Consider the following 288,358-nt stretch of genomic DNA (forward strand, 5'->3'; position numbering starts at 1 on the left):
CCCTTGTTTGTATTTGAGGCTTTCTGACCTGCACACCTCGAGTGTTAACCCTACCCCCTCCTGAGTTGGGTTTAGGTTTCAGAAAAGGAGGAAAAGAGTAATAGGGGGAAGAATTAGGTTCAAGTGCCCTCCCCCTCTGGCTCTTAGGCTGGGTTATGACCGGGTTTTTCTCTTCCCTTCCTGGCTGTGCCGGCTCCATGCCAGGTTTTCCCGGGCCCAGAGAAGGGTGCATGCTGGGTTTCGTAGTTCTTTTGGCTAGGACAGGGGCTTCCCTGTCACAGTATATAACTGAATTCTAGAAAAAACTTTTCAAGTGTTACTTTTCTTAACAATCATTGGTGCTAAGCTCACACTAGCAGGTCATTAGCAGGTCACTTATCTAAGACCTACAGTCTTTCTGTTACATGTCCAAGAGGGCGGAATACAATATCATGTATGCTGAGATAGCCATAAGAAGCTAGAATGCCCAAGCTAACACCCAAGGCAGGCAGGCTAGAACATGAGATAAGTTAGGTCTGCAGCTAAACATAATTCAACATTTTATTAAAGAGAAAACTTAGTTCAACATTTAGGAAAACCAATCCTAGACTCCTTCAACTCAATCTCCACTCAACAGGGCCCCATTTCGGAATCTTCGTCAGGAGCAGGGAAACAATACTGAAAAGATGAAAGAACAGCCAGTCCATTCAATAAAGGCCAGCAACCATAAGTTCTGCACATCACAGCTCGGCACAATCACAGTGAAGCTGGAAGCAGTAAGCAATAATGGCATCTGGGGCATTTAAAGACGCCCGGGAGCTCCCCAGAAGGCAACACACCCTGCTTTCAAAATTGGTGTCAATACAATATCAGCAAGCCGACCTGGCTATAACCCCTCAATTAAGACCTTGTTTACAAAACTAGACAACCAACACAGTATTTTTGTTGGAATCGATATTAATAAAAAAGAAGGACAAGTGTCCAAAATGCAATGTTTATTTGATAAGAATGATAAAACTTTAAAAATCTGTTCCTCTGAGGCCTCAGCAAAGGTAGTCCAACATAAATCATTAGCAATTCCTAAATCTTCATTACATAAACCATAATCTGGCAGTTCCTTTGGAACTTGATTACAAAAAGACATCTACTTTAGATTGAAAAAAAAATTTTGTCATCTTTTCTGCAATAGGTACAGACTTTTTTTAAAAAAACTTTTAGTTTTTAATGCCAACAAAAAGAGCAATACAAGGTACAGACTATTTTGCTATGGAAATAACAGAATCCAACTTAGGGCTCCTTTTACGAAGCCGCGTTAGCGCTTTAACGCGTGTAATAGCACGCGCTAATTTGCCGGCCGCACTGGCTGCTACCGCCTCCTCTTGAGCAGGCAGTAGTTTTTCGGCTAGCGTGGGGGTTAGCGCGTGCTAAAAAGTTGCGTGCGATAAAGCCGCTAACGCGGCTTCGTATAAGGAGCCCTTAGTTATGTAAAAAATTGAAAAACGGTCTCATTTTTTGTTTTCAGATTGTTTAGTGCTGTTTTTGGGTCTCATAGTCTATAATGCTATGGAAAAACAAATAGATTGTCAGTTCTTTTGAGGTACAGTATAAGCCTATTTTACACCTTTAAAGGTATTTAAAAACCCTCTGAAAACTTCCTTATTTGTTGTATTTTGATCATTCATCCCAAAATGAATGCACAAGCCTAGTGGCTAATGTTTCTGCTAAAAAACAAATACAGTACTTGAGAGTAAGTGCTATGGCCCTTTTATGTTAAGTTTTGTGTAAACCACCAGGAGTACGTTTGGCAAAGCATTCTTGAAATTTTAATAAACAAACTACATGATGGGAATTAATCACCATGGGATATCTCAGAGTTTGACTCAGTTGCATAACATGAGAAAAAAAAAATCACAAGATGAATATGTCCAAATACATGATTTATGAATATTTCAGAATCAAGTCTCTAGTTATGAAGTGAAAAATTCTGTGAGGGCAGGAAAAACATCTAGCATTTATTCCTAGAAGGTCCGTAGGAATAACCGAGGCCCCATTTGTCTGATGCCAACTTAGTAATGGGAAAAATTCCAAATTTGTGTACTTATGTGCAAAGAGTGCCAGATTCTGTTTAGTTTGACCACATTTGTATTCACAAATCTGTGCACAATGCCGATTTGTGTGCACAGCTTAATTGTTTACAAGTTAATCAGTGTCAATTAGTGGCAATTAATGCCTAATAATTGATGTAAATTGGCACTTATTAGAAGTTACTCCCACAACTTTCTAAGTGCATTCTATACAGTGGTGTGCATAAATTCTGGTGTGAGAATCTCAAAAGGAGGCGTGGCCAGAGGAGAAGCATGAGCGTATTGTGGGTGTTCCTAAAAGTTAGGCGCACTGTTTTAGAATATGCCTGATCTGTGCATAGCTTAGGTGCAGGTATTCAGGTACTCAAGCATTTTTCACTATCTTTCCTGGAAGGCTCACACTCTATCTAATGTACCTGGGGCATTGGGGGATTAAGTGACTTGCTCAGGGTCACAAGGAGCAGCGTAGTATTTGAACCCACAACCTCAGGCTGTAGCTCTATCCGCTGCACCACACACTGTCAAATTGTCAAACGAAAACACTGTTCAATATATGGGAAAATATGAGTAATATATATCTGCGCACATGATTGTATGTATAAACACACATATATAAACACATGATTGCTGTGAAATTATGTATTATCATCTAGCCTCTGCTCACAAGAAGTGGAAATGGCAGGACTTTGTGGTGGGCTGTCACCCTTTAACAAAGTGAAACTGTGAATTAATCTTCCTGCTTTTCCATACCTTTTCAATCACTGAGACTATTTTTGCTAAGTTTTGCTTAGGGTTTTGCTTTTTGTTTTTTTTAATTTATCAAGTTTTCATCATTATCATTTTAACAACAATAATAAGAAAGGATATTTGCATAGAAATTAAAAATTTAAATGAAAAATAACTAAATCAATTCTCCTCAAGCCCACATTAATGGGAGAATATATCTCAGTTAAACAAATAAGTCCATTAAATAAGCTAGATCAAAAAGATCAAACAATTATGGTGCATACATACAAACTCCAAAAACCCAATATTAAGTCAGATAACAGCCTTTCTAGTTTCATGAAGTTGTAAAAATTGTTCCAATTGAATAGAGTCCCAGTATGCATATTCACATTCTTTAAATTTAATTAAACATTTACATGGAAATTTCAAATAAAATGTGGCTCCCAAAGCCAACACCCTTGATGTCAAAGCTAGAAAAGCTTTCCTTCTCAATTATGTGGTATGGGCCACATCTGGAAAAATCAATACTTGCTTAGTTTTTTATTATTACTATTATTATTGAGCAAAGTGGTTCACACAGTTCTGATGATGACCAAAACAAAAGATCATATACAGTTGATCACAGCATGATGAGCAAATAGCATCTTAGGCAGAACAAAGACAGAGACAGGCTGTGTGCATTCTGGATCCTCTAGGCTTCTGGCCTCTCTCCAACTGCTGCCTCTCAGTCACCCATATTGATCTTGCTGTCTACTCCTGGTGCCCATTTTGTGCCAGAGTACACCTCCATTGTAAGGGCAGTACATTAATTTTTAGAGGCAACTATCGGACATATCTGTGGTAATTTTTTAGAAAATGTCAACAGAGGAAGTATGGTTATCTACTTCCAGTTGTGTTGCTGAGTTAAAGTGGATATTAATGCCACTGTTAATACTGGATTTAATGCTCAAATTAAACTACTTCTGGTGCTAACATGCTTTAGTTCATAGAACCCCAAAATCTCTTTTCTTTGCAGGAACTACTGTGATAATGCAATTTCTAACCACAGTAGTCTCATACTGTTTGATCCCTGCAAAAGGGATTCACTAAACACTGTAGCTTGGGGATGAACTGCCCTGTCTCTGTATTTTTCCTTCCTATGTTTCATTTGTTCTACCTACAAAGGAAATTTATGTTATTTATTTATTTGTTTAGTTCATTTTATATCCCATCCTACCCAATGAGCTCAGAATGGGTTATAAGTTAACATACAAGGAGGGGCATAATCGAAAGGAACGTCTAAGTCCATTTTCATCTAAGTCGCAAGTCATCCAAAGTAAAAAAAACAGCCTAGGACATTTTGAAAAATACATCCAAAATTTTTTTTGTTTCGAAAATTGTCTAACTATACGTCCTTCCGATCTAATCGTCCAAGTCGCTAAATCGTCCATCTTATACCACATTTTCGGCCAACTTTTCGTCCAAATCAAAAATGCCTAGAACAAGCCCTGTTGGATGTGGGAGGAGTCTGCAAAGTGATGGACTGAACACCCAGACATGGCACCTAAATAGTGGGGTACCTTATAGGGCACTGCTATGAACTTCACAAAAAGGGTGCCATGTCTTCTCCTCACTACAGCTCCATTATAGGTCACAGTGAGCCCCCCAACCCACCTCCAGAATCCCCTAGACCCACTTATCTACCACCCTAATAGCCCTTTTGGCTGCAGGAGCCACTTATATGCCAGTAAAAAAGGGTTTTGGGTGTGTTTAGGGGAGTGCACATGTTTAATATCAATGCAGTGATTACAGGGGCTTATGGGCATGGGTCCTCCTCTCCATGAGTTCCTAACCCACCCCCAAGACGGTTTAAACCGCCTCTGTGCTGGACGACTAGGCTTTCCTTTGCCAGGCTGCCAGGTGATGAAGGTCTGGAGGATGAATTTTAAAGGTGTGATTACGATTTTTATGGGGGAGAGGGGTCGGTGATCACTGGGGTAGTGTGTGGGGGTCTGTATTATGTGTTTGCAGTGTTTATCTGGTGATTTTAGTTGAGGTTTTGTGACTTAGACCTTGTTTTAAATGGTCTAAGTCACAACATCCAAGTTCCGTCGATCCTGGGCTGTATAACTTTTGGTTAAACAAGCTGTACGACTAAGTCTAAGCCAGCCCACGTCCCGCCCAACTCCCGCCATCGACACTCCTCCTGAAATTCCCCCATTTAGCTTTGGTTGTTCAGCGGCACTATGAAGGCCTAGGTCGTTTAGAAATATGTCCAAAACCTGTTTTTATTATCGACACTTGGACGTATTTTGACAATGTTCGTCCAAGTGCCGACTTAGGCCGGTTTTTGTACGTTTTTCTCTTTCGATTATGAGCCCCATAATGTTTAGGCAAACAAATTGTGAGTTTACATGTGTACACGTGGACCATAAAGACTAAGAAATAAAGTTGTGAAGGCTAAGTAGTCCTAAAACATGTGAACCAATTTTCAAAATGATTGTGGGTGCTAAATCCATTGCAAATTATACTTTTTTGGACAAAGTGAAATCATTTGCTCAATATTGGATATGCTTAAGCACCCCTGGAGCTGGCACTAATGTCCTAAAACATATTCAGAACTCAAACTACAGGGGCAGTGGAATACTTTTTTGATTGGAGGAGCCAAATAAAGCAATCCCTGACCCCGCCCCTATGCTCTCTAGTTGCCAATGCTGTGTTGGACAAAATATTGGTAGGGTTATGGCCCCTGTGAGAAACCAATTAATTGGTAAGATATATTCTTTGAATGTTATAACAAGCACCTCCAAATTGAAATTTGCATTATGGACTTTTTACTGTCATACGTCCACTGCGAACTCCACCTAGTGCCAAAATGGTTTTCTTAGGAAATACGTAAATGGGAACCTATTTCTAAAAGAAAAAGAAAAAATAGGACAAATCGAACAGAACATGTTCTGTGACCAGCTCTACAGTATTCTCCTACAATTTTGTCTTTATGTTTGGGTATATTAAATCTTGATATGCTACCTTTTTGTGATAATGCCAAGTCAGTTTACATAATATAACAACTTTTCAGAGGAAAGGAGAAAAATAATTGATTAGTTGCACTATACTAAAATCTATACATGCCAAAATTATCCTATTGGGGATTACCAGTACTCTTCAAATTCTGATTTTAAAAAGTTTGACATGAGTCCCTTCTTAAATCTTTGTATAATGGGTTCAAAGCGAAGAAATTACTACAATGAGTTCTATAAGGCAGGAAATTAATACTGTAGTAGAAGGCAGAGTAATAAGTACTCTTGAAATGTGCCCTAGCTGGTGCTAGAAGAACAACTCAGTTTTCATTCTGAGAAATTAATGATCTTGAGGTATATGAGAGGCCACAGAAAAGTTCTCAGCCCAACCAAGAAGAGAATGATGTGGAGCCATGAAACTTGCAAGTTATTCCACACTTTTCTTGACATTTTTTGTTTCAGTGAGGCAAATGCATCTAGTAAATGGGCACAAGTATAGGGAAATCAAGCCATTGTGATATTACCGATGAGGTTGGCTCTTAGGCATTGGTGGAATGAGGCATTATGACATCACAAAACGAGGGGCCACTGAAAAATTCTTAGCCCAACCAAGAAGAGAATGAGGTGGAGCCATGAAACTTGCAAGTTGTTCCACACTTTTCCTGATACTTTTTATTTCATTTCATATCATTGAAACAAAATGTGTCAAGAAAAATGTAGAATAACTTGTAAGTTTCATAGCTTCACATCATTCTCTTCTTGGTTGGGCTGAGAACTTTTCAGCGGCCCCCTCATAATATGGTATTATTTAAGGTTAAACCAGAGTAAAATGTTTAATGAACCAGAACATGAATTTTAAATTTGATATGGTATGATATAGGAAGCCAGTGCGCTTCTTTAAGCTAAAGCAACACATGGTCTAATCCAGTGGTTCCCAACCCTGTCCTGAAGGACAATCAGGCCAGTTGGGTTTTCAGGATATCCATAATGAATATGCATGAGAGAGATCTGCATATAAGGGAGGCTCCAGGGATGCAAATCTGCTCTATGCATATTTATTAGGGATATCCTGAAAACCCGACTGGCCTGATGGTCTTCCAGGATAGGGTTGAGAACCTTTGGTCTAATCTACCTGTCCCTACAATATGTTTAATGACTGTGTTTTTTTTATATAATCTGAAGACAGCATAGAGGGCACCTGTAATACCGTTCTACAAGGCATTGCAGTAGTCTGAACAGGTTAATCAGTGAATAAATCAAAATGGTTAGCACTGATCTACCCCAAAAAAGAGGGCTGAAGAAACTAGGCAAAACTGTTTTGAATTCATGCTTTCCCAACTCAAGTGACATGGCTGATTCAGAAAATATTTTAGAAATTTTCAGAGCCAGCCATGTGACTTAATTGAGAAAAGAGTAGTGCCCAGCAGTGCTGCAGACCTCAGACATGTCCTGTTTAGCTATGGATTCAAAAGAGCATTACCCCATTTCTTCAGCCCTATTTCTGACCACAGTATTCACTAAACAACTGTGAACTGAATCCATCTACCAATTTGAACATTAAAAAGTGGCGATTCTTGGGCACCCATTTGTATACTTATTTGTAAAAATAAATGTTATTTTGACATATTTCTAAAAAAGTCTTTCCTTTTAACAATTCCAATCAGCTAAAGATCTGGAGGACCATGCCAGGCAAACCTTCTACTGATGTCTCTGTCTCAATGACTCTTTTTCAACTGCTGATTGCACTGGCTACACAGAGAGCATGTAGGTGGAAATGAAAGGGGGAGAGAGGAGAGACAAGGGAGAGAGAAATGAGTGGATTTGGATTTTAGATTTAAATTCCCTTTCTAAATCCATACTCAAGATGTGTTACAATCAGATACACCCTGCCCATGGGTGTACAATCTAAATTGTGAATGAAGCAATAGAGTGCTGCACTACTGATTAGCAGACTGCTGAATGCAATGATGCCCAGAATGGGTTTCTTCATATTCAGTTTGCTGCTAATTGGTGGCATAGCTTTGTATAAGGAGCCTCAAGAGGTTTGCACAAGATCCCAAGGATTGTCATTTGGAGAAGCAGATTTTTTTCTCTGGATTCCATGGTTCTCCGTCTGTTGCTTGAAATTAAATTATATCATTAAAAAAAATTTCACACAGGCTTTATGCAATCAACACCAGTGTCCATACACATTGCATACCACATTGTTCAAAACCCATCATGTTAAAAAATGTCTGGTTATGTGTAATGTGCTCAGATCCGCAAACCTACATGCTATAACAGTGTCATAAGCAGAGGTCGCTACCTGGGACCATCATCACGCCGTTACAGCCCCAGTATGCTAATGTTAAACATCACTAACATATGCAAATTAAATATCAACTTATCTGATGGACGAAGCAGATCTTAAAATTCAGCTTCCTACTGCTTAGCATAAGCAATCTACTGTAGCAGGACTACTGTATCAGGACGCACTAAAGGCAGAGTTGAAATTAGATGCAATATTGAGAAAAAAAATGCCGTTATGGAACGAGTTCAACTGGTGGATAAATGATCAGAGGAAAAGGAGAAAAATAATAACTTCTTGGAAAAAAAATTATTTTCATGTGTATTTCTTTCATAACAATATGCCATAGAAATCTTTGATAAGAGAAATAGCATTCAATCCAGTCAGAAACAAATCTGAAGAATTTGCTACAGTTACTAATACAAACTGGAATTCAATGCAATTAGATCACTATATTTTGGGATCCAAGTAAAAGAATCACAGGGAGATGGATCAAAGAAATAAATTAAAAGGAAAAAGGAATGGAAAAATGACATCAACCCATTATTTAAGCAGAAGTAGCCTACTTCATCCAGTGCTTAACAACCTAGGATACTTCATAACCTAATTACTCCTCTGTCCTTATGACAATATCTTAGTTGGGAAACTCAGAATCAAGTATTACCCTCAAGTCTCATACGTGTAAGCAATATGAAACCATTGACATTGATAGAAAAAGGCATTGTCACATCAGACTTATTCACCCACAAAACCTCAGATTTCTTTACATCTTCCTTTAGCCTATAATTCTGAAACCATTGTGAAGTTATTGAGATGGGCATGAGTGGATAATGTTTGAGTCATTGCTATTTAGAGAGCTTACAGGAAACCACAGCTGAGTTTCATCAGCAAATAGGTGGCAATGGACACCAGGACTTGGAAACAGAAAATATACAAGCCTCAAAGTAACAAATAGGATACTTGAGGAAATCTACAAGTAAGGTCCTTTGGATCTGATAAATAATGAACCCGGCACCACTCTTTGAGACCTCTTGGTGATAAAAGTAGTCAAGTACTTTACTTTGAAAACCAACACATTCCATGCACTTCAATAATAATAAATGGTTAACAAGAAGAGACTGGGTGCCTGGGGGAGCGTCTGGTGGAAGGAGGAAGTGGGCATCTCTCCTGCCATTTTGGTTAACATTAAATGACAGGGTGCCTGGGAGGAGTCTAGTTTATAAAGAAACATAGGCACCTATTTTCTTTTAGAAAATACTAGTGTAACTATGTGCATACACAAGTAACAGCCCAAGAGCTGGAGGATGGATGAAAGGAACCATCCCAGGTTGTGTGGAACAAAGGAATGATATAACACCCAGGCTGTCCTTGGGACAACTTTGCAAGGTCATTAACAAAGACCCATGACATTGAGTTTTTGCTGATGACATCAGTATAGACAATCTAAGAGCTACAGTGTCAGTAAACTAATCAGTGTTAAAGATTACCAGTGCCAGATAGGCTTGATGAAAGGTTTCCATAAGCTTTTTTTTTTCACGCTGTGCTATAGTTTTTCCCTCTTTTCTCCTAGAAGAAATAAGGGAAAGTGGAACAATGATACAAACAGAGAATATGGGTCTCTTTTTCAAAAGAGAAAGACGTCCAAATGACAGCATAAACCAGCACTTGGATATTCTACTAGTCAAAATGTCCAAGTGGGCATTCTCAAAACAGACTTTCTAGATGTCTTTCTGGTCACTTCTCTCCAGTGCATCTAAATCTTAAGGGGGCTTGTTAGAGATATGTTTTGGGGAGGCTTAGCAAATGGACGCTCAGCAGGGATAATCAAACCTTAAAAAAACATTAAGGACTTTACTAGACCTGTTTTAAAAGCATCTAAATGCTAAAAAGATACCAAACTGACTAGATGACCACTGGAGGGATTAAAGCATACACCCTCCCTCCTTTTACTGTGCCAGTAGTCACCGATCCCCTCCCACCACCCAAAGATGTGAAAATAAAACAGCACTGTCCACCCTGTATGACAGATTCACATAGCTCACATATAGTGGCACAGCATAGCAGAAGGGCACTCTAAGGATTACTGCAGAGAATGTCATATTAAAAATCCCAGGAACAGATTTCACTATAATTTGCTTATATTATATGGTAAGCTCTCCAAAACCTACTGTATCTACATAAAGATGACACCTGCAGGCATAAGGGCTATTGTTGTGGTGTACATGTGGGTACAGTAAGTTTTGGAGGTGGTACAAATTGAAACACACGTGTAAATATGTTCAGGGGAAGAATTGAGGCAGAACATGGGCATAGTCACATTTTATGTGCCTGGAGCCCTATTTTAGAAGGGACATGGAGAATAGAATTCATATATCCAGAATACTTTACAAGAGGTACTGCCAAATGTAAAGCTTCATATAAAATACAATTAAGGACATGCAGGACTGCCTGTTGGTGTTTCTCCATGTCCAGGAGAAGCAGCAATTTTAGATAGCTGCACATGGGCATATCCCATATGTACATGGGAACAGATTTCTAAAATCACTACTCCCATTTTCCATGCACACCCTAACCCTGTATTACTCTTTATCTGATCACATCCTCCCCTTGACATGTGATCCCTTCACCTCACCCTCCCAAGGCATCTAATCTTTCCCTCAACCCCTCTCCCCCCCAGTCATCCCATCTTTCCTTCCACACCAATTATTCTCTGAGGCATTTGATCTTTTCCCCCGCCCCCTCATCTTCTGAGGTATCTGATCTTTTCCTTTTTATCCCTCAGCCCCCCCCTCAAAAGCATCCAATCCTCCCTCTCACCTCCAAATGCATCCATTCTTTCCCCCCATTCTTCAACACATCCCATCTTCTTCTTCTCTTTGCCCCTTTAGCATATTTTCCCTCTTGCATAAAGTTCCCCCTCCCTGATTTGAAGACACTTCCCTTAAGGGCCCCATAACAGAAATCCCATCTTCAGTCCTACTGGGGTACTCAATGCCTAGCAGAAGTGATTCCCAGTCTCTCCTGTTCTGCTGGTTCCAAGTTGCAAAATACTCCTACTCTGGGTCAGGCTGCCACATAAGTGTGGAGAAGGATAGGATGCCCTAGATGGTGATAAAGGTGGGAGAAAGATTAAATGTCTTGCAGTCGGGAGGAGTGTCTGGCAGAGGTTCTTAACTTCTACCTTTACATGTGCTTCTACAAGAAGGCACTTATGTATGCCTCAGAGCAGATATAAAGGCCAATGTCCAGATTTTTATCCTGTAAAATGGGGAATTTGAGTCTTTATGATAGACCAACCCTAACCACTCCTTTTCCACTCCTTTACCATGCCTCTTGGAAAAATTAAGAATGTATAGATCACCACAAAATACTTCACGGGGCCGCAGGTTGGACACCTCTGGTCTAAGCAGATATTAGCTGCCGACATGTTTCTCTGTTTCAAATATGAGAGATCATAATCGCTTCATCCAGAAATTCCCTGGAATATAGGTGGGGTTTCAAGGTGTGATTTTGTAGAATGTCTCTAGCATAAATCAACCTCCGTATTCTTAGACTGGATAAGAAACACAGTAGCTACAGTTCTTAGGAAGTGTACTGAACCATGCATATATAAAATGGATGTTCTATTTCTAGCCTTTTTGATATGCTATTTCTGTAAACAAGGCTTTTTCATGTTAATTCTTTTTCCTTGAACAATAGCTAGACATTGTGAACTTGGGAATAAGTGTGCCAAAATAAATTACAAGCATTACATAATGCTTCTGACATTGAATGCTCAGTACAGTTATTCTTTCATTAGGATTATAATGGAATCCTCCCAGCCTCAGGAGAAAAGTGAAACCAATATTTGTGAAAAATGCTTTCGAAACAAGACAATAACTTGCCAATAGCCTGAGAGCATTCTTCAGTCATTATGTGCAAGGTTTGTTTTTGGTTTTTTCAGATAAAGCTTAAAATAAAGGTAACCTAAATGCTGAATATAAGTTTTGTATATTCAGGAAGGTTACCTTTGATTTGATTTGTTCATTTTATATACCATGTTTTACCACAAACTGTTAAAGCAATATACAATGGCCTTAAAATGCTCATTGATGGAGAGCTAATCTTAATAAATTTACCTGATTTTTCACAACTGGTATATTTTTACTGTTTAGACTTGTTCCTCAAGGGATTATCTAAATGCAGCTGTTTATTTTTAATATAAAGAAGGTCTTTATTAACATACAAATGCCATTCTAGTTGCTGCAAACTCCGCCTCTGAATATTGTGATGTCACAAAACCTGCAGAATGAAAGCACACACTCTAATGATTTGTTGGATCAATGCTAACAAGTTTTAAGTCCATAATAAATATCATTTTCATTGAAGCATTGGGAACTGTGCAAATCCATTACATTTCTATTTAATTTCATAGTCTATGAAGAGCAAGCTTTCAGTGATTCAGATTAATATTGCAATATTATATCATAGTGAATACGCCCAATTATTCCTCACCCTACCAACTCAAATAACATAAGAACATAAGAGCTGCCGCATTGGGACAGACCGCAGGTTCATCAAGCCCAGCATCCTGTTTCCAACAGTGGCCAACCCAGGTCACAAGTACCTAAGAAGATCCCAAAGAGTAAAACATATTTTATATTTAGGAATAAGCAGTGGATTTTCCTACATTCATCTTAATAATGGCTTATGGACTTCTCTACCCTACCAAATTCAAACAAGGAGTCTCAATTCTAATGTGAAGAAGCTTCTTTGCCTTGACACCCATCCTTTTTCTCGGTCATGTCTGATGTAGGGTAGGTAAGGGTATTCCTCTGGCAAGGGAACTAGGTGGAGAAAGAAGAGACCTAAGCAGAGTGACGCCTTTGTGTTGACTTTTGATAGATCTGAGCCCACTGGCCCCTTATCTCAGCATTAAGTAGCTAGTGTGAATTAAGGCCTCTATTAAAGATTGTGCTACCACCAGTTTATGCCCTTTGGTAGAATGTATACAAATTAGTCGACTTGCCTTAACATCTGAATATAACACAGTTTAGTACAGTGTTCTTCAACCTTTTGACACCTACGGACCGGCAGAAATAAAATAATTATTTTGTGGACTGGGCTAAGTCGTGGGTTAGACCCCGCCCATCTCCGCCCCCAGACCATGCCCCCATAATAGTACTAATTGTAACACCATTTTTCCATTCATTTTTCATATATACACATACACAATATAATCTTATTAACATAATGGTTAACCACAAAATTAAACTACACAAAGCACATTGTATGCTTCTCAACATTCATTCCTACCAGAAAACAGATAACCCCTATGCAAATACGGGATCACAATCAAAAAATACTAATATATACAAAGGAAACCCTAAGATGCAAGACTCTGCATGCAATACAACCCCAGAGAAAAAGAAACAAATGCATTTCTTCCTGAACAGTGCAAAATACAGACACAGCAGATGTAAATTCTCAAAACTGGCACAATTCAATCACTAAATTTAAAACTAAAATCATCCCCCTACCTTTGTTGTCTCCCTCCCTCCATGCTGTGTCCTAACTTCTGGCCTGCTCCTGCCTGACTGTTTTATGCAGCTCCCGGTGTTATCTTCGGGCCGGCTCTCTCTTCCTCACTGATGCATTGTACAAAGCTTAGGACAATGGCTCCTCACGTGTCCCTCGCATCATCTGGAAGCACGTCGCGATGTCAGAGAGAATGCTTCTGGTTCAGGCGAAGGACGCACATAGGAGCCACTACCCATGGCCTTATGCACTGCAGCACTGAGGAAGAGGGAGTCGGCTCGAAGATAACGCTGCATCAATCGCATCGCGGACTGGCGTCTGAAGAACACTGTCTCAGGGCCTATGCACATGCCGGACCTGTGGACCTGCAGGAAATTTTTGCAGAACGGCAGTTGAAGAACACTGGTTTAGTACACAAAGCCCTTTGTTTTGGATCTACTGTATCTCCTTAGCAATGCCTCTTTGAGCATGGATATTTATATAACATAGATATAATGGTCAACAATTTTTTGATCTCATTAGATATTTAAAAATTGTAAAAAAAAATAAAATAAAATAGGCATGGCACTCCCAAACACTGAATCTGGTTCAAATACACTGTGAAGGCATTTACACTCACAGTAATGACAAAGAGAAGCACAGAAAATGACTACATGGTCAGGATGGTGACAGAGCAGGATACTCGTGAAGTAGTTCTTTGCATTTAGATTTAAAAAAAAAATTGGCTTACCTGTTTCTTTGGCTGCCTAAGAGGAAGGGAAAAGTCAGGGGTTATCCCTCCCTACCCCCTGTTGTTAGGAGTTAGAAGTTGAAAGCAGCCTTAAAAAAGTAGGTTTTAGCTTAGATTTGAATACTGCTAGAGAAGGAGCTTGACATATTAACTCAGGCGGTCTGTTCCAGGAATATGGTACAGCAAGACAGAAGGAATGGAGTCTGGAGTATGGAGAAGAAGGGTATGAATGAAAGGGACTTACCTGATGAATGGAGTTCACAGAGGGAGAGCATATGGGGATTTAAGTTAGAAGAGATATTGAGGGGCTGCAGAGAAAATTTACTTGTAAGTCAATAAGAGGAGTTTGAACTGTATTTGGAAATGGATGGGAAGCCAATGAAGTGACTTGAGGAGAGGGGTAATGTGAGTATGGTGGCTCTGGAGGAACCTAAGGTAGGTATTAGTGGATATCAATTCCACCCCACATCAGGGACCTTTGGCAGCCAAGCATCTAGGTCAGAAGGTGGGGTGGGAGTGGGAGACTTGTGACAAAGGTAAGTTTTTAGGGCTTTTAACTATAGGAGTGGATGAATCTGGGGAAGGCTGCCACATATCAGGGCACACGTGGGGACTTCTAGAGGTATAAGTGTACTTGCTGGTTGAGAAAGGATTTTGGGTGTGATGTCTGAGGATCTCATATGTAATGTTGGAGGGTTAGTTGTGATGTTGGGGGAGGGGTCAGGTGCTATCAGAGAGGGTCTGGGTTCTTTGGTGTGATGTTAGGAAGGGTTGGAAAATCTTGCATCGAGGTGAGGATGTGATTTGAGGGCATAAGAACATAAGAATTGCTATACTGGGATAAATCAAAGGTCCATCAACCCTAGTATCTTGTTTCCAGCAGTGGCCCACCTAGGTCCCAAATACTTAGCAAGATCCCAAGTAGTAAAACAGATTTTATGCTGCTTATCCCCAAGCCATCTCAATAATGACCTATGAACTTCTCTTTTAGGAAATCATCTAAACCTTTTTTAAACCCTGCTAAACTAACTGATTTTACCACATTCTCCAGCAATGAATCCAGAGTTTAATTACACATTGTGTGAAGAAATATTTTCTCTGTTTTGTTTTAAATCTAATACTTAGTAGCTTCATTACATGCCCTCTAGTCCTAGTATTTTTGATTCACATTTGCCCTTTCCACTCCACTCAGTATTTTAAAGACCTCTATCATATCATCTCTGAGCCGTCTCTTTTCCAAGCTAAAGAGCTCTAGCCATTTTAGCCTTTCTTTATAAGGAAATCGTCCCATCCTTTTTATCATTTTTGTTGCCATTCTCTGTACAATTCTACTATATCTTTTTTGAGATACGGTAACTGAATTGCACACAGTATTTGTGGTGCGGCCATACCATAGAGCGACACAAGGGCATTATAACATTTTCATCTTTGTTTTCCATTCCTTTCCTGATAATTCCTAACATTTTATTTTCTTTCTTAGTTGCCGTTACACACTAAGCTGAGGGTTTCAATTATTCTCAGTGATGACACCTAGATCCTTTTCTTGGACAGTGACTCCTAACATGGAGCTGTACAACACATAGCTATAGTTCGGGTTCCTCTTTCCCACATGCATCACTTTGCACTTGCTCACATTAAACATCATCTGCCATTTTGACACCCAGTCTCCCAGTGTCCTCTTGCAATTTTTCACAATCCTCTTGCGATTTAACAACTTTGAACAATGTTGTGTCATCAACAAATTTAATTATCTCACTAGTTATTCCCATCTCTAGATCATTGATAAATATGTTAAAAAGCAGCGGTCTTAGCACAGACCCCTGGGGAACTCCACTATTTACCCTTCTCCATTGAGAATATTGACCATTTAAACCTACTCTATGTTTTCTATCTTTCAACCAGTTCTTAATCCATTATAGGACATTGCCTCCTATCGCATGACTTTCTAATTTCCTCAGAAGTCTTTCATGAGGGCGATGATGCTACGTTCAGAGACCAGTGATTTTAGAAAACTGCTCCCATAGGGGGATTTATTTCTTTTCACCACATCCAGCTTTCTAAAATCATTGTTCTCTCTGGATTTAGAGGAGCTTGAATGTGTAGCCCTGACCCCATTTTACCAGAGACTTTGTTTAGCAGAACCTCTTGTAAAATAATACGGGAAATGAATATTTACAATTTCCTCTACACATCTTCCTTTTACCCTTGATCACGGTTAATTTTCATAACCAAAACTTTGGGTCTCAGTTTATTAATGTGATTTAAATATTTTACTTTACAAACTGGATTGTCTAGGTGCCTATATTTAGGCGTTATTTATAGAATCTGGGCCTTACTGCTTACAAAATAGGTGTGGGTAAGTGCTGCCATGGTAATTTTTAAAAATAACTCTGCACTACATAATGGCAATATTAGCCCATACTAATCCTCAATGTACAAAGTCTATGCATTAAACTTTGCAAGAACTAAAAGATTTATATTAGAAGGTTTTTTGGTTAGACTCTTCTATTTTCATTTATTTTTAAGGGAATATTAGCCCATAGCCATTAAAGAAATAAATACAAAATTGTTGGGGTTTTTTAACTTCTGCCATAAAAATAACATTAGCATGTGGGAAAGACCCACATAAGGCTGTGCTAAGGCCATTTTTACCAAGGCTTTGTAAAAGTACCACAAAAAAAATTTTGTCTTCTTTTTGATACCACGTTGCACTTTCCCAAAGCTCTCTTCCTTTATCTATTTGGTTGGAAAGTAATTACATGGGATTTAAAAAAAAAAAAATCTGAAGACCTTTTTTTCCCCAGAAATTTTTGAATTAATTACAACATAGGGCTCCTTTTACTAAGGTGCACTTGGGCTTTAACGCAGGGAATAGCTCGCGCTACATGGCCGCGTGCGCTAGACCTTAACGCCAGCATCGAGCTGGCGTTAGGTCTTGAAGCATTGCGCGTGGTGTAGCGTACGGTAATTTCCTGCATGCGCTAAAAACGCTAGCGCACCTTAGTAAAAGGAGCCCATAGTTTATGACTTGAACATTGTATTTTACGAAGTTGTTCTAGTTTCTTTTTGCTGTAATCTACACTGGACTTTTTAAAGAAAGGTTTGGACAATTTCCTGGAGGATGCAGGCAGTTCTACCAGTTATAGGATTGGTGCAAGTGGTCACAGTTGTGCTTGCATTCTGGCCCTGATTCTATAAATTGCACCTAACTCCTAGGTGCCATTTGGCATGGTTGACAATCAACTGCTAGATGCCATTTAAAGAGTTTCGGCTAGTGGCGCCAGTAGGCATTGAATCCTTCAATACACTGTCATTTAGGCCAGGGTGTTCTTGGTGTACATGACTACGCCTAAGGTAGGCACTTAGCAGCACCTAGGTCTTTCCACTCCCAAACTGTTCCAAATCTGGCCCCAACCAGATGTGGTAAGGGCTTACTAATCTAGATGTCTACCGGCAAATTAATTTTTAAAATCATTTTCTAATTGTTTTTTTAACGGCACTTTCAATTATCAGCTCTGATTGAACCCCCCAAAAATTAACTCAGACTTTTACAAAGCTGCGGTAAAGGTTTCTACCGTGGGCCGGTGAAGTAAATGCTCTGATGCTCATAGAATTCCTATGGGTCCAATTGATCATAAAATACTGTTTTGTGACTTGAAAGCAAATTCAGAATGCACTATGGCTCAATAGCAATGGGCTAGGTCAGGGGTGGGCAACTCCGGTCCTCGAGAGCCATATTCCAGTTGGGTTTTCAGGATTTCCCCAATTAATATGCATGAGATCTATTTGCATGCAATGCTTTCAATGCATATTCATTGGGGAAATCCTGAAAACCCGACTGGATTCCGGCCCTCGAGGACCGGAGTTGCCCACCCCTGGGCTAGGTAATCTACCTATTGTAAAAAGAACAATTCAGAAAGAAGTCACAAAAGGATTCTGATGCCTTCAATGAAGTAAGAATAAGAAAGTGGATGAATAATAATATTACCATTTACATTTAAAAATTACAAACTATAAAAAGTCCTAATTTTGGCACATTTCATGGACTGTCTGTTGGGAGCAGGAGCACTCAGTGTCTCCCAGATGCTTCAACCAGTAAATTGTGAAATTAAATTAATGCACTCAGAGAAATTGTCATTTTTATTGATTTATCTATCCAATTGACATGCAAATTGCTTGGAAATGATTAGCACTTAAAAAATATAACATACAGCAATCTTTAAACTGCCAGTAAAAATGAAAAAAAAAAAAAAAGTTCAACTCTATTTTGATGTGTATAAGCTACAATTCTGATTCACTCAGGAAAGATAATTAAACTCCCTCTCACGTTTACAGTAAATCATTAGACACAGAGTTTGTGCAGTAAGCCAGGCTGTAATCAGAGCTATTGGAATCGGAGCATTATTTGTAACTGATAACATACAACAAGGAGGTGCTGATGCAGAGTCTTTGCCAATGTGTTGGACATCCTATGTGACTGTTTTTAACAACTAAGAAGATGCTATTTCCTTAATAAACATCCATGTGGAAATAGCCCACAACACTTGTTTCTTTCTTTGTTTAGCAGTCAACAAATGGAAGGTCAACGAATCCTGAGACATTTTCCTCTAGTCTTGAAATTTTATCTCATACCATGAACTTTCAAGGATCTGTGATTTGTTCACCACAATAGACTCTGACATGTTTATGAAATTCCTCGTTGTTCAAATATTACTTTCAGCGTTTTGAGATGTCTGGTGTTTATGTAGCAAGAAAATGTTAATATTCTCAAATATACATGTCATCATAATTTGTTAAAAAAATGTTCATATCAACTAGATTTTAATCACAGTCAGTGTAATATTGCTAAATAGCATCATTTTCTTATTTATGTGAAATTATTGACTGTGCCAAAACTAAACATGGAAACATAGAAGCATAAAAACATGAAGGCAGATAAAAGCCAAATGGCCCATCCAGTCTGCCCATCAACAGCATCCACTATCTCTTTCTCTCCCTAAGAGATCCCATGTGTTTTTCCCAGCTTTCTTATACTCAGACACACTCTTTGTCTCCACCACCTCTACTGGAAGACTATTCCATGCATCTACCACTCTTTCTGTAAAAAAAAAAAGTATTTTCTTAGATTACTCCTGAGCCTATCACCTCTTAACTTCATCCTACAAACTCTTATTCTGGGGCTTCCTTTCACATGAAAGAGATTTATTCCATGAAGGTATTTAAAAGTTTATCATATCTCCCCTCTCCCACCTTTCCTCCATAGTATACATGTTGAGATCTTTAAGTCTGTATCCATGCATCTTATGATGAAGACCACTGACCATCTTAGTAGCCTTCCTCTAGAATGACTCCATCCATTTTATATCTTTTTGAAGGTGCGGCCTCCAGAATTGTACACAATATTCTAAATGAGGTCTCATCAGAGTCTTATACAGGGGCATCAATATCTCCTTTTTCCTCCTGGCCATACTTCTCCGTATGCACCCTGGTATCCTTCTAGCTTTTGCCATCGTCTCTTCAATCTGTTTGGCTATCTTTAGATCATCGCATACTATCACATCCAATTCCCGCTCCTCTTTCATGCACAAAAGTTCTTCACCCCTAAACTGTACTGTTCCTTTGGGCTTTTTCAGCCCAAATGCATGATCTTGCATTTCCTAGTATTAAATCTTAGCTGCTAAATTTCAGACCATTCTTCAAGCTTCATTAGGTCCTTCCTCATGTTTTTTACACCATCAGAGGTGTCTACTCTATTGTAGATGGCGGGCTCTGTCTCTGGCAGGATTCATGGCCCAGTTAAAAACCCTCCTCTTTGAGAGTGCTTTCGACTCATTATTCCTCTCATCTTGAGTTCTGCATCCCCAACCCTATATGTCATGTCTCTCTGTGCAAGTTAGATTGTAAGCTCTTTCGAGAAGGGACCGTCTATAAAAGTCAAAATGTACAGCGCTGCGTAGATCTGTCAGCGCTTACATAAGTGATAAGTAGTAGTAGTAGTATTTGCAAAGAGGGACATCTTACCTGACAGCCTTTCAGCAATATCACCTACAATAATGTTAAAAAACAGGCCCAATAAACAAACCTTGAAGCATACCACTGGTAACATCCCTTTCCTCAGAGAGATCTCCATTGACCACTATTCCCTGTCACCTTCCACTCAACTAATTTCTGACCCAGTCCATCGCTTTAGGACCCATCCTGAGGGCACTTAGTTCATTTATTAGACGCCTGTGTAGAACATTGTCAAAGACTTTGATAAAATCTAAATATACCACAACTAGTGCACTCCCTCTATCCAATTCTCTGGTCACCCAGAAAAAGAAATTGAAATGTAACTAAAGAGACTTCAGTGAAAACAAGATGGCGGCAGCGTGAAAGCAGTCAATGCTAGAGCTCCACCTTACCTTGCAACTTCATTCATTTTTCTTTGGAGCCTGACTGCTGTTCCATGTTAGGTTATATGCCCCATAACAAGTGCAAGGGCGTTATCCGGCAGGACCCTCCTTCACCCGGACAAACGCAGATGGCCCGTTTTTTGACCAGCTCACCAGCTATAGTAGATGGGGGAATCCCTGCTGCAGCACTGAAGGAGGGAGATGTCGGAGCCTTGGGGTTTGAAACATTGCTTTCCCGCCCAGCAGCATGATCGCTGCCAAACCTGGCTATGGAAAGTGTGGGCATTGTGACTTCTGGAGAGCCGACAAGCTCGATGTATTCACACAGAAGAGGGCACCATGCAGCACAGGATGCCGAGTCGACTACCTATCAAGGAGCAGAGGGAACTGACTCCTCGATGGCGACTCTTCAGAACATATGGAATGTACTCCAGAAACTTGAAGCTGCTTCCACAAAATCTGCAGGAGACATTTCAAAAGTCGTGACTAAACTAGACGACTTGTCCAATTCAGTTAAAAATATTAAGCTTGAAACCAATTTGAAATTTGAGAATATAGAAAAAGAGATTTCCTCACTACAGAATGTTTTCTCTAATGTAGCAAAAGACAGACTTTTTCTTCAAAGGAAAATCGAACAGTTGGAGAATTTTAATAGGCGTCTTAATCTACGCCTATTGAACTTTCCTAAAACTGCTTTCTACATACCAATTGAAATGTTTAAAAGATACCTCAAGGAGAATTTTAAATTTAAAATTTATTTGCCTAGGAATTTAGAAAAACAGTCTAGTAATCAACTAGATAACCCGCAACCATGAGTTCCCAGGAAGAAATTGAATACCGCGGAACGTTAATAGTTTCTATGGTGTTTGAGCAGGATTTGAATGCCATAATGACAGCTTTTTTTCAATATTCACAAAGTTTATTCCTGGGACAAAAAATTTGGATTTACCCTGATGTGACAAAGGTCACTCAAGACCGTAGAAAGATGTTTCTAGCTATGCGGGATGAAGTGTTAAAAATGGAAGCTATTTTCCTACTAAGTTATCCTTGCAAATGCCTCCTCAGATATGCAGGGACTAAATATGTGTTTTTTGTTCTGGAACAACTTCGACATTTTCTGGACACAAAGAAAGTTTAAATTAAATTAAATACGCGCTGCAAGAAAAGTTGGCCGTGTGCACGTTAATCCTTTTCCTTAGATTTGTTGAATTTAAAATAGAGATCTCCTTGTCTCATTCATTCTCTTGATTTCATATGGAATAATTGTGGTCTAAGGAGGAGTTTAAAAAGATATGTTTAAAATGAATGTTTCTTTATTATTATATGATATTGAATACTCTGATTTGCTGTAACAAGTGGATTCTTGTATATTTGTTCTGAAAAGCATAAATAAAGGAAAAAACAAAAAGAAATGTAAAAACACATACAGTACATTCATATGATTGAAAAAGTCTACAAGTCTAATTTCCAGTATTTCACAGTTGAAACATATTTTTATAAGCATATGATTAACAAATGTCTCATAACAGCAATTCTTTAAAATATACCAAATTTAGGTGCCCTTTACATGCACCAATTTATAGGATAGGCACACTTATGTATGTGACAGAAACTAATTTTACATGGCTAAGTTCTAGGTCTTATACTGCTGGGGCCTAGAGAAGGAAGAAAGGGATTCTTTATTCCAGAAACTTTTCTTGCCTCCTTCTGTAGCCTATTGGCTGGCTCAGGACCCTAATGAACCTATAGTCCCCCAACCACCAAGGTGTTACTCATGGCTCAGGGTTCTCCCCCTGTAATGTCTAGCACAAGGGTGGGCAATGAGGACCGTAATCCAGTCGGGTTTTTAGGATTTCCCCGATGAATATGCATGAGATCTATTTGCATGCACTGCTTCCATTGTATGCAAATGGATCGCATGCATATACATTGGGGAAATCCTAAAAACTCGACTGGATTGCGGCCCTCGTTGCCCACCCCTGGTCTAGCATCTCTCCCCTTCTCTTCATTATCCTCATCCCCGTGCCCAGCATCTCTCTCTTTCCCTTCCCTACTCTCCCCTACCACAGCATGCAGAATCTCTCTCCTTTCCTTCTCCTTGTCTATGATGCCCAGAATCTATTTTTCTCTACTCTTCCTTCCAAGGTTTCTAGTATCTATCTCTCTCTCTTTTTCCCTACTTCCCCAGCAAGGTGTTCAGTGGCATATCTCTCTTCCTCCAGGGCTTATCTCACAAACTGTTTTTAGAAAAGCTACAAAAATGCTTTAAACTTCTTCAAATTTAGCTAAGTAACTTCCTAGATAAAGCCCATCTTCCTGTACTCCCATACTCCCTATTCCCCTATACTTGTATAGATACCTGTTCCCAAGGTATCCACATTGTATTTTCCCACTACTGTATACTGTCTTGAACTGAAAAGGTATGACGGGATATAAATAAAGCTTTTATTATTATTTTATCCTACCTGAAATTAAATGACTCCAATCTAAATAACTCTTAAAAGAACCTCTTTCTCTGCAAACTCACAAAACAGCATCCACAATGACAAATTGTCTGTAGCAGAATTCACTCATGCTCACATGCATCCTTCATGCACACAAACTTCCATTCAAACGCATTACTATAAAAAATAAATTTACCTGTCTCTCGCCTGTACCCAGGATTAAATAAAATAAAAAAAACTTGGGGTTTGAGGAAAGATTCAGTCTCAGCCAGTTACAGTTGAGACTGCTGCCTGCCTTTTCCTCTCCTCGTGCTCTCCAGCACGAGAGCAGTTAGATCTCCTCCTTATACACACACCCCTTGTTGCTGAGGGGGCTCAGTCAATCAAGAGGTGCTAAATTCACACTTCCTAAACATCCGGGGCACTCAGGATCAAGTCTGCTCAGATTCTTCCTTTCTTAAACCTCCCGAGGCTCGTGCATGCTGGCCAAGCACAAGCCCAGCCAAGAGAAGGCTTTACCTAGCCTACCTTTAATCTTTAGGACCTGGCTCCTGCCTAGCCAGGTCACCAATAGCCTCCAGAGCCTCTCCCTGAGCCTTCTGCCCCCCTCGGGCCTTATTTTTATCTTCAGCGATCTGGCGCACGCCACCATTACCAGTGCGCATTACCGGTGCGCCAATCAAGCCCCCACTCTTCTTCCATGCATGCACAACCAGGATCGCATGTGTGAATGGGCTCCCTTCCCTCCCAGCGACCGTTGCTTAAACTAATGCCATCACCATTGGGACTCGCATTGCGCATCGGGCCCCACTTCCACTACCTCTGGTGTCCGGCTTCAACCGCTGGTGGCCCCCAAAAAAAACAAAGCTGCTGGATGCGGCACAGCTGACCTGGAGCTCAAAAGAGGCAGGGCCTCCAGGACACGGAAAACCCGTACTCCTGCCTGCCTGTGCCCTGCCACCGGATCCTTTCCCCCAAGGTGGGTAATTTTAACTTTAAATTTTAATACACTGCTTTCACAAGCAAAAGTCAATGGCTCACAATCAACTGGCCAGCTAAGGCTAATGGACAAAGATAGACCTGCTTTTTAGGAGGGTCTATCTGGTCATGTGCCTTAGCCAGCCAGCCAATGAAAATCAGAAGTAACCAACTATGTCGCATGACATAGCCAGTCACTGGGCTGGCCACCGAGCCCAATATTCAGTGTACTTAGATGCCTAATTGCTGTTTCATTCCATTTTAGTGCTTAACTTAACTTCTATTTGAGAGCCAAAAATTAGGTGCAACAAATGAAGATGAAAGTAATGTGAGATGGCCCAGGAAACTGTGTGAATAGGAAAGGCAGGAGAGAATTGGAGAAGGACTTACTAGCGACTGAGCTCCTGGCCTAAGAGGAAATGGTGGGGTCTAAGGGAGGGAATGACTACCTAAGTAGTAGGACCTAAGTAAAATCTTACATCCAAAGGAAAGGCTTGATAAGATCAACAAAGCCATAACCTGCATAAAGGGATCACCTATTGATATCACCAAAATAAACCCAATGCAATTTTTTGCAGTGAAAATTATTACAGAAAAAGTGCTACCAACAAGGACACAAAGCTAAAAGAAAATGAGAAAAAAAACCCTCTTCCTTAGAAAAGAATCTCAAAGGATCAAGGATGCCATAAGTAATGAGAAATTCAAAGCCTCAAGCTGAAACATGCTGTACTAACAGAAGATCTTAAATTCATATACTTCACTAAAAAACTGAAAATAACAGCAGAAACACAAAAGCGGCAGAGATATGAAGGGAAAAAAAAGGAGAGGCATAAAAATAAAACAGTTTGAGAGAACCCAAACAATTCTACAGGAAACTAGGAAAGAACATCACCATCCAAAGATAAAATAGAAAAATTCAGAGAAATTTTAATGGGGATCCTCTAAAACTGTGGTTCCCAACGGGGCGCTACCGCCCACCGGTAGGCGCTGAGAAGTCTAAGGGGGCATTTTTTGTCCAAATCATATTGAAGGGGCGTTGAGGACCAGCCGCCACCCCCTTGAGCAACTGGCAAATCTAGTGGCCACTGATGGCAGCATTGTCGTCTTTGTTTTGATTCTTCAACTTTTGACGCTTCAACTTTTTGTCGCCACGGCAACGTTCTAATCAAGTCCTGCGCGACTGCCCCAAAGCTTCTCCTCTGACGCAAGCTACCTAGGCAGAAACAGGAAGTTGTCATAGGAGAAGCTTTAGGGCAGTCATGCAGAATGTTGCCGCATCCAGGCACCTCAGAAAAAGAAAACTATGGAGCACCTATGAAGGTGAGGGGAAGGGAGGAAGGTGGTCCGATGAGGGGAAGAGATTGAGTGGCGCTGAAGGGAAGTGGAGGGAGAGGAGGGAAGGGTAGCAGATGCTGAAAGGAAGTGAGGAGGGGAGAGAGAGGGAAGCAGACGCTGAAAGGAAGTGGAGAGAGAGAAGGGAAGTGGAGAGAGAGGAAGGAGTAGACGCTAGATGGCAGTTTCATCACATCAAGCTCAGCTTTATCACTAATAATATATTCATTTTTAATAACATTTTTAAAATCATTCTGTGAGCAATACATCAATATTGTTATTATCTTTTAATAAAATAATTTTAAAAATCTGTCCTTGGTTTTTTTTTCACTCTTTATTAATTTTCCATTCAAAAACAGTGCATTAAAATATACATACAATTGACTTCAAGACAGCACTTCCAATCGATTAAAGAAACACTACAAAACATTTCACCCCACTCCCCACCCTAATTCAAGAACAAAAACAAAGTGGATACATACAGTAAAAATCATAAACAGCACTTTCATTTGATCAATGAATACAAGAAAATATAATACTCCCCTCCCTGGATGTGTAAATCAAATAGGAAATAAGGGGATAATCCAGCTAATCAGTGTTAACAAAATTTGTCAATGGACCCCACATTAATTTAAATAGCTTATTATTACACGGAACTTTTGAATTCATTTTCTCATATTTGTAACATAAACATAAAGAACCCCACCAAAAGGAGAAATTAAGTCTATCCCAATTTTTCCAGTTTTTAGTAACCATTTGCATGGCTATCCCAGTTATTATGCAAATAGTCTACTTTTATATCTATCCAATGGAGGTTTAGGTGACAACAATGTACCACAGATCACCACCTCATAAGACAAAGGAATCAAAGACTCCAGAATCAAATTGATTTGTCCCCATATTGATTTTCAGAAGTTGAGTATCAAAGGACAAAATAACAACAAATGATCCAGTGTCCCTATTTCAAGATGACGGTGCCAGCATCTATTAGATTTTGAACTGTCTAACTTCTGCAAACGAACTGGGGATGAGATATACAGCATCAGCATCTATGAGACAAACTTGGTTTTTTCTGTCCTTGTTTTTCAATACCCAAGGAGGGTGTTATCGAATCATTCACTGAAAAAGTGTGCTCTTATTCAAAAAAGGTTGGGAACCTATGCTCTAAAGTACAACAGAGAGCAGTATAACCATCCTTTTAAGGATGTTTTAACTCCTTTTAATCTAGTCTCCTGGGCTAGCCCAATCACTCGGGTTGAGCTTTTTTGTTTCCCTACCCTTCTGTTCTTTCCTATTATTGATTGTAGTTCTTCCCACACCTCTCGTGCCAGTTCGTTTTTGGTCAGTCACATTTGTCAAGAAAATCTGTCTTTTGATGTCTTCCTGATGTAAAGTCCTTGGTGTTCTTTGTTCCCTGTATTTTGTTTCTTTTTATTATGTAAAGCCACCTTGATTACGGATAAGGTGGAATAACAAAATTTTAATAAACTTGGAAACTTAGAGGTCTAAAATATAGGTAGTTAAGAACGAGTTACGTTTTTAAAGCTGTTCTTATATCAGGCTTGTATGTAACTCAGAACTTGTAGATTTTAAGATTCTTGCTGCTTATCTCTGCTCCCAGCTGACAAAAGGGTCAACTGCCCCTACCAGTGTTCCTTCTAAGGTACACTCCAAAACAAACTTTCTTGCCATATATAACTCAGAATGCAAAGAACTGGACAATGATATTTAAACACTAGGGATATCTCAGAACGCTACTCTGAAGAATGTCAGCGTAGCAGCACTCCTCACTGAATTCACCCTGTGTATATCAAAGCTGGTTTTTTTGCTCCTCTTATTGTGATTCAGCCCTTGGCTTTTAATGAAAACTTTATTAAAACTTTTTTATCTTTCTTTTCATGTTCTTCACCTTGTCCTATTATAAAGACTTCATCTTATTATTTAAGTTTGTTGATTTAAGTATTCCATTCTCTAACATTCATAAATGGATAATGCACGTGGAGGGGCATAATAAAAAAAAAGTCTAAGTCCCCTTTTGACCTAAGTCCTTAAACGTTCAAAGCAGAAGCAGGGAAAGTGTCCATAACCAAAACAAACGTCCTTGCTTTGATTATGGCCTGCCTCTACTAAACGCCCAGATTACCACTACATCTACAAGTACACCCCCACGACGTCTACACTTTTTGGCCTTAATGAACCAAAAAAACGCCTAAGCCCCAAACGTCCAAAAGAAGGGCTTTTAGGCAAAGAAGGAGCCTAAAGCTCCCGGGCCTATTCTGATTGGCCCAGGTGCCCCACCGTCTGGCCAACTGAACAGGTACGGGGAAGGGGGGTTGGGGGGTTGTGGGGTCGGCCGGGGGGGGTCGCGGGTCAGCGAGGGGGACCAATCGGAGGTTCTGGGGAGGTGGTCGTTGGGGGGAGGGGGATTGTGTAGAGGGCAGGAGGGCCTGGGATCCTTCCTGCCCGTATTGTAGTGGGGGGTGGGGGGTAGGGGGTCATCGGGGCCAGGAGGGCTTGGGCTCCCTCCTGGCCCAATCCAGTTGGGGGGCCGCCGGGGCCAGGAGGGCTTGGGCTCCCTCCTGGCCCAATCCAGTTGGGGGGTCGCCGGGGCCAGGAGGGCTTGTGCTCCCTCCTGGCCTGCTCGTACTTGGCGGGGGGGGGCCCACGATCGCCGGGGCAAGAGGGCTTGAGCTCCCTCTTGCCCTGATGTTGTCGGGGGGGGGCGCAGTTTGACAGGGCAAGAGGGCTTGGGCTCCCTCTAGCCCTGATGTTGTCGAGGGGGGGTGATGTATCGCGGCAGGAGAGATTAGGCATCTCTCCTGCCATGATGGTTGCGGTGGGTAGGTTGTCGGGTCGCTGAACTGATCGCGCCAGCGGCCATCAGCTCAGCGGCCCCTTTATCGCCACTTAGACCTGGTTTGACTTCGTCTAAGTCAAAAAGGTCTAAGTGCCGACTAGGCAACCTGTGAAATGTTTTGGTTATACCTGTTGTACGCCTAGGTGTATGTCGTCCACCTCCCGCCCACTGCCCGCCCTTTCCCCTCCTCTAAACACACCTCTTTTCTCTCTGTGCATTTAGAGGCAGGGGAAAGGCCTAAGCTGTTTTTAGATACGTCTAAAAACCAGCTTTGGTTATGGGTACTTGGACGATCAGGCTTTTTGATCGTCCAAGTAGCCATTTAGGACACTTTTTAGACGTTTTTTTTAATTATTATTATGAACCCCTTAGCTTTTTATTAAAACTGTGTGGCCGCACTGTTCCCCACCAACGTGTTTCGCATTCTTCTTCAGGATGAGGCTAGTGCTGCAACGGCCTGTTGGCTTTCACCATTCCATTCATCCCGCGACCATTTTGAATGCTAAAATGGTCGCAGGATGTTGGGCATGATAAAGAAGGGCATCACGAGTAGATCGGTGGACGTCATAGCGCTGCTTTATAGAGCAATGGTCAGACCACACTTGGAATACTGTGTCCAACACTGGTCTCCCTACCTAAAGAAGGATATAACCCTGCTGGAGAGGGTGCAGAGACAAGCCACGAAGCTAATAAAAGGTGTGGAGAATTTGAGCTACAAAGAACGCCTCAAAAAACTGGGATTGTTCACCCTCAAGATCAGAAGGCTGCGAGGGGATATGATAAAGACTTTTAAAATACTAAAAGGTTTCGACAAAATAGAGCAACAAACTTCATTATTCACATTGTCAAAAGTGACTCAAACAAGAGGTCATGGACTGAACCTGAGGGGCGGCAGACTCAGGACTAATGTCAGGAAGTTCTGCTTCACACAGCGAGTGGTAGATGCTTGGAATGCTCTCCTGGAGGAGGTTGTGACAGAGACCACCATTCTGGGATTCAAGGGCAAGTTGGATGCACACCTTCTTGCAAATCACATTGAGGGATACGGGTGAACAAGGTGTCCATCAGGTAACACCTAGCTTAGCCTCCGCCAGACAAGATGGACCTAAGGTCTGATCCGGTGAAGGCATTTCTTATGTTCTTATGTTCTTAAACTAGAAGGATGCTAGGTTGCATAGGGAGAGGTATGGCCAGTAGGAAAAAGGAGATACTGATGTCTCTGTATAAGACTCTGGTGAGACTTCATTTAGAATATTGTGTACAATTCTGGAGGCTGCACCTTCAAAAAGATATAAAAAGGATGGAGTCGGTCCAGAGGAAGGCTACTAAAATGGTGTGTGGTCTTCGTGAAAAGGCATATGGGGACAGACTTAAAGATCTCAATCTGTATACTTTGGAGGAAAGGCGGGAGAGGGGAGATATAATAGAGATGTTTAAATATCTACGTAATATAAATGTGAATGAGTCTCTTTCATTTGAATGGAAACTCTGCAATGAGAGGGCATAGGATGAAGTTAACAGGTGATAGGCTCTGGAGTAATCTGAGGAAATACTTTTTTACAGAAAGGGTGGTAGATGCGTGGAACAGTCTCCCAGAAAAGGTGGTGAAAACAGAGACTGTGTCTGACTTCAAGAGGGCCTGGGATAGGCACCTGGGATCTCTTAAAGAAAGAGATAATGGTTACTGTGGATGGGCAGACTAGATGGGCCATTTGGCCTTTATCTGCTGTCATGTTTCTATGTTTCTATATAGAGAGTACCATGCTGAATATTTGCCTTATAGATATTAATAACATCAAAGTGTAGAACATAAGTGTAACAGAAGAAGAACATATGGCAGCAGATATCTTGCTAATAATGAGTAAAGCCTTTATAGACAATTGTAGGAAAATCAAAACCTTAGAATAGTCTGAAGTGCTTAGAAGAATGGTTTTGATAGCATCCCTTTTGCTCTTGAATAATGAACTTTGAGATTTACAGAGTAAACTTTGGACTGGTCAAATACATTGTCTACCATGCTAAGTCATATAACATGGCCTGCCAAGAAATATCTTTACAGAAGAACATACATCGGGATGCTGTGGAGCAAAACAAAAGGGGGGACCCGTTCTTGAAAAAGCCTTCGGGTGAAACTTGTTGAACCTTAAGGTCCTTCCTGAGGTTCAAAAAAGAATGAAGAAATAGCTAAAGCTAAGTACATAAGTTTTAAAGTTGTATAAGTAAAGGTTAATGAATTACACAAAACATAGAGTATAGAGCACAAGCACTTTAAAAAACTAAGGTCAGATGATGAATAAAAGCCAGAAAAGAAAAACAAGCTTTCAAATAATTTGGCTGGTGGTTGGTTGGAACTGAAGACCATAGAGGTAGTTAGTAATTTATCAAGAAAAAAAAAAAGATTGCTTAAAAATTAGCTACTTTGAAGTTTACTAAATGCCTTTGTGGATTGATGGTGTATAATGCCAAGAAATATGACACAGACTGCCAAGCCCTGGTACCCAAAAAAGAATACAGCTGTGGCAGCTGTGCAACTCTTGCCTCCCCTCCCCATTAAGCAGCCTTACCCCCTCTCACACAGCATCCCCCTGATCTGATCTCCTCTGAAGTTCATCCCCCAATCTGATCTCCCAAAACATATACCGCTGACACTAAGCCCCCTCCAATCTTTACCCTTCCCAATCATGTCCCCCTCCCCCAAGTAGATATCTCAAGCAGAACCTCCTCACCTCCTGAGCAGAAGAGGAAGAACCACTATAGCATAACATTTATTTATATACCGCATAAGCCTTACCATTCTAAACGGTTTACAAGGATATAGCAAATAAAATTAGTAACATAAGGAGTAAAAGAATGGAAGAATTATTAGTAACAGGATTTAAATTTTAAATTAGGATTGTTTTTTTTGAGAAAAGAGATGTTTTTAAGGATTTTCTAAAATGCATATATGAGGTTGAGGAGCGAACTAAATCGAAACATAGAAACATGATGGCAGATAAAGGCCAAATGGACCAGAGATCTCTGTACAGACCGAGGCCATCCCCTCAAAGATGTCTACAGCCTCAACGCAGACAGAAGGAATGGATCTACCGGACGAAAGCCTTTTGATGGAGCTGAGGAGCCTGAGAGAGGAGGTTCAGCGCTTAAGGAGCATCCGAGACGACGAGACCTTCATCGATGGAGTCATTCAGGAGCTGTCTCAGATCGCTGAACAGGAACCTGTCAAGACCACCCTGGGAACACCCAAGGCATCCAAAACAGCTACCTTGAGACAGTCCGCCGGAATGCAGGAAGTGGCTGAAGACGCAGACTCCTGGCAGCTGGTGACTTCTTCCACAGGAAAACACAGAGGACCTAACTCTGTCTCTTTTTCTCTCATACAGGACAGCTCTACACCAACACCACAAATCGCCCTGAGAAACAGATATCAGCTGCTACAGGAAGGTCCCGAGAACGAGGAGGAAGTTGTTCAGCAGAAGGTTCCAGCTCCGGAACCAGCAGTACGGCCCACCCCTAAGAAGCGCAGAGTGGTGGTCATCGGAGATTCGCTGCTTAGGGGCACCGAGGGACCAATCTGCAGACCAGACCTACAATCAAGAGAGGTCTGCTGTTTGCCAGGGGCCAGGATCCGGGATGTCACTGCTTGCATTGACAGACTCATCAAGCCCCGAGACCACTTCCCCATGGTTCTAATCCACGTCGGAACCAACGACACCGCAAGGAGCAGCCCGGACAGCATACCTGAAGACTTCAGGGCCCTGGGGGAGAAGCTGAGGAGGATGGATGCGCAGGTGGTCTTCTCCTCGATTCTCCCAGTAAGGGGCAAGGGCAGAGACAGAGAGGATCGAATACAAAGGGCGAATGACTGGCTGCGAGGATGGTGCAAGGAGATGAACTTCGGGTTTCTGCACCATGGAGAAGCATTGCAAGGACTACAGGGACACGACGGGCTACACCTAACCAGAAGAGGGAAGAATGTCCTTGGACACCGCCTAGCCCGCCTACTCCACAGGGCTTTAAACTAGGTAAGTCGGGGGAGGGTACAGGCACAAACAATATACCAGGCGAACTAAAATGCCAATACATTTATGAGGCTGAGGAAAGTAGACACCGAAATTCTGGGTCAGGGGTGAGTGCACACACTTTTGAGTCGGGAGTAGGGTCACATCATATTTATGGGTCACATTGTAATTCCAGGTCTAGGGGGAGTACACACTGTAGTTCTGGGTATATGGGGAGTACACATTGTGGTTCTGAGCCTCAGGAAAGCACAAATAACACAAACAATGCTAAAGGTGTTCAAATAGCTCAAACAGGAATATCCCCACTGAGACGTAACAAAAATATAACATGGAGGGCTATGTACGTCAATGCACACAGTTTAGGAAACAAGATCCTGGAATTGGAAACAGAAATAAGGAATGCTGACCTGGATGTGGTGGCGATATCCGAAACCTGGCTCACAGACTCCCACGGGTGGGACATGGTCATACCGGGTTACAACTTGCTTCGCCGGGACAGAGAGGGTAGGATGGGAGGGGGTGTAGCATTATATACTAAAGATGACATTAAGGTTACGAGAATCTCAGATGTCCAGTATACTGGGGAATCCCTTTGGGTTAATTTGGCCAGAGGGAGGGACAAATGTTTGTATCTTGGCGTAATTTACAGACCCCCAAGACAACAGGATGACCTGGATATGGAAATAATCGAAGATATAGAAAATATCACCTTGCGTGGGGACACAGTATTACTAGGTGACTTCAACATGCCTGATGTGGATTGGGTTACACTTACCTCTGCTTCCAGCAGCAGCAGGAGGCTATTAAACTCTATGAAAGGAGCAAGACTCAGGCAACTGGTGTTGGAACCGACAAGGGATCGGGCAATACTGGACCTGATACTTACCAATGGAGGAAGTGTCACAGAGGTCTCGGTGGGCGACACATTGGCCTCCAGTGACCACAACATGGTATGGTTTAATATCAGGAAAGGTTTCACTAAATCTACTACACTAACCAAAGTCCTCAAATTCAAAGACACAAATTTCAAAGAAATGGGAGACTTCGTTCACCAGGCGCTACAAAGCCAAGAAGAAACCGATAACGTGGAAGACATGTGGTCGACTTTGAAAGCAACCATACAAGAAACAACAAACCGCTATGTAAAATCAGTAAGTAAACGGCGAAGGAACAATAAGCCACAGTGGTTTACTGCGGAGATCTCAGACCTGATCAAGGAGAAGAAAAAAGCATTCATCTCTTACAAACAATCGGGGAAGCAGGACTCTAGAGCAGACTACCTGGCCAAATCAAAAGCCGTCAAAACAGCAGTCAGGGAGGCTAAATTCCTCATAGAGGAGTCTCTAGCAAAGAACATCCAGAAGGGAGATAAATCCTTCTTCAGGTATATCGGTGATAGAAGAAAAAACTCAGGCGGGATTGTACGTCTTAGGAAACCAGACGGAGACTATGTGGAAAAGGATTCGGAAAAAGCCCAACTATTAAATGAATACTTCTGCTCAGTCTTCACCCGAGAAGCGCCAGGGCTCGGCCCTCAGCTACAGACAAGGGTTGGCTCAGTTGACCCGTTTAGTAACTTTGAGTTTACGCCCAGCAGTGTCTACGGTGAGCTGTCAAAGCTCAAGGTTAACAAAGCAATGGGGCCGGACAACTTGCACCCCAGGGTGCTTAGGGAGCTGAGTGATGTCTTGGCGGAGCCACTGTCCGCGCTCTTCAACCTCTCCCTTAGTACAGGCAGCGTCCCGTTGGACTGGAGGACGGCTAACGTCATTCCACTCCACAAGAAAGGCTCCAAGATGGAGACAGCAAACTACAGACCAGTGAGTCTAACATCGATAGTGAGCAAACTAATGGAAACTCTAATCAAACACCAATTAGATAAGATCCTGGATGAGGAGAATCTACGGGATCCCCGACAACATGGATTTACTAAGGGGAGATCCTGCCAATCCAACCTGATCAGCTTCTTTGACTGGGTGACGGGGAAGCTGGATATTGGGGAGTCCCTGGACATCGTGTACCTGGACTTTAGCAAAGCATTCGATAGCGTACCGCACCGCAGGTTACTGAGCAAGATGAGTTCTATAGGATTAGGTAACACATTGACGAAATGGGTTGGGAGCTGGCTTGGAGGTAGGCTCCAAAGGGTGGTGGTGAATGGCACCCCCTCCGAAATGACGGAGGTGATTAGTGGAGTACCACAGGGCTCAGTCTTGGGCCCAATCCTATTCAACATCTTTATAAGAGACTTGGCAGAAGGGATTCGAGGTAAAATAACATTATTCGCCGATGACGCCAAACTGAGTAATGTAGTGGGCAAATGCACAACAGACGAAGATTCAGTGCCCGACAACATGATGCACGACCTATTCCTACTGGAGCGATGGTCTAGGACATGGCAACTCAACTTCAATGCCAAAAAATGCAAAGTTATGCACCTGGGCAGCCAGAATCCATGCAAGTCTTATACCCTTAATGGAGAGATCCTAGCAAAAACGGTAGCAGAACGAGACTTGGGGATAATCGTCAGTGAGGACATGAAGTCTGCCAATCAAGTGGAGCAGGCTTCGTCCAAGGCAAGACAAATCATGGGCTGCATACGAAGGGGTTTCGTCAGTCGTATGGCGGAAGTCATTATGCCATTGTATAGATCCATGGTGAGGCCCCACCTGGAATACTGTGTGCAATTCTGGAGGCCGCATTATCGCAAGGATGTGCTGAGACTGGAGTCGGTGCAAAGAATGGCCACCCGGATGGTCTCGGGACTCAAGGATCTACCATACGAAAAACGGCTTGACAAATTACAGCTATACTCGCTCGAGGAGCACAGAGAGAGGGGGGACATGATCGAGACGTTCAAGTATCTTACGGGCCGCATCGAGACGGAGGAAGATATCTTCTTTTTCAAGGGTCCCACGACAACAAGAGGGCATCCGTTGAAAATCAGGGGCGGGAAACTACGAGGTGACACCAGGAGATTCTTTTTCACTGAAAGAGTGGTTGATCGCTGGAATAGTCTTCCACTACAGGTGATTGAGGCCAGCAGCGTGCCTGACTTTAAGGCCAAATGGGATCGACACATGGGATCTATTCACAGGGCAAAGGTAGGGGAGGGACATTAGGGTGGGCAGACTGGATGGGCCGTGGGCCCTTATCTGCCGTCTATTTCTATGTTTCTATCCAGTCTACCCATCCGCAGTAACCATCATCTCTTTCTCTCTTCAATCTGGATCTCTTGAAGCAGCTTGATAGGCAATGAGTTTGGACACAAATCTTTTGTGGGTAATATCTTTTACTGGTGGAAAAGGGAAAAAAAAAGTGAGTTAGGTCTTGTGGTTCAACCTGGTCTGGAGAAGCGAAATTGAGGATACATTAAAAGCACAGTGGAAGAGGTAAGAAGAAAATCAAAATAGATCAGAGTCCCAAAATCCAATTACGTAGAGTGTGTCTAAGATGAGCAATAGTGTGAAAAACTCCCCACCTAACCAGGAGATCCTACCTTGCCACAGTAGAAACACATAAAACAGAGAAGGCAACCTGTGGAGCTCAATATCTTTATTGTAATCAAGACACAGAGCACCAGAGGGCAACCTTCTCTGTTTTTTGTGGGAACCCCCCCCCCCCCAGCATATAGGTCATGGAGAATGATGATTCAGCTAGGCTCTTGATCTTGGTCATAAAGAGGTCATTGGGGACATTGGAAAGAACAAATCTGGCAGAGGTAGGTGGCAACTTGAGGACCCAAATCCACTTTATTAGATAAGTCTGACAAACTGATATAGACTCATCCTAGAAAGCTCATGCCTCAATAAATTGGTTAGCTTAGAAGTTGTTACCTGCTTTTGTCACATCAGACTAATACATCTAATCCTTCTAACGTTTTTGACAAGAACAGTTTCTCTAAAAGATAGAAGCTTTTTTTTCTGTGCTGAGTTAAGCAGTTAGCAGGGGTTTCACTGCATGTTTAATTGCAATCAGGCATTAATAATAGCAGAGCTGGAAAAAAACTCACACTAGGGACTGGGAACTGGGTGTGATTTGGGCAGGTTATAAGTATCACCAGCTATGAGAGCTAACATGCTGTTCAGTACCACAAACTAGTTGCCATGAGTGCCAATAGCATGGCTGCACTTACTCCCATCTCAAATGGTAGTGCTAAGTTCAGCCATACTACTGGCAGCTAAGAGGTATGAACACAGACCAATTACCGTATTTTCATGCAAATAACGCGCACCCGTATAAAACGCGCACACGGGTATAGCGCGCAGAAATCACGATGATATGTACAAAAACTTTGGTATACCGCGCTCACGGGTATACCGCGCATGCTGCCCGACGCTCCTTTCGCCCGCCCTGACTTTCCGTGCGCTGTCCCGACTCTCCGTTCACCCCCCCTGACTTCCGTGCACTGTCCCCCCTTGAAGGTCTGTCCCCATCCTGAAAGCCTGATGCCCCCCCCCCGACGTCCGATACATCCCTCCCCCCGAAGGACCGCCGACTCCCCAACAATATCGGGCCAGGAGGGAGCCCAAATCCTCCTGGCCACGGCGACCCCCTAACCCCACCCCGCACTACATTATGGGCAGGAGGGATCCCAGGCCCTCCTGCCCTCGACGCAAACCCCCCTCCCCCCAACGACCGCCCCCCCCAAGAACCTCCGACCGCCCCCCAGCCGACCCGCGATCCCCCTGGCGACCCCCACGACCCCCCCACCCCCCTTCCCCGTACCTTTGGTAGTTGGGCCAGAAGGGAGCCCAAACCCTCCTGGCCACGGCGACCCCCTAACCCCACCCCGCACTACATTACGGGCAGGAGGGATCCCAGGCCCTCCTGCCCTCGACGCAAACCCCCCCCCCCCCCACCGCCCGCCCCCCCCAAGAACCCCCGACCGCCCCCCCCAGCCGACCCGCGACCCCCCTGGTGACCCCCACGAACCCCCCACCCCCTTCCCCGTCCCTTTGGTAGTTGGCCGGACAGACGGGAGCCAAACCCGCCTGTCCGGCAGGCAGCCAACGAAGGAATGAGGCCGGATTGGCCCATCCATCCTAAAGCTCCGCCTACTGGTGGGGCCTAAGGCTCGTGGGCCAATCAGAATAGGCCCTGGAGCCTTAGGTCCCACCTGGGGGCGCGGCCTGAGGCACATGGTCGGGTTGGGCCCATGTGCCTCAGGCCGCGCCCCCAGGTGGGACCTAAGGCTCCAGGGCCTATTCTGATTGGCCCACGCGCCTTAGGCCCCACCAGTAGGCGGAGCTTTAGGATGGATGGGCCAATCCGGCCTCATTCCTTCGTTGGCTGCCTGCCGGACAGGCGGGTTTGGCTCCCGTCTGTCCGGCCAACTACCAAAGGTACGGGGAAGGGGGGTGGGGGGGTCGTGGGGGTCGCCAGGGGGATCGCGGGTCGGCTGGGGGGCGGTCGGAGGTTCTTGGGGGGGGCGGTCGTTGGGGGGGAGGGGGGTTTGCGTCGAGGGCAGGAGGGCCTGGGATCCCTCCTGCCCGTAATGTAGTGCGGGGTGGGGTTAGGGGGTCGCCGTGGCCAGGAGGGTTTGGGCTCCCTTCTGGCCCAACTACCAAAGGTACGGGGAAGGGGGGTGGGGGGGTCGTGGGGATCGCCAGGGGGGTCGCGGGTCGGCTGGGGGGGCGGTCGGAGGTTCTTGGGGGGGGGGGCGGTCGTTGGAGGGAGGGGGGTTGGCGTCGAGGGCAGGAGGGCCTGGGATCCCTCCTGCCCGTAATGTAGTGCGGGGTGGGGTTAGGGGGTCGCCGTGGCCAGGAGGGTTTGGGCTCCCTTCTGGCCCGATATTGTCGGGAAGTCGGCGGTCCTTCGGGGTGGGGATGCGAGTGGTCCTGCCGACGGGGGGGGATGTATCGGACGTCGGGGAGTCGGCTGGGCAAGAGGGCTTGGGCTCCCTCTTGCTCCGATCGTGGATGCGGGTGCGGGTGGGAGCGCGTGCGAGCGGTCGTTCGGGGTGGGGGTGCGAGCGGTCCTGCTGGGGGGGTGAATCGGGCATCGGGCGGGGTGGGAACTATGTTTTAAAACTTTTGTATACCGCGCTCACGCATATAACGCGCGAGGGGTATGCGCGGTAGGTAAAAACGCGTATAACGCGCGCGTTATATGCGTGAAAATACGGTAGTACAAGTTCCTGCCTCCCCTCTCCCCTTACACTATCTGGCACTGCAGGCAGTGCAGTATGTGTGTACCCTCTAAGTTAAATGCACGGCAGATGCTGGACACAACCCCTGCATTTATCACATAGGATTTTGCACTTACCACATTTACCGTGTGCTTGTTTTTTTCAACTAATGCACAGTATGTACAAAAAAAATGATTGCATTTTAGTAAAAGAGCCCCAACGCTGGATAAAAGCCAGGCAAGATTAAATAAATCAAGACAGCAGAGATGAAGAGCATCAAAAAGTTTGAATGTGAAATTAAGGAGACATATGGGATGATTAGGGCAGGATGGGCAGGGTCAGGGCCGCCATCAGAAATTTCTGGGCCCCTTACTGAGCAATCCTATTGGGCCCCCCACGCACCCCTTCCCCCCCCCCCCCCGACACCCCCCCCATTCTTCCATGGGCCGAATACACACATACTTTTCTGCTAATGCTCCACCTAAGCCAGTCCCGTAAAATCTTCTCACGTCCGTTGGGTGATTTGACATAGAGGAGATATTCATAAAAAGAACGTCCGTCAAGATCTTTACTCATAGACTGTGCCATTTGCTTTAAATCATCTTCCATCATTAATCCAAATTGCACAATTCTTTCTCTGTCTTTGTCCTGAATGGCATCTGGCCACATTGCTGGATCCTTCCAGTCAACAAATTTATGAGCAGGCGCGGAGAACGCATTTTTAAACAAATGTAGTTTATCCTTGTACTCCTTATGTAATTTTAATCATCTATGGATATGTTTGTATGTTTATTGTTCAAATGGTTTTATTTATTTCCCCAAATTTATTTTTGTTATATGCATTGAAAATATTTGATATTGCGTTTAAATCAAAATCTCAATAAATTTGAAACTTGAAACGAGTGCCCGTGAGATTGTGGGAGGGTTAAATACTCAAAACGTAGAAGAATAACAATTTACTTAAAGTATCTTTACATACAGTGGTATATGTAGCATATGTAACACCCGGGGCCCATCATTTTTTGGCACCACCCCCCCCATCTGTAAGAAAAACATGATTTTTAGTAACAAACCACACGTCACACATGAGTACCTAGGAAAAGGCAGCATCTTACATATTGCAGTGAGCAGTACATCAATACACCCATTGTAAAACTAAACAAGCCAGACCAGCACAGATCAATCCTACACCGTCAATCCTAACAGAAAACCATGTCTTTCGAACACACAGAACACAGAAAACACCTTCGCCTAGTATGGAATATGTCATCACAAACTAACCCCTCACTCTTTTACAAAACTGTAGTGTGGATTTTAGCCACAGTGGTAACAGCCCTGACGCTCATAGAATTCTGAGCATCAGAGCTGCTACCACCACGGCTGGCGCTAAAAAACGCTCCACAGTTTTGTAAAAGGGGGGATAAAATAGAAATACACAGTTTCAATGCTCTAGCTCAGAGGTGCCCAAACTTTTTGAGCTTGTGAGCTACTTTAAAATGACCAAGTCAAAATGATCTACCAACAATAAAATTAAAAAACACAAAGCACACTATACGCTGAGAAAATGTTAATTATCATTCCTATTCTGGGTTTTTTTCAAAGAGGTCAAGGCAGATGGCTCTATGCATTGTCACCTCAGTAACAACCATACAAAAATAGACAAATATACCCTCCATCCTTTTTATTAAACCACAATAGCAGTTTTTAGCGCAGGGAGCTGAATGCCCAGCGCTACTCTTGACGCTCATAGGCTACCTGCGCTAAAAACCACTATTGCGGTTTAGTAAAAGGGGACCATATTGTAAAATATAGACAGCAGATATAAATTCAGAACTGTGCATAGTAAGTGAAGGGAAGTTTTCATCTCTGGGAATTTACCCAGTTAACTATTAAGTTATTTGGGCAAATTCTTTTGAAAACTGTGGTAATACTGCCTCCACTTTGCTAAATTTAAAATAAAATCATTTTTCCTACATTGTCTGGTGATTTCATGAGTCTCTGGTTGCACTTTCTTCTTCTGACTGTGCATCCAATCTTTCTTCCCTTCTATCAGCCTATATGCTTTCTCTCCTCCACACCTCATTCCCTCCCCCAACTTTTTCTTCCTCTCTCCCTGACCTTTCTTTCTTTTTTTCTGTTTCTCTTCTTTCCTTCTGTTTCCCTGCCTGCCCCCTTTCTTTCTTTCTCCCTGCCATTCCCCAAGCCACTGCCACTGCCGCTGCCATCGGGGAACAGGACCCACCAATGGATAACAGGCCCCAAAGCCGACGCCGACGCCGACGCATGCTCTCCCTGCTTCGGGCTGATCAGTCTTCCTCTCCCCGACGTCAATTTTGCCGTCGGAGAGGAAGTTCCGCCCAGCCAGGCAGCGATTGGCTGGCCCGAACTTCCTCTCCGACTGCAGAATTGACGTCGGGGAGAGGAAGACTGATCGGCCCGATAGATTAGATCGCCAAGACAAAGTGAGTCCTGGGTGATCGACTCACTTTGCCTTGGCGAGCTACTGGCGCCCCTGCCTTAGAACACTGCCTAGGACCCTGGGGGAGCCCGGGCCCCCTGTCAGCTCCGGGCCCCTGAATGCAGGACTGGTAGTACTGCCCTGATGGCGGCCCTGGGCAGGGTCCAGTGTAGGTTTTGGAGGAGTAATGTGGTCACAGCATATCTAAAGGAAGATGAAGCAGCTGTAGTGACAAGTGATCAAGAGATCCTTCTACAAAGCTGTGGTAGAAAGTAGCTTTAGTGTAAGGGCATGCTAAGGCCACTTTTTACTGCTGTTTGGTAAAAGGGCCCCTAAGTGTTGGCACTTAACATATATTTGTTCTTAAGTACCAATATGTTTCCAAGTTTATTTACTATTTGATATACCGATCAACAAGTATCTGGTAGGTTTACAATACTAGCAGTTTAAAAATATATATAAAAGAAAATAAAAAGGGGCAATATGTAAATTACAAAATATGCCTATGTAAGTGTTGGCACTTAGATGTGTATGTTGTCTTGTTGCCTCTGTTGATATTTTAGATGTTAAAAGTTGCAAAATGAGTGCTGCTGCCCAATGTGTTTGGCACATACATATTCTTACATGTATTTTAGAAAAGACTCTATGGGATGTTTGTACTAAGCAGTGTTGAGCTCTAATGTGTGCTTAACACAGGAAAAAATGGCCTAACATAGGATGCACTAAAGTGGCCTGCGTTAGTTATGCCATTTGTGAACACTATGGGCTAAATTCAGTATATGGTGCTCGCGGCATTCAGTGCTAATTCTATAATGGGCACTTGAAGATGAGCACCCGGGAGGTGTGCTGGCTGGTCTACTAGACCTCTGAGGGAGTGATCAAGGCAGCTGAGAGTGCCAGAACTTTCTTGGAGGAGGCTGTTTAGCCTGCTGAACCCCCAAAGGAGAGATTGAGGCAGTTGAGAGTGGCATCATCATCTGATGTCATCCACCATCACTGGAACATCTAACTTAAAAGAGGAAAGCGCTGGAGCCTACATGGAGGCATGCTGGCTGGTCTGCTAGACCCCCAAGGGAAATATTGAAGCAGTTGAGAGTACTAGAGCCTGCTCAGAAAAGGCTGGTTAGCCTAATGGACCCCCGAGGGAGAAATCGAGGCATTTGAGAGTGGCGTCATCATCTAACTTCATCTGCCACCGTCAGAACATCTAATATATAAGAGGAAAGCACCTAAGAGGCATGCTAAAAGGGCATGCCTGGCCCCCTTGGGCAACCTTTAGGAGTTCAGAAGGAGTCAAAGGAGCCAGAACTTCTTCTAAGGTACTTTTTTCTTTGATAATATATAATGATAAACGTAAAGGAAAGATCAAGGGTACCAAAACCAATAGGTCCTATGAATAAACATGTGCAATTGAAATTACCTTCTTCTGTTTAAGATGATCTATCTATCTCTGGTGCTTCTTTGAGTCAAGGTGGACATTCCACTCCTCCTTCCCCTACTTTAACTCCTTCTGTCCCAATGAGGACAACTTCTCAAGATGGGTATGTCCCTAAGGGAAAGGTATCTACCAACTTAAATACACTTTATTCAATACAACTACTGGCTGGCTGTGGTGTTCTGACAAAACAGTTGATCAACCTCAGGATATTACTTTAAAGAATATTTGGAAAATGGTAGTAAGGACTGAATAATGTATAAAATCTACTATTTCACAACTATGTAATGTTTCTCAGCAGAATGTCAATAAGTTTAATTAAATGGACTCTTAATTTAAGCAGATGGATACCAAGTGGACACAAATTTCTTCTTCTATGAATAATTTTCAATCAGCTCCTTCAGCCTTTATTAAGAACAGTTTGTTGATCCATAGGAAATTAGAATTTCTAGAAAATCGTATTCGCTCTAGAATATTACATATTTTAAATTTTCCTATTTGTCATTTATTGTCTCTTGAGATATTGGTGTGTAGATACTTAAAAGAGGTATTGCTATTAGGTAAAGTGGAGGAATTAATTATTTTTGAATGTCATTATGTTTTTGTTCCTAAATCTGGGATGGCTGGAGAAGGTAAAGAGAAGGGAGCTAACTTGGAATCCTTAATTTTGACTAATTTCCTGGAATCCCCTCAGGAGGAAATTTCCATAAGAGCTACCCTTCAGTTTACCTTCCAGACCGAACAGGAAAAGATTAATATACTGAAACTTTATTTTCAGAAGACAGACATTCAGTTCTGCAATCAGCATGTCTGTTTTTTCCAGATGTGGTTAGATTCACACAACTGCATCAGAAACTTAAAAGACAGGGTGACAATGTTAGGAGGAACTTTCTTCCTACAGTTCCACTGTAAATGTGTGGTGACATTGAATTCTACATGATATATTTACTTTGATCCTACCCAGCTTGAGAGATTACTTATTGATAAAGAAGGATTTGTTGAGATATAATGAATTGAGTGGATATAAAGAGATTAGGTTCTTACCTTGCTAATATCTTTTCCAGTAGATAGGTGTGTCATTCTGGACAAGCAGGTAATCTCTCCATATCCATGAGCCTTTGCAAAAGGAATCCACTCTGGATTTTTTCTCTATTCCTCTTACTTCACTAAGAGCACTACTGCCACCTACAGGTAGTACCCAAGCAAGCAAGAGCACTACCAAAATTAGGTGAAGTAGGAATATGGAAAAACTTCCCTAGCTACTAAATCTGTCCTGCTCAAACAAAGTAACATAAGAACTATGAACATTCAAAACATAGCAACAAACATGCCAGCAGGAGCATTGAAGGAGTTCAAATTGGAGAAGAACATTCTTAATGAGAAAGTAGGCAGGCACAGGAACAAAATGACAGAGCGGGGGTCCAGAATGACACATCTATCTCATGGAAAAGATATTAGCAAGGGAAAAACCTAATCTCTTTTTCCAGTGTAATAGTTTCAAGTTTATTAGTTACTTTATATACCATCTATCAAATATACAGTATCTAAATGGTTTACATAGGATTAATAATATATAAAAAATAAATACAGCTCTAATTAATAAAAGGGGGACTGCTCAGACTAAATGAAACTATCATGAAACAGGAGGAAAAGGGGGTAAGGGATACATAATTACATTGAGATAAAAAAATTAGAAAAAGAGAGGGAAGTAGGGAATCACACTAGGGTGGGGAAAGCTTCTTGGTAAAAGTTTGTCATCCTCAGCTGAAACATTCAATGTCATGTACTAAAAGCATCTTTGAATTGGAATATTTGAGTTTGGATTTGAATTTTTCCAATGAATATTCTAATCTAAGATCAAAGGGCATAGCATGTATGTCATTTTGGACAAGCAGGATGTACAAAAGCAGTCCCAAAAATCTAGGGCAGAATGACTATGCCGGCACATAGCACTGAGGACCCATAGGCAGAGTCCCCCCTTTCCACCACATTCACTCTGTAAAACTTAGCGAATGTATGTAGAGTGGACCAAGTCACTGCCCTACAAATCTCCGCTGGAGAGACTGTCCTAGCTTCAGACCATGACAAAGCTAAATTTCTGGTCAAATGCGCCTTCATGGAAACAGGGGACTGTTTCACACAAACAATGTACGCTGACGAAATGGACTTCAGATTCACCTGGAAATCATGGCCTTGGAAGCTGGTGCACTTTGCTTATCTGGATTAGTCAGTACAAAAAGATGGTCAGAGAGACTAAACTCGTTGGTGACCTTCAGATATTAAAGAAGTACTCTTCTCACACCCAGGTGGAACGCTATCAATCAAACCTTCTGATTGACATGAAATGCCAAAACCATTTTCAACAGGAAGGAACAGACATAAAGAGACTCCAGTGTCAGAGAACATAAGGAAAGGCTCCCTATAAGAAAGAGCCTGGAGTTCTGAGACCTGTTTTGCTGATGTCACCACAACCAGAAAAACTGTCTTGAGCATCAAATCCAGTACCAATGCTTCCTTCAGCAGCTTAAATGCAGCTTGACTGAGGCCCCATAGAACCACGTTAAAATCTTTGACCGGAGGTCTGATGCATAGTGCACCCTTCAAAAATCTGGCAATGTTTGGATAAGACACCTGCGTTGTTATTCGATCTCGAGCCCTAAAACAAGAGAAACTGGCAACTTGGACCTGAAAGGAAGCCATCATAAGTCCCTTGTCAAGACCGGCTTGGAGGAAAGTCAATACCACAGAAACTGGAGCTGAAAATGGCTCCATCTTTTCCTGGTCATACCACTGCTGAAATGTCTGCCATGCCTTAGAATATGCCGAGTCTGTGCTCAGCTTCTTAGACTTGAGGAGAGTGGTAATGACCACTTCTGAATACCCCTAACACTTTGCAGAGACTGTCTGAATTCAAGAGGGCCTGGGATAGGCACATGGTATCTCTCAAAGAGAGAAAGAGATAATGGTTACTGTGGATGGGCAGACTAGATGGGCCATTTGGCCTTTATCTGCCATCATGTTTCTATGTTTCTAAGAGCCAAGCAGTAAGAGCACCCAACTCTAGAGACACATTGAAAAGGTTAGCCAGCAAAGCCACCAGAACTTACCTAAGTTCCTTCAGTACCCTCGGATGTACAACATTCAGCCCTATTGCTTTGTCCAACTATAGCTTAGCAAGCTCCTCACAAACACAATCCTTTGAAGGGTCTACCACACCTCCATTCCTATTTATGTTTGTCTTCTGGGGTCCCATTTCCGATACTTTAGCTATGAACACAGAACAGAAAATATTTATTATGTAATTCCAACTTATTTTTATCTTCATATTTCTCCCCTTCAGCTTTGAGTCTCACAATGCCACTTTTGAACTTCTTCCTATCACTATTTCTAAAAAAAAAAAATGTCTTGGCCCTCCATTTTACTGTTTCGGCAATTTTTTTCTTCCATTTGCATCTTTGCTTTTCTGACTACTGGACAAAGCTCTCTTAACTTTGTTCAGATATTTTTGCCTGTCTTCCTCTTTCTGCAATATTGTGTAGTATATGAGCTAACCTCTTTTTCCTTACCTTTCCAACTACTACTTTTGAGAACCAAAGCGGCCTTCTTTTCCTCTTACTTTCCTTATAAAATGGTTTGTTGCCTTCACAATAGCTCCTTTCAGTTTTGTCCACTGCATTTCTGCTTCAGATGTTCTCATCCAGACAATAGCAGTTCATTGACATAATCCCCCATCTTAACAAAGATAGATTTTTCAAAGGCTCGAAACTTCACTTTCAAATGAGTCCTCTTCTACACTTGTCTTAATATTAAACCACACCATGTGGTGATCACTGGATGCCAGATGATCACCCACTAAAACATCAGAAACACTTTCCCCATTTGTAAGTACTAAGTCTAGTATGGCCCCATCACATCTAGGTTCCAATACCAACTGCTGGAATAATTCTTCTTGTAGAGAATCCAGAATCTCTCTACTTCTACATCTGGCAAATTAAAATCTCATATTGGTAATACTTCCCCCTTTCCAGCTATATTTTGAATGTCTACTATTAAATCTCTTACCATTTCTTCAGCCTGTGAAGGAGGCCTCTATATCACACCAATGTAAATATATTTTCCATTTCCTTTTTCCAGACTGACCCACAGTGCCTCTGCCTTATCCTGTAGATCCTGCAATTATGTGGTTTATGATCTTTAACATACTGTATAATGCTACTCCCCCTCCTTTTCTTACTATCCTGTCTTTCCTGAACAGATTACAGCCCAGTATAATTAGGTCCTAGTCATAGATCTCTGTGAACCACATCTCCATGATTGCAGCTAAATCCATTTGAGCCTCTTCCATCACAGCCTCTAGATCCAGGACCTTGTTTCCCATACTTTGAACATTAGTATATACCACTTTCCAGACATTGCCTTTTGTGTAGAGGTATCTAGTGATTCACTTATCGGAGAGCTCATAATTACCTAGGGGCTTTGATTACCATGCCCCAACGATTCTAGTTTAAATCCCTCTTCAGTAGGTTAGCTAGTCTGCTGCTGGAGACACTGCTTCCCTTCTTTGATAGATGCACACCATCCCTGCTCAGCAGCCCTTGGAAAATCATCCCATGGTCCAGGAAGCCGAAACGTTCTCGATTATACCATTCATATAGCCATGTATTCATCTTCAGGATGTGAGCTTCTCTACATTGGCCTTTACTTTACCCTCAACAGGGAGGATCAACAAAAATACCACCTGCATGTCTGACTGCTTTACCTTTTCTCCCAGAGCCACAAAGTAATTTTTGATATGTTCAGGATCGTTAGTACCAATATGAATAAACAGCATTGGATAATAGTCATTAGGCTTGATGAATCTTGGCAAGCTTTCTATAACATCTTGGATTTTGGCACCATGCAGGCAGCATACCTCCTGGGACATCATGTTTGGTCTGCAAATGGAGGCCTCTCTACCCCTCAGAAGGGAATTACCAACCACCACTACCTTATGCCTCCTAGTGTTTGTAGATCAAGCAACGTTTGGGATTTTGAACTTTGGTTCTTCTTCTCCCTAGGATGCTCTCATCTCCTCCAGGGCTGCATACCAGTTCTTCAGTTCAAGGGCAGGTAGAGTAACAGCATTGATCCTGCAGGGTCCCATAATCTGAATTTAGGTATCCTCCCTCAGCACAGCCACTTTTTCCCTATTGCTGGAAATATTTGATGCCTCGTGAAGTATTTCATTGATGTACCTCTCATTTTCATGAGGGATTCAAGCTGAAGACACCTTGCACATGGAACCACTCCCTCTGCTTGGATAACATGTTCTGTATGCACAGAGATATATCATAGTTTTCATTCCATAAGATGCACTTTTCCCCAAAAAAAAGTGGTTGGAAAAAAGGGTGCATCCTATGGAATGAATACCCACCCCTCCGGACCATTACCTTATTTAGACCGCCACCGTCCCTCGCCCGCTGCCGCTGCTGCTGCTATTGGTCGCTCTCTGCAAGTAGAGGAAGGGAAGGGCCAGGCAGGTGCAGTGATTGCACGCTGCTGGCCCAGAAAGCTTACCCCCCCCACCCACCCCCATCCTTGTCTGAGCTTTTACCTGATCCACTGATTTCTATCCTCTTTTGTAGTTCTCCAAAGCAGAAGTAGAGTATTTACTTCTGAATATTTACGAGGGAGTGCTGAAAAGCTCTCTGCCCAACCAAGAAGGAAATGATGTTTAGCCATGAAACTTAAAAGTTATTCTACATATTAACGCCTAAGTTCAACACACTTGGCACATCATGTCTGAAGTTTCTGTAACCCTTCCAAAAATATTCTGATGTCTGTTCACTGAAATACTCCTCCACTGCTGCAATCACCTCCGAATCACTTGAAAATTGTTGCCCTTTCAAACTCTTTTTAAGATTTGGAAACAGAAAATGGTCAGATGGAGCACGATCCAGTGAGCAGGGTGGATGATCTATGTGTTGAAACCCCAACTGCGTCAAAACATCCATCATTTTGTCAGCCTTGTGAGCAGGTGCATTGTCTTGCAAAAAGAGAACTCGTTTCCTCATCTTCCCTCTCCTTTTTTCTTTCAATGCCTCTAATTGGCATAGCAAATTACAGTAGTATTCTGCATTAACTGTTTGGCTCCTTAGAAGACAGTCAGTCATTACAACTTCCTGATCTCAAAACACTGTGGCCATGACTTTTCCTACTGACTTTTGGGTCTTGGATTTCCTTGGCCTTGGAGAACTTGAGTGCTGCCATTACATGGACTATTGTTTTGTCTCAGGATCATAGTGGTCTAACCATTCTTCATCAACAGTAACTAGTCATTCAAAAAAGTTGGCACCAGCTTGCTGAAAATGCTGCAAAATCAACTTGAAAGAGTCCACTCAACATTGTTTCTTGTCAGCATTCAAACATTTAGGCACCCAATTAGCTGACAGCTTCTGCATACCAAACTTCTCATGGATTATATGTCCAGTATGTTCCCTGGATATCTGTAGTGTCTCAGGAATTGTTTTAGCCGATATTCACCAATCTGCCAAAATCAGATCATGGACATGGTCAACAATTTCAGGAGCTGACACCGTTTGAGGCCTTCCAGATCTTGCTACATCTTCAGTCTCAAAATCTTCATGCAGAAAGTTTTCTCACCATTTCTTCATTATGCAGTATGATGGGCATTTTTTTCTCAATGTTTGCAATAGAAGGAAAATAAAAAAGGCAAGGGAGATGTATTAAACAAGCTGTGTGTGACCTTTATTATTAAAATGTCCCAACAAGGATCCAAGTTTTGGCATTTACAAATGCCTTCATCAGGGGACAGTGGAAATATATAAACATTAACTATACTGTAAACCAGGGGTGCCCACACTTTTTGGGCTTGCGAGCTACTTTTTAAATGACCAAGTCAAAATGATCTACCAACAATAAAATTAAAAAAAAACACAAAGCACACTGTACGCATAGAAAATGTTAATCATCATTCCTATTCCAGGGTTTTTCAAAGAGGTCAAAGCAGATGACTTTAAGCACTATCACCTCAGTAACAACCATACAAAAATAGACAAATATACCCCCTCCCTTTTTACTAAACCACGATAGCAGTTTTTTAGCGCAGGGAGCTGCGCTGAATGCCCAGCGCTGCTCTCGACACTCATAGGCTCCCTGCGCTAAAAACCTCTATTGCGGTTTAGTAAAAGGGGAACTTAGTGTAAAATATAGACAGCAGATATAAATTCAGACACATTTTGATCACTAAATTTAAAATAAAATCATTTTCCCTACCTTGTCTGGTGTCATGAGTCTCTGGTTGCACTTTCTTCTTCTGACTGTGCATACAATCTTTCTTCCCTTCTTTTAGCCTGTATGCTTCTTCTCCTCCAGACCTCATTCCTTCCCCCCAACTTTTCCTTCCTCTTCCCTGCCCTTTCTTTCTCTCTGCCTCCCTTTCATTTTTTTCTGTTTCTCTTCTTTCCTTCTGTCTCCCTGCCTGCCCTTTTTCTTTCTTTCTCCCTGCCCTCCCCCAAGCCACTGCCACTGCCACTGCCACTGCCACTGCCACTGCCATTGCCATTGCCATTGCCATCAGGGACCAGGACCCAAACGCCACCAATAACAGGCCCCAAGCTCTCCCTGCTTCGGCCAACCAGCATTCCTCTCCCCGACGTCAATTCTGCCGTCGGGAAGAGGAAGGCTGATCAGCCCAAGATCGTGATCAACCTATTGGGGGCTGCCGGGTCCTGCCTTCGCGGAAACAGAAAGTAGGCAGGACCCGGCAGGAACAAGAACAAATGCTTCACTAACCTGTCTCCCGTATTAGCCCGTAGCAAACGCTTGCTTCAGGGCTCTCAACATGTGCGTGCAGGCTTCCCTTCTCCCCCCCCCCTCCCTGGACATAACTTCCGGTTTCGGAGGGAAGAGAAGCCTGTACGCACACGTTAGAGCCCAGAGCATAAGTTCGCTAGGGGCTGAAATCTCCAAGCCGGTTTTTTTTTTTGGGGGGGGGGGTTAATGTTCAGCAGCGGCAGATGACAGCTGGGCGGACCGCCCAGCTAAAAGGCCCTAGGGAGAACACTGGAGAGGAAGGCTGATCGGCCCATAGATCAGGACGGCAACACGAGTGCGATCGACTCGAGTTGCCTTCCTGAGCTACTGGTCGATCGCGATCGACGCGTTGGGCACCCCTGCTGTAAACAATAAGATCAAAAGATTAAAAAAACCCATTTAAAGAAATCATAAAACATAATGGTGTAATATGAATATAAAACAATAAAGAGGGGGGAGAGTGTGGCATAGTGGTTAAAGCTACAGCCTCAGCACCATGAGGTTGTGGATTCAAACCCACACTTCTCCTTGTGGCCCTGGGCAAGTCACTTAGGGCTCCTTTTACGTAGCCGCGTTAGTGGTTTAATGCGTGTAATAGCGCGCACTAATTTGCCGGCCTCGCTAGCCGCTACTGCCTCCTCTTGAGCAGGCTGTAGTTTTTCGGCTAGCGCAGGGATTAGCGCGTGCTAAAAATGTGCGTGCAATAAAGCCGCTAACGCGGCTTCGTAAAAGGAGCCTTTAACCCCTCCATTGCCCCAGGTACATTAGATAGATTGTGAGGCCACCAGGACAGACAGAGAAAAATGTTTGAGTACCTGAATAAATTTATGTAAACCATTCTGAGCTTCCCTGGGAGAACAGTATAGAAAATTGAATAAATAAATAAAGTACTCTCTGTTTGCTCTGTTACTCAATGTTTGCATCATACATTCATGAATTTCGTTTGGAGTTTTCTTCTGTAGAAATAGGATCTTCATGACAGCTCGGAGTTCCACACTTTTCATTGACATGGTTCAATCAATGATCTGAAACAATGTCAAAACATAGCATTACGATTCTGCAAATTGGCACTTTGCAAAATAAAATAACACTCTTTTCTGCTACAGTGGCAAAATAATGCTCAGAATTTAGGAAGTTGGTTGGGCTGAGAAATTTTCAGCAGCCCCTCGTTCTGATCTATTTTCAAAACCAGCCATCGGCAAGTGTTTTTAAATGATGGCTATGTGCTAAATAAAATGCACATATTCAGCAGTTCTATATAAATAGCCAATAGGATTGAATATACTCATTTACTGTTAACCACTGTCTGCTTTCTGTAGAGAAGTGATATTTTGCTGCTATACAGATAGCCCAGCTATTTTACTTTAAGACTGCAGTCATTAATATATTATTGAATATTCACAAATGCAAGTTACATCTCAAGCTGCTCTGCATCTTAATACTGTACTTCTTTCTTATAATACAATCTCCTACAAAGGTTTCTCTTCCATATGCTTTTTTTCTTCAAATAAACCTTCATTAATCCCCTCTTTTCCCTCTTTTACTAAGGTGCGCTTTAGTAAAAGGACCCCTAAGAGCGCTCCACAATTCCATCTTCTTTGTTGGAAACTGTTTTATGTTAAATATAAGGCTCCTTTTACTAAGCTGCGCTAGCGGTTTTAGCGCGTGCTTAGCACGCACTAAATTGCCACGTGCTAAACACTAACACCAGCATTGAGCTGGCGTTAGTTCTTGGCGCATAGCGTGAGGGTTAGCGCACGCTAAAAATGCTAGCACAGCTTAGGAAAAGGAGCCCAGAGTCTCAAATATTTGAAATTTTTTTAAAAAATGTTTTGTGGTCAGTAATTAGAGAATGACTCGGTGACAAAATTCATCACCGTTTCCGTCCCCGCGGATAACCGCGGGAAATAATCCCATGTCATTTTCTAGTGTCTATTTCAACCTCAGTCCTTCTATACCAGCATTCTTCAAAGCAAAGCTTGCGGATCAGTAGTTGTGGCCATTCATACTCTGATTCTTCCCTCTTTCCTTAAAGAATGACAGGAAGATGGTTTCCCGCGGTTATCCGTGAGGACGGGAACGGTGATGAATTTTGTCACCGTGTCAGTATTCAAACTGCACAGGCAGTGTGTTAGATGCCATTGACTTGTGTTCAAGTTCTAGTGACTTGATGAAATACAGATCCAAAAAGAAATAGATTTTGTGCTTGTCTGTTAAGGTTCTCCAGCATCGTTCCCCATGGTTGGTTTTCAATGTGTCCAGTCATCTGGTTGCAGGTTGTTCTCTTCGCCTGGTTCTTTTGATCTTGCCAAACATAATTTCTTTCTCTAGTGATCTCTCTCTTCTGATGGTGTGACCAAAATAAGACAGTCATAACTTCATCATTTGGGCTTCGAGTAACATAACCAGATTGATCTCTTCCAGAATCAATTTGTAAGTTCTTACGGCAGTCCACAGCATATATGAAATCTTTCTCCAGCACCAGCGCTCTAATGAGTCAATCTTTTTTCTGTCTTGTTTCCTTAGTGTCCACCTACGGCATTTGAATTTATTGAAAATATTCAGCACAGGCCACTATCTAGATATCAGCATTGATATCTGGGTATAATCTATGAGCAGAGTTGGATTATCCAGATAATGATGATGTTCAGCACTGCTAATTGGATAACCAGTCAGAAAGCTTAGGACAGCTTTTTTTCTTTTTTTTTTTTTTTCAGAGTGACCTAAAGAGATTTTCAGTGGCGTTATCCAGGTAAAGTGCTACCGAAAATCCCAGTCTGTGGCACTTACCTCCGTAACTGCTGCTTGGATAAGTGCCACTAACTATCAGATGTTATATTGGAAAAAATGAAACATTCAGAAAATAAAAAGGAAAATTAATCAGTTTATACCAAAGGGAGAAAAAAAATCACATAACTCACATCAATACAATATCCATTCCATCCTATTCCATAAAGAGCTTTGATAGCTCTTTCTCAAACCACATCTGATCCACTGGATCAGTGGCAATAGCATCTGGGACTTTACCTCCCAAAAAGATGACTAAGTGATCAAGGTGCACAAATACTTAAATGTTCCCAGGTATATTAACTGAACATTCACACAGATATTTAAGAAAATAATTGGTCCAATTCTTACAACAATAACCAACTTTTATGGCTGCAAATCCAGAAATTTCTTCCCTCACATGTGAATAAAATTTGTAAAGTCTGGAAGGAAAGAAAAATATTTTATTCTTCACTATAAATAGTTTAGGAAAAATACACTTTCATTTATCATTAAGATTGTTTCAATATTTCTGGCCAGAACAAATCATATATCACATGTTTCCCAAGTTAAAGGTAAATAGCACGTTTGATTATTTTAACAAGGTTATAAAGTATGTCCTCCTCCAAAGAACTTAAGTGGAGTGACTGGATATTAATTATCCAAAAATGATCATGAGATTCCTTGCTTTGATGTTCATATAAGTCTGACTATGAGAACCATTTAAACATTGTATATGTGAGATGTGATACTGTACTGAGCAGAGACTCCAAACACAGGCATATTCAACCACAAAGCTGCAAGGTTGTTTACCTAAGCTCCTTCACAAAAGATAATCCAAGAAATTACATTAATTATAAACCAATATGTTCTGTTCAATTCCCCAAAGAGTCAAACCTGGGTATGAGCATCTGCTCTCTTTTTTCTGAGCAGGATTTTAAAGAGAAGATTCACAACAATGCTCAATCCATAATTAACAGAAAATTAAAGATGCAGCATCCTTCGCTCCTAGCATGCTTTTAAAGCAATCCAGATTAAAAATTCATCTCCACCTTTTCCTGTCAGCTTCTTCCAACTTCAGCCTGTTTTCTCTAAATATTTACAGTTATATTTAGCTTTAAATAAATATTTCAATAATTTCCATAGAAGCAAATTACAGTTCCTGGTCAGTTCCTTTTCATATCTGGTTCTCTTTTCCTTTCATCTGGCCTCTATTTTCGTTCTACTTGTGTTCATTTTACAGTACAGCAAAGACCCTTTTTACCAAGTTGTTTAAAAATGTTGTATTTACTACACATTCAAGGCCAAAACACATGCACTATAACTGCAAAGTTTGTTAATTGTTGGGGGCATACCAGTATTTTTTCATACATTTAACACAGAGACAATATACTTACTGTGTGTTTACTGCATTGCAGATAATGCAAATACCCTTAAGACCATCTATTTGACTTGAATCAGATCTTTAAAAAAATTAATCAAATTTAAAAAAACTATTATTAAAAAAATAATAATTTGAAACTTAAGCTTGTATTCCTAACAATCATGGTGAATGTGAGTATAGATTCTAGAATTTTGTCCGATTAAGACTTGGGCTTCAGCGTCTCCCTCTTTTGTTTTTTTAATTTTTAGTTTAATTTTGCAGGTTTTAACTTTATTTTGTTTCTTTCATCTACTTTATTTATAGTTTTATGTTCTGTTCATTTTACTTTTAATTTTACCCTGGGTGAGTCAGAAAATCACTAACATCTTTGAATATAGGAGTGTGACAGTTATAGAACCTAAAGGCCTTGAACTGTTAATCTTTAGCCGAGGCCTTTACTACCTGCGGCCTCAAAGTCAGTGGACAGGATTGGAGTTCTTTTGTGGAGTGTCCATATTCGTTCATCTGGTGGGGTCGGAGAGTTGCTGAGGTGATGGAGGTCAGCTGTGGGGAGATAGATATTTGGCTAGCCAGGGTGAGTGGCGCACTGTGAGCGTCGCGGAGGAAGCGGCCTACGAGGGCTTCCTACATGCTGGCGCTCCTGTTAAAAGCCATGGAGTCCAATGACGAAGGAGCCGGAGACAGGGGTTATGGAAGCCGGCGAATCAGCCCTGTCAGAGGCGGTTGACTGAAAAGTCCTCCTTCTCTCCTCGATCTGCTGCCTTTCGGTCATTGGGCCCCTCCTGCCTCTGTGAACTAGTCACCGTACTGGTCAGAACGTGAACTCGCAGGCCTTGAGCATGCTCAGATGCTCAAGGCCAAGCAGACGAGTAGGCCGATCTTCAAGAGTGCCCAGATGAGGGTAAGAAGCGGCGGGGGGGTGCCCAATTGTGTCGGGGGGATGCCGGATCGTGTCAGAGGGGTGTCCAATCGTGTCGGGGGGGTGTCGGATCGTGGCGGGGGGTGCCCAATCGTGTAGGGGGGGTCGGATCGTGGCGGGGGGTGCCCATTCATGTCGGGGGGGGTCGGATCATGGCAGGGGGGGTGCCGGATCACAGGGAGGGGCCTTTGAGGGGAGCAATGCCAGTTCTCGGAGGGGGGGGGGGAAACGCATCAAAGCGAGTTTCCATTATTTCCTATGGGGAAACTCGCTTTGATAAACGAGCATTTTGGATTACGAGCATGCTCCTGGAACAGATTATGCTCGTAATCCAAGGTACCACTGTATATTGCAAGGAGGTGGTGTTGTAAAGTTCCCATCGCAACATAGAAGAGAATGACGTTGATATAGTTCAATCAATGATCTGAAACAATGTTAAAACAGAGAATTTTGTTTCTGCAAATTGGCACTTAGCAAAATAAGATAACATTCTTTTCAGCTACAATGGCAAAATAACACTCAGAACTGAGGAAGTTGGTTGTTTGGGCACCCCCTCGTATATAAAAGTTTAAAAAATCTAGATTCAGAGTAGAAAGTACTCCAGAAATAATGCTACTATTAGTACCGCTAATTATCATCGTCATAGTTTCAGTGGTAATGTCATTATGGTAAGGTAGTCCCTTTCAATGGTTGCTTGATGGCAGAGGGCAGAATAGAAAAGGGAAAGGGAAAAATGGAGAGCCATTTATGGAACGCTTATGAACAGAAACAATAAGGGGTCTATTCTCTAAGCTGCAATAGTGATTTAACATGGGAATGAATGAGTGCTAACATAGTAACATAACATAACAATATGTTTGTATACCGCAGCTACCTCTCAGTTCTGTGCGGTTTACAGAGTAAAGAAACGGGCCATTCACAGTGAATTACAATATATTAGTAGTAGTGACAGATCCATTTTTAGGAGGGAATTCAATAAATGGTGTTGAAATGTTGGTGCAGGAAAAATTCTGAGTTAAGCCCCATTCTATAAAGAGCATATGCCTTATATGGAATAGCATTTGGTGAAGAACTCGTGCCTAACTTTCGGTTGCTGGACTTATGCCTGCTGAAACCTGGTGTAAATGACCCGAGGTAAGCATGGTTAAGGAGTATTCTGAAATTTCACATGCAACTTTTAAGAACATCAGCCCCCTTTTGAGATACATGCCATGGGAGTTATGCACCATGTGTTATGGAATAGTGTGCAAATTTTAATGAGTGCCAATTAACATCAATTATTGGTTGTTAGCAGCCAATTATTAATGGTTCAGAACTTATTATCCAATTTATTTGCACGCATGTCTTAAAAGTACATATAAAGTAGGACAGTTCTCTCTCTCTCTCTCAATATATATATATATACCCGGAAAACCGAGCTTTACCTAGGAAAGTGGGCTGTATGATTATAATGGGGTTGTTGCTTGGGTTATGAGACATCAACCTTTAGTCCCAGTTTTCCCTATTGACTGACTAAGCTTCTTTAGGAATGTCTGACCAATAGGCTGCAGAATAGGGGGAGGTGAGAGCAGTAGCTACAGAGACAGTGCCTTAACAACTTTGAGTCTTGGGTTTTTTTATATAGCTTATTGGCTGGCTAAGCTTCTTTAGGAATATCTGACTAATGGGCTGCATGGGAAGGCAAGAACTGTACCTATAGAGATAGTGCATCAGTAACGTGACCATTTATTTTTTTCATCAAAAGGGGACATCTATTAATATTCAGCCCCGTCCCCAATCCTGCTCTAGCCCCGCCCCCAATCCAGCCCTAGCCCCGCCCCCCATTTTCTTCCATTCATTTTTCATGTACACACAATATTTTATTAATTCATAATGGTAAACATAAAATTAAAAAAAAAACACAAAGCACACTGTACGCAGAGAAAATGTTAATTATCATTTATGAGTTTCGGTTTTTTTTCAAAGATGTCAAGGCAGATTACTTTAAAATATGCAATGTCACCTCAGTAAGAACATAAGAACATAAGCAATGCCTCTGCTGGGTCAGGCCTGAGGTCCATTTTGCCCAGCAGTCCGCTCACGCGGCGGCCCAAAAGGTCCAGGACCTGAGCAGTAATCCTCTATTTATACCCTTCTATTCCCTTTTCCAGCAGGAAATTGTCCAATCCTTTCTTAAATCCTAGTACTGTACTCTGCCATATAATGTCCTCTAGAAGCGCATTCCAGGTGTCCACAACACGTTGGGTAAAGAAGAACTTCCTGGCATTTGTACTGAATCTGTCCCCTTTCAACTTTTCCGAATGCCCTCTTGTTCTTTTATTTTTTGAAAGTTTGAAGAATCTGTCCCTCTCTACTCTCTCAATGCCCCTCATGATCTTATAAGTCTCTATCATATTCCCTCTAAGTCTCCTCTTGTCCAGGGAAAAGAGACCAAGTTTCTCCAATCTCTCAGCGTATGAAAGGTTTTCCATCCCTTTTATCAGACGTGTCGCTCTTTGAACTCTCTTGAGTAACTCCATATCCTTTTTAAGGTACGGTGACCAAAACTGGACGCAGTATTCCAGGTGTGGGCGCCTTATCGCCCGATACAGCGGCAGGATAACTTCTTTTGTCCTGGTTGTAGTATCCTTCTTGAATATACCTAGCATTCTATTCGGCTTCATTGACATGTCCACCATTACCCCCAAGTCCCTCTCTTGGATACTCTCATTCAATAACATCCCTCCTATCGTATAGTTGTACCTCAGGTTTCTGCTTCCCACATGCAATACTTTACATTTCTCAACGTTGAACTTCATTTGCCATTTTGTCGCCCATTCCCCTAGTTTGTTCAAGTCTCTTTGCAATTCCTCACAGTCCTCTTTAGTCCGAGCTCCCCTAAATAATTTGGTGTCATCTGCAAATTTTATTATCTCACTCTTCATCCCTGTTTCTAGATCATTTATGAATATATTAAATAGCAGCGACCCAAGCACCGAGCCCTGCGGAACACCATTCGTGACCCTCCTCCAGTCCGAGTAGTGGCCCTTCACCCCTACCCTCTGTTTCCTACCCGCCAACCAGTTTCTGATCCATCTATGTACGTCTCCGTCCACTCCATGGTTCTTCAGTTTCCGGAGTAGTCGTTCATGAGGCACCTTGTCAAAGGCTTTTTGGAAATCAAGGTATATGATGTCTATGGGATCACCTCTGTCCATCCGTTTGTTAATTCCTTCGAAGAAGTGTAGTAAGTTAGTTAGGCACGATCTCCCCCTGCAGAAACCATGTTGGCTGGTTATCAGAAGTTCGTTTCTTTCCAAGTGTTCATCGATGTTTTCTTTTATCAGTGCTTCCGCCATTTTCCCCGGAACGGAGGTCAGACTCACCAGTCTGTAGTTTCCCGGGTCACCTCTTGATCCCTTTTTAAAGATGAGTGTGACGTTGGCCGTCTTCCAATCCTCCGGGATCACGCCTGTTTTCAGGGATAGGTTGCATATTTGCTGCAGTAGTTCAGCTATCTCCTCCTTTAGTTCCTTCAGAACCCTTGGATGGATTCCGTCCGGACCTGGTGATTTGTCAATTTTTAGTTTATCTATCTGCTTGTGCACATCTTCAAGGCTCACTTCCATGAATGTTAATTTTTCTGCTTGATTTCCATTGAAGAATTGCTCAGGTTCCGGTATGTTGGTTGTGTCTTCGTTCGTAAATACAGACAAAAAGAACATGTTAAGTTTTTCAGCGACTTCTTTCTCCTCCTTCCTGTCTTCCTTCCTGTCTCCGTCGTCCAGTGGTCCCACCTCCTCCCTAGCCGGCTGTTTCCCTTTAATATATCTGAAGAACGGTTTGAAATTTCGAGCCTCCCTGGCTAACCTCTCTTCATACTCTCTTTTGCCTTTTCGAACCACACAGTGACATTCTTTTTGATACTTCCTGTGCTCTTTCCAGTTCCCTTCAGTTTTGTCCTTTTTCCATTTCCTGAATGAATTTTTCTTATTGCTTATCGCTTCCTTCACTATTTTAGTCATCCATATTATTTGACTCTTTTTGCTCCCCTTTCTGAATCTGGGGATGTACAGATTTTGTGCCTCGCTCACCGTGTCCTTGAAAAAAGACCAGGCATGTTCTACCATCTGCCATTTCTTGGAAGTGTTCCTAAGTTTCTTCCTTACCATTTTCCTCATTGCTTCATAGTTTCCTTTTCTGAAGTTGAAAGTTGTCGCCATGGTTCTCTTTCCTTTTGGCATTCCTGCTTCAACCTTGAACTTGATCATATTATGGTCGCTGTTTCCCAACGGTCCCACTACTTCCACTTCCTTTGCAGGTCCCATTAACCCATTTAGGATTAGATCCAGGGTGGCATTTCTTCTCGTCGGTTCTCTAACAAGCTGCTCCATGAAGCAATCTTGTGTAGCCTCCAGTAATTCTGTTTCCCTAATGCATTTTGAGTTTCCAAGACTCCAGTCTATTCCGGTGTAGTTGAAGTCTCCCATAATAACTGTGTAACTGCTTTTGCATTCTTGTTTCATCTCGGCTTCCATTTCTTTATCGATATCTCCAGTTTGCCCGGGTGGACGATAGTATAGGCCCATCTTTATTTCATGTCCCTTTCTACCCGGTATTTTAACCCATAGTGATTCCAGCTTGTTGGTCGTCTTTGCTGTGTCTATTCTTGTCGATTGTATGGTTTCTTTTATGTATAGGGCTATTCCACCTCCTTTCTGTCCTGACCTGTCCTAGCGATAGAGCTTATACCCCGGCAGTGCTGTATCCCATTTGCTTTCCTCATTCCACCATGTTTCAGAGATTCCAATGATGTCTAAGTCTTCTGCATTGGCCACGGCTTCTAGTTCCCCTATTTTGTTTCTTAGGCTCCTTGCATTAGTATATATGCAATTTAGATCCTGGCATTTAAGTGTCTTCATTTCCTTTCCCTGTGTTTCGGTCTTTAGTGTCTTCTCTTTTGGTACAATCTTTCTAACCTCTTCTTCTGGGTTAGTCAACTCCTGTAATTTGTCCCTTGTTTCTTCCCAGCCTTTCATCCCCTTAGTATCATCATGGGATACCTTCTTCCGAATCATCGACGCTAGGTCAACTGTCGGTTTTCCCCTTCCTCTTAGTTTAAAGCCTGTTCTATTCCTCTCGACGTTGTTTGATAGAAGTCTTGTTCCCGCCGCGCTGAGGTGCAATCCATCTCTCTGTAGAGCTTGCTCTTGCCCCAGAACGTTGTCCAGTTCCTCACGAAGAGAGAAAAATAGACAAATATAGTGCACAAAATAGACAGCAAATATAAATTCTCAAAACAGACACATTTTGATCACTAAATTTAAAATAAAATAATTTTTCCTATCTTTGTTGTCTGGTGATTTCATGAGTCTCTGGTTGCAATTCCTTCTGACTGTGCATCCAATCTTTCTTTTGCATCCAACATTTCTTTCACAATCCAGCCCCATCCCCTTTGGGTCCAGGTCTCTCTCTCTTTTCCCTCTGTTACCCTCCCCAGATCCAGTGTCAGTTCTCATTTGTACCTTTGTTCCAGATCTCCCTCTCTCTCCCTCCTCTGTTATGATCTTAAATCTCCCTGTTCTTCCCCAGAGTCTCTCCCCCTCTGTCTGAACCTCCCATAGTCCTGTATCTGCCTCCTGTCTTTCCCCTTTGGTCCAGGCCTTTCTCTCTATAGTCTTTCTAATCTGCTTACAACGCCCCCCTCCCCCTTCTCTGCCTCTTTCTCGCTTTCCTTCCTCCCTCCCAGCAGATTTTAGCAAATCACCTTTTCTCCCCTCAGATCTGGTATCTATCTCCTTCCTCTTTTCCTCCTCCCAGGTTTGGTATCTGTCTCCTCCCCTCCCCCCCCCCCACACTGCTCAGGCATCTCTCTCTGCTCCCTTCCTCCTGTTCTTCCTTCTCAATTTATTTTCTGCCTCTTTCTAAATTCTTTCTTACTATTTAGTCCTCAATTTCCCTCTTTCATTGTGTCTACCTATAGCTTGCCACCTCTTTCCCTAACCCCTTCCAGTATCTAATTATATCCTCTTTCCTCAATCCAGCATGTGCCCTTTTTTCTTTCTCCTCCCCACTTCCTTCCAGTGTCTGCTCCCCCTCTCCCTCCACTTCCATTCAGTCTGCCCCCCTCTCCCCCACACTTCCATTCAGCATCTGTCCCTCCTAAACCACACACTTCCATTCAGTGTCTGTCCCTCCTCTCCCCCACACTTCCATTCAGCGTCTGTCCCTCCTCTCTTCCACACTTCCATTCAGTGTCTGTCCCCATTCCTCTACCCCTTCCAACTACTGTACACCCTCTGTCTCGCCCCTTCCATTCTCTGCCCTTTCTGCCCTTTCCATCCAGTGTCCTCACCCTCTCTCTCTTCCATATGGTATCTTCCCTCTTTCTATGCTCCTTCCATAAACTGTCTCCTTTGTACATGATTCATTTCAGCTTCACCCCCTCTCTATTTTTCTGTCTCCCTATGCTCTGGAATCTCTCTCTTCTCCTTTCCTTCCTTCCTACGCTACCCCATGGTCTGGCATCTCTTTCTCCTTCCCTCCCCATTCCTTGGCATCTCTTTCCCTCCATGCTCTGGCACCTCCTCTCCCTCTGGTCTGGCATTTGTTTCCTGTATCTCCCCCATGCCCTGGCATATTTCTCCTCTCCTTCCTTTCTCTCCCTCCCTCCTTCCTTCCTTCCTTTCCCATGCCCTGGCATCTCTCCCTCCCCCTCCATGGTCTGGTATCTCCTTTCCTTCCCTCCCATGGACTTGGCATCTCTTGTTCCTCTCCCTTTTCCTTCTCCCTCCTTCTGTGTCAGCATGCCCCCTATCTACCTATTACTCCAATATCCAGAACCTCCTTTTTCTTCTTATTGCATCCACTGTGTGTCCAGCATCTCCCACCTGTCTTCCTATTCACATCATGTTTGTCTTTTTCCCTTCACCCTACAACCTCCATGTCTAGCATTTTCCTGTGTTCCTTTTTTCTTCCTTATCTGATTTAGCAGCTTTCTTCCCTTTCCTGAGCCACCAACCCACCATCTTCCAACATCCCATTCCAGTTCCTCCCTTCTTTTCCCCAACTTAATAGGCCAGTATGGTATAGAAGTCCCTCAGGGAATCAGCCCTCAGCTTAATTTAGAGGCGAGTGTTCCAGTGCTGCTGCGAGATTGGAGGCGATTCATAGCTGCCATCAACCCTGCCTTCGGCTGCGGTACCGCTAAACTGGACGGTAAAACCAAAGAGAGAAGCCGCGGGACTCTTCCACTTGCCTGCATCGCTCTAAGTTCTGCTGATTTCAATCCCGCCCCCCTCAGAAGTGACTTCCTGTTTTTGAGGGGCGGGATCGAGATCGGCAGAACTTAGAGCAATGCAGGCAAGTGGAAGAGTCCCACGGTTTCTCTCTTTGGTTTTACCGTCCAGTTTAGCGGTACCACAGCCGAAGGCAGGACTGATGGCAGCTAAGTGAGCTGCTTGGATTGCGTGGCCCTCTTGCCATCCCCTAATGCCGGCCATGAGAATAGGGAGGGTGATTCCGGACCTGGCGGGCCCCCCAGACCATTTTGGCGCTGTAAGGAGGGAAGGAGGGAGGCAGGCTTTAGGGGAAGCGATCGCTGGTCCCTTGTCTCCTCACACAGCTTTGGGACGCTGTCCCTGAAAACGGGATATTTCGGCATCCTGAAGTGGTGAGTCGGGACAATGGGACGGTTGGTACCATAACGGGATGGTCCCATTGAAAACGGAACGTATGGTCACCTTATGCATTAGCAACCTGCTTAGCAACCTTCAGTCCTTTTTTTCCTGTTGCCAATACCTGACCAATGGGGTGCAGGGGGAGGCATAAACAGTAGCTACAGAGACAGTGTCTTAGTAACCTGCTTAGGGGAGGTTGTGTCGAGGGCAGGAGGGCCTGGGATCCCTCCTGCCCGTATTGTAGTGGGGGGTGAGGGATAGGGGGTCCATCTGGGCAGGAGGAGTTGGGCTCCCTCCTGCCCGATCGTGTAGGGGGGTGTGGAGCGAGAGGCCAGGAGGGCTTGGGATCCCTCCTGGCCTGATCATAATGGGAGGGGGCCCACAGGGCAGGAGGGCTTGGGTTCCCTCCTGCCCCGAACATAATTGGCGGGAAGGGGGGTCGCGAATGTCAGTTTAATAAAATGTAAGGATGGTCGCACCCCCACAATGTTAGGTGGTAGGGGTTAAGTGAAATGCGCACTGACCAACGCCAGGTCCCAGGTTCAGTTCCCTCACCAATGACTCACCAGGAAGTAGAATCAGAGGCACAGCCAGAGGTTTTTGCATAAAGAATATATTATAGAAATAGTCTTACAGAAAAGCAATATTTATAATCATTACAATTAAGTAGAGAGTACCGTATTTTCGCGGATATAACGCGCACCATTGTAAAACGCGCACAGGGGTATAGCGCGCAGAAATCACGATGATATGTACAAAAACTTTTCTATACCGCGCTCAGGCATATAACGCGCATGCTGCCCGACTCTCCTCTGGCCACCCCGACTCTCCTCTGGCCACCCCGACTCTCCTTTCGCCCTCCCCGACTCTCATCTGGTTGCCCCGACTCACCCTGACTTTCGGTGCACTGCCCCGACTCTCCTCTGGTTGCCCCGACTCACCCTGACTTTCGGTGCACTGCCCCGACTCTCCTCTGGTTGCCCCGACTCACCGTTCACCCGCCCTGACTTTCGGTGCACTGCCCCGCCTCTCCGTGCCTGTCCCCCTTGAAGTCCTGTCTCCCCTTGAAGGTCTGCCTGTCCCCCCTTGAAGGTCTGCCTGTCCCCCCTTGAAGTCCTGTCCCCCTTGAAGGTCTGCCTGTCCCCCTTGAAGATCTGCCTGTCCCCCCTTGAAGTCCTGTCCCCATCCTGAAAGCCTGATGCCCCCCCTCGACGTCCGATTCTTCTCCCCCCTCGGCAGGACCACTCGCACCCCCACCCCGAAGGACCGCCGACTCCCCGACAATATTGGGCCAGGAGGGAGCCCAAATCCTCCTGGCCACGGCGACCCCCTAACCCCACCCCGCACTACATTACGGGCAGGAGGGATCCCAGGCCCTCCTGCCCTCGACGCAAACCCCCTCCCCCCAACGACCGCCCCCCCCAAGAACCTCCGCCCGTCCCCCAGCCGACCCGCGACCCCCCTGGCCGACCCCCACGACACCCCCACCCGCCTTCCCCGTACTTTGTGTAGTTGGGCCAGAAGGGAGCCCAAACCCTCCTGGCCACGGCGACCCCCTAACCCCACCCCGCACTACATTACGGGCAGGAGGGATCCCAGGCCCTCCTGCCCTCGACGCAAACCCCCCTCCCTCCAACGACCGTCCCCCCCCCAAGAACCTCCGACCGACCCGCGACCCCCCTGGCCGACCCCCCCACCCCCCTTCCCCGTACCTTTGGAAGTTGGCCGGACAGACGGGAGCCAAACCCGCCTGTCCGGCAGGCAGCCAACGAAGGAATGAGGCCGGATTGGCCCATCCGTCCTAAAGCTCCGCCTACTGGTGGGGCCTAAGGCGCGTGGGCCAATCAGAATAGGCCCTGGAGCCTTAGGTCCCACCTGGGGGCGCGGCCTGAGACACATGGTCGGGTTTGGCCCATGTGCCTCAGGCCGCGCCCCCAGGTGGGACCTAAGGCTCCAGGGCCTATTCTGATTGGCCCACGCGCCTTAGGCCCCACCAGTAGGCGGAGCTTTAGGACGGATGGGCCAATCCGGCCTCATTCCTTCGTTGGCTGCCTGCCGGACAGGCGGGTTTGGCTCCCGTCTGTCCGGCCAACTTCCAAAGGTACGGGGAAGGGGGGTGGGGGGGTCGGCCAGGGGGGTCGCGGGTCGGTCGGAGGTTCTTGGGGGGGGACGGTCGTTGGAGGGAGGGGGGTTTGCGTCGAGGGCAGGAGGGCCTGGGATCCCTCCTGCCCGTAATGTAGTGCGGGGTGGGGTTAGGGGGTCGCCGTGGCCAGGAGGGTTTGGGCTCCCTTCTGGCCCAACTACACAAAGTACGGGGAAGGCGGGTGGGGGTGTCGTGGGGGTCGGCCAGGGGGGTCGCGGGTCGGCTGAGGGACGGGCGGAGGTTCTTGGGGGGGGGGGCGGTCGTTGGGGGGAGGGGGTTTGCGTCGAGGGCAGGAGGGCCTGGGATCCCTCCTGCCCGTAATGTAGTGCGGGGTGGGGTTAGGGGGTCGCCGTGGCCAGGAGGGTTTGGGCTCCCTCCTGGCCCGATATTGTTGGGGAGTCGGCGGTCCTTCGGGGTGAGGGTGCGAGTGGTCCTGCCGGGGGGGGGGATGTATCGGACGTCGGGGAGTCGGCCGGGCAAGAGGGCTTGGGCTCCCTCTTGCTCCGATCGTGGATGCGGGTGCGGGTGGGAGCGCGTGCGAGCGGTCGTTCGGGGTGGGGGTGCGAGCGGTCCTGCTGGGGGGGTGAATCGGGCGTCGGGCGGGGTGGGAACTATGTTTAAAAACTTTTGTATACCGCGCTCAGGCATATAACGCGCGAGGGGTATGCGCGGTACGTAAAATCACGTATAACGCGCGCGTTATATCCGCGAAAATACGGTATTACACTTAAATAGAAAGCCCAGCAGTTCCCCTGCCTTACAGAGTCCAGAAGGAATTGAGTGTGAAGTTTCAGGGAAAGGCAGAGAGAGAGATAGAGGGGGATGGGGTGATGTTTCGTGTTCCATAGATAAAGAGAAGGATAGACAGAGAGATAGAGAGAGCTCAAGAGAGAACCAGAGTGCCAAGCCAAGAGCCAAGAGATAGCTAGATAGAAAGAGAGAGAGAGGGCCAAGACCCCTCTCCTGATAGCTTGATAGGAAAAGAGACATTGATAGCTCCATAGAAAAAGAGAGATAGATTGATAGAGCAGAGAGAAGGCTTTTATACCTTGGAATCTTATTCTGACTAGAGAAAATATTGTATCTCCCAGTATCTTTCTGTTTAGAACTTGCAAACTGTTTGAGACAATGGTCAATTTAATTGACAAAGGAGAGTGTGACATCTGCAAGCATGGTGATGGGATTAAGTCTCTGGCTTGATCTGTGCACCATTGTCCTAAGCACCCTCTTAATCAGACATTAACACCTTTTAGCTAGTCATGATTCAATCAGGGAAACTTAACACAGTTTCCCTGCACTAAGGGTCTATCTGCCTTCCCATGCCAGGGTCAGATTGATATAATTTCCCAGAGGCCTCTAGGCTGACAGCAGATCGCTGAGGCCAGGAGGGCTTGGGCTCTCTCCTGGCCCGATGTTGTCACGGGGTGCTGCAGCTGGCGGGGCAGGAGGGCTTGGGCTCCCTCCTGCCCTGATGTTGTCACGGGATGCCGCAGGTGCCCGGGGCAGGAGGACTTGGGCTCCCTCCTGCCCTGATGTTGTCGCGGGCTGCCGCGGGTGCCCGGGGCAGGAGGGCTTGGGTTCCCTCCTGCCCGACCTTAGTCGGGAGGGGGTGGTTTAGGGATCACGGGCAGGAGGGCTTGGGTTCCCTCCTGCCCCGTTGTCATGGGGGGGGGGTTGGGGGGATTCTGTAACTGGTGTTGTTTTTGACAGACACCGGTTACAGACTCCAGCTTTTAGGCGAAGGACTGGCTCCTGCTTCTGCTTTCAACGTCTAAGGCCTTAGGCCAAAAAGGGACTTAGACGGTTTTATGCCCCTCTATGGCGCCCCGGACCCACTTCTGTTTTGGCACCCCCAATGGATCAATAGCTCAAAATTAGTTAAAGTCAAAGTCTTAGTTTCTGTCCTCTTTATTTGATCACGGCAAAAGTCAGCATTGGATGGAGCATTACTTTCTCTGGGGAGAATCATTTATCTGTAAGTGTGCTCATCATATAAACCTATTGCTTTCCCTTGTAGCTTTGCTCTTCAAAATATATGTGCAAGGGCTTGAATGACCACGAACTCCTTTATCTGTCCAGGCAAACTTAGAATTATGCAGATGCAAACTAAAATGAACAAAGAATTCAACAACAGTTGTCAATTTGATTGTTGCAAGTGTTTAAACGCTTCATTTCAGTACTACCAGGTGAGCAATTATGAAGAGATTTTATCACAGAAAAACAATACAAAGCTCAAAATTCACTCTGTTTAAGATTAACTTTTGACTATACATTAAGCAGTGTTTAAATCACTGTGGTTACCTTCAACATATTTTCAATTTTCTCCCATTCATCTATTTATTGCTGATTTTAAATAGCCTTCACCTTTTTTTTACATTGCTTCTAACGTTTATTTGTATATGACATCTTGATACGTTACCATGGAAACAAATTTGTTATAGTGGCTCAAGTTTTCATGTTTAACTGGGACGGAGATTAAAAGACGAATGTCAAATGATTCAAGCACAATATGGATGCTGTAAAATCATTTCAAATTCCTTTTGTATGAGCACTAGATGAACAATAATATTTGAAAACCGAGCTATAATAGCCAACTTTTCTTGAAATCGTTCCTTAAGTATAAAAAAAAGTAACAATAACATTAGACAAGAAAACTGAAGTGTGGTATTAATATTTAACAGTTTTCTTTACCCGACCTTGATGAACTGATTCATGCTGAAAATAATCCTAGGGATGTGCAAACAATAAATAAGGAAAAGTATGGTTTGGTTTTATTTCTTGTGTTATTTGAAGGGTTGTCCCCCCTCCCACATTTTGTTTTGTGTTCCTATTTATCCAATTTGTTCATCCTTTATGTGTCTTCCCACACCTTACATTCCTCTCTTCTCCTATGATTCAGCCTTTAGCTACCATGTATCAACAAGGGATCCAAGAGGAAAAAGAACAAGGAACCGGTGTGGCTCACTTGTAGCGGTGAAGGAAGCGATAAGAGACAAGAAGACTTTGTTTAAGGAATGGAAAAGGTCAAAAACAGATGAAAACTGGAAAAAGCACAAACAACATCAAAGCAGGTGCCATAAGGTGGTAAGAGGGGCCAAAAGAGACTACGAGGAAAAAATAGCCAAGGAGGCAAAAAACTTCAAGCCATTCTTTCGATATAGTAAGGGCAAACGACCCGCAAAGGAAGTGGTGGGGCCATTGGATGATCATGGAATAAAGGGGAGTGCTAAAGGAGGACAAAGCCATCGCCGACAAACTGAACACATTTTATGTGTCTGTATTTATTGAAGAGGATATACATAACATACAATAAGCTGACAGGCTATAAGCAGGAAATGAAGACGGGAAACTGACAGGGTTGACGGTCAGTCTAGAAGAGGTATGTAGGCAGATTGATAGGCTAAAAAATGATAAATCCCTGGGTCCAGATGGCATCCATCTAAGGGTAATCAAGGAACTGCTTCAACTAATAGCCAATCTGTAGATCAAATCAGGAAGGATTCTGGAAGACTGGAAAGTGTCGAATGTTACGTCAATCTTCAAGAAAGGTTTGAGGGGAGATCTGGGAAACTACAGACCGGTGAGTCTGACCTCAGTACCGGGAAAGATGGTAGAGGTGCTGATAAAGGACCACATCATTAATCACCTTGGCAGACACAATCTGATGAGGACCAACTAACACGGCTTCAGCAAGGGAAGATCTTGCTTGACGAACTTGCTGCACTTCTTTGAGAGGTAAACAGGCAGAAGGGCGACCCGGTCGATATTGTATATCTGGATTTTCAGAAGGCGTTCGACATGGTCCTGCATGAACAACTACTTCGAAAAATTGTGAGCCATGGAATCGAGGATGAAATACTCACATGGATTAAAAACTGGCTGGCGGATAGGAAACAGAGAATGGGGGGTAAATGGACAATACTTGGACTGGAAAAGCGTCATGAGTGGAGTGCCGCAGGGTTCGTTGCTTGGACCCGTGCTCCTCAACATATTTATAAACGACCTGGAAATTGGTACGACAAGTGAGGTGATTAAATTTGCAGATGATATTGTCACGGGCAGGACAGTGCTACCCCATCTGTAATGCCCGTGTGCCCTAAGCAGACCCAGAAAGGGACCTATATTCCTTACCCAGTAGGTGCCAGGACATCCCATACCCCCGAGAATGACAGGGATGTGAGTAAAGTAAAAACTTCCACATTAGATTAATGACTATACTAAATACACAGAGGAAGCACCTGTGAGGAAGAGCAAGCCCCGCTACACAAAGGGGAGTGAGAGGAGAGTGGAAAGAGAGAGGAACCCAAAACCCAAGCAGCAGGCTTGCCAGAGGGAGGACTTGAAGGAAAGCTCCAGCCTTCATGAGAAAGCAGACATAAAAATGTTGGATGCTCCTGAGAGTAATGGGGAGTCTTCATTAGAACAGCTCCAGCCCATGGAAGTTACTCCAAAGTGGGCAGGCAATCCCCAAATCCCCAGCATGGGGTTGGAGAGGAAGTAGCCATGGAGGTACTGTTAGCCAAGCAAAAGAAAGCATGGTGCAAATGTGCCACAGAGGCCCTAATTCTATAATTATGCACTTAATATAAAGGAATGCCTCTGATCTGTCTATTCCCCACCCATTTCCAAGCACCCTTTTTTGACTCGAACCTAAATTTACGTGCATAAATCTTAGGGCTCCTTTTACTAAGGTGCGCTAGCGTTTTTAGCGCACGCACAAGATTAGTGTGCACTAGCCGAAAAATTATTGCCTGCTTTGTAAAAGAAGCCCTTAATTGATTCTAATTAATGCTAATAATTGCTTGATAAAATGCCAATTATTGGCACTAATTAGCTTGCTGTTCAATTAAATTATGCATGCAATTTGGGTATGTGGCCACAATTGTGTGTGCAATTTTTGGCACTTTTTATACAATTAGGATGACAGTATGTACAAGGAGGTTTAATATTTTTTTCGGTCATAGCTCCTCAGCTTTGGAATACTTTACCAAGTTATTTGCATGGAGAAACATCATTAGAAAAATTCAAAGGCTCTTTAAAAAGTTTTCTATATAGGAATGCCTTTGAGATATAGAGCTCCTTTTACAAAGGTGCGCTAGCGGTTTTAGCGCACGCTTAGCATGCGCTAAAATGCCGTGTGCACTAGCTGATACCGCCTCCTTTTAAGCAGGCAGTAATTTTTCAGCTAGCGCGCGCTTTGTAAAATGCTAGTACTAGTGCGCCTTTGTAAAAGGAGCCCATAGACAAGACGGCCAGTCTATGTTTAAAATTTTATATTTTAACATCCAATTTCTAATCAGTCCTCATTTGCAGGACTTAATTTTTTATCTTCCTCCCTTTTTTATTTCTTTTCACTTTTTGCCCCCCCCCATTCTATCCATACATGTTCTCTTTTTCTTTAATTATTGTAGTTCATCCCCCCTCTCTTTTTGTACTTGTATTGAATTTTTTGTATGTATGTATTATTTTGTATTAATCTACTATAATGTTTTTCCCCCATTTTTAAATTTGTAATACGCTTTGAAATATTTGACAATGCGTGCACATCAAATTTTAATAAAAACTTGAAAACAGCTTCCAAAAGAATGAAGACTCTTTTCCCGATAGTGTGCCATTGTGCATGCATGGCCCATTGTGTGTGTTAGGAAAAAATCTGCACACTTTTTTTCTGTGCACATGCTTTTCTTGCATGCACAATGGCATACCATTGCACCTTTTCTAAATCATGCACACTTTAAAGGCAGCCTGTCAAATGTTTTGGTTATACGTGTTGTACGCCTAGGTGTAGGTCGGCCCACCTCCCGCCCACCGCCCCCCTTTCCCCTCCTCTAAAAACGCCTCTTTTCTCTCTGTGCATTTAGAGGCAGGGGAAAGGCCTAAGCTGGTTTTAGATACGTCTAAAACCAGCTTTGATTTTGGGTACTTGGACGATCAGGCTTTTTGATTGTCCAAGTAGCCATTTAGGCCACTTTTTAGACTTTTTTTTTTTTTATGAGCCCCTAAGGCCTTTAGAATATGCATGATGAATATGAATGAGTCAGATTTGCATGTACCAACTCCATTGAACACATTGTGGAAATCCTGAAAATCCAGCTATGATCTGAGTGTTCTCCAGGACAAATTTGGGAACCACTGTTCTAGAAGACAGTCATTTTATGAGACTCCAGTAGCTGCATAGGGAAATATTTCTTCACAGGAAATATGGTGAATGTATGGAATAGCCTTCTATCCTAGAGTAGGCAGTGGAAATAGAAACAATAAACTAATTTTATGTAATATGGAATTAGCACAGATTATTTTTTGCGTGTGGAGAAGTGAGTTGAAAGCCAAAAATAACAGGGAGTTTTGGCCCTGAACTAGGAATGAAGTTATGAAAACTAGATACCATGGTCTATGTTTCTTTGAGGCCATAACATTTGCCCTTTAAAACTGTTTGGGTTTTAGTTCAACAATACCATAAGATCCTTTTGAAGGGTTCTAGACCACAAATGTGGTAATTAAACCAAGAAAATAACAACAAAAACAAGATACATTGTGTTACTGGGAAGACAAACTCAGCTTTTACTGTTAATAAATGGGTTCAATCTCTCTTCTAGGATTGGGCCTGCAGCCTCCATAGGAAAAAGAGCAAGGACAATCAATGATCACTTCTCCTCCCCCTCCTTTTGTAAAAAGCTGTTGAAAATGTTTCCGTTTCAAACTGAAGAAAAGCTTTTCTGCAAAATACCATTCACTACAAGCAGTTATGTCAAGGCAAGGTTAAGAAGAGTGCAGTGTAACCACATTATAAGCATTTCAGTGTGGGATACACCCATTTCCTATTAGACCAGGCACCCATGCAGAGTTTAGTAGCTTAATACACAAACAACACAGGATGAGGGGAAGTTCCTAGGCCAATAAAAGATTTCTCTGTTTATTTTTCTGACACTTTCTACATCTCTATTTAATAAAGATTATTCAGAGGATTCAGTTCGACTGTGGTTTAAGTACAATATATAAGGCGTTAGTTCAAGTTTTGCCTGGGGTGGAAGCTAATTTAATTGTACCTTACAAGTCTCGTTTTTTGCATTCTCAGTCCATACATTTTTTGAAACTATCTTCTTTGCATCAAATTCATCTCCTAAACAGAAGCCTCTAAATGATATATTCTCCCTCTCTCTTCCTCGATGTTAATTTCGCTGTTTTTTTGCTGTTCCTTTACCTATTTCTCATGTAACCCTCTCTTCTTACACCCTGTATTTCGCTGATTGTCCAGCCTTCTTAGAATATGAACCGCCTAGAAGTCTTTCGACTATGGTGGTATAGAAGAATAAAGTTTATTATTATTATTATTATTATTATTAATTTAGAAAGGTATTGATTCGTTCTCAAGTTTTTTGTGTGGAAAGCCCTCAAATATGGAATGCGTCTTATCGGAAGTGTCTGAAGGTACATTATTTCCAGGAGGCTTTTTGTAAATGGTGAAGTGATGATATTGCTCTGAAGAATGTAGTTCTTAATGAGTATATTTATATATTATGTATGTTTTTTGTAACCATATAAGTAAATGTCCAGTCACTTCTTTAGCATTAGTCCATGTTTAACATCATACACCAAAAGACCAATGTGAACGAATTCATCAGCTTTACAATTGTTTTAGGGCTTCAGACATGCCATTATTTGTTCGCCCATATTTTTGGCGATACAAAAAGAGTTTTTTATGTGGCTATGGCTGTGGCTTCTTCATTTGCCCACTCACTCTGAGTTTTTTTATATATATTTTTGTAGTTTTTCCTTATTTTATATATAAAGTGCTTCCCATAAATAGTTGTAATAAAAAAGTTAACTTATCTTAATAAATTCTCATTTCCTTAATAGGATCGGGTCGGGGCTTGTCACATCGACATGTTTCGCCGTGAGGCTTTTTCAAGATAAAGTCCCCTGTAGGAATGAAAGAAGACATTATAATTCCCATCCCCGTGCAATCTATAACCATATCTATTCCTATCCTTTAAGGGGACCATACAGTAGACAACTCCACAACCATATGCTCACCCTTTTCCAGTTCAAACAGACCATCCCGATATCCAAACTTTCTGATCTATCAAAGATGGCCGCGGCGTCTTTTTTCTCAATATAAGTACCTCCCCTACTTCGTGACGTCACTACTCAAATAGCGAATCAGGGAAGACACATTATAGTAAAGTGCTCCACTCAACTTCCTGGTTTAAACCCCCTGGCACCACTGTATTTAACCTGAAGATCCATTTCTGTTCCAGCCAGTTTAATCTGCATTTGTAATTACAAATTACAAAGGGAAGCAAACCCAGAAAAGAAGGAAGGAGTAGGCCCAGGAAGGACCACACATCAAAGGAACAATAGCAAGGGCAGAAGACAGGGTAGAAGCAGGCCAAGAAGGTAGCGCACACACATACACAGAGACAGCAGTAACAAGCTCAGCAGGACAAGAAAAGGCGAACTCAAGAGAGAACACAAGCTAAAGGAGAAGGCAGCCACAGAGGGTAAACAAGAGGCAAATAGCACAAGCGCATAAGTAAAAGGAAGCGAAAGACGAAGAAGGTAAGGAAGAGCCAGGCACAGGAGTGAACACACTAGCAAAGAGCAACAGGACGCCTAGAGAGCGGACAAATATGGAAGCGGAAGGAACCCGAAGGATGAGCTTCCCAGTGTACTGCACGGACTGCCACATGTATGACTACCTCCCCTCCGGGCAGCAGTCATATGTGTGCAGACGATGTCAGGAAATGGAGAGCTTGAAGAGAGAAGTCAGTCGACTGAAGCTCAGGATCCAGGAGCTGGAGGGACTCTACATCTCCGAAGCCCCCTTCCAGACAGCCGAAGACCCCATGCGAGATAGGTACATCGAGGAACAGGTCAGGGAGCTCGAGAGGTTCATCGAGGATGCCTACAGGAGAGTGAAAGAACAGGAGCACGGAAATGAGGAAGACACACAGAGCAGAGGACAAGAAACATCTGACACCAAGGTAGAGGATACCCACGGAGGAACCTTGCTGGAAGAAACGAAGAACACCAAGGACACAGACCTGCGACCGACACGGAGGCTGAAAGAAGGGAAATCTGCAATCCTGGTGGGAGACTCAATCCTGAGGCACGTTGACAGTCACATAGCAGGAGGGAGAGAGGATCGGCTAGTGACCTATCTCCCAGGAGCGAGAACAAAGGACATCGTTGACAAGATTGAGAGAATCCTGGAAGGAGCAGAGACGGAAGAGACAGCAGTGATAGTCCACGTCGGGACGAACGATGTCACCAGGAGGGACTACAGCAAGAATGCACTGACTGAACAATTCAAGATCTTAGGAAGGAAACTGAAGATGAGGACCCAGAGGTAGCCTTCTCAGAGATCCTGCCAGTACCGAGGGCAGAAACGAAGAGGCAGACGGAGCTACAATCAATTAACGCATGGATGAGAAGATGGTGTGAGGAAGAGAGATTTCTCTTCGTGAGGAACTGGACAACCTTCTGGGGAAAGAACAAGCTTTTCAAGAAGGATGGTCTACACCTGAGCAAGGCGGGAACTAGACAACTAGCAAATAACGTCAGAAGAGCGATAGAGCAAGCTTTAAACTAAGGAGAAGGGGAAAGCCGACAGTCGACCTGGTATCGACGGTTCGGGAAACAGTATCCAGTGAGGGTACTGAGGGGAAAGATTACGGGGAAGACACAAGTGGCAAGCAACAGACTATGAACAAACAAGGGAGTCAGATGAAGCGAGAGGGGGAAAGGATGAGCATGCTGAAAGGGGAAGTCAAAATGGGACTGGATGATGAGAAGGAACAGGAGGAGGACAATAGGAACACGCCACAAGGGGAAGGCAATAGGAATCTACCACAAAGAGAGGACAAAAGAGACAATACTCAGGAGTTGGCAGGGCAGGAAGGGGACAGAATGAAGAATGGAATGCAAGGGAAAATAGAAAGGAAGGGAAAATGCCAGGAGTTGAACTGCATGTATACTAATGCAAGGAGCCTAAAGAACAAAATTGGGGAACTAGAAGTCATGGCCAATAATGAGAGACTAGACATCATAGGGATCACGGAAACATGGTGGAACGAGGAAAACAAATGGGACATAGTACTGCCAGGATACAAACTCTACCGAAAAGACAGGACTTACCAGAAAGGGGGAGGAATAGCACTATACATAAGGGATACCATTCACTCAACCAATGTGGACACAGCAGCGACAAATGCCCAACTGGAGTCATTGTGGATCAAAGTACCAGGAAGCAACGGATCCGAGATAAAGATGGGACTGTTCTACCATCCACCTGGGCAAACTGAAGCTGAGGATACAGAAATGGTAGCCGAGCTGAGAAGGGAATGCAAGAACCCAAACACCATAGTTATGGGAGATTTCAACTATCCTGGTATAGACTGGTGTCTTGGAATTTCAAAATGTGCAAGGGAAACGGAGTTCCTGGAGGCAGTCCAGGACTGCTTCATGGAACAACTTGTCGAGGCACCAACGAGAGGATCAGCGATTCTGGATCTGATCCTCAATGGGCTGAAAGGACCCGCAAAGGATGTGGAGGTCATGGGACCACTAGGAACCAGTGACCACAACATGATTCAGTTCAAAGTGCAAGTAGGACTACCTATGGGAAAGAGAACCAAGGCAACAACATTTAACTTCAAGAAAGGGAACTATGATGCCATGAGACAAATGGTGAGAAAGAAGCTCAGAAACAGCTCCAAGGAAACTCGGACTGTGGAGCAAGCCTGGTCCCTATTCAAGGACACAGTAAACAAGGCGCAAAACCTATATATACCAAGATTTAGGAAAGGTTCCAAGAAGAATCAGACGAGGGACCCTGCATGGATAACCAGTGAAGTAAAGAAGGTGATAGGAGACAAGAAAATATCATTTCAGAAGTGGAAAAAAGATAAAACTGAAGGAAACTGGAGAGAGCACAGGAAGCATCAAAAAGAATGTCACAAAATAGTCAGGAAAGCCAAGAAAGAGTATGAGGAGAGACTGGCCAAGGAAGCAAGAAATTTCAAACCATTTTTCCGATATGTGAAAGGGAAACAGCCAGCGAAGGAGGAGGTGGGGCCCCTGGATGAGGGTGACCGGAAGGGAGTGGTGAAAGAGGAAAAAGAAGTGGCTGGTAGGCTAAACAAGTTCTTCTCGTCGGTCTTTACAATAGAGGACACATCCAGTGTGCCAGAACCGGAAAAAATCTTCAGGGGAGATCAAGAGGGGAAATTATCATGCATGGAGGTAAGCCTCGAAGATGTTCTCAGGCAGATAGATAGAATAAGAACGGACAAAGCTCCGGGCCCAGACGGGATCCACCCGAGAATACTGAAAGAGCTCAGAGATGAAACAGCAGAGCTACTGCAGCATATTTGCAACCTGTCCTTGAGAACAGGGGTAATCCCGGAGGACTGGAAGATAGCGAATGTTACACCGATCTTCAAAAAAGGATCGAGAGGCGACCCGGGAAACTACAGACCGGTGAGCTTAACCTCTGTTCCGAGGAAGATGGCCGAATCACTGATCAGGGAAGGTATCAATGAGCATATAGAAAAAAATAATCTGATTAGATCGAGCCAGCATGGTTTCTGTAAAGGCTGATCATGCCAGACAAATCTACTGCATTTCTTTGAGGGGATAAGTAAGCAATTGGACCAAGGTGACCCAGTAGACATTATATATCTAGATTTCCAAAAAGCCTTCGACAAGGTGCCCCATGAGCGCTTACTGAAGAAACTGTGGAGTCACGGGGTGGAAGGGGACGTGCACAGATGGATCAAAAATTGGCTGGCGGACAGGAAACAAAGGGTAGGAGTAAAGGGGCACTACTCTGACTGGATAGGGGTCACAAGTGGTGTTCCGCAAGGGTCAGTGATGGGACCACTGATGTTCAATATATTTATTAATGATCTAGAAACGGGGACAAAGTGCGAAGTTATCAAGTTCGCGGATGACACAAAACTCTCCAGCAGGGTCAGAACTGTTGAGGAATGCAAAGAACTGCAGAGCAACCTGAACAAACTGAGTGAGTGGGCAAAAAAATGGCAGATGAGCTTCAATGTGGAGAAATGTAAGGTCTTGCACATAGGGAAGGGGAACTCCATGTACAGCTACGCGATGGGAGGGAGGGTACTCGGGGAAGGCAGCCAAGAAAAAGATCTGGGGGTATTGGTGGATAACACAATGAAGCCGGTGGCACAATGTGCAGTGGCCTCAAAAAAAGCGAACAGAATGTTGGGCATTATCAAGAAAGGTATCACTACCAGAACGAAGGAAGTTATCCTACCACTGTATTGAGCAATGGTGCGCCCACATCTGGAATACTGCGTCCAATACTGGTCGCCATACCTCAAGAAGGACATGGCAATACTCGAGAGGGTCCAGAGGAGGGCAACGAGGATGATAAAGGGTATGGAGAACCTTTCATATGCCGAACGGTTAGACAGGCTGGGGCTCTTTACCCTGGAGAAGCGGAGACTGAGAGGGAACATGATAGAGACTTATAAAATCATGAAAGGCATAGAGAAGGTGGAGAGGGACAGATTCTTTAGACTAGCAGGGACAACTAAAACAAGAGGTCATTCAGAAAAACTGAGAGGAGACAGATTCATAACGAATGCAAGGAAGTTCTTCTTCACTCAGAGGGTGGTGGACACCTGGAACGCGCTTCCCGGAGAGGTGATAAGACAGAGTACAATTCTGGGGTTCAAAAAGGGACTGGATGACTTCCTGGAAGCGAAGGGGATTACAGGGTACAGATAGAGGTACCTTACAGGACATTGAGCGAATAGGGTATGGATATTTTAGGTTAGGTAGGGAACACTTTCAGGTCATGGACCTGGGGGGCCGCCGCGGGAGCGGACTGCCGGGCACGATGGACCCCTGGTCTGACCCGGCAGAGGCAATGCTTATGTTCTTATGTTCTTATCTCTCTACACCATGATCCCACAACAAGCAGCATTGGACATCATAAAAGATGTCTTGGAGAAACGTACAGGGGAACCTAGAATACATTCTGGTTTCTTGTTGGAACTAGCAAATCTAGTCATATCAACTAACTATTTTTGGTTCAACGGAAGGTATTATCATCAAATTCAGGGTGTGGCGATGGGGGCGATGTTGGCCCCCTCAGTGGCAACTTTGTATTTGGCAAGTATGGAGGAAAGTATGATTTATTCTATGCAGAACTTTGAAAAAGTGGGGATGTGGAGGCGTTTCTTGGATGACGTAGTCATCATCTGGAGAGATTCTGAAGAAACCCTATTAACATTTGTACAAGAATTGAACGGTTTGAATCAACATATAAAATTTACAGTAGATTATGATTTTGGCAAAGTTGACTTCCTGGATCTTACAGTAAGTTTTGAACAGGGAAGATTCATTACAACATTGTTTCGAAAACCTGTTGCCAGGAATACGCTATTAAAATTCCACAGTCACCACCCATACAAATTGAAATACAATTTGCCGGTAGGGCAATTTCTCAGGTTGCGTCGTTTGTGCTCAGAAGATCGGGATTTTATACACCAATCTAGACAACTGGAGTACCGAATTAGAGCAAGAGGATACCCTAATAGAGCCATTCGAAAAGCTTTTCTCAGAGCTAAATATGCTAACCGGGAGTTATTATTACAGTCATCATCTACTACCCAGGAAGAAGGGGAAGATCATAGGGAATATCTTGAGGACAAAAACACTAGAATGGTGTGTGTGTTGCCCTTTTATGTGGGGTCGAAATATATTGTTAACAGTATGAGAAAATACTGGCATATTTTACAAACAGTTCCCAATGTCTTTGAGGAGTTCCCTATCATCACTTACCATCGTGGGAAAAATATAGGGGAACATTTGGCACGCCATCGGTATTATATAGAAGGGAGTGAAGTACAAACCACTCCGGGGCATCAGAAGTGTCAGAAGTGCCAATGGTGCAAATACACGATAGAAGGGCTGGAGTGGCAGCCCCCTCATAGGGAAATCAGTATTGTGGCTAATACGACAACCACATGCAAGACCCATAACGTTGTTTATGTAATATTATGCCCCTGTGATTTAATATATGTGGGCAGAATAAGCCGCCAGATGAACATCAGATTAAATGAACATAAATCCAGGATAGTTAATAAAATAATGGAGGCTCCCTTAGTTGAACATTGGGAAACCCATGGGCATGCCAGCACGGATATAAGATGGCGCATTATATCACATATAAAAGAAGGGTGGGAGGGTGGAAATTACAAATGCAGATTAAACTGGCTGGAACAGAAATGGATCTTCAGGTTAAATACAGTGGTGCCAGGGGGTTTAAACCAGGAAGTTGAGTGGAGCACTTTACTATAATGTGTCTTCCCTGATTCGCTATTTGAGTAGTGACGTCACGAAGTAGGGGAGGTACTTATATTGAGAAAAAAGACGCCGCGGCCATCTTTGATAGATCAGAAAGTTTGGATATCGGGATGGTCTGTTTGAACTGAAAAAGGATGAGCATATGGTTGTGGAGATATCTACTGTATGGTCCCCTTAAAGGATAGGAATAGATATGGTTATAGATTGCACGGGGATGGGAATTATAATGTCTTCTTTCATTCCTACAGGGGACTTTATCTTGAAAAAGCCTCACGGCGAAACATGTCGATGTGACAAGCCCCGACCCGATCCTATTAAGGAAATGAGAATTTGTTAAGATAAGTTAACTTTTTTATTACAACTATTTATGGGAAGCACTTTATATATAAAATAAGGAAGAACTACAAAAATATATATAAAAAAAACTCAGAGTGAGTGGGCAAATGAAGAAGCCACAGCCATAGCCACATAAAAAACTATTTTTGTATCGCCAAAAATATGGGCGAACAAAAAATGGCATGTCTGAAGCCCTAAAGCAATTGTAAAGCTGATGAATTAGTTCTCATTAGTCTTTAGGTGTATGATGTTTTTTGTAACCTGCACAGATTTTTGGATGTGTGGGATATCATTTTTTTAAAATAAATAAATAAGTATAGATGCAGGAGAAAAAAAAAATGTCCTTTCTCACCAAGGCCCCATGGTATGCCAGCAAAAAAAAGAAAAAAAGAAAATTTACTTCATTTTCAAATGAGTAATCGAAAGAGCACAGTTCTTCCAATTATTGGAAATGGTAATTCTGATTTCACAAATTAAAGATGATCCATTTTCATTAGGCGGAAACAGAAGCTACATTCAATATTTTTAGGATTTTATATTCTGTCTTTCATTTCATTATGGTAGTGATAGTCCTGTGCTGATCCACTAACATTCTCTGAGAAAATCATTCTGCTCTTACTACTTCATTGTAGGAAATATATAAAAGCAGAACAATATTCAGAACAGTGGTGATCCTATTTTTTAGATGATATCCACTCCATTTAAAAATAAATATGTGTATGCATTTATATATTTACTAGTGTTTAAGCCCATTACATTAACGGGTGCTAGAATATATATCTGTCTGTCTTTCTTTCTTTCTGTCTCTCTCCCTGCCCTTGTCTCTTTCTTCCTTTCTTTCTGACTCCCTACCACTGTCTATCTTTCTTTCTCTCTCTCTCTCCCTCCCGCTGTCTGACTGTCTTTCTTTCTTTCTGTCTGTCTGTCTCTCTCTGTCCCCTGTCTGTTTATCTTTCTCTCTCCCTGACCCCCTTTGTCTGCCTGTCTTTCTTTCTGTCTATCTTTCTTTCTGTCTGTCTTTCTCCCTGGCCCCCTGTCTGTCTTTCTTTCTTTCTCTCTCCCTCCCTGACCGCTGTCTTTTGTTCTCGTGCGCTGCCTGCCTGTCTTTCTGTCTCTCTCCATGGCCCCCTGCCTGCCTGCCTTTCTTTGTCTTTCTCCATAGCGCCCTTCTGTCTCCCCCTCCAAAGCAAACCAAGATTGCTCCCTGCCCCCCCAGCACACCCCTACCCCAAAGCAAAGCAAGTTCGCTCCCTGGCCCTCTTTCCCTCTTCCCCCCAGTTCCCTGTGCAGCAGCAGTATTTCCCTCCCACCCTTCCCTGTGCAGCAGCATTTCCTTCCCCCCACTTCCCTGTGCAGCAGCATTTCCCTCCTCCCACCCCACTTCACTGTGCAGCTGCAGCAGCATTCCCTCCCCATCCATTTCCCTGTGCAGCAGCAGCATTTCCTTCCCCCACTTCCCTGTGTAGCAACAGCATTACATCCCCTCCAATTCCCTGTGCAGCAACAGCATTTCCCTCCTCCCACCCCACTTCCCTGTGCAGCAGCAGCAGCATTTCCTCTCCCACCATTTCCCTGTGCAGCAGCAGCATTTCCCTCCTCCCACTCCACTTCCCTGTGCAGCAGCAGCAGCATTCCCTCCTCCTCCATTTCCCTGTGCAGCAGCAGCATTTTCATCCTCCCACTCCACTTCTCTGTGCAGCAGCGTTTCTGACCAGCTCCCTTACCCTTGCCGAAATTATTTTTGAATTTAAAGCCGCCGCCGTGGCTCCTCTCACAAGCCGCACCTCCGTCGGAAGCCTCTCTGATGTCATGTCAGGGTGCATCATGAGAGGAGCTGCTGTGGCAGCTTTAAACTCAAAAAATAACTTCGGCAAGGGTAAGGGAGCCAGCCAGACTGCGGGCCGCAGAACAGTACCTGGGGGGCTGCAAGTTTGACACTGCTGTTAGAGTGAGGGCGGGAGGGGAGTCGCCTCTATGCTTCCCTGCTTCACGTGCCTCCGCAAGCACAGAAGAAACCACCGCTCACTCCTACTGAGCATGCGAAGCCATGGAGCTATGGACACACAGAGCCACCAGGTTTTGAAGTGTGCATGTGCACTAAGGGAATTATTATAGTGGACTAGTCTTTAAGCCCGTTACATTAACAGCTGCTAGAATAGATGTTTGTGTCTGTCTTTCTTTCTCTCTCTCTCTCTCCTTGGCCGCTTTCTGTGTCTCTTTCTTTCTGTCTCTCTCTTTCCTCGGCAGTCCACCACCACCCCTTGCCTTCTCCCCCTGTCCAGCAGCAGCCCTTCTCTCTTCGTTTTACCTCCCCCCTATCCAGCAGCATCTCTTCCCTGCTCCTCCTGTCCAGCAGTAGGCCTTCTCCCTTCCTTTTACCTCCCCCCTGACCAGAAGCACCTCTTCCCTGCTCCCCCTGTCCAGTAGTAGGCCTTCTCCCTTCCTTTCACCCCCCCTGTCCAGCAGCATCTCTTACCTGATCCCCCTGTCCAGCAGTAGGCCTTCTCTTTTCCCTACTCCCCCTGTCCAGCAGCCCCTTTTCCCTCTCCACCTCCACTTCTTATCAACATGGGACACATGATTGCTCTCTGCCTCCCAGCACATCCCTCCCTCCAAAGCAGCCCCCTTTCCCTCTCCCCCTCCACTTCATACCAACATGGGACACATGATTGCTGTCTGCCCCCCCTTTTTCGGGTCACCTGACCCACCGGGCATGGCTCCCTGCCGTCCCAACACTCATCGCCTGATGAGCCTCCTGACCCAGTAGCTCGGAAATCCGCCTCCACCCCAAACTACAACAGCCACACCCAACAAAGGGCAGGAGGGTGGGAAAAACCGCCCTGGAGGACCTCAGGAGGAGTCGAGTCCTCCAGGGTCCCGGCTTTAAAGCCTTGCCCCGCGCCACTCCACCAATGAATTTAAACTTACTTTCCTGACAGGCTCTCCACCCAATTCCTGCCTGTTCGTTTCTGCCCTCCCCCTAACTACACTAACCCGCCTACCCCAGCCGACGGGCAACACGAGGGCTCTACCAGCCCCGCGTTACCTTACGCCCATCGACACAGGGTCTTGGGCTCCCATTTTACAAAACTAATAATATAATAGGCACATTGAACCACCCTCTCTGTCCCAGTCATTGAATAAAAACTGTGAATTTGCTAGCATAGTGTTTCTTAACTCGGTCCTGGAGTACCCCCTTGCCAGTCAGGTTTTCAGGATATCCACAGTGAATATGCATGAAAGAAATTTGCATATGATGGAAGCAGTGTATGCAAATCAAGTTTATGCATATTCATTGTGGATATCATGAAAACCTGACTGGCAAGGGGGTACTCCAGGACCGAGTTGAGAAACACTGTGCTAGCAGATAATGTGGTCAAGTCTAATGTGATTACTGAGTTTTAGAAAAGGTTTGGATAAGTTTCTGAAAGTCATAACAATTTATAAAACAGGAAAACGTAAAAGTTCACAATAGGGAACAGATTGCCACTTTAAAATCTCTTGTGTAATGCCAAGGAACCTAAGCTATCATCTGTCGAGAATGCCATCCTGAACAGACAATGGTGATTTTCTTCTTAGATATGTAGATCACCTACCCAAAACTATTTGTTACTGACCCAGAACATTTTTGAGCATTCTTCTTTTTCCCCATTGCAGTCAACTATTATAGAAGGTGGAACTCTCTGCTGACCCCAACCTGTTCCCCAATCTGCAGGGAGGTATACAGGGACCTAAAGATGCTTTGCAGGGATCGAGGGTACAAATGGACCTGGTAAGCGGCACCAATACAGAACAACAGGAACCAGAGGGACAAAGACATTGTGTAAAAGAGCCCAGGACTGAGTGGGAATTAGGAGAGCAGGAGATGCAAGGGAAGCAGGCAGAGGACGTCACACACACACAGCAGGAGGAGGACGAAGCTCAGGGGCTGGTAAACCATGAAGAAAACCGCAAGAGTACCAAAGCACGAGGGAAACAAAATGAGAGGACAAAAAACAGGGTCTTAAACTGCCTATACACAAATGCTAGGAGCCTGAGGGCCAAAATGGGAGAACTGGAAATCACTGCCAGCAATAAGGACCTAGACATAATTGGAGTCACAGAAACGTGGTGGACTGAGGAAAATCAATGGGATGTGGCCATACCAGGGTACAAACTGTACAGGAGAGACAGGACACATAAAAAGGGTGGAGGAATAGCGCTGTACATAAAAGACTCCATACCATCAGCCAAGATGGAAACAACAGTACGGGCGGATGGCTTGGAATCACTATGGGTTAAACTACAGGGAGGAGCAGGGGCAGACATTAAATTGGGTCTGTACTACCGCCCACCTGGACAACCGGAAGAAATCGACCAGGAGCTGGAAGCTGAACTGAGGCAGGTATGCAAAAGCGGAAGTGTGGTGGTGATGGGGGACTTCAACTATCCTGGGATAGACTGGAGTATTGGGCACTCAAACTGCGCAAGAGAGACCAAATTCATAGAGGTCACGAGGGACTGTTTCATGGAGCAACTGGTCACGAAACCAACACGGGGCGATGCCACTCTTGACCTAATCTTCAACGGCCTAGGAGGGCCAGCAAAGGAGGTGGCGGTATTACCCCCGCTAGGTAACAGCGATCACAACACGATCCAGTGCAGGCTTGAAATTGGATCATCAAAGGGGAAAAGAACCACAACGACGGCACTCAATTTCAAAAAAGGAAATTATGATGCCATGAGGAAAATAGTGGGAAAGAAACTCAAAGGCAACATAGGGAAGACGGAATCCGTAGAACAAGCCTGGACCTTACTCAAGGAGACTATGCACGAAGCGCAAAACCTATGCATCCCCAAGTTCAGAAAAGGGTGCAAAAAAAATAGAACGAAAAATCCAGTGTGGATAACAAATGCAGTGAAGAAGGCAATAAGCGACAAGAAGGCATCGTTCAGGAAATGGAAAAAAGACCAAACAGAGGAGAACCAAAGAGTGCACAAACAACACCAGAAGGAGTGTCACCGAGTGGTTAGAAAAGCAAAAAGAGAATACGAAGAGAGACTTGCAGAGGAAGCAACAAACTTCAAGTCGTTCTTCAGATACGTCAAGGGGAAGCAACCAACGAGAGAAGAAGTGGGACCATTGGACGATGGTGACAGAAAGGGAGTAGTAAAAGAAGAGAAAGAGATAGCTGACAGGTTAAATGAGTTCTTCACGTCAGTCTTCACAATGGAAAATATAACCAACATTCCGGAACCCGAGGAGATCGTAATAAGAGACCAAGATGATAAGCTGGTCGATTTAGAAGTAAGCCAAGAGGATGTACTTAAGCAGATTGACAGACTAAAGAACGACAAATCGCCAGGTCCGGACGGCATTCACCCAAGGGTACTCAAGGAGCTAAAAAACGAAATAGCGGAGCCATTTCGACAGATATGCAACCTATCCTTAAAAACCGGTGAGATCCCGGAGGATTGGAAAATAGCAAATGTCACGCCCATCTTCAAGAAGGGCGCAAGAGGAGACCCGGGAAACTACAGGCCGGTAAGCCTGACCTCAGTCCCGGGAAAGATGATGGAGGCACTGATCAAAGACAGCATCTGTGAGCACATCGAAAAAAATGGGCAGCTAAAACCGAGTCAACACGGCTTCTGCAAGGGTAGGTCATGCCTCACTAACTTATTGTACTTCTTTGAGGGGGTGAGCAGTCAGGTGGATAAAGGGGAATCTATAGACATCATTTACCTTGACTTCCAAAAAGCCTTCGACAAGGTGCCACACGAGAGACTGCTTAAAAAGATATGGAACCACGGGGTACAAGGGGAGGTCCACCGATGGATCAAGGTCTGGCTGGCAAACAGGAAGCAGAGGGTTGGCGTAAAGGGCCACTACTCAGACTGGAAAGGGGTCACGAGCGGAGTTCCGCAGGGGTCGGTGCTGGGACCGCTCCTGTTCAATATCTACATAAACGACCTAGAGGCGGGAATCAAGTGTGAGGTCATTAAATTTGCAGATGACACCAAACTATGCAGCAGGGCTCAAACCAGGGAAGACTGCGAAGATCTTCAAAAGGATCTAACACAGCTGGAAAAGTGGGCCGAAAAATGGCAGATGAGCTTCAACGTGGGGAAATGCAAGGTCATGCACGTGGGGAAAAAGAACCCGATGTTCACATACAAAATGGGGGGAACATCACTAGGGGTCAGCAACCTGGAGAGAGACCTGGGAGTGATGGTAGATGAAACACTGAAGGCATCAGCACAATGCACCACAGCCTCAAGGAAAGCAAACAGAATGTTGGGTATCATTAAGAAGGGTATTACAACCAGGACGAAAGAAGTCATCATGCCGCTATATCGTGCAATGGTGCGGCCGCACCTGGAGTACTGCGTCCAGTACTGGTCGCCGTACCTCAAGAAAGACATGGCGGTACTTGAGGGAGTACAAAGAAGAGCAACTAGACTGATAAAGGGAATGGAAAAACTTCCATATACCGAAAGATTGAAGCAGTTGGGACTTTTCTCCCTGGAGAAGCGAAGACTTAGAGGAGACATGATAGAAACCTTCAAGATCCTGAAGGGCATAGAAAAAGTAGACAGGGACAGATTTTTTAAATTAAGGGGCGCCACAAGTACAAGGGGGCACTCGGAGAAATTGAAAGGGGACAGGTTTAGAACAAACGCTAGGAAGTTCTTTTTCACTCAGAGGGTGGTGGATACGTGGAACGCGCTTCCAGAGGCTGTTGTAGACAAGAAAACATTAAATGGTTTCAAAGAAGGTTTGGATAGATTCCTAGAAGAAAAAGGGATTGAGGGGTATAGATAGGTATAGACCATTGCTCAGGAAATGGGCCTGATGAGCCGCCGCGGGAGCGGACCGCTGAGCAGGATGGACCTAGGGTCTGCCTCAGCGGAGGCAACTTCTTATGTTCTTATGTTCTTATGTTCTTAAGTGTACACCCTGTTTTGGATGTACACTATTGGCTGGCTATAAGAAGGCTGAACACCTTGGAGGTTGGAGGGAGGGGAATAAATATTGATAGTGATATTTGGGTAACTTTATTCTTTATTTGTATTGTATATTAGGATATTATATGCAAGAAAATGAAATTATTGAATAATATTTATGTTACTTGTATAGATAATAGTGTAATATGTGGAATATCTTTTGTTCTTTCATTTGTATGACACTGTTTTTGATTAAAAATCAATAAAGAATTTAAAAAAAGAAGGCTGAACAAAAATATAGTTCTGAGAGTATAATGATTTATTGAAGCACTAGTCTTATAGCCCGTTACATTAACGGGTGCTAGAATATATGTGTGTGTGTCTCTCTTTATTTCTTTTTCTCTCTCTCTCTCTCTCTCTCTCTCTCCTTAGCCGCTTTCTTTCTTTCTGTCTTTCTTTTTCCTTGGCTGTCCATCACCACCCCTTGCCTGCTCCCCCTGTCCATTCTCCCTTCCTTTTACTTCCCCTGTGTCCACCACCACCCCTTCACAGCTCTCCTTATGCAGCAGCAGCCCTTCTCCCTTTGTTTTACCTCCCCCCTGTCCAGCAGCACCTTCCTTCTCCCCCTGTCCAACATTAGGCCTCCGTTCCTTTTTCTTCACCCACACCCTGTCCATCAGCACCTCTTTCCTTCTCCCCCTGTCCAGCAGTAGGCGTCCCTTCCTTTTTCTCCCCCTCCTCCTTCTTATCCCTATGATACAGTTACCTTGCTCTGCCCCTGATCAGAGGTTCCCGACAGCCGCCCAGTTGCACCCATTGGTAAAGTTCCCTCTGCGGCATCCCGCACCCCTCCTGACGCGACTCCCACTGTCTTTCTTTCTGTCTGTCTCTGTCCCTGGCCCCCTTTGTCTGTTTGTCTTTCTGTATATCTCCCTGTACCTGTGTCTTTCTTCTTGTCTTTCTGTCTCCCTTCCTCCCTCTGTCTGTCTGTCTGTCCAAAGCAGCATCCCCTTCCCCTCCATTTCCCTCCCCCCCCACACCAGTTCCCTGTGCACCTGCCCCTGTGTCTTTCTTCTTGTCTTTCTGTCTCCCTTCCTCCCTCTGTCTGTGTGTCCAAAGCAGCATTCCCTCCCCCTCCATTTCCCTCCCCCCACACCAGTTCCCTGTGTCTTTCTTCTTGTCTTTCTGTCTCCCTTCCTCCCTCTGTCTGTGTGTCCAAAGCAGCATTCCCTTCCCCTCCATTTCCCTCCCCCCACACCAGTTCCCTGTGCACCTGCCCCTGTGTCTTTCTGTCTCCCTTCCTCCCTCTGTGTGTCTGTCCAAAGCAGCATTCCCTCCCCCCACACCAGTTCCCTGTGCAGCAGCATTATTGTTTCCTCTACCCCCTTTCCCTTCCCACAGTCGCGACTACAAACGCGGGCCCAAGTCCTTTGCCGCCCGCCCCCCCCCCTTCCCTTCCCATGGGTCCGACTACACATGGCAATTCAAGCAGCGTGTCCAGCAGTCTTCACACGCTGCTTCGGGTCCTTCTACTTGCCTGATTTACTCTGGCACGTCCGGAGCAAATCAGGGCAGTAGAAGGGCCCGAAGCAGCGTGTGAAGACTGCTGGACACGCTGCTTAAATCGCCAGTCGGGGCCGCGGTAAGGGAAGGGGGGGAGGCAGAAATCTTCTTCTACCTTGCCTCTCCTCCACCGTCGGGAGTCAGCGCCAGGAGCTTTAACGGCTGGTGGTTCCGCGTTGAAACAATCCCGCGCCTCTTTGAAAACTGTCACGCCGCTGGAGCCGGGAGGCGACGGAGAGGGCAGGGGGTGAGCCGCCATGCGCACTTCCTAGCTACAGCTCACGGAAAACGGACGCACGCTTAGGAAGTGCGCATGCGCAGCTTACCGTTTTATTATATTAGATTAGATGACAAATGTGGTGAATAAAAAAAAATAACTAGCTTTATTTTCTTAGCTGTAGATTCATTACCTACTTTACCTTATAGTAACTAATAAATCTCCCCCCATTGTATACCAAAATATCAGATAGTCTGACTAACACACTTCTGGGAATCAAGGAAAATTTCCCTAGGAGAATAACATTAACAGCCATACAACTTCCTTGTGAAAGACAAACTACAAGCTTTGTATCCTGATCCAGGAAAATATTCCTGCTCCATGGAGAAGCTGGAAATTTCCCCTTTTACTGGTTGTAGCCAACCTACTCTTTGGACAGAGAGTCAAATATGTAAACCTAAGCTGAGATTAAAGAGGTATATAGAGGGCAAATGAGAAAGTCCAATGCCCTTATGGTCTATTTTATTTAATATATTGCCCTTCTTATAGAATAATAGAGCAGTTTACAAAACATATAAAACATGCAATTAAATTATTTACTAATAACAAAAAGAACCCCAACTAAACATAGAGAAATAAATAAAATTAAATTAAAATCAAGAGGAAGAAAAAAAATATGGGTGTTGCCTTGGAGGGCAGCATGGTACTATATGCATATAAGGTCTTGGGCACTCGTGGAAGAAAAGATAGTAAAAAGCTAAATTTCACTCTGAAGAGAAAAGTATGAGAGAATAAAGACCACTGAAGCAGGAAAAGAGTGTCTTGGTGGATTTCTTGGTGGATTTCTCTGGTTGGTTCATTGGAGTTGAGTCCCAACTGCCTCATTTCCAAAGGGCTCATGATTGGTACATATTAGAGAATGACACGGGGACAAATTTTTCCCCGTCCATGTGGGAACTCATTTTCCCGTCCTGGCGAGTTCTTTTCCTGTCCCTGCCTCATTCCTGCTAGCTCTGTCCTCATCTGCACAAGCCTCAAGCACTTTAAAACCATAAGTGTCTGAGACTTGTGCAGTTAAGGCAGGGCTTACAGAAATGGGGGCAGGGACAGCGACAAAACTCGTGGGGACGGGACAGAGAAATTGAGTTCCTGCGTGGGTGGGGAAAAATTTGTCCCAGTGTCATTCTCTAGTTCATATCACACTACTTAGAATTAATAGCTACAGCCTACATCATCACTGCTGTATGCAAATCTTGAACACTGCGACTAGTCTCTTGGATTAGAGAGTTTGAAGCTCACTGATGTTAGCAGAGCCAATTATTTGCTGTAGCATGGAAGACCGATAAACCATATCCTTAATGATGACAGACAGAAGGCAGATGAGGAACGCAGAAGTACCAAGGATGACCGAAGCCGTGGCAACATTGTTGTATTGTCAAGGTTTTCAAAGCTGAACTCAATGCTGGAAAAAGCCCTAGTGCAATCAGGATCACAGCACATGCTCAGCAGGAAACAAAACAATCCCTTTCATTCAATAACATGATGCTTGAATTTATATGTATAATTTATAGAATACTATTACTTTATTTATTATATTATTTATATACCACTTATAGCCGTTTACATTCAGGTACTCAAATATTTCTCTCTATCTGTCCCGGTGGGCTCACAATCTAAGGTACCTGGGACAATGGAGTGTTAAGTGACTTGCCCAGGGTCACAAATAGTAGCAATGGGCTTGAACCTGCAACCTCAGGGTGCTGAGCCTGCGGCCCTAACCACTAGGCCACTCCTCCACTTTGGGCTAGATTCACTAAGCAAACCGATCGTGTACCGATCAGTTTGCGCTCACTTTCCGCCTCTGGCTCGATTCACTAACCTTCCTCCAGACCCCATCCGCACCCGATCCGATCTGCGCATGCAAATGAGTAAAAAGGCATGTAAATTTCTTAACGCATTGATTCATGAAACCATTTCGTCCAAACCAACTGTCCTTTCCATTCCAAAAAGTTACGACTGCTGAGGCCCAGTCGTTTACATCCTCGCTGACTATTTCTGCCTAGCAACTGCCGCGTGCATGCTAAGAACCCCATTAAAAATATATATCTACCCCTCAAAAAAATCCAAAATATATCTAAACTTTAAATATATGTAAACTTTCATGTACATATACGTTAGAAATATATTTTTTTATTTTTTTGGAATGTGCATAGCGAGCGTGGAAGTGAATCTCGGATTTGTAATGCGCATTGTGAGAAAATCGCGGATTAACCCCATGCTCTCCTTGCGCATTGTACATTGCAAATATCAATGCCAAATTAAAAAAAAAAAAAAAAATCAAAAATAACTTTTAAGGGCCAGCTATCCCTTCCCCCCTTCCTTCCAGCTAGATTTCTACGCAGTGAAGTCCTGAAGAGCTAGCGCATGCGTTATGTGCTTCAAAACCAACAAGAATACAGTGCGCACATGTTTCAGCGCCAATAGCGGCGTGTTTACGATTGGATCATTTGCATGGACAAGCTTTACTGAATCGGTCGGCTACAATGACTCACGAATCGGATCGATTTTTGGACTTTAGTGAATCTAGCCCTTTGTATAAGTGCTAGCTGAGGACTTGGTGCTATTCTATAATTATGGGTGCAACTTGATTAGTGCATAAAATGTAAAGGGAGTATTTATAGGGCAGAAGCATGGGTGGGGCCAATATTTACATACCTAACAAAAACTAATTTGTCACATATAAACATACCCACTTATGCTGGCTATTGAAATGATATAAATGGGTAGGTCTAAATGAAGGCACATTGATACCATTTGAATCTTGGTGCCCAGATTCCATTATAAAATTAACACACAATGTGAGGCATTGTGGCACTCAGTTATAGAACTGCCTCCAGTGTCTATATTCATTCATCACTCTGGCAGCATGGTTTGGCCTCAGTGTCTCAAGTCCACAGTGCTTTGCAGCAGAATCCATTTTGGTTTAATTCTGGCCTCATGATGCACACAAAAAGGTTGATCAGGCTGTGGCCTAACAGACAAGCAATGTGTACTCCACAAAATACTAAATCACAGGAGCAAGGTTATAAATTTTTAAACAATTTTGTCTGAGTAAACTGGGCTGTAGTGAAATAAACCCTGTGTCATGAAGACCACCATTAGTAAAGGGGATATGAATTTGTCACTGAATATTTCCTGATGTATAGCTCAAGGTTCTAACCACAAATCACATATCACATCCGCACTAAATAATCTATGATTTCACTTTTGCTAATCATAATTTAAGTTTGAAAGTCTGAAACTGCTTCATCCATATGGGTGATTAATGATGTTATTTTTCTATCTACATTTTCCTAATTAAATAGACTGGTTAATTATGCTTAATGAGTATGCTGCTGTGGATATAATTAACACAATTTCTTCTGAACACTGTATGAATAAACACACAAAATAACAATTTCCACATAATATCAGTTGCAAATTCTTCAGAAGCCCAAAGAATTAGAGAGAAACGAGAATGATTTCATATCACCCTCCTTACTGGTTTTGGAAGATAGCACTAGAATTTTCCAAACTAGGTTTTAATGTCCACTGGCTGTTTGGAAAATGGTGATTGTAGTAGGGAATTTTTATAAATAGTTGAAAGTAAAGAGTTTCTATACACGGATTATCCTCATGTTCTAATTAATGTCTCAGTTATGTGTGTTGCTTGTTTTAGCTTGGACTGATTTTATACCTAAAAGACATAGGGCTCTTTTTACTAAGAGCTCCTTTTACAAAGCTGTGCTAAACCGTCGGCCACACTAGCCGCTACCGCCTCCCCTTGAGCAGGTGGTAGTTTTTTGGCCAGCGCGGGGGTTAGCGCGTGATGAAAAGTCACGCGCGTTACACCCGCTAGCATGGCTTTGTAAAAGGAGCCCTAAGATGCGCTAGTGGTTTTAGTGCGCACTTAGCGTGCGCTACAATGCCACGCATGCTAAACGCTAACACCTCCATAGAGCTTGCGTTAGTATTTATTGCTTAGCGTGTGGTTAGCGTGTGGTTAGTGCATGCTAATCTTTAGCATGCGCTAAAAAGGCTAGCGCACCTTAGTAATAGGAGCCCATATGCACTAATGCAACAACTCCAGGACTACCATCTTGGAATCCTTTCAGTGGTTCTGACAATGGGGGCCAGATGTTGAAAAAAATAATAGAGTAACTCCACAGGTAATAAATACTTAGGGCTAGATTTATAAAAATGGACTGCTGAATTGGCACATGCTAACTGGTATTAACATGTTATTTCATGTCCCATTTTATGCAATGGAACCAATGTATTAATCGAGAAACAAATATAGCCTGCTCTAATTGAGAGGGGTCACAAAACGTGAACTTGTAAAAAAGACCTGCTCTCGATTCTTGAAACGCTCTTGGAACTGAGGGCTGGTGAACACGCTGCTTTCATTAATAAAGTTCTCATTTATAAAGCTCAGGGTGTTCAATCAGTTCATGGGAACTTTTATGGGCATCAATCAAAAGTTCACTGGGGTTTATCCAAGCATTTAACACCCTAGAGTGTGTTGCAGGAGTAACCCATAAACATCATGCTGTATACCCTGTAGCTGATGTAATTAATTTTCTTTAAAAATTTTATATCTGGTTTTGTTTTCAAACGTGCAAAAAATGGTTGCCCAAAGTGCCAAATGCAAAATAATCATTTTCAAGAATTCAAAAACACTAAGTAGTGCAAAGTCACTTAACAATAGTCCTAGTGGTGGCAGAAGATTTCAGTAATCATCAAACATTTAAATATAGCTGCTTCCAACAGAAACTTATTACATTACATTACATTAGTGATTTCTATTCCGCCATTACCTTGCGGTTCAAGGCAGATTACATCCAAACTAAAAACAAGAATTACATTTCAACTTTGAAGTAATAGAATAAACGATGAGATAAAATTTTAAGGGATAATTATGGGTTTTAGATAATGTTTGGTAATTAGAAAAAAATTAGAGAGTACTAAGGGTTTATAGAGTGTTGGATGTTGGGTTAGGATTGTTGTGCTGGATAGGTTTAACGTGTTTTTTGAAGAGTATGGTTTTAATTTCTTGAAGGTTTTGTAATCTGTGGATGAAGATAACAGAGTGATGAGTTGTTTGTCCAACTTAGCTGCTTTGGAGGCTATTAAGTTGTCATAGAGTTTTTTTCGTTTGACATTTTTGGATGGTGGGTAATAGAATAGTGAATGGGTTCTCCTGTGTCTGATTGAGGAGGATTGATTTAGTCTGTTATTCCAGTAAGTTGGGCTTTCTCCGTTGATAGCCTTGTAAAGTAAGCAGTAGAATTTGAAGTTCACTCTTGCTTCTATTGGAAGCCAGTGCGAGTCATGGTATGCCTCTGTGATATGGTCATATTTTTTTAGTGAATAAACATAGAAACATAGAAAGATGACGGCAGAAAAGGGCTATAGCCCATCAAGTCTGCCCACTCTACTGACCCATCCTCTTAAGTCTATACCTAGTGACCAATTCTTCAGGGCTGTATTCTGCACCGTCTGCAATTGCTTCATCATGGTCGCGGGACATGGTAGGTATAGTATGTTGCACTAGTCCAGCATCCCAAGGATTAGAGATTGTAATAATAGTAGGAATTGCTTCTTTTCGAAGAATGATCAGATTTTTCTCAGATTTCTCATGGTCATGAATGATGTCTTTATTATTTTGTTAACTTATCTCAATGAAAACTACCAACATCCACCAAATAGGGAAGTCCATTAGAGGGAGTGCCAGCTGATCGCCCTACAGAGTCCCAGTTTCATATCCTTCATCAGGGGCAAACTCAGAGGCACCTCCTGCTGAATGTTGAATTAAATGCTGCTCCTCTTCTGTGTGGCCTGCAAAATGGTGACCTCATTGTGAGATCATCAAGGTGCACCTGCAAGGTAGAATGTCACAATTATAATATGTGCTGGGGGAGCTGAACTCATGATCTCTGGAAGAGGAGCACAGGGCTTTTACTTATTGAGCTATAGCAGCTTCCAATCCAAGCAGGTGTCTCTGACTGCCCTGTGATATGATAGCTTAGCAGATCCCTAAGCTATCATATCACAGGGCAGTTAGAGACACCTGCCTGGAAGTAGCTAACAGTGATGTGCATGGCATACATTTTCAGTTTTGTTTCTTTGGGTCAATCTCTGTTCAGTTTGCCGTTGGACTCTAAATTATTCAGATTATTTAGATTATGCAGATTAATTAAATCAATGAGAAAAGCAATTTTACACTATAATAGTGGGATTTTCAATCCATTTAAATAAAACTTGTTTAAAATTGGTAGTAGGCAAAAGTACTCTACAGCATCAAGCTTGGCTGAAAGACCTCTTGGAACCATAAGAGGAGCAAAGGGCACTAACAGTAATTTAAAGAATCCAAGCCACCATGAAAAGGCCAAAGTGGCCAAAGAGTGGAATGAAGATCCTCAGGTATGAGGAGAAGGGTAACACAGCACCAACGTAGGCAGAAAGATTATGATGCACCAAGAAATAAAATAGTGCCTCGCCTCCATTGGCTGGAGCATCCCAAGACATCAGGAGAGGGGCAAAGAAATGCTAACATTGTCAGGAAGACTTAATTCTCTAGGTCTAAGGCAAAGAAGCAGCAAAAGAGACTGCTCAGAGTGCTGTGGGAAAAATTAGCCATTTTGCATGATGGAGTATCTAAGGGCCCATTTTTCTAAAGGGTTAAACTGGGCAGGAGAAGTTCCTGCCCAGTTAAATCCTGTGCTGAGCTGGCTATCCAGCAATGTTCAGTGGCAGTTAAGAAGTTAACTGCCCTATATTAAGTGCTGTTTAACTGGCCAGGAACAGCTCCTGGCTGATTAATTACAGTTTGGCTGGTTAATCACTAATATTCAGTGGGACATTGCTGGCTATTACTGCTGAATATTAACTTGGTCATCTATATGTGCATTAGCTTCTAATTTTATGTGCTGACCGGCCAAGACATGCCCCCTCCAATAAAATTTAAAGAACTTTTTATCACACGGTTAGCACACGTATATTTGATTCTTACCATAGGGTGCCTGAGCACATCCTCTAGTATGCCATTTCAAGCTGCGTTAGGTGCACATTAGTGTCTAAAACAGTTTAGTAAATGGGCCCCTTTGTCAGCAATGGTGTGGGGTTTTGGCAATGTGCTGAAGACTTCAACCAAGATGTTTTCTTTTTTTTTTGTAAGATCTTTATTCATTTTCAAACTTACAATAAGTGTGTCAATATGTTAACACAGATTAACAATAAGTATATCACTTAATAATCATCAATAGTACAAATGATATATTCTTATCTCCCACCCTTCCCACCCCTTCCTTAATACCTTGTACAATATATAATCATAAAATTACTCCCCTCCCCCCTCATAATTGAACCTATAAATTTAAGGGAAAAAAATGTCATCTAATCAGTACAATATTTTGTTAATGGCTCCCACACTTCTTGAAATTTCCTAAAACATCTTCACTGTATTGCAATAAATCTTTCCATTTTATAAATATGACATAAGAAATTCCACCAGAAATTATAATTTAATCTACTCCAATTTTTCCAATTATACGTAATTTGTTGAATGGCAACATAAAATGTTTTCTTATTATTTATGTTTATTATGAGGATTTTAAAATCTGATTTTATATATTTAGATTGCACCCCACTTTGGTGTAATTTGAAAGATGGCATAGTAAGAGTTTTAATAAATGAACATAAACGTGGAAATCCATACTTACATGTGTAAGGAGAGAATTTTGCAAAACCTCATGTCCAAGGGAAGCCAGTAATGTTGCCAAGCTTCAAGGCCCATTTTTTGACTGAGGTAATTATCAACAGCAGAGAAATGGCCATAATGTCTCCCTCATTTGCTGCTCCAAAACCAGGTCCAAATTAGCAATTTGTTATGCCTCATAATAGGTGTAAAGGCCGGTATTTAAATTTTTCAACCTAGATATATATTTTCATTGCAAAATTGTAAATATACATATTCTTCAAACCACATCCAAAACATGCTCTTTTCAAACCTGTGCTTTCCATGAGTAGCAGCTTTTCTAAAATCACAGATTATGGCATATGATCATTTGCACATGTAAATGTTCATAAGGTTTTAGGATATGTACTTATCACCAAAACCTTCATGAAAGTCATCCACTTTAATCCACTTTAATCATCCACTTAGGATCAAAAATAATCCCACTCTTTTACTAAACCGCAATAGCGTTTTTTAGCGCAGAGAGCTGCACTGCTCCCGATGCTCATAGAGTTCCTTTGAGCGTCAGAAGCAGCGCACATCATTCAGCATGGTTCCCTATGCTAAAAACCACTATCACAGTTTAGTAAAAGGGGGGGTATGTTAGCAACTTAGAGGTCCTTTAAGTAAGCTGCATTAGATGCTAATGTGCACCTAACAAAGCATAAAATGAAGTACCACAGGACGCATTCAGGGATCCCATAGTAACATAGAAATCTGCACATACTAACAGAGTGCTATATAACTTCTCTAATTATTTTAGGTGACATGTCAGGGCTAGAGAGTGGGCATTCTTGCACTAACCAGTTAGCGCATCTAACTAGTTAGTGCGACATGCTAGTTAGCAAAAGGATACCTCAGGAGCCCTTAGGGGCAAATTCTAGAAACAGTGTTTAAACTTAGGTACTGGTAGGCGCTTTACTAGCGCATAGGGTTACCAGATTTTACTTTAGTTGTGTTTGTTTAAAATTTTTTGTTTCTTGTTATACATGTCCAGGACAGGGTGGGGGGAGATATCTGTATGGTTATTCTTTGATTAATTTGCTGGATGGGGAGGGATATTTTTCTTCTGTATGGTTATTGATTGAATTTAAGTGCTTATGTTGTTTATTAATGTCAAAGTATTTCCTAGCACTTTGTATTAGTTTGGAAAATCAATAAAGATTAAAAAAAAAAAAAGACAAATTATTTTACCACAAGTTGTGCTATTTTAACACATGGTTTCATTGGATAAAATGGGACCCAGTGCTAAATAGCATGACTTGTGGTAAAATAACCCATCATAACAGCAGCACACATTGAATTCCCCCTAAATTAAGTAATGGGGTATCATTGCCTAATTAAACAATTCTGACAGAGAACACTGTTTCTCATTTGTAAATACAAATAGAGCTCTTTGCCTTGATAGCATTTTAAAATCTAGCTTCTTCATTTAATCATTAGATTTATCATTAGCTGTGACCGCAACATCTGTTGTAGTTCTACTTCTAAATTTCTTTTAGACCACTTTAGCAGAATTATCATAGTCAAAGATTTAATTCTTCAGCATTTCTGGGGAATGTGATTTAATATCTATATTTAACACAATTGACTTCAGAATATTTCCCATTAGATACAAATAGATAAATGGAAGGTAAAGTGGATATATAGAAAGAGGCTATACAAAAGAGAAAATACACAAAAAGGGCCTCATTCTCTAAAGAATGCCGATCTTAGCAGCTGCCTAAGAAGCGGCTGTCGATCGCATTTGAATCATACATCGGCATCATATAGAGAATTGCATCTTTTTTTCCTAATAGATGCCTTAAATGTAGGCCTACACAGCTAAATGCAATTGAAAGATCTTCAGGAATCTTCAGAGCACGAGCCACGTAATGCAACCTTTGCTGGGGCAATCGTCATTGAGTCCGCTTTTATATAATAATCTTATATGTATGAGTTTTAAATTATTAACCTAAGCGTAGGAAACAATTTTCTTCTTAGCATTAAAGGCTGCTTAGTTTTGCAACTGCACCTCCTCCAGCCATTTTACAGACCTACATTTAAGGCATCCGTCTCATGCTTACAATGACACAAAGGGATGCTTATGGATACCCAAGGCCACTTCTGGTGGAAACCACGCCCACGCCAGCCTTGGGAGTTAGTAGACGTGCCTAGACGCCTCTTTAGGTGTGAGTCAGATGCCTGTATTGTAGGCGTTCTTCACTGCATGAATTCATTTTTTTTAAAAAACATACATCCTGATTGGCTGGTGAGACAACAGCAGAACGTCTACCACCGACTACAATCGGGACACTGTTTGAAAAATCAGCCCCAAAATGTATTTCTTTGCATTTGTTGTATATACACTTACATTTATATAGACAGATTTTATTTAAGCATATATGAGTTAAGGGCCCTTGTATTAAACCTGTCACACGTGGTTAACATATGGATCAGGCTACTGCACAATTAAAGGGTTTTGTAGTGGTTGGTCTGTTTCCATACATCAAACCGTCAGTTACTCCATTTTTCAAATATTTTTTCCTGAGGGTATGTGGTATGGGCATGGAATTGATAGTCAGCTATTATGTTACTCTTACCATGTGTGGCTAATACAGAGTTAACATAGGACCATTTATCACTGCCTAAATAGAGAATGTCCAGCTTTCGCATCTGTAACTGACCACTGAGAAAATGAGTGCATGGAGAAGTCTGATCTTTGGATTGTTACCTCTTTGCCTTTGAATACTTTGTCGAGAGCCTTCATTGAAGATCGACCAAGTGCTATTCTGCGGAAAGCTTCCCCCTGCAAGTTGCTTCTTTGTTTATAAAAGAGCGCAGGAGATTGAAATCCTTTACAATTTCTATTCTGTCATTTTCAAGCTCAAAATCTTCCATGTTTATAATCTTCATCTTGTTTATGTTCAGTTCTAATCCCATTTATGACTTTCGGATTTGACTTTACTCAGTAGATACAGCATGTCTTCTTTGCTGCTGGTGATGAGCGTTGTATCATCTGCATAGAGCAGGTAGTTTATATTTGGCTACCAGCTTTGAAACTGACACTCTCTTCTTCCACATTTGCTTTTCTGAAGATAGTTTCACTGTACAGATTGAACAGGTAAGGTGACAAGATGCATCTCTGCCTGACACTACGTTTTATTGGAAACCAATCAGTGTTGCCATATTCAGTTCCCAATGCAGCTTCTTGATTTTCATATAGGCTCTTTATCAGCTGAATTATGTATTTGGGTATTTCCATTTGCACTAGAGTTCTCCATAGTTTATTGTGATCCACACAGTCAAAAGCTTTGCTGTAGTTGATAAAGCAAAGGTATAGGGGTTTTTGGTATTCTTTGCTCTTCTCCAATATCCATTTAATATTGGCAACAATGTCACTTGTTCCTCAACTTTTTCTGAAACTAGCCTGAACTTCGGGTAGTTCTTGCTCAATGTGTGATTGGAGCCTTCGTTGTATTATTTTCAGCAATATTTTGCTGGTGTGTGGAATTAACGCAATTATTCTGTAGTTGTTAGAGTCCATGGCGTCATCTTTCTTCAGTAGAGGTATGAACAGTGATCTTCTCCAATAAGTTGGCAACATTTTTTTTCCTTACAAATCTGTTAAAACAGTCAAGTGAGGGCCATGATAGCATCTTCTGAGCCATTTATTAATTCAAATGAAATACTGTCGATACCAGGTGACTTTTTTTTCGATAAAGCTTTAATTGCTGCTATGACTTCTTCTTTTAAAATATCTGGCTCTTCTTCGGCTTCAGTTTCCAGTTCAATTTCCCCCAATGTTATCCTCATTGCCTTGTTTGTATAAATATTCCGTATATTCTTTCCATTTCTTTTTAATGCTTTCTGGATCATTCAATATCATTCCACTAGCGTCTTTAAGAATTCCCAGCCAAGGTTGGAATTTCTGCTTCAATCTCTTAATCTCCTGATATGCTAATCTGGTTTTTCCATTTACTTGTTCTGATTCAATTTTCTGACAAATATTCTTGAGATATAATTTTTAGTGTTGTTGAACTTGGCATTGAAACACTCAGTTCATTTGTGATACATTTTCTCTGTCACCGGATAGTTTTGCTTGTCTTCTTTCTTCTGCTACTTTTCTTGGTTTTCTTTTGCTTCTAGAGTATTTTTTTAGTTTCATCACTTATTACGATTTTGATGTCATTCCAAAACTCTTCAGGCTCTCTATCTCCTGTATCAAGCAAGGCAAACCTGTTGTTTAGTTTTATCCAATAGTCTGATGGAATGTTTTCAATGTTATATTTTGTGAGGTCTCTAATGATCTTCTTGTGAAGCTTTACCTTGATCTTGCATGTCAAAAGCTCATGGTCGCTTCCACAATAAGCTCCTGGTTTAGTCATTACAGTCAAAACAACAGATTTCCATCTCTGACTGGGGCATAACGGGATGGGGTTGAGTGGAAATGGGCGGGCTAAGGGCAGGTCTAGGGGTAGGTCTCTGATATCCCATAGGGATGGGTCTACTTCATTCATTAGGCACTATTTTAGAAGAAATATCCCAGACTGTGTCTCATCTTAATGGCTTGGTGCTAGAAATGGACAAGGCTGCAGGGCTGTTATAGACAAGCTGTTACAGGTGTGGCTAAAGCCTACAATGTCGACTCTTTGTTGCTTTTCTCCCTTTAAGGTTTCCAGCTCCATCATCCTGTCCTTCCCATAGGGAGGATTGGACAAAAAGTTTTGCCACCCTGGGTCTTCAATATTCTCATTAAGGCCTTGCTGTTGCTACCTTTTGAGACTTTAAGAAGGGTGTTATTCAAACAATTGAATTTAAAAACAGATTTCCTATGGCATATTTACTTGGCTAGGCACATTTCAGGAAATAATATTGCTTTGTTTAGTTTCCCATGTCTTTTATGGGATTTTTGTTTTAAAATTTGTTTTATTTTGAAAGCAATAATTTTATGAATGCACCATTAGGCTCAATAGTACACCTGCAGGTCAATTCTATAAGTGCCTACATTATGTGCCCTTTGCACATATACATGTTTCGAATACTAACACATAAGTTTTCAAGTTTCAAGTTTTTATTAAGATTTGATTTGATTGCTTATCTTGTTTTACTAAGTGAAATAGAATTAATAAAAAAGCATAAAAAACATGCCATTTACAATTTAAGATCTAAACATAAAAAAACAAACAAACATACAGACTAACTGGTACAAGAGGCTAGAAGGGGAGAACTACAATCTGATATTTAGAGGTAAAAGAAGCAACATATATGGAAAGCATGATAAGGTAGGGGTAGGAAAGAAAAAAACTGAAAAAGAAAATTAAAGACTGTAAGCATTTTTAAATAAAAAAAAAACTTTTCAAGTTATTTTTGAAGCGTGTCAAATTCTCTTCCTCTCTTAAATGTTTTGGCATAGCATTCCAGAGCTGAGGCGCAGACACGGAAAAGATGTCTTGTCGAGTCCCTATTATTTTTAGAGAAAGGATTGTTGACAGGTACGTTAGATAGATTGTGAGCCCACCAGGACAGAGAGGGAAAATGCTTGAGTACCTGATTGTAAAAAACCGCTTAGATAACCTTGATAGGCGGTATATAAAATCCTAATAAACTTGAAACTTGAAACTTGACAGCTTTTGAACCATAGACTGAAGTGAACGCGAGATAGTATACCGCACTGGTTCCCAACCCTGTCCTGAAGGACCACAAGCCAGTCAGGTTTTCAGGATAGCCCTAATGAATATGCATGAAGCAGATTTGCATGCCTGTCACCTCCATTATATGCATATTCATTAGGGCTATCCCGAAAACCCGACTGGCTTGTGGTCCTCCAGGACAGGGTTGGGAACCCCTGTTATACAGGAGAGTATACCCATTAAAGTGCTATTCTTTAAGGATGGGTTGAAATCCAAAAGGCACAATCAAAATATGAGGAGGCTGGTGTGTAAATCTCTTGGCAATGAGAGGATAGCTGAGCATAGAGTGACACCTCTGAAGTTTTGATTAAACTTTTTGATTAAACTCTCTGATATGTTCTAAGTTTAATAAGAATGGTTTGATGAATGTGTTTCTTAAATCTGCTTTTCAAAGATTTGGGGTGTGTTCCTGAGAATATTATATATAGTGTTCCCCCGGTCATTTGCGGTCGGCGGTGCACAGTCCCGGACATTCGCGGTATTTTCTGACCGCAAACCGCCGACAAGCAGGGCAGGCAGGAGAGAGCAGTCGGAGCGCCGGCGAGTGCAGGAAATCACTCGCGGTATGCTCCGACCGCCTCTTCCTGCACTAAATCGGGTGTTATCCAATCAGGAGCTGCTTTGACACGCAGCTCCTGATTGGATAAGGCCCGACTTAGTGCAGGAAGAGACAGTCGGAGTATACCGCAAGTGATTTCCTGCACTTGCTGATGCTCCGGCTGCTCTCTCCTGTCTCTCCCGCTGCCCTATCCAGTCTCCCCCATTGAAAAAATGTATTTGCGGTTTTTCACGATTCGCAGGAGTTCCTGGAGCGGAACTCCTGCAAATATCGGGGGGAGTACTATATATTCTTTAAGGGTGCACATAAGTAGCATAGCATGAAAATGTAAGGGGGAATCCACATAAGCAGAGCAGAGGAAGAGTTACCACTTATGCTCGTAACTTATGCTGTGTGTGTCTCTGCCACATTTTTATTTATTTATTTAAAAATTTATATACCGCATAAAAACTCTGCGGTTTACAAATTACATGCATACAAATTAAAAATGCTAAACATGTTTAAACAAGACAGACGCAATAAAACATTAACTAACAATATCGTTATTAAAACCTTCTTTTAAATTCATCCTACATGATGGAAAGATAAAATTCCATAAAAACATTTACAGGATGGGAAAGCATTAACAGAAATTTGCATTAGCACATGAAGGCATTGCCAAATAATTGCGTTTTCAACATTTTCTTAAAGTTCAGTCTCCCATTACGGAATCGCAGAATACCAGGCAGCGCCCAGAGCTTGGCATCTGCTACAGACAGCATTGTTGCCCCAATCTTAACATGAGAGACTAACATCTTACCCTCCAAACTCAACTTCATACTATTTTCAGATCTCAAACATTTTCCGAGTTGATAGATTTCAAAAGACTCCTTTAGTTATGCCAGATCTATGGCGACGCATCAGTGTAATACGCACCAATACCATGTTTTTGCTGGTATTCTGTAATGGAATTTGGGCACCTTGATGCCATCACAGAATATGTTTTTTTTTTACCATTCATCCTCAGAGCACTAGATTGGAAGCACACAACCGTATAATTGCCTCCTATTGATCAAATATTGTGCCCTATATTGTACAATTCTTCAGTAGTGTGCCTATGGATAGTATGCATTTCTGAACACAATTGTGAACTATTGATAACACAGGGGGAAAAAAACATTTTGAGGGGGGTCCTATCATTTCAACTTAAAAATGCTCCAGTTATAGGTATGAAAAAATGAATGCTGAAATGCTGGGGCATAGTAATGTATTTGAACTGATTTGGGGCCCGTTGACATCTTTTATTACTTCTCTGTAGTTGGTTTTGTCTTTAATTTCTGTGCCATTTTCTTACACATTCAGGATAGGAGGTGGGGGAGGGATTATACTATTGTATTATTTTAAATAAGTGTAGGTTATTGAAAGAGTACAGTATATACATTTGTGTTATTGATTAATCGATGAGTGGGTGGGTAGGTGGGATAAAATGATTGATTTTGAATATCTGTAAGTTGAATGTGCTTTTCTTGACTTGTTGCACTGTTAATATTTGAAAATTAATAAAGATTAAAAAAATATATAGATAGATAGATAGATAGATTTCTAAGAACATCATAGCAGTGTACAAATGTTAAGATTGTTTCAGCTTGTATAGGAAATTTAAGGATGTTTGGGAACCATTGACAAAATTCTGTAAGGAATGATTATTGATTTTGCACTTTGGTTATACACGTCCAGGGTGGGGAAATACCTTTAATTTAATTTATTGCAATTTTTGTGTGTATAACAGCGGGGGGAAGAGACATGTATTTGTTATGAAATATAATTTGATTGAATTTAAGTGCTATTTAAAATGTAAAATGACTGTATAATATGTTGCACTTACTGTTAGCTTTAAAATGAATAAAGATATTATTAAAAAAAAAATGGCATGATGCATTTCAATGCCTATGCATCCTTGGCAGTGACTGTATTGCAAAGAATCTTATTTATCTCCAAAGAAAGGGTATCACGTTGACCTGTGCCCTCCTTTCTCTCCAAGGAGACTTCATCCTTTTAATTAAAGTTATTTCACTCTCAGCTGTTAGAAGGATAGATATCCTGGAGAGGTCAAGGATCTATAGTTATTGGATGTTTGCAAAGTTTTGCTGTGGCACCTAAAGATCACTAATCCCTTTAGGTTTATTTATTTATTTTTATTTATTTAGATTTCTATCCTGTTCTCCCAAGCTCAGAATGGGTTACAGTTGACATTCACAGTAAAGTTACAGGACAAAAAAATTATAGGCAATCGAAGAATAGTCAGGTGAGAGGACATAGAGAGAGAAGGGGATGGAGAGCAAGGTAAGAGGAGGGCAGAGATGGGGGAGCAGTAGGATAGCAAGGCGTTAGAGGAAGGGGAGCAGGGAACAAGAGAGAAAGAGAAGAGAAGAGAAAGGAAGGGGAGCTAGGAGGAGGTAGTCCATTAGCACTGTTCAATTGAAGAGATGGGTCTTCAGCGTTTTCCGAAAGATCATCAGCGAGTTCTTGTGGTCTTATCTGGTCAGGCATTTGGTTCCAAAGATGGGGGATGAAGTGGCTGTATAAGGTTACTGAACAGACTTTGTTCTGTTCAGTAGCTCAAGAGATGCCGAGGAAGCTGCTGGAACAGCCTTCATCGACGACGCCATCCTGGAACTGTCACACATCACAGAGAGAACCCACGACAGGTCCATTCTCGACACGCCCAAACCTACAGCACTAAACACAATGATTGGAGTACAGGAGATGATTGGAGATGCTGGCTCCTGGCAATTAGTAACTTCCTCTATGGGCAAGCGAAACAAACCCACCTCATTCTCACTCTCTTCTTCTTCTTTTTCTCTTCAACAGGATAGCCGTTCATCAATACCACAGCTAACTCTAAGAAATAGATATCAGATCTTACAGGATGGAACCACCGAGGAAATAGCAGAAGAGACTCACGAAGATACCCAGCTGACAACGTCAAATCCAGAGCACGTAGACCAGCCCCCTCGGAAGGAACGAAGAGTGATAGTCATTGGTGACTCCATGCTAAGGGGCACCGAGGGACCGATTTGCAGGCCTAATTTGGAGTCAAGAGAGGTCTGCTGTCTCCCTGGAGCCAGGATCCAGGATGTTACCACTAACCTAGACAAAATTCTAAAACCTAATGATCATTTTCCCATGTTTCTCATTCATGTAGGCACAAACGACACTGCTAGGAATACCACAGAGAACATCCCCAGAGATTTTGGAGCTCTGGGAAAGAAGTTGAAGCAGATAGGAGCCCAGGTGGTCTTTTCATCAATTCTTCCAGTAAGAAACAAAGGCAGAGCTAGAGATGAGCATATTTGACGGACTAACGAATGGCTTCGAGAATGGTGCATAGAAATGAACTTTGGATTCCTAAACCACGGCGAGACGCTCCAGGGACTACAAGGACCAAACGGACTCCACCTAACCAGAAGAGGTAGAAACGTATTTGGACATCGACTGGCCCGCCTACTCCATAGGGCTTTAAACTAGGTAAGTTGGGGGAGGGTACATACTTATATCCCAGAGCAGTAAGAAACCACCCTGAGGAGGCAAGTCGCACTCACACTACCAAGTCTAAGGTAAGTACCAATGATACCCACAATAAGTCAGGGAGAAATATCACTGAGTTTTCAGGAGCCACACTAACTAATAAGGTAAACTCTTCACAGATATGGAGGGCTATGTATATTAATGCACACAGCTTGAGCAATAAGATTCTAGAATTAGAGACTGAGATAACAAACGCCGATCTTGACGTGATAGCGATATCCGAAACCTGGTTCACGGAATCGCATGGGTGGGATATGGTTATACCAGGGTACAACCTACTTCGTTGCGACCGAGTGGGTAAATTGGGAGGAGGAGTAGCGCTATACACTAAGGAAAGCATCAAAACCACCAGAATCACAGATGTTAGATACACTGGGGAATCCCTCTGGGTGAATCTGGCCAGAGGGAATGAAAAATGCCTATACCTTGGTGTGATATATAGACCTCCCAGGCAACAGGAGGACAAAGACATGGAATTAATCGAGGACATAGAGGATATCACACTGCGTGGGGACTCAGTAATGCTAGGAGACTTCAACATGCCAGATGCAGATTGGAACACACTCTCCGCGACTACGGGTATCAGCAAAAGAATATTAAACTCCATAAAGGGTGCACGACTCAAGCAATTGGTATTGGAACCCACCAGGGACCAGGCGTTACTAGACCTAGTCCTCACCAACGGAGATAGTGTCACTGAAGTCTCAGTAGGAGACACACTGTCCTCCAGCGACCATAATATGGTATGGCTCAACCTCAAAAAAGGATTCCCAAAAACAAACACAGCAACAAGGGTTCTCAACTTTAGAGGCACAGACTTCAACCGAATGGGAGATTTCGTCCATCAGGAACTACATAAACAAGCACAAACTGACAACGTAGAGGATATGTGGTCGTCTCTGAAGTCCATACTACATGAAGCAACAGACCGATACATAAAGACAGTAAGTAAACGTAGGAGAAACAAAAGACCCCAATGGTTCAGTAAAGAAATTTCAGAACTAGTTAAACAGAAAAAAGACGCATTTATCGCCTACAAATATTTAGGCAGAGAGGGGGCAAAAGAGGACTATCTAGACAGATCCAAAGCTGTCAAAACAGCAGTCAGAGAGGTCAAACTCCGAATGGAGGAAGAGCTAGCATGGAAAATTAAGAAAGGGGATAAATCTTTCTTCAGCTATATCAGTGACAGGAAAAGAAACAAAGATAGGATAGTACGCTTGAAGCAATCGGACGGTAAATTTGCAGAATCAGACTCTGAGAAGGCAGAATTACTAAACCAATACTTCTGTTAAGTATTCACTTGTGAAGCACCGGGAGCTGGTCCTCAGCTTCAGACGGGAGATAACCGGAAAGACCCATTTCAAGATTTCGAATTTACGCCCAGTAGTGTCTACAACGAACTATCAAGACTCAAAGTAAACAAAGCCATGGGACCGGATAACCTACACCCCAGAATGCTCAGGGAGTTAAGAGAAGTCCTGGCAGAACCATTATCTGTTCTTTTCAATCTTTCCCTAAGCACAGGAAGGGTCCCCTTGGACTGGAAAACCGCCAATGTAATCCCACTCCACAAAAAGGGCTGCAGGACAGAGACAGCAAACTACAGACCAGTGAGTCTCACGTCTATAGTGTGTAAACTCATAGAAACACTGATCAAACAGCATATTGACACAATCCTAGACGAAGAAAAACTACGTGATCCACACCAACACGGGTTCACCCAAGGTAGATCATGCCAATCTAATCTGATTAGCTTTTTTGACTGGGTTACTAGACAACTGGACGCCGGAGAGTCACTGGACGTGGTATATTTGGACTTCATCAAAGCATTTGATAGCGTACCCTCATCGAAGATTACTGAACAAGCTAAAATCGATAGGATTAGGAGACATTCTAACTACATGGATTGGGGATTGGCTGAGCGGCAGACTTCAGAAGGTGGTGGTGAACGGTACCCCATCCGAAGCGTCGGACGTGATCAGTGGAGTGCCACAGGGATCGGTCCTGGGCCCGATTCTATTCAACTTATTCATAAGAGATATGACGCAAGGACTTAGAGGAAGGGTATCACTGTTCGCCGACGATGCCAAACTTAGCAACATAGTAGGCAGATGCTTATTACCTGATAATATGACACACGACCTACTGCTGCTGGAACAATGGTCAAATACTTGGCAGCTAGCCTTCAATGCTAAAAAATGCAAGATAATGCACTTGGGCAAGAGAAACCCGCGTAGAACTTATGTACTAAATGGTGAGACCTTGGTTAGGACCACGGAGGAACGCGATCTAGGAGTGATCATTAGCGAGGACATGAAAGTTGCCAATCAAGTGGAGAAGGCTTCCTCCAGGGCAAGACAAATGTTGGAATGCATCTGCAGAAGTTTCGTCAGCAGGAGACCTGAAGTTATGATGCCGTTGTACAGAGCCATGGTGAGGCCACACTTGGAGTACTGTGTTCAGTTTTGGAGACCACACTACTGAAACGACGTGCTGAGGATCGAGTCGGTTCAGCAAACGGCCACCAGGATGGTCATGGGGCTCAAGGATCTCACGTATAAAGAAAGACTAAAGAAATTGCGACTGTACTCACTCGAGGAAAGAAGAGAACGGGGAGATATGATTGAAACTTATAAATACATCACGGGACGCATCGAGTCAGAAGATGATATCTTCTGGCTCATGGGACCCTCGACCACCAGAGGGCATCCGCTGAAAATCAGGGGAGGGAAGTTTCATGGCGACTCCAGGAAGTACTTCTTCACCGAAAGAGTGGTGGATCATTGGAACAGACTCCCACTCCAGGTGATAAAGGCCAGCAGCGTGACGGATTTTAAGAAAAAATGGGATACTCTTGTGGGATCTTTAAGGGAGTAAATTCAGGGGGGGGGATACTTGGAATGGGCAGACTTGGTGGGCTATAGCCCTTTTCTGCCGCTTTTTTCTATGTTTCTATGTTTCTAATCTCAGGGCTGCGGCTGGAGGGCACCCACAAATGCATGGGCAGCAATGTGATGATGTCACACACATGTATGATGTCATCATGCAGACATCCACGCATGCGTGGATATCCTCCAGCCACAGCCCTGAGCCTCCTATTACCGCTGGGGGGAGGGGTTTGCTGCAGAAGGAGAGGTAAGGAGAAAGACCATAGACGCCAGCAAGGAGGTGAGCCGGCAAGAAGAAGAGGCGCAGGCTGACTAACTACAGGATGTAACATCAACTACAATAGCGCTGAATTTGCTATTTGTTGTTTCTTATACTTTTTATCTTTTCTTATGTATAACCAGTAATGCTAATACCATAGGAAAGTTCAGATCTCCACCCGAGTAGTTTAACTCGTTGTGGTGTTATTCTTCATAATTCCCGGTATAGCTTTTTTCTTAATTTATATTCAATAAGTTAAGAAACTTAGCTTTTTTAGCAGATTAGACCCCTTTCCGACGTGTTTCGCATGACTTTATCAAAGTCGGGGGAGCTGCCAAAGAGAAAACAAACATATGTATAGTTTATGCATAATCCTCTTATTCCAATAAATATTATTGATATCTTTATAAGAAACCCCAAACCAACCTAGTTGTCACAAGGTGGCCTACCTTAAGTTTATCTCTGCCTATTTTAATCTGCCGCTGGCGATCAAAGATTGATGTGGCGTTCTTTCAAAGCACTTGAAAGTCCCTCTTACCTCCAAATTGATGCATGGAGTGACCGGACTCTCAACTCAACAGAAGTCCTGCGTCATCGAAAATGGGCCTTTCCCTCCCTGGTGCATCTTGGGAGGGGAATTTTGAAGCACTTACCAGTATGTTTGTTCACAGGCATCTAAGAAAGAGATAAAAATTCCTGCTCAGCTTTCAGAAGTAGCGGAAGTGAAACACGGCTTGTGTCAAAGCCGGGGTTAATCTCCTGATACCGCTTCTGAGATAAGTGCTTGAATTTTCACCTTTGTACATATGAAGCATGTTAATAGACTGGGTTTTTTTTGTTGTTGTTTTTTTTTTTACCAGCAAGCTACTTGAAGCCTATGTGCTGTGATTAGAAAACAATATGCACCACTGGTAAAATTTATTTACCGCTTGGCACCCTGTGAACTATTGATTTATGAGCACATGAAGATTTTTTTACATGAATTTAAGCTTTATTAAGTTATTGTTACAACTGATTGATTTACTGGAGGGGGAGGGGGGGTTGATAATGATTAGTCAAATCCTAGCCCTGGTTTGGTGTTTTTTTCCATTTATTTTCAGTATTGCAATCCCCTTTCTTGTTTTGGGATAAAGATGGATGTAGGACAGAAAGTGAAGACGGAGAGAAATACAGAAAATGCATAAGAAGGCCTTGGAAACAGTTAAGATCACAGAGAGAAGGAAGTGCAACTAGAGCCTGGGAAAAGATGATTAGACAACAAAGATAGAAAAAATTATTTTCTTTTCAATTTAGTGATTGAACTATGTCAGTTTTGAGAATTTACATCTGCTCTCTATATTTTGCACTGCTCAGTAAGAAATACATTTGTTTCTATATCTCTGGTATACTGCATGTAGAGGCTGGCATCTAGGGTTTTGTTTGTGTATACAGTACTCCCCCGAAATTCGTGGGGGTTCTGTTCTAGGAGAACCCGTGAATTTCAAAAAACCATGAATGCGGTTTAGGAGCGGATCAGAGGCAGAAGAGGAAGGGGTGGCTGAAAATCGGGTGCAGGATCAAAAGAACATACGAACATAAGAATAGAAACATAGAAATATAGAAGATGACGGCAGATAAGGGCCATAGCCCATCAGGTCTGCCCACTCTACTGACCCACCCCCAAGTCTACTATCCTAGGGATCCCACTCCTGGTGACAGGTTCCCTTGGCTTAACCCTCTAAGGGATCCCACATGGGCATCCCATTTGCTCCTAAATTCTTGCACGTTGTTTGCCTCGATCATCTGCACCGGGAGCTTGTTCCAAGGATCAACCACTCTCTCGGTGAAGAAATATTTCCTGGTGTCGCCATGAAATTTCCCGCTCCTGAGTTTGAGCGGATGCCCTCTTGTGGCTGTGGGTCCTTTGAGAAAGAGAATCTCTTCTTCCATCTCGATACGGCCAGTAATATACTTAAACGTCTTGATCATGTCTCCTCTCTCCCTACGTTTCTCGAGTGAGTACAGCCGCAAATTTTTCAGCCTTTCCTCGTATGATAGATCCTTGAGCCCCCGAGACCATCCTGGTGGCCATCCGTTGCACCGACTCTACTCTCAGCACATCTTTTCGATAGTGTGGCCTCCAGAATTGCACACAGTATTCCAAATGAGGTCTCACCATGGTTCTGTATAATGGCATTATGACTTCAGGCTTCCGGCTGACGAAACTCCTACGGATGCAACCTAACAATTGTCTTGCCTTAGATGAAGCCTTCTCCATCAAGCCCAGTAGCCCATTCTCACGGTGGCCAAGCCAGGTCACTAGTACCTGGCCAAAACCCAAAGAGTAGCAATATTCCACGCCACTGATACAGGGCAAGCAGTGGCTTCCCCCTTGTCTTTCTCAATAACAAACTATGGACTTTTCCTCCAGGAACTTGTCCAAACCTTTCTTAAAACCAGCTACGCTATCTGCTCTTACCACATCCTCTGGCAATGCGTTCCAGAGGTTAACTATTCTCTGAATGAAAAAAAATTTCCTCCAATTGGTTTTAAAAGTATTTCCCTATAACTTCATCGAATGTCCGCTAGTCTTTGTAATTTTTGACGGAGTGAAAAATCGATCCACTTGTACCCGTTCTACTCCACTCAGGATTTTGTAGACTTCAATCATATCGCCCCTCAGTCATTTCTCATCCAAGCTGAAAAGCCCTAACTGATTTAGTCTTTCCTCATATGAGAGGAGTTCCATCCCCTTTACCATCTTGGTCACTCTTCTTTGAACCTTCTCTAGCGTCATTATATCTTTCTTGAGATAAGGAGACCAGAATTGAATGCAATACTCCTGATGAGGTTGCACCATGGAGCGACACAGGGGCATTATAACATTCTTAGGCTTGTTAATCATCCCTTTTTAAATAATTCCTAGCATCATATTTGCTTTTTTGGCCGCCGCCACACATTGGGCGGAAGATTTCATCGTATTGTCTATGATGATACCCAGATTCTTTTCTTGGGCGCTAATTCCCAAGGTGGACCCCAGCATCCGGTAACTGTGATTCAGGTTATTCTTCCCAAAGTGCATCACTTTGCATTTGTCCACATTAAATTTCATCTGCCATTTGGATGGCCAGTCTTCCAATTTCCTAAGGTCCACCTGCAAGTTTTCATAGTCGTTTCTGACCGCCTCTTCTAGGAACTAAAGTCAGGCTACACCAATCAGGAGCTGCTTTGACATGAAGATGCGATCAGAAAATACCACGAAAGACTGAGTCTGTGATTCGTGAACTTCAAATTTGCAGGGGTTTACTGTATTAAGGTTTATCTGTATTCTGCATGTGTGACCAAGGCCAGGTGTTCTGGTAGGAATGAACATTGAAAAGCTTTATTGGTGTTATGGCCCCAAAGTAGGAAGATATATGTCAACTCTCCTTCAACACTTTTAGACCCAAAACAGCCCTCACTTAAAAAATTTGTGAAGACCACTGCTCTAGAAGGTGGGGATATAAACAAAAGACAATCATTATGAGATCATTATCACGCTGGTAATCTTATTTTACTTTATTAATGTGTACGATTTTAGAGCACCCGATGTGTCCTTTACATCCCATTGCGATATCTCAATTTTCATGTCCCCTACTATGGCAAACTGAATGTGAATTTTCCTCCCATATTTTGCCCCTTCTCCAAAACTCTTTTCAGAGAAGAGGTCAGGGCTTTATTAAGACCACAATCTGCCTTTGGTTACTCAGTTTTGTAAATATGATTTTGTACCACTAACCAACAGGTTACTGATTTTGAGTAGGTCAATGGACCATCCTGATATCTCTGAACATAATGTTTCTTAAAAAGACATTGTACATGTGGTTCAGTCTTCTTATTCTGAGATGCTTTTACACCTGGGAGCATTTCATCTTAAGGAGTAAATACACAGAATATTCCTACAATCATAGACTAGAGAAAAGCATAAATAAGAACCTAGTTCTAATATGTTATATACATTGTTGACCTGATTTAGGTCCTCTTTTAGAAAGTTTCTACCGCAGTCTGGGGCACTAAATGTTCTGATGCTGCTCTGATGCTCATAGGAATTCTATGAGCATCCGAGCAGCGTCGGAGCATTTAGCGCTCTGGGCCGCGGTAGAAACCTCTACTGTGGCTTAGTAAAAGGGGAGGTTAATGAAGCTCAATATAATGCAAGATTGCTTATAACTCAGTCAAGAGTTAGACTCCCCATATTAAGGGTCATTTTTAGGGGGTACAAATATGGCAATTGTCCTGAGATCTCATGCCACTGGGTTGCCCAATTTTGCTCAAAGCTGAAGAAGGTAGAGCTTGCCAACAGACTTTGGGGCCCCCCTATCAGAAGTATGTCCTGGGTCCTAGCATGTCTAATGCCAGCTTTGCCTATTAGTTTTTGCTATTGCATAAATTTCACTGTAAACCTGAGAAAGGGCTAGATTTGGTAAATTGCACCCAAATTTAGGCACTGAAAAAAACAATTGCACACTGAGCATTATTCTATAAAAGTGCAACAAGTTGAGCACTATTTTTAAAATAGCACATAGCATTGTGATCCGCACCCAATTTTGGGTGCAAGGATTTACACCAATTCTTGCACAAATTCTTGCATGTAAATTAGGTGGAAATCCCCCAAATTCCATAATACTATGCACATCTTTAGTGAAAGCATCTGACATGCCCATGCCCCTCCCATGGTAACACTAAAACCTTGTGCGTAGATTGTAACCTTTGAACAACAAGAATATTGACCCTGGACCCTCAACAAAAAGTAACATCCAGAAAACAAGGACATTGTGGACAGTCGATATCCAAGATGAAAACTATTTAAAACAAATAAATAATCCACATAAAAATGTCTAGGGCCTTAACCTCTCAAAACATATGGATCCATATGTTTTCAGAGGTTCAGGCCCTAGACATTTTTAAGTGGATTATTTATTTGTTTTAAATAGTCTTCATCTTGGACATCAACTCTCCACAATTTCTTTGTTTTCTGGATTGTAACTTTTGCAATATCCTCATAAAGAAGGCACTTCTAACAGATGCTGAGATCCAGACCTTAACAAGCGAGAAGGTACCCACAGCTTTTGACAATTCCTGTCAGTGATTCCCTACCATGCTCTTGAAATGAATGTACATCAAAAGTACTTTAATATTTCTTTCCAAGCCTGCTCTATATGGATGTAGGCATTTGGTGGGACTGGGAAACTTGTGTTAGACCTTTCAATTGAAAAAACATAGATTGTGCAGCAGACTGAAGCTCACATCACTGTGCTATATGTCTTGCAGATGCTGCAGAGGTGATGGCTACTTTTCCAGACTGTGCATGAATACTCTGCATACTTCCACAGATGTCTTACAGATGGTGACGGATTTGAATATCCAAAAAGATGAACAGAGTGCATTCCACTTTACTGTTTGAGCTTCTGGCTTTCTGCGCAGGAGGTGCTGGAATAATTTCCTGTTAGTGTAAACCGCACCAAAGCTGGAGACAGAATAAAAGTCTGGATCCCTTTACAAGTTAATTTACATCCCAGATCCCAGATAGTAATTTATGTATTTATTTGATTTATATTCTGCCTGTCTTCCTAGATGGATTATAAACATATATACTGTACACAGTAAAAAAAAATCACAAAAACATTAACCTTAAGACAAATATTGAATAAAATACCTTAAAATACTAAACACATAAATAACACATAATCTTACATAACATATCCATCCCATAATTACTATAACTATATTTTATGCAATTGTGAAATTTGCTTTTCTTTATACACAATCTCACATGAAGATTTAAACATGAGTATTTTTAGAGCTTTCATCTCTGTTATTCATGACAAAATAATGAGGTCAGTATTCAAACTATGGAGTTAAGTAGCTAAACCCTAAAGGATGAAAACTCCATCCCACACCTCTCTCCATTAAAGTAAATCTATCTGCTTAGTTTCATTGGATAGCTAAAGTTGATTCCAAGGTCAAGAAAGGACTGAGCCAGATAATCCCAAATGCTGATATTTTAGTCTTAAATCTAGAAACAGAAACATGATGGCAGATATAGGCCAAATGGCCTATCTAGTCTATCCATCAGCAGTAACCATTATCTCCTTCTCTCTCTAAGACAGGGGTGTCCAACCTTTTGGCTTCCCTGGGCCGCATTGGCTGATAAAAATGTTTCTGGGGCCGCACAAATGTGCAAACGCTGCAGCAAGACAGAGGAGGGAGCCAGCAAGACGGTAAACACCTGGGGGCAGCAGAGGAAAACACTGCATTGCCCTCGATCTGGGCCGCACAAAATACTTCACCGGACCGATTGAGATCTTTAAGTCTGTCACCATATGCCTTATAATGAAGACCACACATTATTTTAGTAGCCTTCCTCTGGACCGACTCCATCATTTCATATCTTTTTGATAGCCTCCAGAATTGTACACAATATTCTAAATGAGGTCTCACCAGAGTCTTATACAGGGGCATCAGTACCTCCTTTTTCCTACTGGCCATACATCTTCCTATGCACCCTAGCATCCTTCTAGCTTTCACCTTTTCAACTTGTTTGGTCACCTTAAGATCATCACAGACAATCACACCCAAATCCCACTCATCTGTCATGCACATAAGTTCTTCACCCCCTAAACTATACCGTTCCTTCAGGTTTTTGCAGCCCAAATGCATAACCTTGCATTAAATATTAGCTGCCAAATTGCAGACCATTCTTCAAGCTTCGCTAGGTCTTTCTTCATGTATTCACACTATCTGAAGAATTCTGTACAGTTTAGCTAACTAAAATTAATCCTAATGCTAGGCAGCCCCAAGCCAGTTAAAATATAACTGTCTCTCTGGGTCACAGCAGTAAGCAGTATATAGATGAATGGTAATTTCAAGATGAGGAAAAAGATAAATTGAAATCTTTCTGCCTTTTATTTAAAAAGACTGAAAATGGAAGCAAACAGGTTTGTTATTGAAAAACAAAAAAATATTTTCTCCCATCAAACACTGCTTCTCCTCCTACATTCCTAGTCAATTTTTTAAGAGAAAACTAGGCATCCACTTTCTTATAGAGAATACTAGCTTAACTGTGTCAATATGTGTATATGAAAGGTGTGAGCATTTACAGTGGTGCGCAAAAGTCTGGAACAACTTGTGGATTTTGAATTCTTTCAACTTTAAGACCTTTTATTTTAATGTATTTGTTGGCCTAATAGATTTGTCTTTGTACCACATTGTAAGGGATACATTTGGCTATTAGAATCAACTTTTAAGATCACTTGTTTCTAATTTTACAATTTTGTTGATACTGGAACACATAGCTACTATAATCTTTATAGATCGTGCGTCAAAACTGGATTGAGACTGTCCAATTAGCATGCGCTATTTCTGACCAATCAGGAGGCTGCCTTCATCAGCCAATCACAGTCCAGATATCTAGGTAACATGGAAGCTATAAAAAGTGTGGGCTTTTTGAGTTTCATACACTTTCTGCATCAACCATAAACAAGACTTGGAACCTGATGTTGGAGGAGCGTTTACATGTGTCAGTGATGAGGAAGGAAGGATTTTTGTGCCACCACATCACCAGCAAAGTTGGCTACAGTCAGTGTGCGGTAGTAAAGATTGTACAAAAGAAGAAAATGATGGGTTTAGTGTTATACGAGCCTCTGAATGGCTGTGTTGGATTGATTTATAATATTTTGGCTAGTTTAGCTTTTCCAATAGGCATATTGATGCTGTAGTACATAAGAACATAAGAATAGCATCAGTAGGTCAGACCAATGGTCCATCGAGCCCAGTAGCCCGTTCTCATCATGGTTACCAGTACCTTGCCAAAACCCAAGGAGTAGCAACATTCCATGCAACCGATCCAGGGCAAGTAGTGGCTTCCCCCATGTCTTTCTCAATAACAGACTATGGACTTTTCCTCCAGGAACTTGTCTAAACCTTTCTTAAAACCAGCTACGTTATCTGCTTTCACCACAACCTCTAGCATGCGTTCCAGGGCTAAACTATTCTCTGAGTGAAAAAAAATTTCCTCTTATTGATTTTAAAAGTATTTCCCTGTAACTTCATTGAGTGTCCCCTAGTCTTTGTAATTTTTGACAGAGTGAAAAACCGATCCACTTGTACCTGTTCTATTCCACTCAGGATTTTGTAGACTTCAATCATATCTCCCCTCTTTTCCAAGCTGAAGAGCCCTAACCATATGCATCCAGAGACAGATTACACGTGCAAATCTTTATTAAATGACCTCCTGAATATAGTATGGAACCATTAGTATAATTTTCTTTCGGGGGGTCATTTGCATATGTTACATTACCATGTTGTAACATTTACATGCATGAACATAACATGTTTTCTCCCTGGCAGGTAGATAACAAGCACTGAATGCATTAATGCATGTTATATTCAAATGTTAACCTTAACACCCTTTAATACATGGACCACTCCACTTTATGAGAATTTGAAAATATGCTAAATTATATGGCTGAGGAACTCATTTTATAACAACATACATTTGGTGAAAATCTGATATCTGCCTGTAGTTTGCCTCCTGGAGATCAAAACCACCAAAGGGTGGGGGAGGGAAAGGAATCAATCGACCCCTATAAATTTAGAAAAAGTAGGCTTGTAATGATAGATTTCTTTGGCTTGGCTTAGGTTTTATTTTGGATGTTTGGTCTTACAAAACGCCAGTGCTGAAACATTGTCTCAAATCTTGGCTTAGTTTTTATTTTGGATGTTTGTTTGGTCTTACAAAACGCTAATGCTGAAACATTGTCTCAAATCTTTATTTTCAAATCACTTATTATATTACCATAAATTACATACTGTGGAAAATGCCAGATTTAGAAGAGAACCCATTTTACTTTCTCAGCTTGCTATAAATAATGTAAGACTGGGATCATAATAAAAAGTTTTATATTTTTTTTATATAGTTTGACGTGCTGAACTAATGGACTTCCTCCAAGTGGTAAAGTAATAACTGACCGCTCCAAATTTAGGACTGTAATAGATAGCGGTAAACTGTAGGAAGTCACAGCAAAATGCCAAGCTATAATTTTATCACAATTGTAATGTTTCTCACAAATAATAGTTGACCTAATGGGATCACAGCTAACAGGTACTTTGCAAAGGTGTTCCTGTTGCTCTGTTTTGATGCTTTTATGCATTTACTACATATGCTATTAAGATCAATTAAGGCGCTGGGTCTTGACCTATGGCTATTTAGATGCTGTGGGTTAGAACAAAATATACAGTCTTGGACTAAAGTGCAGGGTAGAGTACTTTCTTGATAGGGAGGTAGTTTACATAGTGCCACGTTTACCAGTGAGATCAAATAAAGTTAACTTAAAAAGTCTTATGTGCAATATTTACTTGAAATTCTTGCTCGGGGAGTAGAAAACCTATAAATACATGCAAAATAGTCATACCTGGAATCCATTTTCACTTTTAACCACAGGCATAAATATGCAAATAATTATTTATTCTGGGATCTTTTCATCCAATTTGCAACCAGAAAGAGAGTGAGGCAAATTTCTACTTAGGAAGAAAAGCGAGTAAAAAATTAGCTATTTGTGACAGGGTGAAGTTCCCTCATTGAGAGAGCCTGAGTCATGGTAATGTGGAACCAATTTGCATTAGAGCTGCAAGTGCTGCTGGGAGCTGTCCACTCACCCTGAGTGGATTGTGGTGCTAAAAAGAACAGCTCCCAGCACAGAGAGCTCAGAAGGTAAGAAGTTCCTTTGGGAGCTAGGCAACCCTTGAGAGGAGGAATGCTGGTCTAAGTTCTGGTAAGTTCTGAAGGTCACTGCTGATAGGGGCCTGGTGCAGTAGAGTAGCTAGGTAAACCAGTTCTGATGGGGTGGACTGGTGTAGTGGAGATCTGGAAGCTTGGTGATAGGAGAATATGCAGAAAAGAACTAAAAGTAGTCAGAGGACCTAATAGACCCTGGAGTTGATGAAAGAAGGGACCCTGCCTGGTGAAGAATTATGCAAGTGGTAGGGACCCAAGAGGTCATGGAGTGAGGAACTGGTGGTGGCCCTACAAGATACAGCTGGAAGAGCTGGCAGAGTCTAAGCTGAGGGGGTAAGGTGGCTAAAGACCTCCACTGTGGAGCATACAGGGAGCTACAGAGAAGAAGTAGGTGGTGGGCACAAAAAGGTTATGCTGCAAAAGAGGGAATTTTGGGGAGGGGGAAAGGGATAACCCCCACAGGACAGGAGTGGGGCAAAGGGATTGGCACTTGGTGAGTTGTAAACAGTTAAGTTAAAAATAAAAAATTAAAAGAAACAGCTTTGGAGAGTGAATTTTTTCAATGACAGAATTGAGTGACTTAATGAGAATTGCCCTCTGGCCTATCAGAGGCTGACTCCGGTCCCAGCTTGTGCCCTAATGACTGAAACCAAAATTTTGGTAGACCACGGTTTAAGTCCCTGTCATGAAGAGCTTAGCCAGTACCCTAAATTGATTGCAGTGAAATCAGGGTTACACTAGCTACTAATCCCACCTCTCCCTACAGCTTATTAGCTGGCTGTGTCTGATCAATGGGCTACAGGAAGAGGAGAGGATTGTTGCAGTCTAGGATAGATGCACTTCCTGCTTGACATTTCAGTGGGGAAAGTTCACCAGATATAGCCATAAAAAGGAATATAGCCATAAAAATGGAAAAGGGACAGAGAGTGTTGCTTGAGAGAAGATAGAGAAGCTAAGAAGAGACAAGGGAACTGAATAGCTATTGTCTAGATGAGAGAATGCTGTTGTGAAGGCAGAGACTGCAAAAGTTACACAAGGAAGAGAGATGATGATGAGGATAGAGGCTAGGAGAAAAGATCTAGGAAAGGAGTATATACAGGTTGTGAGAACTGAAAGAGGGAATATGGGCTGTGATGGAGAAGGAAACTTATAGAAGGGGACATTACATTACATTGGTGTCTTCTATCTCACCAATACCTTTCAGTTCTAAGTGGTTTACAACAAGAATTGACCTGAGCAGGGGCAGGCTAAAAGAAATGTACCTCCCAAAGAGACTATTTCAGGTCTCATTACTAGAAACAATTTCCTACGTTCCTGAGTCTGTCTAGCTACATCAGGGTATATATAAACTTTTTTCCCACAAAACATCTGTGAAGAGTGAAAGTATAAACGGAAAATTGCATTTACATCTTGTTCAAAAACTAATGAAACCAGTAACGCCATTCTTTCAGATAATTCGGATACAGTTGATTCCAAAAGATCAGATACATTTAGGACTACTTCATTATTCAAATTGACTTGTTCAAAATCTGAGTCCACCCCTGGTTTATTTTTCCTTAAAGGTAGGTAATAAATCCTGTTAACAGGTGGTATACAGTCAGGGCAAAATTTCAAAATTTCAACAAGATATTTTTTAAACATCTCAATGGGAGATACTCCAAGGGTCTTAGGAAAGTTCAAAAGATGAATATTCAACCGACGATTAAAGTTTTCTAACTGTTCAACCTTATGGTTCAATTGAGTTTTGTCCTTAATTAATCCAGAAGATAAGTCTTGGAGTTTTTTGACTTTATCATTAACTTGTTTTAGTTCCTTAGTAAAATCTTCTTTAGTCCCCTCTAGTTTATGTCCCAAAGAGTCAACAGTACTTACTAAAGCTGCTATTTCTTGTGAAGAGTTGGCCACTGCTACATTTAGGCTAGCAAGAACATCCCAAATGCTCTCTAATGTGACCACCGGTGGCTTGATCAACTGAAAGATGGGTTTTCCTACAACTCCCAGGGTCCCCCGCTCCTTAGATACTCTCATGGCCCCTGTCCCTCGATCCGGGGTTCCCCCTGCAGTATCCATTTGGCAGGGCTCCTCAGTCAGTGCCGCGGTAGGAGCAGTTCGTAGTGGAGGAACAGCTACTGAGGAGATAAAGATGTCTCCAGGGCAAAGTCCTACACTTCTCCTCGTGTGGGGGATAATGCCACCAACACCCCAGGTAATTCCTTGGGATTCTGCAAGTCGCGAACTCCCGAATCAATGCTGCATCAGGGAGGAAGTTTGAGGTGTCGAAGAATCCACCCAAACTCTCCCCTTGCACTTGGTATGCGGCATCTGATTACCAATAGGAAAAATTAGAACAAAATGCTCTCAGATCGGTTCAATAAACAGAATCATTCAAAGCAGGGCTTATCATGCTGCCATGTTAGCAACTTGAAAGAGTAGGGAAATAGTTAAACTTAATACTTATAAGGTTGAAAATGTTTGTATTTTTGAGTTGTCCTCACTCACACATGAAGAATGTAAATTATGTAAGAAATGTACATTGAATATAAAATTTGCTTTCTCTGTAGCCACGATAGGCACAACTAATGGGACCTCTGAGTCCCCGAATGCTAATGTACAAATATATCTATGCGTGAAAAAAAATGTCTATTGTGATTTAATAAAAGGTATCACAGCCTTCGATGTATGTAAAGGATTTGTTTAAATAGCTTCACACTCGTAGAAAAAAATGCTAATTTTCTTAATGCCAAGGTTAAACTCTGCAATTGTTGTAGTTCTAATTCAACTATTTCAGACATACTGTATGGAATATTGCGAAGGCCATGACAAGATTTTATAAATATATCTCATATATTCAATGACACCATGTGACAGAGAGAAAAATGCTGAAGTATTCCTGGTAATGGGCTGGAAAATCGAGAACTATAAAATGTAGAGGAAGCACTGATTTCATGTATTAGTACATCAGGGGGTCCATTTTCATAACAGAAAAACATCCATAAAGGACATTTTTTTCTTGCCAAACCCTTCAATTCGTAATTTTCGAAACCTGCAGTTCATCTAAATCTAATGACAGGACTAGGACAGGCTTATGACCTGGATGTTTTTCTGCCATATTCAAACATTTTAGAATACGTCCAAGGCACAGTTTGGACGTTTAGGGTTAGACCTCTTTTAACAATGAATAAGTACCATAAAGGTTCCCAAACTGACCAGATGACTATTGGAGGAACACACACATATTCTCCCAGTGGTCACTGACCCACTACCACCACCCAAAGATGTATGACAGCTTTAGATGTTATGGCCACCTCTTCTCTGGTTTCTGCTTTCCTCATCTTCTTGTTACACTCTTCCTTTCATCCACTGTCTATCCTCTCTATATGGCATCTTCTCTCCTTCTATTCCCCTTCCAGAAACTTTATGTCTCCCCCCTTCCATCTCTCCCTTCACCCCATTGGTCTGGCATCCATCTTCTTCCCTTCCTTCCTCCAATGGTCTGGCATCTCTCTCCTCTCCTCTTCTTCCCTTTCCTCTCCCATACCCCCATGGTCTGGCATTTCACTCTCTCTTCTCCTTCCCCCCCACTTCCATCAGCATCTGCCTCCTTTCTTTCCCTCCAACCCAATTCTCTCCAGTATCCTTTCCCCGTAAACCAATTCCATCAGCATCTGTCCCCTTTCTTTTCTTTCAACCCAATTCCAGTACCTTCCCCCTAATGTCTCTCTCCCCTTTCCCTGCACACCAATTCCATCAGTATCTTCTCCCTTTCTCTCCTTCTACCACCCTTCCATACCATCCTACTCCTTTCTCTCCTTCCACCACCCTTCCATACCACCCTGACCTCCTTTTTCTCCCTCCACTACCCTTTCATATCACCATGACCCCCTTTCTCTCCTTCCACCACCCTTCTATGCTCCTCTCTTCCTCCAAACCAGCAAGGTCCCGCAATGACTGCTTCTGCTGCCTATGCTCCAGAAGAGGTAAGTGATGTCAGAGGGGGTGGGCCGGCAGACGCAGGGAGTTGCAGGAAGGTCCCGTGATGACTGCAGCTGCCGGTCCACCCCCCTTTGACATCACTTACCTCTTCTGGCATAGAGGCAGCAGATGGCAGTCATCGCGGGACCTTCCTGCACTTCAGCACAGCTCCCGACTCTGCTTCAGAATAAGTATGGCAGCCTCGCCGAGGTGCAGGTGCCATTTAGCAATCACGGGGTATGGAGGGCTATGTATGTTAATGCACACAGTTTAGGCAATAAGATTCTAGAATTAGAGACCGAAATAATGAATGCCGACCTTGACGTGGTGGCAATATCCGAAACTTGGTTCACAGACTCTCATGGGTGGGATATGGCTATACCGGGATACAACTTATTTCGTCAGGACAGAGAGGGAAAGTCAGTGGGAGGGGTGGCACTATACATTAAAGAAGACATAAAAACTACCAGAATCACAGATGTCAAGTACACCGGGGAATCCCTCTGGGTGAACCTGGTCAGAGGCAGAGAAAAATGCCTGTATCTTGGTGTAGTATATAGACCTCCAAGACAACTGGAAGACAAAGACTCCAAATTAATTGAAGACATAGAGAATATCACTCTACGGGGAGACTCTGTTCTGCTAGGGGACTTCAACATGCCTGACGCAGATTGGAACTCATACTCAGCAACAACCAGTGGCAGCAGGAGACTGTTAACATCCATAAAGGGAGCACGACTCAAACAAATGATATTGGAACCCACTAGGGCCTAGGCGATCCTGGACTTAGTACTCACCAATGGGGATAGCATCTCGAAGGTCTCGGTAGGAGATACGCTAGCCTCCAGCGACCACAACATTGTGTGGTTCTACGTCAGGAAAGGTTTCCCTAGATCAAACACGAAAACAAAAGTACTCAACTTCCGAGGCACTGACTTCGAACGCATGGGAGATGTCGTCCACCGGACACTGCAGAACCAAGCTACGACCGATGATGTGGAAGCTATGTGCTCATCCCTGAAATCTACCATACATGAAGCGACAAGCCTCTACATTAAGTCAGTACACAAACGGTGGAGAAATAACAAACCCCAATGGTACTCCGCAGAAATCTCGCACCTCATCAAGGAGAAGAAAAAAGCATTTGTTTCCTACAAACGAACGGAGACTAGGGAAGCTAAACTAGAACATAGGGTGAGGTTTGCAGTGGTCAAAACGGCAGTCAGGGAGGCCAAACTTCGAGTGGAAGAGACTCTGGCAAAGAACATGAAGAAAGGGGACAAATCCTTCTTCAGGTATATTAGTGATAGGAAAAAGAACACAGACGGGATAGTACGCCTTAGAAAACCAGATGGGAACTGCGCAGAATCAGATTCCGATAAAGCAGAACTACTGAATGAATACTTCTGCTCGGTCTTCACCTGCGAGGCACCGGGGCACGGTCCGCAGTTGCAGGCAAGGCCCAGCGTGGAAGACCCATTTCAGAATTTCGAGTTCACACCTGGCGACGTCTACTACGAATTGGCAAGACTCAAGGTGAACAAAACCATGGAACCAGACAATCTACACCCCAGGGTGCTCAGTGAGCTGTGTGATGTCCTGGCAGAACCGCTATCAGGACTCTTCAATCTCTCCCTAAGTTCGGGGAGAGTCCCCATAGACTGGAAAACAGCTAACGTCATTCCACTGCACAAAAAGAGTTGCAGGGCAGAGGCTGCAAACTACAGACCGGTGAGTTTCACATCAATAGTATGCAAACTCATGGAAACACTAATCAAACGTAAATTAGACGCAATCTTGGATGAGGAGAATCTACGGGATCCCAGTCAACACGGATTCACCAAGGGTAGGTCCTGCCAATCCGATCTCATCAGCTTCTTTGACTGGGTAACAAAACAGTTAGACTTGGGAGAATCCATGGACTTCATATACCTAGACTTCAGCAAAGCTTTCGATAGTGTCCCGCATCGCAGGCTGTTGAGCAAGATGAAATCAATGGGGCTGGGAGAAACACTAACTACATGGGTCAATGACTGGCTGAGTGGCAGACTTCAGAGGGTGGTAGTTAACGGTACCCTATCTAAAACATCAGAGGTGACCAGTGGAGTACCGCAGGGCTCAGTCTTGGGCCTGCTCCTTTTCAACATATTCATAGGTGACCTAACTCAGGAGCTTCAAGGTAAGGTAACGATATTCGCTGACAACGCCAAACTATGCAATATAGTGAGAGATGGCAATTCACCCGATAGTATGACACAGGACCTACATTTGTTGGAGCTTTGGTCCTTGACCTGGCAGCTGGGCTTCAACGCTAATAAATGCAAGATCATGCACCTCGGCAGCAGAAATCCGTGCAGAACTTACACCTTCAATGGTGAGACCTTAGCTAGAACTTCAACAAAACGAGACTTGGGAGTGATCATCAGCGCAGACATGAAAACTGTTGATCATGTGGAGAAGGATTCATCTAAGGCAAGACAGTTGTTTAGGTTGCATCCGCAGGAGTTTCGTCAGCCGGAAGCCTGAAGTCATAATGCCATTATACAGAACCATGGTGAGGCCTCATTTGGAATACTGTGTGCAATTCTGGAGGCCACACTACCGAAAAATGTGCTGAGAGTAGAGTCGGTGCAATGGATGGCCACCAGGATGGTCTCGGGGCTCAAGGATCTATCGTACGAGGAAAGGCTGAAAAATTTGCGGCTGTACTCACTCGAGGAACATAGGGAGAGAGGAGACATGATCGAGACGTTTAAGTATATTACCGGCCGTTTCGAGATAGAGAAGAGATTCTCTTTCTCAAAGGACCCTCAGCCACAAGAGGGCATCCGCTCAAACTCAGGGGCGGGAAATTTCATGGCGACACCAGGAAATATTTCTTCACCGAGAGAGTGGTTGATCCTTGGAACAAGCTCCCGGTGCAGATGATCGAGGCAAACAGCGTGCAAGAATTTAAGAGCAAATGGGATGCCCAGTGGGATCCCTTAGAGGGTTAAGCCAAGGGAACCTGTCACCAGGAGTGGGATCCCTAGGATAGTAGACTTGAGGGTGGGTCAGTAGAGTGGGCAGACCTGATGGGATGGGCTATGGCTCTTATCTGCCGTCATCTTCTATGTCTCTATGTTTCTATGTTTATATCTGCGTGGGAGGTTCCAGACCCAGCTGGCCGGCTGTGCAACCCCCTAAGGCTGGCACCCAGGGCGGTCTGCATCCTCCGCCCCACCCTTGGTATGCCACTGCATGCATACAAGGGGCCACTGAAAAGTTCTCAACCCAACCAACAAAGCTGGGGCAGTTTCCATTGAGGACTATATATTTAGTCCAGCAATTTTGCACTTTTTTTTTGTTCCGTATATTTCCAATGGAATAAAAATGCAGAAAATCACTGAACTCGATGGAGGCTGCCCCAACTTTGTTGGCTGGACTGGGAATTTTTTATTGGCCCCTCAAACATGATTAGTGTATTTTATAATCTAACTGCCCTTTATTCAGTGCTATGTAGCCAGCTGGGAATTACTCCTGTCCGGCTAAATAGTGCTAAGTTGTCTAACCACTGATATTCAAAAGGAGAAAGCTAACTATCTCCAGCTGAATATCCTGGTCAGTGGCTAGGCTTGTCTCTATCTATGTCGCACAACATAGCCAGTAAGCACCAATACTCATTGAATGACTGGCTAAGTCTAGCGGCGAGTTAGACTTGCCTAAATAGCTATGACTTAGCCAGTCAGCTGATGAATATTGGCTTGGCCAGCTATGTCAAACACAACTGAACTTAGCCCAGAAATTCAATGCTGGAGGCTGGATATAGCCCCAAGTTTGAATTTCCAAGTTCATTAATGACCACAGAAGGTGGCCGGGCTGCTTTCTGCAGTCAAAATATGAGGCTTTATGAGTGTATTTGCAAACTCTACCCAAACCCTTCCTCCAAACATACCCATTGACAAAGTATGCACCATCATATCATAGTGTGTACTTTTACACTAGTTGATATTTTATAAGTGCCCATTTACGATTCTATATCAGTATTTTACATGCAAAAGTGGTGTTTATAATTTTCTGTCAAGTAAAACCAAGAGAGAATCTCCACAATCCAGTCCGAAACAAACCAACAACAGTGGAGAAACACAATAATGTTGGTGTGCAATTTTATACATCAAATCACAAAATCTTATGCGATATCTCGACACAAGTGTTTTGGCCACTATGGCCTACCTCAGGAGCCTTTGATAGTCAATATACTATTACTTGCTTAGTACAGGCAATCATGAAATGCAACACAAATGTGAAGTCCACTTAAATGCGCTACACACACCAGAAATCTAAAAAGCCATCGCATAAGATTTTGTGATTTGATGAATAAAATTGCACACTAAGATTATTGTGTTTCTCCACTGTATAGAATTAATATAAGAACATAAGAATTGCCGCTGCTAGGTCAGACCAGTGGTCCACCATGCCTAGCAGTCCGCTCATGCGGCAGCCCTTAGTTCAAAGACCAGTGCCCTAACTGAGACTAGCCTTACCTGCGAACGTTCTGGTTCAGCAGGAACTTGTCTAACTTTGTCTTGAATCCCTGGAGGGTGTTTTCCACTATAACAGCCTCCAGAAGAGCGTTCCAGTTTTTTACCACTCTCTGGGTGAAGAGGAACTTCCTTACATTTGTACAGAATCTATCCCCTTTTATCTTTAGAGAGTGCCTTCTCGTTCTCTCTACCTTGGAGAGGGTGAACAATCTGTCTTTAAGAGCATCTCCAATATTGAACAAATTCCTTTACTGTAGCCAGGGAGCATTCAACTGTGTTGAGTTTGGCATCCCCAGTGATTGAGCATGCTAAACTCAATACAAGTGAACGGCCCAATCATTTTTCAAAGTTGGTTCCCATATGACCATGAGGATGGTATTAAAAATTATCTATATGGTTAACTTCAGAAAGAATCATATAAATAGTTGGCTCTGAATATTTTGGGTGAGATGACCAAACAAAAGTAATGTGATTATGCGGAGGTAGACTTGGGGGCTTTCAGTGGGTGGGTCTAAAGGTTAACCAGGTAGCACTGCTACCATTATCTGGTTAATTTAACTTTATGTGATCAATTTGGACCACATAGATAGCTATCCAAATGCTAACTGTATGAATTATCAAGTTAACTTTAGGACAGCCTATTCAGTGGTTCAACCTAAATTGCATAAGCTGACAGGAAAGGTACTTCAAGATAACCAATTATCATTAAGTGATGACTGGACACTGAATATCAGCCACATAGAACCAGATTTAAGAACTCAAGCAAAACTGGGCAAAACAAATTATATGGGAACCAGGTCTATAAACCTAGGAAAGGTCACTATATGAACCATATCCTCTCAAACTTGTGTCTTCCAGACACTTTGGGGTGCACCTCTTCTTCAGCACTTCAGAGAGTGCTTGGCAGAGATAGGTGAGTAACAACTACCTTGTATCACATTAAAAGCCAGGTCCGGGAGCAATGACCATGTATGCAGTAACAAACAGCATGGCCACATCCCCCACATACACATATTTTAGAAAGCATGAATAACTATCTTCAAACAGCCAAGTATGATTTGGTATTGTCCAAATTATGGAAGTCTCTGTGACAATTTTGAAATATGAAGGGATATACTCATATATTGTTCTATTCCTGTTATCGAGTAATTTACTGGTATGCCTAAAGTTGGTTGTTCATTTTGTGACATAGTCTTTCAAAAACGCTTTTCCATATTTTTTATGTTTATTTATGGAGTACTAATGAACTGAGGCATGCTAACAAGTGCACATCCTTACTATCACCTTTTATAAGCAGTAAGATGAGAGCATGCATATGCAAAAGACTTTACTAAACTGTGTGTCTCAGATTATTCAAATCATCTCTTCTATTGAATAAGAGTGCAATAATAGCACACCAACCATTACAGTCCAAAATTGTTTTAAATGAGATCAACAAGGCATTTGTGTAAAAAAGATAGCTTTATTCTGCCAACAGCCACAAAAGAAGGAATGTGAATAATCCTGAAGGACTGCATCTTTCAGCATTTGTTAGTCTAGTATATTGTGTCACCTCTGCTCAAGGACTTTCTCAATTTTTCTTAATTTCAGTGTTACTGTTATTTAGCTTATGCATTGAAACCTTGGATAAGCAGACTACATATGTTGCATAAGGAGAGAGGTTTGGATTTTGATAGGCACATTGTACGAAGTTAGTTCCATGATTTCTTCAGTTACTGTAAAGTAATACAATTGCAATGCTGGTCCACTAGGATATGCCGAAGCTATGTCAATAAAGACGATACTGACAATACTACTTTATCAAATAAAGTGTATTTTTTAGATTCCTGATTCCTGGGATCTTTGCTAAATTGATTTAAATTCACCTAAATCTGAAGCTACTGCATGTGACTTTCAAGAACCCAGAATCCATTACCATTTCAACCCTGTTTGAACTCTACTCTTCTTCCTACTAAGGATTCAATATTTTCTTTTGGTGTTCATTTTAATCCTTCTTTCTCTTTTGAACCACATATTTCTAGTGTGGTGCAGAATGTTTTTTGGGTTGGGTGTTTTTGTTTTGTTTTTTTGCTCTGCTGCAGATACAATCTCTACCTTCCTTTCAAGACAATCTTGCACTTAATACTCTCATTCTCACTTTAATTTTAAGTAGATTGAACTATTGCAACTCCCTTCTTGTGAGAATTCCTATTTTCATCATAATGCAAAGCTTTGTTTTAGCACCCAGACTACTGCAATGTTTATTTGAGAGATTTGTACCCACTGTTGGTATTTGTTGTGACTATGTTTCTTTCCCTCCTCCCCCCTCCAGCTGCAGCAATGAACGAGCCTTCACCTGTCATCTCATTGGTTGAGGTCCTGGAGGTAGCAGGGAGTGCATCATGCATGATAGGGGACCAGGGAGGTTGTAGAGTTACTGTGTGTGAGGTACTTATGTTGAACTCTGACGTGCCATCTCATGCACCGGATGAGGGTCGGTTTCTCCCTGTGCACATGCCTATAGCTGCTCCTGAGGGATTCCAGATCCCGGTGGATGCTGAAGCGACTACAAGACACAAGGTAATGAGCTTAATTTACTTCACATACATGATTGTTACTTGTAACATGCTGTGCAATGCTCCACATATAACAACAAGCTGCTTGCTGTCTATGAAGCTGGATGGGTGGGAGGGGGGTATGTAATTAATTTATAATTTGATTCTATGTTTTCTATTGGCTTACAGCAGGGGATCTCAACTCTGTCTTTGGGACACACCTAGCCAATCAGGTTTTCAGGATACCTACAATGAGTATACATGAGATAAATGTACATGCACTACCTTATAACTGACATACTGCATGCAAATCAATCTGCTGCATATTCAATGTGAGTATCCTGAAAACCTGACTAGCTAGGTGGGTCCTGGGGATTGGGTTGAAAATTGCTGCTTTAAGGGAAATTAATGCTATTCTCATTTCTGCCCCTCTACTCTCTTCCCTCCACCTCCACCACTTCCCATCCTCCCCACCAAACAACATGGCTAGATTTAAAAAAAAAGAAATTTTTTTCATCCATTGCTCAAAAGTTCCACAGCCTGTCCTCCTTCCTGTTTATCTATTGCTTGATTTAAGTACATGTCATTTGATCATATGAGAGTTGTTTGTTTTTTTATACCATATCTGTTTCTACCAGAAACATAAATCAGCAGGTTAGCCACTTCAGGAAGAACCATATACTGGATGTAATTAGCACAGCATCATTTATTGCATTATTTCATGATGAAGGGTCATGTCGTTTTTGTTTCACCATAAATAAGGCAATGACTGGAGAAAGTCTTCAGAGAGTGGGGCAGCTGCCAAACATGAGCAGAGCTTTAAAAAAAATGACATATTTATCAAGGGTGATTTATTGCTTATGCTGCATTAACCTGTAACTTGTTTCCCCTGGATCCACCCTCATCCCCTTCACTTGCTCTATTGCTCTGTCCAGGTGCAAGCAATTCAGTATGGAATATATTCACTAAATTCACCAAAATCTCCTGCTTATTCTTTAGGAGCAATATAATTCCACAAGTGGTGGAATAACAGATTTTAAAAAAAGAGGACCTCAGTGAGAATACAAAAATCCTGAACCTATACAGGGAAAATCATTATCACTGGTCCAAAAGAAAAAAAAACAACTCCATCAGAATTATTATCCATCACTCAACAGGCAAACTTTTATGTTATTATTCAAGAAACATTAAAAGTTTGACTTAGCTCCATAAGAGTTGTATTGTTCCAAATGTAATCTCCTGTATTCTCATTTTGAGTTGGGTTATTCAGCATGATCACTTTCTCCATAGATGTAGTCAACAGTCTTTGTTGAGGGGAGAACTGCTCCTCTTCCATTCATATATCCATGTACATAGAATATCCTTACAAGGGCTCCTTGTTTCATCCAATTGGCTACCTCAGTTTGAGCCTAATATAGGAAGGGGCAGGCTCCAGAAATACCCCCCCCCTCCCACCATGGTTATGCCACCAGTCATTTTGCTTTCTAAACTTTCCAGGGAAGCAGAGGATAACATCTGGGATCTTTTGTTCATCAACAGGGGGAAGGAGAAGAGAAGATCAGATTGGGAGGAGCTTTTGCTCATCAGGAGGGAGTAGAGGGATTGGATTGGAGGGAACATTTGCCCTTGAGGAGGAAAGAAGGGGGGATCAGATTTGAGGGGACTTGCTTCTTGGGATGGAATCTGATATTCAGTCGATGGCAGGTAGCACTTTGACTGCCTGCTGTCATATTAAACCCATATATTCAGTGCCAGGCTGTTTCTGACAACTGGCATTGAATATCATATATTTTCATTACCGCTAAACACCTGGTTAAGCTGATATTCAGTGGCTGACCAGTTCAAATACAGCGGTTAAAGATGGGACTGATATTTGTGCAGTCTGATTTAACAGCTGACCTTATCCAGTCTGGCCCTGAATATCTGAACCTAACTATATAAGTCACATGATATAGCTGGTTTAGTGGTAGGCATTATGGCTCCGATTCTATAAATGAAGCCTAACTCAGTAGGTGCTGTGGAATGTGGTGTTTACCATATGTCAATCTTAAGTTAGATGTTATAGTATTTATAAAATTGTACCTAGTGATGCCTAAAGTGAACATAAGTGCTGGTAGGCATCCTAATCTTAGGCACTCCCTATTTATGCCAGAGTTTTCTTGGCCTAAATACCAGCACGTTAGGCGCCAATTGGCGTCTATGTCCACTTTAGGTGCCTACCATGCCAAACATGCCCACGATCTGCCCCCCTAACCACACCTACTTTCTGGTAGGCACCTACCTACCAATCAATTAATTTTAATTTTTGTCAATTATGAGTTGCAAATTGCTTGTTATCAGCACCAATCAAGCTTTTTAAATAATTAAGGCTCCCTTTTACAAAGCTTCACAACAGAGTGCCACGTGGCAAATCCTCCAATACCCATTCTATTTCTGTGGGTGTCCAGGCATTTATCACGCCAGTCTGTGCTGCCAGCTTTAGTAAAAGAGGCCACCGATCTAGGTGCCTAACTTCAGGCGCCGTTTATAGAATCTAGGCCTAACCACACATATTCAGTGGGAGATAACCGCTTATTTCCCACTGAATATTCATGCTTAGTTGCAGAAATGCTATTTAATTGGTCTGTGGCCATTTCTGATTGGTTAAATAGCACTGAATATCAGGGGGTCAGAATATAAACATTAATCTGACTTCTTCATCAGGAGAAGACTGTAAGAAAGTTGAGAAGCACTGACACCCTTCTCTCTCCAGCCATGCATCTGAGTCATCCCAAGTGTCTACTCCATCGAAGCATTTGAAACGTATATGCACCAAAACTAGATCACCATCTCTGCAACTACAAATCATTCAGAAAAGAAATAAAAAACATGCTATTCAAGAAATCCTTGAAGACAAACTAACACTTCCCAATTCTCATCCCAATTCTCATCCCAATTCTCTGAAGCAAGACTCATCCCAATTCTCTGAAGCAACTCGCTCTTCTCTTCAATTTCTCTGGAAATGGCCAGATAACTTCTTTTGTAGTCCACCTTGAACTGCAAGGTATTGGCGGAATAGAAATCACTAATGTAATGTAATGTAATGTAATGGTGTCTCCTCAGGCATGTCTCAACATCAAGTCACCAATGCCTCAACACCTGGTGCTGTCTGTGCTATCTGTACTGACTACAGCAGCGGTACTGGCATCATCTTTACAAGATCAAATCAGAGAGCTAGTACAAAAAGAATTGGCAGAGATGCTGAAGTCATACACAGAAACCAAAATGGAATTGTCCAGATCAGAATGATGTGCACTAAAAAATGATGTGCACATTATCAGATGAGTTGGAGGACACTTTTTTAGTGCACATCATTCTGATCTGGACAATTCCATTTTGGTTTCTTTGTATTTGTATTTGTGTTTGTGGTTTTGTATTCCCCTGGTTTGTTCTTTCTTTTGAAGTCACACACAGTGCAGGTACCAGTTTTGACACATCCTGTGTTAGCCCAGTCTGAGCAGCATCCTCATCGAACATCAAAAGATCAATCTCAGACTCCACTCCATCGATGCTCGGTGTCAGGAAGGCCTGCGCTTCCAGTGAGCATAGCTTTTCCATCCATTTGAGGTACTCATCAGGCTGACAACGAGATATATCTCGTCAACCATCCAGAAATTTTCATCAATAAGTTGATATTCTCCATGATCTCAGAGCCTAATTTGCCATTCTCCTTGACATCCTTCTAAATGGTCACCATCACCAAAGCATGGCATTGAGGAATACAACTCAAACCTTTCACAGCATTCTTCCTTTGATTACTGCAACCCCTCTGCTATGGAATCTTATGGGATCCCATCAGACCCTTCTCCACTACCTCCTTGCTGAAGGCTTGTCTTTTATAAGATTCATCAGGCAAATGGGCCATGTTCTCCCCATAGTTTATAGTTAATTATTTATATTCCGCCTTTAAACAGGGTGGATTACAACTAAAAATACTCAATTAAAAAATAACAAAACAAGCATGCCAAAAAACAGCAAAATTGCTAATTCATATAAAAGGCATCAACCATCATACTTCTTACAAAACAGATGATGCTTTAACAATTTTAAAAATTTACACAAATCTTTTTGTTGCATGATGTATTCTGGCAGTCTGTTCCATTCAACAAGTCCTGCACATAGGAAAGTACTAGATCTCATAGTCTGTAAACTTAATTTTTTATAAGCTGGAATAACGAAATTACAATGTGTAGCAGAGCATGATGGTTGAGAGGGCACATAGGACATCATACAATCCTGTAGGTATTTTGGTGATAAATGATGTACACTTAGATAAACCAACAATAACTTATACTTCACTCTATACTCCATGGTCAGTGCATTCGTCACGTCTCTCCACATACTTGCTAGCCACATATCTACTACCGTAGGACTTCCAGGGACCCCTGAAGAAGACTATCCTGTCGAAACATAGACTGTGTTGGGTCCTAAGCTTTCAATGGACTAGGTCCTTAAGGTTTTTATGTGGATTATTTTATTTTTATGTGGATTGCTCAATTATATTTTTGGAACTTTGAAACTTTCAATAAAGTCCATTTCAGGAACATCGTCACTTCACAGTGTTTTTTGGTTTTCTCTTGGTTTTGCTTCCCTGTGGAACTTCTAGAGTCAATTTTTTTGTTTTGGATGAAATATGAAGTAACATGTTCATACTTCTCGATCCCAAACAAAGTTCGAATAATGGTATTTTGAGTTCAAAAACTTTTATTGAATTTTACAGGTTACAAAAAAAAGATAACCAGAAGTAACAGAATTCAAAGTGTACATCACCAATAGGAGAAAGCATGTACTGAAACTTCATATAAGGGGATATGAGCAAGCACCCGCAGAATAATAAAACATATACATAGAAGTATTGATGAGTAGATTAAACAGTTCAATAATACAATGAAAACAGAAAACAAAAGGTTAAACATTACAGAATTGAAGAAGAGGTTTCCAGACAGCAAGAAATCTATCCATCGTGTTAGATCTTTCAGCAAATATTCTTTCATACTTGCCCGTGAGACACAGGGCATTCCACCACTTATGGAAGTCCACCCTAGTGAGGTCCTTCCAGCAGAATAAAACTGTCTGAATCGCTAAAGACATCATTATAGTAAACAACCTGGATTCATCAGTATCAATGGGTTCTAAAAGAGCTTGAGACATTACAATGATGATGGGATAAGACAGAGTATCAGTTAGCTCCAGAATGTCACAAGTAACTGCCCACACTTTACTCCAATAGACCTGTACATGTGGACAAGAAAAGAGTAAATGTTCTAATGAACCAGTCGATTGAGAGCAGGACCAACATAAGGAAGACATATTAGGATTGATTCTATTAGACAGCACAGGGGTCCACACTGCTCGGTGAAGAAGAAAGAAAATAGATTGCAAAAGTGAGGCCGATCTAACAGCTTTGAAGAAAATCAACCAAAGTGCAGACCAGTCAATAGCATCAGAGGGTAGATTTAGGTCTCTGCACCATTTCACTTCAGATTCTAGCGGGCTCGAAAAACGAGCACGCTGCAGTAATTTGTACCACATAGAAGCTTTGGAGAATCCCATGGGAATGGTGCGAAGTAGTATGTGTAGTTCAGGCTCGTCCAATCGCATGCGGGTTTTGGGCAAAGAATGTGTAATGCAATGATGTAACTGGAGCCATCTAAAGTATTGAGAGCCAGCAACACCCCAGGTTTCCGAGAATTCTGAAAAGGACATCCAGTCTTCCGCTTTCATCAAATCACGAACCAGCCAGATACCCCGGTTTAATGGTATTTTGAACAACTTGTAATGTGTGCATGTCAGAAGATGTTATTCCTAAATACACAATGTTACAGTAATCTAAACCAGCTAACACAACATATTGAAGAATTAGTTTAAAATAACAGCCTGATAAATACATAAAAATGGAGTCTAAGGCAGAATCAAGAGCTGAGTTGATAGATGATCTGGATTATAAACAATGGCCAAGAGCCTGTTTAAAATTACCATTTCACAATTTAATGAAAACAACTCCACTTTTGATTCCAGCAGTACCAAGGAAATTGGATACTTTATATAGAGTACAAACTTGTCCAGGTTTTGACAAACCTCAGCTCCAGCATCAGTCTCTTCTCATTGAATCTGCACCAAAGAAATCCAACAGTTCCAGAACCTATACCATAAACCCACCTGGACAAGAAGTAAGGAATCTAGACAAATTTGGTTGTAGGAATTACCAAAGTTCTATGCTCACCAGTTGAATTCTCAGTTATAATTTCTATATAACCTATTTTAAATTTCTGGTTCATCAACTTTCCTAGTACGAACAATATCTACCTACAGATCAGTTGACTCTTTTCAAAATATTACCAATAATCTCAAGACACAAAAACTCATGGCATGATCAGTCTTTGATGCGTTTGATGTGACATCAAGAACATCAGTGATGTCTATTGCTATAACATTCCAAGAATGGCTCAGTGTGTCAGACCTGAATGCTAATATGCAAGAATGCTTGGTAAATATACCATGTCTTGGAGAGGATTTGTTTGGTGACAAAACAGAGGAGGCCACCCAGAAGATTAAGAAGCATGAGGACTCCATGGTCATCCTGTTGTTGTTGTTAGATGCCATCAACTCGTGTTTGAGTCCTAGCAACTTGATGAATTGTGGATCTAAAAAGAAATTGGTTTTGTGCTAGCCTGGAAAGGTCCTCCAGCGTCATCCCCATGGTTGTTTTCAACATGTCCAGCCATCTGATTGCAGATCGCCCTCTTCTCCTCCTCAGATCTCAACTATCTATCCATCTTGATGTTCCTCCTATTACAGCAAGAGGAGTTGTACTCAGCCATCTACATTCTCTAGACTGCCAACACAGAGACATCCCAGACAACAGAGGACTCAAAAATCAGAATCCCAGTTTCAACAGAAGGGCATAGAGAAGGTGGAGAGGGGCATATTCTTCAACCTATTGGGAACCACAAGAACAAGGGGGTATTCAGAGAAATTGAAAGGGGACAGGTTTAGAACCAATGCTAGGAAATTCTTTTTCACTCAGAGGATGGTGGGCACCTGGAATGCGCTTCCGGAGTCTGTGATAGGACAGAGTATATTATGGGGTTTCAAAGAAGGATTGGATAAATTCCTGATAGATGCAGGGATTGAGGGATACAGATAGAGGTATAGATAGGATTATGTAAGGGTATAGATAGAGGGATAAAGGGGATTGAAGGGTTTTAGGCAAAGGATCACATTGCAGGTCATGGACCTGATGGGCCGCCGCGGGAGCGGACTGCTAGGCACGATGGACCTATGGTCTGACCCAGCAGAGGCAACTTCTTATGTTCTTAAATATCTAGTGAAAGAGAAATTTTGAATGATCTCTCTGGGAACCTTACAACCCCTTCTGGAAAAGAGCAATTGGCTTTGTTCTCTAGACCTCAAAGAAGCATACCCACATTCCTATCCTTCCAACCCACAAGAAATGCCTCCATTTTTTTTTGTAAACTGAAATAATTTTAATGCTGTTATTCATATTTTGGTACATATAAGCCAATGAGGATTCTAACTTATTCAGGCAAGCACCCTTTATATTCCAAAGGTAGCACTCTCAAAGTTTTCGATAAATGAGTGACAAAAGCAAACTTTGGATGGATGGGAGTAGGGGATACAGGTCACCTTACTCCTCCTTGGCTGTTTCTTTCAGGATGTCCTGCCAATTCTTCTTCACCTCTTCTTTGCAATTGAGGAAGGCCTCTTCCAACTTCCTCATGGAGCCTGCAAGGGCTGGGTTGATACACATCAACACCATGTCATAGGCTCCAGGTCCCCTGCACTGATATTTTCTCCATGTCTTCAAGCATTTTCTCTAGATCCTAAATCCTTGCAGCATTTTTGATACACAGTCATAGTTGTGTTCCCCAGGCTCCCTTTCAGCCATCCTCCTCTCCCAGATTGTGACAAACCTAGGGACAAGTCAAGGTTTGCCCCAAGGAAAGACAGGGTTTTGCCTAAGCCCCGTTGTAAGAGGGCAGACCAAGTGAGTGCTGGGTCTCCAGGTAATACTGACTGGCCCTGGGATAGCATGGATCTGGCTGAGATGAGCCAGAGTCTGACTGGTAGGAGTCCTGTCCCTTTAAGGCAGAGGGCTGTTAGAAGCAAGGGAAAGAAACCTACCAAAGAAATGCCTGGTCTGCTTTCCCGCCCTGGATTAGGGTGTGTGTAGATTGCAGAAGGAGGAGAAACAGGAACCAGAGAGCTACGAGAGCTGCAGAGCCCAGGAAACTGCAGGTCAGGAAAGAAGCTGGGGGCAGGGCAAGGAGTACTGATCTGAGCAGAGACAGTTCAGAAGTCCAGTTAAAGTCCAGCGTGAGTGCCCTACCAGAGTTTTCCCTGCTGACTGGGACATGCAAGAGGCAGGAGATTTTCCTCTCTGTATAGGTTCAGAGTCTCTCCCACAGCCAGAAGCCATGGAAATTGGTACAGGCATAAAAGAGGTTCAAGAACAAACTGAAGCCATGCAAATCAGCTAAATTGTAAGTTTAAGATTCACTTTATCCTTCCTGCTTACTGCTATATGATTTTGGGTTTACTGTGTGTTTTAGCACAATCCTTTGTTTTAGAAGAGAGTTACTGAGAAGAAAAAATGTTTTGAATTTTTGTCAGTTTCCTTTTTCTCCCATGTTGGGGCTGATTGGTGTGCTGCGTGCAGCTGAGACTAGCTCAGTGCAATTCACACGGCTACTGCAAACATAGCTGGAGTTGCAAGCTGGATGTTGTCAGTCTGTGTTATATGTTGGAAAACTTAACTGTGAATCTGCAATAGTCTATCCACTATCTCCTAAGGAACTGCTTAACTCTGTTTGTCTCCAACCTAAGACTGTTAAAGGATTGTATGAGCCAAGTTACTGAAAACTACCTTGCCTACCTTAAACTCGTCCACATAGTCATTGAAACCTGCTAACCTCTTTTGAGTTTTTGTTGCTGTTTTTGTTTTCTATCTTTTTGTGCATGCCAGTGCCGCAAATTGGAGGTTGGGGATTTATAAAAAAAATATTTGTTTATGCAAAGACTGTTTCCAGGGCAGAAAACCTTAGGCTATTGATTGAATATATTTCCAGATTCTTGCTTGTGAAATATATCAGGACTATTACCAGTGGATAAAAGCTAAACTATTTGCTGGATGTTTTTCATTAGCATTATCTGTGCTATGTGCAACAAACATAGCACAGGATTTGAAACTTATCTGGCCAGTGGCCTAAATAAATCTTTATTTTGACTTAGTGTGTTTGTTGAATGAAAATCACTTCACTTACCTGAACTTGCAATGTTAGGCAGTTGCCTAGTTGGATGAAAGACCTAAGGGGACCATCAAGCTATAGAGGGCACACTGGGGAGAATATTGTCACGGCCCAAACACCCTAACCAAGCCGGTTAGGTGCCTAGGGGTGACAAGATCCAGTCCAATACCTCCATTTTTTAATAGGAACATGCCACTTCCAGTACAAGGTGCTTCCATTTGAACTGTCATCAGCACCCAAAGTGTTTACGAAATACTTAGTGGTAGTAGTGGCCACCCTCCTGTCTTGTGGCTTTCATGTGTTCCCTTTTCTGGATAATTGGTTGATCAAGGCCCCTACAATTCAATCAACTCAGCTGGCCATGAATTCAACTGTACATTTTCTACAGATTCTCAGATTTGCAGTCAATTATGACAAATCACACTTACAATTCATTTAAACTCTGTAGTTCATAGGAGCACTTCTGGACACATCTCAGACTTGTGCTTTTCTACCTCAAAAAATATATGACACTTTAATGCTGATTTTCCAGAAAGTCTCCACTCTCCAATACATCACTGCACGCCAAATGATGCGTCTTCTAAGCTACATGGCATTAACAATTTATGTGACTCCATTTGCCCATTTACTTCTCAAAGAACCTCAGTGGACACTCTTGACCCAATGGTCTCAGTCCTCTGGAACATTATCCACAAAAATACAAATAACATCAGACCTTCGTTAGTCTCTTCAGCGGTGGCTATTATCGACCAATCTTTCCAGAAACCTTCTGTTCCATGTTCTACCACATCAGAAAATATTAACAACTGACGCTTCCATGCTTGGCTGGGGCACTCACCTAAATGACCTTCATACTCAAGATAGCTGGAATTCTCATGAGAAAACTCTACATCAGTTTCCTCGAGCTCTGAGCAATCAAAAATGTTGTGAGCACATTTCAGGATCGCCTTCTCAATCAGATAGTACTCATTCAAACAGACAACCAAGTAGTTATGTACTATGTGAAGAAGCAAGGAAGCACAAGGTTTCACCCACTTTGCCAGGAAGCGATCAAAATTTGGTCCCATGCGATACATTGCAACCTATTCCTCAATGAGGTTTATCTAGCAGACAGTTTAAGCAGACTCCTTCAACCTCATGAGAGATCTCTCAATTCTGCTGTTTTACCTCAGATATTCAAAGACTGAGGAACTCCACAGATATATCTCTTTGTGTCTCCCCACAATCACAAGCTTCCCGTCTTTTGTTCCAGAATCTACACTGCCAATCATCTGCAGTCAGATGCCTTTCTCCTCGATTGGCAAGACAACTTTCTTTATGTTTTCTCTCCAATCCCTCTACTCAGAAACTCTACTCAAACTTCACCAGAAACAAGCCACCATAATACTCATAGCACCTCAACTGCCATGTCAACACGGGGAAAGCCATTGCTTGCCCTGTATTGGTAGCATGAAATATTGCTACACCTTGGGTTTTGGCCAGGTACTAGTGACCTGGATTGGCCACCATGAGAATGGGCTACTGGGCTTGATGGACCATTGGTCTGACCTAGTAAGGCTATTCTTATGTTCTTATGGCTCCCTCTCCTTCTACAACTCAGCAAAAGGGAACACCAATGCACTCCATCCAAATCAAACAGGGTTCAGAAAATTCCATAACACAGAATATTCTCTAATAGGCTTAATCTCAAATATTCAATACCATCTGGACCATCACAAATCCGTCATCCTTTTTTCTTTAGATATTTCAGCAGCGTTCGACACCATAGATCACGACTTACTGTTACAAAGACTAGAATCCATAGGCATAACAGACAATGTCCTAAAATGGTTTACTTCATATCTCGCTGATCGCACTTCCTCTGTTAAATTTAAAAACGAAACATCTGTATCTCACTCTTCCACATTTGGCATCCCTCAAGGATCCATCTTATCTCCTCTTCTGTTTAATATATTTCTTTCTCCACTGTTAAGCCTTTGCCAATCTATAGGCTTTACCCCATTTGCATACGCTGATGACGTTCAACTTATTCATCCTTTAGATCCTAAATGTGATATTGAAATCAAATCCATTAATCACAAATTAGAAATAATTCATTCTTGGCTCAACACAAACAAATTGGCACTTAACATAAAGAAGACGAAAGCCGTATTATTTACTTGGAGGAACGATATAACTTTATCAATCCCATTCATTCTTAATAACATCACACTTAATTTAGTTCCATCAGTTAAGATTCTTGGCGTACTAATTGATGAGAAATTTACTTATCACGATCATATTTCTCTTACGGTTAAAAACTGCTTTTATAAATTACGCCGTATTAGATCAATATCCAAATTTCTGACCCCTAAATCTATCACAATACTAATTCATTCATTAGTAATATCAAAACTCGATTACTGCAATTCTCTCTTTCTCAACATATCATTAAAAGAAAAAAGGAGATTACAATTGATTCAAAATACTGCAATAAAATTAATATACAATGCAAAGAAATATGATCATGTTTCCCCGTTGTTAATAGACTCTCATTGGTTACCTATTAGCCATAGAATCACATTTAAAATAATAATACTTATCTTTAAAACTTTAGCATGCGGCGAACCTCAATTCATTTCCAGACTCTTGATACCTTATAACACACAACGTTCACTTCGCTCTTCCAACCAGAATCTTCTTTCAGTACCTTCCCTAAAAATCATCGGTACAAGAAGGGCCGACATTTTTTCGGTGACTGGTCCCCTATGGTGGAACGCCCTTCCCCAATACATTCGTAACGAAAAAGATATTTTAATATTTAAAAAACTTTTAAAATCTTATTTATTCAGAGATGCTTTTAATGTTTAAAGTATAATAAATTTAATATTGCTGAGGTTATTACTTCCCTTACCTATTGTTATTTCCTTATTCTACCCCAAACAAAAATTGTAACTTTTATCTTTTCCTTCCCTGTATGTTTGTTCAAGTTAAATGTTCTTATGTTAAAATGTCAACCCCTTTTCACTTGATATATTTTTTGTTATGTACATCGCTTAGTGATTATAATAGGCGATCAATCAAATTGTGTTAATAAACTTGATAAACTTGATTACAGATCTTTCCAAAGTTGCTAACACAGAACGAAGGTTCTCTACTCCATCCCAATCTACACTCACTAGCACTTACAGCATGGTATCTCTCACCCGGTGAGTAGTCACTTTTTCACTTTCTGCACCAGTGTCAGCCATTATTGAAGTTTCTAGAAAACCTTCCACACAGCGCTGCTATCGTTTCAAGTGAACTCACTTCACATTCTGATGTAATTTCCATTCATTAGATTCAAACACTTGTCCTATCCCATCAGTTCTGGACTATCTTCAATACTTTTCAAGCTCTGGTCTCAGGAATACTTCAGTCAGAGTTCATCTCAGCAGTGTTACAACTTTTCATACACTTCTAGATTTTAAAAAAAGCCATTATCAGAATATCCTTTAGTCTCCAGATTCATGAAAGGCTTTGTCTATACTAATCAAACCACCATCCTAATCAAGGCCTTTTCCATAGTAATCAAACCTGCTCCAGTTGCTTGGGATCTTAAAGTTATGCCTTCCACTTTGATGAAGCCTCCATCTGTCCAAACCCTTCTTAAAAACCAGCTATGCTATCCGCTCTTACCACAACCTCTGGCAATGTGTTCCAGAGCTTAACTATTCTCTGGCAGACTTTATCTCCTTTTGCTATGCTTGGGCTGTTGCTGTTGCTGGAGAACTGTATCATTGCACCCAACCAGTGGCGTAGTAAGGGTGAGCAGTGCCCGGGACAGGGGCACCCCTCCCCCACCCTCTTCCCCACTCCCCTACTGCGCGCGCACCCCCTTCCCTTTCCCTGTACCTTTTTAACTTCTCCGGTGTGAGCAGCATGCCCATGTTGGTGTCCGCTCGCCATCTTGATTTCACTTCCTAGGCATGAGTCCCGGAAGGGACGTCGGAGAGAGCGCCGATGCCGTTGTGGGCAGCAGCCTCACACCAGGGAAGTGAAAAAGGCACAAGGGAAGGCAAGGGGTGAACATGCATAGCAAGGAGACGTGTGGGAGACAGAGAGGAGGAGGGGATGCCGTGCCCTTAAAAAGACCCCACCCTGGGCGTACCATCCCCCGCACCCCCTTACTATGCCACTGCACACAATATTAGAGTAATGGCGACTTCAGTAGCTCACCTACATTCCACTCCCATTGAGGACATCTGTAATGCAGTCACCCAGTCCTCAATTTGTATCTTTATATCCCACTACTGTTTGGAGAATCATTTCAAATGGGATAGTCAGTTTGGCCAAACAGTTCTACAAAATTTATTCTCCATTTAGATGCTAAGTTCCCTCCATCCCTTTTGCCCTTAATGAAATAGTGTTTAGCGCCAATTTAGTGTGTGTGTGGGGGGGGGGGGAGCATCTCAGTGCTGTTAATTGAATTTCCTCCAAAATTCCTAGAAGTCAGCAGAGCACAGTGCACAAAAGCTCTGGATCAGCAGACATCTAACAACTCTTAGAAGGAAACAAACACGGAAAAGAAGAAAAAGGAAAAAGAGTGGGAGAACACATCAAAATCAATTTTGTAATTACCAGTCCTAATTACAATAGGTAAGCATGGAGGAATCAAATGTAACATTACATTACAATTATTGCTTATATACCGGAAATACCTATACAAGTTCACTGCAGTCTACAATCAGCAAAAGTGGAAACAATATTCAGAATAAAAATTAAAACATTTTTTAAAAACCTAAAATGTACACATAAATTTGCTTTTAACATAAATTTACCACAGAGATATGTATTAAAAATGTTCTTTTCTCTCTTTCAGAATTGTACACTGCTTTTCTTGTGTTCTGGACAGTTATTTCCTGCTTTCTGGACATTGAACCCCACATAACATGGATTTGTAATTCTGGACAATGATGTATCCATGTAATTGTACTGAGTATAATAATAGGGTATTTCTCAGAGAGCAATGCATACCTGATACATTTCACTTAGTTTGCTTCCAACCTGATGCTGAATAAAGTGTAATAATTCTTCATATGAATTACAGCACTCCTATCATGTTTTCTAGCGAGATGGTTTATGTACCTCGAGACAACTCTGAAGGTTATTAGCAATTGGCTTGAGTACAGTATATCATCATATTTTAACCAAGTTAAATTACGAAGCACTGTAAATTACTGTACGGTTGTATCCCATCTATTAATTGCTATTTTGGTTGAGGTCGCTACACATAATTTCTTTTTTAAAAGGGTGAATATGTTCAAGCACTCTGTTCCGAGAAATGGCATATTGATTTATGGCTTCACAACATTAAGTGATACTACTTTGAAGAGGAAGAATTTCTATTCTTCAGGGAGGAGCCAAACTGGCAAGCATCCAGTTAGGAAAAGAATAGGTAAAGAGTAATAGAGATAGCAGAATGGAATAAGAAAGGCTTTGAATGTGTGGGATCCTTCTTGCATGCAACTGATGTCATTGTAGCTGAATGATATAGATTATTTCAGTAAATATTTATTTTAATCCTACATACATGAGAGCAACAGATTTCTAGTACTGACTAAACATATGCAGAGAGAATACTGAAGAATTCTACAAATGATGCTTTGAGTTGCATATACAAATTTGGATATAACATAACATAAATTTTTGATTTATATATCGCATAAGCTTTGCAGTTCTATGTGGTTTACAAAAGAGGCAACACTGACCAGTGTCAGCGAGCTTCAATAAGACTCAATGGGATAGTAAGGGGGGATGAGGTGGGTGGTCTGCCCCGGGCGCCATGTTGGTGGGGGTACCAGCATCCCTTCTCCTCTCTGCCACCTCCCCTGCCTCCTCCCTTTCCTCCCCTTCACACGCGTGCCCCCTTTCCTTCCCCCAGGAAGAACAGCTTAGTGGTTAGAACAACAAACTAAGAATTGCAGAAGCTAGGGTTCAAATTCCATTGATAAGAACATAAGCGTTGCCATACTAAGATAGAGCTAAGGTCCATCAAGCCTAGTATCCTGTTTCTAACAGTGAGTACCTGACAAGATCCCCAACGAATAAAACAGATGGCATGCTGCTTATTCTAGAAATAAGCAGTAGATTTTCCCAAGTCCATCTTAATAATGGCTTACGGACTTTTCTTTTTGGAAACTATGCAAACATTTCTTTTTAAATACTGATTACCACATTCTCTGGCAACAATTTCCAGAGTTTATTTACACACCGAGTGAAGAAATATTTTCTCTGATTTGTTTTAAATTTACTACTTATGAGGGGGTGCTGAAAAATTCTCAGCCCAACCAAGAAGGGAATGATATGGAGCTATGAAACTTACAAGTTATTCCACATATTCACCCCTAAGTTTTACCCCTAAGTTCAACACACTTGGCACATCTGTAACCCTTCAAAAAATACTCTAATGTCTGGTCACTGAAATACTGCTCCACTACTGCAATCACCTCCAAATCACTCAAAAATTGTTGCCCTTTCAAATACTTTTTAAGGTTTGGAAACAGAAAATAGTCAGATAGAGCAAGATCTGGTAAGTTAGATGGATGGTCTATACACTGAAGCTCCAACTGCATCAAAACAGCCATCATTTTGCCAGTCTTGTGAGCAGGTCAGGTGCATTGTCTTGCAGAAACAGAACTCCTTTCAGCAGCTTCCCTCTCCTTTTTACTTTCAACTCCTCCTTTAATTGGCATAGCAAGTTACAGAAGCGTTCTGCATTAACTGTTTGGCCCCTTTAAAGTCATTGCAAAACCTTCCTCAATGTCATTTCTCGCCAGATTTGAAACATTTGGGCATCTACTTGGCTGACGGCTTCTGCATACCCAGCTGCTAATGGATTATACACCCAACACATTCCCTCAATATCTGTAGTGCCTCAGAAATTGTTTTAGCCAATATTCACTGATCTGCCAAAATTAGGTCATGGACATGGTCAACAATTTCAGAAGTTGACACCACTTGAGGCCTCCCAGACCTTGCTGCATCTTTGATCTCAAAATCTCCATGCTGAAAGTTTGCGCACTACTTCTTCACCGTGGAATTATTTGTCACTTAGTGTTTGCATCATACATTCATGGATTTCCTTTGGCGTTTTCTTCTGCAGGAATAGAAACTTCATGACAGCTCAGAGTTCCACACTTGAAAATTCCATACTTTTCATTGACATGGTTCAATCAATTGTCTGAAACAATGGAGGGGCATAATCATGGAGGGACATAATCAAAAGAAACGTCTAAATCCGTTTTGGCTTAACTCACAAGTCATCCAAAGTCGGACATGGGAAAAGGTCCATTTAAAAAAAATACGTCCAGCATGTTGGGTTTTTTTAAACTCGTCCAATTGTACATCCAGCCGTTTGATCGTCCAGACCGCTAAGTTGTCCATCTTTATATCCCATTTTTGACCAAAAATTTGTCCAACTTAAAAACACTTAGAAAAAGACCTTTTGGGCGTGTGAGGGGCCAGAAAAGTAAGGGACTGGACACCCAGACATGGCAACAGAGTAGTGGGGCACCTTACAGTGCACTCCTGTGAACTTCACAAAAAGGGTGCCACATAAGCATCTCACAACAGCTCCCTTATAGGTCATGGTGAGCCCCCCCAAATACCCCCAGAATCTACTAGACCCACATATCTACCACCCCAATAGCCCTTATGGCTGCAGGAGCCACTTATATGGCAGTACAAAAGGGTTTGGAGTTTTTTAGGGGGGGTGCACATGTTTCTCCATGAATACAATGATTTGAGTGGCATATGGGCCTGGTTCCTCCTCTCCATGGTTCACTAACCCACCCCCAAGACCACTTAAGCCACCTCTGTGCAGCTCTATTAGGCTTTCGTATGCCAGGCTGCCAGCTACTGATATTCTGGAGGCAGATATGTAAAGTAACTGTTATTAGGTGGTCTTTTTTTTTTTTGGGGGGGGGGGGGGTCAGTGATCACTGGGGCTGTGTATGGGCATCTGTTCTTTGTGTCTGCAGTGCTTATCAGGTCACTTTGGATATCTTTTGTGGATTTAGATCTGGTTTTAAATGGCCTAAGTCACAATGTCCAAGTTCAGTCTAGGCAGTGTTGTAAAACCTTTGGTTATACATGCAGTACAATTAAGCCTAGGATGGCCCACGTCCCGCCCATATCCTGCCCTCATCACTCCTCCTAAAACGCCCCTTTTAGCTCTGGTCGTTCACAACACTGTGAAGGCCTAAGTCGTTTTTAAATACGTCTAACACCCTGTTCGGTTATCAGCACTTGGACGACTTTTGTTACTGATTGTCCAAGTGCTGATTTAGGCTGGTTTTTAGACGATTTTGCAAATTGGCATTTTGCAAAATGAAATAGCACTCTTTTCAGCTACAGTGGCAAAATATGCTCAGAATTTAGGAAGTTGGTTCAGCTGAGATCTTTTCAGCACCCCTCATAATAGCTTCATTGCATGCCCCCTAGTCCTTCTATTTTTGGAACGAGTAAACAAGCAATTCATATCTACCCGTTCCACTCCACTCAGTATTTTATAGACCTCTATTATATCTTACTTCAGCTGACTCTTCTCAAGCTGAAGAACCCTAACTGTGTTAGCCTTTCCTCATAGGAAAGTCCTATTCCCCTTATCATTTTCATTGCCCTTCTCTGTACCTTTTCTAATTCTGCTATATCTTTTTGAAGATGTGATGACCAGAACTGTACACAGTATTCAAGGTGCTGTCATACCATGGAGCAATATAAAAGCATTATAATAGTCTCAGGTTTGTTCTGCACTCCTTTCCTAACGATTCCTAGCATTCTTAGCTGCTCCTGTATAGCAACTAGAGGGTTCAAAATATCCTCAACGATAACACCTAGATCACTGTTCTTCAACCACCGGTCCGTGGACAGGTGCCAGTCCACAGAAATTTCCTGCCGGTCCACAAGGCCAGCAAGTGCATCAGGCCCAAAACAGTGTTCTTCAACCGCCGGTTCACGGTAGTACTGCCCGATTCATGATTCAAATCGGTTCACCGATTCACTTCAGGTGAATCGATTCGAATCGGTTCAAAACAAAAAAAAAAACGGCTTTCCAATTTGCCTGACCCTTCCCCCTCGCACCCTAAAGCAGGAGTGGCAGCTGCCGCACCTTCTTTAGAAGGTGACGGGGGAGGGTCAGTCAGGAAGTGCTGCTGTCGGCTTCCCCCTCCCCTCGGCGTCCGGCTTCCGGCTTCCAGCTCCCGGCTCCCACCCCCTCGGCCTTCCACTCCCCCCGGCCTCCCCGCACTGTTTACCTTCCAGCCGGAACAGCCTGCAAGCAACATCGCAGTGTTAGCAATCTTAGTACCGCTTTGGAGCTGTTTCCTCCGTCGCCATGAGCAGTGGCTCCTATGCACGTCCTGTGCCCGAACCGGAAGCCTTCTCTCTGAAGTTGCAACATCAGAAGGAAGCTTCCAGATGAGGCACGGGATGTGCAAGGAGCCGCTGCCCACAGCTATGTGCACTGCATCAGTGAGGAAGAGGGAACTGGCCTGAAGATAACACCGGGGGTGGCATAAAATGGCCAGGCGGGAGCAGGCCAGAACATAAGGCATAGTATAGAGGGAGGGAGACAACAAAGGTAGGGGGGATGATTTTATTTTTGAATTTAGAGATTGAATTATGTCAATTTTGAGAATTTACATCTACTATCAGTGTGCTTTGTGTAGTTTAATTTTGTGGTTAACCATTATGTGTTGTTAATAAGATTATATTGTTTATCTGTGAAAAATGAATGGAAAAAATAGTGTTACAATTATTACTATTATGGGGGCGGGGTTGGAGTGGAGATTTGGTACAGATGGGCGTGGTCTGGCCCATGACTTAGCCCCGTGTTCTTCAGCTGCCGGTCCACAGACAGATGCCGGTCCAAAAAATAATTCTTTTATTTCTGCCGGTCCATAGGTGTAAAAAGGTTGAAGAACACTGACCTAGATCCTTTTCCTGGGTGGCAACTCCTAAAGCAGAACCTTGCATCATTTAGCCATAGTTTGGGTTCCTGTTTCCTACATGCATCACTTTGCACTTGTTCAAATTAAGGACTAGATTCTGTAAATGGTGCCCAAATTTCAGTGCCGAAAAAAATGAACAATAAGCGCAATTTTATCTGAGTTGCACAATGCTTATAGAATAGCACGTAGGGCTGATGATATCTGTTCTCAGTTTTGGATGCAAAGATTTACAACAGCTGAAACTAGGTGCAAATCTCAGTGCATAAGTTGCACACAGAGCCCCCAAATTTTATAACACTGCATGCATTTTAAGAAAACGCCCCTGATCCACTTATGACCCTCCCATTGTTATGCCCCCTTTTCAGATCCACAAAGAAACACTTAGACCTGGATTATCTAAAAGCACCGATTTTGTAAGCACCAGTAGGAGACCAAGCACAGTGAAAAATGCTGTTTAAACAATGTTTTAAACTGAATTTCAAGGCGTCTAAAACATCAGTGCCAGATTCGTGCCTCTGTAGGCGCTTTTACAGCGCCTAATGCCACTGGAGGCGTGGCTAACGTGGAAGTGGCATTAGGTGCCATAAAACGCCTGTGGAGGTGCGATTCACGTCAAAAATAGGTGTCGGAAATGTAGGCCTGGAAAACCCTGGCCTACATTTCCGGCACCTGCCTTTGCCGGAAGCGCAATTCTCTAACCAGTGCAATTGTGTGATTGACACGTGATTGGCGGCTACTTTTAAGGTGACTGTCGACAATGGCACCAGTTACAGAATCCTGGCCTTAGGTGCTATTCTATAACGGTAGTTTATCACCTTTATCAATCAAAGCATATACTGCACTGGAATCACTTATTTTTTTTCTTCTCCTCTGGGCCTCCTTAACCCAGCTCTGGCCCTGCCTCTTATGCTTCCTGGCAGCTGCTTCCCTAACTCTTCCCCTCCTATGTTACTTCCCCCAGAGGAAGGGCTACATATGTCAAGATGGCTCTGGCAATGTAAGGGAGTATCCAGCAGGAGGAGTGGTAGCATCCTCATGCATTGTCTCATGCTGAGACAATGCAATTTGCCCAAGATCACAAGGAGCAGCAGTGAAGTTTGGACCAGGTTTTCCTGGTTCTCAGCCTGCTGCTCTAGCCTTTAGGCTACTTTTGCTGGGTGTAGAGGTCTAAGAGTATTTTGGGGAGGTGGATTGGATTATTATCAGGGATGAAGAGCTGTTCTAAGGGTCCAGATGTACCTTTGTCTGGTGAGGATCTCCCACAGCTGTGGGAGATGAGGCCCAGACAGAATTTATTGTGCCTCTTGCCGGTTTAAAATGATCCCTGGGAAGACTGGGTTGATTGTTAGTGGTCTAATGTACCTAGGGAACTTGCAATTTGAACCAGGCACCCCTGAGTGTGACGGCTGGTAGTCTAAACACTAGGCAACTTCACCACTCCACAACATAGTCACTTTGTTGGAGGCGTATCAAGTTTATTTAAAAGTTTGATAAAAATCGCTTTTTCAGAATTTCAAAGCGATATACAATAGAATGGGGGAGACAAACAATTTATTAGGGAGACACTGACTTACTTTGGATGAGATAGATAGTAAGACGAGAGGAAAATAATGGGAAGAACTACCGGTACACTGCAAGGGTATTACTAGCGACTAATACCATTAAGTGGCAATCTCCAGCCTGCATTTTTATCTTAAAACTCCTTATGATAACATTTTAAGTTTCACAGCATTGTTCAAATTGAATCAGCTACCTGGCAACCTATTGAATGTTTGGGATTGTATGGGTTGAAGAAACTTTTTAAAACTTGGCTATTTCAACACTATTTGATATTATTTGGTTTGGTTTATTGATGATTTTAGATTCTTTTCCCTTTCCCTGTTATAAATTATAATTGTGATTGCTTGTATCTTTTTTTTTTACCCTATGTTTCATATGCAGTATAATAATTGATTGCAATTTGCCATGAACCATATATTCTTGTGGCCAGCTAAAAATGATTAAATTAAATTACATTTTAAAAATTACAGATAGGAATATTATCTTCTAGGACAACATATTTCCTGGATCACTGGGCACCTGCTTCTGAGGCCATTGCTCTGCATCAGCTGCATACCTTGTTGTGTCCTCAGAGTTTAGTCATCTTTAGTCCTTCCTCAGTGTTCCAAATAAATATTTAATGATCATAAACTGTCCTGGGGGAGGGATATAAATCCTTTGTTTATGGTTGAGAGCATTTATGATACTGAGAATCATAGTTTTGTCCTTTGTTGAGGGAGGGTATTTCTTGTTTGTAAAAGTGGCATGTCGACCCTTAGAAAAGTAGAAGGCTTAAGTAATTGCCTTTCTGTCATTGGCTGTGCGTTCTAAGAGTAAACATTGCTGTGTTAGTCAACTTGAACATGTAGAAATGAGAATCTAGGCATGATGGAAGCATAGTTCTCAAAAGCTAATAATACATGTATAAGGTGACCATTTATTTTTTCATCAAAAAGGGACATCTATTAATATTCAGTCCTGCCCCCAATCCCACCTTAGCCCTACCCCAATCCCACCCCCAATTTCTTCCATTCATTTTTCATGTACATATAATATCTTATTAATTCATAATGGTAACCATAAAATTTTAAAAAAACTACAAAGCATACTATATGCAGAGAAAATGTTAATTATCATTTATATGGGGGGGTCAAAGATGTCAAGGCAGATGACTATAAAATATGCAATGTCACCTCAGTAACTATAGAAAAATAGACAAATATAGTGCAAAATATAGACAGCAGATATAAATTCTCAAAACTGACACATTTTGATCACTAAATTGAAAATAAAATCATTTTTCCTACCTTTACTGTCTTTTGATTTTATGAGTCTCTGGTTGTGTTTCCTTCTGACTGTGCATCCTTTCTTTCATTTCTTTTTTTCTGCACTCAGGCCCAACAATTGTCCCTTTCTATTCCCTCCCTCTTTCCTTCCTATGTCCTTAGTGCCCCCAGTGCCTCCTTCCTATGTCCTTAATGCCTCCAGTGCTCCTTCCTATGTCCTTAATGCCCCTTCCCATGTCTTTAGTGCCCCTTCCCATGTCCTTAGTGCCCTCAGTTTTCAGGGACAACGGCAACCTAGGGAAGCAGCAGTCAATGCAGAATAGCCCCACTTAGTCAAGGAGCCCTTAAGCAGTATCAATGCCATCTCTATAGGTACTTGAGCAACAAGGGTTGATGTGTGATGGCTTTTCAGCACCCCCTGATAACTTGGTTCCTATGGTCAGCACGTCCTTGCGTTTTATAGGCAGAACCTGTTGGGTTAAGCAGCATGGCCTGCAATTTCTGGGTAGGGCCCACACGTTTCCTCTCCACCTCTGCGCCCCATTCCCCCAGCCCTAGTATGAAAAAAAATAATAACAGCTGACAGGGCTCCCCAGGCCCAATCAGCTAATAACGTACACCTTACAAACCCCTGGGCTTCTGAACAATATGGAAGTCAGCTAGATTTCCAGTATTAGCTGCTTCCTATGTCCCCCTCACTACCTTCCAGTCTTTGTCCCACCCCCAACCCCTTCCTCGAAGCCTATCTGCCTGCCTGCCTACCTCCCTCCCTGCCATGCCAAAGCCTGTCTGCCTACCTCCCTCCCTCCCTCCCTCCCTGCCACGCCAAAGCCTGCCTCCCTCCAACGCTGATTCAAATCCCGGTCCACTGCAGCTGCTGCTTCTTGCGTCCAGAAGACTTCTTCCTGACATCAATTCTGACGTCGGAGACGAAGTTCTGGGCCAGCCATCAGAATTGACGTCGGGAAGAAGACTTCTGGGCCACAAGAAGCAGCGGCTGCGGTGGACCAGGGTTTGATCAGCGATGTTCGGAGGGAAGGAGGGAGGCAGGCTTTAGCGTGGCAGGGAGGGAGGGGAAGCGATTGCCGGTCTGTTGTCCCCACACACAGCTTTGGCACGCTGTCCCTGAAAATGGGACATTTCAGCGTCCCGAAGCGGTGGGTCAGGACAAACTACCGGGTTTTGGAAATCTGTCTGGGCTCCTACACAATCCTCTAAAAAGAGGACGTGTCTGGGTTTTCCTGACATCTGGTAACTCTAGGCATTGTAGTCAATGGCCACGAACAGTAACTTGGGCCCTGTAAATCACCAGCCCATCTCAAGACTTTTTAAAGGGGAAGAGCATGGACCCAGGATGCACTGCTCATATGTCTGCCATCTGATTGGTCTACTAGCCAGTACTATACCCAGACATACCTCCATTTGAACAAATAATAGTAAACACAACACTGGTCTAGTACTACACAGGATTGATAAAGTGGGGAGTTGGAAAAATGTCAGCAACTTGCAGGACAAACATGCAATGAGTAGGAAAATCTTTTCCTGGAAGGATGGATGGGGGGAAACTGTCAGTCTTCTCAAGATGAAGAAGAGAAGAGCAACTGGGAAGGGAGTATACAGTATATGCTCACAAAATCAACAGATGTGAGCATGGCCACACAGTACACATTCCATGTTGGGCATGGCTGCAACCTCCCATTTCAAAACATAACACCCTCTGTACCAACCATCATGTAAGCAATGTACATAGAGCCCAAATAAGAGCACAACTCATTAGGAGGTGCAAGTAGGACAGATTGCCATGTCAATGAACCATGTCCAGCCTAACAGGGCTATTGCTGTGGCACATATGCACCAAAGAATCCCCAGAAGACAACACTAGGCGGCTAAGCCTATATGCATGATATGGTAGGAAGCACTCCCGGTCAATATACAGAGTTCAGGATAGTCCCAGCAAGGATGCAGAAAAGAACCTCTCTTGCTCTCCTTGAATTATATTACTTCTTTTATGATTCTCTTCCTTTGACTTGGATCAAAACATTAAGAACTGCTCTTTCTTTTTGAGGGATATTGTCAATACATCCCTTCTGGAGTTTCCCATCTTTATTGAAGTCACCACCATTAGGCCCATCCTAAAAAAGAAGAACTTATACTCTGCATTTGTGGAGAGCTATCATCCAATAGCTTTTTTGTTTGTTTCAGGTAAAACGTTGATAAATGTGATATTGCATCAAAAATTATGCAAATGAATATGTTTTGCTGGACTTTATAAATTATGTTTCTCTCAGAGTTAACAAGGGAGGGATATTCTGTTTCTTTCTTGGACTTAGCTGATTTCAGTGCTTTGACCATAGATTCTTAGAGCAGATATTCAAGACGTATTTATTTATTTCAATTTTCTATACTGTTCTCCCAGGGGAGCTTAGAATAGTTTACACTTCTCCCTCTGTATTCGCGGTTTCAGTAATCGAGGTTTCGGTTATTCATGGTTTTTAGCTCGCTGGTTCCTTCCCCCCAAATTATGTCAGCTTGCTTAGAGAAATCGCTGATTCCCAGCATTTTCTTCATCTTGTTTTTCCTCTCCTTCAGGAACAAGCCAGGTCTCCCACCATGTTATTCACGGTTTCACCATATTCACGATGGTTTTTAATAGAAAACAGCAAATAACATATGAATAAGTTTGCAGTTCTGTTAATCCCCTATCACAACGAATATGGAGGAGAAGTGTACATGAATTTATTCAGGTACTCAAGCACTTTTCCATGTCTGTCCTGGCAGGCTCACAATCTATTTTATATACTGGAGGCAATGGGGGATTAAGTGACTTGCCCAGGGTCACAAGGATCAGTGGGAGTTTGAACCCACAACCCCAGGGTGCTGAGGCTGTAGCTCTAACAAAAGAACATAAGAATTGGCGCTGCTGCCCAGCAGTTGGCTCCCACGGCGGTCCTTAGGTCAAAGACCAGTGCCCTAACTGAGTCTAGCCTTACCTGCATACGTTCTGGTTCAGCAGGAAGTTGTCTAACTTTGTCTTGAATCCCTGGAGGGTGTTTTGCCCTATAACAGCCTCCGGAAGAGCATTCCAGTTTTCCACCACTCTCTGAGTGAAGAAGAACTTCCTTACGTTTGTACGAAATCTATCCCCTTTTAACTTTCGAGAGTGCCCTCGGGTTTAAACACGTGTTTTTTCACCTCGTTGTTTTCACATTTATGAAAGTTTTTTTTGCCTGTGATGTTTGGGTGCTAGTGTGGGTTCATCTCTCCCGTTATCTGAGGTTCTTTCTTTTGTTTGTGAAATTTACTTGGTGCATATCTGTGCTGGTTGTAGTATTATTAATGGAGTGAAGTTTTTGGATTTTGATTATTTTCCCCTCCATCCCCTATTTTTGATTTCTTGGTTCTATTAGAACATTTGACTGAGGAGTGTGAGGATCAGTGTCATGGCTTTACTAATGATATCCAGCTAGCTGTGGATATAGATATTAACCATATCCTAAGTTACTAGTAACTGTTCTATCTTTATACAGTGTTGCTTAAATAGTGAAGTACTGAATATCTGGCCCTAGACTTTCCACAAAATAGCCAGCTCTCCATTTAGTAGTCTGTAGTGATATTCAGTAGTACTAACCAGATAACTCCTGCTACTACTACTTCTTATCATTTCTATAGCGCTGAAAGGCGTATGCAGCACTGTACATTTAACAGACAATCCCTGATCAGAAGAGCTTTCTGAATACAATTGATAACTCCACACAAGTGATTTAACTGGCCAGGAGCTATTTCTGGTCAGTTAAATCACTTCGAATATTGACTCTTAGTTGACCGCATAAGCCTGGATATTAAATGCTACTGCCCAGAAATAGCCCAGCACTGAATATCTGGGAATAACACCAGTGGCAGCTTAAGCAGCACTCACCACTGCCAACTGAGTAACTCCCCATATATGTCTATTTCTTCAAAAATTGTCTCAGAGCCCAGTATGGCTTGCCAGGGTCACCTTTGGGATTGGGGTGGGGGTAAGAACACCAACTATAGAAAGTTAAAGGGTATGATCTCCCTTAATCCCTCCAGCTTAATAGGAACACTTTCTGAAACCTGGATGTCCTGGGCAGCAGGTCTACTGTACATACTGGACGTACTATAGATATTTAGGGAATAATGGTCTATTTTTTGTGCCCACTCTACTTTCACCCAAATCATGCCCAGACCACATCTCCTTGTTGTTTGTTCATATCTTGTTCAGTGGTGTAGTGGGTGGGGGCGCCAGCACCATTCCTCCTCTCCACCTTCCCCACGCTCCTTCCCACTCCTCCCCCACTGAGCACGCATTCACTTCCCCCCAACCATACTTCTAGCTCTTCACCGGCATGAGCAGCAATTCCAATTCGCTGCTCATGCCAGTGTCGGCTCTCCCTCTGATGTCACTTCTGGGTCCCACACCTAGGAAGTGGCATCAGAGAGAGAGCCAACTCTGACATAGGCAGCAAGTTGGTGATGTAAAGAGGTACCGGGGAAGGGAAAGGGGTGTACACGGCGGGGTGTGTGCGTGAAAGGAGCAGGGGGGCAGAGTAGAGGGAGGGGGAGGGGTACCACTGCCCCAGGTGCCTCTCACCCTCACTATGCCACTGATCTTGTCTTTGTAAAATCAGAACTTAGAGGTCTATCCATGATAGATATCTAAGGGCCAGTTTATGGATGTCCAAAATATGGATTGTTCTAAAATAAGAGCACTTATGTGCGTAACTGCCAATTACTGGTACCAGTCACAAGCTTAACTACCAGTTATTGATGCCAATCATGCACGTAAGCATAGAATTACCATTTTTGCTCTTATTAACGAAAAGATTTAAATGTACATGATCTTATGTGAAAGGATATGAAAGGGTATAGGAAAATCTGTGAGGCCTACCACCATAGATACCCAATGAGAATCCAATAAAAAAGAGCAAAGAAAGGTCTTGTAGAAAATGTACCGAAAAAAAGATCCCTTGTCAGCTCTATAAATGATTCTATTTACTCTGCCTTTCAGTCTAATCCATTAAGACTTCCAAGCACACAGACAGACTCCTTTGTTGGTATACGGTAATTAGATTCCCTTTTATTTTGTAATTTTACTCTGTAGATGATTCAACCTTTTAACGTATTTTTAAATTAACAGCCTGCCAGTATTTTCAACCTACGGGGCAAATTTAAACTCAGGCATAGGGGGTACACAATTGCTGTAATACAAATTGAAAATGTTCCTCATCCCGTAGTAAAATTCACTGATTTATTTACAGGTTTGATTTTCAATTCCTTTGCGGAGGACATAAGACTTGCCATGGGGTGCAATTCTGCACATGGAGCACATAAGAGGGTGCAGTGAATTCAAAATTAGATAACACAATCAAACTATTAAAATTTTTTTTTAAAATGCCATAAGGCAGTGAGTCCTGATACCCCCAAAGATCTGTTTCAGACCTTTATGACCATCTAGATTGGTTCCCATTAAGAGTTCTTTCAACCTTCTGTAATTCTATAAGGAGTGATTGTTGATTTTGCCCTTTGATCATGCATGTCCAGGATGGGTGGGGAGATACTTTTAATTAGAGTGCAATTGTTGGATACATATCCAACAATAAGTGCAACATATTTTATAGACATTTTACACTTTAATAACACGTGACTTCTATCAAATTATATTTATGACAAATACATATATCATCCCCCCGATGATATATGTATTTGTCATAAATATAATTTGATAGAAGTCACATGTTATTAAAGTGTAAAATGTCTATAAAATATGTTGCACTTATTTTTGGCTTTAAAATGAATAAAGATATTAAAAAAGAGTTCTTTAAACATTATGAAAATAGTTTCTTTGTAGTTAGAGGCAAGATGTTGTCTTTTAAGGATGCAATAACCTATTTATAGACCTGTGGTCCTTGATAAATTCTTGAGGGGCCCCTCTACTGGAAAAGAGATAGCTGGCATTATTGGCCTGTTCACAATGCTACATAGCTGTAGTGGAAAAGTTGCCTAATCTTTGTTTCATTTTTAACAGGAAGGTTAACCCTCCTTTTTTTTTTTTTTTTTTGGGGGGGGGGAAATTGTACCATCTCCCCTGCTTGATTAAATGGCATACTATACGGCAGGGTTTCCCAAACTCCACAGTCAGTCAAGATATCCACCAAGAATATGCATGAAATAAATTTGCATTCATCGGAATTCAGTAGATGCAAAATTTGCACATGCATATTCATTATGGATATCCTGAAAACCTAACAAGCTGAGAAGTCCCCAGGACAGGTTTGGGAAGCTTGGTTGTATAATGGATTATACATTTGACTGTCTCCTACTTTATCTTCCGCCCCCTATTACACAAGATTCTTGTGCATCTTTGCAAACTTTGATCTACGACTTTTGCACTTCTACAAATAATCCACTCATATTAGGTGACTTTAACTTATACTTCGAAAATACTAAATGCCATTTTACTCAAGATTTCTTAACTCTTTTTAAAGACCTCGACATTTTACCTCTCATATCTAACCCAACCCATCAAGCAGGTCATACTCTAGATATGATACTGGTCCCCTTATCAGTTTATTCCCAGTTTTCTTTGAAAGGACTTTACCAGGTCCCCTGGTCAGATCATTTTCTACTTACGTTCTCCTATTCTTGGTCACCAAAAACCAAACAACAACAAGTTCCAAAGTTAAGTAAATTTTGGGATTACTCTAAATTAGACTCCTCTTCTATTGCAGCTTCCTTTGACTTTAATCTTGATCTCTATCAACCTATTAATATGGAAGAGACAATATCAGCTTGGCAAACATCTCTACTGAAATTATTAGACGAGCTTTCTCCAGTGCAATCTCATTATATATCCCAATGTAAACAAATTAATCCATGGTTCTCTTCTGAACTCAAACTAATTAAAAAACAATTGCAATCTTTGGAAAGGCGATGGAGGCATGACAAATCTTTAAACAACCTCAATCTTTACAAAGAACATACAACTTTCTATAAAACTAAAATAATTGAGGCAAAATCCAATTATTACTCCAAAAAAATATCAATGGCAAAAAACTCAGCAACACTTCTTAAGATTGTACATTCTCTGACTATAAAACGTCATGATGAATCCAACGTTTCTCAGCTACCATCAGCCCAATCTTTGGCTGAGTTTTTCGTAGAGAAAACCTCAAAAATTAGATCAACCATTCAGTCTTTAGATCAAGCACAATTTGATAGCTTATCTCCTCTAAATATCACATCTCCAAATACATGGAGTTCAAAATGTTCTAAGTTCAGGATTCCATCATTATTAGAGATACAACAAACCATCAATACTCTGAATTGTAAGGGTTCCTCTATTGAACTCATTCCCCCTCTTATTCTTAAGTGTTATTTTTCAATATTTGGCCCCCAAATACGCAAATTTATTGAAACTAGTCTCACTACAAGTACTGTTCCTAAACAATGGAAAGAAGCAATCATCTTTCCCACTATTAAAGACAATAAAGTAAGTGCAGCAGAGATTTCTAACTTCCGGCCTATTTCCAATATTTCATTTTTGTCTAAACTTACAGAAAAAATTGTCTTTAATCAACTCTCTGTTTTCATCAAACAAACAAATGTCCTCCATCCTAATCAGACGGGTTTCCGTAATCACCATTCGACTGAATTATCTTTGATAGGGTTAACCACTAATATCATGTACCAATTAGATCACCAAAAATCAGTCTTACTTATCTCATTGGATTTATCATCGGCCTTTGATACTATAGATCATCAATTGTTAATCCATAGGCTCTGTGACATAGGGATCTCTGATCAACTATTAGATTGGTTTAAATCATATTTTAAAGATCGTTCCTCAAAAGTCCAGTTTAACAGTTCTACCTCTAATACTTTTTCTAACAGTTATGGGATCCCTCAAGATTCCATTCTTTTCCCTATGTTGTTTAACATTTTCCTCACTCCACTTATCACACTAGGGCAAACAATAGGGTTCTCTATCTTCGCTTATGCGGATGATATTCAACTTACTCACCCTGTTGATCTGGACAACCCCGTAGATATTTCTTCTATCAATTTGAAACTGAAACAAATCAGCCACTGGTTAAGCACAAATATGTTAGCCCTCAACATCAGCAAAACCAAAGCAATGATTTTCCCAGTTAAGGATGGTCTCTCCTTTTCCTACCCTATAATAATAAAATTAGTTCCTGTTCAGATAGTTACTTCTATTAAACTTCTTGATGTTATCTTCGATGGAAAATTTTCATTCCATGAACAAATAAGTTCAGTAGTCAAGAAATGTTTCTACCACCTCCGAATGATTAGATCACTCGCCACTCTATTAGATCAATCTTCATTAAATACTCTTAATCATTCGCTTGTTATTTCATGTTTAGACTACAGCAATGCATTATATAAAGGAATCACTAAGAAAGAAATAAAACATCTTCAAATTATTCAAAATATTGCCATTAAAATTTTTTCAAAAGCTCGAAAATTCAATCATGTCACACCACTTTTGATCAACGCTCATTGGCTTCCCATAGATCATTGAATTTCCTATAAAATAATGTTACTGGCATATAAGACTATAACTTCTGGTCAACCTGATTTCATCAATAGATTATTAATCCCCCCCCCCCAATCGTACATTATGTTCATCTAATCAAAATCTGCTATCCATTCCCTCTTTAAGACACATTAACACTATGGGGCTCATAATCGAAAGAGAAAAACGTCCAAAAACCGGCCTAAGTAGGCACTTGGACGAACATTTCTCAAAAATGTCCAAGCACCGATAATCAAACCGGGTTTTGGATGTATTTCTAAACGACTTAGGCCCTCATAGTGCCGCTCAACGTCCAAAGCTAAATGGGGCGTTTCGGGAAGTGTGTCGAGGGCAGGAGTTGGGCAAGACGTGGGCCGGCTTAGACTTAGTCGTACAACAAAAAGTGATACAGCCCACGATCGACGGAACTTGGACGTTGTGACTTTGACCATTTGAAACATGGTCTAAGTCACATAAACCCACCTAAACTCACCAGATATGCACTGAAAACATATAAAACAGACCCCCACACACTACCCCAGTGGTCACCGACCCCCCCCACCCTCATAAAAATTTTAATCACAACTTTAAAATTCAGCCTCCAGACCATCATCACCTGGCCGCCTGGCATAGGAAAGCCTAGTCGTCCAGTACAGAGGCAGCTTAAGTCGTCTTGGGGGTGGGTTAGGATCCAATAGAGAGGAGTACCCATGCCCATAAGCCCCTGTAATCACTGCTTTGATACTTACACATGTGCACTGCCCTATACACTCCCAAAACCTTTTTTTACTGGCATATAAGTGGCTCCTGCAGCCATAAGGGCTATCGGGGTGGTAGATAAGTGGGTCTAGGGGATTCTGGAGGTGGTTTGGGGAGCTCACCATCACCTATAAGGGAGATGTAGTGAGGAGAAGCCATGGCACCCTGTTTGTGCAGTTCACAGCATTGCCCTGTAAGGTACCCCACTATTTAGGTGCCCTGTCTGGGTGTTCTGTCCATCACTTTGCAGGCCCCTCCCACATCCAACAGGGCTTGTTCTAGACATTTTGGACTTGGACGGACAGTTGGATGAAAATGTGCTTTAAAGATCGACGTTTTAGCGGCTTGGACGATCAGATCTTCAGGATGTTTAATAGAATGATTTTTGAAAGTCAAAAGACATTGGACGTCTCTTTCGAAAATGGGACTTAGGCTCTTTTTGACTTTGGATGACTTGCGAAATGGATGTAAACGGACTTAGATGTCCCTTTCGATTATGCCCCTCTATGCGCACCATCTTTTCTGTTACAGCCCCTACTATCTGGAACTCAACACCAAATTATATAAGAGAAATTTCATCACTTGAAAAATTTAAAAGTAACTTGAAGGCCTTTCTTTTTAAAGACGCATTTGGAGTATAACAGTCCTTGTAAAGATAGCAATGGAAACTTGTTCCTTGCCATTTTTTCATCATTTTAACCTATTTTACAAAGTACCAGACTATTTATTTTCTGTTCTCCTCCCTTTTGTTTTGATCCTTCTCCCTCTCTTTCTCATAATACAAATGTATTTCTACCCTTCTCCATTTTGTATCGGTATGTTAATGTTTGTCTATGCGTTTGATTGTTTGTAATATTAATTGTAATTTGTTTTTAATTTATGCCCTTTTTATTTTTTGTTTTTATATTATGTAAAACCGCTTTGAATTTTGATAAGGCGGTATATCAAATTTTAAAATAAACCTGAAACCTGAAACTATAAGTTCTCAATCTCAGCTAAGAGGTCAAGAAAAGAGTACCTTCAGTTCATACTGTAGTTCAGATTCTGCACTTAGATCCTAGATCAGTGTCTCTCAAACTGTGTGCCATGGCACAGTGGTGTGCCCCTGAAGAGATTCCAGGTGTGCCACGAGAGATTCCAAAATGTTACTTAATAAGTATACACTAGAATAGATGACATCACATACACAAGAGTCTGTCAATGTTATGAGCATCTGTGTGTGTAAGGATACAACTGCCCAGATAAGCATCATTTTTTGATGTGATTGGTCCTTGCAAACTAATAGCAAGTAATTTTAGTTTTAATTTTTATGCAATAGTTATCCTAACTTGAGCAACAAAGCAATCAAGGCTTTGTTACTCTTTGGATCTTATCTTTGTGAACTTGGATTTTCAGCTTTAACAGAAATTAAATTGAAAAAAAGAGAATGACTGCAGAGGGTGGATGATGAAATGCATGTTTACTTGTTGACTATTGAGCTGTGCTTTGAGTTAATTTGCACTCAAAAACAAGCACATCCATTGCATTGTTACAATCCCCATACATAGCTTACTTTAAATAAATAACCCTCAAATGTAATTTTTTTGTTGGTTTTGCAATTTTATAATTTCAATTATAATGTGCTATGAAAAACATTTGTTCCGTTTAGTGTTCCAGAGCTAAAAAAAAGTTTGAGAGACACTGTCCTAGATGGTGTGTATAGCAAATTGAATTCCAGCATTTCTGTACATACAGATCACTACAGTGCATCTCTGCATGCTTATTGTTTATATTCCACAACTGTGCAGACTGTGAACCAGCAGCTTTATTTTATTAATTTAAAAAATCTCTAACTCGCCAATCTATAATTTGTGGCAGCAATCATAAAAACACGTTTAACAACACATATTAACAACCATGTCCAAACAAGTGACAGACAAAATTATAATTAACCTCACTTTAGCATTGAATCACATCCATTTACCATACTACATCCGCACTCAATATTTCCAGTACTAAAAATAACCAATACAATTTATGTTTGGGGAAAAATCTTGCTTAAATAACTGGGCCTTCTTTTGTTTTGGGGAATTTTCTGTGTCAGAAATTAATCTCAGTTCCAAATCATTGGATCAGGCATCGCAAACATGGAGGTTCAATGTTCCTCTGACCAAAGGATGGCTCATCTGGGAGGCATTTGTCAGAGGAACAAAGAGATTTGGTTGGATGATAGCTCTTCAATAGGGCAGTGATTGCCAAGTGACTTCATGACTCAGGGCTCCTTTTACTAAGCTGTGTTAGCGGTTTTAGCGCGCGCTTAGCACGCACTACATTGCTGCATGCGTTGCACGCTAACGCCTCCATAGCGCATAGTATTTTTTGTGTAGCGCGGGATTAGCGCGCTAATCTTTAGCACGCGCTAATGCGCTGCACGCTAACGCCTCCATAGAGCTTGCGTTAGTATTTTTTGTGTAGCGTGGGGTTAGCGTGCGCTAATCTTTAGCGAGCGCTAAAAACGCTAACGCAGCTTAGTAAAAGGAGTCCTCAGTGTTTTGTGTATTAAAGTTAAGATCTTGAAAAAAGGAGGCCATATAAGTGGAAGTCGGTGTAACCTAACCAAAACAGGTAAAATGTGGTCAAAATGAGACAAACCAAGTATAACATGAGTAGCTGCATTTTGGACTACTTGCAATGTATGAATATGACACATAGAAAACCCTACATAAAATGTACTGCAGTAGTCCTGATGTGGCATAAGCAAACACTAACAAAGAAAGTCCTCTAGATAATAAACTAGTTTGAGCTTATAGAAAATACTGCATACAATATTTCTGTCATTGCTTTCAGTTAGTATATGAAAGTATACAACATAGGGGGTAATTTTCAAAACTAGGTGGATAGATACATTACAAATACTTTTACAGCATCAGATTATCTCTCCAGTTCTCACTTTAAGGTACATTTGCATACTTTCACTTTGGAAAAAACAACAACTATGCAAGGAAAATGTAGCTGCAGAGATATGTGCCTGCTTTACCCGAAGGTAATCCTTTACAGACAAAACAAGGTTCTGAAAATGCAAAACTATAGGTGGTGGTGCCTCCCTGGACTAATTCCACTGCAGGAATGCTTCCATAAAAATATGGTGCAGAATGAAAATAAAAAGGGGGTACTTTCTTGATACAGCCTTCGGGCGACACATGTCAGAGTGACAGGTCCCTTCCCGATATGAACACCAAAGCAAAAAAAGATAAGTTAAAAGTCTTTATATTGCTATTAAAACTTTTGGGGTTTAACACTTAAAGCACTTAAAAAGCACTTTAATAAGTAAATTTAATGGTTCTAATGAGGAGGCCAATGCCGTAAAACTATTTTAGCCATTGAAAACACTTGGCTAATACTGGCACTTTTGAAGACCTTAAAATGTTCTAAAAAAATGATTGAGGGTGTATATGACACTGTTTTTTTGGATGTTATACTAAAGTTTGCATTAGCATATGTAATATTTATTTATTTGCCCGCCCTTCCAAAGCAGCTCAGAATGGGTTACAATCAGGTAATCAAGCATTTTCCCTATCTGTCCTGTCGAGCTCACAGTCTTCCTATTGTACCTGCGGCAGTGGAGGATTAAGTGACTTGCCCAGGATCACAAGGAGCAGCTCGAGGGTTGAACCCACGACCTCAAGGTGCTGAGGCTGAAAAGCATTGACATGGGAACACTTAGGGTCAGATTCTATAAACAGTGCCTAGCAGCATTTATATTGTGGTGCCGCTTGGGGTGGTTATCAATCAACCGCTAGGCGCCATTTTTAGAATCCCGCATGGCAGCATCTAGGCATGCTCAGGTGTCACTAGGTGTCCTGGAGGTAGGCGCTGGTATATTAGGCCAGGTTTTACTTGGCCTAATTTAGCAACGGCTAATATGGACATCTAGCAATGCCTTAGTTAACCACATCTATTCTCCTCCCCTATTTTTCAGGGAGGCCTTGTTAGGCATCGGAGGGTGTATCCACATAGGCATCACTAGGCATCCCAAGAGTTTAGCGCCAAACTCTTAATTGCTTATTTTATTTATTTATTTATTTTTTTGATTGACTAAAAACTGGGGTGGTCAATTACTACGCCAATTAAGCCACTTTTATAAAAAAGAAATTGAGCTGGATTCTTAATTTAGGTGTCACTAGGCATCCTCGATTAGGGTGCCTAGCGGCTCCTAATGTAGGCGCCCTATACAGAATCTGGCCCTTACTGCATTATACGAGTGTCAACAGGCTAGCTGAATAATGTGTCCGTGCCCATTCTCCACCCTTGTCATGCTCCATACAAAAAATAAATGCCTACCTCAAAGTGGTAGGCGCCTACCCAGTTAGGCACCTACTGGCAAATTAATTTTAAAAAAATCTTTTTAGAAATTGGTTTTTAATGGTACTTTCAATTATCAGCGCTGATTAAGCTAATTTAAAAATTTAAGTTAGTAGCTTAGATAGTCTAGGCATGCCAATCTGGGCGCCTAGCTGTAGGTATCTTTTGTAGAATCAGACAATTAGTGCATGCAAAAAGGTTACATACCAATGTTTTAATTATGTGAACTAATGAGTACTTAATTGGCACTAATTATGATTTGTTTGCCAATCTAACAATACACTATTCTGTAATAGTGAGCAACTAAACTGGATTAGCTGCGACTCAAAAATGGTTGTGGCCATAGACAGTGGAACACCATTTTGTTGGGGGGGGCCCAAAGGATCCACTCTAGCCAGCAGAATCCTGTGGCACAGCCTCTCACCGGCTCCTGACTCCCCCAGCCACCTCCTCTTGGCGCTGTACTTTTCAATATTCGGGCAGCCGCCATGCAGCATCAACAAGCAGGCCTATACCCTTGGAAGTAGAATGAAGGGTTCAAGGAAAGGCCTGGTCATTGATGCTATCCGAAGATTTAAAAGTACAGCGCTGGGAGGGGGATGGGTAGGTGCGAACCAACCAGTGACTGCCAATCTTTGGGGAGGCCATGGCCCCTGTAGCCTCCCCCATTCCGATGACCATGGTAGTGGCCATGGGAAGGGTATAGTTGGGTCAGGAGCATTCACAAAAGACGTGTGCAGTGCTACAAAACAGTAGTGATCTGCTCCCAATTTGCAAGCCAGGATTTACACCATGTTTTAGCTATTTTAAGTCCATGTGCCCAAAATTGCGCACTGAATTTGGCATTCAGCCCACTGATGTAGTAAAGGGGCGGGGAGTGGAGTGCCCTAGGCATCGACTTGGTGAGGGTGTTGACATCTCTCTTCCCACACCTGCATGGGAGTCTCTTAAAAATGCATTCTTCCCCCACACCTCCCCATACTTCTTGTAGTTGTTACTGGCAGTGAGCAGGATCTTACTCCTCTGCTCACACTGGCTTCAGCCCTCCCTCTGATATCATTTCCTGTTCACAAGACTAGGAAGTTATGTCAGACAGAAGACTCAGTTGGCATGAGCAAGGTATAGGACACCCTGCTTGCAACCAGTAAAAACTATAAGAAGTAAAGGGGTGGGGGTAGGGGTGGGGAGAATGCATTTTTGTGAATCCCCCCACCCCAACAGGGGGATGCTAGGCACCACCGCCCCTTGCTACGCCACTGATTCAACCTATCTCAAAGTGCCCTTTAAAGAATAGTATTTAGTACTGAATTTTAGCAGCACCAAATAGTTGGTGCCATTTATAGAATATAAGCCCTCCAGGGGCAGGAAATTGTTTATGGTACCTAATTATAACTATACTGAAAAAAAAGGCATGCATTAAATCCAAAATCCTTTCATACAATAGGCTCCCAGATCCAGATCCAACAACACACACATTTCATCTGCTTTAGAAAAGGCATAATTGTGTTCTGTACATGAACTCATAAAACACGAGGCACAGCTACTCTACCTCTGCTCCAGTCAAACTATACCCATAGGAATGCCTACAAGCAAGTTACTTAGAAGTAGGCACAAACTTTTCATGCATGTAATTTATATACCCATGTGCAATATGTGGTCACACAATTGTATAAAACACTTTCCAGCATATGCACAGAAAAAAGCTTTATAAAATGTCTCCCGGTATGACTGTGAAACCAATATGACACCATGAATCTTAAAATAATCTGCTCAAGATTGTAAAACTGCAACCAGACTTGTTATTTTTATTGGCGTTTATTAGAAACCCTATTGTCACCACGCACACCCCTACCAACTACAATTAGATCATTAATATTTATGAAAGCCACAAATTCCAATAGAGGCTTCTGGGGGTATATATCTGTGAGCATGCATTCAGGGGCCCTTTTGCAAAGCTGCCGTAACCAGTAATGTGTGTTTACTGCAGTAAAAATGACTTATCGCAGGGCATTCTAATTTGTAGGCGGTAGGGACTCATGTGCTAATCATATGCTAATCAGTTAGCATACGGCAATGTAGCTGTGCTAACTGATTAGTGTACAACAGGCCCACTAGCCATCCTCCAGATACACCCCATTAGGAAAAATTAATTTTATTTTTTAGTACATGAATCGTTAGCAGCGTTTGTCTGCCGAGTTTGTTTGGTTTTTTTTTTTTTTCACTGTGCTTTTCCCTCCAGTTAGAGGAGCCAATGATTTGAGCACTTTGGAGCCTTTTTATGGCACATTGGTCAAGCTGGACTATGTTCTCAGCTTGGTAGTTCTGAGGCTCGTTTTGTTTCAAGTTAATAATTTGTGGCTTCCCATACTGGTTCCTGCAACATTAGCTTGTGGCCTTTAATGGAAAAAATCTGAAAACTGGCCATTGTACCACAGCAGTAAAAATGGCCTTAGTGTGTGGGAATGGCTTACACAAAGGGCGTGCTAAGGCCACTTTTTACCTCTGTTTCAAAAAAGGGCCCCTCAATTTCTATGGGCACCTAGAAATGTCAAGTGCATGTAAAGGGCTTGTGTGTACACATACCTAGGGTTGCCAGATTTCCTCTATTAAAAAAGAGGATATCTGGCCCCGCCCTGTTACGCACCCAACCCTGCCCCATTCCACCTCCAGCTCCGCCCTGTTCCTCCCCTAGTCCCATCCCCACTCAAACCTTACTGAGTTCTGGACCACATCTGGAGGGCGTCTGCGCATACACGGACATTAACGTGATGACATCATGCAAATGCAAGCATGCATATGACATTATTACATCGACGTTGATGCGGCCCTGAAGTCAGGGACTTCCAAAATCCAGGTAAAACTACCAGGTTTTGGAAATCCCTCTGGGCACCCGTACAGTCCTCTACAAACAAAAGACATGTCCGGTTTTCCCGGACCTCTGGTAACTCTACACATACCTATGACTTAACATACAAGCAATCGATTGCCTACTTAAGCGTTCTAGCACACATATAGGAGTGAATTCTATACATTCTATATATTTGAAATTTGGTGCTGGGAAAATATCAGCACTAAGCTTGATGCTGTAAAAGACACATATCCTTTATAGAATTGCACATAGAGGGATTCATCAAGGTGTGGTAAAGGTTTGCTCTTTACCGTACCTTGAGGCCAATAACCTGAGGTATCCCAGTAATGTAGCATTATTTATGTGGCTCAGAAGTATTGGGCCACGTAATGCTATGACCCAAAGCTCCTGGCTTACAGCTTGAGTTACTTCCCCTCCACTCCAACCCAATCCCTCTCCCCTGGCTACCTCTCAGATCAATGATGGCCCAGGGGGTTATCCGTGGGAATCCAAAGGGCATCTGCTGGGGCCCAGGGGGCATCAGCCAGGAGTGACTTAAATATTGCCACACTATATTTGGAACAGCAGGCTTTAAGTCACCCGTTAGTACCGATTCTCATGCCTGAGTTTAAGCGCTAGACTTATGCCTGCTCAAGCCTGATGTAAATGCTGGCACCAAATTAGGGGCACTTAGGTCATATTCTATAATTGTGTTTGCAACCTTTTGGAATGCTCCTGACACTCCCATGGCCATGCTTGCCTTTGAGTTACACGCTAGTAGAGTTAGACACTATGGGGTTCATAATAAAAAAAAAAAGTCTAAAAAGTGTCCTAAATGGCTACTTGGACGATCAAAAAGCCTGATCGTCCAAGTACCCATAATCAAAGCTGGTTTTAGACGTATCTAAAACCAGCTTAGGCCTTTCCCCTGCCGCTAAATGCACAGAGAGAAAAGAGGCGTGTTTAGAGGAGGGGAAAGAGCGGGCGGTGGGCGGGAAGTGGGCCGACCTACACCTAGGCGTGCAGCAGGTATAACCAAAACCTTAGGCAGGTTGCCTAGTCAGCACTTATACGTTTTTGACTTAGACGAAGTCAAAACAGGTCTAAGTGCAGAAAAAGGGGCTGCTGAGCTGATCGTGGCTGGAAAACTTTTAATTAACTTTAAAGGTGGCTCAGTCTCTAGATTTAGAAGCAATTCAAAAGCAGCAGCTTTTGTTTTTCGTGCATATGAATTATTAGAAATGAGTGGACTGTGCGATGCAGCAAAGAAAATGTGTTTCAACACTTTTTAAACATATGCAATGACTGGGTGATGAGGCGATATTCTTGGGGTTCACCCCTTGTTTTTGCCTTCAAGTCTCTGAGCATATCAAGTTTCAAGTTTTATTTTGATTTGATAAATTCCTTATTCAAATTTACTAAGCGAGTTACAATAGAATAAAAATAAACATACATTTAGACATACTATTTAAAAATAATGGGTTGGACCAACAAACTTACAAACAAATTCATTATTTTTGGGTTTTTTGAGTAAAACATAAAAGCATTTTCATGAAAATCTTTGAATATCTTATAAAGGAGTGACTTTTTTCATTGTGGTAAATTATTTTGGTCACCCTGATAATTTGGGTTCCCATTGATCGATTGATCCCTCAAATAGTGGCAAAATGCTCAAACACTGTTGGACCTCTGGGAGTCTTGGTTTTAGGAGTTGCAGCAGTCTGCAAAGTTTTCCTTCTGCTGCCCTCTAGCAGTCAGAGATAATGTGTGAAACTAAGCCAACCGAAAGCAAACTTTCAAACAACCTTTCCAGGAGAGCAGAAACTTGCTTTATCCAAAGCTATAATCTTGAAATCTGGAGTTTTATTTTATATTTTTTAAATCAAGCAGGGAAGGTAAAAGAGAAAGATTAGCTTTTACTCACAGTGATTATTTTGACATAACATACAAAACTCTGTAGAAGGAATTTATACCAAATCTAAACTTGGGCTGCTGTTTTCAGTGTTTTAGGCTTGATTAACTTCACCCCCAGACTCCGACAACTACTCATATAACCTCTGTGCCCCACAAAGTTTGTGTTATCCACTATAAGCCTCAGACTCAAATCCTTCCACCCGTGTAGTATACATTCAGAATGTATTCATGTGTTGAAATCTATTACTGAAGACAGAATTGGACTAGAGATTTCATTTTATAGCTTCATAGAGATGGGCAGCAAAGACGACGTCATTTTGTGCTTTTTTTTTGTTTGTTTCCTGTCTTGTTTCCAGGAATATTTGTTTTCTTTGTTTTCAGCGGGACTTTTTTTTTTTTTTATCACAGGAGCCAAAGTTCTTGACAGCACACTCTTTAGAAAGAGAGCTCACGATACGCAAAGAAGGTACACTTTCGCTGAAAGAGTGAGCGCTATGACCCACATTTTAAATAGGGCGCAAAAAAACATCAGAGCTGATCAGAATGGCACTTAGTGCAATGCTATAAAAGGCATGCACCATATATAGAATCATGCACCATATATAGAGCCATACATGTCATTAACATTGAGGGGCACCTATTTAGGCCAATGAAAACCAGGTCTAAATACCTGCGCCTAAGTTATGCGTGGATCAGATACAGCTAACTTTTAGGAACACCTATAATCTGCTGATGCTCTTCCCCTTTTGAGATTCACGCACTAGAAGTGACGTGCACTAATTTATAGAACGTGCTTATATATTTGTGTGCGGTAACTTTTAATTAGTGACAATTAGTGTTGCTTATTGGCGCCGATTGGCTTGTTAAATAATTGAGTTGTGCATGCAAATCAGCTTTGTGCGCCAATTTGCATGTGCACCTTACAGAATTTGGGCTTACGCACACATTGGGTACCGTCTTTGCATATAAGAGTGCGCTCTCAAAACATTGTACATTATTATTGGCAAACAATAAATTACAAATTGACATTTCCCATAACATTGCAAATGAATGTTCATCCCTATTATGTTACTGAAGTCAATTTATACCAATGATAGCCAGTGAAACATGTTGACTCCAGCTCCTCTGATGCCTGATCCAAATATCCTGTATATCATGCAGTGGCATAGTGGGGGTAGGAGGAGCCCAGGGTGGTGCCCTCTCCCCCCGTTCTCTTCTCTGTGTGAGCGTCTTCCTTCCCCCCCTCCCCCCACCTCATTAAGAACATAAGAAAAACATAAGAACATAAGCAATGCCTCTGCTGGGTCAGACCTGAGGTCCATCGTGCCCAGCAGTCCGCTCACGCAGCGGCCCAACAGTTCCAGGACCTGTGCAGTAATCCTCTATCCATACCCCTCTATCCCCTTTTCCAGCAGGAAACTGTCCATTCCTTTCTTGAACCCCAGTACCGTACTCTGTCCTATTACTTCCTCTGGAAGCGCATTCCAGGTGTCCACCACACGTTGGGTAAAGAAGAACTTCCTAGCATTAGTTTTGAATCTGTCCCCTTTCAACTTTTCCGAATGCCCTCTTGTTCTTTTATGTTTTGAAAGTTTGAAGAATCTGTCCCTCTCTCCTCTCTCTATGCCCTTCATGATCTTGTAAGTCTCTATCATATCCCCTCTAAGTCTCCTCTTCACCAGGGAAAAGAGACCTAGTTTCTCCAATCTCTCAGCGTATGAAAGGTTTTCCATCCCCTTTATCGCTCTCCTCTGAACCCTCTCGAGTAATATCACTGGTGTGAGCAGTGTCTCCAACCTGCTGCCTGCGCCAACCTCGGTTCTCCCTATGACATTACATCCTGGTTCCGCGACCAGGAGTTGATTTCAGAGCGACAGCCGAGGCTGACACAAGCAGCAGGTTGAAGATGCGGCTTGCACTGATGAAGAGTTAACACGTACAGGGGGCGGAGAGGAGGAGAGGTGCTGGCGCCCCCATGAAGATGGCCCCCGGGGCGGTCTACTTCCACTGTACTACGCCACTGATACTACGCAGAATGAGAGGATCCCTGAAATAGCCTTAGAAAAGGAAGGGTACTGTACCTTCCCTGCCATAAACTTACCGTGCACTGCTCTCACCTTTGTTTCAGGTAGTGCCTCATTGATAATTTACTATTATTACATTAACCAAAGGTAACCTTTAATAACATGCATAATTTATTATGCTGCTTACGTGATATTGGCATACAGTGACATAAAAATGGGAATTTATAATGCTGGCATGGCACAGTGCAGCCCTTTCACCAAGAGTCCAAAGAGTGACACTAACTTTCTTAGTTCTCTCATCATTAACCAATTACTGCTTTATTATATTTTCTTTTTATTTTATGATCAGAGTGGCATGTTTCCCACAATCAGTCCTTGAAGCAAGAAGGCAGTAACAAAGGAAATACTGTATATGAATCCTTGGGTTCATCTCTAAAACGCGACTCATTAGTCTTTAAAGAGAGCAGAGGTATACTTGTCACTTTAAGTCACGTAATCCTCCACTGCCTCAGGTACAAGTTTAGGTACATTTTTATTAAATGGCACTAAGAAATAGTCTTAGTGCATCCTTATACAGGTCTTTCCTGCATAATAAGTCCATTTCTACTGTGGCTATAAATTATACCTTTTTGGTCATATTACTAATGTTAGCAGTAGTGTGTAGCCATTAAAAAAAAATGCTGTGGGAGCACTTTATGAGGCCCTAAAACAGGGGTGGGCAACCTAGCTCTTCGAGGGATGCAACCCAGCTGGGTTGCCAGGATTTCCCCGATTCATAGACAACAACGTGGAAGACAAAGGCGCGCGCCGACAACTGAGCGCAAGACGGAGGCACGCGCCGAAGAAAATTACTGTTTTTCGGGGCTCCGACGGGGGTTTTTGTTGGGGAGCACCCCCAGTTTACTTAATACAAATCGCGCCGGCGTTGTGGGGGGTTTGGGGGGTTGTAACCCCCCACATTTTACTGTAAACTTAACTTTTTCCCTAAAAACAGGGAAAAGGTGGTTTTCAGTAAAATGTGGGGGGTTACAACCCCTAAACCCCCCCAATGCCCCCACAACACGGCACGATCTGTATTAAGTAAAGTGGAGGGGTTCCCCCCCACGCCCCCCGTCGGAGCCCTAAAAACAGTAATTTTCTTCAGCGCGCGCCTCCGCGCTGCGCTCAATTGTCTGCTCGCGCCTTTGTCCTGGCGCGCTTTTGACCTGACACCGATTTCCCCAATGAATATGTGCATGCACTGCCTCCATTGTATGCAAATAGATCTCATGCATATTCATTAAGAAAATCCTGAAAACCTAACTGGGATGCGGCCCTCGAGGACCGAGGATGCCCATCCCTACACTAAGGGCTCCCCCGTTATGGATGCACTAACCCGTTAGTGCAGCGGAAATGTTAGTGCAATAGGAGATTAGAGCGTCCATGACCATTCTCCACCTATGACATACTTCCTCCCAAAAAAGGGCCAAAAATAAATACTACACACTTAGCAAAAGCAGATGGCAAAAACAAATGCAGTGGGGAGTGTGTGGCATAGTGATTAGAGCTACAGTCTCAGCACTCTGAGGTTGTGAGTTCAAACCCCCCACTGCTCATTGTGATCCTGGGCAAGTCACTTAATCCCCCACTGCCCCAGGTACATTAGATAGAGTGTGAGCCCACTGGGACAGATAGGGAAAAATGCTTTAGCACCTGAATGTAAACCACGTGAGGCTTTAAGTGTTATATAAATGCTTAAATTAAATAAAGTATGTGGTCTCAAACTCAAACCCTTTGCAGGGCCACATTTTGGATTTGTAGGTACTTAGAGGGCCTCAGAATAAATAGTTAATGTCTTATTAAATAAATGACAATTTTGCATGAGGTAAAACTCTTTATAGTTTATAAATCTTTCCTTGTGTCTGTCTTAATAATAATATTGTAATTTATAGTTAAAGAGACATATGATCAAGAAACTGTTTTATTTTACTTTTGTGATTATGATAAACATACCGAGGGCCTCAAAATAGTACCTGGCGGGCCGCATGTGACCCCTGGGCCATGGGTTTGAGACCACTGTTTTAGTGCATCCAGCATTAGACCATGTTTCCATTGTTAAGCCCTCATTATATTTATTATGCATGGTTGGTTTATATTACGTATGGTTATTTGTAAACCACTTAGTTTTAGGTAGTGTTTTTTTAATTATTATTATGAGCCCCTTATTATCTAAGAACCCCTTTTACTAAGCTGTGTTAAGTACTAATTTACCTCCCCTCTTTTATCAAGTGGCGCTAGAGGTTTTTAGTATGAGCCGGTGCAGTAAATGATCCAAAGCTCGTAGAATTCCTAAGAGCGTCAGAGCACTTACCTCACTGGCCCACACTAAAAACCTCTAGGGCAGCTTCATAAAAGGGGGAGGTAAATTAGCACTTAACACAGCTTAGTAAAAGGGCTTCTTAGATAATAAGGAGCTCATAATAACAAAAAAAAAAAAAAGTCTAAAAAGTGGCCTAAATGGGTTCTTGGACGATCAAAAATTAGAATCCAGCTTTTAGGTGAAGGACTGGCTCCTCCTTCGCCTAAAAGCTCCTGTGTTGGGCATTTGGGACTTAGGCTTTTTTTCATTGATTATATGTGGTAAGTGTAGAAGTTGTGGTGGTCTGGGCGTTTAAACAGCTGAACGTAGAGGCAGGCCATTATCAGAAAAAAACCCTCCTTTTGAACGTTTTTTTTTTTTTAGAATGGACATTTTTCCTACTTCAGCTTTCTGCGTTTAGGGCCTAGGCCTAGGGCTAGGGCCTAGGCCAAAAGGGGACTTAGACTTTTATTATTATTATTATTATGCCCCTCCACGCCATTCAGCTACCAGAAGAAAAAAAAAATCATTTTTCCTTCCCTTTCCTTTGTTCCACCTTTATGTCCAAGAATATTTTTTGTTTTATTTTCTGGTAAAAGTATTCATTGCTTCATTACTTTGCGGGGAGGGGATTTGGGTAGTGAAGCTGTTTTACTAGGTAACCTGAAAATACTGCACATCCTCGTGACCCTAAGTTTGTTTACACAGTATATGTTTGCAAAGATGTGTGCGTGATAAGGTTGCATATAACACTGATTATAGTCCAGATAAGAATGATGATTGTGGCCATTAGGGACATACTTGGTTGGCATCCAATATTAGAACAAATGCATATTTACCCAGGCAAATCATTGATCCTTGTATCTAATAAAGCATATTATTTTACGTTCAAATAGAAGTGATTCTTGTCACGACTTGTTATTGTTCAGAATTTTGATTGGCTGTTTAGGTGATTAAATGGCAGAACAGGAAGCTTTTCTGCAGCAATCTACACATTGTAAAAACAGAAATACGTGATGCTGGCTGTTTGTAAATTACTTGCTTGAAGCTTGATGGTGCAATTTCTCAAAAGTTTCACCTTTTTCAAAAAACTGCAGGCAGAGAACTATTTTTGAGGGTCATTTTCAGACACTACATACATCTGAAGATGGCCATTTACATCTCCAGGGTCAGAGTTAAGGCATGGATTTCTAATACATATGTTGCTTTAGATTTTTTTAAACTATATCTGTTGTATTAGAAAAATTATCTATAAAAGAAACAGATACAAGTTTCTGAGAATAATTTTCCCCCCTTGGCAATTTTCAAACTTAAAATTACATGCAACTTTCCGTATCAAAATTGGTGCAAAGACTACAATTAAAACTTGATCACTAAAATTGCAGTCATATGGCAGTTTGGAAATCACCCTTTTAATATGTAAGGTGGATTTCCGATTGGTGGATAAAGTGCATGAGAGTGTTAATCCACGGACTCTGCTCAGTTATTTAAAGACAGACATGACAATTGACTAGTTGCTAGCTTAACAGATTAAGTAAGACTAATTAGTGTTCTCTGTTTCCTATCAAAGGATGGACTAAGAATCAAATTTATGTCCATCTCAGAACTGATGTAACCACAGTTCTATTGCAATTCCAAATCACATTGCACTAGTGAAACTCATGAAGTGCTTGTAAAATGGTTAACCTTCTTCTCCAGTCACTGCACTATTAGAGGGTGGTCCTGGCTGCTTTTCATGATAAATTAATGCTGCAGTCTCAGTAGTAAGGACGATCTGAACCAGCATAGTGGGAGGGAAATTATATATGTTCATGAATATCGCCATTAAGGAGACTTAGAGTCAAAGGTTAATGTAACAGGAGTTGGTCTAGCCAAAAAGGTCAAGAAAGGTTGGCCTCGAAAGCAAAGACATGCTTGATGACTTTTAACTATTCTTGTCAAGAAAAACATCATAGGTCCCTTGTTTAGATGAGAAGGTACAAAGGTCATTGATGCCAAGGGATTTTCTCCTAAAAAATGATGAACAGGCTGGGGCCTATTTTCTCCACTATTTTTTCATTTTTCAGCTGCTTTCACCTACAATTTTTTTTAATTCTTTATCAAAAAGTATAGTTCCAACCAGGAACAACAACTACAAAGTCAAATCTATAAAGAACAATAAACAGAACAAAGCTGATGACAATCCAATTAACCCCCTCTTTTACTAAGGTGCACTATGGTTTTTAGCGTGCTAAATATTAGCGCACACTAACCATGCACTAAACGCTAATGTGTGCATGTTATCCTATGGACGCGTTAGCGTTTAGCACGTACGTTGTTTTACCACGCACTAAATGTGCGCTAAAATGCTTAGCGCACCTTAATAAAAGAGGGCCTTAGTGTACTTAAAAACCAGTTACAGAGGCTATGGCCAATTGTATCTAAATGGTACCGTTACTCTATTATATCATGAAGCTTGTAAAGAAGCACAATAACTTGTTTCATATTTGTGAATGAAACCATTCTTTTCCGTGATTACCCTTTCATATTTTACAATTATGCATACTGTATTCCACCAAAGATTATAATTCAAATTAGTGGGTTTTTTCCCAGTTAGCTAATATACCCCCTCCTTTACTAATGCGTAGCGTGGGTTTTAGCGCCGACAGCAGCGGCTCATAGGAATTCTATGAGCGTCAGAGCAGTTATCGCTGCTAGCGAGTACAAGTTCTCCCCAATTGGCTCTGTCATAGCCCACAGCAGCTGCCAGACACTCCCACTCTGTGCTGCACCCACAAGTACCTGCTATGCAAGCAGTCAGGATGGACACCAGCCCTCTTCCCCTCCCTCCAGGATGCTGGCCCTCATATGGCTGCCTGTGGGTATTTCACTCCATTCCTTCCCTCCCGGTCTTCCCATTCTTCCCTCCATGGAGGAGGGGGTGTGGCACAGAGGAGACACAAACACAGCAAAGCCTCCTAACCCATTCAATGTACCTGAGGCCTGTGCTTCAGCAGAGGTGTCCTGGGTGCTCACACCATTTATTCTGGTCTTGGAGATGAAATAGCACCACCTGATCAAGTGGGGTGTGGTCAGACATGTCTGTACCTGCAGACCTGTTCACAGCCTTTGCCTGCACTTCTCTCTTCAGTGCCCTCCACTTTTAATTTCAGTCTTCCACATCTCAGTTGTGGTGGTAGACTACATTTAAGCGAGCAGCAATGGCAGTCCATTCCTTGCCCCTGGAGTAGGCACTGAGGTATTCACCTTTCAGAGAAAACAGGCGGTGATGCTGTGCCTGCACCTTTCTCATCAGCATCTCTATCTCAGACTGCGTGAAATTGGGCTTGCGGCTGAGTGTGAGCCAGGGAGGTTGTAGAGTTGCTGTGTGAGGGGTATTTATGTTGAACTCTTAGGTACTGTCTTATGTGCTGGATGAGGGCCGGGTTCTCCCGGTGCACCCACATGTAGCAGTGCCTTAGCAATTCTAGGTCCCGATGTATCCTGAATCTCCTCCAAGATACAAGTTGGTGGAGACTGAGGTCAGGTGATGGGCCTTCCTGGCTTCACATACATGTTATTTATGACATGCTGTACAATACTTTGACAAAAAAATATATAAGTAATAGCAAGAGGAATATTTATGAGACACGCCACCAAAAAAAATATTCCAATAGGTACTCACTACTATGGAGAAGTATAGTTTAGAGATAAGCTAATATAGTAAATTGGAGAAAAGACCTCAGTTTCCTCGTTAAGAGGTCTCTATGCCTGCCGTACACAACTTAAAGCAGCATAGGAGAAAACATCCCAGGTCTGAAAAACTCCACTAAATACTACTAGTAAAGCAACTAATAAATAGAATCAAAAAAACTAGTAGTAGAAAACTTATCTCATAACATCACCATTCTCCAGGTGAGACATGAATCCGAATGGATAATATAGAAATGTCACGTTAAACTTCATCCATAAAGACCCCCGACAGGCCCTGTTTCGCTAACGCTGCATCAGGGGAAGTCTCTGGAGCTAAGGATCAAAAAAACATGTAAGTACAATCTCCATATTCGTAAAAAAGAAGGAAAAATCATTTCATTACTTACATGTGACATAAACCGTCGCTCTACAGATTCTAGATAACAGAATGGCGGCTCGGCGTTGTGGGCAGGGTTTAAATAGAAGGCAAAAACACCCAAGTAACCAATCATGAGGAAGGGGGCGGGGCGAGTTCAAAAAAAGGCGCGCCATTCAACTTTGGCATTTAACCCCGCAGGAATAACAGATTTTAATCTAAATACCCATTTCTGTTCCCGCTGCCGTAGCAATATCTTAAAATCGCCCCCTTTCATGGATGGGACCAATTGTTCAATGACCCAACATCGCATATCCATAAAGGAATGATTGGCATCCAGACAATGTTGCACCATGGGAGCTTCCAGTTTCTTATTATGCAGGCAAGATCTATGCTCGATTATTCGTGTCTTGAACAATCGGGACGTTTGTCCTATATACAGTTTTTGACAAGGGCACTGGATTGCATAAATGACCCCTCTAGAGTCACACGAAGTAGGTGTTTTTAATTTATAAGTTCTCTGGTCTACAGGATTAATAAAATTCTCACAATTTAACGATACTGAGCATATAGTGCAGTGCCCACATTGTGTATGTCCAGGTCTACCTTCCTCATGATTGGTTACTTTAGCGATGTTGGGTCATTGAACAATTGGTCCCATCCATGAAAGGGGGCGATTTTAAGATATTGCTACGGCAGCGGGAACAGAAATGGGTATTTAGATTAAAATCTGTTATTCCTGCGGGGTTAAATGCCAAAGTTGAATGGCGCGCCTTTTTTTGAACTCGCCCCGCCCCCTTCCTCATGATTGGTTACTTGGGTGTTTTTGCCTTCTATTTAAACCCTGCCCACAACGCCGAGCCGCCATTCTGTTATCTAGAATCTGTAGAGCGACGGTTTATGTCACATGTAAGTAATGAAATGATTTTTCCTTCTTTTTTACGAATATGGAGATTGTACTTACATGTTTTTTTGATCCTTAGCTCCAGAGACTTCCCCTGATGCAGCGTTAGCGAAACAGGGCCTGTCGGGGGTCTTTATGGATGAAGTTTAACGTGACATTTCTATATTATCCATTCGGATTCATGTCTCACCTGGAGAATGGTGATGTTATGAGATAAGTTTTCTACTACTAGTTTTTTTGATTCTATTTATTAGTTGCTTTACTAGTAGTATTTAGTGGAGTTTTTCAGACCTGGGATGTTTTCTCCTATGCTGCTTTAAGTTGTGTACGGCAGGCATAGAGACCTCTTAACGAGGAAACTGAGGTCTTTTCTCCAATTTACTATATTAGCTTATCTCTAAACTATACTTCTCCATAGTAGTGAGTACCTATTGGAATATTTTTTTTGGTGGCATGCTGTACAATACTCCATACATGGCCTTAGACAAACAGTGACAGGCTGCTTGCTGGGAGGGTTGGGCAAATTAGTGGGAGCTGATATCATTGGGACTCCTTATATTAGAAGACCATAAATGTTTTGTGGGCCCCCTGACCATTTCTGAGGCCCTAAGGAGCACAGGCTGCCTATGTCTATGGCTTACATAGTGGAAGCCACTTGCTGACACCCCTGGAGAGTGCTCCGGATAAACTCACACACTGTCTTACTCTCTCTCTTTACTCACTTCCCTCTCGTTTCATGTACGTCAGTGCGTAAATGCTCCCCTACTTTTAGCCTTAAATAAGATATTATTTTTTAAAATCTTATTTTATTGTTAACCGTTTAGATACCCGTCTGATAAACAGTACTGTATATCAAAAATAAAGAAAACTTAAACACTCACGCTCTTTTTCTGTCACACTCTCTCACTCTCTGTTTTGTTCTTATATTAACCCTTTCTCTAAACACCAACTTTCCTCTCTCCAACTCCAAACTCCTTACTACCCACAAAGAAATGTTCCATTTGCAGGGCTATATATAGATATGCAGCATGTTGGGAACGTCCTGTTACTACCGTGGTGATATTTTGACGTTACTGGGGACATTTTCTGGGAAAACTAACAGGGACTAACAGGGAAATCTTTAGACATTTTGCAGGCCATGTAATCAGAATACTTGGCATCCAGTAGAACCCAGAAGCAGGGGCATAACCATGGGCGGGCCTAGATGGGTCTTTCCTGCCTAGTTTGGGTTCAGGCCATCCACCCAGCAGCTAAAGGCCACTGGCAGCGAGTCCTACATGCTGCCGGCAGCTGACCTGGAAGCCGTCTCTCTTTCTCCCCTCCCTTCCCATGTCCTCAGACCATGCATCAGATTTTTTCTCCCTTCTTTTCTGCCCCCTCCTACCCCCACCCAGCCTGCTTTCCTTTTCTTCAGGCCACCGACAGCGTTTCCTACATGCTGTCGCGGCTGACAAAATGTGTCAGAGGGAAGGCTTCAGGGTCAGTTGTTGACAGCGTGTAGAAACCGCTGCTGGTGACCTAAACAAAGACTTTAAACAAAGCCCTCCCTCCCTCCGACGTCAGCGCTGACGTCGGGAAGACTTCCGTTCGGCTCTCTGTGCTGCAGGCAGGGCAAGTAAGGAGAAGGAGAGTAGCCTCGCGGCTCGAGTGACTACCAAGGGAGGGGGGCGGTCCGCCCCGGGTGCAGCACAGCCGGCCAGGTCCCCTTACTTTGTGGTGCTTCCCCGACCGACCGATCGACAACAGCCTCGGTCCGACAAACCTCCCTGCCCTGTAGCCGTGAATCTAAATTACCTTCTTACAGCAGCTGTAAGAAGGTAATTTAGATTCACGGTTAAGGGCAGGGAGGTTTGTCGGACCGGGCCTGGTCTGTTGTCGGTCAGGCGGGGAAGCGCCACGAAGGTAAGGGGGCAGGGAGAGAGAAAGGGAGGAAAGGTGGAGTGGAGAGGAAAAGACGCTTAAGGGAAATGGGTAAAACTGAGTTGGGAGAAGGACCCTGAAAGCACTGGGGAAAACAAAGGGGTGGAGAAGGACGCTGAAAGGACATGGAGAAGATGGGGGTGGAGAAGGACGCTGAAAGGACATGGGGAAGACAGAGAGAGGAGAAGGACACTGAAAGCACATGTGGAAGACAGAGGGGGGAGAAGGACGCTGACAGGACATGGGGAAGATGAGAGGAGAGAAGGAGGCTGAAAGTAAATGGGGAAGAGAGAGTGAGGAGAAGACGCTGGCAGGGAAGAAGACAGAGATGCCAGACTATGGTGGGAGCGGAGGGAAGAAGATGGGTGCCAGACCAATTTGGAAGGGGGGAGAAAGGGAGAGGCACAGTAACAGAGCAAATGGAAGACGCAGAGGGAAGAGAGACAGTTGATGGAAGGAATTGAATGAGAACATGAGGAAAGCAGAAACCAGGCAACAAAGGTAGGAAAGAATTCTATTTCTTTTTTTTTTTTTTTTGCTTCAGGATAGTATATTAGTTGTGTTGATAAAAATTTATAAACATTAGAGGCTCTGGTAGAAAGCCGTTTACAAAGTATGTATTCTTCCCAATTAATATTTCCAAATTAATAAAGTCTTTTTGCTTATTTGTAAATGGGTTTCTACCACAGCCTTTAATTCAGTAGCATAATTACTGAAATTACTATTTCTGAAGTTTATAGGGATGGGCGGGGACAGAGGGGATTCCTCGCGGGGACGGGTGGGGACGGAGGGGGTTCCTCGCGGGGACGGGTGGGGACGGAGGGATTCCTCACGGGGACGGGTGGGGACGGGTGGGATACCTCACGGGGACGGGTGGGGACGGGTGGGATTTCTGTCCCCGCGCAACTCTCTAGTCTGGACGATCAAAACAGCTGGAAGTACAGTTAGACGATTCTCGAAAAAAAATTTATTTTGGACGTATTTTTTGAGAATGGACTTTAGATACTGCCGACTTTGGACGACTAGTGACTTAGGTCCAAAATGGACTTAGACATTTCTTTTGATTATGCCCCTCCATGGGCATAGGTGCTTTGAAATATCATGCTCACAGTAATTTGAGTACACTTCTCCCTCCGTATTCGCGATGATTGGGGATGAACAGACCCGCGAATATGGAAAAACTGTGAATAACTAGGAAGAGGGGAAGAAAGACAAGAGAATAGAAATAGGAGCTATAGGGTTGAGACAAAAGCTTGGAACGCATTGAGAGTATGAGGGAAGCCATTACAGCGCTAGAATGAGGCTTGGAAAACAACCTTAAAGAAACTATTGGAGCACCAGATTGAGGCATGGAGTTTTAAAAGTGGGAACAGCCGATCGATTTGAGAAACATGGAACCGGAAGTAGCGCATGTGCGAAAGAGGGCAGCCTTCGCTCCTCTTTTTCCCGGTAGTCATGGGAGCCAAATGAAGAATCAGAAAGCAAGGGCAGGGGACCACCGTGGTTGCCTGTCAATGGCAGCGAGGTGAGAAAGAAGAGCCTAATTCAGAGGAGAAACTGCTCACTTGCCATATCTATTCATCAGCTTTTTGGGACAGCGCAAGGGAGAAAGGCAGAAAAGTTGGGCCAGGGTCTGGTTAGCTAAAAACCACGAATAATCAAAATCACGAGTATTAAAACCTCGAATACAGAGGGAGAAGTGTACAATAATGCAACACACTGATGAAGAGTTACCCATGTAAGGTTCTTACACTACCACATCAGATGTTTATAGTGTATACAAATTTATGCACAATACATATTTGTTTCCAGTTATATGAGAATATAGCCTTGATATTTGATTCTCTGATTTATGAATATCCATAATGCTTTTAAGATATCCTTTACCTGTGTATCATTGAGCCATCCAGCCACCAGTAATTGCAAATGTCACAGATTTCAATGGTCTCTTTGGGATGTTTAAGCTGTTTGCTTTTATAAAGAAGGTGATTTTCTTTGTGCATTAAGGAAGCATTAGCATCATTAAATGAGCTCTTAGTTTATGACAACTGCAAATGTCACATTGATGTATAAAAGATATGAAAATGTGCCATTCTTTGAAACAATATCCAAGGCAAGAAAAAGCAACCCACACTCTGCATAAAAAATGTAAAATATGAAAGATTGATGTACCATCTGCTCACGTCCTTCACTTTTCATATTCTTTTCTGTTCAGACATTATTATGGAATTGATTTATTATTTAGAAATGAGCCACAGGTTAAAAATGTTTATGATATATAATAGAATAAAGCACTCGGCTTAATGTTGTTTATGTGTTAAAATGTGACATTAAATTAAGGTGTTTTTTATCACATGAACTGCTAAATAATGTACCTTCCTTGGCCAAGACCTCAGCAAAGTTTATACCAGCCCTGCTACAATCTTCAGATACCGTCATGCTATCAGTAGCTTCAGTATTCCATTTATAATAGCACAGTCAAGCCAAATGTAGAGGCTTTGTAAGGAAGATGCAGGACTATGCATCAAAGCTCCTCCATGTCCTGAAGTAGTAGTGATTTCAAAAAACTGCATATGGTGAAAACAACCATAGAAATCTCTCCCTCCTTACACACACAGACATGGAACAGCTTTCAAAATTGTTGGTCCTTCTGAAAAGGCCCTAATCTGTGGTGCCCTCTCCCTCCCCCCCCCCCCCCACCATGCCAACAAGTCCCAATATCAAGTTCTGCTCTGTTGAGTCCCTCTGACAGCAACAACTCCTCTGACTGCAACCACCCTCTTATGAATCCCCTCACTGACTGCAGAACCTCAAGAATCTTCTCTCCAAAGCAGTTGTCTATGGTAATGCCCCCTTTGTTCTGGCAAACTCCCATCATATAGTGCCCTGTCCCCTGAGCCAACCCCTTCCCTGAGGTAAAAATGTTCTCAAATTTCTCCCCCATCAGGCCCGCACCCCCATTCCCCTACGCCCACAATTTTACTTGGGGGCAATTGGATTCTACTGGGGAGAAAGCAATGCACACTCACTCCTGATGCAATGTTCCACTGGTTCAATTGTCCAAGACCTCTACAGTAAATAATACAGTATTAATGTTAGGGTCATCTTCCATATATAGGTAAATACCCATGAATGCAAGACAGACCCTAGCAATTACTGCTAGAGGTCTTAGTGGCCATTTTGGACCACAGGGGAGTAGTATCTCTAGACAGAAATATCTGGAGTGGAAACAGAGGCAAACCAGGCATGCTTGGAGGCAAGCCAAAGTAACAATTCTATATGTCATAATTATCCTCCTACCCCTTAAGTCAGGGGTCTCCAAAGTCCCTCCTTGAGGGTCGAATCCAATCGGATTTTCAGGATTTCCCCAATGAATATGCATGAGATCTATGTGCATGCACTGCTATCAATGCATATTCATTGGGGAAATCCTGAAAACCCGACTGGATTCGGCCCTTAAGGAGGGACTTTGGGGACCCCTGCCTCAAGTAAATTATAAAACAACCACTATAAGTCCCAAGGATTTCTGTGCATAAGGCAAAATTTGGTTTCCATACGAGATAGACTATGGGGCTCATTTTCAAAAAAGATAGACGTCCAAAAATCAGACAAACCAGCATTTGGACGTCTTACTAGTCAAAGCATCCAACTAGGCAGTCTCAAAACACTTTCTCCAGTGCATCTAAATTAGAGAATGACACGGTGACAAAATTCATCACCGTTCCCGTCCCCGTGGATAACTGCGGGAAATAATCCCATGTCATTTTCTAGTGTCTATTTCAACCTCGGTCCTTCTACACCAGCATTCTTCAAAGCAAAGCTTGCGAGTCAGTGGTTGTGGCCATTCATACTCCGATTCTTCCCTCTCTCCTTAAAGAATGATATGAAGATGGTTTCCCGTGGTTATCCGCGGGGATGGGAACGGTGATGAATTTTGTCACCGTGTCATTCTCTAATCTAAATCTTAAAGGGGTGTGTTAGAGGCGCTTTGGGCAGGCTTAGGGTGGGCTTAGGACTTGGATGCTCGGCAGGTATAATCAAACCTTTAACAAAACATCCAGGGCTTTTATTTTTTTTTTTTTAATGTTTGAAACTAGACCTGTTTTAAAAGCATCTAAATGCTAAAAAGGTGTCCAAAATGACCAGATGACCACTGGAGGAATTAAGGCATGACACCCCCCCCCTCCCGCCTTACTCCCCCAGTGGTCACTGACTCCCTAACACCACCTAAAGATGCGAAAAAACAGTACACTCTTGCCTGTATTATGACGGGGTACTGAAAAGTTCTCAGTCCAAGCAACCAAATTCCTAAATTCTGAGCATTACTTTGTCACTGTAGCTGACAAGAGAGTTATCTTATTTCATTAAGTGCCAATTTACAGAAATGTTTTGATATTGTTTCAGATCATGATTAAAAACCATTCTCTTCTTGGTTGGGCTGAGAACTTTTCAGCGCCCCCTCTTACAGCTTCAGACATAGACAACTGAGCTCAGCAAAGAAAAGCAAAGGGGCACTCCTAGGGGTTACTGCAGTGAATGCCACATTTAAAAGTCCCAGGTACACATGTCACTATAACCCACCCAAATCCTGCTGTACTGTAAAGATGACACCTGCAGTCATAAAGACTATTGTGGTGGTGTGCAGGTGGGTACAGTAAGTTTTAAGTGGAGTTTGAAGGCTCACCATCCTATATAATAAAAGGCTAACTCGCGCATGCGCAGTCCTATTTTCGTGTTCCGTGCGCTGTAGGTCTGTGGCCGAAGGAGTGCGCATGCGCGCGAATACGTCACCACCCGATCGCCTCCACAAGCCGGACCGCAGCCAGACGACGTTATCCGTTTCTCCTGTCGCCGATCTCCGTTTCTCCTTTGCCGCCCACCCCCTTCTCTTCCCTCGGGTCCGAATGGCGATTCAAGCAGCGTGTACATCAGTCTCCACACGCTGCTTCGGGCCCTTCTACTGCCCTGATTTGCTCTGCCGCGTCTCTGATGATGTCATCAGGGACGTGCCAGAGTAAATCAGGGCAGAAGGGCCCGAAGCAGCGTGTGGAGACTGATAAAAGCGCTGCTGGAATCAACACCTTTGTAGTCCGGCCCGCGGGAAGGGGAAGGGGAAGGGACAGGGGCGGGTAGAGGAAACGCTAATGCTGCTGCACAGGGAACTGGTGGGGGGGGAGGGAAATGGAGGGGAAGGGAATGCTGCTTTGGACGGACAGACAGACAGAGAGAGGAAGGGAAACACAAAGAAAATAAGAAATACACAGGGGCAGGTGCTCAGGGAACTGGTGTGGGGGGAGGGAAATGGAGGGGGATGGAATGCTGCTTTGGACAGACAGAGAGAGGAAGGGAAACACAAAGAAAATAAGAAAGACACAGGGGCAGGTGCACAGGGAACTGGTGTGGGGGGAGGGGGATGGAATGCTGCTTTGGACAGACAGACAGAGGGAGGAAGGGAGACAGAAAGGAAAGAAGAAAGACACAGGGTCAGGGAGATACACAGAAAGACAGACAGGCAAAGGGGGCCAGGGACAGAGACAGACAGAAAGGACAGCGGGAGCCGCGTCAGGAGGGGTGCGGGATGCGGCAGTGGGAACTTTTCCAATGGGTGCAACTGGGCAGCTGTCGGGAACCTCTGATCAGGGGCAGAGCAAGGTAAGAGTATCATAGGGATAAGAAGGAGGAGGGAGGATAAAAAAGGAAGGGATGCCTACTGCTGGACAGGGGGAGAAGGAAAGAGATGCTGATGGACAGGGGAGGTGAAGAAAAAATAACGGAGGACTAATGTTGGACAGGGGGAGAAGGAAAGAGGTGCTGCTGGACAGGGGGGGAGGTAAAACAAAGGGAGAAGGGCTGCTGCTGCATAAGGAGAGCAGTGAAGGGGTGGTGGTGGACACAGTGGAGGTAAAAGGAAGGGAAAATGGACAGGGGGAGCAGGCAAGGGGTGGTGATGGACAGCCAAGGAAAAAGAAAGGCAGAAAGAAAGAAAGCGGCTAAGGAGAGAGAGAGAAAAAAAGACAGACACACACACATATGTTCTAGCACCCGTTAATCTAACGGGCTTAAAGACTAGTACAATATAAGCAGGTTATAGTGATGTGTGATTGAGACTTTGAAATGTGACAATCACTACAGTCACAGAGTGCCCCTCTGCTATGCTCAGCTCTCTGTGAACAGTTTGCTAAGACATCTGGCTGCTAGCATGTCCAAAAAACTGGCTTTTGTGCGATTTTCATATGGACATCTTTATATTAGAGAATGACCAAAAAAGATAAAGGTACTAAGGACCAAAACATCTAGAAAGATCATTAAAAAAAAAAAAAAAAAAAAAGATAGACGTCTTCAGATGTCCTATCAAAAATGCCCCTCCACAAGTATAATCCAAATATACCAAATTTCCTAGTTCTAGATGGGAGACATGGCCAATTCTGGTTTTGAATGTACAGCCTAAAGCACTGTGGAAGTTATTTTCCCCAATTCTACCCATTGAAATCTCTGTTGAAGTTCCCATACTGTATCAGTATAAGGTTGTCAGAAAGTTAGGAATAGTCAGACTAATCCTAGCCCCAAACGAATGAGGACGCTTAAATAGTGCTCCTAATGAACCCTTGAAAAAGCCCTTGTGGCGAAATGGGTCCTGTCGGGGCATGCTAGAGATACTTCATATTAAAGATAAGTAAAGAAAAGACTTTCTGTTGTTTTTGACTTTATTTTGAAGAAATATTCAATTAGAAAACAAAAGTCAGTAAAAAGCTACATTAAATAAGGACCTAATTGGGACATTATTATCCAATATAATTTGGAAATACACCTTTAGTGTTGATTTAAATGACAGAGAAGGCCCTTCAGCCATCCTTCTATTGAACCCTGAGAAGTGGGGTGCAGTTCAGCTCTAGCCCTAAGCGAGGAAGGACGCCGCATTTGAGCTCCTCCACGAACCCTCGAGAAAGACTTTTGGGCGAAACAGGTCCCGTCAGGGCATGCTAGAGACACTGCATTAAAACGATAAGTAAAAAGAATTCATGCTGTCAACTAGTTTTTATTTCTGGATTTACAATACAGAAGTAATTAGACAAGTTACACCACATAAGGAGGCAATGTAAAATGCTGAAGCCAGATATACAGTTGCTGGATGCTTTGATATTGGTAACTTTGAAGGCTCTGTTGCCATCCTGAATCCGAGCAGTGAGGATTTCATTCGCTGTGGTTGTTTCTAGTTGTCCTCACTTTTTCATCTTCTATACCTTCTAGTGTTTACCAAGTCACTTAATCCCCTCGTTACCCCAGGTACACTAGTTAGAGGTTGAGACCACTGGGACAGATAGGGAAAATGTTAAAAACGCAGCTTTTTGTCAATGCCTTCCTTTGCCAATGTTTCAGTAGTCTCTTCAGTTTTAAGATATAGGGCTCTTTTTACAAAGGTGCGTTAGGGCCTTAATGCACGGAATAGCGCTCACTAAATTGCTGTGCATGCTAGCCGCTACCGCCTCCTCTTGAGCAGGCGGTAGTTTTTCAGGTAGCGCGTGCTAATCTGGTGGGTGCGCTAAAAATGCTAACACACCTTTGTAAAAGGAGCCCCATAGTGTTAAGAATATTTCTGCCTTGAATGTAATATTCAATGCTTTTCTGTATTTTATTTGATGAAATTATGATTTGATGGTATTGATATTATGATTTGATAATGTTTGTTTTGATATTGTATTACTTTTCCCTGGGGGTGGATGGGAAATTTACATTTGTCCTTTGCTTGTATCATATGTTTAGCGACGAAAAGGCGATCAGGATAATATGTAGGTAGCCAATGTGTAAACGCATAGTTTTATGCGGTATATACATCGTTAAATAAATGATAAAGTACCTGAATGTAAACAACTTAGGATATAAGAGATATATATATAGTAAATAAATAACAGACCTGATTGTAGTGTTATAGAAGGGTAAAAAAAAAAAAAATGATGAAGGACCACTGGATGAGAGACAAGTGGGTAACATCCCAGCTCTTGGTGACTGGCAGCTTTCTTTGGGTACTACCTGCACAAGTGTCTGGGTTGGTGCCACAGGAAACACAGCATCTCCTCTGCTGAGAAGTGTACTTTGAAGATAACACTGGTATATTCCCTCACTTCTTTCCATCCCTCAGGAAGCAACAATTTTGTTTGACTGCTCTTGAGAAAAAATATCACATCTGATCCAGTTTGAATTGTTAGCTCTCTATCTTATTTGTTGGGCACATACTCAAGGAAATGCATTCACTGAGCTACTGAATAAGCATATTTTTTTATTCTTCATCAATAAACAGTAATCATTGCACTTAATAAGTGACAAAGTGCTTACTGAAAAACTATACAGCGTTATCATAAAGATATTTTAACAAACAACAGTGCTCTCTAATGGCCAACTACTCAAAGCTAATTTTAATTGTACTGAACCATTATTTTAGCAAATTTCTGCTATCTAATGTGCATAGAAATTAATACAGTAATAACTGTTACACTTCAAACATAATTAGAGTAAATGTTTTCATTCCAGAGTCAGATGAAAATTCACAATATCTTCTTCACCTTTGTTGCTAACATGCTTGCAATAATTCAAAATCTGAATATTCACAATTGTGCTCTTGTCTAAGATTACCCAGGTATAACCTGCAAAAAAAAAAAAAGAAAGCAAAGATGAGTAAACAATGCATGAGAACATATAGAGAGTAGATGTGTCCATATTTTTCAACATTGCTCTTCTTTTGTCATGCGGCTGTACCATTTTTTTATGAGGCATATATACAATTACTCCTTCTGGCACTGCTGTATTGGGTGGGGAATAGACTTCAATGCATTCTAGTGCTTTGACTCCAATCCCACATGCCAATTTAGGTCTTCAGTATATGAGGAAGGCTTGATAGATGCATTCCAAGAGTTCCTGAGGCAACTATTTATCTTTAAGGGGGTCTTTTATTAAAGTGCACTTAATAGTCAAACTTAAAATGCACTAAGTGTAAGGCTGTGTAGTAACTGCTGGAGGCATGAAATTACTGCACTGAAAACTTCATAAGCACGCCTACTACTACTAATCACTTATATAGTGCTGAAAGGCGTATGCAGCACTGAACATTTTGACATTTATAGACGGTCCCTGCTCGGAAGAGCTTACAGTCTAACATGGACAGACAGACATGACATATAGGGTTGGGGATGCAGAACCCATGGAAAGAGGAGTTAGGAGTCAAAAGCACTCTCAAAGAGGTGGGCTTTTAACTGGGCCTTGAACACTGCCTGAGACGGAGCCCACTGTAGGGATTCGGGCAGCTTGTTCCAAGCATATGGTGCAGCAGGGCAGAAGGGACGGAGTCTGAAGTTGGCAGCCGAAGAGAAGGGCACAGATAGGAGGGACTTGCCAGCCGAGCGGAGCCCACGGGAGGGATCATAGGGTGAGATAAGATAGGAAGGGGCAGCTGAGTGAGTGCATTTGTAAGTCAGTAAGAGGAGTTTGAATTGTATTCAGAAACAGATGGAAAGCCAATAAAGTGTCTTTAGGAGATGGGTAACGTGAGTAAAGCAGAGGTACTACATAAATCTGCAGTAACAGCAAAAGTGATAGTGTGCGGCGAGTACTACAGGCTAACCATAATATGTAATCCCAGCACATTTTGCCTAGTTCCTACCCCCCCCCAAAAAAAACCCCAAAACAACAATATACTCTTAATATGTGAATTTGTGCATGCCAACTAGCATGTCACTGTGGAGTTGGCACACTTGTGCGGTAGTGCTTTGCACATTAACATCTTTATGTGCCTTAGTAAAAAGAATGGGCTCCTTTTACTAAGCTGCGGTAGTGTTTTTAGCGTGCGCTGCCCCCCTCCCCCTCCGCGCTCAATGGAGGCGTTAGCGTCTACCGCGCGGCATTGAAGCGTGCGCTTAAACCGCTAGCACAGCTTAGTAAAAGGAGCCCATCGTGCTCCGACACAGTATATGAGGCCTGTCAGTTGATAGGAGTACTTCATACCAAAATGCAGTCTCACATATTTTCATACCAATTTCTCGGTACAGGAGCATCGTAGTAACTTTTTGCCTCTGTTTTTTCTAGGTGTGCAATATTTGTCTGTTTCTCAATTCAGGAATGATTTCTCCCTGGACCAAATATCAGATGTAGTCTCTCATTGTTTTAATACCTAGGGTTTCTTATATGGGTCTGTTATTGTACAGTACCTCCACTCACTCTTCAGATGTGCCAGGAGACAGTTCCACAAAACACAGGTTCCACCTCATCTGGTCTTCCTTCTCTCATCTTTACTACTCTCATTTGCTCCCAGGCTTAAGTATTGTTGGCCCACGCCAGAGGGGCTTGCTGAGAACTTCCAACTTTAGTGGTGGCTATGGATTAGCAGACTTCTAGAAACTTCCATTCTCGAGTTTTAAATAGGATACACCATTGGACGAGTGATGAGATGAGATCCTTTCTGACTTTCAGGGCTCAAGATCCCTATGGAAGGCATATCAGATGCTTTGTCCTCAACTCAGTTCTTATCAGCATCCACAGCTATTCCACAGCCCTTCACTTGATATCCAAGGCCCACCGGCAGATCTCTGTGATGTTACAGGTAATCTAATGCTCCGCAAGGGGCATTTTTGACAGATTCTCAACTCTGCTGAAACAGGACTTTCACATGGGCTAAGAACTTTGGACTCCCATTTTTCCTTAGTTCCTCACTATATGTCATGCGCCTCAGGGGATATTTTGCTTGTCATTTCCATTGTTTTAAGGCTATCTCACCCTTTTCTAGGTCTACTCCATCAGGTCCTGCACTTTGTCCACTGATGACTGTTTCATCTGAGTTGTTGTCGGGGTACCTGGCACTTTATTTTAGCATGGCATTCTCAAATAGCAGCAAGAGCTCATCGACAGTCATTTCCCTTTCACTTAGTATATGCATGAGTGCATACACACACACACATCTATTCTATTATTCCAATTATTTGCATGGGTAATCAGCATGTAACAGTTAACTTTTTAGAGTGGATTTTTTTCAGCCAGCATTCTTAATCTGCCATGTGTGTTACCTGTGACAAATACTTATTCAAAAATACCCCATCCAATAAATAATGAAGACTGATGTACACTAGCAAAGAAAGCAACAACCAGTATCCGTGTATGACCTCTGGAGTATAGCCTACATCCTACTGAGTTAATAAACGAAATAAGCAGTGTGGTCTAAATTTCTGGTAATGTGATACTACCACTCCCTGCAAAGCCATAAAATAAAAAGAACAGAGGAGCTTTCCCACTTAACGATATTCAAACCAGTGAAAACATTTTCTGGACAGCGTTGTGTGCCCCTGTAGTTAAACTATTTTTTTGTGACCAAGTTCAGCTGGAGCTGTTCTGTGGTTTGTGTCTGGCAGCTTAGATGAAAAACACCCAGTTTTAGAATAGCTTTCAGGGGCCTTGAGGTCAGCCGCCCATGCCCATGGAAATAACAAAAAAACACAGTTTTGCTCTAATACATCATCTGTTTGTAATCTATTTGATAATTATCTTTTCTTATTGACATCTAAATGGGATTTGGTCCTTGATCATAAGCGTGCAGTGAAAAAATGAATAAGGGAAGGTAGCTCGCAGCCCTATAAGGGTAGGAAGGAGTGGCCTAGTAGTTCGAGCTACAGCCTCAGCACCCTGAGGTTGTAGGTTCAAGCCTCACACTGCTCCTTGTGACCCTGAGCAAGTCACTCAGTCCTCCATTGCCCCAGATACTTAGGCCTCCCCCCCTATCTTCCAGCTCACCTTCACATATGGCCCCTCTACACTGTACCTGTATCCCGCTTACCTATTTAAATTGTATCTTTATCTGCGGATTGTACCTATATTCGCTGATTGTCCAGCCCTTCTTTGTTGTAAACCGCCTCGAACTACTATGGCTTTGGCGGTATATAAGAAATAAATTATTATTATTATTATTAGATAGATTGTGATCCTTCCAGGACAGAGAGGGACAAATGACTGAGCACCTGAATGTAAACCACTTAGACAATTAATAGGCAGTATATAAATAACTAAAATAAAATCTAATAGATGCCCTCATTTTCACACCTCTTATGTGGGTAAAGTTGCTGAACACTAATACTTTTTGGGGTATTTGTACACTTATATGTTTAAGTACTAGCAGGGTGCCTAAGCAATATTTTTTTAAAGTGTACTCATAAGTGGCATAGCACATAAATGCAAGTGCCAAACACATGGGCGGTGCATAGGTAGGCAGTGGGTGGGGCTCCCACTTACTTGTGCCTCAGAAATTTAAATGGCCACATTTATGCCAGGTCTATGGCTGGAGTTACTGCAGGTGCTTAAATGTTTGGTGTGTCAATACTAGGATTACACTAGAATTCTATAATAGAACATAACATAAGAATTGCCATACTTGGACAGACCGATGGTCCATCAAGCCTGGTATGCTTTTTCCAACAGTGGTCAACCCAGGTCCTAAGTACCTAGCTAGATCCCAAGTAGTAAAACATATTTTATGCTGCTTATGCTAGGAATAAGCAGTGGATTTCCCCATGCTATCTCAATAATGGCATATGGACTTATCTTTTAGGAAATTAGCCAAACCTTTTTTAAACCCTGCTAAGCTAACTGATTTCACCACATTCTCCGGCAACAAATTCCAGAGTTTAATTACACATTGTGTGAAGAAATATTTTCTCCGGTTTATTTTAAATCTACTCCTTTGTAGCTTAATCAAATGTCCTCTTGTCCTAGTATTTTTGAAAAGAGTGAACAAACGATTAGCATCTATCCTTTCCACTCATTATTTTATAGACCTCTATCATATCACCCCTGAGCCGTCTCTTCTCCAAGCTGAAGAGCCCTAGCTGCTTTAGCCTTTCCTCATAGGGAAGTCGTCCCATCCCTTTTATCATTTTTGTCGCCCTTCTCGATACCTTTTCTAATTCCGCTATATCTTTTTTGATATACGACGACCGGAATTGCACACAATATTTGAGGTGCGGCCGTACCATTGAGCGATACAAGGGCTTTATAACATTTTCATCTTTGTTTTCCATTCCTTTCCTGACAATTCCTAACATTCTATTTGCTTCCTTAGCAGCCAGGTGTCCAGATGCATTAATAGAATAGGCTTTACCTTGGAAGTACCTAAATGAAGGTGCCCAGGTCCTAGAATTGCACCTTATCTGTGGTATTCAGTCAATGGTAAGGAGGTATTATCAAGTGGGGAGCAAGGGGTGTCAGGAACTTGGAACTGAAAATATTAACAGTGGCATGGGGTGGGCGAACACTGTAGGACAGGGTTTGTTTCTTAATATCACAGGGTCAGGCAGATGAGGGGAAAGTGATTCGTGCCTCACATATTTTGTTTTAATAGTGAGAGCCCAAAATATTTTTGCCAGATCCCTTCGAACTCATTTTAAGTATATCAGTATCAATAATGCAAGCCAAGGTGAGCAAATCGCAGGTAACAAACTGAAATATTAATGGACCTACTGTTACAATGGACCAACTGTTGATTGCATTTATTATAATATATTGTGTTAGTAATTACTGTTATTATTTTTTTCTTTTAAATTTTTAAAGGATAAAGATCTCAGAAACCTCCAAGCACCAAACAAACACAAACTGACTTAAAAATTTCACTCACTGGTCTAAAAAACAAAAAAAACCCAAAAACCCTCAATTCCCTTTATTAATTTTTATGAACTTCTATTTTTTGTCACATAACAGTGACTTACAATAAGAATAAACCATGCCCAATGGAGGTCTGCCATATCAATTCCAGGATTTATCAGAGGCATAAAATATGAATGGCAACCATCAGTACTTCTGTGAAAAGTAATATATTCTTAATGTTTCACAAAAATTACACATTGAAGTGATGCTTAGCTGCACAACAGTTCACATGAAGTCTTGCAATGGGCTATTATTTCATCAAGAACCCTATTCTTGTTATCTCAGGTATAGGAACTCTTTTCTATCATCAAGAAACATTATTCAAACCAATCTACTTGTCCTCTTTATAGTAATAATAATAAATTGACATTCTGAATCAAAAATAACATTTTTACTTTCTTAATTGTGACTGTTCTTCTCATCTCTGCTGCTTGCAAATGGCTCTCAGGCTAGTTTATAAACATCAAAACTTAAACTGGCCCAATTAAACACATGGACGGGCATAATCGAAAGGGACGTCTAAGTCCATTTACGTCCATATCGCAAGTCGTCCAAAGTTAAAAAGAGCCTAACACACATTTTCGAAAGATACGTCCAACTTTTTTTTACTTTCGAAAATGGTCTAATTATACATCCTGCCGATCTGATCGTCCAAGCCACTAAATCGTCTATCTTTATACTACATTTCCGTCCAACATTCCGTCCAACTCCAAAACGCCTAGAACAAGCCCTGTTGGACGTGGGAGGGGTCTGCAAAGTGATGGACTGCACACCCAGACATGCCACCTAAATAGTGGTGTAACTTACAGGGCACCGCTGTGAACTTCACAAAAAGAGTGCCATGGCTTCTCCTCATTACAGCTCCCTTATAGGTGATGGTGAGCCCCCAAAACCACCTCCAGAATCCCCTAGATCCACTTATCTACCACCCCAATAGCTCATATGGCTGCAGGAGCCACTTATATGCCAGTAAAAAAAGTTTTTGGGGGTGTATAGGGCAGTGCACATGTTTCTGTATCAGTGCAGTGATTACAGGAGCTTATGGGCATGGGTCCTCCTCTCTATGGGCCCCTAACCCACCCCCAAGATGACTTCAGCTGCCTCTGGGTTGGCAACTAGGCTTTCCTATGCCAGGCGGCCAGGTGATGATGGTCTGGAGGCTGAAATTTAAAGTTGTGAATAAAATTTTTATGGGGCTGAGGGGGGTTGGTGATCACTGGGGTAGTGTGTGGGGGTCTGTGTTATGTGTTTGCAGTGCTTATCTGGTGAATTTAGGTGGTTTATTGTGACTTAGACCATGTTTCATATGGTCTAAGTCACAACGTCCAAGTTCCGTCTAGGCTTTGTTGTTAAACTTTCGGTTATACATGCTGTACGACTAAGTCTAAGCCGGCCCACGTCCCGCCCAACTCCCGCCTATCTACACGCCTCCCAAAACGCCTCGTTTAGCTTTGGACGTTGAGCGGCACTATGAAGGCCTAGGTCATTTTTAAATACATCCAAAACCCGGTTTTATTATTGGCGCTTGGACGTTTTTGAGAAATGTTCATCCAAGTGCCGACTTAGGCCGGTTTTTGGACGTTTTTCTCTTTCGATTATGAGCCCCTTTGTATTATCCCATATGATGTGTTATATTACAAACTAATCTACCATACAATAAGTTATTCCAGAAAACATATCATTACAATGAATCCTTTCAAATAATGTATTCCATTCATTGTTTACATTTAATCCTTTGGGTTCCTACCTTTGTGACTTACAGACTTACCTTTATTCTTACCGACTCTTGGCATCTCTTAAAGGAGATAGAAGATCAGTATGTGATCTAAAATAATGCATGCTAGAGAATTGAAGGAACAGTTTTGATGAAGTCCAAGAGAGTCTCAGGTCTGAGATTCAGACATAACTTTAAGGGCAGGAGTGAACCTAGTGACATCTTCAGACAAGGACCCTGCTCTTTTAAATCAGAGCTCCTACCATGGTACATGTACACATCTTTGTATTGACCTCTTTGGAGCCATGGAGCCAGAAACTTTAGATGCTTTTTTAGCTGTACCTAATAGAGTAGTGGGTTGAGAACCAGGGAAGCCAGGGTTCAAATCATACTGCAGCTCCTTGAGATTATGGACAAATCATCCCATTGCCCCTAGTAAAATCTTAGGCTGTAAGCCCTCCAGGGACAGACAAAATACATACCATACCTGAGTTACTACTGAAAAAGTTGTGATCCAAATCCAATATCCAGTACTAAACATATTGTAAGTAATACAAAACATCACAAATGTCAGCAATTCTACCTTAGTATAATAGCACTAATTTCCAGGAGTCACACAACAAGGGCCTACCTAGGTATAGACAGCACCATAAATATTGTAGTAGGCACTAGAATATTAGTACAATGGAAAACTAAACAAGTTTGGTTACTACTGATCAATCCTACACAGACACTAAGGCCCGGATTCTGTATAGGACGCCCAGTCTCAGAAGCCGACGGGTGTCCTATATAGAATCAGCCCTAAGGCCGCCTAAAGTGAACCCGTCCATGTTACAGATGCTGGTTAGAGAATCGGGTTGACTAGGTAGACACGGCCGCTAAACTTATCGTGGTAAGGGATCTCCCTGACGTGATAAATTTAGCAGTCACGCAGTGGCCACTCATATAATCGCGGCAGGAGGAATGCTCAATCTCTCCTGCCAGAACCCCTCTACCCCTATAGATCGCTGGCAGCAGGGATGCCCAATCCCTCCTGCTGGAACCCACTCCCACCCTCCCCTGTAGATCACCGGAAGGATTCCCAATCCCTCCTGCCGGAACTCCCCATAGATTGAGTGACCCCCACCCCCACTAGAACCCCTCCTAACCCCACTCAACCCTCCCTGGACCCCCACCCCTGGACCCCCTCTAACCTGTTAGGAGGGGCCTTAGACACCTTAGGCATTCTTAAGGGCTTTAGACACCATAGGAGGGGCCTTAGGCGCCTGGGCCAACTGGAATCTTAGGATGGTCCTTGCCTAAGGACCCTCCCATGGGCGTGGACTTAGGCACCTGGGCCAACCAGAATTTTAGGTTAGCCCATGTGCCTATGCCGGGTTTTGGAAAGCCTCGAGCTTGATGCCTCATCTGGAGCATGCATGGATGCGATGTTATGACATTGCACACATGCACACGACATCATCGCGACACATCCACACATGCTCAGAGGCCCTCCAGACATGGCCCTGAGCTTGGGGAAAAAGAGAGAAGGTTTGTGTGCAGGCGGGGCTGGGACAGGGTGGGGCTGATGGTAGAATGGGGTGTGACTGGACAAAGAGCAGGGCAGGGCTACATGTCCTCTTTTTCTAAGGAGGAAATCTGGTAACCTTAGTTGGACACACACACAAAAGAAATGCATTCATTGAGCCATAGAATAAATATAAGCATTTTTAAAATCTTCATTAATAACAGTAATCATTGCACTTAATAAGTGACAAAGTGCTTATTGAAAATTATACAGCGTTATATAGGCATTGTAATAAACAGTAGCACTCTCTAGTGGCCAAATACTGAAAGCTAATTTTAATTATACTGAACCATTATTTTAGCAAAATTCTGCCATCTAGTGTTCACAGAAATTAATACAGTAATAATTGTTATACTTCAAACAGATAATCAGAGTGAATGTTTTCATTCTAGAATCAGATGAAAATTCACAATATCTTCTTCACCTTTGTTGCCAACATGTTTGCAAGAAATCAACATCTTATTATCCACAATTGTACTCTTATCTTAGATTACCTAGGTATAACCTGCAAAAAAAAAGCAGAGATGAACAAACAATACAAGAGAACATATAGAGAGTAGAAGTGTCCATATTATTCAACCTTGCTCTTCTTTTGTCATGCGGCTGCACCATTTTTTATTAGACATTTATACAGTCACTCCTCCTGGCAATGCTGTATTGAGTGGGGAATAGACTTCAATGCATTCTAGTGCTTTGACTCCAATTCCACATGCCAATTTAGGTCTTTAATATATGAGGAAAGTGTGATAGATACATTCCAAGAGTTCCTGAGGCAACCATTCATCTCTAAGGGGGTATCTTATTAAAGTGCACTTAATAGTCAAACTTAAAATGTACTAAGTGTAAAGTCTGTGTAGTAACTGCTGGGGGCCATGAAATTACTGCACTGAAATCTTCATTAGCATGCCTAAACTTGATTGTACTTAGAACCGCCTATTGAGGAGGTACTAAATAAATCTGTACTAACAGCAAAATCGGGGAGGTAACTATACACATCAACCTATGATTGTGTTGAGTTTTAAATCATTTATTTGATCCAACACATATGTAATGAAAATTATAGTCCATATGACATATCCAGTTGTGAGTCCTTTCAAACTCTCGTATGAACAAGAAGACAACCAACAAGTTCCACAGGAGACCAAGAGAAAGCCAAAAACAAAAGCAGATATCAGAAGGAAGGCTTCCGAGTGAACCGTGGGCAGCGTGTAGAAGCCGCTGCTCATAGCTTTGTGAAGAGAAGTGGGTCTGGGAGGAGGGAGCCGGACAGAGGAGGTAAACATCCGTGGGAAGGAGGCACAAATTTGGGACACAGAACAGAGGGAGGGAAGGATGATGAGGGGCTTGTTGAGACACGGAAGGGAGGAAGACGGTTGGTTTGGGACAGGTAGGGAGGAAGAGAGTCGCATTGGGACAGGAAGGGAGAAGCAGGACCCCAGTTCTTAAGTACGAATATGATGTAAGTCGGATGTTCTTAACCTGAGGACTACCTGTACCTCAAATCCAACCAGACACAGAATCTACAATGAAAGTCTTCCAACACACCATATAAATCCCAATATATCAGAACCTTTTGTTAAAATCACTAGCTTGTTATTATGCAAACAACACTTTACAAACTCTACATGTCATGAATCTTTGCTCTCAATATTCCTGCAGATTTACAAACTTGCTCTTACTACTTCGCTAATACTACAAACCTTCTATCTATATTAGATATATAAAACTACCCCAACCTCTGTTAGAGCTACAATACTATCTATAATCATAAAATTGTATAGCAAATTTTAACCCGCCTTGAACTCCACAATAGAAGTCTACAGATAACATAACATCCTTACCACCTTATGAGACTTCAATATATTCCAGTGTCTCTGGATGATTTTCTTAATGGCAAATGCTTGATTGGAATGTGGCAATATGCAAACATAGACACCCTTTTACTAAGCTATTTAAGCAGTTAAGATGGGTTTTACCAAGCATTAAATATTAGCACAGTCCTGCATAACAGCTATACATGTTTAAACAGCTAGCATGCTAAACTACCTATAAAAGTTCTTAATGTTGAAATTGGCAGTGTGTGGGCATCACTGGGGCAAAGCAGCTTATCTGCATGCTGTGATAGCTAATGCATAGGTCATTACTATATGCTAGCTGAAGGAACAGCTGATAGAGGGTAGCAGTGTCACCTGAACAGAAGGCAGTAAATGCAGCTGTGCTAATATGGCTGCTTATCACCAATCCCCCCTCCTGACACACCCTATATCAATCAGCAGTCCCCCAAATAGCTAGACCTCCCCTTCTGATTTCTCCAATTGTTCAATCTCCTTTCCTTATCTCCTTAATGGCCCCATTGCCCCTCCCCCCATCCCCAACATTATGCCTGCTATTAAAAGACAGCCCTGGGGTTTAGTGATTGATTTGTGAATTTTTGGAAACACAGACAACTTGGGCTTTGATGAAGACTCATCATACAAAGTAATCTTCTTGGTCCCATATCATCACTCCTCATTATCAACTGGTTTAATAAACATAGGAGCCCTTTAACTAAAGAGTATTAAAACCCATAAGGGTTGGATTCTGTATAGGACACCCAGACTCAGCAGTCACCTAAGCGGCTTTTGAAAATCAAACATGGCGTCTTATATAGAATCGTATCTGTTCTGATGGATAGACCCTAAGCCCACCTAACCACCCTAATTCGCTAACCAGTATCCATGTTAGGGAATTGCATTGTCGCTGAGCTGATCGCGGCAAAGGAATTTCCCTGCTGCGATCAGCTCAGCGGCCGGGGCAGAAACCCTCCAGCTATGAAGTCAGCCGGCAGGAGAGATGCCAAGTCCCTCCTGCCAGAACCCCCAGAGCCCCTCCCCCCAAAAAAATGTTTGCAGCAGGAGGAGTGCTCAATTCCTCCTGCCACCATTCCCCAAAGATCATTGGCAGGAGGAATGTCCAGTCCCTCCTGCCAGAAACACCCCCCCTCCCCGAAGATAACCGGCAGGAGGGATGCCCACTCCTTCCTGCCAGAACCCCCCTGAAAACCTGCCCCCACCCCAACACCCCCATGCCCACCCAGATCCCCCATACCTTTTTTCTTGTAGGCTGGCCAGAGGGATGCTTACTCCCTCCAGCCGGCAAACCCATCTCCACAGAATGGCGGGCCTTAGGCACCTGGGTTAACCAGAATCTTAGGCCTCCCTCCCAGTACATTCTTGGATGCACTAGGAATGGCCTAAGACTCCGATTGGCCATATCCCTTAGGCCACCCTCCATGGGTGTGGGCAAGTTTTCAGGGAGGGTTCCGGCAGGAGGGAGTGGGCATCCCTCCTGCCGTTGATCTTCAGGGAGGGGACAGGGAGGTTTCCGGCAGGAGGGCTGTTGATCTTTGAAGGTGGAGGGGTTTATAGTAGGAGGGAATGGACATCCCTCCAGCTGGTGATCTTCAGGGGATGGCTGCAGGAGGAACTGGGCATTCCTCCTGCTGTAGACATTCAAGGGGGGGGGGGTTTGGGGGTTCTGGCAGGAAGGACTGGGCATCCCTCCTGCCGGCCCATTTTGTGGGGGTCCAGGTTTCCTGCTGTGGCAGCTAAACTGATTGCGGCAGGGAGATTCCCTTGCCAAGATCAGTTCAGCAGCCGCATCTATTTGAAATGTAGGTCATTTTTCTGGCCTACATTTCAGGCGCCTATCGCAGCCCTAGAGAGAGGCCTAGGGCCGCTTAAGCCACGACCCTACACACCTCCCTAGGCTCGCGAAAACGTCTACAATGTAGGTAGCCTGTCTCAGAGTGTTGTTTTTTTTTTTAAACATGCATCCCAATTTGCTGGTTAGACAGTGGTAAGTTGTCTACCGCTGCCTACAATTGGGACGCCAGTTATTGAATTTGGCCCTTAATGCACAGTGAGCATATGAGAACAGGCTACCACAGAAAGGAGTCAAAACGTTTTACAGAAGTTTGCTCATTTGCACATGCTAACCAGAACATTATCAATTTTTAAAAAAATATATTTTTAGAGGGAGCATGTCATGGGAAGAGAATGGGTTTGCCCTCAATATACCCCTGGTTGATGGACAAAAACAGCCTTAAAGATAAGTCTGGATTAAATTAAAAATTGTTTAAATGGCTAAGTAAAGTGGAGTTAAAACAAATGCATATATGTAATAAGACTTGAGAAAGGGCTAATGAGGAGGTGGGTGTTTAAATCTTAATGCTATGAAAATATTTGAGCATTAAGGGACAAATTCTATAAATGGCAAACCGATTGTAGGCGGCAATAGGTGTCCTATCGTTGTCTAACCAGCCAATTGGGACTCACGTTTTAAAAAAAAAAACCTCCCGAGGCAGGCATCCTACATTGGAGGCGCCTCCGGGAGTCTAGGGAGGTGTGGCCATGGTTTGGCTCGGAAGTAGCCTTAGGCGGATCTAGGCGTCCATACGTGTCTCCCTAGGCCAGCTGGGATGCATACAATGTAAGTAGACACAGCCGCTGAGGTTATTGCGGCAAAGGTTCTCCCTGCCATGATATGTTTAGCAGCCGTGGGTGCAGTCGTCTGTCCCGCCCCGAACAATCATGGAAGGAGGGATGCCTAGTCCCTCCTCCCTGGCACCCCCCTCCCCCTGTACATCGCTGACAGGATGGATGGCCAATCCCTCCTGCCGGACACACACCCCCAAGCGTTCTTCACTGGCAGGAGGGATGCCCAGTCCCTCCTGACAAACACCTCCCCCCCCTGCTGGATTGCCAAGACCACCCCCTGACCCCCTCCACCCCTACCCAGACCACCATCTTCACCAGGACCCCCCCTAACCCAGCCCTACTCCCCCCCCCCCCCGAACCTCCCTCTAACCTTTTTTTGATCGCCAGCTGGACGGGTCCTCCCTCCCTCTGTCCATCTGGCAGGCCTGCCTTCGTCTGAATGGTGGGCCTGCCCCTTCCCGTTGCATTGTGGTTGGCCCATGTGCCTAAGGCCCCTATTATGGCCCCTTTCAGCTCTGGGCATATAGTGGGATTCAGAGGCCTAAAAAGTATCTGGATACGTCTAAAAACACATTTTTATTATCGGCACTTGGACGACTTGTCTTTTAGTTCATCCAAGTGCTGAGTTGGGCAGGTTTTTAGACGTATTTCAGTTTCAATTATGAGCCTCATACCATTTGATCTTTATGTTCTATCTTTCTCTCTGTCTAGGCTAGCTGCACACCACAAAAAAGACATAACTGACAGCAGACAGAATCAATATGTTAGTGGCAGATGCCCAAAAGCAAAATGAGGGCAATGTAGTTTAGGTCATCTCAAAACTACTCATCTAGAACTTATCATAATTAGTATATCCCAAGTGGACAATGATCTCACTCCTTTTTTCAACAAAACTACAGTCACTCCTTTACTGATAAAAGTATGTAGCTAGCAACATTTTAAAATTTATAACAAAAGTGAACCATCTGTTCTGGGCTCCATCGGCAATACTGGTCCATTATGCTTTTATAAGAAAGGCAGTCATTTACTTCTTGATCTTTTTTGTAAACCCCATAAAATAATCCACATTCAAAGCCTAATTTATAGTCAAGAAACTTGATTGGATTTTAATCTAATCCTTGATATAATACAGATAACCCTACTGAATAAATAACTCAGACAAAAGGACATATTGTGAAAAGATTCAATGAATAGCTTTAAGTCAAAAAAGTATATGAACTTTCCATGCCATAAATATCCTTGAGCAGCAAAAACTTCAACTAAACATTTTCTGTATATGCTGATCAGTCTCATAATTGCCCTTGAGAAATTTTGCCCCATTCTTCCATATAGAACTGTTTGAATTCTGTGGCATTTGAGGACTTTATTGCACAAATACTTCTTGTTCCGTGATCAACAAAAATAATAACAAAAATTCTGACGATGTTAAAAAAAAAAAGTAGTTACTACTTATCACTTCTATAGCGCTACCAGATGCACGCAGTGCTTTACATTAAAATGGAAGAGACAATCCCTACTCTAAAGAGCTTACAATCTAATTGTGACATACAATCAGGATAGGCAAAAACAAAAGACCTAGGTTGCACAATATGACCAACCAGACAAAATGAAAAGAGTGGAAAGTAGTCTCTAGTCTAGATGATGCAGGAAACATTAAAGATTGAGAGGGGACAGAGGAGATTGAGAGGGGACATGATCGAAACATTCAAGGTACTGAAGGGGATAGACTTAGTAGATAAGGACAGGTTGTTCACCCTCTCCAAGGTAGGGAGAACGAGAGGGCACTCTCTAAAATTGAAAGGGGATAGATTTCACACAAACGTAAGGAAGTTCTTCTTCATCCAGAGGGTGGTAGAAAACTGGAACGCTCTACCGGAGTCTGTCATAGGGGAACTCTTCCTCCAGGGATTCAAGACTAAGTTAGACAAGTTCCTGCTGAACAAGGACGTACACTGGTAGGGCTAGTGTCAGTTAGGGTGCTGGTCTTTGACCAGAAGGCCGCCGCGTGAGCGAACTGCTGGGCATGATGGACCCATTGGCCTGACCCAGCAGCAGCAATTCTTATGTTCTTATGTTCTTAATTTTTAAAAAAATAGGATTAATAGTCCAAATCAAAAATCAAAAACATCTCTCTTACCAAAAGGTTTATCTTATGTATCTTCTACATTTCACGATTTATTCCATGCACATGGGGGTGGCCTAAGGGATCAGACCAATCGGAATCTTAGGCTATTCCCACTACATCCCAGAATTCACTGAGAGAGAGGTATAAGATTCCAGTTGGCCCAGGCGCCTAAGACCCCTCCTATGGGCCAATCAGGACCTTAGGCTCCTTCCCAGTGCATCCCACAATGTAATGGGAAGAGGGAGGCCGGACAACTAAAAAAGGTATTGTGAGGTCCGGGTGGGCTTGGGGGGGCATGCCTTTTGAAGGGGGGGGATTCCAGGAGGGACTAGTCATCTCTCCTGCCAATGATCTTTGGGGGATGGAGTGGGTTCCGACAGGAAGGTGTGGGAATCCCTCTTGCCGGGTGGATGTCTCGGCGAGGTAACAGCAGGAAGAATTCAGCACTCCTCCTGCCACAACATTTGGGGGTAGGGTAGCTTCGGAGGTTCCAACAGGGGAGAATAGGTATCCCACTTCTAGAAAGTCTTGTTCTGAGCATTTGGGACTTAGATGAATTTTTAGTTGAGAATGTGGTATAAAGATAGATGTGGTGGTGGTCTGGCCAATTAAACGGCTGTACGTACAGGTAGACTATTAAAAAAATATATATACTATATATTTTGGATGTACTTTTTGGGAATGGACATTTTGCTTCTGCTGACTTTGAGTGACTAGCGCTCTACATGCAAATCGAACTTAGATGTTTCTTTGATTATGCCCCTCTACAGATTCTGATTCCACAGAAACTATAGAAAAATATATTTAGCTATTGATCGATGCTGCTTCCTCACCACTAAAGAAAAGCCCTTTTTGGCATTTGAACATCCTGTTCTTTCCACCATTTATGCGTTATCCAAGATGCGTTACCCAAGGCCTTCCTGACAGGTCTATGTTTGAACCTCTCTCAGATTATGTTGATTTTTTCCTTAGACCTTTTATTCCAAAAATCAAATCATATGTCAGGGACTCAGCGCACATGATCAGTATTCTAGAAGAATTGGATGAAGAATTGGATGACATCATTTTGGTAACCCTGTATATTGAATCTCTTTATACCAACAAATGGAAGCATTAAGCATCGATTAAAGGCAATTAAACAAATCAGAACCGGCACTGTTAGGGCGCCTAATGGCACCTAACTAGCAGCACTGTTTATAGAATTTGGGCCTATCTGCTTTCAGTTTTCTCTGTATGCAATAATATTAGACCCCCCAAGTGGGGCCATTTGTAACAGAGTAGATGCAAGATTTTGCTATATTTTATAATCTGATCAACCAAAGGAAGAGCATTAAAGCCACCACAAAAATTTATATGAGTCTAAGACAATTTGCTAATATCTAAAATCTTTAATTTCTAGTTAAATAGAAAAAATGTCAGGTTAGTCAGTTTTACATTATATGAAGAATATTGTTTCTTTTTATACTTTAATATAATAAGTTCAATATAAAACAATTCAAGGTTTGTGTGGATGGAATCAGGTGGTTTGTGGGGATGAGGACCGAGCTTACGGGGATTAGTCCAATAAAATGGTATTTTCTTATTTCTCATTATTTTTTTTATTTTTTAATTTGTAAAGTGGTGATTGTTATGTATCAGTTTTTTTCAAATTTACATCTACTGTCTTTATATTTTGCACAGTATTAGAGGACGGCTCCTCAAGTCTGGAACTCTCTTCCTATCTATTTGAGAGAACACAACCTCGATAAATTTAAGACTAATTTAAAAACTTTTCTTTTTAAAGATGCTTTTGATTGATAGTTTTCCCTCTTGGATTTAGTTATTGAGTTGATTATGATTATTGAATTTTACATCCCCTACCTTGTGTTTTTTCCCTGACTATTCTTTTTTTAATATTTTGTAGTTCAATTCCCTTTTTCCCCTTTTTTCTTGTCTGTAAAGTTTGTTAATAGTCCTGTTTGTTCTTAAGTTTATGTTAAGTATTGTATTATTCCTTAATACTGTAATTTTATTGTTTATCATTTATGTTCATCGCTTTGAATTGTGATTAAGCGATTAATCAAAAACACTAATAAACTTGAAACTTGAAACATGTATTACTGTTTTTGTGGTGTTGTGGTGTTGCATTGTATGCAGAGTCTGGTTTCTTGGCAGTTCAGTTTAACTTTTGTCTACATATTTCTATTTTTAGTTTGTGATTATTCCATATTAGGCGAGGGTGTATCTGTCTGTGTGTATGAAAGGGACATGGCTTTCTGATAGCATCGACTGTACAGGATCAATTGACTGTGCAGGATCTGGTTTGTTTAGTTTTACAATGTATATGTTGGTGTTCTAGTGCTCACTGCAGTGTTTAAGATGCTGCCTTTTCCTAGGTACACTCTTGTGCGATATGTAGATTGTTACTAAAATTCATATTTTTCATATAGTTGGGGGGGTCAAAAATGATGGGCCCCAGGTGCCACATATGCTAGGTACGCCACTGTTTAGAGGTACAAATTAATATTTCAGAATCACAATAGCCTAGGCTTTGGAATCATAAGGTGAGATGTACAGCCTTAGCGTCAATGAGGCAGACTTTATACTAATGTATAGAGTATTTTGGACTCCAGTGAGATTACAAAAAACAGATTTTACATGTTCTAATAGATGCTGGCATTGCCAGTTAGGAATTGGAATGTTGGATCATCTTGTATTTCACTGTCCTTTAATATTCAGATTCTGGAAGTCCATATGGAATAAAATAATTTTGATTCTTGAAGTCCCAATTCCATTATCATATGGAATTATAATGTATGGTACCTCAGTTGTAAAAAATAGCCCGCTAAATAGTTCCAAAGATAAACTTCTTCTCATCATGACAGGTGTGGCTTTGCAAATGATTACTATGAACTGGAAACAATGGGATAGGCTGAATATGCCGTTTTGGTGGGAGACCCTATGTCTGTATTATATGTCTGTATTCTATGTTTCAACTTCTATGTTTCTATGTTTCTATGTTATTACAGATATGAGAAAATGCTTGCAGAAAAAATAAATGAATCACAAAGATTTATAAGAATTTGGGGTCCATTATATTCTTACATTAAAACAACCTTAATAGTAATGTATACCTACCATATTAAAAATGTCATATTCTACATACAAATCCAGAAAGGGGAGAGGGGAGGGGATTTTTTTTATTGGTATTCATGTATAGTACATAAGTGTTTTTCAAGAATGTTATTGATAATCTGTTACACTTTTTGTAAGATTTTTTTTTATAAAATCAATAAAAAATTTAAACAGGATGTGTACATTCCCACTTTTACCAATAGGATTTTATAAATTTTATAAAACAAGTAGAGGGGCATTTTCAATATCATTTCCCTGGATTTGTCCTCAACATTTGACTTGGTCAATCACTCTATCCTTATTTTTGCACCTCTAATCACTCAAACTGTCAGACACCATCCTTGCCTCGCTCTTCAATTACCTCTCCAGTCATTCTTTTCAGCTCCAACACTCTGGTTATACTTCTCCCATTTACCCCCTGTCATCTGGAATCCCACATGGTTCTATCTTATTCCTTTCTCTCTTTAACATTTTTCTTGCCCCCCCTCCTGACCATCATTTAAGACCACGGTTGCACACCATTATATAACACTGACATTCAAATCTTCTACCATCTACCAGACCCATCTTCAATTTCATTTATTCTTAACTCTTGTCTTGATTGTGTCTCCAAATTGCTCAAGGATCATCAACTCTTTCTTAACATCTATAAGTGTAAGTCCAGTGGCAAAGTAAGGAGGAGCAGGGGTTGAGACTGCCCCGGGCTCCATCTTGATGGGAGAGCCATCACCTCTCTGCCTCCCACTTCTTCCTGTTGCGTGTGTATCTTCGCTTCCCACCCCCTGTACCTCTAGCTTTTCACTGGCGCAAACAGCATTTCCAACCTGATACTCATACCAGCCTTGGTTTTCCCTCTGATGTCACTACCTATGGGAGGGGTTTTAGGCACCTGGGCCAGTCTTAGGCCCCTCCCAGTGCATCTCAGTGTGTACCAGGAAAGGGCCTAATGACCTGAATGGCCCAGGCACTGAAGGCTTCTCCCAAGGTCTCTAGGGCGAAGGGCCTTAGGCACCTGAGCCAATCAGGGCCTTAGGCCACTCCTTGGTGCATCCCAGGATGCACCAGGAAGGGGAAGGCCTACCATTTTGAAGCGTCAGACCTGCCAGTGGGAGTGAGTGAACATCCCTCATACTGGTCTTCTAAAAAACATACCAGAGGGTTGGAGGGGGGAATCAGAGGGGGCATGGCCCACTAGACCACCAGGCTTGGTATGGTGGGTGGTTGTCTTGGGGGGAGCTTACTGATCTTCTGCATGGCATTGGCGGGGGACCACTAGACTACAAGGCTTGGTGTGCTGGGGGTTATCAAGGAGGGGGAGCTTGCTGATCTTTCGCATGGGATTGGGGGGCATTGATGGGGAGGGGTGGCAATGGCAGAGGGCCACTAGACCACAAGGCTTGTTTTTGGGCTCCATTTAGGAGGAATTAGGGTGGCAAGTCTGAGCCGCTTTATTTTCCTGTCAGTGCCTGAGCCAATCAGCGCTCAGGTACTGACAGGAAAGTAAGGCTATGATAGCTCAGACCCTGCCGCTAAATATCAGCCTGATTCCATGCAAACGGAGGATCATTTCTTTTCGAGAAACAGCCAGAGAGTTCATTTTAATTTTAATGGCCTCATTATACTGTAATTTTAATATTAATGAACTCATTGTACTACATTTGCATAGTACAATCGGAGGCTGCTAGAAAGCACGGAAAAGACCACGGTGAGCTGTTTTGATAATGGGCAGTAAAATCCGTGCATCTAATGATGGTTTAGCACCATCATTAAATGCATGGTGACTTTAGAGAATCTGGCCTTTTGTGTGTCTAAGTGCGTTGAAAATAAGCCCATTAGCCACTTAAGTGATCATTTACATAACAGCACTTCATTGCCTGCTGTCACTTTCATGGGTTAGTATACAATTATGCTTATAAGAATTGCATTTCTTTTAGCAAAAAAGGTGCCGGTTCTCAAATGCCAGGCCATTTTTCAAGAGTAGGGTGATCACGGAGGAACACACCCCACAGTAGCCAGGCTCCCTTCAAGCAGTCACAGAATCCATGAAAAGGCAAAACTGAGTTTGCAGAACCTGAGCTCTTTTATTAATATTTGGAGACCATGGGTCATTTCTATCAAGCAACAGAAAAAGTGCCAGTACTGAGTACCTGATTATTCCCTCAAAAAAGCCCTCCATATAAGTGACATGCTATAGCACCATATAGAGAACCGTGCTTCTGGACAAGATAGGCGCCGGAAATGTAGGCCAGGGTTTTCCAGGCCTACATTTCAAGCACTTATCTTTGTTGTGACTCGTGTCTACATAGACATTATGCACTCAAGTGGCATGTACATGTAAGCCAAAAGCAAGTACTAAAGAAGTGTCAAGTATAGTAGGAACAACACAATCACTTCTAAAAAAAATACTGTTGATAGTTCTATGAACAAACAAATGCCAAGCCTCAGAGACCGATTATTCAAGCCAACCTTGCTGAATAATAATTCGGTCAAGATCTCAATCATTGGCCTTTGGCATTGAAAAAGAGCTATGTGTAAATATTTTATGTGTATATTCTTTTATCTTTATAAAACTCTTTATAGTTTTTTTCTATTTAACTTTAGATTAAATTTAAATATATTTTTACAAGGCATCCACCAATGCAGAAACAAGTGCAAAATATTTAAAAGGAGCACTTAGCTTAAAGTAGGACGGCACTGTATCCAAACCCAACAGGGCCACCGTTTCACCTGCGAGGCTTCGTCAGGGGAAACCAATTACAGTGCCTAAAAATGAAAAGGCATTCAATTAGAAACCAGTTCATTGAGCACGAGCTGGATGCATTGAATCAAAAATTGTTTAAATACAGTATTTTTAAGATAAACAGCAAACTTACGGAACATATGAATCCGAATTCCTTGCTGAAAATTCGCTTGAAAATGGCATCAGTTTCAAATAATTTTTTTGTATGTTCTCTTTAAGTGTCATGTCATCACGTTTTCACTTTTTTCACGCCTCTCACGCACAGATACGGCTTTTTGCCGCTAGTTCTTTTGATAGGGGTATTTAAATGGCTCAGCGTTCTTTGAAACTGACGCCATTTTCAAGCGAATTTTCAGTAAGGAATTCGGATTCATATGTTCCGTAAGTTTGCTGTTTATCTTAAAAATACTGTATTTAAACAATTTTTGATTCAATGCATCCAGCTTGTGCTCAATGAACTGGTTTCTAATTGAATGTCTTTTCATTTTTAGGCACTGTAATTGGTTTCCCCTGATGAAGCCTCGCAGGTGAAACGGTGGCCCCGTTGGGTTTGGATACAGTGCCGTCCCACTTTAAGCTAAGTGCTCCTTTTAAATATTTTGCACTTGTTTCTGCATTGGTGGATGCCTTGTAAAAATATATTTAAATTTAATCTAAAGTTAAATAGAAAAAAACTATAAAGAGTTTTATAAAGATAAAAGAATATACACATAAAATATTTACACATAGCTCTTTTTCAATGCCAAAGGCCAATGATTGAGATCTTGACCGAATTATTATTCAGCAAAGTTGGCTTGAATAATCAGTCTCTGAGGCTTGGCATTTGTTTGTTCATAGAACTATCAACAGTAATTTTTTTAGAAGTGATTGTGTTGTTCCTATTATATTTGATACTTCTGTAGTACTTGCTTTTGGTTTAACCGAAATTTATACTATAATGACTTCAAGCAACTGGAACACGACATATGGGTTCAATCTTGAACAAACTGAATCCATATTAAGCTTACCCTCTCACTTTGATATCAGTGCTGTGAGTACTGACACACTATCTACTGATTGGAATCTTTTTTTCAATCAGCAGAAAAAAATCATTAAAACTGAATTGAATAGTGGTATTCTGATAGAATATTGCAAAAATGAAAGGATACCCAGGGGTCTGAGAATCAATAAAGAACCTCAAAACTTCAAAGAAGATGTTGAATTTTTAAACAAATGGAACATGATTTTAAATAAATGTTCATTTGATTTAATGCTTCTGATAATCGAAAGGAGCACCAAACAAATAGAAAGTTATAAGGTTGAGTTAGATAAAATCACTTCTACACTAAAATCCACTCAATCGCTTGAATCATATCAAAGTCAGTTAGCTAAAACAAATGAGAATTTGGATAAATTCAAGGAAAATATAAAAAAGTTCAAATTAAAGAAATTTCACAGAGATCAAAAAGATTATTTAAACAACAGAGTCTATCATTGGATGACTCCTCATACTGATCCTCAAAATAATATAGTTCACACTAATATTACTGATCTCAGTTCTTCTTCAATCAGCCTTAGTTCATCGGGCAGTACCAACTCTGGAAAGCCTTTTTTAGGGCCACGAACTGGACATCAATCCCGCAGAGGAAGACGAGGAAGAAACCAAATGAGAGGCAGACCGTGGACCAGGTCTCAACAGCAAAATCAACAGTAACGGTCAATTTATCTCAGTATAATCTTGACTCTGGAGAAATTGATTTATTAGAACATGGACTTTCATTTGTACCAACAGTTCCTAGCAATGAATTTCAATTCAACATTGATTTTGAACACTTTACCAGGCTCCTGGAGATCAAAATATTTTTTGCAGCTAAATCTAACTATTCTGATAGAACTGTTATAGCACCTAAGTCCACATGGAAGCCTTCTGGACCTATTGATGCTACACTTAATGTGTTTAAACAACTAGTCATTCAAGACTGTCAGAAGATGTTTAGACAGCCGACTAAACAAAAATTCAAATCCAATCTTTCATCGGAAGAACATAGAGCGCTTGCCTCTCTACAGCATAATGAAAATATCATCATAAAGTCTGCTGATAAGGGAGGCGCTATTACAATTCAGGATATAAATACATATAAGAACAAAGCTTTGGAACATCTAGCTGATACTGAGGCATACTTAAAAATCAAATTGGATCCTACGAAAAGGATCCAAAGTAAAATACGAAAAATCACTGATTCAGCACTTAAGGCAGGCTTTATTACTAATCGAGATTACCGTTTTTTGAACAGTAATAATCCTGTTATTTCTAATATTTATTTTTTGCCCAAGATACACAAAAACCATGTCAATCCTCCATACAGACCTATTACATCTACGCGAGGCTCTATTTTAGAGCCCCTATCCAGATATGTTGACGAATTTATCAAACATGAAGTTCCCAAAAGCAAATCATATATCAGGGACTCAAAAGATTATTTGAATAAACTGGAGGCCATCGAAGTTCAAGATGGGCCCTTTTTAATGGTTACTCTAGATGTCTCCTCATTATATACATCAATTCCACAATAGGATGCAATAGATGTGATTAAGAACGTTTTGGAAGCGCAACCCAAACCTCAATCTGTACCTACAGATTTTGTAGTTAATCTAGCCACGTTAGCCATTTGTGAGAATTTTTTCAGTTTTGATGGCAGCCTCTTTAAACAAATCCGAGGTGTAGCCATGGGGCGACTTTCGCCCCCTCGGTAGCCAATTTGTTTATGATAACGTTTGAAAAAATTTGGATAGAAAACTCTCCATTTGAACATCTTATCCACACTTGGTGGAGATATATTGATGACGTTTTTCTCCTATGGAAGGGATCTGAGAATGCATTGACGTCATTTGTTCTGTGGCTCAACACATGTAACAATAACATCCAGTTCACTGTCTCTTTTTCAAATAAGTGCATTCATTATTTAGATGTTGAAATTACCATGGAAAACTTATTACAAGAACATATGAGAAGCCTTTAGCCAAGAATACGTTTCTGGAATACTCAAGCTGTCACCCTAGACATCTAAAAAATAGCTTACCATTCTCACAAATGCTGAGATTACGTCGAAACTGTACATTAAATTCTGATTTCAAGATCCAAGCAACTCATTTAAGCAAGAAACTTAAATCTAGAGGCTATCCTTCTCAAATAATTAAAAATGCCTACAAAAGAGCAAAATATAATAACAGAGAGCTCTTATTAAAAGAACAAGAAGATCACACGTTCTCTGCATCAGAGGATCCTGTTGTTACGTGTGTGTTAAAACATTCGACTTCCAGCTCTGATTTAACCAAAATTATTCGCAAACACTGGGGTATCATTCAATCCCTTCCAGTTTTCAAGGATAATAAATTGAGATTTGCCTTCTCACGGGGCAAAAACTTAAAAGAGTTTTTCAATACAAAAGCAGACTCTCGCTCCAATAGTTCTGTGTTGCCTATTGGGCACTATAGATGTGGACATTGTGCCTTCTGTGATTTTTCTACACCCATTAAAGAATTTAAAAATCCAATTAATCAAACTACATACAAACTTAAACAGTTCAGCACATGTCAATCTGATCACGTGATTTACATCATCATGTGTCCTTGTCCAATGATTTATGTCGGCATGACAACGAGACCCTTCAGAACCCGCTTAGCCGAACATAAATCTATATATATAAAATCGGAGGTATGTATGTATGTATGTATGTGTGTGTGTATGTGCCGCGATCACGCAAAAACGGCTTGACCAATTTGAACGAAACTTGGTATGCAGATCCCTCACTACCTGGGATGATATGTTCTGGGGGTCTCGCGGCCCATCTGCACACGTGGGCGGAGATACAAACAGAAAATCGGATTTCACCCATTCATGTCAATGGAAAAAATGTAAAACGCTGCCATTCTTTTAACATGCTTAAAGGTTTCATCATTGATACAGTACACAAGAACGACAGGGGGGGAGATCGTACTGCTATGTTAAAACACCGTGAGACTTACTGGATTTTCACATTACAATCATTACAACCCAAAGGTCTTAATGACAAGATAGACTGGTCTGTCTACTATTAGATTGGATTTCAAATTTTCAGTATTTCAATCTTTTTAGATTTGGCTTGCTTCCTAGTGTGACTGAAGAAAGAAAATTTTTTTTGTATGTTCTCTTTAAGTGTCACGTCATCACGTTTTCACTTTTTTCACGCCTCTCACGCACAGATACGGCTTTTTGCCGCTAGTCCTTTTGATAGGGGTATTTAAATGGCTCAGCGTTCTTTGAAACTGATGCCATTTTCAAGCGAATTTTCAGTAAGGAATTCGGATTCATATGTTCCGTAAGTTTGCTGTTTATCTTAAAAATACTGTATTTAAACAATTTTTGATTCAATGCATCCAGCTTGTGCTCAATGAACTGGTTTCTAATTGAATGTCTTTTCATTTTTAGGCACTGTAATTGGTTTCCCCTGACAAAGCCTCGCAGGTGAAACGGTGGCCCCGTTGGGGTTTGGATACAGTGCCGTCCCACTTTAAGCTAAGTGCTCCTTTTAAATATTTTGCACTTGTTTCTGCATTGGTGGATGCCTTGTAAAAATATATTTAAATTTAATCTAAAGTTAACTAGAAAAAAACTATAAAGAGTTTTATAAAGATAAAAGAATATACACATAAAATATTTACACATAGCTCTTTTTCAATGCCAAAGGCCAATGATTGAGATCTTGACCAAATTATTATTCAGCAAGGTTGGCTTGAATAATCGGTCTCTGAAACTATGTACATGTAAGCATCATGTTATAGAATTGCTCTTTTGATGCGTTTTCCTGTACCCCACCCACTATGAAATACTTCACAGTTGTTTATTAGACTATTTCTTGGCTTCACTAAAATTAAGAATCAAAAAAACCTTGATCTTTTCTGGAAAATTCACAAATGCTATAACTGGTATGGCAAAGATTCTGCATGCCAGTTTGATTTCATATAGTGTAATGAAATAGATTTAGAAGAGAGGAGGGACAGGAAGATATGATATAAACTTTCAAAAATCTGAAAAGTATTTAATGCTAAAACAAGCCCCTTTCCAAAGTAAGAGAAGCTGTAGAACTAGGGAGGATGATATGAAGATATGAGGAGGTGGGATCAGGACATTTTTTTGTTCATGGAAACATGAGAAGCTAAAAACTGCCATACTGGGTCAGACCAATGGTCCATCTAGCCCAGTATCCTGTTATCAACAGTGGCCAATCCAGGTCACAAGCACCTGGCAGAAACCCAAATAGTAGGTGGGTGCCTAGAATGCTCTCCTAGCAGAGGTCGTGGAGGCAAAAATAGTGACGGAATTCAAAAAATCATGGGCTATACACAAAAGAGGGGCATAATAAAAAAAAAACGTCTAAGTCCCCTTTTGGCCTAAGGCCTTAAACGTTGAAAGTAAAAGCAGGGAAAATGTCCATTATCAAAAAAAACGTCCAAAAGGAGGTTTTTTTTAATAATGGCCTGCCTCTACGTTCAGCTGTTTAAAACGTCCAGACCACCACTACGTCTAAACTTATACCATATAATCAACCTAAAAAAAGTCTAAGCCCCAAACGTCCAAAACAAAGGCTTATAGGCAAAGGAGGAGCCAGTCCTTCGCCTAAAAGCTGGATTCTGTAACCAGTGTCTATCAAAAACAACACCGGTTACAGATTCCACCCCCCCTCCAGGCCGAATCTGTTGGAGCCAGGAGGGAGCCCAAGCCCTCCTGGCCCGCGACCCCCTCTAACCCTCACCCCCCACTAAAATACGGGCAGGAGGGATCCTAGGCCTTCCTGCCCTTGGCGCAACCCCCCCACCGACCGCCCCCCCGAACCCCTGACCGGCCCCCCCACCAACCTGCAACCCCCCGCTGACCCCCACGACCCCCCCACCCCACCCCTTCCCCGTACCTCAAAAAATGTTGGCCGGATGGACGGTGCCAAGCCCACCTGTCCGTCAGGCCAGCCAGTGCAGGAATGGGGCTGGATTGGCCCAGGCGGCTCAAACCCCGCCCACAGGTGGGGCCTGAGGTGCCTGGGCCAATCAGAATAGGCCTGGGAGCCTTAGGCCCCTCCTGTGGGCATGGCCTTAAACACATGGGCTGGGTCGGCGGGGGTCATGGGTCGGCGGGGGGGCGGTCATTGTGGGGGTTGAGGGCAGGAGGGCCTAGGAACCCTCCTGCCTGTATTTTAGTAGGGGGTGGGGGTTAGAGGGGGTCGCGGGCCAGGAGGGCTTGGGCTTCTTCCTGGCCAGATCGTGTGGTGGGGAAGGGGGGGGAGATCGCTGGGCCAGGAGGGCTTGGGCTCCCTCCTGGCCCCAATGGATTCGGCCCCGGGGGGGTTGGGGATTGTGGGGCAAGAGGGCTTGGGCTCCCTCTTGCCCCATCAAGTCAGGGAAGGTCGGGGTGCCGTGAGGCAAGAGGGCTTGGGCTCACTCTTGCCCCGAACGTACTCGGCGGGCCCAGGAGGGCTTGGGCTCTCTCCTGGCCAGATTGGAGGGGTGGATCGCTGCAGGAGAGATGGGTCATCTCTCCTGCCGCTTTAGCGATCCCAAGTGCCGCGTTTGGCGGCACTTGGTGTTATCGCTATTGCGGCAGGGGAGATGACCCATCTCTCCTGTACCGATGGTTGCGCTGGAGGGTGGGCAGGTTGTCGGGCCACTGAGCTGACCGCGCCAGCCACCATCAGCTCAGCGGCCCCTTTTTTGGCACTTATACCTGTTTTGACTTGGTCTAAGTCAAAACGTATAAGTGCCGACTAGGAACCCTTTTCAAATGTTTTGGTTATACGGGTTGTATGCCTAGGTGTAGGTCGGCCCACCTCCCACCCACCGCCCGCCTTTTCCCCTCCTCTAAAAACGCCTCTTTTCTCTCTGTGCGTTTAGAGGCAGGGTAAAGGCCTAAGCTGGTTTTAGATATGTCTAAAACCAGTTTTGTTTATGGGTACTTGGACGATCAGGCTTTTTGATCATCCAAGTAGCCATTTAGGCTACTTTTTAGACGTTTTTGGTTTGTTTTTTTAATTATGAGCCCCAAAGGCTCCATCTAAGTTTAAAATAGCTAAATGGCTTTATGTACTTCCAAAAATACATAGGGAGTAATGTGCTTAGATCAGCAGCCACACCCCAATGAAGGCATCTGGTAAACTATATGAAGTGGCAGTTATAACCCTAAACAATGGCATAGGAAATAGTGGTAACTTGCATGGAAAAGAAGATGCAAAATAACCATCATACTGGACAGACTAGATCAGGGGTAGGGAACTCCGGTCCTCAAGAGCCGTATTCCAGTTGGGGTTTTAGGATTTCCCCAATGAATATGCATTGAAAGCAGTGCATGCAAATAGATCTCATGCATATTCATTGTGGAAATCTTGAAAACCCAACAGTAATACGGCTCTCGAGGACCAGAGTTCCCTACCCCTGGACTAGATGGACCATTAGGGTCTTTATCTGCCTTGGTGTACTCTATTGCTATGTTAATATGACACACTTACACTATACAATGGATGCCAGAGCTGATAGGTTTGTATCTTATGTACAACATTCATTATTTGCTATTTTCAAATGACTATCAAAAGGGTATGTTAAGCATTAGTTCCAAAGTCCTTGGAACCATTTGATCTTTCTTTCTTTTTTTTTTTTTTACTATATTCATTGTCTTCTCATCAGCAGTACAAATTCTGTGAAGTAGTACACAATAACTGATACCAATGCACAAAAAGGCAATGCAGTCTCGAGAAGGATTAAGAATGCCTTTTTCTTATATTTGCGTTAATTATAAGTACATACTGTCCAAGAACTGTTATAACTTTATTATATAGCAGCATTCACAGAAAATAGTATTTATTGTGAGAGATGATTACAGTTTCAATAGTAAATCCCTCTTATTACTTAAAAAACATATATTTAGCTCGATACCACATATACACTAACCTTAGTACACTTGGCAGTACTTAAACCAGCTTTTTATATAATCTTTGTATTTAAACATCCCAAATGAGCCATAATTCACTGGACATGCTGAGCAAAGACAATACACATCCTATGTTTTTAACATAAAAGTACAAAATTATAGAGATGTGATCAATTATTTTCAAAAATGTAAATGCATTGAAATAGTGTATAAGAACCACATGGGTCTTCATTACAACTGGAAAAAAAAAAAAACTGCTGGGAACCAGAAGAAAAAAAAAATTACCTGCAAAGAAATTTTTCTCTAGTTGCTTTGTTGTAATGATACCATAATAAAGTAACTAACACAGCATTTCTTAATAGCAACAAAATGATCTCCATAGTGTTATAGCTTTAAGATTACAAATGCGCACTAAATTGTTTCTAATGTATTTCAGGAGCATTTTCAAGGGCCAATTATTACAGGTAGCTCTGTAGATACATTATCTATCTATAACAACTTTACATATACTGTATATGCATATATATAGATTATATACACACACACATATATACTGTACTAGTATTTTAGCCCGTTACATTAACGGGTGCTAGAATATATGTCTGTCTGTCTTTCTTTCTGTGTCTCTCTCCCTCCTGCTGTTTTTCTTTTTGTCTGTCTCTCTCCCTGGCCCCCTTTGTCTGTCTGTCTTTCTGTGTCTCTCTCTGCCCCTGTGCCTTTCTTCTTTTCTTTCTGTCTGCTTTCCTCTCGCAGTCTGGCTTTCTTTCTATCCATCTGTCTCTCTCCCCCCCCCCCCCCACTTCCCTGTGCAGCAGCCACAGCAGCATTCCCTCCTCCTCCATGTCTCTGTGCAGTAGCATTCCCTCCACGCCACTACGTCCCTGTACAGCAGCATTTAGATCCCCACCTTCCCTGTGCAGCAGCCACAGCAGCACCAGCATTCCCTCCCACCCCACCCCACTTCCCTGTACAGCAGCAGCGTTTCCCTTACCCCCCCTTTCCCATCCCTCAGTCTTGACTGCTCCCTTAGTCCCTTCCCTTCCCGCGGTCTGACCATCTGCCGATTCCAGCAGCGTGTACAGCACTCTACACACGCTGCTTCGGGGCCTTTTACTGCCTTGATTTACTCTGGCACATCCCTGATGACATCATCAGAGATGCGGCAGAACAAATCAGGGCAGTAAAAGGCCCCGAAGCAATGTGTGTAGAGTGCTGCACACGCTGCTGGAATCAGCTGGTTTTGAGTCGGGACCGCAGCATCCCTTCCCGCCCCGATAGATGTCACCACGGCTCCTCTCGATCCCGCCAGCGTCAGAAGCCTTCTCAGACGCTGGCGGGAGAGGAGCTGACACAGAGAGCAGGAAGTCCAGCGTTGGCGGCGAGTGGTAGGTGCTGGAAAGTAAGGGTGGGGACTCGCGCATGCGCACTCCTGCAAAGCCATGGACCTACATCTTACAGATCAGGGAAAACGGAAGCATGCAGTTGAGTGCGCATGCGCGGCTAGCGTTTTATTATATAGGATATATATATATATATAGAGAGAGAGAGAGAGAGAGAGAGAGAGAACAAATAGGAATTCAGTTTAAAGCCTAGAGTAAAACAAAACATTCTGGAGAATAATTACTAATAGAACATGTAGATTTGCTGGGGATACAGCAATGTCCAAAAAGAGCTGTGTTGGGATTATAGCATGGGCAGCGTTGAAGCATACATGTCTGGGATTGATAGCATGGAATGTTGTTACTATTTGGGTTTCTGCCAGGTGCTTCTGACCTGGATTGGCCACTGTTGGAAACAGAATGCTAGGCTAGATGGACCATTGGTCTGGCCTAATAGGACCTTTTTTTCGTTCTCCTGATGTTGAGAGCAGAAAGGTCCAGCACTGATACTGGCGGCCGCTGACTGTGTATCAATCACGCCTAGCACCGTATAGAGCAGTGTTTTTCAACCGCTGTTCCGCGGCACACTAGTGTGCCGCGAGATGTTGCCTGGTGTGCCGCAGGGCCGCCGGGCCCGGAGCTGACAGGGGGCCCGAGGCAGGGGCGCCAGTAGCTCGCCAAGGCAAAGTGAGTCGATCACCCAGGACTCACTTTGTCTTGGCGATCTAATCCACAGTTCTTCAACCGCCGGTCCGCGGACCGGTAGCGGTCCGCAGGAAATTTTTGCCGGTCCGCGCAGGACCGGCAAGATTGACTAATTTGAACTTCCTGCCGGTCCGCGCAGGACCGGCAAGATCAGCATCGGAAGCGTGCGCTGGGCCGGAGAGATCTTGGGGAGCCTCCGACAGTGGCTTTCTCCCCTCTCTGCAGCTCTCCTTTACTTCCCAGCGCAGCGATTCACGAAGGCAGCCTCGGGGCTTTTGCTGAGTCGCGGCTGCCTCTGATGATGCAACTTCCTCTTTCCTCAGAGGCGGCGCGACACAACAAAGGACCCGAGGCTGCCTTCGTGAATCGCTGCGCTGGGAAGTAAGAAGAGCTGCTGGGAGGGGAGAAAACCACTATCAGTCTGGGAAGCTGCTGGGCAGGGGAAAAAAGGGACAGCTGCTACTGGAAAGGGAGAAGGAGAGATGCTTCTGGGAGGGGAGGAGGGAAAGGAATCTGGGAAGCTGCTGGGCCAGGAAAAAAAAGGACAGCTGTTACTGGAGAGGGAGAAGAAGGAGAGATGCTTCTGGGAGGGGAGGAGGGAAAGGAATCTGGGAAGCTGCTGGGCAAGGAAAAAAAGGGACAGCTGCTACTGGATAAGGAGAAGAAGGAGAGATGCTTCTGGGAGGGGAGGAGGGAAAGGAATCTGGGAAGCTGCTGGGCAAGGAAAAAAAGGGACAGCTGCTACTGGATAAGGAGAAGAAGGAGAGATGCTTCTGGGAGGGGAGGAGGGAAAGGAATCTGGGAAGCTGCTGGGCTAGGAAAAAAAGGGACAGCTGCTACTGGAGAGGGAGAAGGAGACGGAGAGATGCTTCTGGGAGGGGAGGAGGGAAAGGAATCTGGGAAGCTGCTGGGCAAGATAAAAAAAGGGACAGCTGCTACTGGAGAGGGAGAAGAAGGAGAGATGCTTCTGGGAGGGGAGGAGGGTAAGGAATCTGGGAAGCTGCTGGGCAAGGAAAAAAAAGGGACAGCTGCTACTGGAGAGGGAGACGGAGAGATGCTGCTGGGAGGGGAGGAAGGGAAGAGAGTTACTGCTGGACAGGAGGCTGGGAGAAAGAAAGAAAGGGGGCAGGCAGGGAAACAGAAGGAAAGAAGAGAAACAGAAAAAAAGAAAGAAAGGTCAGGGAGAGAGGAAGAAAAAGTTGGGGGAGGGAATGAGGTGTGGAGGAGAGAAAGCATACAGGCTGATAGAAGGGAAGAAAGATTGGATGCACAGTCAGAAGAAGAAAGTGCAACCAGAAATCACCAGACAAGGTAGGAAAAATGATTTTATTTTAAATTTAGCAAAGTGGAGGCAGTATTACCACAGTTTTCAAAGGAATTTGCCCAAATAACTTAATAGTTAACTGGGTAAATTCCCAGAGATGAAAACTTCCCTTCACTTACTATGCACAGTTCTGAATTTATATCTGCTGTCTATATTTTACAATATGGTCACCTTTTACTAAACCGCAATAGTGGTTTTTAGCGCAGGGAGCCTATGAGCGTCAAGAGCAGTGCTGGGCATTCAGCGCAGCTCCCTGCGCTAAAAACTGCTATTGTGGTTTAATAAAAAGGATGGAGGGTATATTTGTCTATTTTTGTATGCTATAAAAACCAAATACAGAGAGAGACTGAGAGCTGTTGACGAAGAGCTACGTGTGTGTCTTTCTTCCATTCCAGCCAGAATATCAGCTTTGTGTTCAGCCAAACAGGCCCAGGTTTCGCACTGAATAAAGTATTTTATAATTTTTATTTCATAATAAAGTAATTATAAAATACTTTCTTTGTGTTTATTTGATTCCTATTCAAGAGAATTACTTTATATATAGTCAATATAGGCAGAGAGTTAAATTTTTTAACATTTTCTAATGGTGGTGTGCCTCGTGATTTTTTTCATGAAACAAGTGTGCCTTTGCCCAAAAAAGGTTGAAAAACACTGGTATAGAGAACCGCGCTTCCGGGCAAGATAGGCTTCAGAAATGTAGGCCAGGGCTTCTCAGGCCTACATTTCAAGCACTTAGCTTTGTTGTGAATCGTGTCTACGTAGGCATTTTATGGCACCTTACGCCACTTCTGGTATTAGCCACGCCCATAGTAGCATTAAGCGCCATAAAGAATCTGCATAGGCGTGCTTCCAGCGCCTTTTATATAGGCACCAGTAGGCGCTTTAGCTTTAATGTTTTTTGCTGTTTTAATTGGTGTTTCTCAATTAACAGGAGCTGGTAGGGTGCCTACTAATGCCTAAGTTTAGGCACTATTTATAGAATTTCCACCAAAATGTATACATTAGCATCTACTCGTACTAGACGTATCTAAAAACAGCTTAGGCCTTTCCCCTGCCACTAAACGCACAGAGAGAAAAGAGGTGTGTTTAGTGGAGGGGAAAGGGCGGGCAGTGGGCGGGAGGTGGGCCGACCTACACCTAGGCGTACAACAGGTATAACCAAAACATTTACAGGTTGCCTAGTCGGCACTTAGACCTTTTTGACTTAGACGTAGTCAAACCAGGTCTAAGTCACGAAAAAGGGGCCGCTGATTCTGATTGGCCCAGGCACCTTATGCCCCACCTGTGGGCGGGGCTTTGGGACAGCTGGGCCAATCCGGCCCCATTCTGCTGTTGGCTGCCTGCCGGACAGGCAGGTTTGGCATCCGTCTGTCCGGCCACCTGAAACAAGGTACGGGGAAGGGGGATGGGGGGTCGTGGGGTCGGCTGGGGGGTTGCGGGTTGGCTGTGGGGGCGATTGGGGGTTCTGATGGGGTGGTCATTGGGGGAGGGGGGGTTGCATCGAGGGCAGGAGGGCCTGGGATCCCTCCTGCTCGTAATGTAGTGCAGGGTGGGGGTAGGGGGTCGCTGGGGCCAGGAGGGTTTTGACTCCCTCCTGGCCTGAACAAGTAGTGGTGGGGGGGGGGGTCGCTGGGGCCAGGAGGGTTTGGGCTCCCTCCTGGCCCGAACGAGTTGCGGCGGGGGGGTCGCCAGGGCCAGGAGGGTTTGGGCTCCCTCCTGGCCCATTCAAGTAGCGGCGGGGGGGGGGGGGGGTTGCCGCGGGCCAGGAGAGCTTGGGCTCTCTCCTGGCCCGATGTTAATCGGCGGGGCAAGAGGGCTTGGGCTCCCTCTTGCCCCGATGTTGACGGGGTGGGGGTCGTGGTTCGACATGGCAGGAGGGCTTGGGCACCCTCCTGCCTGGATCGTTGAGTGTGTGTGTGTGTGGGGGGGGTGTTTCTGTAACCGGTGTTGTTTTTGACAGACACCGGTTACAGAATCCAGCTTTTAGGCGAAGGACTGGCTCCTCCTTCGCCTAAAAGCCCTTCTGTTGGACGTTTGTGGCTTAGGCGTTTTTTTGTTTCATTATGGCTGAAAAGTGTAGATGTAGTGTGGGTGTACTTTTAGACGTAGTGGTGATTGGACGTTTAGGCAGAGGAAGGCCATAATCAAAACAAGGACATTTGGTTTGGTTATGGACACTTTCCCTGCTTCTGCGTTGAACGTTTAAGGACTTAGGCCAAAAGGGGACAGACGCTTTTTTTGATTATGCCCCTCCATGTGTGCATGTGCACTTAGGGTTTTATTATAGAGGATGTTTAGCTCTATGGGGCTCATTTTCAAAAAGATAATAGATGGCATAAATCAGCACTTGGACATCTTACTAGTTGAAACGTCCAAGTGGGCATTTTCAAATCTGACTTTTTAGATGTCTTTCTGCTTGTTTTGTCTCCAGTGTATCTATATCTTAAGGAGGCATGTTAGAGACATATTTTGGGTAAGATTAGGGCGGGTTTAACACTTGGATGTTTTACAGCCATAATCAAACATTTTACAAAACGTCCAGAGCATAATTTGGACATTTTGGACTAGACCTATTTTTAAAACAAATAAGGCCCAAAAAGGTCCCGAACTGACTAGATGATCACTGGAGGGATGAAAATACCCCCCCCCTCAAACACACACACACACACACACACTCCCCCAGTGATCAGTAACTCCCTCTCATCCCTCAAATATCTGCATGAAACAGTACATATCTGTCTTTGACAACTGCAGATACTTTGGCTGGTCCTAGTAGAGCTGTAAACAGGTCTCTGGAATAGCCTGGTGGGCAGTGCAGTGGATTGCAGCGAAGGGGACCCAGGCCCATATGCCACCCTAACTAGTACACTTGTGGTGAAAAGTGTGAGCCCACCAAAACTCACAAACCCCCCACTGTACTACCATATTGGTGACACCTGCAGGCATAAGGGCTATTATGGTGGTAGACAGGTGGTTTTGGGGGGAGTTTTGGAGGGCTTACCATATAATATATGGGGTTTATGATGAGACATGCAACTGTCACTCTTAATGTGAAGTTCACAGCAATGCCCTCTAGAATATATCACTGTTCTGCAGGCATGTCTGTGGCAAGTCCATTAAAAATGCTGCCCCTCCTAAATGCAAATGGTTTGGTTGGACATTTTTAATTTGGATTTTTTTTATTTTCATAATGGCAAAAAAAAAAAAAAAAAAAGATGTCTAGTTGGACAATGAAATGGCCACGATGAATTGTCCTCTCCACGATGGCCACAAGTAGCCTGTCCTTCTCCCCTCCCCCGCCAATGCTTTTCCTCCTCCCCACCACCAGAGCCTCTCCTCCTCCCTTCCTGCCAATGCTTCTCTTGCTCTCAGCACCTCCACCCCGGTGCTTCTCCTCTTCCCCCTCCCCTTCCCCACCAGTGCCTCTCCTCCTCTCTGTCCCTCCTCCCCCCCCCCACGGACTTCTTGAAATTTCACCGGTACAAGCAGTATCTTCCACCCCCCAGCTCAGCCGACCCTGGCTCCCTTCTGACATCACTTCCTAGTTGTGTGACCAGAGGGAAGCCAAGGCTGGAGCGAGCTGGAGTTGAACTTTTTAAGAGGTATGCGGAGTGGGAGGCACTCCTACCTTGGGGGGGTCGGGTGATGCAAGGGGCACTCTTATTTTGGGGAGTGTAGGGGGTGCTCCTACTTTGGCGGTGTGGGGGGCATAGTCTTATTTTGGGGACATAAGTACGAGTCCAACAAAGTTGGACATTCATAATCCGAGGACTGACTGTACATCTTTTCCTCCAAGACACCAAATTACTGCAACACTATTCTATTGATCTCAAAGTAGGAGGCAATCAAAGGCCTTACAGGTGCACAAAATGTAGATCATGTCATCCCACTGTTAAAAGAAGATCATTAGTTACTGATTTCATTTAGAATCCCCTTTAAAATCTTGATGTTAGGACATAAGATATTGAGGGAGGCATTTTCCGTAGGACGTCTAAATCTGATTTTGGATGTTTCCTGAAAGATGTCCAAATTAAGAGGCAGAGAAACAGCCATTTACAAAATTGGCAAGACTGCAAAACACCATGGATATCCAACCTTAGGATGTCCAACTTTATTCGCCATTCTTGACCACAAAACTGTCCAAGTTCAAAAATGTCCTAATCCAGACTATTTGGACTTGGGAGGGAGCAGCCTTGTAATGGACTGGCCACATAGACATATCAATAGAGCAGTGGGGCACCTTAGAAGGCACTGCTGTGAAAAATAATAATAATAATAACAGTTTATATACCGCAGGACCGTGAAGTTCTATGCGGTTTAGAATGGTTAAAAATGCTACACATTAAGTAAAACTAACAAAGTAAAAGCTAGTGATTAACAGCTCTAGAGATTAGTTATTGTGGAATAAGATTGTTCAAATCAGCTACCTAAGTACTTCAGGAACAGATATGTTTTTAGGTGTCTCCTAAATTCCCCATAACTATTAGTGAGCATAAGTAATTGTTCCAGATCTTTACCCCATAATGCTGCCAGAAGTACATCTCACCATAATCCCTTTCTAATGTGTGGTGAGCCCTACAAAACTCTCCCCAAATCCACTATACTCACTTGTCTATCACCCCAATAGCCCTTATGGCTGTAGGTGGCACCTATATGGCAGTATAGTAGGATTTTGGTGGGTTCACATTTTCCACCATAAATGTAGTGGTTAGAGTGGCTTATGAGATTGAGTCCACCTCTCTGTGGCTCACTAGCCAACTTACCAGGCTACTTAAGACCCCTGTGTGATGCTCTACTAGGCTTTCCCGTACCATAAGCTGCTGTTCCAGAGACAGGTATGTACTGTTTCGTTTAGATTTGGGAGGTTGGGGGGGTGAGAGGGGGTTATTGACTGAGGTGGGGGGATTAGAGGGGGTTATTAACCACTGGGGAATATGTGTGTGTGTGTGTGTGTGTGTGTGTGTGTGTATGGAGGGGTTATAACTTAATCCCTCAAGTGGTCATCTGGTCTGTTTGGGTACCTTTTTGGCACTTAGACGCTTTTAAAACAGGTCTAGCCTCAGATGTCTAAATTCCGTCAAGTCCGTCTTAGGAAATGTTTGATTATTGCCACAAGATGTCCAATCCTAAGCCTGCCCAGAACACATCTTCAACATGCCCCCTTTAGACTTGGGCGCACAGCAGGCAGAATGCCTCACAAGACATCCAGAAAGACGGTTTTCAAAATCGGCACTTGGACATCTTGGCAATTAGGACATCCATGTGCTGATTTATGCCATTTTTGGGGCGTCTTAGAGTTTTGAAAATGCTCCTGACAGTACTCTGTATTGCTGTTGTTCTTATCTTGAATGTTGATTCTAAATATTCCTTTTTGAACTCTTAGATCCTCCCAGCAGAACCTACAGTAGTGCTGGTTCCATCTTTCAGATACATCAGACTTGATTCCATAAGAAACTCAGTTTTTAGTGTGACAGCTCCAACATTATGGAATGATCTGCTTGTATCCTATAGAATGGAGATATCTGTTATTAAGGTCAAAAGTGATTCCTGAGATAGACATGTGATAAGAGGCTATAAAGGTATTGATAGTAGCTTTTGGACTGGAGGAAGCAGCAGAATGACTTTCCATCTTTTCTACTTTTTCCTGTTTTTATTCTTTCTCAGCTCCTTTGGATAGATAGATAGATAAATGGTGTTCTACTATCGCTTTAATTTAATAATGTAAACCACTTGGGGCTCCTTTTACAAGGTGCGTTAGGGCCTTAACGCACGGAATAGCGTGCGCTAAAATGCCATGCGCGCTAGCCGCTACTGCCTCCTGTTGAGCAGGCGGTAAATTTTCAGCTAGCGTGCGTTAAAAATGCTAGCACACCTTTGTAAAAGGAGCCCTTAGATACATTAACAATGGGCAGTATATCAAAATTTGAATAAAGTTAAACTTGATTTCATTTAACAGTAGGTTTATGAGATATATGCAAAAGAAACAAACAAAAAAAATGCACACCTTAAAAGCAGAGGCTGCTCTGATTATAAAATAGCTCCAATACTGCTGGAGATTCCTGCCATGTTTGTCATATACTAGGTTCATGGCTTAATCAGGGACAAAGTTATTAAGGACATAAAAAGCCATCTGGATGAAACTAATAAGCATAAAACATAACCTTCACATTCATTGCTGCAGTGACCAAACTGTGCCAGACCAGATTACCCTTTGTTTGTATTCAACTTTAAAATCCAAATGTGTCATTCTAGTGCAAATACTAACCTCGGCTATTTCTCTTTCAAAATCCAGCCATTCTATAATTTCAGCTGGAAAAACTGGTCTTCTGCTACTGAGAGTTCTGTGCTTTAAAGTGTGGTAAAATTTACTGCATAATAACAACTCAACAATAAGCTTTGCTCATTTCCAGTAAGGGTGCTACTATGGCCAGGCACACTAGCGTAGGATACTGAGCTATTTAAGAGTCCATGCCCTTTGTATGACAAGACAGGATAGTTGGTGCAGATTATGCTGTCATTATTTATTTATTTATTCGATTTTCTAGCCCATTCTCCCCAAAGAGCCCAGAATGGGTTACAAGTTTATCAAGGCTTGGAAAGACCTGTTGCATGTCAACATACACTACTGGTGGAATTCTTTCTGTCTTTTATATAAATATGAAGTTTAGATGATGAAAAGAAGGGGTTCCTGGATAGGTTTCTGGAGATAGAGTCCCTGTTAAAGCAATTTGTTTACCTTAGAACTTCCATTGTCCATATAGTTGACAGTATACCAGTTCATGCACATACTGAGCATGTATGTACAAGGAGTATCGATGTCAGCGGCTGGAAAGGAGGCTACTTATTTCTTTGCTGCTAAGGCAGCATGGGGGCAAGAAGAAATGTGTTGCACCTTGGTTTACCATTGCCCCCCTCCCCCCACTCCAGAGTTCCCTAAAGAGAGGTGGAAGGGAGAAATGTGCTGGGGCAATGAAGGGTTAAGTGACTTGCCCAGATTCACAAAGAGCTGCAGTGAACCCCATGTTCACAGGATACTCCTCCACTCAAATAATTGCTGTAGTGACCATATGGAAGAAGGTGGCAGCTGAACCATAAAAACATAAGAACATGAAAACATAAGAATAGCCTTACTGGATCAGACCAATGATCCATCAAGCCCAGTAGCCCATTCTCACAGTGGCCAATCCAGGTCACTAATACCTGGCCAAAACCCAAGGTGTAGCAATATTCCATGCTACTTATACAGGGCAAGCAGAGGCTTCCCCTGTGTCTTTCTCAATAAAAGACTGTGGACTTTTCCTCCAGGAATTTGTCCAAGCCTTTCTTAAAACCAGCTATGCTCTCCGCTCTTACCACATCCTCCGGCAACACATTCCAGAGGTTAACTATTCTCTGAGTGGAAAAAAAATTTCCTCCAATTGGTTTTAAAAGTATTTCCCTGTAAGTTCATCGAGTGTCCCCTATCTTTGTAATTTTTGACAGAGTGAAAAATCGATCCACTTGTACCCGTTCTACTTCACTCAGGATTTTGTAGACTTCAATCATATCTCCCCTCAGTCATCTCTTATCCAAGCTGAAGAGCCCTAACTGTTTTAGTCTTTGCTCATATGAGAGGAATTCCATCCCCTTTACCATCTTGGTCACTCTTCTTTGAACCTTCTCTAGCGCCATTATATCTTTCTTAAGATAAGGAGACCAGAATTGAATGCAATACTCCAGATGAGGTTGCACCATGGAGCAACACAGGGGCATTATAACATTCTTAGTCTTGTTAACCATCCCTTTTTAAATAATTTCTAGCATCCTATTTGCTTTTTTGGACGCCGCCACACATTGGGCGGAAGATTTCATCGTATTGTCTACGATGACACCCAGATCCTTTTCTTGGGCGCTAATCCCCAAGGTGGACAGTAGCATCCAGTAACTGTAATTCAGGTTATTCTTCCCAATGTGCACCATTTGTCCACATTAAATTTAATCTGCCATTTGGACGCCCAGTCTTCCAATTTCCTAAGGTCCGTCTGTAATTTTTCACTCGTCGTTCCAATTTGCAGATCATTTATAAATAAGTTAAATAGCACCGGTCCCAGTACACAGACCCCTGCGGTACTCCACTGTTTACTCTCCTCCATTGAGAAAAATTACCATTTAACCCTACCCTCTGTTTTCTATCTGATAACCAATTCCTAATCCATAACTGAACTTTGCTACCTATCCCATGACACTTTAATTTTCTTAGGAGCCTCAGGAGGAACTTTATCAAAGGCTTCCTGAAAATCTAGATATACTATATCAACCGGCTCACCTTTATCTACATGTTTATTTACACCTTCAAAGAAGTCAAGCAAATTTGTGAGACAAGATCTCCCTCGGATAAACCCATGCTGAGTCCGTCTCATTAAATCATGCTTGTTTATGTGTTCCACAATTTTATTTTTTATAATCATTTCTACCATTTTGCCTGGCACTGAAGTGAGGCTTACCGGTCTGTAATTTCCCAGATCCCCCTGGAGCCCTTTGTAAAAATTGGCGTAACATTGGCCACCCTCCAATCTTCAGGTATTACAGACAATTTTAGCGATAGGTTACAGATCACTAACAGCAGGTCAGCAATTTCATTTTTTAGTTCTTTTAATATGTATACCATCTGGTCTTGGCGATTTATCACTTTTTAACTTGTCGATTTGGCTCAGTACATCTTCCAGATTGACTGAGATTTCTTTCAGTTCCTCCGTATCATCACCCTTGAAAACCATATCTGGTTCAGTTCTCTTGCATCTTCCGTAAAGACCGAAGCAAAGAACTCATTCAGTCTTTCCGCTATGGCCTTATCCTCCCTGAGCACCCCTTTCGCTCCTTGATCATCCAACGGTCCCACAGATTCCCTCACAGGTTTTCTGCTTCTGATGTACCTAAAAAAATTGCTATGAGATTTTTCCTCTTTTGCAAGTTTCTCATCATATTCTTTCTTAGCTATCTTTATCAATGCTTTGCATCTAACTTGCCAGTGCAAATATATTGATTTTTCTATGGAATGGACTTTTTGGACTGAAAGCTGAAGAGAGGCTTTTCTGAGAGAAAATGAATAGTTTTTCTCTTAAGAAGAAAAGATCCTCTTATGGATTGGCTAAAATGTGACTGTGTCACTATCTGACTGAAGTTGAATCCTGTTCTGTGAGTGAATAAAACAGATTCTTGTTCAAAGCTTATATCATGTCTGCTAAAGAGCCTTTCTGATAAATGGGGGAGGGGGTTCATCCTCCTTAAAAAAAAACCTTTTGCCAGTAATAAATAATTTATATCCTTGTTTAAGTGAAATAGAGACTAAAGTCAATGCTTTGGATACAGACTTGGCGTTGTTGAAGATAAATGTGGAACAGATTTCTATGAACCAACAAACTGTGGTTCAATCAATCACTATATGCTACAGATTTAAAGGCAGTTTGATTTAAATTATTTAGATTATGTTCAAATTTTATATTAGTTTCCTTCCAGGTTTCTACTTTTCCCTCCCTAATGTTCTTTCCATCTATGGTTCTCCTCTGCATCTTTTTGCACAAGCCTTTTTCTGATAGCAGGAGCTCATATTGCATTATGGAGATGTATCTTTTCTCTTTAATGATTTTGATGAGTTGTACACCCCCCCCCCCACCTCTTTGATTCATGCTTCTATTTCTTTAGTTTTGTCTAAATATTTGTAGACATGTTATATGCTTTATGCTGTGTATGTTAATTTAGAGCCGCTTTGGTTAAAAGTGGATTATAAATATTTTAAATAACTAAACAATGCCGGTAAGAATGCAAGAATGCAAGTCTCTTCTCTATACCCTACATATAATATCATGCATTTTATCTATTAGGAATTTCTATACTGCCTTTAACTACATTTGTAGATCAAAGTAGTTTACAATCTATAAAATTGGTAATAGAAAAGAACTACAGTTTTGAATAGGACAGAATCAGTCATACCAAGTGCACTCATTGGACTAACACATAAAACAAAGGAAAAGAATGGATATCAGAGTTAGTTGCAATCAAATCCCTCTGAGCCCTCCTTTCAGTTTGAAAATACCTGGCCAAACAGCCAGGTTTCTACACTGGTGCTGAGTAGTATTGACAGCAACACATGGGATTAAAATTATGTCAGTCAAGGTACAGCAAATCCTAGTTCATTTCATATAGTTATACTCTATATTAAGTTAAACATGGGTATTCTGGTAAGAATATCTTATGCTTGCTGATATCGTTCATAATTTTTTATCATTTGTTTCTTTATGGTGCCAGAACAGGGATATTCAACCCAATTTTTGAGACACACTTAGCCAGTCAGGTTTTCAGGATATCCACAATGTATATGCATAAGACACATTTGCATGCACTACCTCCACTGTATACAAATCTATCTCATGCATATTCATTTTGGGTAACAAATACTGCCCAGAATGAAGTCGATGTGAGCATTTCCAACCCCACCCAGACCTACTCATCCTTTAACTCCTGAACCGAAGGACCCACCTTGGGAAGTGCTGTTACTGGCAACTCCCCCTGCATTGCCCCAAACCAACCCAATGCTCTCACCCCCAAATCCCCAAATAATAAAGGCTGAACCAGTGTCGTTTCTGACAACCAAGTATCCATACCCCTAAAACCTCAACCATTAAGCTTATCCCTTGCTAATCTTTCCTAAAATTAATATCATAATTTAACCATGACCAACCATCATAGGTATAAAAGGCTCATAAAACCCTATCAAAATACTTTTAAAAAGATAAGGCTTAGGCGGCTTCTGAGACTGGGCGTACTATACAGAATCCGGCCCTATCTGGTTGATCTATAAAGTGTTCTATAAATAGCAGTGTTCAACTTAGGTGCACTTCAGGCAACTCCTGTAATTGCACACTCAGATTTATGAAATGCCCCTGACATGCCCCTAGTCATCCCCCCTTTTCAGGAATGTGCCGTAAGAGGTAGGCACCAAGCTTTATAGAATAGCACACAGCCAGTTGTGCATGCAAATTCTAATTGATGTCAATTAACTACAATAATTGGCTGCTAGCACTCAATTATTGTCAGTTAAGAGCTTGTTGATCAATTAAGTTGTTCAAGCAATTTGGGCACATGACCAAATTTTAGCACACAACTTTGGGCACCATCTATGGAATGCAGGACATTGCACATAAACTTCCTTCCCCTGATATTCAGTTGTACTTAGCCGGCCAGGAATGGCTCCTGGCAAGCTAAGTACTGCTTAGCCGGCTATCTTTGGCAGAATATCTGAGGTACTGGAATGACTAGTGACTGGCTTTGTCATACGACATAGTGGGTCACAGCCAATATTCATTGGCTGACTGGTGAAGGCGTACAGTCAGATAGACCCGCCTAAAATCCATATCACAAAATCCCCCCAAGCCATCAAAATGGATAACAGACACAGAACCTCCCAATCCCTATCCAGGAAAAAAAACAACCAAAAACCTCTTCCACTGTTCCTAAAATACAGCCACAAAAAACCCATACAAACTCTTCCCTAACAAATATAAATTCCCCAACCAAAACCAAATTATATTACTTTAATATGACACCAAATACAATAAACTCAGTACCTGAAGTGAATTATAAAAGGCAGGCCCCAAGACCCTGTAGCCATCTCTTTAAAGCTTCTGCCTAAAAAACCAGCAGGCCATTCTGACTGTCTTATTGAGCATCTGTAAAAACAGTGTTGTGCTATGAAGGCCACACAAACAACTGTGGTGGCCCTCCAAAAGCAGCCCATCACAAAAGTTCCACACCTTTAATTTAACTGCCACATCCAGCCTCCTGCTGTCCACAGAAGACGCCATGGCAGAATCTATCCTCCCCATTATTAACTCCTCCCTCTCCACGGGGACAGTACCTCTCAGCTGGAAGTTGGCTATTATCAAACCCACTCTCGACCCTAACGAAACCGGCAACTACCGCCCAGTCTCCAACCTCCCATTTGACTCCAAACTCCTAGAACGAATAGTGCTCAGTTTACTCCCTTTCATTAAAGAACAAGCTGCCCTGTCCCCTGCACAATCTGGCTTCCGAACAGGCCACAGCATAGAGTCAGTACTCCTGGATATCATTGATGACAACTGATCGATACTCGACAAAGGCAACAATGCCCTACTAGTCCTACTTGACCTAAGCACTGCCTTTGATACTGTTGACCAGCACCTCCTCTTATCCAGACTCTATGACCTTGGAATCAAGGACTCTGCCCTCCAGTGGTTCACCTTCTTCCTTTACTAAAGTCTACTAGGGCCGCATAAATCTAACTCCAAGTCTATCAAATAGGCATTCCACAAGGCGCCCTTCTATCTCCCCTCCTATTTAACCTCTACATCAGACCTGTCATTGATATAGCCCAGAAGTACAACATTAAAATCTACTCCTATGCTGATGACATCCAGCTGCTCTTCCCACTGGGCGATAACCGATCATCCCAAATCGCCAACCTCCAACTCTGCCTCGCTGACATGAAAATCTGGATTACAAACAACAAACTACAGCTGAAAGCCTCCAAGACCAAAATTTTATGGATCAGGAAAAAAAGTACCAAATACACACACCCAACACTATCATGGGACTCCACCTTACTAACAGCAGCAGTTCAAGTACACAGCCTAGGAGTAACATTAGACGGCCACCTGTCCCTGTCCATCCACATATCTCAAGTAGTTTCCACCTCCTTCTACTACCTCTGCCAACTGAGAAGGATCAAACCCTACATCTCCAAACCTGACCTAGCCCAACTCCTCTACGCCTATGTTCTCTCCAGGATGGATTACTACAACTCCCTATTTATTGGAGTAGCCAAAAAAGATCTCAAGCATCTCCAGCGGTTACAAAACGCAGCGTCCTACACAGCCTCAACTACCACAACCCCATCTCCCCAGCCCTCTGCGCAGAGCACTGGCTTCCGATTAACCAACGCTGCACATTCAAGGCCCTGGTAATAGTGCATAAAAGAATATATGCCTCCACCCCAGCCTACATAGAATCCAAGCTAACCCTGTACACTCCCACCCGCCCCCTCCACTCGGTGATGGAGAAACGCCTATGCATCCCCCCAGGAAGGTCTCTCCTGTCATAAACCGCCTGCAAACGCTCCTACAGCCACTTCATCCCCCAACTCTGGAACCAACTCCCCCCACAAATCAAATTACAGAACCCATTGATGACCTTCCGGAAAGCGGTAAAGACCCTCCTTTTCAACTAAAATTACAACTGCAATCTACCCCTTCACCCCCCTTAAATTCCTCCTTCCTTCTACCCTTTCTTCTCCATTCTTAACCTGTACTTAAATTGCTGTATTGTCCTTGTACTTAAACTACTATACTTTGCACTGTCCAACTGTACTCCACTGTGAATGTTTGCTTGTAGGCCATTCTGAGCTACTGGGAGGACGGGATAAAAATCGAAATAAATAAATTTAACACTGCCACTCATGACCTGCAAACTACCATCTGTGAGGAAAGGCTGAAACAATTCTTGCCAATCCAAACTTCCCATACCAGCCCATCTTGAGACATACTAAGGGGAGGAGGTGCTAGGCACATTATTACATCTCAGCTGTAGAGGTTTTTATTTACTGGTTCAGATTAATTTTCTCCTGCTATCTATTGCATGCTTGACCAACCTATGGCCTGTGGGCCAGAACCCTGCCCACCAAGCGATTCTTCTTGGCCCGCAGAAGCTCATCAATTCTCAGAATCTTTCCCACTGCAACTCAGCTCTCTAAAAGCTTGAGCCATGTGGTACCAGAGGTTCAGGTTAGTCTTGTGGTTTCAAGTCTCACAAGACTTGAAGCCATGAGACCAGCCTGAACTTCTGGCACCATGAAGTTGAAGTTTACAGGGAGCTGAGTTGTGGTGGGGAAGCAGGAATCTTGCCATTTGTCCTTTTGCTGAAGCCAGGTGAAGGCTGAGAGAGAAAGAGACTGGTTGAAGGCAGGGGGAAGAACATGAGAGAGAAATTGAATGAAGGCTGGTGAGAGGGAGAGAGTACATGGGAGAGAGGCAAAGAAACCGGGTTAAGGCTGGGGAGGTTCATGAGAGAGAGAAAGAACATGAGACATGAGTGAGTGTTCATGCATAAGAAGATGCATTTCTTGGCCCTCTGAATGTTACAAAATTTAAATGTGGCCCCCAATAGAAAGGTTGGGCAAGTTTGGTCTATTGCTTATGTCTGGATTATTCTTGTTAAAAACCACCTTAGGTGAATTCCTTCAAAAAGGGAGGGTTTAAAAAAAATATTATTATCATCTGTTACCTCTTTGTTGTTCTATAAAAGTTTCAATAAAAAAACTAAGACTTAAAAAACAAAAACAAATGCCTAATAAATAAATATATAGACAAATTTAAAGAACAACTTTTGGTTGCTACAGTATAGGTTGCAGAAAATAAGTGTTGGTTAAAACAGAGGGCCAAGAGATGTTTATGGATATATTTTATTGAATTGCGAAATGAAGTTCAAATTCATCTTGTTTATCTTTATTTTACAATAGGCAAATGCATAGTGAACATGTATTTTGGCAGAAAGACAGGGGCTTTGTTCATGAAGCATGCTTCACAAAGTAAGCCTTAAGGTCTATTTTTGTTAACATTAATTGTTGATTTAAAACTATTTGTCATTCATAGTTTGTGCTGAAACAATGTCATTTTATTTGTGATTTAAATATGGTTAAAAGTCCCCCCCCCCCACCCAACTGGGAGAGAAAATGCATTGTATGACAGGAGAATTTCACAATTCTTACGCCTACCGTATCAAGTGTTTATTTAAACAAGAGGTTTGCTTTCTGAAAAAGCCGAAAAGAACCGCAAAACACCTGGTCTGAAAGTATTGGCACATCATTTTGACTTCCAAACATGACTTTGACATTTTAATTGTGGATGATAGGATATAGTACTCTCATGATTAAAAAAAAAATATCCAGAAATGTCTTGATAAACAGACTTTTCAGTTGTATTAATTATTTAGTGGTTGATTTAATAATGGTTATACTCAAATTTGTCTACCCATTTACCCCCCTCATTCTATAATCTCATGCATACATTTACATACTTAAGAAGCAAAATTACATATAAGGTTAGCGAATACACACATATGAAAACTGGCAAATTAGGTGCTAATTGGCACTTCCAACCAATAATCACTGACAACTGAAGTTAATTGGCGCTAACTGACAATAATTTCTAGTTACATGCGTAACTGCACTTAGGCCCGGATGCCCTACAAATGATTATTAAGACCATGTGGGTCACAGTGGGCCGTTTTTTTTTTTCCCAATTTTAAAATTTTAAAACGGCAATCAATGTTCCAACAAGTCTGCATGCAAATGAGTTTTGTGGAGGTTTGCCATAATCCCATTTGATTGGTCATCGAGAAAGTGACTCTCACACATGCACAGAGCCAGCAGGGGAAACCTGAACAGCTGAGCGGCAGGAAGAGCCCCAAAGAAGCCGGCTACCCTCCAATGACCGACCCCCCCCCACAATGCCTCCCCCCCAAAAAAGAGAGCCAGGAGGGATGCCCACTCCCTCCTGCCTTGGAAATCTGTACCCCCATGCTCCAGAACCCCACTGTGAAGATCACAACCACTTGAACTTCACCGCACTCCAACCCCCTCTCCCTCCACCAAGTTTCAAGTTTTATTTAAAATTTGATTAATTGCTTAATCATACTTCTAAGCCAGGGGTAGGGAACTCCGGTCCTTGAGAGCCGTATTCCAGTCGGGTTTTCAGGATTTCCCCAATGACTATGCATTGAAAGCAGTGCATGCACATAGATCTCATGCATATTTATTGGGGAAATCCTGAAAACCCGACTGGAATACGGCTCTCGAGGACCGAAGTTCCCTACCCCTGTTCTAAGCAATGAACAAAGCTACAAAGTTTTACAACATTCAGGGAATACAATATATAAGACAAAGACTTGACTTAAAGTGCCGATGGGAAAGAGGGGTGAGCAATACAATATAAGATAGGAAAGAAGACAAATAGGGGAAAGACAAAAGGAGGGTAATAGGGGAAAGACACCCACACCCCTGACTAACCAAAACCTGGATCCCCCTTCCCCAACCAACAAGACCTCCCTTCCTCCTATGGGAGGGGCCTTAGGGAAAATGCTTGAGTACCTGATTGTAAACCACTTAGATAACTTTGATAGGTGGTATATAACTACCTACAATAAGTAAATAAGTAAGTAATAAGTTAGGTATCTGAATCAAAGTCTTAGACCCCCTCCCTGGTGCATCCTGGGAAGGGGAAGCCCCGCCATTTTGAAGAGGCAGGCCTGCTGGCAAAAGGGACTGGGTATCCCTCTTGCCAGCTTTCTACAACAAGAGCCGACCAGCCCAGTCATGGGGACTTGGTGAGGGAATGGGAGGGGTCAGAGGCAGGGTCTTGTTGGAGGGGAGAAGGGGGAGCTGTGGGAGGGGTCCAGGTTTTGATCAATCAGTATGAACTCCCCCTAAAGTCACGTCAGGAATATTGGGATACTGCTGGACTCACCACTCACTCTGATCCCACAATTCAAACAAACTTTAAACATTTTTAGCATTTGAGGCAGCTGTAAAATCTCTCTCCATGAATTGAAAAGACAAATTTGACCATAGTGGTCTATGCAGAGACAGAGTTGGGGTGGACCTGGAAGTTAGCTGGGCTCCAGCAATATCGAGTGCCAGTGTCCAGATAACTATACATGCATAAAGGACTACATGAAAAGAAACATGATGGCAGATAAAGGCCAAATGGCCCATCTAGTCTGCCCATACGCAGTAACCATTATCTCTTTCTCTGTCTGAGAGATCCCTAGTGCCTATCCCAGGCCCTTTTGAATTCAGACACAGTCTCTGTCTCCACCACCTCTTCTGGGAGACTGTTCCATGCATCTACCACCCTTTCTGTAAAAACATATTTCCTTAGATTACTCTGGAGCCTATCACTTCTTAACTTCATCGCAGAGTTTCCTTTCAAATTAAAGAGACTTGACTCATACGCATTTACATTATGTAGGTATTTAAACATCTCTATCATATCTCTCCTCTGCCTCCTTTCCTCCAAAGTATACAGATTGAGATATTTAAGTCTGTACCCATATGCCTTATAATGAAGACCACATACCATTTTAGTAGCCTTCCTCTGGACCGACTCCATCCTTTTTATATCCTTTTGAAGGTGCGGCCTCCAGAATTGTACATAATATTCTAAATGAGGTCTAACCAGAGTCTTATACAGAAGCATCAATAACTCCTTTTTCCTACTAGCCATACCTGAACACTGGCTGAACAATGGCTCCCAATTAGCCAACGCTGTGCATTCAAGGCCCTGGCAATAGCACACAAAAGAATTTATGCCACCACCCCCTCCTACATAAAATCAAAGCTACCCATCTACATCCCCACCTGCACCCTCCGCTCAGAAACGGAGATACGCCTATGCATTCCCCTGGGAAGGTCCCTCCTCTCAGAAACCGCCCGCAAACACTCCTACAGCCACTTCATTCCCCAACTATGGAACCAACTCCCCCCTCAACTCAGAATTCAGAACTCACTAATGACATTCCGGAAAATGGTAAAGATCCTCCTCTTCAACTAAAGGTCACCCTCAGTCTACACCCAACCCCTTAAACCCCACCTCTACCCTTCTTTCTCCATTCTAATCTTCTGCCAAAAATTTCTGTATAGTCCACTCTCAGCCTATACTCAAATAACTTGTATCTAAACTAAACTACTTATATTTAAACTACTGTTTTTAATTTGCTGTATAGTCCCTATATCTACACTGCTGCACAGTCTCGTATGTCCAAATATTTAAATCTACTGTATAATCTTGTATGTCCAATTCACTCCATTGTGAATGTTTACTTGCAAACCGTTCTGAGCTATTGGGAGAATGGGATAAAAATCTAAATAAATAAATACCTCTCCCTATGTAACCTAGCATCCTTCTAGCTTTCACCATCACCTTTTCAACCTATTTGGACACCTTAACATCATCACATACAATCACACCCAAGTCCCGCTCTTCTGTCATGCACATAAGCTCTTCACTCCCTAATCTGTACCGTTCCCTCGGGTTTTTGCAGCCCAAATGCATGATCTTGCATTTCTTAGCATTAAATATTAGCTGCCAAATTTCAGACTATTTTTCAAGCTTCGACAGGTCTTTCTTCATGTTATTCCCACCATCCGGTGTGTCTACTCTATTGCAGATTTTTGTATCATCTGCAAAGAAGCAAATCTTACCTGACAGCCCTTCAGCAATATCGATTATAAAAATGTTAAAAAGAACAGGCCCAAGAACAGAACCTTGAGACACACAACTAGGTAACATCCCTTTCCTCAGAGCGATCTCCATTGATCACTACCCTCTGTCGCCTTCCACTCAACCAGTTCTTGACCCAGCCCGTCATTTTGGGACCCATCCCGAGAGCACTCCGTTTATTTATTAGATGTCTGTGTGGAACACTGTCAAAGGCTTTGCTAAAATCTAAATACACCACATCTAGCGCACATCCAATTCTCTGGTCATCCAGTTCTCTGGTCACCCAATCAAAGAAATTGATCAGATTTGTCTGACAAGACCTACCTCTAGTGAATCCATGTTGTCTCTGGTCCTGAATTCCACAGAATTCCAGAAACTTGACCATTCTCTGTTTTAAAAGTGTTTCCATTAATTTGCTTACTACAGAAGTTAGATTTACCAGCCTGTAATTCCCTACTTCTTCCTTACTTCCACTTTTGAGGAAAGGGACCACATCTGCCCTTCGCCAGTCCTCCGGTACCACTCCTGACTCTAGAGAATTGTTGAAAAGGTCAGTCAGCGGAGCTACCAGAACTTCCCTAAGTTCCTTCAGCATCCTAGGATGTACACCATCCGGCTACATTGCTTTGTCTACCTTTATTTTAGCTAGCTCCTCACAAACCCAACCCTCTGAAAATCAATCAGGGTCTACTCCATCCCTATTCACGTTTGTCTTCTGCGGTCCCGCTCCTGGCGCTTCAGCCATGAACACAGAACAAAAATATCTGTTAAGCAATTCGGCCTTTTCTTTATCAGCTTCTACATATTCTTCCCCTTCACCTTTGAGTCTCACAATGCTATTTTCACACTTCTTCCTCTCACTAATATATCTAAAAAAATGTCTTCTCTTCCCATTTTACCATGTCAGCTATTTTTTCTTCCATTTGCATCTTTGCATTCCTGACTACAAGACCAGCCTCTCTTAACTTTTCCAAATATTTTTGCCAGTCTTCCTCTTTCTGCGATCTTTTGTAGTTTATGAAAGCTAACCTCTTATTCCTTACCTTCTCAGCTACTACTTTTGAGAACCAAAGTGGTCTTCTTTTCCTTTTACTTTTTCTCAATTGCCTCACAAAAAGGTTTGTCGCCTTTACAATTGCTCCTGCATTTCCACTCCTTCCAGATGTTCTCATCCAGACAATAATTCCTTGACGTAAACCCCCATCTGATCAAAGTTAGTTTTTTTTAAAGTCTAGACCCTTTGCTTTTGCATGAGCCCTCTCTATACCCATCTTAATATTAAACTGTACCATGCAACATCAGAAACACTTTCCCTGTTTGTAAGCACTAAGTCCAGTATGACCCTATCCAGTGTGGGTTCCATTACCAACTGCTGGAACAGTTCTCTTTGTAGAGAATCCAGAATCTCCCTACTTCTAGAAGACCCTGCAATAGGGATATCTAACATGACCATTTATTTTTTTTCATCAAAACGGGACATCTATTAATTTTCAGTCCCGCCCCCAATCCTGCCCTAGCACCGCCCCAACACCGCCCCCAATTTCTTCCATTCATTTTCAGCATTTTCATTCTCAAAACTGAAAATAATTCACTAAATTGAAAATAAAATCATTTTTCTTACCTTTAGTGTCTGGTGATTTCATGAGTCTTTGGTTGCACTTCCTTCTGACTGTGCATCCAATATTTATTTATTTCTCTCTTTCTTTCTCTTACAACATTTCTTTCACAATCCAGCCCCATCCCCTTTGGGTCCAGGTCTCTCTCTCTCTTTTCTTTTGTTACCCTTCCCAGATCCAGTGTCAGTTCTCCTTTGTACCTACCATCACCTTTGTTCCAGGTCTCCCTTTCTCTCCCTCCTCTGTTATGATCTTCCATCTCTCTGTTCTTCTTCAGGGTCTCTCCTACTCTGTCTGCACCTCACATAGTCCAGCATCTGCCTCCTGTCTTTCCCCTTTGGTCCAGGCCTTTCTCTTTCTAGTCTTTCGTCTGCTTACAACCCCCCCCCCTTTTTGCTCTACCTCTCTCTCTCTCTCCTTCCTTCCTCCCTTGTTCCTATGTCCCCCTCACTGCCTTCTAGCCTTTGGCCCACCCCTCCTCCAAAGTCAGCCAGGCTGCCTGCCTGCCTCCCTCCCTCCCTGCTGCACCGAAGCCAGCCTGCCTGTCTCTCTGTCTCCCTTCCTCCAGCACCAAAGCCTGGCCTACTGCCGATTCTTCTGCTCACAACACCCCACCCCACCCTGTCCACCGCCACCCGCTGCCACCACCGCCACAACTGCAGGAAAGGAAGGTCCAGGCGCCGGCCCACAATCCTTCTCTACAAAGTCAATTCTGACGTCAGAGAGGAAGTATCGGGCCAGCCAGGCAGTGATTGGCTGGCCCGGAACTTCCTCTCCGACGTCAGAATTGATGTTGGGGAGAAGGCTTGTGTGCCGGCGCCTGGATCTTCCTTTCCAGTAGATGTGGCAGCGGGCAGGGAAGCAGGGAGAGAGCCCATTTTCCGCGATCACCTTTCCTGTTGTCCCCACGCATAGCTTTGGGATGCTGTCTCTGAAAACGGGACATTTCGGTGTCCCGAAGCTGTGTGTATAGACAGTGGGACAGGGGATCTAAAAACGGGATGGTCCCTTTCAAAACGGGACGTATGGTCACATTAGGGATACCCCAATCAACATCCAGCATGTTAAAATCACCTATTAGCAAGACTTCCCCTTTTTGCGATCTAAGTTGCCTGGGCACTGAGTATTAGCTAGACCCAGGATAACTGCTAGTGATCAGTCAAAGCATGGCCATTCATTGTCAGTTCCCAGATTAGACCTGGAATTGAATATATAAGCATAATTAGGTACATTGTGAAAAACAACATAAATGCATTTTGTGACCATCTCTGGGAAAAATGGTGCCTAAAATAACTAGAAACAAAAACTGAAGCTTTAATGAATTATGTTAAAGTAAACCATTTGTGATAGTCCAAACCTCGTCTTTCTACAACTTTTATGTGAAGAAATAAAAAATTCAACCCTCAGATGAAAACTGAGTGGCATATGCATATCTACATACATTGCATATGCATTTTTATATATTTACCTCTCTCTCTGTAAAATATGCCCACACATAAACATAGAATGAGAGAGAGAAAAAAAAGATATATCTTTGTCTACCTACAGTATTTATACATATGAAACAGAAATGTAAATTGATTTTAGAATTTAATCTAATGCATTGCAAACTAAATGTGGAATATTAAGCTTTCTAGCTCTTTAAAAAAAAGGCAACAATTTTTTACCCTATTGTCACACTTTTTGCTTAATGAAATGTAAAATGATTTGTTTATCATGTAACAGAATAGGACACAATAAATATCCCTTGCTGTTCCTTGCAGCCATTTAGGACAAAGGTTTTAAGAAGTTGCAGCTGCAGACTTATTTTCTTCTTCCCCCCTGCCATTACAATGCATGTTGTTCTGAAATATTCAAGTGTGCCATAAATAATCAATTCTCTCACAACATGCTTTTGCACTTTTTGAAATGGCGCTTTGAGGCACATAGACCAAAAGACACATGGCACCCTGCCAGCAAAATGCATCTTCACTGGGGAACTGACAAGTGAACACATTCTTCTGTTTACTATAGATTCTAAAAATCCATTTTTGTCTTCATGCAGTAGAAGTTTATTTGCTTTTAGTGTTACATCAGTTCTAATCAAACTGATGTCCAGTCTCTAATAGCACCCAAGCTGCTTTAATCTTCGATTCTTGAATTGTATCTTTAGTTTTCCTTTTGAATGATAAGGGACTATTTTACCCCTTTGTTATGTTGAAAATAATTGGACCATGTCCAACTTTGGTGGTGACTAGTGTCTTATATTCATTGGCCATGGGAAGGTGTAGCCTAATGTACTGTATATGATTTTTGGCTTGGCATTTTCCTCCTGAACTATTGGATTTCCAGCTCAGCTGGTCTACATCTGAACTTTAATTCCCAACTACCTGTGTGTGTAACGGGGAGGGGGAACCCCAGCCTAGCCATTGAAGGAACAGCGTTTTTGTCAGTTAAGCTCAACGAAGCAAGGAGAAGCATCGCCGATACTTTGGAGATCATTTATATGACAGAGTACAAGTTGCTAAAATTAGACACACCATCTCTGATTGATTACTTTTCAAGCACTTTTCATGCTCCTATAGGTTCCTTGAGAAAGGTGTACAAAACGTGGTCAGCGTCGGGACCCTCATCACCCTAAGAGCTAAGTCATTTTTCTTTATACGATATAACTATTAAGAAGTCACTTGATTTGAAATAGAAAAAATGACTGGATGGTGGGTCCAGCTATAGGGACTTACCATAGATCTTTGCTAGATTACACATTTCTGAGTGTATGTTACTCCTACACAACAAGTTTGTTGATTCGTTGTCATTTGAAGCAAAGGTTTCTTCAGATTGAGGACGCTACCTAAACATGTAGCATACCAATGAATTTGCTTGTGACACCATTTTTTAAAAATCAAGTTACCTCAACTATGTGCTTTTATCTCTTTTTTTTTTTTTAACTTAAATGAACTGCCCAGTCGTCTTTTATTACAAAAATACCATCTTGTCTTCAACTTCATATTTGATAGAGATATTGACTAATCATGTGTGCTAAAAATGATGAATTATAAAACTGAAGGCACTCTACCTTGTTTGCAAATACACTATCTCATTAATTTTTCACACATCAATATTAAAGAATATAAATACAAGGTTGCAGGATCTACACATTTAATTAAAACTATCCTTCTCCTCGCTAAAAGGCATTTCCCACACAGGAAAGCTAGGGACCTCCCTCCACTTCAAAATCACTGAGCTCTGGAACAACCTTACCTCCCCTCTTCGGAACTTGAGCTCTCTCCAAGTTTTCCGCAAACATCTGAAAACCTGGCTTTTCTCAAAAAATGTAAGTCTCCCTCCAACTTAGGAATCAAGGAAACTCTTATATCTTGGCATCCCAAGTCCTCTAAATTTTCTTCACACTTCTACCTCTAACCCTCTGTTGTTCCTTCCTATTTCTCCTACTGTAAACCGCGTCGAGCTCTACGAACATGGAGATGATGAGGTATACAAACCTAAGGATTAGATTAGATAACGAGAAGCACTTTTCTCTCTTTTCTAGCTTTAGGTGTTGACCTGTTAGTAAGCAACAGATCAAGTTGCCCAGTAACTTAATAGGTCATTTGATTAAGGTTCATTTATTCTCTTGCCTAAGAATAAGTACACAATGAAATGAAGCAAATAGGACAACAGCCATTTGCTCAGAGCAAACAAAAAAGCAATTATTATTCAATGGATATAGAATGAGGAACTGTTTATCATGAATGCAATTGTTAGATATTTTACATTACAAATTTAACCAATATATTTATTAAATTATATAAAAACTGGGCATTGAGGCCTATTTTTAATGTGGATTATTTGTTAAACTGTGGTAATTGGATACAGCAATTTAGAAAATATTGTGGTAGTTTATTTCTGTGACAGGGGAGAGGGGAAGCGAAGGGGGAGACACAGATATTCAGCAGTAATATGCTTCTCCATCCTTCCTTCAGTAATGATTAACAGGGGTATAAAACCCCAACCTTCAAATTCACTACATGCTGTAGAAACCACGCTCCCTGTGTCAAATCACCCTTCCAAAACAGAGCTGCTCGGTTTCTCAAAAACAGAATAAAATGTAAAACCTATCTCTCCACACCTAAAATGCACAAAATATTGCCTCTTTGCTATTGGCCTACGCAATTGCTCTTCAGTATCTAGATCCACCCTTCTATCTGCAGAAGCTTCTTGTTGTTGGTCGTGGAGAAGAGATCCACAGTAGCTCTTGCCTCACCGGTGTTTTCCAAAATAGTGGTTCAAAGCGTCTCTTTGACCCCTAGCTTTAAATATTTATACTTTTTCATTGATTCTGAATTCGTTCTCTATTTACTTTTTGTTTTCTGCACAAAACTAGATGATTTTGATGATGGCTTTCCAAAAGTCAATGTTTTGATTACTTCAGTTAAATCAGGATTATTAACACTACTGTTAATCACTTTTGAAGACTGAATATAAGTAATAATAATAATAATAATAACTTTATTTTTGTATACAGCAATACCACAAACAGTTCAGAGCGGTTTACAGTGTAAGAGACTGTACATATACAGTGATGATACAATGTAAGGGAATGTACTATGCAGTTGAGAGCAAGTTACAATGCAGGGGACTGTACATAGTTTAGCATAGGTATTAATACAGCGGAAGACAAAGCAGAATTACAGTGCAGGAGTCTGCACATCTATAGCAGCGATATTTATACAGTGAAAATACTGTTTGAGAGAATTAAAGAGAAGATAGAGGTGGTAGGGTTTGGTTATTTGGGGAGGAGGGGTTCGAGAAATTTATCATAGAGGTAAGATTTGAGGGATTTCCTGAAGTAAGAGTAAGATGGGGCAGATGAGATGAGGGTGGTCAGGCAATCTGTCCATCTGCCAGCTTGGAATGAGAGAGTTCTGTTAAGGAATCTTTTGTAGGTGCATCCCTTTGGAGATGGGTAGGTAAACAGATAGGCATTGCGTGTGCCAGTGGTGCCTGGGAACGCAAAGTGGTGAGAGAGATATATCGGTGACAAGCCAGTTAGGGTTTTGAAGCAGAGGCAGGCAAATTTGAAGATGATTTTCGCATCTAGTGGCAACCAGTGAAGTTTTCTGTAGTAAGGGCTGATGTGGTCTGATTTTTTGAGGCCATAGATTAGGCGGTCGGCGGTGTTTTGAATGAGTCGTAGACGTTTGATGGTTTTCTTGTAGGAGCCCAAATATATAATATTACAGTAAACCAGGGTGCTTAAGATTAGGGATTGGATCAGCAGTCTGAAGGAGAGGAAGTCGAAGTAGTGTTTGATGGTGCGGAGTTTCCAGAGGGTATGAAAACATTTTTTGACCTGGGCATTGGTGTGATATCTATTTAACCATTTATTTAAATTTTTATTGGATGTTTTCACATTGAGCCTCTTTTATTAAGCCTCAGTAGGAAGTGTCATGTGGTAAATGCAGCAAAGTCAATTCAATCCCTATGGGTTTTGGTGAAATTTACTGTGCCGGTCCATGCTATTTGGCTTGATAGAAGAAGCATACTATGAGGTCTTTGTACTAAACTGAAGTAGAAAGTAGCTTTAGTGCATCCTTATGTAGGTTTACCCACACGCTAAGGCCATTTGTACTGCTGCATTAAAATGGTCAATTTTCTATTTTTTGTATTAATGGCCATGTGTTAATGTTCATAGATACAAAAAAAACCCCAACAAAAACAAAGTACAAGCAGGCAGAAATATCTATCTATCTATCTATCTCATATAAGGAAAAGTAAATCCAGCAGATCGATCTTGAATAAAGACTCAAAGGCTTTAAATAAACACTATGGGGCATAATAAAAAAAATGTCTAAAAACCGGCCTAAATCGGCACTTGGATGATCTAAAAGATAAATCATCCAAGTGCTGATAATCGAAACGGGTTTTAGACATACCTAAAAATGACTTAGGCCTTTTCAGTGCTGCTGTACGACCAGAGCTAAAAGGGGTATTTTAAGAAGAGTGTGGGATTTGGGTGGGACGTGGGCTGATCTAAACTTAGTCGTACTGCAAGTATAACCGAAAGTTTAACGAGGCTGCCTGAACGGAAGTTGAATGTTGTGACTTAGGCCATGTAAAACCAGGTCTAAGTGGCAAAAAGGTATCCAAAGTGACCAGATAAGCACTGCAAACAAGAAGTACAGACTCCCACACACTGCCCCAGTGATCACTGACGCCCCCCCCCAACACCTTAAAAATCGGAATAAAAACGTACATATCTGCCTCCAGAACATCAGCACCTGACATAGCAAAGCCTAGTAGAGCAGCACAGAGGTGTCTTAAATAGTGTGTGGGTTTGCCTAGTGAACCATAGAGAGGAGGACCCAGGCCCATAAGCCACTCTAACCACTGCATTTATGGTGGAACATGCGTGCCCCCCAAAACCTCCCCAAACCCTATTGTACTGCCATACAGGTGACACCTGCAGCCTTGAGGACTATTGGGGTTGTAGACAGGTAGGTATAGTAGGTTTTAAGGGGCTCACCATGACCTATAAGGGAGTTGTAGTGAGATGTATATATGGCACCCTTTTTCTGAAGTTCATAGCAGTGCCCTGTAAGGTGCCCCACTACTGTGTTGCCATGTCTGGGTGTCCAGTCCAAAACTTTCCTGGCTTCTCCCACATCCAAAAGATCTTGTTCTAGCCGTTTCTGACTTTCTGAATTTTTGGACGAGAATGGGGTATAAAGATAGAGGACTTAGCGGTCTGGGATGAAATGGCTGGACATACAGTTAGACGATTCTCAAAAAAATATATATATATATTTTGGATGTATTTTTCGAGAATGGACTTTAGGCACTGCCGACTTTGGCAGACTAGTGATATAGGCCCAAAATGGACTTAGACGTTTCTTTCGATGATGCCTCTTTACACAAAAATAATCATTGTAATCCTGAGAACAACCTTGAACGTTAAGAGAGTTCAGTAAAGGGCAACTGCTCTAGATAACTATAAGCAGTTTAAACCAAGACAGTGTCTCAGAGGTAGCACTAGTGAATTCAGTGCCTAAATGAGTCCGCTCCATACATCATAATATCTTTCAAGTTTTTAAACCATTCCCAAGTGTTCAAAAACCTAAATAAGTGTTAATAAAATAAAGGCTGAAAACAATGTGCTGCTATTATTCAAGACAGGTCCACTCAATAAATGTATTGCAAACAGTCCATGTGGCCAAACCCACTACTTCGTAAAATCTTAAGTAGCAGACATAAAAATGCCAAAAATGTGACGTGCAAATAAATGAAGTTGCAACTTATCTAAATAGCATGTCAATCAAGGTGATTGCCCAACAGAGCTCCGTTTTGATCCTTCCTCAGGGACAGAAACGGTTTTGCAGCTTTCATGCGTTCAGCGTGGTGTCAGCAGAGAAAGCAGTAACGTAATTTTAGCACTGTCATCAATGGCATCTATTCAGTTAAGAGCATCTCATTGCAACTCTGTGCTATGGATTTTGCATGCATAATTTAGAGAATACCTACAAAGGGCAGTTAAGCGTGTTTAACTTCTAAATAGTGGTAATTAGCATTAGTGGCTTAGCAAAGATGAGAGGTGCGCTGGGCGGTGGCACCCCTCTACGACCTCTTCTCCACCCCCATCTCCACACGCTCCTTTCCTACCCCCTCCTGATGCGTTGGAACGAGGGTGACCACAGGGGCCATGGTTCCCCCCCCCAAAAAAAAAAACCCCCAAACAATTGGCAGTTGGTCAGAAGAGATGGCTCTCCTGCCTCTCCCACCCAGCTCCTCCATGGCCGCTCTCATTTTAAATCTTTGGGCAGCAGCAATGACTGAGCCTGCTGTCATTGGTGTTTCCCAGAAGTTTTCATTCTGAAGCATCTTGTTGCTGCAGAATGAAGACGTCTGGGGCAGGCTGGCATTATATATAGAATTTCTTCTTAAGTACATAACACCATTGGGAATGGCCCAAGACTCTGATTGGCCCAGATAAGTTATTCTGTTCTATTATTTAAAAAGTTTTTTGATGATTATAGATGTGAAGGAAGTTTTTTTCTTGGACTTATGATTGATGTCACTCTTTATAGAGGCATGTATAGTTACACCAGCCACTAGAGGGAATCTGAGGTTTTTTTTTCCTCCTAGCTATGATTGTCATGAAAGGGAAGTGTTGAAATCAGCTGACATACATATATATATATATATATATATATATATATATAACTAATATTGAACTTTTAAATGCGAATGTTCATTATTTTTTCAATGTAAGTTTGATTCCACCTTTTGTTTTTTGAAATTTATGTGTGTCTGTTGTGGCCCTAGGGAGGTGCCTAGGGCCGCTTAAGCTTGCCCAAAGCCACTTCCAGGTGAAACCACACCCACGCCCAACCTTGGGCGAGCTTAAGTGTCCCGACACGTCTCCCTCAACCATGACAAACGCCTACAGTGTAGGCAGCCTTCGTTGGGGATTTTTTTTTTTCAGAAAACATGCATTCCAATTGGCTGGTTAGACAGTGGTAGGATGCCTACCACTGCCTATAACCATTTATAGAATCTGCCCCTAAGTGTATAGCCCTCGATGCTCCAGCTTTGTTGCTTGGGCTAAGAACTTTTCAGCAGCCCCTCGTAGATATGGGATGTTCAGTAGTAGAATGGTGAAGTGTGTCAGACAACAGTGTTGCACAGGGGTGATTATTGTGGCAGAGGAATGCCTGGGAGAAGATTCAATACCGTGTTATATTTATTACACATTAATTATGGATGTGTTTTACCTGGGATTTTGATTGACTTGTCTGTCACCTTCTTTTGATTCTTTTACTGGTCTGGTGATTGCTTTGAGTGTCTATGGCTATGTTGTCATATTCAATGTTTAAGATGAAACAATATACTGACTTTCTAAATTTCCAAGTTCTAGGTCAGTTTACTGCAGGCTTTTCTGTATAAACAGTGGATAATGAAAGAAATGAAAAAGGACATTGGACCAGATGCAGCAAAATGTTTCTCCTATATTATGTTTATTGAAAATGCTTACAACATCTGACCCAATATGCCCAAAGATCCCAGGGAACCATCCTTTTTACCACAGCAGATTTATTACGAGGATGTCCGCACTTCATCCACATTAGTGGTAAAATACATTTGTGACCAACTCTGAGAAAAGGTGACTCCTCCCTCCTATCCCCCAGTGCAGCAGATTTTAATCTCAGATCCAAAATGTTAAGAACGGCCAATTTTTCATGTCTTAAATTCATAGGCAGTCTGAAAAAGTTACATGTTTGAACTTCTGTAATTGATTGTACCTCCCCTAACTTTGGGCTTACTATTGTGAAATAGGGCTTGTTCTAACACATCCACTTGCCCAAGCACAGAAATTGACCCTCTAGCCCCATGAAGTTTTGAATCTACAAATCTACAGATCTCTGATCCGTACCCAATTTTGGGTGTCCAGCTTTGGGTATGTGTCTGGAAGCTTTCACTCAATGGTATGGTTTGATAATTGACAAAAGCTTAATCCATTAAAAATATGAACAATGTGAATTGCTGGCAATTTTGTACAAAATTAGGTCTCCCTCTCAAGCTTATTCCACACTGGTGGAATCCATAAAAATTTTAGGCTATCATTTTGACTCTACGCTTTCCTTCAATCAAATAATCAATGCGCACAAGTCTCGAATAAATCTCTACATAAGACTTTAGTTTCCACCTAGATTATTTCCAGAGGTTACCAACACCATGTTCCTCAGAAAGCCAAACTGAGTATATTTGATTTTTAATTACATTACATTACATTACATTAGTGATTTCTATTCCGCCTGTGCCTTGCGGTTCTAGGCGGATTACAGATTAGAAGAGATCTGGACATTACCGAGAGAATTACGTAACAATGATTACCGAGAGAATTACATAACAGTGATTCATGTACTTTACATGATAAGATAGAGAGTTACAAATTATAAGATTTCTGGATTTTTCCGAAAGAATTACATAGCAAAGAATCAAGTGTTTACAGGATACAGTGGAGAATATCAGTGTATACTGGTTACAGAAGAAAAGTTACCTAACAATGAAGGAAGAAGTTTGGTGGATACTGAAGGTAGATGATATTTAGGAATCAGAATATTTTTGGTGGGTATGGTTCTTGGAGATGACTAATGTGTTATTCACGGGGGGGAGAGCATATGCGAATGGGGAAGAGATTAGTAAGTAGAGATGTGTTTTTTGAATAGAAATTAATTAAGTAATTAAGTACTAAGTAATTAAGAATCAAATATACTCAGTGTGGCTTTCTGAGGAACATGGTGTTGGTAACCTCTGGACATAATCTAAGTGGAAACTAAAGTCTTATGTAGAGATTCCTTCAATCAACACATTTCTTTGTAATGAGCGCTGCTTTCTTTGCTCTGTAGCAAATCTGCTCCATCCAAACTCCCTTTTTACTAACAAGGTCTCAGAATCTTAGTCCATTCTTTACTACTGCTTTGTTTAATCTATGGGAACATCTTTCATTGCGGTCTTAAGCTATCTGATTAAAATGCACCTTCAAATGGTTCCAAACACAGCAATCAAATTATTTTATGGTGCCAAACAATATGATACTATGACACTTCTTTTAATAGCAGAACATTGGCTTTCAATTATTCGTGCTACTAGCATTCAATTTCTTCTTTTAACTCATAAAGCATTTCATACAGGTCTTCCATTGCATATGAAAAACCATGTGATCCTCCATCCTCTCCTAGACTAATGAGGACATGTGAAGAAAACCCTGGCATAAATACAGTGCACCTCAGGTTAGGACACTATCGAGACTACTTTAAGTGCCGCTAGGCACAATTCTTTAAAGTGCACCTAACTTTTACAGAATTGCCCCTAAGCACTACATGACTCAGCGCCTACATTTTAGGCACAGTTTATTAAATGCAGGCATAAGTAGCCATGAGACTCCTGAGGCAGGCCTGTTGGCTATAACACAAATTGTGTTGAGTCATTGAACCTTTTTTGTGGTCACCTTTTTTGTGGTCACATAAGGCATTCCATTTGAAACACCTCTAGTGCCTGCAGATTTTTCATTGTTGCTCCTTATCTTTGTTTTCCACGAAAAACAATTTTCTCTTCCTACACTAGATTTAAGATGGGTTTGAAACCTGTTCTACCAAAGCTTATGAGGAACACCTCAGCTGATAGATTTATTTCCTGATAGCTATATATTAACTAATTAATAACTAATTAATAATACTGAATGCTACCGATATTATATTTTCCTATTTTCCTGTATAGCTACTTGTCCTCCCAATTCTTTTCACATGTACATTGTATTGCATGAACCACATGTAATGTGCTAGAGCAGTGGTTCCCAACCCTGTCCTAGAGGACCACCAGGCCATTCAGGTTTTCGGGATAGCCCTAAGGAATATGCATGGGGAAGAATTGCATGCCTGACACCTCCATTATATGCAAATCTCTCTCATGTATATTCATTAGGGTTATCCCAAAAACCCAACTGGCCTGGTGGTGCTCCAGGACAGGGTTGGGAACCACTGTGCTAGAGCACATCTGTGAATCAAGTAAGCTAAAGTGAACTACTAAATGAGTAATAGTGACTCCATCTCATAATTGTCCTGGGGGCTTGGAATCTGTAGTACAGCTCTGATCATTTATAGTATGATATATTAGAAATATGCTTAACTCTTGATTATGTACTCTGTATATAATCTTATCACAGGCACAGTTTTAACTATACTTTCCAATGAACCTCCTGCATCTGTAGTGATCTGTACCCACTCTGAAATGCTAAGGTTCTTGCATATGTCACTGTTATAATATTATTATCAACAAAGCAAAAGCAGCCAAGGTGACCATGCAGCAATTCCACACACATCACTGCACCATACAACATAACTATCAGCAGCATTGTAGGATCCACTAACAACTGTCCTGCCATTAAGAAATATGGTTAAAGTAAAAATCATAGCCATGGCAACTGCTCAGTTTCCTCTAAAGGAATATATAGAGTTGCAAAATGTCCTTCCCTTCACACTTTTGTATCCTGATTTTATTGGAGTAACATGATAGATATTTAATTGTTGTAGGCCATGCTGGGTTAAACTTTTGCTTGAGAAAGGCATTATATAAATGCAACATAACAAAATTGTACCACAAATCAATATAAAACTAAAAGGAACGCAACATACACAACCCTACAAATCTGAGTAGATGATCATGCATATGCCTTTTTTTCTTCTTTCTTATATTTTCCAATGTTGATGTTGTTTTTCTTGATATATTCTCTATTTCTTTACAAGTGCCTACTTGAGTGTAATTTTGAAATTCTATAATTAAATAAATATTCTAAGTCAAGTAATGGAGGTAGCATTTAGACATGAGGGGCTGCTGAAAAGTTCTCAGCCCATCCAACAAAGTTGGGGCAGTCTTCATCAAAGGCCATAGTAAAAATCTGGAATGAAAAAAGTGGAAAATCGCTGGACTAAGTGTATAGCCCTCGATGGAGACTGCCTCAACTTTGTTGGTTGGGCTGAGAACATTTCAGCAGCCCCTCATACTGTCAGATTCTGTGTTTGTTACATTAGTAAATATGGAATACATTTACCATTTCAGTCTTCTTTAAATGAAATGGCAAATATGTTGAAAGCAGGTATAACAGGTCTTCCTAGAACCCAGCATGTCAATTCCTATGAGGGTTGTTTAGATTGTCACCATCATACCAAAGGTTGGCTATTAGTATCTCATCTCCTTCCTACTATGTCTTCATTATTAATGCTTTATTCTAGCAAATGCTTTGTTTTTTTCTAGTAATTTTTGTATGGACCTTCGGGTAGCAATCAGGCAAACAGTGCCAGTTGCTTAAACTCTACATGAGTCCAATCTTTATTCATATTTTATTGAATCATTTTCATGTTAATTTATCTTTTATTTAAAATGAAAGGAACCTCACTTAACTTATAGTGGAGTGCTCCTGTATTCTCCTCTCCCATGAAACCTTTCTTCAGGGTCGAGGAATACGTATGAGGGGGCAAACACGAGCGTTAGGGCCACTGACTTTAAAGACTTTAGGGTCATATTTTGCTTCGTGCCCAGGAACAAGTGAAATTTTAGACTTGCCAAATGGAAAAGTTACACTTCCTTTCTTCTTCACTAAAAAGTAAACTGGCACAATAAAAATAATTTAAAATGTTCTCCTTTATTATTGACCAGATATTGCTGTTGAGATTAGTTGTCAAGGTTACTGCATATTAGATATTGCTGCAGATGAAATGAATCGTTAGAGTAACTCATTATACACTATTACGAATATTCACAGCATAGATGGGCTTCTCAAGGTAGAACAAAGTACCTATGGGTTATTAGCATTCCAATGGTTAATGTCTAAAACTTGCGCTGGCTGTGTTTCGTCTTCCGTTTGATGGCTCAACTGAAGCTTGATGTTTATGGTGGAAACTGTCCTGATTTCTTTAGATGAGATGAGCATCCAAGGAGTTTGAAAATGTGTTTTAATTAAGATTCTGCTAAATTTTACCAGACACCTACTTGGAAAACAAAGCAACTGAATAATTAACTCTGATGAGAGCAGATGTTGCTCTAATGACAACCTGTTACTGCTCAAGTGCATCATTAGTTGTTTCACTGTGTTCCTTTAATATGTCCACAGCTCCTCTGATAATATGCAAACCGGTAGCCAATTTATTCAAACTGTGGTCGTTTCTTCAATTTTCTGGACACTAATAACCCTTATAACGCTTCCAAAATGATTTTATTTTTCCATTCAGTGCTGTGGTTGGAACCAAGCACTTCTTTAGTAATCCTGCTGGGATTATTTTAGCCATACATCAAGTGAAGCTTAAAAATTGATGAGAACCTAATGATGCATTTATTTACAGATGTGCAGCTCTGTTCCATCTTATGTTGCTGAGGAATGGAGAGAGTTTAAAGCTTTCTTTCCTGTAATTTGAACAGTCATGCATATGATAGAGTAAAGAAAAAAAAAGACCGCTGGTTTGATCTTACCCTATTATTTATATCTGTCAAAAATAAATCTGTATTAAATTCTCTGCAACTGTGTGGCTAAGATTTCAAACAAGCTTGGACTGTTTCAGATGTATGTGTTTATACATATGGATGCTAATGTCTATGGGCCGATTTAAGACCACTTCCGTGGTTGACAGTGTGTTTGACGATATAAGAGTGTGGGGGGTTATTTTTTTGCTTTTGTTTTAATTTAGCAGGTTACACAGGCAAAATGTATGTATCTCGGTTGGATTGAATATGGGGCAGGATTTATAGTTATAACAAGATTGGCAAAATTTAGTCAAATAGCAAGTGCAAGGCTAAATTATTAATTGAAAGGTATTTGTGTATGGGGAGGTGGGGCAATAATGAGCTCATCCAAAATGGATTCCTAGAGGGAGAGCTCTGCAGAGAATTTAGTATGTAGACCCCTAAAAACCCTTCCATGTGACTTTTTCTCCATTAGAACTGAGCAACCTGGGTGCTTTGAGACCATGAGTCAATTTAGCAAGTTGCACTTTTCAGGTAATGCTTCTCAAAGGATCCAAACAGGATCTTCCCTCACTTTTCCAGTCACCAGGCCCTAAGGAAGGTGAAGTTTTTCTTTAGTCTCAACTGCAAAAGATTCTTCAGATTAAGCCTCTATATATATAAAAAAAAAAGAAAAGAATCAAATAATCCTCATGGAGATGAAGCACAAAATCTCCAGCCTGAAAAATCAGCTCAACTCTTCTACTCAGCACCTCAATAGGCTCAAGGCAAGAGAGGCAGCTAATGTGAAGGATATCAAGTCTTTTAAGGGTTGAGCTGAATCCCTCTCCATTCTGTAGAAAACCATGGAGGTTAACAGTAACTGCCCACATGCAACAGCATTAGGATACTAGGGTTTCATGCAGGTTGTCACAGGAAGGGTAGCTCAGGGAGGTCTAAAATGCCCATATTCCCTGGCAAAACCCAGAAGTGAACCTGTATTCCTTGTCCAGATGATGCCAGGGCATCCCAAATTCACAATGGGGTATGAGGTGGGCAAAAGTAAAGGCTCTCAAACTGACAAGAGAGAAGTTAGTTGCCAAACTAAGCCTTGGGCTTCAGTTTCCCGGGGAAAGGAAAAGAGAGTAACACCTGAGTCCATAGAATTTAACAGCTGAGCCAGGCACATAGCTGGAACCTTTGAAAGAAAAGATAAGCCTTAACAGGCAGTGCCCCGTTGTACCCTTGAGAGGGAACTTAAATGCAAGCATAATGCTTTAAAGGGGGAGGACTTAGGGGAGAGCACCAGTACTCCTGATGTGGAGATGCAGTCCTCACAAGGGGAAACCCCTCCCAGAGAGATTGCTATGGAATGTGAAAGCAGCCTTCAGGATAGGGAAAGAAGAGAAACCTCCATGGACGTTCTCTGTGGCCAAGTGAAAGGTTAGGAACTGTGAAACTGCAATGTTTTGTTTAGAGCAGCGGTCTCAAACACGCGGCCCGCGGGCCACATGTGGCTCTCCAAGTTTTATTTGCGGCCCGCGGTCTGGACTGGATAATTCCTTCCTTTTGGAGCAGCAGCGGGTCTGGCCGGTTCGTTCCGTTCAAAGCCGCGGGTTGGCGGCTCCTTGCGCTATTCGCTCCTGCATTGGAAGCCTCTCTGACATCACAACATCAGAGAGGCTTCAGACGCAGGCGCGGATCTCGCAAGGAGCCGCCACCCGCGGCTTTGAATGGAATGAGCCGGCCAGACATGCTGCTGCTCCAGTGGCGTACCAAGGGGGGGGCGGTCCGCACAGCTGGTCACCCTCCACTGTTCTTCCTAGTGCGGCTCGCGGCTCGTCTAGAGCAGGGGTGCCCAACTGCTTCCCTTCCTTTCTCACCGCTGGCACCATGCTCTTTGAGCTCCCTGCTCTCTCGCCGCCCGACCTCAATTCTGACGTCGAGAGGACGTTCTGGCTAGCCAATCGCTGCCTGGCTGCCCGGATCTTCCTTTCCGACATTAGAATTGACGTTGGGCAGCGAGAGTTGGTCGGCCACGTGGAGATCTCGGCCTGTTCCCGATGGTGGTAGCAGCAGCAGAAGCAGCAGCCTATTTCCCGGCGGCGGTGGCATGGGGGAGGGCAGGAAGGAAGAAAGAAAGAAGGGAGGGCAGGGAGCCAGAAGAAAAAAAGAAAGAAGGGGGGGACAGGGAGCCAGAAAGAAAAAAGAAAGAAGGGGGGGGGGGACAAGGAGCCAGAAACAAAGCAAAAAATGGGACAAGGAACACTGCACAACAATTTTTTGGTTAAGTCTTGATTCCTGAAAAGTTTTTGGTGATTATGACAGGTACCAACTTGGTATGCTCAAATATGGTTTTGGTTTTACTGCATCACGTAAGAACTATGAGAAATAGACATTTTTATGTTTACTGACAATAAAATATATAGTCAAGTTTACGTTTCGCACAAGCGACTAAATGAAACAGAATTAAAAGTGTTTTGCTCCCGAGTTTCTTTTATATTCAGTGTCTGGTGCATCACGTTGTAGCATCCAACAATAGTCGGCAAGCATTGACGGATTCCAATTGCCCTGGTATCGTTTCTCCATCGTAGCTATGTCTTGATGAAACCTTTCACCGTGCTCGTCACTCACAGCACCGAGATTTGCGGGGAAGAAGTCCAAGTGTGAATGGAGGAAATGAATCTTGAGTGACATATTGCACTTCATTCTCTTGTATGCTTTGAGAAGTTTGTCTACCAGCTGAATGTAGTTTGGGGCTCTGTAATTGCCCAGAAAATTGTCAACAACGTCTTTCAAGGCTTTCCAGCCAATTTTTTCCGGCCCAACTAACAGATCTTCAAATCGCTTGTCACTCATAACATGTCTGATCTGGGGGCCAACAAAAATACCCTCTTTGATCTTGGCATCAGTTATTCTTGGGAACATCTGTCTTAAATAACGAAAACCTTCCCCTTCCTTGTTCATTGCTTTCACAAAATTCTTCATGAGTCCCAGTTTAATGTGAAGAGGAGGCAAAAATATCTTTGTCGGGTCAACAAGCGATTCATGTGCTACATTTTTCTGTCCTGGAACTAACTTTTTACGGAGTGGCCAGTTCTTTCTAGAATAGTGCGACTCTCTGTCTCGGCTGTCCCATTCGCAGATGAAACAGTAGTACTTTGTATAGCCAAGCTGCAGTCCTAGTAACAGAGCAACGACTTTGAGGTCTCCACAGATATTCCAGTTATACCTGGTATACTGGACATACTTTAGTAACATTTCCATATTCTCATATGTTTCTTTCATATGTGCTGCATAGCCAACAGGTACTGAAGGATAAACGTTGCCATTGTGCAACAGAACAGCTTTCAGGCTTAACATTGACGAATCAATGAAAAGACGCCACTCTTCCGGGTTGTGATCACAACCAAAGACCAAGAACAATCCTTCAATGTCACAACAGAAACAGAGACTGTCGACTTGTGCAAAAAATTTGGTTATATCATGATGCCGGTCTCGAAACACAGAAATTTTCGTACCTGGTGATAGCAAACACCATTCCTGCAGTCTCGAACCTAGCAGCTCAGCTTTTGCTTTTGACAGACCCAAATCTCTGACCAAATCGTTCAATTCGGACTGTGTTATCAGATGTGGATCGCCTGATGAGGATGGTTCAAAATCCGGGTCAATGTCACTGTTAGAACCCTGCACTGCAGTTTCTTCATCTGGTTCGTCTAAGGTCCAATCCTCTGGTGGTTTCGGAACTGGAAGACTGTCATCATGTGGCATGGGTCTCATTGCTGAAGGCAGATTAGGATATTCAATTGACTTCTTGTTTTTGGCAGAGAAACCAGACACATTAGTCAAACAGAAATAACAGTCCGTCACATGGTCTTTCTGTTCTCGCCATATCATCGGAACAACAAATGGCATCGTCTTTCGAGTACCTCTGAGCCAGGCTCTCAGACTAACAGCACATGTCGCACAGCAAATGTGAGGCGCCCATTGCTTGTCTTGATCACCTATTTTGCAGCCAAAATACAGATGATAGGCTTTCTTTACAAGGGCAGTCATCGAACGTCTCTGAGGCGTAAGTGTATATTCCCCACAGATATAGCAGAATGTGTCGCGGCTGTTACGACACCGACGAGACATATTGCCCGACACCAAAACGTCTATAGCATCAAGCTTACTTACTGTTATATTGCTACAGCTACTATACTACTATACTTTACTATACTGATACTATATACACACACGGACTATCTATATTAACCAAATGAGCAGGATCGGTGTATGGAAGCCACCATTATAGCATGGTGAGACAGCGCAAGCTCGTTCAGACCTGCCCAGACATGCCCAGGATGTCATCTTCCATAAAACAGCTTCCAACCTGGCTAGATTTTATGCATGGACATACCCAGGCGGCACAAACCGTTGTTGATAAGACACTTATGGGAGAAAAAATTGTTTGCATCCAAATATAAGAAAAAATCACGACAAAATTGAAGATTTCTCTGAAATGGTACGTGATGGATAATTTTTGATGTAATATTCATGATCAGCACCCAAAATTCTATAAGAAACACCCAGCAGTGTTCAGGAAGCAAAAACTTTGTTGTGCAGTGGAATCAGAGAAAGACAGACATAGAAAAAGAAAGAAAAAGTTGGGGGAGGGAATGAGGTCTGGAGGAGAGGAAGCATACAGGAGGCTGAAAGAAGAGAAGAAATATTGGATGCACCGTCAGAAGAATAAAGTGCAACCAGAGACTGATGAAATTACCAAACAAAGGTAGGAAAATGATTTTATTTTCAATTTAGTAATAAAAATGTGCCAGTTTTGAGAAAGAAAAAATATTAAACTTTAAATGTGAGTGCTGCAGAAAAAATAGAGTACTTGGAGGGCCGCTGAAAAAAATAGTTAATGTCTTATTAAAGAAATGACAATTTTGCATAAGGTAAAACTGTTAAAGGAAAGTTTTATAAACTATAAAGAGTTTAACCTCATGCAAAATTGTCATTTCTTTAATAAGACATTAACTATTTTTTTCTGCGGCCCTCCAAGTACCTACAAATCCAAAATGTGGCCCCGCAAAGGGTTTGAGTTTGAGACCACTGGTTTAGAGCCTTAAAGTAAGGTGCCTATTCTCTTGCACTGTGGAAGCCATGCTACTGTGCCCCAGCCTATGCCCAGGGGAGGAAGAGGGTTTAGAAATTACTGATGACATTCAGTAAGGGCGGGAGGGAATTTAAAATCTTGGGTTTAATTCTATACCCTTCTGTCCTAACCTGGGGTGTTGTTACAGCTTGCAACATTGGCTTGAGGGAAGGCTGATTGAAGGAAAAGTGAAACTGACTAAGCTGGCTGGAGAACGTGCAGAGCACAGAAGCAGGAAGTTAAAAAGAGTGCTGTAAATTTGAAACCTTTTTTTTGGACTGTAAATGCTAACTCCTTTCCAGAGGGAGAAAACTTGGCATGGATTAAGAGAAGGGGAGATTCCCCTGGATGTGCAGAGAAATTCTGTTACAGGAAAGTGAAATAGAACTATGCTAATTTTTCCTGTTTGTCAGATGAAGAATGTGTTTGTTTGGGGTTTTTTTTTTTTTTTTTACCACTGTCTTTTACATTTAGAAGTAGTTTTTTGAGTTTTGTTTTGTTTTTTTGCACAAGAAATAAAGGAACTGTTTGAATTTTAGCCAAGGACCATTCTGACAACTACTTTGTGTGTTATCTGGATGAATCTGGGGGAGGTTCATTGTGAATGAAAATAACCACATGTCTGCCCAGATGTTTTGAAGCTTGCATGACCACTGGCGACACAAGGTGCAGAGGGCTTCTTGTAATGGTTGTTACTACAATTCATACTCAGTGGCGTACCAAGGGGGCAGGACCTGGCAGAGAGAAAGGCCTGATGCTGGCAGAGCAGCAGGTTGTAAAGGCTGTCACTGCCAGAAGGGAAAGTTTCTGGACCATGACACTGATCCTGGATGCACCTCCTTATGATCTGCACCTGAGGTGGACCGCATGACCGGTCTCCCCCCACCCCCGGCAGCAGGAGAGATGCCCACACTCTCCTGCTAGTAATGATCCCCCTCCCTCGTCTCTGCTGCACCCCTCCACCTTACATGAACAGATGAGCCAGCAGGATGAGACGGACATCCTCATTGCAGCTGCTGCTGCATCATCTAAAGTGGGTATTCCCCACCCTGGTGCTTCTTGGGATGCACCAGGGAGGGGCCTGAGGCTCTGATTGGCCCAGGGTGTTTAAGGTCCCTCCTATGGGAGGAACCTTAAACATCTTGAGCCAATCAGAGCCTCAATCGCCTCCCCGGATGCATCAGGAATGGTCTTAAGGCTCTGATTGGCCCGGATACCCCCACATCATGCTTGCGGCCCCCTGTGCCTCTTTAAATCTTCACCAGCACAAGCAACTTCTCTGGTCTGCTGCTCACGCCAGCCTGGCTCCCCTCTAAAATCACTTCCGGGTCACTGAGCCAGGAAATGACGTCAGATGAAAAGCATATGGGGGGAGGGTGCGAGTGTGGCATTGGGAACGGGGGGGGGGGGGGGGGCAGGGAAGGAGCAGGAGCAGAGAGGAGGGTACGGGACGCCACCACCCCAGGCGCTTCCCATCTTTGCTACGCCGCTGCATTTTGTGTATGTCACTTTTGTAATGCCGCCTTGGAATAGGCGGTTGATCATTTTTTTAAATAAATAAAATCAATAAATAACCAGCACATACACCTCCTTTCCTGCATGTATTTTAGAACAGGCTTTGTATCAGCAGATTATGGAACTTGTTGTACATCCTAGCGTGGACAACTCAAGTCTTATTTGAATGTCCTTTCTAAACTGCTTCTCCCAAATGATTCATCTATGCTAGAAAGGTTGTAATATGAACTTCTGTGAATAAGTCCAACTGATGGTGATGATGACAAAATTACAATCTATGGAGAAAATGAACAGACTGAGGTTAAGCTGATTGCCATATTTGGGATTGAGAAGGAACCTTTTTTTTTCTCATTTCTGCAGAACTAATTGTAGATGCCCAGTGTTTTCGCCTCCCTATAGATTACCACATAATGAGATTAATCGGGCTATTGGATGAAGATTTGACTTGAGGGACCACTCATCTTTTAACGTAAACTAGGTTCCGCTATGCTTGGAGGGAAAAGACTTTCATGTGGTTCTACAGTATATTATAATATGAATTGTGTATACCCTTGAAGTATCCAGAACAAGGGAAGGCTATCCTGACCAGTGAGATAATGATGGAAGGAAATCTTTCTTGAAGGGAAACTAGGACAGGTATAAAACATCAGTTCAGGCTGGCTAAAACCACTGTACCACCAAGGTGCATGTATAGGGCATGATTATTGCTAACAGAGGAGTGAAAGAATGAGAGAAAGTAAGCATCTCTGAAACACAAAACAGCAGCAGGGAGCCCTCTGGTCCTGGAAAAGAAGAAGAGGGTGCAGAGGACATCCCATGGATCTATGACGGTATTGCATGTGTGACCACACCTGAGCTCAGACTCCAGCTTCATGTAGTATTCTGGAAAAGAGCCAAAGAGGAGAGGTTCTCCACCTGGAAAGGAGAGTCTAAGCAAAACCTAGGTGACAGTAACTGGTTAGATTTTTTTTACTCTAAAAAAATAAACATATGATGTCAAAAACCCTTAAAACTATCCATACATTTTTTGTTCACAACCTTATTTGGCCTGGATTTTTTTTTTTTTAAACCAGGGAAAGAAAGGGGTGGAGATGGTGGATTTTCGTGCAAATGACCTTCTAGTTTTCCTAGTTCTGACCTGGAACTCAGAACAAATTCCCAGAGAGCTAAAACTGTAAGCAATGTTACCTCTCTGAAGTTATGTCCCCTGTTGTTTCACAGAAGAAAACCTCTGCCACCAGACTGGCAGGGATTATACTCCTTATGACATTCTGCTGTTTCTGCATTCTCTGGCAATGCATTCCAGAGCTTAAAATAATAGCCATACTGGGTCAGAGCAATGGTCCATCTAGTCCAGTATCCTATTAACACAGTGGCCAATCCAGGTCACAAGTACCATATTTTTTGGACCATAAAACACACGTTTTCCACCCCCAAAAAGGGGATGAAAAAGGGGGTGCGTCTTATGGACTGAATACACTATGCGGACCCCCCCCCCCCGTATCTTTTTTAGTGGTGGTGGTCCAGCACGGTCTCCTAGACCAGTGTTCTTCAACCTTTTTACACCCGTGGGCCGGCAGAAAAAAAAGAATTATTTTGTGGACCGGCAAACTACTAGGACTAAAATTTAAAAACCCCGTTTCCGCCCCATCTCTGCGAGCTCGATCCCCACAAATCATCTGATTACATCCACAAAAGCCTCAGTTATGATTTTATATTGAATGTATTTTATTAAAGTATAAAAAGAAACAATATTCTGTACAATTGTAATTTTATAAATACAAATAATTCAGAGCAAGGATCAACAAAACCCCTGTCTCCCCTCCCCTTCACATATATCCCCTCTACTATCAAGAAAACTGAACAAGCCAAATTATTACAGAATGCTACACAGAAATATCATGCTAACAGAATACTGCAGTCACACATGACAGGAATAGTTTTAGGGGAGTGCAACTAGGGCAACTGCCCCCTGGTCAGAGAGCGCCCTAAGCCAGCTGGAAGCTAAAGAAGCACTTCCTGGGTTTTGCAGTCCCCAGTTATGTCTAACACCAGCTCTAGCAGGATATATATTTCAAATCTGATATATTCTAATCACAAAATAGAAATAAAATTATTTTTTTCTACCTTTTGTCGTCTCTGGTTTCTGCTTTCAATCTTCTTTTCACTCTCTTCCTTTCAGCATCTGCCCTCTCTGTCTCTTCAATCCAGCATCTGCCCCTTCCATCCACTGTCTGTCCTCTCCCCCTTCCATATGGTATCTGTCTTCTTTCTATGCCCCTCTCCCCTTTCCATCCAGCTTGTACCCCTCTCTCCTTTTTACATGATTCATTCCAGCTTCATTGCTCTCTTCATTTTTATCTCTCCTACACTAGATCTATCATCGTTGTCCCTCTCTGCTTATTTTTCTGCTGACCCCTTCCTATCATCAATCTCTCTACTTTCTCATGCCTGTGTCTCCCCTTCCCCTCCTCTAATCTCTCTGCCAGCTGTTTCCTTCCTTTTTTCCTTCTCCCTTCCCTCCTCCTCCTGTCCAACAGTAATTCTCTTCCCTTCCTCCCCTCCCAGCAGCATCTCTCTTTCTCCCTCTCCAGTAGCAGCTGTCCCTTTTTTTCCTTGCCCAGCAGCTTCCCAGCTTCCTTTCCCTCCTCCCCTCCCAGCAGCATCTCTCCTTCTCCTTCCCTCCAGGTCCAGTAGCAGCTGTCCCTTTTTTTTCCCTTGCCCAGCAGCTTCCCAGATTCATTTCTCTCCTCCCCTCCCAGCAGAATCACTCCTTCTCCCTCTCCAGTAGCAGCTGTCCCTTTTTTTCCTTGCCCAGCAGCTTAAGTACATAAGTACATAAGTAGTCGCCTCCGCCGGGGTAGACCAGAGGTCCATCCTGCCCAGCGGTCCGCTCACGCGGCGGCCCATCAGGCATATTGCCTGAGCAGCAGTCCCTGACTAATTTTATGCCTACCTCTACACTTATCTCTAAACCTTCCACTGCTCTTATCTGTACCCCTCAATCCCTTTGTCCTCCAGGAACCTATCCAGGTCTTCCTTGAATCCCTGTACTGTGCTATTTCCTATCACGGCTTCAGGAAGGGTGTTCCATGTGTCCACCACCCTCTGTGTGAAAAAGAATTTCCTTGCGTTTGTTCTAAACCTGTCCCCCTTCAATTTCATTGAGTGACCCCTTGTTCTTGTGGTTTCTTTCAAATTGAAAAATCTGTCCATGTCAACCTTTTCGATGCCCCTCAGGATCTTGAAGGTCTCTATCATATCTCCTCTGAGTCTCCGCTTTTCCAGGGAGAACAGCCCCAGCTTCTTCAGTCTGTCAGTGTATGTAAGGTTTTCCATACCCTTAATCAGTTTAGTTGCTCTTCTCTGGACTCCCTCAAGCATTGCCATGTCCTTTTTGAGGTACGGTGACCAGTACTGTACACAGTATTCCAGATGCGGGCGCACCATAGCCCGGTACAGTGGCAGGATGACTTCCTTCGTTCTGGTCGAGATACCCTTCTTAATGATACCTAACATTTGGTTTGCTTTCCTCGAGGCTGTGGCGCACTGTGCCGATGCCTTCAATGTCGTGTCTACCATCACTCCCAGGTCTCTTTCCAGCTTACTGACCCCTAGCGTTGATCCCCCCATTTTGTAAGTGAACATCGGGTTCCTTCTCCCTATATGCATGACCTTGCATTTCCCCACGTTGAAGCTCATTTGCCACTTTTTCGCCCATTTTTCCAGTGTCGTAAGATCCCTTTGGAGATCCTCGCAATCTACCGTGGTTTCAACCTTGCTGAATAGTTTGGTGTCATCTGCGAATTTAATGACCTCACATTTTGTTCCCGCCTCCAGGTCGTCGATGAATATGTTAAACAGGAGCGGTCCCAACACTGACCCTTGAGGAACCCCGCTCGTGACCCCTTGCCAGTCTGAGTAGTGGCCCTTTACACCAACCCTCTGCTTCCTGTCTGCCAGCCAGTTTTTGATCCATCGGTGGACCTCCCCTCGCACCCCGTGATTCCATAGTTTCCTGAGCAACCGCTCATGTGGTACCTTATCGAAGGCTTTCTGGAAGTCTAGGTAAATTATGTCTATGGGTTCACCTTTGTCCACCTGGCTATTTACCCCCTCAAAGAAGTACAACAAGTTTGTGAGGCACGACCTACCCTTGCAGAACCCATGCTGGCTCGACCTTAGCTGTCCATTTTTTTCGATATGATCACAGATGCCGTCCTTAATCAGCGCCTCCATCATCTTTCCCGGGACCCAGCTTCCCAGATTCCTTTCCCTCCTCCCCTCCCAGCAGCATCTTTCCTTCTCCCACTCCAGTAGCAGCTGTCCCTTTTTTTCCTTGTCCAGCAGCTTCCCAGATTCCTTTCCCTGCTCCCCTCCCAGCAGCATCTCTCCTTCTCCTTCCCTCCAGGTCCAGTAGCAGCTGTCCCTTTTTTTCCCTTGCCCAGCAGCTTCCCAGATTCATTTCTCTCCTCCGCTCCCAGCAGAATCACTCCTTCTCCCTCTCCAGTAGCAGCTGTCCCTTTTTTTCCTTGCCCAGCAGCTTCCCAGATTCCTTTCCCTCCTCCCCTCCCAGAAGCATCTCTCCTTCTCCTTCTCCCTCTCCAGGAGCAGCTGTCCCTTTTTTTTCCTTGCCCAGCAGTTTCCCAGATTCCTTTCCCTCCTCCCCTCCCAGAAGCATCTCTCCTTCTCCCTCTCCAGTAGCAGCTGTCCCTTTTTTTCCCTTGCCCAGCAGCTTCTGACAGTGGCTTTCTCCCCTGCCAGCAGCTCTTCTTACTTCCCAGCGCAGCAATTCACGAAGGCAGCCTCGGGTCCTTTGTTGGGTCGGGCCGCCTCTGAGGAAAGAGGAAGTTGCATCATCAGAGGCAGCCGCGACTCAGCAAAAGCCCCGAGGCTGCCTTCGTGAATCGCTGCGCTGTGAAGTAAAGGAGAGCTGCAGAGAGGGGAGAAAGCCACTGTCGGAGGCTCTCCAAGATCTCTCCGGCCCAGCGCAAACTTCAGATGCTGATCTTGCCGGCCCTGCGCGGACCGGCAGGAAGTTGAAGTAAGTCAATCTTGCCGGCCTTGCGCGGACCGGCAAAAATTTCCTGCGGACCGGCACCGGTCGGCGGACCGGCGGTTGAAGAACTGTGTCCTAGACGGCTGCCAATCACAGAGTGGTGCGGAACCAGGCAGGAAGCACAACGGTCACACTCCTGCATTGTGCGTCATTCTTCTAAGACAAAGGCAGCTGTCCAGGAGACCATGCTGGACCACCGCTACTAAAAAAGGTACCGGGGGACTGCAAGTGGCTTTGGGCTGCGGGCGGCTTTGGGCTTTGAGCGGCTGCAGGTGGCTTTGGGCTTTAGGCGGCTTCTGGCAGCTTCAGGCTGCGGGCAGCTTCGGGCTTTGGGCTTTGGGTTTTGGGTTTTGGGTTGCAGGCTTCCCAGCACCAGATCACCAGACACACCTACATGTAGAGGAGTTAAAACCAAGAAGAAAAAAATTCTGAACCACATTTTTTTTCTTGGTTTTTCCTTCTCTACAGGTGGGTGCATCTTATGGTCCGGTGCATCTTATGATCTGAAAAATACAGTACTTGGCAAAAACTCATATAGTTACAACATTCCATGATAACGATCCCAGGGTAAGCATTGGCTTCCCCCATGCCTGTCTCAATAGCAGACTATGGAGTTTTCTCTATCACAAGTTAAACAAGTGTGCTTGCAAGTATTTCTCTTTATGATACAAAGAACAGTAATATTTTAAACTATCATTTAGTGAAGGTAGACCAAATATTCCAGATTTTCACAGATATAATTGAAAGTCAACACCAATTTTCAAAGTCACTAAAGTGCTACTTTAATGATTCTCCCTTTTTAAAAATAAATTCATTGAACAACATACTACAAACTCCAATTGTACTTTTCATCACAGTTATCATTTACCTCCTCAAAATCTCACCCATTATTAACTGGGTGGTTTGCATTGTTTAGTCTCTCAGAAGAATGACGTTCAAGGACACAACCCTAAGTCCTAAGGCAAATCCTTCCCATCTTTCTTTACTTAACCCACTAGTATAATTACAGTGTGTGGTTAAAAATGCCTTTGAGTTTTTTCATCTATATTCAAGCATGCCAAATTGCTTGACAGAGACAAATTCTCTTGTAAGAACCCAGTTCAGTTGGGGATCCTTTAAAATGCAATGCATGAGACTACAATAATGTGCAATTTGCATTATTTTGTTCCTACAAATGCCTGGATTGAGGTTCTTAAAAAATCTGAAGGAAAATCTTAAGGTGTAGTTATAGGCCTTTATAAATTTGACCAGCTGGACTTTGCTAGTAGCTTTCTGATGCTAATAGGTACATGAGTAAAATATAACTTTTACTGGTAGAGTGGTAGAGTTGTATATTCATTAATATGCATTGGAGTTCATTAGTGTGTGTTAAATAATTGTGATCACACACAGTGGCGTAGCGAGGGTAGGAGGTGCTTGGAGCAGAGGTACCCTCCAGCATTCTCCTTTATGCCTCCTCCTCCCCCCTCCCCCGCTCCTTCCACACCAACTGCACCCCCTGCTCCTTCTGTGCCCCCCCCCCCCGCCACACTTGCATCCTACTTTCCCACCCCATATCTCTTTAAATCTCCATCAGTGCAAGCTTCTCTGGCTTGCTGTTCGCACTGGGCTTTCCCTCTGATGTCACTTTCTGGCCTCACGATCTGGAAGTGATTTCAGAGGGACCCAGGCCGATTAGAGCAGCAGGCTAGAGTAGTTGCTCATGCTGGCAAAGATTTTAAAGAGGTACGGGTGGGTGGGGAAGAAAGGCGCAAGCATGGCATGAGAGGTGCAGAGGTGCCAGCACCCCCACCAAGATAGTGCCCAGGGCAGTCTGCCCCCCACCCCCTTACTAAGCCACTGCACACACAATTAATTCATAGCCAAACAAAAGTTAATATGTGTAAAGTCAATCAGGTCATTTCTATAAGCTGGTGTCTAGAAATACACACCACTTACATGCATCAAAGGCACCATTAATTGATGGGTGTCTATGTGTACTAGGCTATCTTCTATAAGGTATAATCTAAGTGTCCTAGCTCCAAACTGCAATGGAGTATACACATGTGTAGAGCATAGGTGGGCCATGTGTCTCCCAATTTTGTGCATAGTTTATAGAATTCTATAAATTACACACCTCACTTGGCACACCAAGGTATGCCAACTTATGTCCATCATTGACATGGCATAAAAGGACATGCCTAAACATGGGCGTGCCAATGCTGACTTACACTGGTATGAGGGGTGTTCAATAATTTATCTACCGCAGTAGGAAAGATACTGAGGTATAAAGATAAATACTGAGGTATAAAAAAAGATGACTTAGCAGTCTGGACGATCAAGCGACTGGACGTAGAAATAGACGATTTTTGAAAAAAAAATTTTGCACTTATTTTTCGAGAATGGACTTTAGACTCTTGTTTTCAAAAAAAATTTAGTTTTATGTTTCAGTATAATCCCCTGATAGCTCCATACACTTCATCCACTTCTCCCGCAATGACTTTAGCCCCCTTTGAAAAAAAATTCTGTTTGACCTTAAAACTAGGACATCACACAATGTTGTAAAGAAGCAGTATGCCTGCTGTGAGTTTTCCTAGTCTTTCTCTTTGATTGACTCCCATAAAGTGATCATTGTGTTGGCATAACTCTCCCTGGTTATGGTTGTCTTGAGTGGCATGAACTCCAGAAGCAAAAATCCTTCATCATCCCAGAAACAGTTGCCATGACTTTGCCTGCAGAGTTTTCTGTCTTGAACTTTTTTGGAGTGAGGGTTGACTTGTGCTTCCACTGTATTGACTCCATTTTGGAATCAGGATCTCTGCGATAGACCCAAATCTCATCTCCAGTCATCAAACAATGGAAAAAAAATTAAATTGGTCTTAACGGAGCATCTCCAAGTTCTCCTGACAGCACTGGAGTCTCGTGGTCTTCTGACATGGCATCAGCATTCTTGGAACCCATGTTGCATTAACCTTGGATCTTCAATGGACTCTCAATCTCACTTAAATTGCTTGCTCCAAAATTTTATTTTGTAGGATGCAGTCATGCATTCATGGATCTCCTATGGCTTTTTCCCCTTCTCTTGTGAGAAGTTTTATCACTGAATGGTGCTCCAAATCTAGCAGTTTCTTACTTGATTGGCATAAAAACTTCCCCCTTCCAATGTCTCTTTAATTCATTACAGTCACTTAGAATTTCATAAAATATTCAATCTTTATTCTCATTCTCAGTATTTTTATTTTATTTTTATGTTTTTAATATATTTTTAATATTTTCAATTACTCAAGTATAACACAGAATCAATCACCAGCAGTACAGAAAAGAACTTTCTTGCTTTCAGTTCTTTCAATTCATATGGCTTTGTCCAGCTCATTAACTACACATATTTTAAAATAGGTGGTACTTATCTCAATTATAGATTGGTTATTTCTTCCACAATTATTCAGATATTAAATGGCAGTATTTCTATTAATGAAAACAGCTGATCAGGCTGTGAGCTCACTGTAAACCAAGATTATATAATCATTCTAGGTGCCTGCCATCTTGCACTAAGCCAGTGATGTGATAAGTTTAAGTTAGAAATAAAGAATGTTTCCTTGTGAGAAATAGAGTGTAAAAGAAGCATTTTATGGAATAAAGTAAGCTTGTTTCCTGTTTCAGTATGCTGCTGAATTGAAAGACCTGATGCAGCGGTTCTAAGTTCTGTGAAATGCTGGCTATGTCGGTTTTGGGAAGAAGCAGTCCCTCTCACCCCTCCCCCTCTTTTACTAAGCTATGGTAGAGGTTTCTACCAAGGCCCAGCATGCTAAATGCTCTAACGCTGTTCTGACGGTCATAGAATTCCTAAGAATGCTGGAGTACTGTCAGAGCATTTAGCACCCCAGGCCCTGGAAGAAACCTCAACCATTGCTTAGTAAAAGAGGGTCTATGTTTGGTTCAATAATTGTGGAAGAATTGACCAATCTACAATTGATATAAGTATCATCTATCTTAAAATATGCATAGTTAATGAGCTGGAGAAAGCTATATTTTGCTATATTTATGTGTTATTGATGAACTGAATTGAAAGAATTAAAAGCAAGAAAGTTATTTTCCATACTGCTGGTGATTGATTCTATGTTATATTTAAGTAAGTGAAAATTTTTAAAAGAAATATAAAAAACATGAAATAAAAATACTAAGAAGAATGAGAATGAAGATTGAATATTTTATGAATTGCCCTTTTGTTTTTCCCTTTATCTGTTCTTTCCTATCCAAATTTTTGTAGTTCTTACCTTGCTCCTATCATGCCAGTTTGTCAAGTCAGTCTTGTTCAACTGTTTTTTGGCGTTGTATTTTTTTTTTTTTTGCCCCTCCTCATTGTTGATTGTTCACCTGTTTTATTTTAATCTTATGTAAAACTGCCTTGAATTCTGATAAGGCGAGATAACAAATTTTAATAAACTTGAAACTTAAGTGACTGTAATGAATTAAAGAGACTTTGGAAGGGGGAGATTTTTATGTCAATGGTTGAAGCAGGAGTTTACCTATTTCACCTGGTGAGATGTCAAACTGACTCCAGTGAAGTACACTGAACCTGAGGCATTTCCTACCCTCATTATTTAAAGTATAACGCAGGTCTTTTTTTTGTGCGGTGGGGAGGTGGGGGATTGTAAAGCATTACTGCATGGTCATAAATACAAAAAATAGAAAAATCAGCCATTTTACTACTGTAGTAAAAATGGTCTTAGCACTTGGGAAAAATAACATGTAAAGGATGCTAAGGCCACGTTCTACTGCAGCTAAGTAAAATGACTCCTATAAGTCCTTTATATGTCATTTCCTATTTCTTTAGGAACAGGGGTAATTCTTTTACTCTAATTTTATAAGACAGTACCTCAAAAAGTCTTCTTTTCCTAAACTGGCATATTTTTAGTTATTTTATGTTCTCCTTTTCCTTGTACAGTTGGATTTCTTATGCAATGAAAGATTTATGTATTTTGATTAGGTCTTATAGTAAAGTTTTTTTATTTTTTTCTCTTTGGGAACATGATATGATGTAGTTGTTAACATTTTTCACTTATTTCCTCTTTCTTTTCTTTTTGTTTATGTTTTCACATTACCCTTGGCTCTCTTTGTATTTTGTACATTGTCCTGAGCTTAAGTTGCACTCTTAACATTCAAAGTCCTTGAATGAGGCAATATCACTGAAATATTTCTGGTATTTTCTATATGGTTTAATAATGACCCTGGACTAGTAATGGGCATTCATTTATTATATGATTTTGCTTTAATATTGGATTTACAGTAACTCATTATTTATGTTTGGTTGATTGATGATTTTTATTTAAATTTTTATTTTCTGGTATTTCTTCTGGATGTGTAATTGCTCTTCCAGTTGTTATAAGAAAATCCTGAAGAAGGATTACTGATGAATGACAAAAGTACATATGAGAATGGAGTAGATAACTCACCACATTTAATGGTTGAAAGTGCTTACAAATGATTTGCAAAACTGATAGTAATAATAATAATAATTTTATTCTTAAATACTACCAAAGCCATAATAGTTCGAGGCGATTTACTATAAGAAGTACTGGACAATCTGTGAAAAACAATACAAATCATCAGAAATACAAACAGGATTAAAAGATAAAAAAAATTTAAAAAATCGATCAAACAACTGCGTTTTTATGAATTTTCTAAAAATAAGGTAAGATGGAGCACAAATAATAATATTACCCAGCCAGTCATTCATTTTACCTGCCTGAAAAGCAAGAGTTCTATCCAGAAATCTTTTAAAACGAGAAGCATTTACTGTTGGGTAAACAAACATATGGATTCTGCGTGTAGGCCTGTTAAAACGGTCTAGAAAAAAGTAAGAGACCAGATACGCAGGAGCCATACCAAATATTGATTTAAAACAGATACAGGAAAATTACCAGTGTAGTTTTTGATAATAGGGAGTAATATGTTCCCATTTTTTCAAACCAAAAATCAGCCGAACTGGTCAATTTTGAATAACTCAAAGTCTTTTTAGGGTTTTCTTGTATGTTCCCAAATAAATTATATTGCAATAGTCAAGCATACTTAAGATGGAAGACTGAACTAGCAGACAAAATGATACTACATCAAAATATTTTTTAATGGTTCAGAGTTTCCATAAGACCGAGAAACATTTTCTGACAAAACCATAGGGCCAGATAAGACATATACACTGAAGGGGCTCAGAGAGGATCTTGTGGGGTTTTAAAGTATGTTTTAAAAGATTCTTGGAGACATCAGATGTTCCATGGTATTGGAGAAGGGTTTATGCGGTTTGCTTTCATTTAAAACAAAGGCCAGTGAGCTCAAAAGTAATAGGGATGCTACTTAAGGAAAGAATAATGAACTTTCTCCATTCAAATAGGTTGCAAGATCCGAGGCAATATAGTTTTACTAAATGTAGATTATGACAAATAAGTCCAATTGATTTCTTTGACTGGAAGATCAGAGAACTAGATCTAGGGTATGTACTGAGTTGGTCTACTTAGATTTCAGCAAAGCCTTTGAGACTGTTTCTCATAGGAAGCTCATGAGCAAACTTGTAGTTGACCTCAAGAAAAGTCATTCATGCTGGTTTACTGGATATGCTCCAGTACCAGATTTAAAGTTATCCCTTAACAACTTAGAAATCTCTCTGGTCGAGAAATTCAAATATTTGGGTATTATTATTGATTCTCAATTAGCATTCACTGATCAGGGGTCAGAATTAATGAAGAAGAGTTTTTTTCCCCCTTTGAGGCCTTTAAGAGCCGTTAGACATCTTTTTGATAATAAGAACTTTCATACTTTCATTCATGCATTCTTTACTTCAAAGATGAATTACTGTGATGCTATTTATGCTGGCATGTCTTCTGCTGATCTTCAATGACTTCAAACATTTCAAAATACTGTTACAAAGTTGTTAGCACAAAATAGTAAATTTGATCACATCACACCACTCTTTTTGCAATATCACTGGTTACCGATTTCATTTTGTATTTGATTTAAAATTTAAATGTTAACACACAAAGCCTTTCATAGGCTTGAACCCAGTTATCTAAACTCCTTAACTATTCCAAGTGCTTAGATCTTTACAAGACAATAGATTAGTTCTGCCATCACCTAAAAGAACAAATTGGGAATATACCAGACGTCAAGCTTTTTTTAATCTGGCGCTGAGTTCTTGGAGCCAACTTCCCAATAATATTCATCTTGATCTGAACATTAAAGCTTTCAAGACACTATTAAAGACTTAGAGGTTCATAATTGAAATGGAAATATGTCTAAAAACCCACCTAAATCGACACTTGGATGATCAAAAAGACAGGTCATCTAAGTGCCGATAATCGAAATGGGTTTTAGATGTATCTAAAAGCAGCTTAGGCCTTTTCACTGACACTGTACGCCCAGAGTGAAAAGGAGCATTTTTGAAAGAGTGGTTAGGGCGGGAGGTAAGTGGGATGTATGCCGACCTAGACTTAGTCGACCTGCAGCAATAATCAAAAGTTTAACAAGACTGCCTAGACGGAACTTATACGTTGTGACTTAGGTGATCTAAAACTAGGTCTAAGTGCTCATAAGGTATCCAAAGTGACCAGATAACCACTACAGGAACAAAGTACAGACCCACACAAACTCCCCCAGTGATCACTGATACACACACACCTACCGCCATAATATTCAGAATAAAAAAGTATATACCTGCCTCCAGAACATCAGCACCTGGCATAGGAAAGCCTAGTAGAACTGCATAGAGGTGGCTTAAGTAAGTCTGGGGAGTGGGCTAGTGAACCATAGAGATGAGGATCCAGACCCATAAGACACTCTAACCACTGCATTCATGATGAAAAATGTGCACCCCACAAAACCCTACTATACTTCCATACAGGTGGTACCTGCAGCCATAAGAGCTATTGGGGTGGTATACAGGTGGGTATAGTAGGTTTTGGGGGATCACCATGACCTGTAAGGGGGTTGTGGTGAGATGTTTATGTGGCACCCTTTTTATGAAGTTCATAGCAGTGCCTTGTAAGGTGCCCCATTACTCTGGGTGGCCAGTCCATCACTTTGCTGACCCCTCCCACATCCAAAAGGTCTTTTTCTAGGTGTTTTGGACTTGGATGATTTTTTGGACAAGAATGAGGTATTAAGATAGATGACTTAGCGGTCTGGAAGATCAAACAGCTGGACGTAGAAATAGACAATTCTCGAAAAAAAAAATAAAAAATTGGGGACTTATTTTTCGAGACTAGACTTTGGGCGCTGCCAACTTTGGACGACTAGCGCCTTAGGCCCAAAATGGACTTAGCCATTTTTTTTTATTATTATACCACTCTTAACTTTTTTCATTCTGCTTTTGGATCAGACATTCCTCAAAATGAACATATTTATTAAGAAGATATCAATGAATTTTTATGGAGTGTTATTTTAGAAGGCATGCCGCTTTCTTTCTCTCTCTCTCTCTCTTCTCTTGGATGAGTGTATAGGTCTTTTCTATATGTTATGGAGTTCCTTTTTTAATTGAATATATGTTTCAATTGTTAGCCGCAGAGAACTGTTGTAAGCTTCTGTGAGATGTCAAATTTTAATAAACATAAACAAGCTGAGACTGGGACTGAAAGTGATTTACTAGATTAAAAAATGATTGACTGTAAGAAGACAAGAGGGTGGTGGTAAATGGAAGTCATTAGAAAGAAAGAAAAGTGAGTAGTGGAGTGCTTCAATATCAATCCTGGGATTGATTTTTTTCAATATCTTTCTGAGCTATAATGCTGAAGAGTTAGATGGAAAAATTTGCTTTCTTGTAGATGACACAGAAATTTACAACAGAGTGGATGCCCTAGAAGGAGCAGACAACAAAGAAAATGATCTACAAAAATTGGAAGCAGTAAAGCTTTAATGCAGGGGTGTCCAACCTGTGGTCCGAGGGCCACATGCGTCCCCGTGAAGTATTTTGTGTTTTTCTCTGCTGCCCCCAGGTGTTTACCGTCTTGCCGGCTCCCTCCCCTGTCGTGCTGCAGCGTTTGCGCTGCCCCAGAAACATTTTTTCAGCCAATGTAGCCCAGGGAAGCCAAAAGGTTGGACACCCCTGCGAGTTTAATGTGAAAAAATGCACAGTGATGCATTTTATATGCAAAAATACAAAGGAGCAGTATGCAATAGGAAGTAAGAGGTTGTTGTGCACAGACCTGAAGAGAGACCTTGTGGTGATAGTATCTGAAGATCTCAAGTTAGTGAAACAGTATGATAAAGGAGTGGCACAGCCAGCAGGATATTAAGCTGAACAGATAGGCATAACCAGTAAAAAGGAGGAGATGATAATGGAGTTCTCTGTTTGATTTTGGAGGTCATTGTAGTCTTGGAGATCATTGTAGTCTTGGAGGACATTGTAGTCTTGTGAGCTGTGCTGCTTGTTTGTAGCCTCTTAACTACTTGGATTTTTTTGCGACTTTTCCCTACAAAATATTTATGGAAACACAGCTATTATCATAGGGCTCTTTTTACGAAGATGCGCTAGCATTTTTAGTGCACACACTGGATTAGCGCACTCTAGCTGAAAAACTACCGTCTGTTCAAGAGGAGGCGGTAGCAGCTAGCGTGCGCGGCATTTTAGCGTGCGCTATTCCGTGCATTAAGGCCCTAATGCGTCTTCGTAAAAGGAGCCCAAAGGGTTAAAGATATTATATGATAGAAGATTAGACAACTCTATAGTGTCTATCAATAAGTTTAAAGGTTTATATTTAAGACAGCCAAGGACCCTATAAGACCCCTGAGGAAGGCATTTTTATTTTGCCGAAACACGGCCCATGTTGAGTCATTTTTATTGTATGCATGATTTGGTTTCTATCCTGTGGGTCACTAGTGACTGTATTCACTCTTTGTGGATTGTTTTTATGATAATTGTTTTTTAAGTTATTTGGATGCTTATTAAACTACAAACTGGTACATCCGATCTTCTGTTCTACAATATTTTTGTTGTTTTGCTGTTTCATTTCCTTTGTGGAAACCTTTTTGGTGCTATTTGGATTTTGTTGTTTGGTCTGTGCCAGAAGATATAAGAGAAGAACTTAGATGGCCTAAATATGCATTTCCTAGATGAGAAGAGGGGAGATATGATACAGACATTTAGGAGTATAGTTATCAATATGAACTACCTTTATTACCCATTATTTTACCACAGGTTCCATTTTATGAAATGAGATCTAGTTACTAATAACTAGTGTTAGCAGTAAAATAACACATCTTAACAGTAGCCTTTATTGATAACATCTCCCCTTAAATACTTGAAAGGCATTAATGAACAAATGATTTTTTTTTTCCAAAGAAGAGAAATCTGTAGAACTAGAGGATACAAAATGAAGCTGCAAGGAGGTCAATTTAAAAGCAACATCCAGAATATTTGTTCAGAGAAAGAGTGATGGATACATGGCTGCCTTTCCGGTGGAGGTAACAGAGACAAAAATGGGGATGGAATTCAGAAATACATGGGACAAAGGCAAGAGAAGAGAATCCGAGAATATTTCCATCCAAAGTTAAATGCCTATTTGGGCAGTGTACAAGACATGGGAATGGAGGAGTAGCTTACACAGAGCAGCAGTTACAATCCTCAACAAAAGCATGATGGGGGGGGGAACTTGTATCAAGTAACAGTAGCAGTTCTACAGAAAAGCACAGGGTGGACAAGCTTGGCAGTTGCAACCCTAAATAGATAACCCAACTAATTATAGACCAATCGCGTCTATCCCACTATACGTCAAACTAATAGAAGGTCTTGTAGCACAATACCTCTCCAATTATCTAGAAGACCACCGCATTCTGCACCCATCTCAATCAGGATTCAGAACCAATCACAGCACGGAAACACTACTGGTATCCTTACTAGATATAGCCCGACAACACCTCAGCAAAGGAAACAAGCTGCTAATCATCCAACTCGATCTTTCAGCAGCATTCGACCTAGTTGACCACCCCATACTACTCCAGATACTAGACGCCATAGAAATCTCAGGTAGAGTTCATAACTGGTTTCAAGGTTTCCTTAAAACAAGATCATACAGAGTAAAGTCAAAAGATCTTATTTCCGACTCATGGTCTAACCCCTGCGGAGTACCACAAGGATCTCCACTATCGCCCATACTATTCATAGCTTCCCTAGGCACAACTCTAGATGTCCTAAATATAACCTCATTCAGCTATGCGGACGACATAACCATCCTCCTCCCCTTCGACATCCAAGACCCCAGCTCCACAGAGCGCCTGAAAACAACACTGGTAACAGTAGAAAACTGGATGACCAACCATAAGTTGAAGCTAAACTCGGATAAAACTAAATTCCTACTACTAGAGAAGGAAAAATTACCATCCTTTACAGAACTGGAAGTAAACGCAATCAAGTACCCAATACAGAGCACCCTCAAAATTCTGGGAATACAACTAGACAGATGCTGCACAATGCAGACACAAATTCACAAAATCATCCAAAAAGCTTTCTTCACCATGCAAAACCTAAGAAAAATAAGAAAATTCTTTAACAAAGATCAATATAGAATCATCGTCCAATCCCTTGTGCTTAGTATTGTAGACTACTGCAACAGCCTCTACCTATCATGCCCAAACAACATGATAAAACAACTACAGACCGTTCAGAATACAGCCCTCAGACTCATCTACTCGCTTAGCAAATTTGACCATATCACCAATGCATACTTAGACTCTCACTGACTACCGATAAAAGCAAGATTACAATTCAAATTCTACTGTCTACTATTCAAAGCAACCCACGGAGCTGCACCAAGTTACCTAAACAACTGCCTATACCGCAACCTCACACACAGAATAAGGAAAATTCAAAGCCTATTCACCTACCCACCTCTCAATGGTACTCGCCGCAAGAAACTTTACGACAACCTTCTGGCGACACAGGCAGCGAAAATTGGCCCAACCGTCTCCAAACTGCTGACCAAAACAACAGACATCAAAGTTTTCCGAAAAGAAATCAAAACTCTTCTATTCAAAAAACACCTCCCATCATTCTAACCTCCATCCTTCTCGCACATGCATACTCCATCATAAATACCACCCCTTTAGTATTTCCTAGCCAAGTCTTCAAACCTTACCCCCAAAATCATGATCAGAAACATAAACAATCTACCTCCAAATGTAACCAGACTATTTCTCCCTTCAACGCTATGTAAGCAACCTCCATCTGTAACCAGAATGTTTCTTCCCTCAACGTTATGTAATAATCTTCCTAACCTGAATGTATTGCTATTCTTACCAAATATGTAAACTTGATATGTAAACTTGTTATGTACCTGACATGTAAACTTCCTGGAAATGTCCAGTTTTCTTCTAATTTGTAATCCGCTTAGAACCGCAAGGCACAGGCGGAACAGAAATCTCTAATGTAATGTAATATAATGTAATGTAAATACAATCATAGAGTGATTGTAACATGCATAGAGTGGCAGTTACTATCCTAACCACTTTATTGGGTTGACTGGTTAAACGATGCTAGACTTTATCTACTTCACAGCAATTATGCATGCAAACAATCTTATTATGAAAGCCAAGTAATCCGACCATGTGTTGCCCCTCCTTAAGAAAGCACATTGGCTTCCAGTTGCTCAACGCATAACATATAAAATATGTTTGCAAACTTTCAAGTCCCTCCTTTATAAAAACCCCACTTTCATTCATAGATTCTTGATTACTTACACCATCAAGAATACTTAGGTCAAATGATCAACATTTATTAATTGTTCCCTCTCTTAAAAACCTAAAACAAGTCTGTAAATTCTTTGACAGAACACAATTCCAGCTCATAGTACAATCCCTTATCCTGGGTATACTAGATTATTGCAACATCCTCTATCTCCCCTGCCCTGCAACAATGACCAAACAACTACAAACAATTCAAAATACAGCCCTAAGACTCGTCTACTCCTTAAGGAAACACGACCACATTACTGAAGCATTCATCAACTCACACTGGCTCCCAATCCAGGAAAGAATATTATTCAAATTCTACTGCATACTATTTAAAACTATAAATGGAGACAGCCCAACCTACCTGAACAACTGACTCATCTATAATACCTCAACCAGACATAGAAAAACTCAACCCATTCACACACCCGCCAATCAAAGAACTAAAATCATTAAAAACTCTACGACGGCCTCCTGGCCATTCAAGCAGCAAGACTGGATAGCCAGATCTCCAATCTACTGATAACAACCTCAGACTACAAGCTATTCAGAAAAGAAATAAAAACCATACTCTTCAAAAAATCCCTGAATAAGTCTTAACATCACGAATTCCTCCTTCCTCCTTTCTTCTTCCTGACTTTCCGAAACTACCTGCCCTATTCTTTACCTTCACTAGTCATGTCCACTGATCTCCTTTTGTAACAGACCAACCATAAATCTTTTGTAATCCGCCTTGAACCATAAAGTAATGGCGGAATAGAAGTCTCTAATGTAATATCTTCTCTGTTACAGTGCCCCAAACATGGAATTCCCTCCCCATTTATTTAAGGGAAGAGTGCTGCCTTGACAGATTCAAGAGCATGTTAAAATGCTTTCTTTTTAAAGATGCATTTGATTGTTAGTAATCTAGATTAGGAGCCTTGAATGAATTTTATTTTCTGACTTATTTCAAGTCTTCCGCTTTTACCCTCCCTGTTGTTTTTTCCTTATTTGTCTTATTTACTATCAACAATTGTATTCCTTTCCCCATTTTTCCTTTTGTTTGGTATGTTCTGTCTGGTTAGTCAAAATTGTTTGCTCTGTCCCCCCCTGAAATTTGTATTTTTACTTTTTGTACATCGCTTAGAATTTTGAATAAGCGATTAATCAAATTTTTAATAAACTTGAAACTATTTACTCATATGCAACCATGTTATCCTTATTATTAGAGCCATTTAAAGCTCAGGTAGAAAAAATTTATCACTGTTCTTACCCCATCCCCGTGAGCTCATCCCCGTCCCTGCCCCATCCCATCCCTATCCCTGCCCCATCCTCGTAAGCTCAGTCTCCATCCTTGTCCCGTCCCCGCGAGCTCAGTCCTTGTTCCCGCCCTGCAAACTGTCAGATCCCATTCACATAAGCCTCGAATAGTTATGATTTTATACTGAACTTATTTTATTAAAATATAAAAAGAGACAATATTCCGTACAATTGTCATTTTATAAATACAAATAATACAGAGCAAGGATCAACAAAACCCTTGTCTCCCCTCCCTTTCACAAATATCCCCTCCACTATTGTGAAAACTGAACAAAACAAATTAGTACAGAATGCTACATAGAAAAATCAAGCTAACAGAATACCACAGTCACACAAGGCAGGAATAGTGTTAGGGGAGATCAACTAGGGCAACTGCTCCCTGGTCAGAGAGAGCCCTAAGCCAGCTGGAAGCTAAAGCAGCACAGCCTGGGCTTTGTGGTTCCCAGTTATCTCTAATACCAGGTATAGCAGGATACATAATTAAAATCTGAAATATTCTAATCACAAAATATAAAATACATTTATTTTTTTTCTTTTTGTTGTCTGGTAATTTTGTTCTTCAAATCACATTGGTCTCAGGCTTTGGTTTTAGGTTCCTTCTGTCTTCATCATGGCATGGCTGGTTCCTGAAGGTAAAATAGGCACAAGAGGAGCTGGGGAGAAGATGCCGAGTCTGACACGGGCGCAATTTTTTTTACCACAGGAGTAAGACTTTTCACCGCTCCCACGGGGCGGTGAAAGATCTTGTCCCCATTTCTGCGGTAAACCAGTTACATATGTCTTCATTCCCTACAGATTTACTGCGGTGACCCGCGGTTTACCGTGGTAAATGGTCCCTGTGTCATTCTCTAAGCTCAGGATCTTCATAGTTTTAAGCTTTATGTGTTTGCTCGTCATCAGTTCATATTTTATCAAACTTCCTATTTCTTTAATCTAAACCTTATAGCAGAAATCTTTTTAATTGAATTTTACTTAGCTTGTGGTTTTATGCATGGGCAGTTAGCGTTGCCAACATGTTTTGCCTGCTGCTTTGTCAAGGCTGCCCCTAAAAAAAAAATAAAAAGTGCTTTACAACTTCCCTTCTTTTATTGAAATATTAAATTAGAAATAATACTTATTAGTTTAATTAGGTTCGTTCGTTAAAAACCTTGCTATAATTCAAATTTCCTACTTTTTTCATAACTACCGTCCGTATGCTGTTCCGTTTTAGCAATAAGATGGCGGCGGCATTCATTAGGATGATTTTTTACTTTCCGCCCCCTGTTAAGTTCTCCCCCCCCTTGTAGACTTTATCTACTGTCATTTATTTGTTACTCTAAATATATTGTATAGTGGTACTACTTACCTGTTGAATGCTATACTGTGGTATAAAATTTTCAAGGATAAATATTCAATTTATTCTGTTTGTCTACAGCCTGCAGCAGAGTTCATTATATCTATATACTTGTGCTTCTTAACTAAAGTCAGTGTGGTTGTGTCATGTCTCCTCTGCTCTCTCATATTTAATGAATGGCTAAAGAATATGAAATACAGGGTCTTCACTGTTTCTTAACCTAATGGCACTCACTAATGATACGTTTCTTCAAAACTGTGTATGAGTAATTTAATTTTGTTTAACTTTGTCAGCAACATTTTGAAGATTATGTATCTGCATAATAACAATATTCTCACCCACAAGTGCAGAGGTTTTGGTGGCTTAGCAATGATTCTACGGGCCTTTCATTAAAAAAAAAAAAAGGCAAAACTCCAGTTGACAAGAAAATAGTCTGTTGAAGGCAGTTGCCTCAAGCAAAGAGAAGCCAGAAGCATAAGCTCAACCGCATAACCCAATTTAATAAGCAAGCCTGCTCAAGTGACCCAGAATGAAAGACTATGGTTGCCCTCATGCCTACAGAAGGAGATTGATACTGCAACACAGGGTATTGGTTTTGCAGATTGTTTTAACACTAAAGGATAATGGTATCTAAGTCTATCCTCATTTTTTTTAGGATAGCCGTCATGAATATGCTAAATTAAAGGTCCAAATGCAAACCCAGCGGATGGATGGATCATGCCACAGAGTCAGACACCAGCTCATGATAACAGACACAGGGAGGAATCCACCCTGTGATATTTCACAGTACAGGAGTGGCTTGCTTCTGCCTTCTCCCACACAGTGTGTGGTTCCACTATGTTGCTGCTGCCTACAGTACCTGCAATTCCCTGGTGGTCTCCCATCTAGGTACTAGCCAGGACCAACGCTGCTTAACTTCCAATAGTAAGAGCAGATCTACTCAGGGCAACCAGGCCTTAGGCTTACAAGGCTTACTTGTACATCTGAGCCAGGCGACAGGTACATCGTGGAAGCCCCACAAGAAATGCTTCCATCCCCGCAGACCCCAGGGGGGAAGCCAGCGGGGATCCCTGTTGATTCCATGGGATTCCCATCAGCTCCATTCCTGAGCAGCTTTCTAATTTTTACTAGCTCACCCCCCAGCTCACTTGTCTCATCTCTGTTGCTTCAACAGAGGTGACCTCTATTTTCCCCAACAGCCTTTGTTGGGGATGCCCCACTCCCTTCTCTCCATGGGTCACTGACAAGGAGTATGGGTAACCAAAGGCCATGTCACTTTCCCCAATTTGCCCCCCACCCCCTCCCGGTGACATCATTTGCCATTCACTTATGGTAACTATAATATTCCATTTTTCATAACAACCCCACTATATGATTTGCCAATTTCACATGCCACTTTTCTGGGTTCACCACTCCCTCAAGCACTAAATCACTCCTCTCCAGTCTCTTAGGCAGGAGCTCAACCACTCTCAGTAATCACCTGGGGAATTTCACCCAGATACTCTGCACTCTTATTCCCCAATGGGATTGCACTCTCCTCCCAGTTAAGAAAGAAAATGGTATTTTTAAAAAATCATCCCATCCAAGAAATGATATTCTTCTCTATCCTCAGAGGGCCAGTGATCAAGGGTACTCCCAACCATATCAATTTCTGGGTTCCTTTCCCAGCATTCACCCTTTTCATTAAAACATTTACAAAATATGACAAGAAGTTTTATTAAGGGCTCCTTTTACAAAGCTGCGCTAGCGTTTTTAGCGCACACACCGGATTAGCGCACCCGATAAACTACCACCTGCTCAAGAGGAGGCGGTAGCTGCTAGCGCATGCGACATTTTAGCGTGCGCTATTCCACGCATTAAGGCCCTAACGCACCTTTGTAAAAGGAGCCCTAAATGTTTAATATCACCCCAAAACCATGGACTCCTGGGGACTCCTGAAGTGATGGAATATGAAGTGGATTTGGATTTTACACTCATTACTTGCATTTCCATATATGAGCAGAAGGTTTATAACAGTGGTCTCAAACTCAAACCCTTTGTGGGGCCACATTTTGGATTTGTAGGTACTTGGAGGGCCACAGAAAAAAATAGTTAATGTCTTATTAAAGAAATGACAATTTTGCATGAGGTTAAACTCTTTATAGTTTATAAAACTTTCCTTTAACAATTAAAAGGAAAGATATATAAACTATAAAGAGTTTTACCTCATGCAAAATTGTCATTTCTTTAATAAGACATTAACTATTTTTTCTGCGGCCCTCCAAGTGCTCTATTTTTTCTGCAGCCCTCACATTTAAAGTTTAATATCTTTTCTTTCTCAAAACTGGCACATTTCAATCACTAAATTGAAAATAAAATCATTTTCCTACCTTTGTTTGGTAATTTCATCAGTCTCTAACTATGCATCCAATATTTCTTCTCTTCCTTCAGCCTCCTGTATGCTTCCTCTCCTCCAGACCTCATTCCCTCCCCCAACTTTTTCTTTCTTTCTCTATGTCTGTCTTTCTTTGATTCCGTGTCCCATTTTTTGCTTTGTTTCTGGCTCCCTGTCCCCCCCTTCTTTCTTTCTTTCTTCCTTCCTTCCTGCCCTCCCCCACGCCACCTCCGCTGGGGAATAGGCTGCTGCCGCTGCCGCCATCGGGAACAGGCCGATATCTCCCTCTTTCTCTTCTCCACGGGGCCGACCAACTCTCGCCGCCCGATGTCAACTCTAATGTCGGAAAGGACATTCCGGGCAGCCAGGCAGCGATTGGCTAGCCAGAACGTCCTCTCGACGTCAGAATAGATGTCGGGCGGCGAGAGTTGGTTGGCCCCGAAGAGAAGCAGGGAGATCAAATAACACGGTGTCGGCCTGAGAAGGAAAGGGAAGCAGGTTGGGCACCACTGCTCTAGACGAGCCGCACTCTAGGGAGAACAGTGGACCGCCTCCCCCCCTTGGTACGCCACTGGAGCAGCAGCGTGTCTGGCCGGTTCTTCTGTGGATAGCGCAAGGAGCCGCCAACCCGCAGCTTTGAATAGAACGAGCCGGCCAGATACGCTGCTGCTCCAAAAGGAAGATAATGATCCAGTCCAGACCGCGGGCCGCAAATAAAATCTGGAGAGCCACATGCGGCCCGCGGGCCACGTGTTTGAGACCGCTAGTTTATAACAATGGATGGCTTGTGGCTTTCCCAAGATCACAAGGCTCATTAATGAAAAAAGCCTGATTTGAACTTTAATGTCTATATCCATAAGGGGTAATTTTAGAAGTACTTTGGTGTGTAGAATAGCATTTTACTATCATAGGTAGACACTGTAGGCACTCAAGATGTGATTAGCTGATAAGCTAATTTACTAATAATTACGGTACTCTATTAGAGTTTGTAACTTGTCTTGCCTGTTTGAAGTATGATTCAAATGAGACAAGTCATAAACTTTAACAAAGTTATTATTAGCAAATTAGCTATACACATATGAAAATGCATTCTTTAGAAAACACAGCACCTATTGTTATGCAATAGATATAATCACTATTCCTAGGGGTAAAGAATGGATGGAATAGGGGTGGGATTGCCAGTCATGTCTGTATTTTAGAAATGCAGTCAAACCTTGGTTTATGAGCATAATTTGTTCCAGAAGTGTAATCCAAAGTATTCGTATATCAAAGCGAATTTCCACATAGGAAATAATGGAAACAGACGATTCGTTCCACAATCCCAAAACATTAATACAAAATACTATATGTACTCGTATTGCAAGACTTTGCTCGTTTAGAGCAGTCACTACACTCTTGCAGTGTCAGAGAAAGAAGAACCATCGGCTCAGTTCTGATGATGTGGCGCGTGTATACTGTATGTACTCGTATTGCAAGACATTGCTTGTATATCAAGTTAAAATTTAATCAAATGTTTTGCTTGTCTTGCAAAACACTTGCAAAACACGTTACTTGCAATCCAAGGTTTTACTGTACATTCGTATGCAGCAAATTCCACCAACACATTTAGGCAAAACTTTACTCCTACCTCAGACTAAGGGCTCCTTTTACTAAGCTGCGCTAGCGGTTTTAGCACACGCTTAGCACGCGCTACAATGCCGCGCATGTGTAATGCAGGGGTTAGCGCATGCTAATCTTCAGCATGCGTTAAAAACGCAACCGCAGCTTAGTAAAAGGATCCCTAATTGCAGGAGCTTCTGGTCAGCTATTTTGTAAATGGCTCACAGGTGCATATGTTGCCTTTCTAAAATACATGCAATGCATGATACTATGGGGCTCATTTAAAAAAAAAAAAATGCATACATCCAAAAGACGGCATATACTGACACATGGACGTCCTAATTGTCAGGACGTCCAAGTGCCAGTTTTCAAAACTGACTTCCTGGACGTCTTGCCAGATGTTCCAGCCACAGTGCATCCAAAATTCAAGGATGGTGGGGGCATGTTGGAGGTTTGTTATGGGTGGGTTTGGGCTGTGCTTAGACTTGGACATCTTGAGGTGATCAAACCTTTCCTAAGGTACCCTGGACGGAACTTAGACCTGTTTTTAAAACATCTAAGTGTTAAAATGATACCCAAACTGGCCAGACGAACCACTGGAGGGATTAAATAATTATTCCCTTCTCTACCCACACTCCCCCAGTGGTCACTGACCCCCCTCCCATCCCCCAAATATAAATGAAACAGTACATACCTTTCTCTAGAACATCAGCACTTGGAATGGGAAATCCAAGTAGTGTATCACACACTTATTTCTTTATTTATTTTTAAAATTTATATACCGTTTAAAACTAAATGGTTCATATGATTTAAATACATAAAACTGTAAAAAGCATAATTGGACAAACAAATAAATAATCCTCAGGAAATATATCCACAAAGTAATACCAAAGGCTTATACAAAGAGTCATGAATAATTCTGCAATCAGCAACACAAAAGAAAAAGTATTGGCTAGAAAAAGGCGTCTACAAACAATTGCATCTTAAGTAATTTTCTAAAACTACCCTTTTCACAGCAT

The 288,358-nt window shown here is 42.3% G+C and overlaps 1 long non-coding RNA gene and 1 pseudogene across 3 annotated transcripts; one reads left to right on the forward strand and one right to left on the reverse strand.

Moving 5' to 3' along the window:
* Positions 1-23,577: 23,577 nt before the first annotated feature.
* LOC117361577 lies at positions 23,578-144,319 on the forward strand. 3 transcript variants are annotated; one of them, XR_004539694.1, is made up of 5 exons: positions 23,578-24,140; positions 114,456-114,611; positions 129,727-129,974; positions 143,725-143,874; positions 144,098-144,319. It is a non-coding gene; the product is annotated as an uncharacterized LOC117361577 (long non-coding RNA). The 3 variants fall into 3 exon arrangements; XR_004539693.1 differs by lacking the exons at positions 23,578-24,140; positions 114,456-114,611 and adding exons at positions 118,927-118,957; positions 128,274-128,328; XR_004539692.1 differs by lacking the exons at positions 23,578-24,140; positions 114,456-114,611 and adding an exon at positions 118,905-118,957.
* On the reverse strand, positions 137,637-137,897 carry LOC117361576 (annotated as a pseudogene).
* Positions 144,320-288,358: the final 144,039 nt, after the last annotated feature.

This window comes from Geotrypetes seraphini, chromosome 5 (assembly GCF_902459505.1).
Source record: "Geotrypetes seraphini chromosome 5, aGeoSer1.1, whole genome shotgun sequence".
Lineage (NCBI taxonomy): Eukaryota > Metazoa > Chordata > Amphibia > Gymnophiona > Dermophiidae > Geotrypetes > Geotrypetes seraphini.